Source organism: Crotalus tigris, unplaced genomic scaffold (genome assembly GCF_016545835.1).
Source record: "Crotalus tigris isolate CLP2741 ecotype Arizona unplaced genomic scaffold, ASM1654583v1 scf7180000017731.4096049, whole genome shotgun sequence".
Classification (NCBI taxonomy): domain Eukaryota; kingdom Metazoa; phylum Chordata; class Lepidosauria; order Squamata; family Viperidae; genus Crotalus; species Crotalus tigris.
In genome coordinates this window covers 694,752-983,109 of record NW_024096599.1, presented here as the reverse complement: position 1 = coordinate 983,109, position 288,358 = coordinate 694,752, and the positions used below count along the sequence as shown (strand labels likewise).

At 35.9% G+C, this 288,358-nt stretch overlaps 3 protein-coding genes across 8 annotated transcripts; 1 reads left to right on the top strand and 2 right to left on the bottom strand.

Moving 5' to 3' along the window:
- Positions 1-60,771: 60,771 nt before the first annotated feature.
- On the bottom strand, positions 60,772-78,599 carry LRRC30 (leucine rich repeat containing 30). 5 transcript variants are annotated; one of them, XR_005556221.1, is made up of 3 exons: positions 78,471-78,599; positions 76,675-76,880; positions 60,772-60,962 (listed from the first exon to the last, which is right to left on the bottom strand). XR_005556221.1 is itself a non-coding variant. In XM_039339170.1 (3 exons), exon 3 carries the CDS (start codon positions 75,673-75,675, stop codon positions 74,779-74,781), a length of 897 nt encoding a protein of 298 aa, XP_039195104.1. In that variant the 5' UTR covers positions 75,676-75,761; positions 76,675-76,880; positions 78,471-78,599; the 3' UTR covers positions 74,669-74,778. The 5 variants fall into 5 exon arrangements, 3 of the variants coding, with proteins under 3 accessions (XP_039195104.1, XP_039195105.1, XP_039195106.1); XR_005556222.1 differs by having other exon boundaries at positions 76,733-76,880; XM_039339170.1 differs by lacking the exon at positions 60,772-60,962 and adding an exon at positions 74,669-75,761.
- A 13,134-nt stretch (positions 78,600-91,733) lies between these two features.
- LAMA1 (laminin subunit alpha 1) lies at positions 91,734-185,046 on the top strand. 2 transcript variants are annotated; one of them, XM_039339169.1, is made up of 63 exons: positions 91,734-91,981; positions 103,367-103,537; positions 104,112-104,224; positions 111,571-111,813; positions 115,392-115,571; positions 116,646-116,735; positions 118,437-118,554; positions 119,207-119,385; positions 120,045-120,150; positions 121,399-121,559; positions 122,241-122,381; positions 123,657-123,830; positions 124,498-124,599; positions 125,468-125,679; positions 126,194-126,305; positions 127,820-127,930; positions 128,643-128,770; positions 129,555-129,641; positions 130,238-130,449; positions 130,813-130,919; positions 132,452-132,632; positions 133,412-133,548; positions 136,218-136,448; positions 137,320-137,463; positions 138,213-138,392; positions 140,963-141,148; positions 142,260-142,387; positions 143,855-143,975; positions 144,082-144,219; positions 145,071-145,192; positions 145,931-146,017; positions 146,630-146,823; positions 147,769-147,911; positions 149,058-149,156; positions 149,467-149,578; positions 149,739-149,901; positions 151,103-151,313; positions 151,533-151,649; positions 151,737-151,900; positions 153,526-153,658; positions 154,857-154,950; positions 155,419-155,535; positions 156,933-157,115; positions 157,471-157,622; positions 158,904-159,047; positions 161,012-161,145; positions 165,895-166,045; positions 166,921-167,045; positions 168,242-168,392; positions 169,110-169,254; positions 170,304-170,445; positions 172,274-172,388; positions 172,571-172,741; positions 174,121-174,272; positions 174,840-175,025; positions 176,189-176,351; positions 177,670-177,782; positions 179,363-179,552; positions 179,776-179,934; positions 181,753-181,900; positions 182,803-182,933; positions 183,986-184,208; positions 184,716-185,046. In XM_039339169.1, the coding sequence occupies exons 1-63, from the start codon at positions 91,897-91,899 to the stop codon at positions 184,868-184,870; spliced, it is 9,267 nt and encodes a 3,088-aa protein (XP_039195103.1). In that variant the 5' UTR covers positions 91,734-91,896; the 3' UTR covers positions 184,871-185,046. The 2 variants fall into 2 exon arrangements, with proteins under 2 accessions (XP_039195103.1, XP_039195101.1); XM_039339167.1 differs by having other exon boundaries at positions 157,468-157,622.
- A 6,488-nt stretch (positions 185,047-191,534) lies between these two features.
- ARHGAP28 (Rho GTPase activating protein 28) lies at positions 191,535-261,062 on the bottom strand. The gene is made up of 15 exons (XM_039339166.1): positions 260,669-261,062; positions 221,149-221,351; positions 213,858-214,075; positions 212,470-212,557; positions 211,406-211,563; positions 209,892-210,057; positions 209,698-209,789; positions 208,806-208,883; positions 205,331-205,493; positions 199,983-200,065; positions 199,057-199,254; positions 197,503-197,646; positions 194,590-194,714; positions 193,130-193,194; positions 191,535-191,865 (listed from the first exon to the last, which is right to left on the bottom strand). Exons 1-15 carry the CDS (start codon positions 260,776-260,778, stop codon positions 191,765-191,767), a joined length of 1,992 nt encoding a protein of 663 aa, XP_039195100.1. The 5' UTR covers positions 260,779-261,062; the 3' UTR covers positions 191,535-191,764.
- Between the last annotated feature and the right edge of the window lie 27,296 nt (positions 261,063-288,358).

The following is a 288,358-nucleotide window of genomic DNA, read 5'->3' as shown; positions in this document are numbered from 1 at the left end:
TTTGTGAGATCAACAGCCATATCAATTGATTAAACTAAATAAATTAATAAATGCATCTTGCTGCAAAGCCTACTTTGTCCATTGCTTACTAAGCAAATAGCCTTTCAAGCTATTATCCCAGTTTTCATATATTTGTTGTTCTTTAGAAATGCATTCTTTTAAAACGAACTTTGTAAGCAGAATAAATTATGCATGGCACACAATAATTTTCCATTTTGCATAATTTATTCTAATTATAGAATCCGGCCTAATTTCAAGAGGTGGATGTTCGCGCCACTGATGCACTTCCCACTACATGTAGCTGAATGAATAAATAATAATGCCAGACAAATGAAAATACCTTTCCTATTAAGAATTGCTAATGTGTCTATCACTGCGGTGTGCAGACATCACTACAGCTAACAGTAGTGTTGACTTAAGAGGCACAGCTGTCACTTTGTTCTATTGTCTCACCTTTTAATAGCCTGACAGGAAATGAAGGAATAGTGACTCAGTTTGACTTCCATGTAAGCAAAGTGGTTGGCCTCTGCTTAGAGACCCCAACATTGGATATATTACTGTTGTTTCACCCTCTTCTGTTTTTTTCTCATTTTAAAAATACTTGGGTAACCGGAAACATCACATTCCTTCAGGCTGTAAAATTAATTATGTTGCACTAATGCTAATCAAAAAGTAATGATTTTATTGTTGAAAAATTTCATTTCATCCAGAACACAGTGCTTATTTGTTTGTATGTTTGTTTATGCTCTTTTTAAAAGAGCAAGGAATTGCCTACGAGCAGACCAAGGTTCATTCCTTTCCCACAACCAACAGTCATAAAAAAAGGCATGAGGACTATGATCCTGGTCTGTTATTTCCACATTCGTCTGGTTTTAAGAGATATTGGAGTTGGTGGCGGCGGGAGCGTTCTCCAGGGATGGAAAGGAGTGAGGCCTCTTTAAGGGAAAGGTGGAAGAGACAAGATGAGAAAAAGAAAAGGAGGCGAGGTTGTCGTGCAGGAATACAAACTAATTTGGGGGATAATCCATATGGAGCTCCATTTCCATCTGTCCTGTTTGCCATTGTTCGTTCCCTAGAGACTAAAATGGAAGATCTGTAACTTGAGCTGGCCACGAACAAGGAGTGTATATCGAAGGTGGTGACCCTTTGAGAGCTGTATGCAATGAAATTTCATTTTGATGTATGCCGATTGGGGTACTTTCAAAGTGACAATACAGTTGTTGTTGTTGTTGTTGTTATTACTATTATTATTATTATTATATAGGCTGGTTTTAAACCTGGCTTATTTATCTGAAATTAATAAATACTTAAAAGTATTTAACCTATTTTCCAAAGCACCTGAAGGCCAGACAAGGAACAATGGATGGAAACTGATCAAGGAGAGATTTAATCTGGAAATAAGGAGAAATTTTCTGACAGTGAGAACAATCAACCAGTGGGACAGCTTGCCTTCAGAAGCTGGAGGCTTTCAAGAAGAGAATGGACAGCCACTTATCAGAAATAGTATAGTTCGTATCTCTGACTTGAGCAGGAGGTTGGACTATAAGGTCCTTTCCAACTCTGTTATTCTAAATTGATTGTTTTTTTCAGCAAATAATAAAATATTCTCAAATGTTTTGTAAAAACTTAGGTATTTTATTTAAAAGTAGATCCAAAGATTTTAAAGATATCCCTTTTCTCTCAAGTTAAGAAGTCAAGATTACCCTTTTCTTGATCAAATCATTCTCATATGTCAGTTTTAGGCTTTCAGTATCTTCAGATCCAGCTACAGGTTAAAGGACCATTTGGAACTTACATGAATGATCTTTCCCCCCTTTTCTTAAATTGGTTGGTTAAATGTAGTCTGGTTTCTGCTTTTGATGTTGCTAGTGTGACACCAGTACCAAATATCTTTCAGTCACTTTTCAGAAAACATTAAATGGGGGTGAGTCATTCTGCTGTGACTGTTGCTACAGGGGAATTTCTTGTTTGGGTGCAATATGGCTCCTGCATTTGCTAAAACAAAACACTGGAGCTGCAGCTGAAAGACAAAAAAAAAGATGCTATATCATTTTTCAGCTCAGGTTTGTGCAATGGAAAATTATGAAGGCAAGAAGCCTCCTAAGAATTATGGATATCCAAAGAGCAGGCAATCTAAGAAACAGTGTTCCTGGAGAAGGGGAATAACACAATCATTGGGGACTCTTAAAATGTACTACAGGGCCTTAAACAGAAAACATTTTGAAAAAGAAGGTTATTTTCTTTCCTTTCCTTCTAATGGAAATTGCATTGAGCATCGCCATACTTTTTTTTCCTGGGTGCCAGGCTCTATCTGTTTCTGGAATGGCTTAATGTTCATAAAGTTACAAATTATGTTTTACACTGTAGCTCTTCCACAAGTTAATGGGGCTAGGAAAAGATTTTATAAGGTTCTCATGATTATAGTGCAGGCCCAGAGGACACAAAAGAAGCAGAGTGGAGATGCTATAAAGAAGTAATTGTTTGGTTACAAGCTAACCTCTCCTAACTAGAAGCTCAGAAAATAACACAGAGAAAAAAAATATTCTACTTAATATAGAACAAAGCATTGAGATTTTAGCACAGTAGAAGCAAATAAAAATTTCCATTCTCTTTTTTTGTGTTGCAGCATTGTGAAAGCTGCTAAACATCAGGTACAGTACGTTTGTGCTGGTAAGCTCAGTTTCCTAGGTTTGTTTACAATAGCCCAAACAATACCCCAAAGAATAATGAATCAACAGGAGGCAGGACATGTTTTAAAAGAAAAAACACAGAAAGGAGTTTTCAGCTCATTCCTCCACTAATACATTCCACTTTTCCTCCCTCAGCCTGTGAATCTGCTTGCAATAACAGATGAAGGTGACAGTGGTCAAGAGAACAAGAAAGAAATATGCCTGTGGACCAAAGCTGCACTTTGACCCCTTGATTTGGAATTTCTAAAGAATCAGACATTCTCTTTAGATTGTGATTTGACAACCTCATAGATCCTGTTAGGATACATTGGGAGTCCTAATAACCATAAACATCCCAGGCTGTTCTCCATAAGGTTAACTCTAGACCAGGTATGTCAAACTGCCGGCTCGCGGGCTGGATGCATCATGCCAAAACCGCACCCACCCCATTGCTGGCAATGGGAAAAAAGTCACGATATGTTGCATGATGTCACGTGTCATCGTGAGTTTGATATACCTGCTCTAGACTGAGATTTTGCTGGGAACCAATCTGTGTGACTAGAGATCCATATTCTCTAATGCTTCCTGCAATTGCTATGAGGAGAGGAAATGGGCAGTTATACCTAAATCATAAGCACTCAAGAATGCTTGTGACACCTAAGCACCAAGTAATGATTATGGGTTATGCCAGTCTTCCCAGCTTGGTACCCCCAATAGTAACTACGAAGATATAGTGACAATCTATCATATGGGCCATTTTATCTGCTGATGTAGCAGAAAATATTGTTCCTCGTGTTGTTCCAGTAAACAAATAATCTTCACCTCCTCTGTAATACACTACTAATCTTAAAGTTAATTGTATTTGCTGCACAGCAAGTCTGGTCCATAAAATACAAACCTACTTAGTGTCCAGCAATAGGCAAACTGGGCAATTGATGCCTGTGAAGGCAAGGGAATTCTCACCAGATTGGAAGCATAAGTACATTGCATATCGATTCATGTTCTAATTCTATGAAAATAATATTTCCTTTGATAAAAGTGTTTGACATTTCTCAATGCTTTTCCTGGACACTTCCGACTCTCAATTATTCAAGAAGGTGAATTACAGTGTTACAAAGAGGATTCAGGCTGGAGAGGGGCTAGATTTTGTAAAAATTCTATCACTTGGGTAACGTTGCAGGCAGAGTTTCAGGGTAATTGTTTTAAGACAAATGCAGCAGGCTGTGCAAGACTTGTTTTGTGTAATACTTAAGTATAAGCTGAAAAGGAAAGCAGCACATTTAAGGAGATATAATACATTTGCCTGCTTGACTAGGCATCTCCTGATCTTGTTTTCCTTTCAATTAGGCACAGCTTTACATGCAAGCTAAAGAAAATACCTACATCAGGTAGCTAGAGCAACAGAGTATGCTATAGACATTTTCTTTTATTGCTATATGAATAATTGTGCTGGACCTGAGTCCTCCTTATTCCATAGTTCTAGTAGGATAAGCTTATTTTAAAAGGTGACAATGTCTTCTTGGAATAAAAACTCAACATGGACATAAACCAGTTTTCTCCCCTGATATCCTTTTACACAAATACCTAGAGACTATGGTTCTTAGGTAAATGAAGAAGAAAAGTATAATGCAGCTACAAAAATAAATCAGTTATAATGTGATTGGTTGCAATGCAGTGTTATGTGATCTCATTTGATGTGACATGGTTTCAGATGAAGAAGGACCTGGAGTTCAATGAGACCAGTTGAAGATATAGAAGGTTTGAAAATCAGAGGGATTTCATTTTTTTTTACTACCTAAAACAAGCTTCTCAAGAACCCAGGGGTATATTAAGTTGCTACTGCTAAATCCCAGTGTAACCTCTACTCATTCAGGTATCAGCCAGGATTGCTACCATATAAATGGGTGGACTAGAGGCAGTGAAACTTCTCATTTATGATCACCAGGTTTCAAAGCTTATAGATGCATGGCCAGTATGAGATGTTATTATAATCAAACAATTCTATGTCACTCATCAGAAACTGCCCAAAAATCTTTTGAAGTGTTTTTGACAGACACTGTCTGTTTTCCCCCTAAGCTCTTAGAGATGCACTTGTGCACTTCCAATGAGGTTACTCAGGGATGGACCAGCTCTCTCACCAGGAGCTCAAATGTCAATACTCTACTCTACCCCCACCTACCATCAGCCTCACCCAATTAATACTGATTTTTATGTTGAGGATTTGTATGGATAAGCCAATAAGTAGGTGGTTCAGAAACAATGGAACAGCTGTCCAGAGGAGAAACAGCCTGATAATGCTTGTAAGACAGATGTCGCTTACTGCAATAGTATGTGAGAAAGACTTTGAGAAAGGGGCAAAGAGTGAGGGGTGAAAAGAGGTATCAGCCTAGAATCCCTATGTAACCACATGAGAACTAAGTCCAACCCCCCTCTGGGTGCTGTTGATCCTTATCTAACTCTAACCAGATGTTGACCATTAGTTGAGAAGATTCCTGTGCATAGGCTTTTAGCAATAAATCAGTTTAATTGAACAATCACATATGGACCTGATATTTCATGCTTGATATCTAGGGAATAGTCAAATAAGAAGAGCACAGCCCACAGCTGCATAACAGGCAGAGCAAGAGACACTTAAAAGGGCCCTCCCTAACTTATAAGGAGACAGCAGAAGATCTGTACTTTCAGACTGGCAAGATTCTGTTAAAGTAAACATATAATAAATTGTTATTAAATTAGTATGGTGATTCTCCTGGTCTACCCAAGAGAAACCTGAAATGTTTGTCTGTAGAAGAGGTAGAAGGGGTCCTATTTCAGGCAAAGAAAGAAAGGGAACAGATTTATTGTCTTGTGTATTTTACTCCAGAGTGCTCCTCCCAGCAAAAAGGAACTATGACATTTTCAGTAAAGAATTGTTGGTGGTGAAAAATGCCCTTCAACAATGGAAACACCTGTTGGAAGGAGCAACCCATCCCAGACAAATTTATACAGACCACAAGAATTTAGAGGTTCTGCAAAACACCCAATCAGATGGTCACAACTTTTTTCTTGGTTTGAATGTTTTTATATCTCATACATCCCAGGCTCCCAGGATAAGCTTCCAGACACCCTCTCACATAAGCCAGAGCATAAGGTCTCCTAGCCATATACACCCACAATGATAATTCAATCATGAAACTTTGAATTGCTCCATAAATCAGACCAACACAAAAAGCTGGGAGACAAGCTTTGATCTCTTTGATCAGATTAGGGCATAGCAGCATCAAGCTGCATACCAGGGTCTGGATGGATGACCTTCAGGGAGACTAACAATATGCATTTTGCAGTGAAGGGATCATAGCTGTTGCACAATGGATGCTTATATGTGTTTCTTCCCTAAGGGAGGAAGTATTACAGCTGTGCCTCAACAAGAAAACAGCAGGGCATAGGGGGATAGCTAAAACCCAACACAGATCCCTCAGACAGTTTTGGTGGTCCCACAACCACACAAATATTAAGCATTATTTTTCCTTTTGTCACGAGTCTCATGGAGCAAAACCCTGGTAAGCCAAGTGGGTTATTGCAATTGACAGAGATCGTCTTGCAGTCCTGGGACATGATTCCTCTAGATTTCATTACTGACATTACTCACTACCGGGTTATACTAGCACATTGGTGGTAGTGAATATATTTACCAAACTGGCTCATTTTATTCCATACAAGGGCTTCCTAATGGCCCAGGAAACAATTCAATTTTTTTAATATCATGTCTTTAGATATAGAGGATTGGTCAATCACGTGACTGTAGGCCAAGGAGGTCAGTTCACTTCCAAAATTTGGAAGGCTTTCTACTACTGATTAAATATTAAAATTCATTTGTTTTCCTCACAACATCCAGAGGCTAATGGAGAATTTGAGAAGGTTAAGCAGATATTGCAGCAATATTTAACATGCTACATGTTTCTTACCAGAAGACAATTGGACTTATCTGATAGCTTTTGCTGAATTTGCCTACAACAATGCAACGCACACCTTGATATGTCCCCATTCCAGGCAACTAATGAATTCCACTCACAGAATCTTACCAACAACCAGACAAGAAAGTGCCATTTGTCACAGTGCAGATTTCCTGCATGAGAGGCAAGGGCAGCTCAAAGCCTCTTAAAGGAACAGCTTGAATTAGCAAAGGCCACATAAAAAAAGCAGCAAATACACATAGACAAGAATTGCAGGAGAGGATTTGGTGTGACCTTCTACAAAATTTCTAAAATCTGTGAGATCTTCCAAGAAACCAGACTTACATTTTTTTGGTCCTTTTTCCAGGGACTAAGCAAATCAACCTATTAGCATTTTGTTTGCAATTGCCAGCATCAGTGAAGTTCACCCTGCATTCCATTGGTCATTGCTTGGGAAAGGGGCTCTTTTCTGACTATTGGTTCATAGATGGTAACCGCCCCCTCCCCCAGTAAATGGGGGGAAGAGTACAAGGGAACTGGTGCTAGACTCTAAACACAGATAGAAATTGGATGAGCACTTGATATATTGGAAAAATTACTCAATGGTGGAGAGATCATGGAAGGCAGTAACCCTAACCAAGTCCATTCTTAGCAATTACCAGCCTCGCAGGAGTTAGGTGCTGATCAAGGCAAGCAGGATGAGGTTGGGTATATGGAGCTTTGGGGATAGCAAGAGATCAAGTAGGAAATGAACCATCTTCTTTCAGATCAGGCATACAAGACATGATGGAAAGAGACCAACAGATTCTACCTCTACAGGAGCAGCTGACTTACAGGTTACCTCATATTATCTCAGGAGCTACCAGGAGAAAAGGGAAGTGATGTAACATTTCATTCTCACAGGTCACAATCTGTTTCCTTGGGAACTTGTAAGAAGCGATGAGTCTGAATGGCAGGGTGATGTACAGGTAGTTGTCAACGTACAACCATACTTAAGATCAAATTTCTATTGCAAAGTGAGACAGTTGTGAGTTCTGCCTTTTTTTTTTTTTTTTTGCCACAGTGGTTAAGTGAATCACCGCAGTTGTTACTAGCAAGGTTGTTAAGTAAATTTGAATTTCTCTATTGACTTTGCTTGTCCTAAGGTCACAAAAGGTGATCATGTGAACCCTGGGAAACTGCGACCATCCTAAATATGTGCCAGTTGCCAAGTATCTAAATTTTGATTACGTGACCATGGGGATTCTACAAGTATGAAAATGTGAAAGTGTGAAAAATGGTCATAAGTCACTTCTTTCAGGGCTGTTGCAACTTTGAACAGTCACTAAATGAACAGTTGTAAGTCGAGGACTATCTGTAATGTTTGTGAGAAAGACTTTGAGAAAAGGAGCAACAGGGTACAATCAGATAAGAGGGGACAGAGCCCACAGCTGCGTAATGGCAAAAAGAGAGACTCAAACTCTCTAATTTCTTTTTTTAATTTTTTTTAATTTTTAACCAACAAAACAAAACAAAGCAAAACATAACACACATATACACACAATATATACTCCTCTCCCTTTTTTTTACAGCAATTACGTAACGGTAATCTATTATTTACATTTCCCCCCTTATTCTTCTTTAGCATATTTGTCCTTTTTGCTCCGTTATTTCTTATTTACACTTTTCTTCCTTCATGTTCTACTTCTTACTAAGAATAATTCATATTATTATTATTATGCATTATTATACACATATTTTCACTTTTAACCTTTCCATATTTATTCTCCTATATTATTTCAAGTCTCCAACCAGACATACCATTTGTTCCATGTTATATAGTACTCTGTGTCTTCCTTTTCTTTTATCTCTTTTGTTAATTTCTCCATCTCAGCACAGTCCAGGATTTTTCTTATCACTTCTTCCTCTGATGGTATATTCTCATTTTTCCAGCACTCTGCATATGCTATTCTTGCCACTGTTATTATATGTAAAATTAAGTACCATATTTCTTTACTATATTTTCTGTTTAAAATACCCAACAAAAAGATCTAAACTCCCTAATTTCTTGGGCTGTAAAGGTCACAAATTTGTAATTCCAGACTTGCAAGATTCTGTTAAAGCAGCCTTAAAATAAAGTAATGTTAGCACATTTGATTGGGTTTCCTGTCTGGTCTATCTGGGAAGGCTGACACTTACCAATGGGGAGAAGAGAGCTGGTAATAGTGTGGAATTGCTCACGTACTGTGCATTTAAAAGATAGAGCCCATTAAGGAGCTCTATTGACTGCAAAAATAGAGAAGGAGGGAGAGCCCAAGCAAGCTGTCTCTCAGCTAGTCTCTCAGGACTGAGGGATTCATCTGCACTGAGTTCAATAACTACTGTTCTTTAAAATTATTCTTTGTAATGCTGTTCGCAGAACTGTGTGCTTACCAGTTTTAATGGAAAAGTGAATCTATTTTTGTCTGTTCATAACTTCTTACTTGAGCTGGGGGGGCAGAATTTCCCCTTAAAATCTCTCTGCTGATGCAAAATTTGGCTACAGGCTTGAGGAAAATAAACTCTATAGGAACTGTAAGTGATCCCATTTGGAAAATTTCTGGGGAATCATCTCTTGAACTCAGGAAGAGTAAGTGTATAAAAAAGCGGGCCAAGCAGAAGTTGCATTTAATATCCTTGAAAGAAAGTTTTGACAGAACCAAAGAGGCAAAAAGGAGATCATGAAAGATTAGTATAGGTTCAGCAATTTACTTTAAAGGAGTATCAAGTTGATTGTTTATAATCCTAGCCTAACACCAGAAGATCTGTTTGTGAGAGAGAATAAACCATTTTTGTTCTTTCTGTGGCATTTTAAAAAGATTATCTCAGAAGTTCTTTCTGAACTTAGTCCACGCTGCATCACCTCCCAGCATTCTTTGGGGATATCAGAAGCCTGGCTCTGGGCATCAAACCCTTTAAGACCTTCATTGCTTTTCCACTGACTGTTCAGCAAAGGAATGTGTATCAATCCTTTTTCTGAAAAATTGGGCAAAAAAAACCTCCAGAGATATCATGAAGAGATTCTGTGAAGAGCAGAGGATAAAGATGCTGCAAGCTGCAAACGGAAAATGGTTTGAAGAAAAAAAAAAAGCCATTGAAAACAAAATACCGACTAAAAGGCTTCAGTGGAGGAGACTGTCTGCTTTTCAAATTCCTTTGTGAGGAAAAAGACAAAAGTTAAAAGCCGCGTAGAAAAATTATGCAAGGAAGGGCTTTTTTTAAAAAAAGAAAGTCCATATCTGCATCCGAGTAGCTACATAAAAGCTAGAAATAATATGCAAGAATATTAAAAATAAAGAGAATGGGGTATTTCTCTTTAGCCATTATTTTCAGAAGCTTGAGGTAGAATATAAAAGCAAATTGAGTTGAAAGTGATTTAATACAAAAATTGAAGAACTTAATCAGGTTGTAGCATAACATACACTGAGATACCTGCAGGTAAATAAAAAGAAGAAACAAAATCAAGTGAATATATTTCAAAATTTCAGTTTGTAATTGACTTTGCAAGCTTTTGCAAGTCAAGGCCTCCAGATGTACAGCAACAGGGCTTGCTTGTATATCAAGCAGCAGACTATTGTTAAGAAACATGCCATATATTTACTTCAAGTGCTATTTTTAAAAGAACAATAGCGTACCTTAAAGATTTCTCTACATTGCATCATGCCAAATTGTCTCTCTGATTTAGTTTTTATAATTGGCTTTCTATCTCCTGATGCCCTATAACTAAAACTGTTGGACTGCAATTCCCATAATTCCCTAAAAGCATGCATTTTTCTGGATATTCTTTCACTTGGCATAGAATTATTTCTATGGTATCATGGGATAGCAGAGAATACTGATTAGTATAGATGATGGAAAACACATGGCATGTCCCATCAAACATCTTTCTACTGATCCCAGTGAAAATCGTAGAAAATTCAGACATCTGTTTAACTCTCCACTCAAGCTATATTAGCAATGTAGGATTTCATTAAAGAATGCAGCTACAGTGTGCCTTTTCATTTTCATGTTTTTGTTAAGTGATGCTTAGAAACAATGTCCAGTTGGGAAGCATTTGCTTACAGGTAGCCCTTGACCATAATTGAGCCCAAAATTTCTGTTGCTAAGTGAAACAGTTGTTAAGTGAGTTTAGCCTTATTTGCCCTATTTTACGACCTTTCCTGCCACAATTGCTAAGTGAATCACTGCTGTTATTAAGTTAGTAGGTTGCAAAAGGTGATCACATGATCTCAGGACACTGCAACCATCATAAATATGAGCCAGTTGCCAAGTGGCTGAATTTTTGATCACATGACCATGGGATGCTGCAATGTTCATAAGTGTGGAAAACAGTCCTAATTAACTTTTTTCAATGTGGTTGTAACTTTGAATATGGTTGTAAACTGTTGTAAGTTGAGGACTAACTGTATTTATTTCACTGTAATAGATCTACAGAAGAACTAAGTCCTGTCAATGGTCATAATTCTCTAGAAAATATTGATAACTAAAAGGAAAAGATAGGAACTGTGCTTAATTTATTTTAGGTGATAAGTGAGATATTTGCTCTATATTTATATATTTATTTGAAAAAAAAATCAATCTTCTTCACCAGAGTTTCATTATCAAGAAAGTGACTACACAAAGTGTGTACAGGAAGCAGTCTTACCAGTCCAGAAAGCAACAAGGAAAAGATGTTGGAGAGAAACCATTTATACATGAGTCTGAACGCTCCTGTTCATGGGGATCTAATTTAAACATTGAATGTGAAGCAGGTTTTATAACTATTATAATGCCGTAACATACCACTTTGGATTAACTAGCAATCTGAATTCTAAGTATGGAGTACAGTATCTAATATCTGCACATCCTCTTAACTTCAAATCAGCTTACCTTGATTGTTGCACTTAGCTTCCTTGATAGGATTCCAGGTGCTGTAACTTTATGCTTATTCTTTTTCTCTTTCATCAAAATAAGCAATGTTGTGTATCTTAATGATTTGTGTAGCAGGATCTCAGATCATGTCTCTCTTGTTTGCAGCACTGTAGATGTTCAATCATCACTTCTTTCTTACACCTCAGTTCAGCTTGTTTCTCTTTCGTTTTAGCACATATGCAAACATATAAAACCCAAATACTTTGATACGCCCCAAGCTGAGCTTCCTTCTGTGTGATAGCTTGTGTAGCATTGATTCTGTGACTTTTGCTGGAAATCTGTTTTGATATAAAATATCAAAATATTGTAATGTGTAAAATAATACATTAGTTGTTGCCTGCTTCTTCTCTCTATTTACAGTATCTACTAGTCCTATATCTTGCAGCAATTCAGGGAACAACATTTCCTTTCTGTCACATCATTCTGTTCCAGAGTGTAGGCCACTATAGTGTCATGTTTAGTCTCTTGTTCTTTCATATACTTTTGAGTTTTGCTGATATTTATTGGACTCTATTGTTTGTATGCTTCTCTTAGGTATTTTTTTAAATTCCTTACTAAATCTACCTAATCTTTAAATTTCTCCAGTACTTTAATCTTTTCACTAAGTAGCAAAATGTATATCAATAACAATTATCTATGAATGTTAATATTTATTTGTTCCCATTTGATAAAACGACAGGCATTGGAATACAGATATCACTGTACACTGGTCTAGTTGTTCCTTTCTTTTATTTCCATATTTATTGTTCTGATGTGTTTTTTCTTTTTGTAATAAGCGAAGCAATATTAGTTTACAGTTGTTTGGCTGAAATGTCCAATTCACAAATGGCATTAGAGTCTTTGTGTCCCATTCTCCTGTGCTACAAATTGAAACAATTATTTTGATTGCAGTTCTTTGTTGGTGCCTTTCATAAGAAATTCTCTAGTTTTAGTTTTTAAGTTTTATTTTATATCCCTTCTGAATGATACATTTTATTGAGAGCAGCCTTGATTTCAGATATAAGAGATCCTTAATTGTTAATTTAGGTAACTCTACCTAAGACTCAATAGAATCTCACAGAACCTCTTCCAGCTGAGATAATCTTCTATCCATTTACCAAGTGAAATGTTAGATTTATAAATGCGGTGAGTTAGAATAAGATCTCAGGGTGAATCAATTTTATAGCCATACTTATTTTTGCTTTTATAAGTATTTTACTGTCATGTATCTCTTTAAGTTTATAGATGCCCTTTCTAATATCTCTCATATAACCTCTTTAGGACTGGAATTTATTATTGTTCCTATCATGCTGGTAATGACTAATTGAATGTAGAGATCACACTTCAAAGATTCAAGGTTTGTGATACAATGACTCCTTATCTATTCCTGCTGTAAATACAAGATCAGTCTATTAGAATAACAGTGAGAATCTTGGCTCCATGTATATATCGAAGGTGCTATTGAGTGTTGTTTTTTTATAATTTTTTCTATAACAATTTCCTTTTGTGGTTATTATGTTATTATGTTTCCTTGGCAGTTGTCAAGCAATTCTTTGTAGCTAGGGTCCCCTATTAATGGCTTGCTCAGATTGTTTTATGAAAACATTCCCCATAATTGCTATGTAATCTTTTGAATCCTGCTCTTTGTTGGGATGCAACAGACATAGCTCACTGTAACCTGTTCATTTTGAACTAATGACAGCATTATTTGGCCCTTCCTCAATTGTTACTTTCTTGGGGAATTATATTTCCCACAACACATTCATTGGCAAGATCAATAAATCTCTACTGTTCTTTGATAAAGTTGGAGGTCACTCATGATGCCATCTGATTGCCCATGAATGTTAGCTTTGAGAGCTTTATCTCTTTTTCTTATTCTGAGACAAAGTCAGATTTTATATTTGAAATGTAGTCTAAAAGGTTCTTCTTGTTTTTCTCATCTAGGACATTTGATTTGCAAATGACCCAAGCCATTGCCAAGGAAACATTTCCTTTCTTTTCTCCTAGCCTTCAAGAAGATCAAAATGTTGGAAAAGGTTCATTGTACAATTAATAGCTTCCTTCATTTCTATTACATGCAACACAGTGTGATAACTCATAGGTGATGAATTTAGAATCAAAACAGTCAGCCTTTCTAATTGTATATTGTAATGGTATGTGGGAATGACCTTGGGAGACAGGAAGAAGAGGCATAGCCTTGACAATGGTTTGATAAATGAAATCTAAGTTGGAAGGAGGAGAAGGGGTGAAGAAAGCTTTTGCTGGAGAGTAAAAGTAAGAAAAGTACTTTTTCAGACTTGCAAGATTTTGTTACTGTAACATTACAATAAAAGTAATGTTAGTACTTGTGATTGGTGTTTCTTGCCTGGACTATCTTCAAAGTACTGACATATACTGTAGCTGTGTTTTCCTTTTAAATTGTCTTGCAATTTCTCATATGGATTTAACTGCAAAGTTAGACTCCCTCCATTCTTTAATTGCTTGTTGCACACCTTTCTGGCAATATATACTTTGGAGTCTTCTTTGGAGACTGTGGAACTTTCTGCAATAAATTTGAGATGTTTTTTCTAAGTTGATCCAAGTCTCATAAATGCATAAGAATCAAATCATTCACTGTCAAATTTATCTGCTCTATTGTTTGCACCATCTCTTTACTCCTGCCCTTCTTCCATGAGTCTTTCTTTGTCCAACAAAAGGTGATTCCTTAGGACTGCAAAAGCGTTTTCATCTTGAAAGACCAGAGAGAAAATTCTGGTACTTTCAGCTTCTCCACAGGGTAAAACTTTCTTGACTCTGAAAGTTGTTTGCTTTCTTTTCAAAATGATCCTTTAGCTGCACAAGAGATTCACCCTTTCTCTCTCCATTATGAAATCTCTTCTGTAGATTAACTTCAGTCTTGAGCCTTTGACCCCATTGGAAAGAAAACATTTTTGTATTCATATGAGTGTTCCTGAGGTTAGGAATCTAATCTAAGCAATGATTAGTGTTTAAAAGCCCTGGAGACTCAGTTACACTTCCAGTGAAAACTTCTATTCATCAGAGATCCCAATGTTACATTGAAGATTATAGATATCAAGTCTATAGCAACCACAGTGATGCTAAAATAATTCATATATAATGATGTAATCATGTAAATGCCATGCTTTTTGTGTCTAAAGATTGGTCCAAGTATGTACATTGCAGTGTTAGGGCTGTTTATTTATTTATCATATTTCTATGCCGACTATCACACATAAACTTTTTGGAAAGGACCAACCTCCCTTTCCATACCCAGTCAGATCTTGGTAATATATGCATGGTTGGCCATCTCATCTGGGTTTAAATAAAATTGGGGAGGCCTTAGTGCAGGCTGACCTGGCATTCAGTAGCAGCAGCCAGAACCTCTGGAGGTCTGCTGATCAAATACTGGGATAAAATTCAAGGAGCTGGATTGGAAAGACAACAATTTCAGGTTCTTCAAGACAACTGTCTCAACCCCCTACACCTACCCCAGCCCATGAACTTGTTAATACTGCAACCTGAACCTTCCCAAGGCATCTACATCTTCCGGTAGAGTCCTCCCAGCTCCTGAGGCTGGGGTGGTCTTCTACCATCTTCCATATCATTCATACCAGGGAGAGGAAGTTGAATCCCCTGAAGCACTTTAGCCTTAGCTCTCAGCACCATTGGAGATCTAGTGACCACCTCCTCCTCCTTCCTCAATAACACAACCACCCATCTACCTCCAGCTGTTCTCACTGGGCTGGTCAGGGCTCCCTCTCAATACCCATCCAATCCCCCAATCCCTCTCCCCAGCTCTCACCAAGGGAAGAAAGTCAGTGCCTCAATGGAAAAATGTACATTGAGGATGAAACAGTCCAGTTTCATTTATATCTATCCTGGAAAAGAGGGCTGCACAGCACGTAATCTGTCTCACGCTTATCGTGCTGTCAACCTTGAAAATGAAATGGAACAAAAAGGCAGGCAGGCAGCAGCCTGCCACTCTGCCACCAATCCCTTCCAATTAGCCACTGCCTACATGTTTTTAGAACCCAGCATAAGATCCTAGTAATCACAGTTCTGACAGAGCACTACATTGCTGATGCAATGGAATATGTAAATGACCTTGGAGAAAGATGGGAAGACATACTACCTAGGGACAATCAAACAGGAGAGGAATGCCCCCTCCCAGTGGCCTGATGGTCAGAGAAAGAAACTTAAGAATGATCTGCCCTAGTAGATAAAACAATTAAAAGTGGACACAGGACGTTTGTGCCTTTCAGGCTTGCAAGATTCTATAAATGTAGCCATACAATAAAGTAGAATTAGTTCATAATTCTTTTCCCAGTCTGGTTTACCTGGGGGGGGAGCTGACAATCCTACAGTCCAAAGACCTGAATTCATAAACATCACAAGCATGCAACTGGCTCTTCCATCCTTGCCAGTCCTGTGCAAAGAGTTCAGTCACCACTGGACAATGTGAGCAGCCACCTGCTGGGTAAGCATCCATCCATTCACCACTGACTGCTGACCAACAAAGTGTCAATCCATTCATCACCAAGGCTCTACAAACTTGTGAAAGGCTTCCACAGAGCTCCTGCTGGAGAAGAAGGCTCACTGGGGGGGAAACATGCATCAGCGAGGCAGCCCTAGATTCATGGTCCTGTCACCCTTCAGGCAGGCCAAGATGCCTCCAATAAATATTTTCTTCAGAGGTTTTTGCTCCAGTCGCACAGTCAAAAGAGGCCAAGTACAGCTGAACATTCCTCTGCACCTTATTTCTCCACATAAAAGCCAAACAAAAACAAAACCCAAACAAACCCTGATAGACTAATAAGAGGTTGGCCTATCCAAGACTCTTGCTCTCTCTGCCATCTTAGCTTTATAAAGTTGCGGGGGGGGGGGGGAGAAGAGATTTGGTTGGTTTCATGTTTAGTTATTTTATTCTTCTGTATGTACATCTTTAAAATTGTTTTGTCTTTTCATGTTTATTGTAAGTGACCTCAACTTCTGAGCAAATCTAATAATAGATAAATGTTAAGTAAGGTTCTTTCTCTGTAGAATCTACCCTCTCTTAGCTACAACCATAAACTAGATAGAGATACAGCTCATGGGCCAGGTACAAATTAATTCCCTTTTATTTATAGCAATAAGAGAGAATTTGTTATATTTCCCACATATACCCACTCACCCAGGCCAGGAAAAAAAAACACCTGTTGCTGGTCTCTCAGATCTGACCAGATGTCCTCTGTCATTTTCCTTGTTATTTTTCCTTTTGTCCTCACAAAATGAATAATCAGATTATCTCTACAAAAAAACATGGATTTAGCAGGTATTGCTAAAGCTAGCCAATACAATGTCAAAAACTATCATTATAAATTAGTAATGTGTAAGCTTCTACAGATGGCAGCATGTACAAACTCACTCCGAAGACTGAATACATCAAAAATACCAAGGTTTTAGCCATATCATAGCATAATTACTCCCAGAATGTTCCTAAAAAAACCTTAATAGAATTTTGATTAGCATTTAACTATTGGGTGATTCAGTCTCTGCTGTTACTTTTTAATCTATAGATATTTCTATATTGATAAATACTTTACTTTGAATTATAGTATCTCTACTAGTAATAGAATAAATATGAACAGCTCTTCAACAGTTTTTTTAAACTATGAGAGCAAGCTAAATCCAGTGGCTTTTTACATGATGCTTGAAACTTACTTCTAGCTTCTGTAACACACAATTAACATAGCCTTTATAGGTTAAGCCCTATGGCTCACATTGTAAAAAAATGTATTTCCAGTTCTTAATTAAAACTTAAAAGCAGTACTGTAGTTTTATACCTCATATGCATTATTTTATATAGTGCCGGGTTAACACAGCTGTTGCTTTATATTAAAATGCATTTGGAAACATTGCTTGCTTAGAAGTGAATGCATAAGGGAGAAGAAACTTCCATTTCTATTTCCACATGGAGTTTGTTTTAAATTAAGCATGCATCTGTGTATGTTCCAGTGCATCCTAACCTCAAAGAATATAACAGTCCCTTCACCTTCAAGCAATGAAGTCATATTTCTTATTAAATTAGATAAGTGTTTTTTCCTTGAGTCAAGAGGCAAGGGCATTTTTTTCAGACATATGCACACATTACATGGATTGTTGAATGAATTAGTGCCCATGATGAGGTCACATGGTAGAAGGAGAAGATTTATTTCTTCAGGTATTTTTAAAGACAAATATGCTTTAGCTAAGTTTTTCCCCAGACATATTTGATTTAAATTCCCATATTTTGCAGCAGTACTGAGATTTGAAGTTCAGCCTATTTGGAGAGCATCCAGGGAGTACTATTGTTTGAGGACAAGTGTTGGATTCTGATGTAATTTTGTTTAACTTTTTGTTTACATATTCTAATAAACAATCCACAATCTTATAACAATGTCCTTGTGTGACAACATAACATACAATTTGTTTCTCCAAAGTGTGTGCAAGAGAAAATACAAGTTGGTTTCTTAATGTCTAATATCTCCTTCTAAGTTCTGAATACATGATGTAGTGTGTAGCAGGACATCATTCAGATACCTTCAAATTATTTACTTTATTCTATGAGCAGTTATAAATAGGTGCTTCCAAATGAACAGGAAAGTCTGCTTTAAGTCAACAACTTATATAAATATTGAATATGTAAATTATGAAATATAAGAATGAACAATACACCAAGATAATTATTAACAACAAATATTACAATAATTATCTTTCTTGTCTGGCTGTATTTCAAGAATACATTTCATGGAAAACCACAACCTTGCAAATACAGCAGAAATTTTTGTCCCAGTTTGTAAGCCCCTAACTTATGGACCAGGTAACCATCAAAGAGTTGGATGTTTCATATCTGGCCATCAGGTCAAGATTATGTCCTTATTTACAGAAGACATTCCTTAAAATATACATGATAAATTTTTATCATTTTTTTAAATTGCCTTTATTAATGTATTTCCAGTGAAGATTCTGGACCTTAAGTGTTACCCAAGTGACTTAACGAATATAAAACTAGGCATGACTTAAGAGGGTGCAGCTTCTGCATGTCTAGCAATTTTGCAGATCAGACGGGAAATGAGATAGCAATGGCCAAAATGGAAATGGTATTGCTAACATAGTTAGTATAGGTGGTTCTTGATTTACAACAGTTTGTTTAGCGATTGTTTGAAGTTACAACACTGAAAAAAGTTATTTTTCACACTTCCAACTATTGCAGCATCCCCAGGGTCACATGATCAAAATTTGGATGCTTGGCAACTGGCTCATATTTATGATGGTTGCATAAATGTCCTGGGGTCATGTGATCAACTTTCTGACAAGCAAAGTCAATGGGGAAGCCAGATGTCCCTTAACAACCATATTACTAATTAACAACTGCAGTGATTCTCTTAACAACTGTGTCGAGAAAGGTTGTAAAATGGGGCAGAATACACTTAACAAATGTTTTGCTTAGCAACAGAAATTTTGGGCTCAATTGTGATTGTAAGTTGAGGACTACCTGTAAAAGGAACGAGTGGTGGATTAAGTAAAAGTTAGTGGCTGAGGAGAGGCGTCTTGCCCCTGCCCCCTCAAATTTAATACATTTTGTCCCACTGAATTTAATTACTTCATGAACTCTATAATCAAGTGGGAAAATCAAACTAGGGTTTTTGCTACCCATGTTGAATTCCTACTCAGTGCACATATTCATACATGAATATTTGTCATGGACATATATGGAGTGAGACTGATAGAAGTAACTTCATGTTATCTTGTCGCTCATACCTCTAGTATCAGATATCACCTCTGATCAAGCAACAATTCCAAAATAGCTACCAGGTCAGGTAGATTCATATGGAGCTTATCATTGATGTGCTATATGAGATGAAATGAAGTATTGTGTGAATCAGATGATTCATTTATTTTCAATAAATTCAGTATGAAGAAAGAAAAAGAAAAAGGCTGTAATGCTGTATCATTTATTGGGATATGAGGTAGGCAATGTGTCATATTGAGACACTGAACATAAGGCACTCTTCCTATATTCCAGCTAGGTTTAATTTATTTGAAACTAACTTTTTTCCCTAATTGCAGTCATTTGAAAAACTAGTTACTTTGTTTGAGTAAAAAACTATCCTGTACACTCAATTCTTTTTTTAAGGTAGCCAAGCTGCTTTTGAAAATAATTTGAAAGTGTCCCTTTATATAAGTAAATAGTGAAACAAAATTTTCCCCATAAAAGATTCGTATGGCTTCCACACTAATAATAATATTCCAAAAGTTGTTGGATAACTGGAGATAAGGCGGGAGCTGAACCCTTGTAAGATATGTTATTGATTATGGATTGTTCTGCATGGACATCTGTAATTTTTTTATTATTGTACTTGGTTTTAACCCCATAAGCTGCACAAAGTCTTGCAGAATTGTGCAGCCTCTAAATTATAAAATTAAAATAAATTAAAACACACATATGCAACCTGCTAGTATCTTTTAAACAGGTTTGCAATAATTTCACAATTAATTTCCATCTAAGAATCATTTTAAGGGGGGGGGGAAAGACTTGGAAGGTGAATTGCTATGGTCATGTTGCATCATATTTACAGTGATGGTTTAATGTAAGTCCATAACCACAAATGAATACAGTTTCCTTTTTTCAGATCTATTTTTATTCACAACAGTATTTTATTGGCATAGAAATACATTTTTTTCTGACGCAATTGAGCAAATTGTCTCTCAGTTGCCTTAGGCATCCATCAATCATACATTTTAATAGAAATAGTGTCATTGTAATGAAATTTTGTCAATGAATGTGTTGCTTGTTATGAAAAAACACCATGCCATTGACTTGATAGCTTTTGATAAATGCCTATGATTTGTCATTTGCTAAATTAAAAAAAATGGAGCCCATTGTCTTACGATAAAGCTCTGTCCAAATGACATTATCTCTTAATTATTTTTGCAATATATTTTTGCCGGGTTTTTGAAAGTAAGACATTATCGTCTAATTTTCATGATGGATGTGCTAATTTTGAGCATATTAGATTAGCAGATGATATATATTTGCCATTAGCATATGTTTTCTGGCTGCCTTAATGAAGGGAACATGGCAAAATAATGCTTTCTTTGACTCTTTGGAATTATTGGAAGCTTTGATAGTTACATCACATTCCAGCAGTGTGTCTTATATGCCATTGGCAAGTAGTGACTTGTATGGCTCCGGGCACTAACAGATCAGCCTTCTGACATGAAAAGGCTAGGTGGCTGGGGGCAATGAGGTAACTATATTCATTTCTACTGGTAATAATAATATGGCAGCACAGTATCCAGTCATCCGGCAGACTGAAGGATATAATTAGGCAGGTAGAGGATAGTGAGGAAGAAAGGGGAGAGGAAAGGAGGGAGGGAGAGGACAGATGTGTTAGATTTTTACACAGCTGTTCAATCTCTTCTTTTGTTTTCCATGAGGCCTAATGATATTTTGGCCCAAAAATGCCCCAAAGGGCAAGAAGAAAATATTGTCCCCTCCTTTCCACTTCTAGAACCATGCATGAGTATTGTCCAACATAGCTTTGGAGAGGTAAATGCTGTGTCGTGCAAAGCAAGGGACAATGGTAGATTATTCATTACACTATTTGTTATGTCCCGAGCCTTGCAAACGGCTCGGGCGTTTGCAGGCAGTCCCGGGCAGGTGCAAAGCTGCCTGGGACCAGACAGGCTGTCGCCAGCGCCGTGCGCATGCACGGGTGCTGGCGCGGGAAAAGTAACACATTTACCCGGGAAGCGTCTATATAAGAATCTGGGAGGTTTGGGGAGCTGCTGAAGCCATCTACTTGTAAGCTGAACGCTGAATAAAGGAAACTGAGAACTTCAACTGCTTCTCGTGTCTGCTTCCCGCCAAGGACTCAACACTGGCGACGAAGGTGGGATGCCTTGCACTACCTGGAAAGGAAGACGTGTAAGCTTACCCAAGGAGTCCTGAGCGGCGGAAAGGAACGGCGTCGACTCGGCAGCTGCCCGCCAATCCGGTGCGCATTCGGGGGTAGGCTGGCTGATAGACCCGTCTCCTGAAGATTTGAAGATGGCAAAAATCGGAAGGCTTTCCGAATTCGACGTCTCACATCCAGAGCGGTGGGAGTCCTACGTAGCCAGGGTGGAGAACTACTTCAAGGCAAACCAAGTGAGGGAAGAGAGCTTGAAGGCTGCCACCCTGCTTTGTGTTTGCGGTCAAGACGCCTTCGACATCGCAGAAAACCTTGCAGCACTTGTTCCAGTAGAGTCTGTCAGCTACGCAGATCTGAAGAAGCTACTGAAAGAGCACTTCCACCCCAAGATGTCCGTCATCGCATGGCGCCACACCTTCGAGCAGAGGGATCAACGGCCCGGCGAGTCGGCCAAAGAATTCATCGCCGCATTATGGAAGGCCGCCAAGCACTGCGAGTTCAAAGACCTCGAAGAACGACTGAGGGACCGATTCGTGTGCGGGTTAAGGCATCGAGATCTACAACAGAGACTTTTCACTAAAGAAGAACTGTCCTACCAAGATGCCTTAAGGGAAGTCACCGCAGAAGAAGCAGCAGGCGGCGCTATCAAGAACATGCGGCCGATCAGAAACAGTCCAGAGGTTGCATCCGTGCACCAGGAAGACGCCCAAAGGAACTCCGAGGAGGATCCGGACGAGGAAGTCGACCGTCTCCACCCCACGACGGAAGAAAAACAGAAGGGAAGCTCTTCAGCTCCGCTCAAGTGCATCGGCTGTGGAGGTCGACACAGGAGAACCGACTGCAAGTTCCGCTCCGCTACCTGCTGGGCATGCGGCAAACAAGGACACATTGCAGCTGTGTGTCTGGGCCGACGAAAGGTACAACCTCAGGAAGAACCGCGCCTGAAAGGTACCAGATTCCCCAGCCAGAATAGGGTAGGGTTTTGCGCTTCACGAAGAAGCATCCTTAGGACAGGCACACACAAGCCAATTAAGAAAAAGCTGTCACTCAAGGTGAAGCTACAAAGGGTTCCATTATCTATGGAACTAGACACAGGGTCTGCCTTTTCAATTATCTCCTTGCATACCTTTAGGAAGATTTGTTCCGTAGTGGAACTCAGGCCAAGTTAAGGCCTTCTGACATTGTGTTAACAGATTTTCAAAATTCAAGAGTGTGTGTTAAGGGGGAGGCCACCCTTAACGTGCAATGCAAGAGTTTTGAAGGTCCACTAGACTTATTAGTAGTAGGGGGTGAACGAACGAGTCTCATAGGACTCGATTGGTTTGAGGCCCTGGGGATACACGTCACAGGACTCAACAGTTTACAAACACTCGACCTACAGGAAGTCTGCAAAGAATTTGCAGATATTTTCAGCCCCCAGCTGGGCACATTCAAAGGACCCCCTGTGTCCTTAAAGCTAGACCCCACTGTCACTCCCATTAGAATTAAAGCAAGAAGGGTCCCTTTTGCTTTAAAGAGTAAAATTGACACTGAGTTAGACAAACTGATCCAACAGGGAATTCTAGAACCTGTTGATTCCAGTCCTTGGGAGACCCCCATTGTCACGCCTCTAAAGGCAAATGGGGACAGTCGCATTTGTGCTGATTACAAATGCACTCTTAATAAGGCATTGCAGCAACATGCCTATCCTGTTCCTGTGGTCAGTCACATCCTGGCCTCCCTCAAGGGGGGGCGTGTTTTTGCAAAGCTTGACCTAGCTCAAGCATATCAACAGCTGCCTGTTGATGATGATGATGCTATAGCTCAGACCATTGTGACCCACAGGGGAGCCTTTAAGGTAAAAAGGCTACAGTTTGGAGTGAATGTCGCTCCTGGGATTTTCCAAAGCATAATGGAAAACACACTACGGGGTATACCAGGGGTTTGCCCCTACTTTGATGATGTCTTAATTGCAGGAGACTCCACACACATTCTAGCTGAAAGGCTAAGGGCTGTTCTGTTAAGATTCAGGAAGTCAGGCCTCAAGCTCAAAAAAAGACAAATGCAAGATTGGGGTGCCTTCTACTGAATTTCTGGGGTTCAAAATTGATGCTGCTGGGATTCACCCTGCTGAATCCAAACTAACAGCTATTTTAGAAGCACCTAGGCCAAAGTCCAAGGCCGAACTTCAGGCCTTCATGGGCCTCCTGAATTTCTACAATTCTTTTCTTCCACATAAAGCTAGTGTAGCTGAGCCTCTTCACAGGCTACTAGACAAACAAGCAGTGTGGCAGTGGTCACATACACATGAGGCTTGCTTTAACAAAGTCAAGGCCTTGCTCACTTCTAACAGTGTACTTGCACAGTTCAACGAATCTCTTCCTGTGTGCATCGCATGTGATGCGTCCCCTTACGGGGTAGGAGCTGTCCTGAGCCACCTCAGGTCTGATGGAACTCAGGTTCCTGTTGCATATTACTCCAGAACATTGTCTTCTGCTGAGCGCAACTACGCTTAGATAGACAGGGAGGCTCTGGCTGTTGTCGCTGGAATTAAAAAATTCCACAATTTTCTCTATGGCAGGCATTTCACGGTCTTTACTGACCATAAGCCTCTGCTGGGACTGTTTACCACACATAAGCAGACTCCCCAAGTCATTTCCCCTAGAATGCTTAGGTGGTCTATTTTTCTGTCTGCATATGATTTTTCTTTACTCCACAAGCCTGGGAAAGAAATGGGCCATGCTGATGGCCTCAGTAGATTGCCTCTGCCAGTAGTAGAAGCTGACCCTGCGCCAGCTGTCAACATTCTAATCAATCCAAGCCTTGCCCGAGCTCCCTCTTAGTGCCAGGGATGTTGCCGCTGAAACAGGTACAGATCACACACTTTCACGTGTCCATTCCTGGGTTTTGTCCGGTTGGCCTGAGCACTGCCCTAGTCCTGAGTTTCAGAGTTTCTGGTCCAAAAGAAACGAGTTGTCCCTTTCTCAGGGTTGTCTGCTTTGGGGAAACAGAGTTGTCATTCCCTCCTCAATGAGGACTAGGGTCTTAGAATCCCTCCACGAGGGTCATCCTGGCATTGTTCATATGAAGGCTCTTGCGCGCAGCCACTTGTGGTGGCCTGGTTTAGATAAAGATATTGAGGCTAAGGTGCATGCATGCCACCTGTGCCAACGATCTCGCCAAGAGATGCCCCAAGCTCCCGTGCATAGATGGGAGGAAACACAGTCCCCATGGTCTAGGGTGCACATTGACTACGCTGGGCCCTTTCAGGGCCAGTTCTTCTTGGTCCTTGTTGACAGCCATTCAAAATGGCTTGAGGTTGTACCTGTCTCTTCCACCACCACTGCAAAGACTATTCAGGTACTGAGGGGGATTTTTGCTGCACACGGGCTTCCAGATGTCATCGTGTCTGACAACGGCCCTCAATTCACTTCCTCCGAATTCCAAGCTTTCTTACAGGCTAACATGATTCGTCATGCCACGTCTGCGCCTTCACCCGTCCACCAACGGTATGGCTGAACGCATGGTGCGCATCGCAAAGGACGCCTTGAAGAGACTCACCTACGGGGACTGGCATCACAGGTTGGCTGACTTTCTCCTTTCTTATCGCACCACACCGTCCACTTCTACAGGGAGAAGTCCAGCTGAACTTCGTTGGGGGCGCCAACTTACTACTAACTTGACCGGTTGCATCCGGACAGACTGCCTTCATCTACCTCACATCCTAGGGCACCTAGACAACTACTTGTGGGTGCCCCGGTTTGGGCTCGCAATTACGGGCCTGGTCATACCTGGGTCCCCGCTTCTATTTCCAGGGTCACAGGTCCTCTCTCCTACGAGGTTGCCCTGGACAACGGTCGTGTCCTGCGTCGGCACATCGACCAACTCCGCCCTAGGCGGGACTTTTCAGATGAGACTCCTGGGTCTTTTCCAGGGGGGAGGGGGACCCTTTGGAGCAAAGGGAAGGGCACGAGCTGCTGCCCATCTCCACTGATGGAGCCACAAACGGCCCATCCCAGGGTTCCACAATTGCTCCGAAAAGGAATTCATGGAGCTTACCCACACAACAGGCACTCACGCCTACTCCAGCCAGGGAGTCACCCCGGGGGCATACTCACCTTCCACACACATCACACAGCACTCCAGTCACGGAGGATACCCGGGGGCATCCCAACAAATCATTCCCCGCAAGAGAGCTGGCACACAATCCCCAAGGTTGGCCTGACCTTACCCCAAATTCTACAGGGGGTCAAACATACAGGGAGGTGGTTGAGGAACCAAGTCCCGACTACAACACCTCTAGCCCAAATCAGGGAGTAACTGAGTTTTGGGAAAGTACAGGAACCCACACAAGCCCGGACACAGAACGGGGTTCAGGGAATGGTCAGCCTCCTGACAGGTCTTGGACGGACCTAGGAGGTTCAACAGAGACGCCCAGCAGTGGCTATCACTTCAAGGGGCCCGAGGGTCTACAGCTAGGCAGGTCAACCAGGTCACAAAGTGACAGAAGCCCTGGCCTGACGAGCCCGGTGGGCAAGCAAGCAGGCCAGGCATTGGGGCACAGTCCTTGGAAGGCACCAAGGCAAAATAAGGAGAACAGGCTCACATCTCCCTCCAGTCAGGGAACTCATGCTAGTAACCCAGAGCTGAGAAGGTCACAGAGAGCAAAGAAGTCTCCTAAATACTTAGAGGATTACATAACATTGCTGGCTAAACAAAAGCCAGGTAACGATAGGAGCACTGAGAAGCAGAACACTGCATAAAATAAATGATTATATGTTGGTAGTAGTTTTAGCCCGGGGGAAAGGGGTGTTATGTCCCGAGCCTTGCAAACGGCTCGGGCGTTTGCAGGCAGTCCCGGGCAGGTGCAAAGCTGCCCGGGACCAGACAGGCTGTCGCCAGCGCCGTGCGCATGCGCGGGTGCTGGCGCGGGAAAAGTAACACATTTACCCGGGAAGCGTCTATATAAGAAGCTGGGAGGTTTGGGGAGCTGCTGAAGCCATCTACTTGTAAGCTGAACGCTGAATAAAGGAAACTGAGAACTTCAACTGCTTCTCGTGTCTGCTTCCCGCCAAGGACTCAACACTATTGATATACTGTTATATTGAAATTAAATCTACATGTTCCAGTTTTTCTAATTTACGGGAAATAATTTTTGGTGACATCCCCTGGGTAAAGTGCAGGATTTTTGCACTAATAGAGGTTTAGAATAGAATAGAATAGAATAGAATAGAATAGAATAGAATAGAATAGAATAGAATAGAATAGCAGAGTTGGAAGAGACCTTGTAGGTCATCTAGTCCAACCCCTCACCCAAGCAGGAGACTCTACACATTTCTGACAGATGACAGTCCAATCTTTATTTGAAAGCTTCCAGTGATGAAACTCTCACAAGTACTGAAAGCAATCTGTTCCATTGATTGATTGTTATCACTGTCAGAAAATTTCTCTTTATTTCTAGGTTGAATTTCTCCTTGATCATTTCCATCCATTATTCTTTGTCTTCATTATTCAGGTGCTTTGGAAAATAGGTTGATCCCTTCCTCTCTGTGACAGCCCCTCAAATATTGGAACACTGCTATCTTCTCTCCCCTGGTCCTTCTCTTCACTAGACTAGCCTGCCCAGTTCCTGCCCAGTTCCCAGTTCTTCATATGTTTTAGCCTCCAGTCCCCTAATCATATTTGTTGTTCTTCTCTGCACTTTTTATAGAGTCTCAACCTCTTTTTTATAGTGTGGTGACCAAAACTGGTTGCAGTGTTCTAGATGTGCTCTTACTAGGGCTTTATAGAGTAGTATTAGTACCTCACACAATCTTGACTCATCATCTCTTTAGGAGTTTGTAGCCCCCAATTTTCCATATGTCAATGATATTTGAGGAAAGAAACATCAGAAGATAAATTGGTCATGAACTTTTTTTTTTAGAATAATAGACATGTCCATCCAGAAGCACTGCAAGACCATGAAGATGTTGTAGCTGAAACTAGAATGACAGTACTTACAATCACCTTGCAACAATATAGTAAACTCAATTATCATAAAAAGATCACTAGAAAATTCTAGACTGTTCCTGAAAATGGGAAAAGAGGAGAACATGATGAAAGTGTGGGTAAAGAGGAAGATGATGGTCTCTACTATGACAGAAAAAAAATGGGAGAAGTTGAAAAACAGGCTGCAGTATAGACATACTTACATACTTGCTGTATAAACCATGTTAAGTTGCAATATTTAAGCCATGCTTTTTGTAACAAGATATAATGGCCTTATTCACCCCAAGCAAACCCCAAATAGAAACAAATCACATAATGGCTTGGTGCAGTGAATAAACCTAGCCGTAGGATCCCGTGAATGTCCAATTCTCTTCAAGTACTGACAGAAATGTTTGCTTAAAGCTCTGGATGGATACAATATACATTAACATCATGTATCTCTTTCGCATCTTTCTGTGAAGTGGGGTGTGCTGTTATTCACATTTTATGAGTAAGATAAATGACTTCTTGGAGGCGGTATACCAGGGCTTGGTCAAGCGCCCTGTGAAATTTTATGTCAAAGGAATCACCTCAGTGGAATAATTGGGTCTAATTTATGCCCGTCTGAAATCCAACACAAATGTCAGTTTAAAACAAGTAACAATTAACATTCTGACATTCTTTTTCTGGAATGTTTCACAAAATATATGCACATTACAATTGTTCTCAATTGGTATTCTGCTGAACAGATTTCCCCTCCAATGTAGATCCTCCTATCTTTTAAGATTGGCTGGCACTTATTTCTCAGAGCCATTGCTTGCAGAGGCACAGACAGCAGAAGATTGTAAGAAGGCGCCAGAAAATGTTAGGTCATCCTACTTTTTTATCTAGTTTTGGTAGCAAATGCACACGTACCTCTTTAAGGAGTAGTTGATTCTGTTGTTGCTCATTTTATTTATAGAGTGTTCATTTTAGCCTACTGCTGGTTTTAGCCTATTCTAAAAATGTTTTCATGATTTCCAGTCATTTTTATACTTTTTATATTGAGAACTTTGTTGGTGGATAAAGGGAAACTGAATTACAGTTTTAAAAATAGGTATGAAAAAGTGGAAATAGAGTTTACCATACAAGCCAAGTCTTTCACTAGTTGTGGTTCTATAATGATGCTACCAAGCTGCAGAAACATGTGGCAATATCTTATAAGTAGCTAACATTGAAGGGCAAATATAACCCCACTTGTTAATAAGCCATCAAAAAAGGGGTGTCAAAAATTTAATTTGGTCCATGATCTTAAATGGACTATGCATTTTCTGAATGAGTCAGTAAGTTATATACTTCTATAGATTTGCAATACAATTTCTAAATTAAAACATATGTTCAAGTATGCATTTGCTAGGGTAAGTTTTGCACACAAACACAGAGTATTTGGTACTTTTTAATATGATGTGGATATTTAATAAAAAAAAATTATTTAATAAATATATCCGCAGCTGAGTATAGACCGGCTTTAGACTAATCTGCCTAGATTACAATTTCTTAATTTATAAGAAGAATGCAGAGTAATTCCAAAGCTATATAAATGATCCCAACCACCTTTAAATACACCCTAAATTAATCTTAATGTCTTGTGATAGCACACTTTCTTGGCAAGAGTATGGAAGCATGGTTCCATGGTTATCTTCATCATTTTAAATTCTGTAGTCTAGCCCAAGGGTGTCAAACTGCTAGCCCGTGGGCTGGATGCATCATAGAGAAACTGCACCAATCCCATTGCCGGCAATGGAAAAAAAGTCACAATATGTCGCGACACATCACGTGACTTACGAGTTTGACATCCCTGGTCTAGACTCTAGCCTAAGACTCTGAGTTTTCCTGGTGGGATTCCATCCAAGAATTAACCAGATCTGACCCTGCTGAGCTTCTTGAGATCAACCTAAGCTAGCTACTTCTGTCACCAGATCAGTGCAAGCTAGCTACTTATGTCATCTACTCGATGTGTCTGAATCCAGCCTTACTTACAATGAAATCACTAAAGATGGGGATAACACTCACACCAACCTGCAGCTGGAACGAGTTGGTATAAGCACCATCTCTACAGCATGAATTAGGTCTTCATGTTATGATGTAATCCAAACTCAACATAGGAGAAGAAGCACTAAAACGGGAAGGTAACATCAGGTTGAAAGACTGGAGATTGCTCCAATCCTAATTTTTGCTGCTACATGTAACACTAAAAATGATGAATAGAGATCACTTTTGGAAGTGCTTTCAAACATATTGTATATTTTTTCTCAACACAAAAAACATTCCCTTAGAAAGTAACCAATGTATGAGCCACAAAAATTTTTTTATTATTTTTTATAAAGATTTTATTGGTTTTTTTTTCATCAACATATGTTAATTTTTCCAATCAACAAGTTGTCTGGAGTTTGCTATGCTAATACATGTTCAATTCCTAATCCTTAATTCTTTCCTCTAGCCAAGAATAAAATAGGTTCCAAATTTGATAGTAGTCTGTATCTTCTTTATCTTTCAACCTCATAGTTAATCTGTCCATCTCTGCACATTCCAATATTTTCCTGATTGTTTCTTCTTCTGATGGCAGTCCTTCATTCTTCCAGTATTGTGCAAAAATTATTCTCGCTGCTGTAGTGATATGTAAGATTAAATATAATTTCTGCTTATTAGTCTTTTCAAGCATAATATCTAGTAAAAAAAGTTCAGGTTTAAAATCCACTTGTTCACCCAATATTTTCTCTAATCACATATGTATCTTTCTCCAATAGACCTTTGCCTTACCACATGTCCACCAAATGTGATAATACGTGCCTATGTTATGTTTATATTTCCAACATCTATCTGACATATTTTAAAACATTTTTGCTAATTTTGCTGGCTGCAGGTGCCATCTATAAAACATTTTATACAGATTTTCTTTGTATGAAGTTGACATTGTTAATTTGTAGTTTTTCTCCCATAACATTTGCCATTTTTCTAATTCTATATTATAGCCAAAAAAATTTGCCCATCTTGTCATTGTTTCTTTCACTTGCTCACTTTCCATATCCAAAATTAACAAAAAGTTATACATTTTCTTAATTAATTTCTCATCTGAGGTTAATAAAATCTTATCAAGCACAGTTTGATCCTTATAAAATCCATACATTTTTACATCTTTTTCATATCTACTTTGTATCTGTAAATGTGCCCACCAGGACAAGTTAATTCCCTGATTTTCCAGGTCTTGTTTAGATTTTAATTTCCCGTCAATATCTAAAATATCTTTATACATCCATATTTTTTCAAAGTCTACCAAGTTCGGATGTATAAATGCCTCCATTATTGATAACCACCCTGGAATTTTTAAATATATTTTAGCTTTAATTTTTTCCCATACTGTTGACAAGGCATTTCTTATAAAATGATTTTGAAAGTACTTATGGACTCTGGTTTTCCCATCCCATAAGAAAGCGTGTCACCCCAATTGTAAATCATGTCCCTCTAGATACAATAACCTTTTATTTCTAAGTGTTATCCACTCTTTCACCCATGTTAACACAGATGCTTGGTAATACAACGTTCATTCCGGCAACCCAAAACCTCCATTTTCCTTAGCATCTTGTAATGTTTTCATCTTAATTCTAGCTTTTTTCCCCTGCCAAATAAAGTTCAAAACCAATGAATTTAAATATTTTTGTTCATCAGCTTTGGAAGTACAGCAGAGGAAGCGCCTATGTGTTAGACACCATTTTTACTTTCTAAAACAAAATAAGCCAATATTAATCAAGACATCAAACAGAAAATTACCAATGAAATGACATGATAAAATATTTTCATGAGCCTGATAAATGTCTAATAAAATTCAGTGACTCCCCAATATCCCCAGACTAGTATAAAATCCAAAAATAAAAAAGCGTCTCAAATGTTAGAATCTCATTTTAACAGGGTGTACATAAGATCCAGTGGGAAACATTATGCAAATAGGTGATAATCTTTTCCTTTTGTAAAGTGACTGATTTGAATCAAAACTCTGATGTATCTTTCCTCCCACAGACAATGTTCCTTCCATCAATGCATAAATTGTACAGAACTGCATATTAAAACAAAACGGCAAAAAAAAGCAAATAAACCTGATTACTGAAATTATGAAAGAATTCCAGCATGGAAAAATAATAAGTTGGCAAAAGCTTTTAAGATGGCCAGTTTAGGGTGGAAGGGCACTGTTTGTCTCCTGAACAATAGCACCATCTGCTGCCCATTTTACTGGATTATGATTTTCTATGTCAGGAAAGGTTTCCAAGATGACTCTGACTGACTGTCATAATCTCTTAAACATTTTAGAGTTTTGAGATCTGGCTGGCTCCCACATTCAAGGCTCCCAAAGGGCCTTGAAGACATGGCTGTTTTTCCAGGCCCTTGGTTAGGGTGATTGGAGCTCTTTGCAGGTTTTGTTGATGTTTGGTTTTGTGTTGCTGGCCAGATTTTTTATTTTATTCTTTATTTTGTTGTTATTCTATTTGTTTTTGTTGTTGGTTTATCTTTTTTAATTGTATTGTAATTTATTTTCTTTGCCACATTGTGAGCCATCTGGAGTGATTCTGGAATTGGATGGTGCCTAAATCAAATAAATTAAATTAATTTTTTGTTTAAAGTTGTGGTTGGGGATCATTTAAGTCAGACATGTCAAACAAAGGCCCGGGGGCCAGATGCCGCCTGCAAAGTGGTTTCATGTGGCCTGCTAAGCCATCCTGGAAACAGTGAGGAAACGACCCCCGCTGCCTTGGCCCTGGCCCAGGCCAGCGGGGAAGGAAGCCAATGTACAATTTTGTGGTGGCCATCTATGCTGAAACGCATTCAGTCTTAGTTCCACAAGGCCATCTGGAAACAGTGAGGAACCAGCCCCTGCCATGTCGGCCCCGGCCCCTGGGTGCATGCTGGGGAGTTGTCACCCTTTGTAAGGAATGAAGAAATGCATCATCGCCTGGAAGTGGTCCTGCTCCCACCCCCTTCTGCCAGAGACCCTCAGATCTGTCCCATTCCTGCCCAGGCCCCCACAGGCATCAGCGACGCGAACGATGTAGAGCTGACTATGCCCACCCAGTAGGCCACGCCCACTCAGTAGGCTGCACCCGCCCTGGTCACACCCACCCGGGCCCCCAAGAGCTGAGGTGGCGCAGCAGTTAGAGTGCAGTACTGCAGGCCACTTTAGCTGACTGTGTTCAGCAGGTCAGCGGTTCAAATCTCACCGGCTCAAGGTTGACTCAGCCTTCCATCCTTCCAGGGTAGGTAAAATGAGGACTCAGATTGTTGGAGGCAATGTAAATATATATATACATTGCTTACTGGTGTACACCGCTTAGAGAGTGCTTGCACTTAAAGTGGTATATAAATCTCATAAATAAATAAATAAATAAACCGCAATGCTGATGCGGCCCTCAATGAAATTGAGTTTGACGCCCCTGATTTAAGTGATCTCATAATATAATTATGAGATCTTTGTTTTAATAGAATATGGATAAATTGCAACATAATACAACAACTGCTGCAAATGTGTGGTTCATATTTCCAAATATGCATAGATATTTCAAATCTCTAATTCATATAAAATGTGAACTATATCAGATTTAGATTTGATTTAACATAATTGTTATTATTTGTTATTATTTAGACTATTTTAGCTTGTTACTCTTATACTTATTTTTAACAAGTTAAGTAATGTTTTAGATAGATGTTGAATCTGGTTAGTGAAGAAGAAAATACAGGATTCTGGAATGACTTATATTATATATATATATATATATATATATATATATATATATATATATATATATATATATATATATATATATATATATATATTATATATTTTGGAGTATGCTATATAGACCAACATATTTTTTTTACCTTCCTCAATCTTTATTGTTCTTCCTTCACTTTGTTTATCCAATTTTCCAGTCTAATCTTTTTCTATGTTCTTGACTCTATTATATTTCTATAAAACATTTAAAAATGTGCTTAAAGGCAATATTTCAGTTGTTCATTATTGGAAACCATTAACCCAAACATTTAATCAGGCCCACTTTGTGTTGATGATTGAGAATGGCCCTTCAGCTTCTTCTAAGACTTGCTCCAGACGTCAGGAGCTAAAATGGAATTGAGATAGTTCTACTACTTTGTACTTTCCTGAATGCTAGAAGGCACAAATAAGGAGAAAGTAACAAAGAGAGACTAAAAAAAGAAATAACTGGTACTTAGGTTCAAAGACACTTAAAGAGTTTTGAGCAAAGACTACAAAAGATTCAGTTTCTCTGGAACTGTGCCCATGATGCCTCAGAACGTGATGTCATTGACTCATGACTTTGAAAACAATGACACACAGAAGGGCAACAAATTATCTTAAAGTACAGGGAGATTCACACGGGGGAAGATAATTCATTGTATTGCTAGATCCTTTGCCATTTCACACTTTAAAGGTTGAGTTGTACTCAGAATGAGCGGGCATCTAAAATTCTAGCAATAAAGATATTTTTAGTACTAACAGAAACTTCAAAGTGTTCTTCTGAGGTCCCATTTACAGTCCCATTTTAAAATCATTTTAACTGATTTAATATATTATGCAAATATATAAGATCAAGAAGAAAAAGAAAAGAGAAGAAAGCCTAGAAAAACATAGGGAAAAAGTGAAACAACAAAGATATACTACAGTACATATAGAAAATTATATTGCTATTGTGCAAGATAGTGGAGAGGGATTGCCAAAATTTTGTGAGTTCTGATGATTTCTGACATTTTCTGTCTTTTTTTAAAATGAGTCATCAGGCAGGATTTTAAAGGCTTGCTAATCCTTTGCTAATCCTCAATTTAGATCCGTGCTGTTGAAAGAAAATTCTTCATCAGAGTCCAGTCCAAGCCGGGAATAAACAACATGGAGACTGCTTTAGAAAGAAGGTTGTAGTTTATTGAAGAGGAGAACCAGACAGAAAGATGGTTCTGGAAAAGACTGACCACATGAAGAAGTGTGGTAGGCTTTTATACTTTCTGGGGCTCTTGATGTTGTTTCCTGTTCCTGTTTGAGGCTTTGTTTTTCCTGTATAATGTACTTTGACCTGAGTCTGAGTGTGCCCTTTTGGTATTAGTGGGTTAATCCTATTATGTCCTATCTTAGAGTTTGGGTGGAGTATGTAGAGTTTAAGTTTCTTTGTTTTCTTAATCTCTTCAGTTTCTAGCTGGAAGGCTCCAACCTTCCTGAATGGATTATTGAATTTGCATTTCTAAAAGCTGGCTTCTGTCTAGGGCTGGGGCTAGTTTTTTGTCTTTTTTAAGATCTTCTCCATTATTCCTTTGGGGAAATATATTCTGCCTTTTTAATATTTCCCAAAATATTTCTTTCTCTGGATTCTTCCCACAATACCAAATATATCAAAATCAGGGCTGAACATAGTTGAGCAATCATCAACTGGAGCAAAATTAACTCTGACATTACGCTGAATAGATCCAAACAATCCATTTGTTCCTAGAGTTCTTATGTGTTAATTGCAATTACATGCTTAATCTTCCTGCCCACCCAAAAAAGAGGGTAAACAATTCTATTTTAATTACTAATTGCTACAGATAATAGCAGAAGATGTTATCAGATACTGTTAATACAGATACAAGATTTTTTTTATCCCAGAAGCAATCTATAAACTGGTTACAAAAGAGAGATATCCTTCAAGCACTGGACACCTTGGTAATAAAAGATATCACAAGTTACCAATGAATAAAACTTGATGTCTTTATATTGCATGATTACAGACATATAGTAATCCTGAAAATACTATTTGATTGAATTCACTGTACCAATAAAGGAGAATCTTTCAGGGTTGAAATGATTGGTCCTTGGTGCTCTCTGAGCTTCGTTGTTTACTTGCAGACATTTCATTATCCAAACTAGGTAACATCATTAATGCACTGATGATGTTACCTAGTTTGGGTTAATGAAACGTCTGCAAGAAAACAACCAACCTCAGAGAGCACAAAGGATCCCTGAATTTACTGTAAATCATTTTCCATCATTGTTCTACTTTAAAGAATTTGGAAGAGCCATGGTGGCACAATGGTTAGAATATAGTATTGCAAGTTAACTCTGCTCACATTGCCAGGAGTTTGATTCCTTCGATCCTGACCAGTTCAAGGTTGACTCAATCTTCCATCCTTCCAAGGTCGATAAAATGAGGACCCAGATTGTTGGGAGCAATATGCTTACTCTAAATCAGCAGTTCTCAACCTGTGGGTCACGACCCTTTTGGGGGTCGAACGACCCTTTTACAGGGGTTGCCTAACCTCCTGCAGCTCTTGAGCCTCCTCTGCCATTTGCAGAGAGAGAGAGACAGAGAGAGACAGAGACAGAGAGAGAGAGAGAGACAGAGACAGAGAGCCACTTGTGCTTCCCTTCTCTCTCAGAGTGGCAGGGATAGGGAGGGGCTTTGAGTCTGTGGAGCACCCCTGTGAAGTGGCCTCAGGGCAGGTAGTGCACCCCCTGGCTTACCTGCACCAGGCCATATATCTCCCTGGGCTGAGCAGCACTCCTGGCTGGGGTGGCGGCTGACAGGGACATTGGTTCCTGGGCTATCCCTGGGCCACTGAGCTGGCCACGTGTCTCCCGGGCCAGGTGGCAGTCCCGGCTGGGGTGGCGGCATCACTTTGGTCCCGGTGGGGGCAGCAGCTGGCGGGGCAGCGGCCAGCAGGGGCATTGGTTCCTGGGCTGTTCCTAGGCCGCTGAGCTGGTCATGCGTCTCCCCAGGCTAGGCGGCAGTCCTGGCTAGGGTGGCAGCATCGCTTCGGTCCTGGTGGGGGGGGTGGCATCCCGGTCCAGTCCGTGGTGCCCCGGGCACCTTTCAGCGCCTTCTGCTGTTTCCTGCCCCCCACGCTTGGCCTTCCCGGGACCTCTGCTCATTTTCCTGTGCCCATAACAGGACAGGAAGTGCTGCTTTCCAGGCATGGGAAGGGGCTTACCCCTCCCAGCCCCCCATCCACCGGGGCGGGGGTACTCCTCTGGACCTGGACTGGGGTTGTGCAAATCACAGCACGCCTCCTTTCCTGCTGTCCAGCCTGGCCCAGCTCACCCTCCTATGGCAGGCAGAGCTCGGCAGAATGTGGCCCTGGAAAGGAGGCTGGGAAGGCTGAGGAGCCCCAGTGAGGGAGCCGTTCCTGCCCCATGGCCGGCTGGTCAGGAATTTCGTTCGGCTCGGGGGCCGCCTGACCGCCATAGGAATGTCCACATCAGTTACCTCCTGGTGGGCCTGCTAATTGTGGGCTCCCGACCGGCTTCCTCTGTGAGTCAGGCACCCGGGATTCCATGGAGCCACCCCTAATTGCACCCAGGAGGGCCCAACCAAGCCCCGGGCTGACTTGCGCGGCTCCGAAATGCCGCTTGCCTGAATTCTTTCTGCCTCCTGGGGGAAAGTTGCACCTCATGGCCCAATTATTATGGGTATTTTTCCAGCGTGGTCACTTAATTTGGATGCTTCTGTTGTTTTTATTGGTTTTGCTGTCATTACTCTTTTTAAAAGTTTTTAGTATTTTTAATTGTAATCCATCTTTGAACTCTAACCTGCCCAGAGTCACTGAAAGGAGAAACCTGAGATATTGAGGGGAGAGGAGAGAGAGAGAGAGGAAAGAAAGAAAGAGAGAGAGGAAAGAGAGAAAGAGAGGGGGGGAGAGAGGAAAGAGAGAAAGAGAGAAGGAAAGAGGAAAGAGAGAGGGGAGAGGAAAGAGAGAGAAAGAGAGAGGAAAGAGAGAAAGGGAGAGAGGGAGAGAGGGAGAGGAAAGATAGAAAGAGAAAGAGGGAAGAGAGAAAGAGAGGAAGAGGAAAGAGAAAGGGAGAGAGGGAGAGGAAAGAGAAAAAGAGAGAGAGGAAAGAGAGAAAGAGGAAAGAGAAAGAGGAAAGAGGAAAGAGAGAAAGAGAGGGAGAGGAAAGAGAGGAAAGAGAGAAAGAGGAAAGAGAGAAAAAGAGGGAAGAGAGAAAGAGGGAGAGGAAAGAAAGAAAGGGAGAAAGGGAGACAAAAGAGAGAAAGAGAGAGAGGAAAGAGAGGAAAGAGAAAGAGGAAAGAGAGAAAGAGAGGGAGAGGAAAGAAAAATAGAGAGAAAGAGAGAGAGAGAGGAAAGATAGAAAGAGAGTGAAGAGAGAAAGAGAGGGAGAGGAAAGAGAGAAAGAGAAGAAAGAGAGAAAGGGAGAGGAAAGAGGGAGAGGAGAGAGGGAGAGGAAAGAGAGAGAGAGAGAGAGAGAGAGGAAAGCATAATCACTATGCTTTAATTATGTTCATTCGTAACAATGAAAATGCATCCTGCATATCAGATATTTCCATTACGATTCATAACAGTAGCAAAATTACAGTTATGAAGTAGCAATGAAAATAATTTTATGGTTGGGGGTCACTACAACATGAGGAACTTATTAAAGGGTCGCGGCATTAGGAAGGTTGAGAACCACTGCTCTAAACTCTCTAAATTGCTTAGAAAGGGCTGTAAAGCACTATGAAGCAGTATATAAGTCTAAGTGCTATTAAAGTCAATCTCAAGCTGAGCTCAGCTTCTGGCAGATATATGGATATGCCTTTGCTGTTGCCAAAATACAGAGGCAGTTGGCCTTGGTTTCTTTTTATTATGTATTATTATAATAATATATAATACTCTATATTATATATTATTATATAGGACAGGAAGACCTGGAGGAACGTTGTCCATGGGGTCGCGATGGGTCGGACACGACTTCGCAATTAACAACAACAACAACATATAATACTATATAATATTATTTAGTTTTACTTCCAAGTCCAGACTGTAGTCTCCTAGTCTTGTGTCTGAGTACTAACCCAATCCAATCTTGCTTAGATTTTTTGAAGTCATCCAAACTTAGATAGCAATTGGGCTTTTCAGCACTGAGGCCCTCAACTGCTCATCTTCCACGTGTAAACCAGCTGGTTTTCAAATGAATCTCAGTCACATCCTTCTCTTTGGCTACAGTGGTGGCAGGGATTCTATCTGGACTGTGGTTAACATGGGATCTGACTACTGGGCTTCCCTCCCTTTCTCCCGCTCTCTGCCCCAGATCCAGGAAAGCAAGTGCCTATTGTTTTCCATTCTGTACACATAATTTGGTGGGAAGAAAAAAAACACCCCTAACCATCATAGTTTTACTTTTTCTTTTGGCTAGAAGAGGAAATTTGGTAGATCTTTTGTCAATTTAACCAATTAAAACAATATCATACAGTCATCATCAAGCAAACAGCCAGCTTTTCTCTGTTCTTATGCTGAAGCCATTAAACCAAACCCCCCAATCAAAAGTTCCAGCATTTCATCAACCACTAATGATTTCCCATTCACCCACTGCTCCCTGCCAATGCCAAAGGTTTGCCAATGCCTAATGTTTTTTTTTTTTATTATTGAAATTTTTCAAAAGTTTTACAAATAAGAATCCACCCCCCCCTCCCCAACCACCCCACCCCCCCCCCGACTTCCCAGAACTGAATATAGGATTATTTAACAAATATTTTAAAAATAACATTTGCAATTTATAAAATACTTAATAATAATAATAAAAATCACAGTAATAATATATATAATAATAATATACATAACATAAATTTTAAAATGAATAATATATACTAAAAAAGAAAAAAAAAATAAAAAAAGAAGAGAGAGAGAGAAAGAAGAAAGAAGAAAGTAGACGAAGAATAAAGCATATATATATAAAAAAAAAAAATATATGAATAATAATACGTAAAAAATGTATATATATAAAAAAGAAAAAGAAGAAAGAAAGAAAGAAAAAACAATCATTACAAATTATAAAAAGGCTAAATAATATTTTTCCATATCCAAATTATGTTGTATAAAATTTATCCATTTTTCCCATACCGCAAAAAATTTTTCTTGAGATTGCTCCTTTAAGAAAGCCGAAATCTTTGCCATTTCTGCCAAATACGAAACTTTATGAAACCATTCTTGTAAAGTAGGCAAAGATTCCTTCTTCCAATATTGTCCTATTAACAACCTAGCGGCTGTAATCAAATTTAACATCAATATAACCTCCTTAGCATCACAGTCAATAACAATACCTAGTAAAAATAATTGCGGAGTAAATTTTACCCTCCTTTTAAAAATTCTTTGAATATTCCACCATATCTTAATCCAAAAAGCTTTTATATGCTTACACGTCCACCAAATATGGTAATAGGTAGCATCCAAATATCCACATCTCCAGCATTTCGGCTGTAGATTAGGGTACATAATGGATATGTCAAGGTGCCATCTATAAAACATCTTATAAAAATTCTCTCTTAAATTTTGCGCTTGTGTGAATTTAACATGGGTTCTCTATAAAACATCTTATAAAAATTCTCTCTTAAATTTTGCGCTTGTGTGTAAGTTCCCAAGTATCCATTGAAATCGTTTCACCAATATTCTGTGCCCATTTAATCATACAATCTTTAACTAGTTCAAGTTCTGAATCTAATTCCACTAAAACCCCATAAACTCTCTTAATATGGGTTGGCCTTTGATCTCTTACTTGTTTTAAAAAAATTTCATCTTCTCTAAGCCAGCCCATTTTACAATCCATCTTCCATCTATCCACTATTTGTCTATATTGGAACCATGAATAAGTTAAGTTTTCATGTGTTAATTCTTCCAAAGATTTTAACTGCCAGTCTTGGCCATCCCATCTTAGTAACTGTACGTAAGATACCTTGTCCATATTTACCCCTTTCCTTATACCTTCTATGGCATGCCGAGGTATAGCCCATAATGGTATTTTGAAGTCACTTTTATAATACTTTCTCCACACTCTTAGCAAAGAGTTTCTTATAATATGAGACTTAAAAGCCCAATCCACTTTTTTATTAAATATTAAATAGGCATGCCATCCAAAAAGTAGGTCCCAGCCTTCCAAATGAAGTATTTCTGTATTTGTTAAATTCACCCAGTCGCTAATCAATGTCAATACTACAGCATCATAATACAATTTCATATTTGGTACCTTGAGTCCACCTCTCTCACGAAAATCTTGCATTATTTTAAGTTTCACCCTTGGTTTTTTCCCTGCCCAAACAAATTTATTAATACCTTTTTGCCATTCATCTAAATTACGTTCGTTCTTTAAAATAGGTAACATTTGAAACAAAAAAATAAACTTTGGCAGGACATTCATTTTAATAACTGCAATTCTGCCCATAAGGGATAACTGTAAATTATTCCAGTTTTTTAAATCCTTCTGTACCTCCATCCACAGCTTTTCATAATTATTTTTATACAATTTTACATTAGAAGCAGATAATGTAACCCCCAAATATTTTACCTTATCAACAATTTCAAAGTCTGTTAAGTTAACTAGAGCCTGTTTATCACCATTAGTCATGTTTTTAGCTAATATTTTGGTCTTATTATTATTAATTTTAAAGCCAGAAACACGTCCATATTGTTGAATCAATTGTAATAATTTCACCACCGAAGAAACAGGTTGAGACAAAGTAACAACCAAGTCATCTGCAAAGGCTCTTAATTTATATTCTTTTTTATTAATTTCTATTCCTTTTATTTCTTGAGACTCCCGAATTTTAATCAACAAAATTTCCAGTGTTAAAACAAACAATAACGGAGACAACGGGCATCCCTGTCTTGTTCCTTTTTCTATTACAAAAGCCTCTGACAAACCCCCATTTACAATAATTTGAGCAGTCTGTTTTTGATATATATTGGATAATACTTGTAATATATTTTGTCCAAAATTCATCTCCTTGATTAAACACAGCATAAACTGCCAATTCACTTGGTCAAAGGCTTTTTCAGCATCCAAAAATATCAGGCCTGCAGAGACTTGGTTATTCTTTTCTAAATACTCTAATAAATTAATAATTTGTCTAACGTTATTCTTCATATACCTTCCAGTTATAAAACCCGATTGATCCCTATGTATAAACTGCTGCAAGATCCCCATAAGCCTGTTAGCTAAAATTTTTGCAAAAATTTTATAATCCACATTTAAAAGAGATATAGGCCTATAATTTTTAGGCAAAGTAAGATCTTGACTATCTTTTGGAATCAATGATATAAATGCATTACGCCAGGATGGAGGGATCTCTAACCCCTGTAATAAATTATTAAACAGTTCACACAACGGTTGATCATCTCTTCTACTAAAGCTTTATAATAAATAGATGTCAACCCATCCGTACCCGGCGCTTTGCCCAATTTCAATTGTTTAATAGCTGTAACAATTTCTTCCTTAGTAATTAAACCGTTAATCTTTTTTTCCTGATCTTCTGTTAATTTAGGAAAGTTAACTTTGCCTAAATAATTATTTATATCTGTAATTTGAATATTAGTACCCTTATATAATTTTTGATAGTATTCTAAAAAAGATTTCTTAATCAATTCTTTCTGATAAACCAATTTACCATTATAATTTATTTTATCTATATTCCTCTGTTTCTGTTTTTTTCTTAACTGATAAGCCAACCATCTCCCTGGTTTATTAGCATTACAAAATGTATTTTGTTTCATAAATAGCAAATTAGTTGCAGCTTGATCAGCCATCAGCATGTTAAATTGTGTTTTTAACAATTTTAAAGCTCCTTTAACCTTTTCATCTAAGGGATTTAAAATTAAAAGTTTCTCTTTTAATTTAATCTCCTCTTCCAAGTCTTTCCGTTTCTGAGTCTGTTTCTGTCTATGCAAATTATTCATTTTTATCAAAATACCACGCATAAAAGCTTTACTTGCATCCCAGACCATTGACATTGATGTTCCCTTGTTCATATTTAAAGTAAAATATTCCTTTAAACATTCCTTTAATTTATGAACATTTTTTTCTTGTTTAAATAAATTCTCATTCACCCTCCAGGATCTCCTATCTTCCTTCTCTACAAACAGTTCCATCCAAACTGGACTATGATCGGACAATGTCCTAGGAAAAATTTTTACATTCTTCACCCTGTTGTATAAATCTGTTGTGATCAAAAAGAAATCAATTCTTGAGAAAGATTGGTGTCTATCTGAGAAAAACGTAAAATCCTTTTCTTCTTGATTACGTTCACGCCAATAGTCTCTCAATTCCCAATCTTCTTTCATATCAAAAAAGGCTTTAGGTAATTTAGCCTGTTTAAAAAAGGTAGAAGAGCCTTTTTTGTCCATTTGTATATCTAAGACACCATTCCAGTCTCCCATTAAAATCACAGATCTATAGTCCAACAAAGTTATTTTCTGATGTAGTAACCTATAAAATTGCTCCTGTTGCTGGTTTGGTGCATACAACCCCACAATAAGAATTTTCTTGCCATATAAACCAAGTTCAAGCATAACATATCTTCCGTAAGGATCTGATTCTAACAAGGTAGCAGATAAATTCTGTTTAACATAGATTACCACACCCCCTTTCTTCCCAGGGGCGGGAGATACAAAATGAGATCCCAAGCGAGGATTATTTAAATATTTTTGATCTTTAGCTGTAATATGAGTTTCTTGCAAGCAAATAATATCATTGTTATGTTGTTTCAAATAGTGGTAAATTTTTTTTCTCTTTTGAGGAATGTTTAATCCATTAACATTCCAGGACAGGAGCTTTGCCATCTCCCTTGGCCTTCAGCCTGGAGAAGATCCGCTCAAATTCTGCTGCTGATGAATATGTAGCAGAGCTTTTGGGTCTTGCTCCTCCCACCGGCACTGAAGCAATTTGCTGAGTAGATTCTTCAATTTCTTTTTCTTTTTCTTTTTTCTGTTGTTCTTTTTCTTTACGTTTATGTGCTGCACGGGTCATTCTCTGTTCTTTAACCTCTGGTTGAGACATCCATACCACCTGTCCAGCAGTCATCATCCCTGTACCTTCAGATTTCTGTTCCATCTCTTTGTCACTCAAGACTTTATGCATCATGGGCAAAGGAGAGCCTGCTCCCAGGACCGTTTTATAAAATTCCTTAGCTTTAGCAACTGTATTAAGTCTATAACGTGTCCCCGCATGGCTCAAAACAATGCCCATCGGAATCTCCCATCTAAATGGCATTTGTCTTGCTTTAAGTTCATTTACTAAAAAAGCAAAATCTTTTCTGCTTCTTAAAATTTTAGGTGGAATTTCCTTTAAAATAATAATATCTTGGGCAGCAATCTGAAATCTTTTATTATAAAAAGTTTGTAGAATCTGATTTCGCAAAGACTTCTTAGCAAAATATATCACCACATCTCTAGGCAAATTCCTCTGTTTTGCAATCCAAGAATTAACTCTATAAATTCTTTCCACATCCCCACGTAACTCTTCTTTATCAATATTCAAAATAACAGCCAAGTCATTAATCACCATTTCCATCAAATCTTGAGTTTTATCTTCTTTCAGACCCCTTATTCTCAAAGCATATTCCATCTGTCTATACTGGAACATAAGAATATCATCTTGTGAAGTCTCCACTTTTTTCTCCATATCTTGAAATTTATAATCCAAAAGTTCAACTGTTTCTTCAATTTCCTCTACTCTGGAGTCCAGCTTCACAACCACTGAGGCCATTCCAGATAGAGCTAGAAGTATATCATCCCTCAAAATAGCATTATTCTGTTCTAAAAGCTCCTTCATCTCTTTCTTCATTTCCTCCTTAGTTTCAGATTTATTCTGGTCCAAAAGTTGTTTCATTTCCTCCCTAAACTGTGAGACGGCACTTACCATTATTTCTTTAATGTCTTGTGCTGATGTGCCAGATGGGGGAGGTGAAGGTGGAGTGGATTTAGGTTGCTGCACTGAGGGTATTATTTTAAGTTGTTGTTGCACAGTAGAAGTAGCAGGAGAAGAAGTTACTTTAGAAGCTGCAGTAGCTGGTTGTCGTTTTGAAGCCATTTTAATTTATCTTCCTTTCTTCTTAAAAATACCGATAAAAATAAGTAATCCAAAAAAAAATTAAAAATAAGATAAAATAGAATAAAATAAGATCAATCTAAAAGTCCCCAAGAATAAAAAAGTAAAAAAGTAAAAAAAAAAGCAGTATTAAACAACAATTCAGCCGATCCGTCTTTTAAAGGAAAAAAAACTTTCAAAACGCCATTTTACTTTCACTCTCACTTTTCCGCCCGAAAAAAAAGAGAAAGCTCAAAAAAATAAAAAAAAATCAGCACATACTAAATAAACTAAATAAACTAAAAAAAGATAAAATAAAGCTAAACTATAAATAAAATCCTTTAAACAGTTCTGTCCGGTTTAAGATTACTCACGGTTTCTTTAAGTACGGAGATGGTAGCGGCGTCTCGCTTTGTTTCCGAAGAAACAAAGACAGCTGAGAGGCGGAGAAGGCAATGAACTCCGAGGGAACCCTCTTTCTACCCCCCTAAAAATAAAAATCCAGGGAGAGTTAAGAGGTTCTACCTCTATTCATGCGATCTCTACCCCTTCCCTTCGCCCGGGAAGGGGATTGCGAGCCGCGGGCCAGCTGGTAAACGCTGTGCTCCGCGGATCTGACACCTTCTCAGGAGGACGGCTACAAAGTAGCCGCCATCTCCACCGCTTTAACCACCGGAAGTCCCAATGCCTAATGTTTTGTGACATTTTTGTGACAGGCAGCCCACCAGCCCAGCATGAAATGAATGTCAATGTCAGAAAGGGGGGGAGGGGAATAAGGAAAGGCATATCCACCAGAGAGTACACCATCCAATTGGGATAGAGGTATTTGTTATAAGACAATATGAAGAGACTAAACTGCCTTGCTCAAACAACAGAAGGGGAAAATATACCATTTTGGCACAAAGCAAAAACCAATATCACCTTCCTAGTAACCCAGGGACAAGTTGAGAATGATGTCAACCATTCCTGCCCTCTCAAAATGGTAGGTGGCCTGCCCTTGCACTGGTACAAGCAGAGAGTACACTGCTTGGTTATTTTAAAAGCATTTTAAAACACATCCCTCAATCCCAGAACACCCTTTAAAATCAGTATCTAATAGAACACAAGCATAACAATGGAACTTCTTTGGCTTCAATTCTTTGGCTCGGGTGCAATTTCCAATTTCTCTCAGCTCAATGATCTTTTTCTTTTTTGCAGGATCTCTTTAGATATAAGGAGGTGTAAGATCTGAATTTATCATTAATTATTTAGCATGTATAAAAGATTGTTAGGTTTGATACCCCCCATGTCAGTTCTAGGAGCTTTTGTTTTATAAAAATATCCTAAGATTTTTTAAGATATTTGTGAAAGAAAAGAAATCAAATAAACCTATGCTAGGGTGGTTTTTTTTTTTTTTTAAATTGTATTCCAGTCCTGTATTAGTTTTTTTTAAAGAGCAACTCCTGGAGAAAGAGAGCAAGGAGACATTCTAAATTCCTCCCATTTGATTTGTAATAAATAAATTACATGGACTAGCTTATCTCCAGTTGTAATCCATTCCTTTCAAGATCATTTTAGAGTGTACAAATGCTGATAGTAAAAACTTGGTACAGCTATGAGAAGAAGCATATGGTTTATTGCTGATATACATACATGGTGTAGAATCTGATCCATTTTAGCTTTCAAAATTCATGTGGTGTTTTTTTTTTTTGACACTGGTTAATAGAGATGTCTGGAATACATCCAAGCATAGCAATATTTTAGAAGTAATTTTCATGTGCCTAAGAGAAGCTTGGTCATTACATGAAAGCTTATAAGGATTCCTGAGAGTTCTTCTTTCTACTTGCATAGAGATGTGATACACAAATCTGTTCTACAGGGAATTTTTAAAAGATATTTGACTTCAGGTCAAATGAAAAGATTCTACCGTAACTGGCAGGAAACTGGGTAGTGGGCAGCTACTTCTTGAAGGATTAGGGGATCAATGAACCATTCCCCATCAAGCCTAATCTCTGGAATTACAACTGTTTTGAAGTCTTCAGATCTCACATGTGTTTCTCCACTTAGTAGCATGCAGTTTCCTGACTACATTGTTTCATAAGCATAGCTGGTTTTGAGGACAAATAATCACTGCTATTTTGGACTGCGTTCCAGCTTCTTGAGGTTTGAATAACAGTAAGCAATGGTGGCTTCATAACATCACAATGATTGATGTGGCATTCAGTGGTTTCCATTTAGTAACTTTAGATCTGAACATGATAGCCCTATGCTTCCTTTCCATCCATGGACAATTATAGGCATTTATATATGTTGCATGTCAACCCAGTTGGACTTGCTGGCTTTCCTAATCATTCAGTTACAAAGTCTGAATTTCTGTTCCCAAAACGTGGACTGACAATGTCAATTAAAAGTAAAATAGAACATTTATAAGCATAAATCTAACTGCATGTGATGCGGTTTAGAGAGGCAAAATCTAAAAGTTAGTAGTATTTCTAAAATACTGATAGTAATTGTTCATAATTATGAAAGCTTGTTCTTTTAAGTGATTTCTGCACTTTTAAGTGCCTATCTCCTCATTTGCTACTTACCTTTTTACTTATCTTACCTCAACAGTAGGGCTGGCTCTGTGATACATAGCCATAAGAAAACCTAGCATTATGAGACTCACATACTGTATAATGGAAAGATTCCAAAGATTTGAATGTAAATTCTAAATTTTCCTCTCCAGACCTCTAGTTAATCAATGATCAGTGCTGGTTTGGATGTGCCAGCTGCTGATACCTGTCATTATTAATGTGTTCCCATTTTCTACTGCAAAAAAGGATTTGTTGCTAAAAATTTGATGAGTATTCATGGCAAACATCTGCCACTGGAAAGAGTAGGTAGTTTGGACTCAATGGATTATCAAGTCTGTATTATAACTGTTTTGAAAATGAACTTTTACAATCTCTACAAAGTAGAATGAACTCTTTTTTACAGGAACTAAAGGTGCCAGAGACTTGGAAAGAGACTAATATAACATTAATACCTAAAGAGAAACAAAATTTGACTTTGGCAAGAAACTACAGACCAATATTATTACTAAATAATGTTTATAAGTTTTTATCCAGACTCCCATAGCCTACAGGAACTGCAAGAGGCAATGTACTGATGGTATCTCATCCCATGGTGGTAGATAATCTTATCCAGTGACTTCATGTACCGTAGATGTTAAAAGGGAATGGAGAGAGTACCAAGCCCTGTGGCATGTCACAAAGGAGCAGCCATGGACTGGACCTCTCACTCTCTATCAACACTGATTGGGACTGACCTTGGAGAAAGGAGCCAAACCAGCAGAAGACTGTGCCACAAAGCCTCAAACCTCACAACTAGCCCAAAAGGATACCATGGTCAATGGTATCAAAAGCCACCAAGAGGTCAAGGATCTTAAGGATGGATGCACTACTCCTATCTTGCTCTTATCAGACATCATTAAATGCAACAACTGTTTCTATCCTATAACTGGGTCTAAAAAGTGGAAGGACTCTAGATAACCTGTTTCAACCGGGACCTTCTGAAGCAGCCAAACAACCACCTTTGGTGCCCTTCCACTCTGGGTAGAGGGCACCAAACACCTAGCACCAACACATTAGTTGCTCCCAGGCTCTCAAATGCTTCAGGGCCTTTAGTCCTCCTCTAGCATAGCCATTACTGTTCCTTCTACTGCACCTCAGCACCACACTGTCCCCAGAGTCTTTCCTAGTATCCTTATGAGGGCCATTGAGCACTGGCCATGGCTTCAATTCAACCACTCAGGCTTCAGTTTTAGGTCTTCCAAAATCTTTATAGGGAGCACTATGCTCCAGCCATAGTCTTGCACTGCTCAATCTGGGTCCCACTCCTGGGCCACTGGCCCTTGCCCACTACCACTGCTATTGCAGAGACCCAGGTCGCCAGCAGCCAATGTCAGCTGCCATTATATTTACAATGACTTTGGCTGAAAGACTGAATATAAATTTGCAAGTATTTATTCGTGGGTTTCACCTAAAAGATAATTAGAACTGTGTTAGATATTTTGGAATATTTGAAACAACATAATGCAAAACAAGCCATATTGATATTTTGAGATGCAGCATTTTTTTTTGACAGTTTCAATTGGACTTTCTTGTTTAAAGTTTTGGAAAATGTGAACTTTGGAGAGAATTTTTTTTAATGGACGAAATTGATTTTTTTTTATTGAAAATTTTTAAGTTTTACAAAAAGAAATTCCCTTCCCCAAACCCTCCCAACCCTCCCCTACCCTCCCCCGACCTTCCCAGAGCTGAATACAGGCTTAATTAAAAAAAATTAAAAAAATCTTGAAGCACATATAAACCATAAGCAAATCTAAGTACATTAATTAAACAACTTATAAAATAATTAACAGCAATATATAAAAAAGATACAAGAAGAAAAAAAGAAAGAAAAAAAATCAAATAAAAAAATAAAAATAAAAAAAATAAAAAAATATCTATGAAATATCTTAAATTTTAAATATAAATTATTCAAAAACTAAATAATATTTTTATATCCAACTTATATTGTATGAAATCTATCCATTTTTTCCATACCAGGAGGTATTTCTCTTGCGATTGATCTTTCAAGAAAGCCAAAATCTTTGCCATTTCCGCCAAATAAGAAACTTTTAAAAACCACTCTTGCAAAGTAGGCAAAGATTCCTTCTTCCAACATTGCCCTACTAACAACCTGGCGGCTGTAATTAAATTTAACATCAATATAGTGTCTTTACTATCACAATCAGAAACAATACCTAACAAAAACAATTGTGGGGTAAATTTTATCCTTCTTCTAAAAATTCTTTGAATATTCCACCATATCTTAATCCAAAAAGCTTTTATATTTTTACATGACCACCAGATATGATAATAAGTAGCATCCAAACATCCACATCTCCAACGTTTAGGCTGCAAGTCAGAATACATACGAGACATTTTTTGTGGATCAAGGTGCCATCTATAAAACATTTTATAAAAAATTTCCCTTAAATTTTGGGCTTGTGTAAATTTAACATTCCTCACCCAAATAATCTCCCAAGTATCTAATGGTACTGGTTCTTCAAAATTCTGTGCCCATTTAACCATACATTCTTTCACTAATTCTGCTTCTGAATCCAATTCTACTAATACCCCATAAATTCTCTTAATATGAGTTCGTCTTTGATCTTTTATTTGTTTTAACAAATTCTCATCTTCTCTAAGCAAACCCACATTACGATCTATCTTCCACCTCTCCACTATTTGTCTATACTGAAACCATGAATAAATAATATTTTCTTGTGCTAAATCTTCCAAAGATTTTAATTGCCAGTTTTTACCATCCCATCTGGACGAAATTGATTTATACCTCACAGAAGGCACAAATACCGGTAACTGTTAATGGTGTTTTAACCAAACCCTGAGAGATACTAGACAGCATTGCCCCTTTGTCTGTTTATTTTAGTTCTTGAAATATTGAATAAAGCCATAAGATAAGAAGGGAGGATTGTGGATTTAAATCTTTAAAAAGAGTCATATAAGTTAAGAGCTTTTGTGGATGACTTGGTTTTGGTTTTGGAAGACCCTTTAAAGGGAATTGAAGCTTTAATGAATAAATAAGGCATTAGCAGATTTCAGGATCAATAAATAGAAGATAAAGATTTTAACAAAAAAAATAAGATATAATACCATAGAAAATTGATGAATAAAATTAGCTTTAAGTTTGAAAAGAAGGTAAAATACTTGGCTATTAGTATGACAAATATGGATTGTATCTTATTTCAAAATAACTATGTTAAATCATGGAATGAAGTTTAAAAAGATATGTTAAAATGAGATAACGTACAATTGTCACTTTTGGGAATAATTTCTATGATTAAAATGAATGTTTTACTTATAATATCATTTTTATTTCAGAAAATACATGTTTTTACAATTGATGTACCAATTAAATAATGGCAGAAGGATATATTTGTATGGCAAGAGAAAAAAAATGAGAAAAAATCTTAGTTAAATATAAGGTATTACAAGATGCAAAGGAAAGTAGAGGATTGGGTCTACCAGATTTGAAATTACACTTTGTTGCTTGCTGTTTATCTTGAATGAAAGAGGGCTATTGCAGTTAGAAGGGCATGATCTGAGATTTGGGTGGCACTGATATTTATGGCAGGATAAAACTAAAGTGAATGTGGATTTTTAAAAAATTCATTATCTCAGCCCAGCCGTTCTTAAGAGAATGGAGTAAATATATTTATATAAATATATAAATTTATATATTTATAATGTATAGTTTGTGCCTAAAAAACACATTTTGGCTCTCAGCCCAAGAAACGTTTTATTCCAGAAATGATAAGCAAACATAAATGATTAATTTATTGAGATGTATTAGACTTTTCTCAAGAGGATTGTAAAATCAAATCAAGAGAGTTGAAAACAGAAGAATATAGTTATCAATGGTTTTCTTACGTACAATTATCAGAAAGGTTTAAATTGGATTAAAAGTATTATAATTTTGAACAATATAACATTTTGTTTGAAACAAAATTACAAACAAATGATTAACATGTTTTTGCTAAAATGCATACAGTAAATGTTTGTTGAAATATGAGGTATGAATTATGAGGCAGAAAGAACAAGTGAAAGAATATGATAAAATGAGCTAAACGTTTTTGCTACAATATACAAATGCATCAGTGAGAAAATATGTAGTTAAGAGGAGTGAAATTTAGCTTTAGGAAAATTGTTATAAAATGATGTATGGTTGTCTAGAATGTATAAAATTACTTCAAATCTTTGCTGGAAAAATGAACAACAAAGTATATTTTATCATATATGGAGCCATGTAAAAAGCCAACACTACTTCAGAAGATTTTAAAGACTAATGTACAATTAAAACCAGAGAGTTTTCTTTTGGAATTAATGGAAAGACAACTAGAAAAAAAAACATGGAACATTTTTATATATGTTAATTGGAGCAAGAATACTACATGCTCAAAATTAGAAAGGTTCAACATTATGCACAATGGAGAAATAGCTGGTGAAGGTTATGGATCTTGCAGATATTCAACTGACTTCCTGGATTAGAGAAAAGACAGTATATACATTTATGGCTGATTGAAAACTCCTTATAGAATTTTTGCATGCAATGGAAAAACATGAACTTATAACATGGCTTTTGTGATTAGAAAAAAGATTAGACAATGGAAAAAAGTGAGTTTTTGTGTAATTATAGAGTAAGAGATAACTTTGTAATCATAATGATATTTGCTGCAAAAGAAATTGGAAGCTTTTTCTTTCTTTTTCTTTTTGCACTTTTGTCTTTCTTCTCTCTTTTTCTTTCTTTTTTCCCCTCTATTCTATACTAGTTTGTGTTTGTTTTTATGTTTGCTTTATAAGTTTTAATATAATTTATATATACAAAATTCAATGGTGAAAAAAGTAAGGTTCTACAGTTAGGCAAGAAAAACCAAATGCACAGGTATACTGTAGTATAGGTTGTATTTGTCCAATAATAGTAACTGTGAGAGGGATCTCAGAGTCCTAGTTGACAAACACTTAAATATGAGCCAGCAGTGTGCTGGCTGCCAGAATAGCCAACACAGTGCTAGGTTGCATTAACAGAGGGATAGAATCAAGATCACGTGAAGTGTTAATACCACTTTACAATACCTTGGTAAGGCCACATTTTGGAATACTGCATCCAGTTTTGGTCACCATGATATAAAAAGATATTGAGACTCTTTCTAGAAAGAGTACAGAGAAGAGCAACAAAGATGATTAGGGGACTGGAGGCTAAAACATATGAGGAACGGTTGCTGGAATTGGATATATCTAGTTTAATGAAGAGAAGGACAAGGGGTGACATGATAGCAGTGTTTCAATATCTCAGGGGTTGCCACAAAGAAGAGGGAGTCAAGCTATTTTCCAAAGCACCTGAAGGCAAGAAACAAATGGAAACTAACCAAAGAGAGAAGCAACCTAGAACTAAGAAGAAATTTCCTGGCAGTTAGAACAATTAATCAGTGGAACAACCTGCCTCCAGAAGCTGAATGCTCCAACACTGGAAGTCTGAAATAGTATAGGGTTTCCTGCCTGAGCAAGGGGTTGGGCTAGATGATTTCCAAGGTCCTTCCAACTTTATTGTTGTTGTTGTTGTTTTTGTTGTTGTTGTTATTATTATTAAACATGAAAAAGGAGTTTGAAGGGATATGGATGAGCTGCTAAGCAGCTCTTGTTTTGGTCTTGCTTTTTCTCACAATTATGGCATAGTTGTTTGATGGTTATTTTATTAATAAAATGTGCCCCCCCCCAATAAGCAAAAAGTGCTCCAGAAACATACATTTAAATCTCAGATAACCCATTCTACTGGAATTTGGAGATGTGAATCCAGTATTTTCTTTTTTTCTCTATTGCAAAGAAAATAAGACAAAATGGCCTACTGTGATCCTGCAGTTATGAAAGTCAATGTAGTTGCAGAAATGGTTTCATAATGTGCAGCTTTGTTCCAGGGAAGATATGAAACTGTATTGCAGAAATACAAAATGGACATCCAGGATGTACTGTATTTAATCAGTGGGAGATCTCATCAAAAGTACTGTGTTCACATAATGCTAGAAGTTATATGCTGTGCTAATGATATAAAAAAAGATTATATGTTTCCAGGAGTCTCTAAATATATTATTTTTGTTAAATGAGGTTACAACCACAGTGAAGTATTTGAGCAATAAAGTAAATAAAATCAAAAGCATATAGAAATAACAAAGGGACTTCTGTCTGGTGGATAGTTTGGATATTATAGTTTTGTTCCTCAAAAAAGAGTACTATGGAAAGATACCTTTGGGGAGAAATGTGGAAAACAGTAACCGGAGGATAAAGAATTGTTTATTTGCAAGAAACATCCATTGATTTTCTGGTGGCTCTTGCTGATGCATATTACTCCTCTGACATCACTGAGCTGTATAGTTTACTGTTAAAAAAAGGCCCTGATTTAGTGAGGTGTTTAGCTTATCAATTACTCAGAAAAACCTTAGTTGTTTATAAGCCCCCAGTTAATATTTTTGTAAAATGAAAAAAACAACATGTATAAATATTATATCAACAATATACACATATTTTTATTTTATGTGGAAGTATTTTCCTCTTTCTATTTTATAATATATGGAATAGCCAGCAGACTTCATGACTGAAATACAAATTACATTGGAGCAGAATATACAAGTTTTTATATACTGTTACTTCAGAGGATTCAAGGTAGTTTACAATAATTACAACAGAAAATAAAACTATGTGAAGGCAACCCTTCCATCATCAGCACCAAAATGCTCCGCAATATAAAGGCAAAGAATGTGGGGCAGCCCAGATCTCAGGAGGCAAGTGTTTGCTCCAGAGTTGGGAGCAAACACTGAAAACGTTGGGCTCTTAACTTTTCATGTCATGTGAAACATACTCCCTTAAAGCACAAATCTTGCTGGAAAAAATGAACTCATAAGTGCCAAAGAGGCTGAGCCATGTACATGAAAGCCACAACCAGCACTTTGAATTGGAAGCAGAAGCAAGCAAATAACGAGTACAGCATCTGGAATATTGGTTTCACATTGTTAAATTTCTTCTTTCCCATTTAGAAAAGGGACTGTCATGTTTTGGATCCACTGTTGCTTTGGGCTATCATCAAGTGCAGCTGTGTGGAGTACATTATGTAATTAAATGATGAGATAATGATAAATCAGTGGGGTTAACTTAGAACTTCCTAGTTCATAAAAGAGTCTAACAGGTACACCAACCAAAGTTGGAAAATATCTTCTACTGATGTTCTAGAAGGACTCTTAAATTGTGTAATTGCTCTCTTAGGGAAATATGCCCCCATCTAAAACCAAATTTGGAATCAGAATAAAATTCAGTAAATAAACAATAAATCTTTCAGGAGCTAATCTTATCTTCTTTTGATCCACCCTCACAGCCACTAAGCATCAGGACAAAATGTTGATGGTATTTATGGTGCAGCCTGGAGTGGTGCTATATAACTGAGTATATTAATGATACCTTACTTCAAAGTGGCAGATCATCTCCTCCAACAATTTCACATAAGTATTAAATATCATGGCAGAGAAACCTGAGCTCTGTAGCACCTTACATTGAACTAACATTCTTCACCAATAAAATGTTGGTTCTGAATAGAATTGCAGACTTAACAATCCTCAACCCACACAGGAGGTCCAGAAGAATTTGTATTGTATGGACTTGTTTTGTATGAGAGGTCTAATAGGGTCAGGAAGACATTCTTTTCCAGGTTCTAAGAAAAATAATCCACTACACCAGTGGTTCTCAACCTGTGGGTCGGGACCCCATTTGGGGTCGAACGACCATTTCACGGGGGTCGCCAAACAACGCAGTCCGCCATTTTTTCCCCCTTTTCCTTAGCTGTGCTACTCCCTTTTATTCTATTGGCTTTTGAAAGCCAATAGAATAGACTCTCTTGAATAGAGTCTAATTCTATTGGCTTTCAAAAGCCAATAGGAATTGTCCAGGCTGTCTCTGCCCTGCTGAGCCCGCCAAAAGTCCCATTCTTCAAACGGTGCTGCACCAGTTGAGTAGTCCTCGACTTACGACCGGTTGGGGGTCGCGGCATTAAAAAGGTTGAGAACCACTGCACTACACCTAAATCCTGGCTGACTAAAGAGGGCCCATAAAATTTGTTGCTATAAGCTGAAATAAAATAAAATGAAATGAAAAGAGGGACACATAACTAAGATGGAATATCAGCAGATAGACAAATATGCAAAGATGAAATCAGGAAAGCAAAGGCTCAGAATGAACAAAGACAACAGAAGTCAAAGATAATTAAAAAAAAGTTTCTTCCAACATATAAATAACAAGAAAAAAAGTCAAGGAAACATTTGGTTCACTAAAGAGAGAAGATGGCAAAGAGGTAACAGGCAGTAGAGAGAAAATGGAACTGCTTAACTCATTCTTTGCACCAGTCTTCATGCAAAAAGAAACTGTAGCCCAAACTACCAAAAACATAACTGTAAAAGACAAATGGTAAGAGAACACATGTTTGATCTTGATGAATATAAATCACTGGGATCTGATAGATTAAATCTCAGATTTCTAAAGGGGCTGGCAGATGTTATTTCAGAACCATTCTACCATATCTTTAAAAAAAATCCTGGAGTACTGGGGAACTACCAGAAGATTGGAAAAGGGCTGATGTGGTGCCTATCTTCAAAACAACAACAACAACAACAAAACCAAAACCAAGCAGACCTAGAAAACTACAGACTTAACATCAATACCTGGGAAGATACTGGAAAAAATAATGTAAAAACAGATCTGTGAACATCTAGAAACAAATAAAGTTATACCTAGTAGCCAGCACAGGTTTGTTAAAAACAGATCATGCCAAACCAATCTTATTTAATTCTTTGACAAAGTGATTAAATTAGTAGACCAGCAAAATGCTGTAGACATTATATACTTAGATTTCAGCAAGGCATTCGACAAACTAGATCACAACCTACTTCTTGGTAAACTAGAAAAGTGTGGGTTGGCAGCATCACCACCAGATGGGTTTGTAACTGGCTGATAAACCCTACTCAACGAATAATCCTTAATGGTACTATATCTAAATACAGGGAAGTAAGCATGTGGTATGACAAGATTCCATCTTAGGCCTAGTACCCTTCAATATTTTCATAAATGACTTAGATAAGGGAATAGACAGAAATACATCAAATTTGCAGATAACACTAAGCTGGCAGGAATAGCCAACATTCCAGATGACGGGTTCAGGATCCAAAAAGATCTTGACAGACTTGAACAAAGGGCACTATCCATCAAAATGAAATTTAATGTGGAGAAAAGCAAGGTTTTATACCTAGACAAGAAAAACCAAAGGTACAAGTACAGATTAGGCGAAACTTGGCTCAAAAGCAGTAACTGTGAGAAAGACCTTGGCGTTCTAGTGGAAGATTGCTTAAACATGAGCCAGGAGTGTACAACAGCAGCGAAAAAAGCTAACACTATCCTTGATTAATTAAACAGAGGCATAGAATCAAAATCACACGAAGTATTAGTACCGCTTTATAAAGCCTTAGTAAGACCAGACCTGGAATATTGCATCCAGTTTTGGTTACAAAAAAAGATGTTGAGACTTTGGAAAAAGTGCAAAGAACAGCAACTAAGATGATTAAGGACCTAGGAACTAAAACATAGGAAGATTGGCCATATCCAATCCAGGAATTGGATATGGCCAGTCTAGAAAATAGAAGGACTAGGTGTGACATGATAGTAATATTCCAGTATTTGAGGGGCTGTCACAAAGAAGAGAGGGTCAACTTATTTTCCAAAGCACCAGAAGCAAGACAAGAAACAACGGATGGAAACTAATCAAGGAGAGAAGCAACCTGGAATTAAGGAGTAACTTCCTATCAGTGAGGACAATTTAACTGGTGGAACAGCTTGCCTTGAGAAGTTGTGGGTGCTTCATCACTGGAGTTTTTAAGAAAAGACTGGACAGCCATCCCATCTGTCTGAAATGCTATAGGGCCTCCTGCTTGAGCAGGAGGGTGCACTAGAAAACCTCCAAGGTCTCTTTCAGCACTATTCTGATTGATTGATTGAGGTTGAAGCTTCATCACCTTTCCTTTCTTAAAAATGTGTGTGTGTGTGTGTGTGTGTGTGTGTGTGTGTGTGTGTGTTCATATACATGTTGAAGATTAATTAGTAGCTTTCCAAAATCTGGATCAAGTAGCTGGATATAAGTCTGCAGACACAGTATGTGTGGAGAAGTAACATGCTTGACTGGTCTTATTGCCACAATGTACTCCTGAATACTACTGTAGCATGCAATTGTGATCAGTCACTCACTCATTCAAATAAACTTCTGGACATATTACATCCAAGCATTTTTGAAAGCATGATTTTCTTATTGTTTTCTCTAAATTGGATTACAATTTTCACTGCCCCCCCCCCTTTTCCCTTGAGATCACAAATCTTATAGCTTTTAGCTAGCTCTTTTCTGTCTGTCAAAAAAAGCGCTGCACTGGATGTTTTGCTCAATTTTGTGGTGAGAAGTGCCATGGCAACTGATTAAAAACCAAGAAACAGAAAATAGAAATAAAAATGGATAATTCCTACACAGTCTAAATACTCAAAAACAGGTTCCTGGGTAAATGGGCTTCAAAATGGCAAATGTATGATAGAGAATTCTAAAGGCTATATGTTAGCAGAACAATTCCAAACATCATCTGTGCCTAACCAGGCAAGGATTTTTGAAGTTAGAGTGGACAAATTGACCAAAATGTCAACTCAAGGTGCAGTTGCTATTTAAAAAAGACAATTCTTTACTTGGAATTATTAGGAGAAGAGCTGAAAATAGAATTGCTGACATAATAATGGCATAATAAAGGCAGGATATAAATAAATAAATAACAGAAATCTATAGCAATATGAAGTATAATGTACCATCCTAGAGTCACTATATTTTAAAAAATATATTCTAGAACAGAGGTTCTTGATTTCAGAGCATCCATAAACTTGGAATAGAAAAAAGAACAATTTCAGTTTTACTAACCTTTAACAGAAATTTATATTTTCAGTCAATAATATATGTAGTGGACAACAAAGTAATTGTGGCATTTGGACTCTGAAACTTTTAGTAAATTTTACTATCTATCTAAAACTGTTATATCCTAAAAAGGAATATTATCTTGTTATTCTTTTAATGGAGTAATAAATCATATTATTTACTATATTATTTTGGTAACTGTATTAGAACATAGTTGGTTTCCTTTATAATACAATCTCTATATATTTTATGTAATGCATTTAAATATATTTTTTGAGAAAGAATCAGCAAGTTTCATCACTCTATCAAAAGGGTCCACAGCACAAAATGGTTAAGAATCCTTATTCTAGAGCAATATTTCTCAACCTCAGCAAAGATGTGTGGACTTCAGTTCCCAGAATTCTCCAGCCAATGTGTGGGCTGGGATTGTTGGGAGCTAAAGTCCATACATCTTAAAGTTGTTGAGGTTGAGAAATGCTGCTCTAGGACTTGAAAATGGGAGGCAATAAAATTATTAGGAGGGCAAAACACCTGAGAGAAGAGACAAATCTTGGAGTGAAGCTTGATGGTGCAGGAAATATGAGAGAGATATGTAAAATCATCTATGGCATAATTAATGTGGACAGAGAGAAGTTTTTTTTCTCTCTGCCACAATCTCAGAACTCAAGATTATCTATTAAAATAAATTCTGGGAGATTCAGGACTGACAAAAGGGGCTTTGTTTTCCACACATGGCACCGTTTAACTGTGGAATTCACTGCCAGCAGTTGTGATAATGGCAGACTATCAGGATAGCTTTAAAAGAGGACTGGGCTGGCTCATGCTGAATCAAGCTTTAAATGGCTACTAATATCGAGGGTTGTTTACTACCGCCTGATCAAAGGCAACATACTGGGAACCAAGAGTTGAAGAGACTATTGTCCTCATTCCAGGCTTGTGAGCTTCCCAAATAATCCAACAGGCTCCTGTGTGTGCACACTTAGAATAATTTATGGCTTAATCCAGCTGGACTCTTTTTACATTGTTACATCATATACATGGTAGAATAGGTAAAACGGTAACATTTATAGTTGTCTATTAATCATGTCCAAAAAAAAAAAAAAACCAGAGAAAAAAGCAAGCATAGTGTTGTATGAAATTAGCACATACTGCTTTTTATGCAGTAAGCTTAGAAATAATTCTGATAATTTGTAAAGAAATATAATTCACTACTTATATTATACTATATACTGTATTATAATTCACCCTAACCCTTTCCCAAAATTTCATTGTATTGTTTTCGTTGTTCATTTGTGTTCATTTTTAGAGTCGGTGTATACATTAAGATTACACTAAGGGGAGGTGTAATGGCAAGAGGTTTAGGATGTTCCCTTTGTATAGTTCTTTAACCTATAACTACAGTCCTTCAAGTAGGGGATTGTCCTCAGTGAGATAACACATGGCTACATTATGAACATCATTTGGAATATGTAATATTCATAACATAATTTTGTGGAGCTTTACGTTCAATACATTTACAAAGAGTATCTATAGCCATTGTTATATAATAAAGTTTTAAGTCATAAAGTCCATCATATATTGCAGGTAATCCGCGACCTACAACCACAATTAAGCCCAACATTTATGTTGCTAAGTGAGAAATTTGTTAAGTGAGTTTTGCCCCATTTTACAGCTTTTCTTGCCACATTTGTTAAGTGAATCACTGCAGTTCTTAAGTTAGTAACACAGTTATTAAATGAATCTGGCTTCCCCATTGACTGCTTGTCAGAAGGCTGCAAAAGGTGATCACATGATCCTGGGACTCTGCAACCATCATAAATATGAGTCAGTTGCCAAGCATTTTAATTTTGATCAAGTTTTATTAAATACATCTTTTCTTGTTCAGTTTCAAAGCTTCTTAAGATGAAACCCTAGAAGATGAAGATATTGAGGAACATATTTGCGGTCCTGAAGCCTCTGATTGTGGCAACAAAGAAGAAACAAAGAAGAAACCACTATATTTCCTATTATTAACAACAGTTAATAATAATCAATTAACAATTAATTAATTGTTAATTGATTATTGTTAATAATTAATTAACAATCAATTGATTGTTAATGATTGTTAATAATCATTAACAATCAACTGATTGTGAACAAAACCCCTGCTTCCCAGTCAATAATAAAAGCATTCTGATAAACCTGGGATAGAATTACTGAAAGAAATAGTAGGTAAATTTTCTTCCACTTTGTTCAGGATGGTTTCTTTGCTGGGAAAGAATGAAACAGAAAGAAAAAAATGAATGTATGGATGTGTGGTATTGTGATGAGGAGGGGGAAAGAATAAAGCTGCAAGATTTAACAATAAATACCCAATGCTTATATTTATGTGTAAATAGATATAATAATGTCCATAGTAGATAATAGAAATTCAGACTTGCTACAATGATTATGAGTATTTTCATGAATGAATATGTGTTTTGTTCACCCATAAATTCCATATATTTTATATCCCCCAAAGCATTCTGCTGGGGTTAATGTGGCTTTTCAACATTCAAAAACAGATTAGTGTGTTTGAGTTAATATTTTGCACTTTATATTAAAAGTATATACATCTGGATAGTCACCAAGTGTTCGACTGCATGAGAAGGCAACTTTACCATTTATCTTACTGATAGATACACAATTTAAATATTAAATGTATAAAATGCTCTATATATGGATTCAGAGTAGATGAGTTTATAACACTGACTAATGTAAGCACTGTTGTAGAAAAGAAAGATTGTATTATACAGAGTTTTCCCATTTAGAAACATATAAGACTCAATCATGCCACACAGCATGATTGATTGTCAACTCCTGGCCTGTTGGCCCACCCGCTGATCATAACTTCCTTTCTTGAGGTGTGATTGACAGATTTGAATGCAAAAGCTGCTTAGCTGGCCCAGTTTGCCAAGATACATTTATGAACAACAACAAAAAAAACAACCCTGTGAATGGCTGCCAAATTTTATTTCTTTGCGGTTCTAGTATATTTGAAAGCTCTTGGATATATATTCTGTCAGTTTAATTGAGGCAGATCTTGAGAAATATTTGTTCTGAACTTTTATCAAACTCTGATGATGCAGCATCTTTTTCTTTAACTTTTGCTTTCCCAGAATTGTCGATATGAACGATTCAGGATCTAGGCAAGAAATCAGACTACATTGTTAAAATGGCACATGGTAAACAAACCTCAACTCTATTGCTAGAAGGATTTTTCATTGTGGAGTAATCACAAAGAAAGTATTTCCTAAGAAATGTATTTCCAACACTTGCTGCAAAAGGGAACTGTCAATGAGTTTATTTAGATCAGGCTTTCCAGAGTCAACTGGAGACAATTGATTACATCCAGTTTAATGCTTCTTGACTCGAGAGAAGATAAATTTATCTAGAACAAAATCAATATTTGTAAAGAAACAAAAGTCTTAAAATTGTTTAAAATTGCCTATATGTAGGTTTTATTGATCCATTAATAAGACTAAAATATTCTGTTAAGTCTACTGAGTAATAGTCAGGAGAGAACACATTTTAAACAGTATCACAGTTCTTTCCACAGGCTGCAATATAACCATACAAACATGCTTAGGCTGGTGTAAATAAATAGAATGTTTAAATTAATAGTCTCCAAGGTTTCTATATATTTATACAATTTGCCATTGAATAAATTCTTAGTACATTAAAATGTACTGTATATTAATATCTTTATTTCCCAGATCCGGTGTGTATTGCAAAATAGACAAGGTTGATATGCACTGAGAAGTATGCAAAGGGAGACAGCATATGTTAAACAAAATTCAATTAATTAATTTGTAATTGTGAAGAGATTATTTTGCAATGCTTGCTTAGAGCTTGATCAGGGAGCATCTAACACTATTTATAGAGCTGTGTATCAGTTGACTCTGAAATAGAATTTGTTTACTTGCAAACAATTTAAGGGCATTCGAAAACATACCTAGTTTCTAGGGGCTGTGTACCAAACAAATGTGTGACTGAAGTAGCTATAATTAACATGAGCAGCATCCTCATTTAGCCTTGGGTGACATCCTAAAGTAGCTCCAAAGGGAGCTTAGAAAGCTGCCTATACTAAGAAAGGCTCTTGGTCAATTTAGCTTAGTGCCATCAACATGAACTAGCACTGCTTGGCAGAGTTTTTAGTAGCATTTTTTTTTTCATTGTATGGGGATGTTATAATTTGAATTTGTGATAGTTTGCATACTACACAAATCTAAAGTCCTCAGCTAAAATATGTTCACATAGGATTGATCTTTGTACTCCCATAGTGACCTTTGTACCCCCAAACTTGGGCAAACTTGATGAGATAACAATAAAACTCTGGGGGAAAATTTACTGCATCTCAAGGCAATCTTGAACCTTTTGCTTTGTCATCAGTGTATTACTTGAGACATGCATACATGTGTTGTATGTGATATCTTCTACCTTCCTTATCCATAGTCTTGCATAAGATTTCTAGAATTTTTCCAAATTTGTGACTTAATTATAATTCTAAATAGTACAGAAGGGAAATAATCATTAAATATATTGGATTTCTTACTTTTACTTTCAGCTTAAGTCTAAATTGATGTTAAAACAAATCATAGTTAGTTTTTACTCTGCCCGTTTCTTTGCATTGATTTGGACAGACATTCCCAGCACATCACTCAAATATTAAGGGAATGTCTTGGACAAAAGGAGTGTCTATTGTCATTTAGGCAGGGATATGAAATCAACAGAGATGGTCTCCTTAAAGCAAATAACAAAATAGCTTGTAGCATTCCATTTTCACAATGAAGTAACCTAGCCATAGAGGTTTCTTCAGTGCTGACGATGGAAGAGCAGTCTTCCACTCATCTGGGAACTGGGAGTCTTCTACTAGAGAAGGAAAACACTAATGTTAAAATGCACAGATAATCAGTGTAATTTAATATTATGTGGGTTTTTTTTAAAAAAAAAATACTATTCCCGGTAGTTCTTATGATCACAATTAGGATTGGAATTTCCATCACTCAGCAATGTGGTCACAAAGCATGATGTCATGGCAGTCCCAATGACCAAGGCTTGTGCATCATTAAGCAGGAAATTGGGGGGAGTCCCAAGTAAAGGGAATAGGAGTGCCGCAGGGCGGTGGGGGAAGCCCTGGAAGGCTCAGCACAGGCCATACATGAGTAGTGGGAGGGGGTGCTGTAGTACTGTACAAATTCAGGGAGGCTGGGGAATATGCTTCAGATCAGGGGGTTTCTTGGCATACCACAACTCTGGGCCACAACTCCCAGTTCCCAGATGAGTGGAAGACTGCTCTTCCATCATCAGCACTGAAGAAAACTCTACGGCTGGGTTACTTCATTGTGAAAATGGAATGATACAAGCTATTTTGTTATTTCCTTTAAGGAGACCATCTCTGTTGATTTCATATCACTGCCTAAATGACAATAGACAATCCTTTTCTCCAAGACATTCCCTTAATATTTGAGTGATGTGCTGGGAATGTCTGTCCAAATCAATGCAAAGCTGAAGCAATGCACAAAGAGCAGCCACTTAAATATGAGCCAGCAGTGTGCTGCAGCTGCCAAAAAGACCAACACAGTGTTGGGCTCCATTAACAGAGGGATAGAATCAAGATCACGTGAAGTATTAATGCCACTTTACAATGCCTTTGTAAGGCCACACTTGGAATACTGCATCCAGTTTTGGTCACCACGATGTAAAAAAGATGTTGAGACACTAGAAAGAGTACAGAGAAGAGCAACAAAGATGATTAGGGGACTGGAGGCCAAAGCATATAAGGCTGCTGGAATTGGGTATGTCTAGTTTAACGAAGAGAAGGACGAGGGGGGACATGATAGCAGTATTCCAATATCTCAGGGGCTGCCACAAAGAAGAGGGAGTCAAGCTATTTTCCAAGGCACCTGAAGGCAGGACAAGAAGCAACGGATGGAAACTAACCAAAGAGAGAAGCAACCTAGAACTAAGGAGAAACATCCTGACAGTTAGAACAATTAACCAGTGGAACAATCTGTCTCCAGAAGCGGTGAATGCTCCAACACTGGAAGTTTTTAAGAAGAGACTGGACAGCCATTTGTCTGAAATAGTATAGGGTTTCCTGCCTGAGTGGGGGGTTTGGACTCGATGACCTCCAAGGTCCCTTTCAACATTATTATTATTATTATTATTATTATTATTATTATTATTATTATTATTATTATTATTATTATTATTATTATTATTACTCCAGCCCATCCAGCAATGCTGCAGTACAAAGAGGCTTCTTGGCATGCTGCAGCTCTGGAATTTCAAAAAGCCCCTGAGACATAGCACAGCACCAAGCTCAGCCCTAGCCTGGTTCAGTGGTTGCAGTGGAAAGGGGCATCTTGGTGTGCCATGTCTCTGGGACTCCAAAAAGCTTCTGAGCTGCAGTGCAGCGTGAAACCTGGGCCAGACGCATGTAACAAAGGGACTTTCTGGCATGCTGTGGCACTAGGATTGTAAGAAGAGACTCCAGCAAAGTCCAGTCTCAGCTGACTAGATAACATTGTGTGAAGCCACAGCCACCCTAGGAAACCTCAGCTACCCAGCCCAGTCTCAACCACAGTACCTGGATTCTGAAGTCCCTGTTACTCTGTGCTCCATCACTGCACCTAACCTTCTTGTCTTCTTGCTCCCACAGCTGATGAGGTGGGCCCAGCCTAGCCTTTCATGCAGCAGCTACTGGGGATGTGAGGCTAACCAGGTCTCATAAGGAAAGTGCAGTACTGCCTTTGAGAAGAAAGCCTTGTGTTGTCATCAGCTACCTTGCAAAGGGGCCAGGTACGCATGCTTAGTCAGCAGACAGAGCAAAAAGACAGCAAAGGTCTACTAGGGAGTCAGGGGCTACAGAATGCAGGAGACCAAAAGGGCATGGAGGGACCCTGTATTTGGAAGAGTAAATAGGCTGCTAAGTGTGTGAATTTCAGTCATATGACCACAGGGTAGTTCAACAGCTGTAAATTAGAGAACCATTCTTCACCAGCACTGTTGTAACTTTGAATGTAAGTCAAGGACTACCTGTAATCCATTTCCCTTTAAAATTTGCAAGATTATTTTAAATACTGTTTACACACATTCCATAAAGCCAACTTACAAACGTCTATTCACATCACTAATAGAGTTTACAGGTAAACATATTCTATTCCAGTCAGCAGGAAATAAAATGCAAAGTCTGTTAACACTTATAAATGTGAATAAAAGAAAAACCAAAATCATTTAGTGACAGCAACAAAAAAGGATTTTTTTTCTTATTTGAGTATCAAAAATGTATACTGGCATTAACAGAGCTTAGGAGAAGCAAAATGGTAACTGTACAATCAATTTTTTTTTTAAAAAAAAAATACCAACAGTAGAATAATTTGTCCAGAAATCTAAAGATAAATCAATCTGAACATTATTTGAGGTTTCAAAAGGTAAAAACATGTGAGCAAAAGTCACAATCCAGGCAACAAAGCTTATACCAATGGTCATCAGTATTCAAGGATAACCAGTTGTTGCACAGGCTGACAAGTATCAGACATTAGTTCCAGCAGAGAGCCATATCTACCTTACCCTTACTCACATGATGCTCATGGAACCTGACTTGACTGCAAAGTGATATACATGTATTAAGTTAACAGAATTAACTCAGCAAGTGTTCATTAAGCTTGATCTAATTGCAAGGTTATTCAGCATGCTGAGCTACCCTTAAGTGGACTATCATTCCCAATGTGGCTTCTCTTTGTTGTTGTTAATTGCGAAGTCGTGTCTGACCCATCGCGACCCCATGGGCAACGTTCCTCCGGGCCTTTCTGTCCTCTACCATCTTCTGGAGTCCATTTAAGTTCACACCTACTGCTTCAGTGACTCCATCCAGCCATCTCATTCTCTGTCGTCCCATTCTTCTATTGCCCTCAATCTTTCCCAGCATTAGGCCCTTCTCCAGTGAGTCCTTCCTTCTCATTAGGTGGCCAAAGTATTTGAGTTTCAACTTCAGGATCTGGCCTTCTAAAGAGCAGTCGGGGTTGATCTCTTCTAGGACTGACCGGTTTGAACGCCTTGCAGTCCAAGGGACTCGCAGGAGTCTTCTCCAGCACCATAGTTCAAAGGCCTCAATTCTTTGGCGCTCAGCCTTTCTTATGGTCCAACTTTCACAGCCATACATTGCAACTGGGGAAACCATGGCCTGGACTATACGCACTTTTGTTGGCAGGGTGATGTCTCTGCTTTTTAGTATGCTGTCTAGATTTGCCATAGCTTTCCTCCCCAGGAGCAAGCGTCTTTTAATTTCTTGGCTGCAGTCCCCATCTGAGGTGATCTTGGAGCACAGAAAAATAAAATCTGTCACTACCTCCATTTCTTCCCCATCTATTTGCCAGGAATTGAGAGGGCCGGATGCCATGATTTTGGTTTTCTTAATGTTGAGTTTCAAGCCAACTTTTGCACTCTCCTTCTTCACCCGCATCAAGAGGCTCTTTAGTTCCTCTTCACTTTCTGCCATTAGAGTGGTATCATCTGCATATCTTAGGTTGTTGATATTTCTCCCGGCAATCTTAATTCCAACTTTTGATTCATCTAGCCCTGCCTTTCTCATGATGTGCTCTGCATATAAGTTAAATAGGCAGGGCGACAGTATACAGCCTTGCCGGACTCCTTTTCCAATTTTGAACCAATCAGTGGTTCCGTGTTCGGTTCTCACTGTTGCTTCTTGACCCGCATATAGGTTTCTCAAGAGACAAATGAGATGGTCTGGTACTCCCATCTCTTTGAGAACTTGCCACAATTTGTTGTGATCCACACAATCAAAGGCTTTAGCATAGTCAATGAAGCAGAAGTAGATGTTTTTCTGGAACTCCCTAACTTTCTCCATGATCCAGCATATGTTGGCAATTTGATCTCTAGTTCCTCTGCCTCTTCGAAATCCTGCCTGTACTTCTGGTAGTTCTCGATCCACATACTGCTGGAGTCTAGCTTGTAGGATTTTAAGCATAACTTTACTAGCATGTGAAATGAGTGCAATGGTGCGATAGTTTGAACATTCTTTGGCATTGCCTTTCTTTGGAATTGGAATGTAAACTGACCTTTTCCAATCCTGGGGCCACTGTTGAGTTTTCCAAATTTGCTGGCAAATTGAGTGTAGCACTTTTACTGCATCATCTTTTAAGATTTTGAATAGCTCAGCTGGAATACTGTCACCTCCACTAGCTTTGTTGTTGCTCAGAATTTCTAAGGCCCATTTCACTTCACATTCTAGGATGTCTGGTTCGAGGTCAGTGACCATCTCATTGTGGTTATCTGGGACGTTAAGCTCATTCTTATATAGTTCTTCTGTGTAGTTTTGCCATCTCTTCTTAATCTCTTCTGCCTCTGTTAGGTCCCTGCCATTTTGGTCCTTTATCATGCCCATCTTTGCATGAAAGGTTCCTTTCATATCTCCAATTTTCTTGAAGAGATCTCTGGTCCTCCCTATTCTGTTGTTTTCTTCTATTTCTTTGCACTGTTCATTTAAGAAGGCATTCTTATCTCTTCTAGCTATTCTTTGGAATTCTGCATTCAATTGGGTGTATCTTTCTCTTTCTCCTTTGCCTTTCGCTTCCCTTCTTTCCTCAGCTATTTGCAAAGCTTCCTCAGACAGCCATCTTGCTTTCTTGCATTTCTTTTTCTTTGGGATGGTTTTAGTTGCTACCTCTTGTACAATGTTGCGAACTTCCATCCATAGTTCTTCAGGCACTCTGTCTATTAGATCTAATTCCTTAAATCTATTTGTCACTTCTACTGTATATTCATCAGGAATATGATTTAGTTCATACCTGGGTGGCCTAGCACTTTTCCCTACTTTTTTCAATTTAAGCCTAAATTTTGCAACAAGAAGCTCATGATCTGAGCCACAGTCAGCTCCTGGTCTTGTTTTTACTGACTGTATAGAGCTTCTCCATCTTTGGCTGCAGAGCACATAGTCAATCTGATTTCTATGTTGACCGTCTGGTGATGTCCTTGTGTAGAGCCGTCTCTTGGGTTGTTGGAAAAGAGTGTTTGTTATGACCATCGTATTCTCTTGACAAAATTCTATTAGCCTGTGCCCTGCTTCATTTTGTACTCCAAGGCCAAACTTGCCTGTTATTCCGGTTATCTTTTGGCTTCCTACCTTAGCATTCCAATCCCCCATGATGATAAGGACATCATTTTTTGGTGTTAATTCTATAAGGTGCTGTAGGGCTTCATTCAATTTCATCCTCTTCAGCACCAGTAGTTGGGGCATAGATTTGGACTATTGTGATATTGAATGGTTTGCCTTGAATTCGAATTGAGATCATTCTGTCATTTTGGGGATTGTATCCCAGTATTGCTTTTCCTATTCTTTTATTGACTATGAAGGCTACTCCATTTCTTCTGAGGGATTCTTGCCCACAGTAGTATACCTGATGGTCATCTGAGTTAAATTCACCCATTCCTGTCCATTTTAGTTCGCTGATTCCTAAGATGTCGATGTTCAGTCTTGTCATCTCTTTTTTGACTACGTCTAGCTTGCCTTGATTCATGGATCTTACATTCCAGGTTCCTATGGAGAAAAAATCTTTACAGCATCGGACTTTCCTTTCACGACCAGATATATCCACAGCTGAGCGTCCTTTCGGCTTTGGCCCAGTCGCTTCATTCTTTCTGGCGCTACTAGTACTAGCCCTCTGCTCTTCCCCAGTAGCATATTGGACACCTTCCGACCTGAGGGGCTCATCTTCCAGCGTCATATCTTTTTGCCTTTTAGTACTGTCCATGGGGTTTTCATGGCAAAAATACTGGAGTGGTTTGCCATTTCCTTCTCCAGTGGATCACATTTTGTCAGAACTCTCTGCTATGACCTGTCCGTCTTGGGTGTCCCTGCACGGCATAGCTTATAGCTTCATTGAGTTACACAATGCCTCTTTTCTCTTGCAAAGAGGCAATTCAGTGTCTTCATATTATGTGATATTTACTCAACACCTTTCACAACAGTGCAGAAGGAAAAGACTACAGTGGTCTGATTCTGGCTCAGTTTCTATCTTTGGGCCTAACCTACTGGCTCTGTACGTGCCTAATTATTGTTCCTCCCTTAGGGAATCGTATTCAGATCAGAATTATATTTAGGAGGAAGCACGACAATTCCTAATTTCAATATTATTTTATAACCAAATGGAATTTTAAAAATATGGGAAATACATAATTGTGATGGGCTATACATATTTGCTTCATTCTTTTATGAGATATTTTTTCTTCTTTTCAGTTATGTCCAATTTTTGAAGACCCCCCTGGACAAGTTCTGAAATTTCTTGGCAAGGTTTTTCAGAAGTAGTTTGCCATTACCTTCTTCCTAGGGCTAAGAGAAAATGACTAGGCCAAGATCACTTAAAAACTTTCAAATCCGTTCTTTGATAAGAAATGGAATTTCAATATCCTAAACATTGAAGGAAGCAAGACATTTGAAATCCATTCTTTGTTTATAGGCTAAAGGATCTCTGTGTTGATTAAGCTGCAATTTAGCATAAAGTTGTGCTCCTTAAATTGCAATGAAATCAAGGGAGCTAAAGCTTAATTGAGCAGAACCAGAGTTCATACACACACGGACCCAAAATTACTTATCTTGCATTTTGCAGGTGCTTGGGTAAATATACCTGTCATTTTTGAAAATAAAGAACAATTATGTGAAATAGCCATAAAAACAACAAGAAATAATTGTCATGTTTAATTGCAAGATTACTAAATAATTGCTGTGATTAGCATGAATTCTTTAAGAGATGTAAAACTGCAGAATTCATTTTCATTATATTGATATAATGGTTTTTGGGTACCGATCAAAACCTAGCACTTTTTTTGAATGAAAATACAAATGATATCTATCTAGTTTAGTGGTACTTCCTAAGAATGCTGTCAAGTAATTGACTCTAAATAATGTCTTTCTGCTGATGATGCCATTCAAATATTTGCATATGTTGTAATGTTGACCATAGTTATTGCTACAACCAAATCTACAACCTGCTGCCCTGTATAAGATGCCTCCTAGAGAGCATTTCCTTCTGGACAGAACCATCATAAAATACAAATCAACCCTATAGGTAAAGATTGGGTGGTATTTAAAAATATGTTGCAAAAGAATTACTTGCCTATTTGCAGATCCAATCAGATTTTGTAATTATGTATGTGTATCTGGAAGTAAGTTCTATTGAATTTATGGAAGGAGGTTTGATTAAGGCCATGTTTGGTGTTCGAGGATTTGTATTTCCAGTAGAAATTAGCCAGAAAATGATGTAATGTTTATTCTAGTTAAATGGATTTTAAACTTTTTAGGCTTGTTTTGCTTCAGCTAACCATTCAAACAAATCACCCCCCTCAAATCTGTTTTATGAATCAAGGTAACCACTTCTCTTCCAAAAGCAAATAACGTTTCCATGTTGCTTTGTTGTGTTTCTCCTCTTTCCTTAGTGTTTGCAAAAATCTCTTAAACTTTTTTGAAAGTACTAAAAAAGTACTAAAAAACAAGGATGAGATGAAGCAGGTACCTCACAGACACAAAATATGCCCCTTTTTTTAAGGTGACCAACCGTCCTCCTTTTTTGAGTTCTGTCCTCCCTCAAAAAGTGTCCTCCTAAATGTCCTCCTTTTCCATATACCGTCCTCCTTTTGTGAGGACAGTCCTCCTTTTGTGAGTTCTGTCCTCCCTCAAAAATGTCCTCCTAAATGTCCTCTTTTTCTATATTTGAAGACTTATGTGCAGGGCTTTTTTCCCCTCATAGAACGCCCAGAAGGTGTTCCAGGACCTTTTTTTGATGGTTTTTTTCAACTTTTGCCTAAGCTGTGCTACTCCCCCTATTGGCTTTCGAAAGCCAATAGGAATTGCTGCTGAGCACACCAAAACACCCAGGCGGCAAACTTTGCACGTGCAAGTTGCAGGAACTTTGCACCTCTCACTGCTACCCAACTACACCATCTCTTACTTAGTTCCGCAGATAGCTGGAGGAGACTGGAGCGGTAAGTTTCTCTTGATCTTCCCTGTTCGGTTCTACACGGGGATGCACTGGGTAGGCGGTGGTGCTGGGGGGTGGCTGCAGGGCCAGACCCAGCGCGGCTGGTGCTTTGTGAGCCGTGGGGCTGGCTCTACGGGGATGCGCAGGTGGGCAGTGGTGCTGGGGGGCGGTTGGGGGGACAGCTGCAGGGCCGGAGCTGGAGCAGCTGCTGCTTTGCCTTTGTGAGCCGTGTGGCCGGCTCTACAGGGATGCGCGGGGTGGGCGGTGGTGCTGGGGGGCGGCTCAGGGCCGGAGCTGGCTCGGCTGATGCTTTGCGAGCTGCGGGACCGGCTCTCCACGGCAGGGCAGCGGTGCTGGAGAGGCGGCTGTGGGCGGGTGCGTGGCGGGCAGTTGACCTTCCATGGGCCGCGCCAGCTGGTGTTCTACGCAGTGCTGACCTGCGCTGCCACCACCTCACCCTGCGCATCTACGTGGCCATCCTGGAGCGCCTGGCTCACAACACCTGCCTCTGCTGCCCACCCCCGCGCAGTCCAGCCGTGTAGATTTTTGGACAAGTGAGAAATTGAGATTGAATGTTGATACTCTAGCTGCAGCACTTGCCGTAAAATTCAATATGAAGGATATTTCTTATTCAGATATTTCCAATATATTGTTAGAAGATGATACATTGACAAAAAATATTCATTCAATGGAAAAGTACTCATTTAAATAATTAATAGGCATGTAAGCATAATTACAATATAAAATGTTATTTACAAATGTTTTTTATTATGCATTGATCATATTATAGTGTATTCTGTATTATTGTTGCAATAAATACAATGTTTCTTTTATTTACGATATTTTTTTCTTCAATTTATTCGTGTCCTCCTTTTTGTTGTAAAAAAGTTGGTCACCTTACTTTTTTCCCTGAAGGAAATTAATTCTACCCCCTTCCTGGGAAATACTATCATGTTGGGGTAAATCAACGTATCTTATTGGGGTAAATCAATTGGCTCATCCAGACCTAATAATTTTATTAGGACCAGAGAAGTGCCACCATTTTTCAGTATCCTCACTGCTTTCAATTGTTCTATTTTATATTCTCTTTTTTCCCTGGATCCCCAACATGTCTTGATTTTTATTAATTTTCATTTTCCATCTGGATATATTTCCCTTACACCATCTGCTGGTTTTTAATCTTGTAAAACAGAACCTAAACATTCTCAGAGTGCCATTTTTTCCCCTTAAACAGGTATACAAACTGAAATGCAACTAACCACAGAATTAATTGTAATGATCTAATTCTTATTTATTGATGCATGGATATTTCCTCCCACAGAAGTAGTATATATCACAAGAATTTAAAGTACTAAATGCTGACTCATACACACAACAATTCACAGCTGATTACAAGACTCAACATCTCAGTATTTAAGATGTTTCAGTAAAACCACTTAATCATTACTCTTGAAATTAGTTGTGATTCTGACATACAATACAATATTGAATATACTCTTGCCATCATTTTTATTTTTTTCAATACTCATACTTCTAAGGATGCTCCCTCCTCATAGGATTAGCTTTGGAGTCCCCCTGAATAAATAATTTAAAAGAGGTATATTTTTTTCCAGAGCATAGGTTGATAGACATAGCATTCCATTCTCCAGTTTTCTTCCACCAGAAGCTTATGAGTTCAGTTAGTCTGACTGAGCATGAGCTTCATGAACCTGGGTCTTCCTAGTCTTAGGAAAATATGCCCCAAACTTTCAAGAATTAATCTTTTCCCATTAGCCGCCACAAATGGATATCCAAGTTTGTATTCATGTGGATATTCAGATTTTCCACCCCAATATTAAATGTACTACTTTGTAAGGGGATGTACAAAGGAACAGTGAGATAGTCTTTGTTTACTCTGCAACAAATAGAACTGAAATGTCTTAATTTTATCATGTTGATTCTTAAGTGGATCACAAAATACCCAGCTTATTTTGTTTCTTTAAACAAATAATCACTTTAATAACAATATAACTTATTCAGGAATGAATGTGCTTTGATGTCTCATCTGTTGATTAGCTAGGTGACTTATTTGTCAAATATGAATATCATACCAGTTGTATGCCTTCTCTTTTTACTAATAGCATCCACAGAATTCAAACTGATACATGCATATTTAGAATTAATTTTCTTACACAAATAATTCCAATTAAGATACAAATCGAGTTTATACCCTCTATAAACTGGGCAGCTGCTTACTTTTGAAATAGGCTGTTAGTCCCAAATTATCTGTCAGCCTCCTTTGCTTTGCATTGATACATCTTATGCAGGGAAATTGCTAAAATTACTAACTATAGTTTTTCGAAAGTGTATTTCACAGAGTTTTGTTTCTGAAGTAAAGTTTTATTTTAAAAAGCTGTTAGGATTTCAACTTTAATGTCAGCCCTTGGGAGGTTATTCTGTAATGGTAACAGGTGAGAAAAGCACAACAGTGAGAAAAACTACTGCTCTGTAAATTGGAATAAAAATGGAAATCTTTGAAGAGTGCATTGCATTCTTTCCTAGAGTGGTGTTTCTATGAACAGATACATCGCCTGATTACCAACCCTTTTACTTTATTCATATTCACAACTTTCCCAGGTAGATTGATTTTATTATTAACAGAAATAGATTCACAACTAAATTATTCCCCCCCTAATCTTCCATACTTATTTAGACTTTTGAATATGGAAATGGTCCTAATTTTGAGTTTTAAGAAAGTTAATGGATTAAAGAATCAGGGTGGATAATTTTTTACAGTCTTCTTTATGCTGCCACAAAATACTTCCATGAAACAGATTGTATAATAATATTGTATAATATTATTATAGTATTATAGGTGTCCATGCCTAAAGCACAAAAAGAACTCTGTGGTACATTGACATCTGACTCATCCTGGGGCATATGCACCATGAAGGCAAAGAACAATGATAGGCTTTATACTAGGAAAAATAATTTGCAGCTCATATTAATGAAAAATCTTGGAAGGGCTATGTCACAGGTGTCAAACTTGCCACATCACGTAACGTGTCAAGACGTAGTGCGACTTTTTTTGCATTGCTGCAGCTGGGGTGGGCATAGCCTCCGTATAATGCAACCGGCCCATGGCCCGGCAATTTGACAATCCTGGGCTATGTGGAAACAAATGCAGTTGGCTTTCAGTACTATAAGCTGCATCATAATCATGGAATCATTATTTAGAAGAATGACCCTACTTCCCAAATCTTGTGCAACTAGGTGGATTCCACCTAGTATTTGCAACAGAACAAATTACTGTGGTCTCTTACTGTTTCTCTCATGCTGACAAATTTTTGCTGTACTGAGTTCTAAAATTATTTTTTGCAATGCTTAGTAGTTTTGAATGTAGACATTTCTTTCATTAGTAGCAAACTTAATTCTTTCTATCATGATTTTTGAAAGCTGGTTGTATGAACTAGAAGAATAAACTAGAAGAATAATGGAATAAGCACAAACCATGACAGGTGGTATAAAACAATAACTATTACTCAGAGAATATAAATACCAATTCATCTTCTAGTTTTTGGTGTTTCAGTAACAAAAGCATATATGTGTGAACTATATGTATAACATTTTGAATAAGTTATTGTCACAACTGCATAACAACCCATGTCATGCCCTTTAAAATAACACTAGTGAAGTCTCACAGAAGAAGAAAAAACATTTAAAATGCTATTGCTATTATCTTCATTGATCATTAAAACAGATAAAAATTTAAATTATTGGAGAGAGTTATTCTGACTCCTATTTCAGTATTCAAAGGATACATTTATTTGGGAAAAAAATATTATTCCACAATCAATGTACCTGCTTCCAGAAAAAAAACAACTATAATTTTATTCCAGTATCCATTTTGTACATTGACTAGAAAAAACATGTGGCAGAAGTTGAGGCTTTACTACCAGATCTATTCCAAACCAAGGTATAAATTTATGCAAGCTGATTTTTGTCTTTAAGATATTTGTAGAGTGCATTTATTCCTCCATCTATAACCTGTGGCAATGGTTTTGATAAAGGATTGTGCAAAATATGGAGTCCCTTATCCAGAGGATTCCAAGCAATTTTGGGCAATCGATGCAGCAAATAAAGTTCATAGGGAAGTACTTGTATAGCATTGTAATCAACATTTAGCAATTTGAGAGAAGTGATTGAGCAGATAGACCTTGGCAATGCATGAATGTTGTTATAGTCAGCAATCAGGATCTGCAATTTGCTTAGAAACTGGACGCTGTCTCCAATATTTTCAAGTTTGTTGCAGCCTACATGTAAAAAATCCAAATTTATCAAAGCAAACACACTCATGGGAAGATAAACAAACCAATTGTTGCTCAGGTTCAGCTTCCTTAAGTTGACCAGTTCTGCAATGCTAGAAGGGAGCCAAGAGATATAATTATGTGAGAGGCTCAAAATTTCCAACTTCTTACAGTGTCCAAGCTCCAACGGGACTTCAGTCAAGCAATTCATATTGACAAATAAAACCTTCAGATTCCTAAGCAGTCCAATCTCTTTAGGTAGGGACTTTATGCGGTTCCCACACAAGTTCAGTACCACCAGCTGCTCAAGTTTCCCCAAAGCGGGAGGAAGGGCCACCAGCTGGTTGTGTGAAAGATTCAATTTCTGGACTTGTGGTAGTCCCCATAAAAAGTTAGGTGTCTTTATCATCCCCTTCATGACGAGGTTCAGGTTGACATAGTGGAGCCCACGCTTTAACAGTGTTCTGGGATCTTTTCCAGAAAGTAGAGTTTCTTCCCAAAGAGGTAGCTTCTGGCTTCTCTTTGATGACCTTGTGCTTTCCTCTCTTTGGTCCTTGGAGTTCTTTCCCCCCATAATTCTTTCTCTTTTGCTGCTTCTGCTGACCCAAATTTTGTTTTGTAGCTGCCAACAGGTTAAACAGCTGAGCTTTCAGAAGACTCCTACAGCAAGAGAAAGCCAAAAAAGTATGCATCCCAGAAGAAGAAAACATTGCATCCTAAATTACTTCTGCAACCGAGAAAAGAATATTCCATTTTGCAAAATGGGCTTTGAGATGTTTGTCTTGGTGCTCTAAGCTATCATGACATGCTGGATACTGACAATCCTGTTCCATTCAAAGTGAATGCTGCCAGGCAGCTGTCACTGTCATTTTGTCTAGGGCTTTATTTGATAGATAAGCATCCTCATTGCAAAGAGGTCACTTCAATGCTGTATATAACTTTACCAAGTCAGCTTTCTTGAATATTTGGTGTATGAGGTAGCAGCAGGATAATTAGGAAGAGTAACTATAAAAAAAACCATGGATAGAGGATAATCTCTGTCCACTCCCCCCACCAATGTTTATTCAGCTGAAGAAAGACTTTCTTATTAACTTTGATGTGGAGTTCCAAACTGTAATGACTTTGAATTCTTTCATGGTGTTCTCATTTTAGGGTTCCGTGGGAATACATACATGCCATTCAGAATCTGCTGAAGTCGAATAGCCAATAAATTTAATTAAATAAGTAATATAGTAATGTCCTTGGGAAAGGCTTGATAAGTGGATAAAAATAAAAATGCCAAATCCAGTCTAAACATCGGCTTGACTATGTGACAAACCATAATGCATACACACACACACACACACAGAAACACAAATACATATTTTGCAACAATTTTTTGAATGTAGAGTATACAATAAATTATTCTATTTATACACCTAAAAATAAATCTGACTTAAGATTCATCTCCTCATCTACAAAAGTACAACATATACATATAGTAGCATTGTTGTTGCTATTGCTTTAAAGGCATGCTTCTTTCTAGCTCATCTTAGTTTTAACTTGGAATTGGGTAAAAAAAAAATGAAATTACCAAGAATAGCCCCAGTCTGTCTGAAAGGAAAAGAAGAACTCGGCTTCTTTGTCCTCACCTCCATTACACTGATATGTTGTGGAATGGCAGCCCAGACCGAATGGATGATGGAGAAGAGGCATTGTGCCCAATCGGCTCCTGCTGTTTACAGTCCTTGCAACCAGTCTAATAAGTTAAAGAAAATAGGTGCCTTGGGGAGCTGATACCTGGTGGGTGAGAGATTTAATAATGAGAAGGCAGCTAAAGAGAGGGAAAGGAAAATAATGTTTTTTCTCCAATTTCTCAAATTTTAAAAACTTGCTCTCCTCTGGGTTAAGTTTTTTTAACCCTTAAGTCCTCCTTTCAGCCTGACCTTAAAGAATTTTCTCACAGTAAAACTAAAACTCAGTGGGACTGCTCAGATAGTAATATTGGAAAAATCTCTAGATCAGTGGTTCTCAACCTGTGGGTCGGGACCCCATTTGGGGTCAAACGACCATTTCACGGGGGTCGCCAAACAACGCAGTCCACCATTTTTTCCCCCTTTTCCTTAGCTGTGCTACTCCCTTTTATTCTATTGGCTTTTGAAAGCCAATAGAATAGACTCTCTTGCTGAGCCTGCCAAAAGTCCCATTCTGCAAACGGTGCTGCACCAGTTGAGTAGTCCTCGACTTACGACTGGTTGGGGGGTCGCGGCATTAAAAAGGTTGAGAACCACTGCTCTAGATATTATCTAGAAAGCATAGGTAGGGTGCATGTAAATAAACAGAACTTCCTTGACTTCCAACCATTTATAACTTTCAATCTTGACAATAAATCAAGATGCAAAAATCAAGTCTGTTGATTAATTTCTGTTTTTTGTGCATCTGTCACACTATTGACTCATATTCATTTTGCAATCAATCATCTTCCCCCCGCCCCCCCCCCCCGGAGAGTTCCTAGTATCCCTTAAGCCTTAAGCCTGGCAAATTTCATGATGTCACCAGTCTTTCTACAGAACAAAAAAGCAGGTAGCAGAAAGTGCATTTGGCCATCCCAGGTAATCAGTGTTTAGACATGTGTTCTGTACTGCCAGGTTTTGGCAGTGATTTGCATCGTGGTAAAACTTTTTGACTGCTCTTTTATATGTTGGAATAAGTATGGAAAATTGATTGGAATTATGTGTTACGATGACATGACCCATGGATGGAGTTAGTTAATCTGTTCGTGCTTTAGGCTTAAACTCTTTGGTTTAATCTTGCAGGAGAGGTCGTTAACTAATATGATTCCTTTTTGATATACTAAAACACAATAGCTTCCTCATTGATCCAGTTAAGTGTCACAGGAAAGTCCTGTATTTCTTAAAGTTGAGGCTTTGCTGTTGAATGCAACTTTATCATAACAGTTAGTGCAAGAGTAATTCTAGAAAGAGAGATGAAAAGTTAGCCTGGTTAAAAAGAAAGACAAAGAAAATAAGCAGCAGCAGCAGAAGACATAGTAATATTTAGAGATATTTTCTACACTATTCTATAAAACAAGATGTTGGATTAAAAAGACCTATGGTATAATCCTGCACACCTTTGCCTGCATTTTTAACCAAAATAAGCCATACTTTAAATTTTGGTGAATCATAATTTACTTCCGATTCTAAAAGTCAGATTCGATACTATCAAATATCTACTATTAAGTAACCCTAGCTCAGATTTCTTTAGTTCCCAACTGCTATTATATTTTTACAACAAAACAGAAACCAATGTAAGATAAAGATCTCTTCTACTGGAGTTTAAAGAGACAACAATATAGGAAAATTCTATAATCTGTAGCTTACCAAAGCCTACCTTAGTATATGCAGAAAACCATGTACATTTCAGAAGAGACCTTCGGAAGCAGGTCCCACTGACTGACAGATTCAAAAGCTTTGGCCTTGCCCGCTCAGCTAGAGCACTTGGAACTGGCATGTAACAGGCTTGTGTGCCAACTACATACCTTCTTGCTGAATAAGAACTTGATTTATACTCATTGACCTCTTGACAGCTGCAGAATAAAAGGTGTGCAAAGATTACATGTACTATTAATGTTAGTCTTTCACACAAAATGATAGACACATAACTCTGTATTCCCGGAATCTACTTGTGCTGTTGTGTTTATAAATACCCTTCGCTGTACACGGAAAAACATAGAACTTTTACTTTTGCTGAACTGGGCATAGAGAGTAATATCAAACTGATCTATATGCTCCAAATTATTTGGAAATGTAAATAAAAAGTACTTCTGATCTTCTTTTGTTTAAAAGTGGCAAAGTGGTTTTCTATTTTTATTATTTTTTTATTTTTATCCATCAGTCTAAAACTCCTTTGGCATTGCGTGCTTTCTGGCTCGAAAATGTCCAAAATGTTTTCTTTGGAGTTTCACTGAACTGTGGAAAGGAAAAGAACAGCAGACTACTTACTATGAGAATGATGGCACATGAAAGACAGATCTCATGAATACTTTTATGAACTCACAACTAGAATAAGTTCAAGATTTTGGCATCCCATCATGAGAATTGTCAAAAAAGGAAGAATAGTATTTTAGCAGAGTGCTGTATTTCTAAATCAATTTATATTATCTTCATGCCCTCAAAATGTTTTGAGAATATAATTCAGAATTCTTAGCTAACATGATTACTTTGGTATGGCAACCAGTAATCTGAGGATTAGTATGGAAATGGAATATTCCATATTTTTTTTCCCTGCATTGAATTAAACTTGCCCCAAAACTTGCCAGTCTGATTTTCTGAAGTAATTTCTATAGTTGCTCAAATTATAAGTCATAATCATAAGTAGTCTAAAAAGGCTCCACACCTATTTGCACTACTCAGGTGACCCTGACGACACAGATAAACCTCCAGGTGGCCTCAATGACTCTCTAAAAGAATGCAAATGACCAGCTGTCTGCATGGAGTATAAATCCTTCTATTCTCCACATCCAGTCAGAGCTGAAGAAGCTTCTTGGATGAGAAGTGAAATGTCTTCAAAGAAATACAAGAAAGTCCAGTTGCCTCATGAAAAAGCACCTTTGGAATTTCTTAAGAAAAATATACTATAAGAGCTAGAATAAAAGCTTTTTACTTGGTCTATATTGGACACTTGCCTTACCAAATGGTTACCATGTCATCCTGCAAATTGTGTTTGAAACTTATATTAGTCTCTTATTCAGCGGCTCCCAATCTTTTCTATACCCGTACCCTTAGAACGCTTCTGATATATTCTTACACCCCTTTCTGTCTGGGTTTAAAAACACTAATACATATTCAGTTCCTAATCCTTCATTCTTTCTTCTAGCCATCGATAAAATAAGTCCCAAGTTTGATAATATTCCGGTTCTTCTCTATCTTTCAATCTCATGGTTAATCTGGCAGCACTCCCATTTCCCATTTTATCAATGCAAGAAAATCCTGTCAAATACTGAGATTCATAATGGCAAATAATGATTGGCTTGAAGTCCTCCAGTAAACTTCTACAGTATAGTTGACAATAGATTTGAAGAAAAAGCCAGTATTGGCAGATGATAAAAAGATTTGGCTGCCATCTAGTGGCTATCTAATTTTTTTCAGCCTTGATCTGGTAGCCTAGGCTTTCTTTATCTTAAACCAGCATTATAATCACCATTTCATACCGATTATTTTTTACTAACAGGTCTTCATCTGAAAGAAGTCTATTTATCTTTTTACAGTACACTATAGGAAGAGAAAGATATTTTAACATTTGGGGATCAGGTTATTGTTTAGTAGCAACAATGTTGGCTTTCAATTCCAATGAAAGTAATTTCAAGTGCATTTCAAGTGCACGTCAATCCAAATAACAGACAGAAACATCTCAACCTACAAAAAGGATAAGCCTCCTCTCTATCAAGAGCATCTCCAAATCCACTAGCAGGTCCTCCAATTTGAAGTAACCAGGGCACAGAAACTAAACAAAGAATTCTAAGTGAACTCAAAGATCCAGTACCAAAGTAATCATCTATTAAATAAAATGCAAATACCCACTACATAGAATATAGGTTTTTTTTAAAAAAAAACCTAGCTGAATGTATTGACAAGCATCAGATAATGCTCAAAAGACATAGTATAATTTCTCTGGAAACTTTGAGCATATATTCAGCAGGGAAATTGGAAATAATAGAAGAAGCTAGATTGAGAAATGCAAGAGAATTCTTAGAGGCAAAGTACTGTAATCAAGTATTGATCAGACATATCACTGACATATTCAAACCCTCTCTATGGACCTATCAAAAGATATAACTAAAGACCCATCGGTTCAGTGAAAAAAGTAAGGTTCTACATTTAGACAAGAAAAACCAAATGTACAAGTATAGTATGGGGGTATCTTGCCCAATAGTAGTAACTGTGAGAGGGATCTCAGAGTCCTTGTGGACAATCACTTAAATATGAGCCAGCAGTATGCTGCAGCTGCCAAAAAGGCCAACACAGTGCTGGGCTGCATTAACAGAGGGATAGAATCAAGATCACGTGAAGTATTAATGCCATTTTACAATGCCTTGGTAATGCCACTCTTGGAATACTGCATCCAGTTTTGGTCACCAAGATGTAAAAAAGATGCTGAGATTCTAGAAAGAGTACAGAGAAGAGCAACAAAGATGATTAGGGGACTGGAGGCCAAAGCATATAAGGAAAGGCTGCTGGAATTGGGTATGTCTAGTTTAACGAAGAGAAGGACAAGGGGGGACATGATAGCAGTATTCCAATATCTCAGGGGCTGCCACAAAGAAGAGAGAGTCAAACTATTTTCCAAGGCAGCTGAAGGCAGGACAAGAAGCAATGGATGGAAACTAATCAAGGAGAGAAGCAAACTAGAACTAAGGAGAAACTTCCTGACAGTTAGAACAATTAACCAGTGGAACAACCTGCCTCCAGAAGCGATGAATGCTCCAACACTGGAAGTTTTTAAAGAAGAGACTGGACAGCCATTTGTCTGAAATAGTATAGGGTTTCCTGCCTGAGCAAGGTCCCAAGGTCCCTTCCAACTTTTTTTTTTATTATTATTATTATTATTATTATTATTATTATTATTATTAATCAACCTATTTTTTTTTTAAAAAAGCAGTTCACAGTTACATAAAAACAACATCCTCATGATGAGCCATGCCATCACACTGATATCAACACCACAGATGGCAGAGGAAACAACACCAGATCATACAAAATCACCACCTTCTCAGGCAAATAAATAATCTATCAACAAGGCATAACTTATTTGCAAAACAACATCAGCAACATCTGCGATGGCATCCAAGAATATTAAAAGATGACCATAGAGAATGTTATATAACTTTTGCCAGCCAATGAATTGCACTTCTCCAAACTCCTGTAATAATAATATTATCTGATAGAATTAAAAACTAAACACTAAAACCAAGCTTGGAGAACTGCTACAATGAAACAGTCTAAATTACAATTAGATTCAAGAACAGCTTTCTATTGACTTTTAAAAAACAAACCTACACAGAATGTGAGTAATATTTTGTGAAGATTAAGCTGTTCTTCTAAAGCCCTGACTTTTTTTTTACCAATCACCTGCAATCCCAACTGCTAAGTTGAAAATTGAGTGTTGAGGTTTTGAGATGGATGTATCTCAGCCTTTCAGTAGATCATTTATAAACCTTAGTGTTAGGCATTGTTAGACTTTTCCCCCTTCTGAATAGTAGTAGTGACTATGAATTATATTTGTTACATGACCAGTTTTGTGGTATTATCAGCCACTGCCATCTAGTGGGTATCAAAACAAGTTACGGTAAGAAAAAAAAGATTTTGAAATTGTATCCACCCGTAGTATTAAAAATGTTAAATCAAGATACTATTACAGAAAAGAAAAAGCAGTTCTTGTTTTTAAATGTTCCGAGATACAATAAGCCACATGTATTGACAATCACAGCAATAAGCTAATGACTAGATTCATATAAAAGCAGTGCCATAACTTCTCAGTTGACTAATTAAAATTGTTCTCTATTAATGTTAGAGATTAGGAATGTACTATTGGAGGTGTTACTACTCAGTGAAGCCCATCACCTCCTGGAAGCCCAGATATGTCACGACATGTCACGTGATGTTGTGAGTTTGACAGCCCTGCTGTAAAGGCACCCTTCCAAAATCCACTTAGCTCAATTGCTAACTTTGATATATGCAGCACACTAACAGTATATATTGCCTAGGGAATAAATTTATTCTAACCCTAATCTGGTTTAGTTTAGTTCTGAATAGACATACATGGAAGTACATAATAGCTTTCTATGATTCCTGTCAAAATGTTTTCTTGGGTGCTAAAAAGAAAACTTAAATAAGCATTCTTCTGTATCTCTGCTTTTTAAAACTAGCCATGTCTATTTCCCTTATTTCTTTTTTCTGTCCTTCTGAATCATGCTAAAAAGCCTTGCTTGAAAAGCTGATTTCATTCATTCTGACTAGCTCCTCTGTAACTATGTATACATGCTGATTCTCTGCATGATTATTTGAAATTAAGCCATGGACTCCATAAGACATGATCACCTACCAAAGTAATCAAAATAGATCTAGGGATGTGAGAATGAAATAACAAATCATCCTACTGATTTGTGACTAGCTACATAACAAGAACTAGATGGGAATTTTCAAATTTATTTGCCACATTTATTTATACAACAAAGGGTGAAACTTTTTTGAAACTCTGAAGATATTTTTAGCTGAGTATCTTTCTTGAGAGTATCATGGAACAGATTTGATTGTATTAGGGCATTGCACGCTGAAACAACTAGAAACAAGGTCAGGTTCCCTCCCCCCCCATGCCATCAATCTGTTAGACAACTAATTCCCACAACACTTTCAAATAGGGCTGTATTACTATTGTGTTTCCCAAAAGTAAGATCTACCTTGAAAATAAGCCCTAGCTTGACCTATAAGCCCTACCCCAAAATAAGCCCTAGTTTTGGGGCGAGGCGCACGCCTAAAAATCAAGCTAGGGCAGGGGTGGAGCTTACCATTGTAGCCAGGCCTCTCATGGATCAACACTTGCCTTGCCAGCCCACTTCTTCTGAGGCTGAAGGAGCAGCTTCATTCTGCAGCTGAGGATGGAGCTCCGGACTGCATTTTGCAGTTAGAGGCCTTTCCAGAAGGCCTGTGCAGCTGAGAACCAAGCTATGAATTCAATCCGTAACTCAGTTCTCGGCTGCAGTGGCCTTCCTTATTGACTTTGCTTGTCAGAAGGTCACAAAATGTAATCACATGACCTTGGAACACAGCAATGGTCATAAATATGAAATAGTTATCAAGCATTTGAAATTTGATCACTTGATCATGGGGAGGCTGCAAAGGTCTTAATTGTGAAAAATGGCCATAAGTCACTTTTTTCATTGCCCTTGTAACTTTGGACGGTCACTAAATGAACTGTTGTAAATTAAGAACTGCCTGTAATGCCTTATCCTATGTGACTGGGTATGGGGCTAATGGGCAGGGCAGGGTGGGTCTTGCAAAACTCTGTTCATGTTTCATTATCATGGTTAGAAGGATTCGATGGGCCACAAAAGAGCAACAGTTTTCTATCCATTTTAGACAAGAAAAAAGGCAGAAGTGAGCAAACTTTCCTCAGCTAATGTTTGAATAGCTGTATGAATATTGTATGAAGCAGAAGGAATTATTAGAAAGGTCCCACTTTTAGAAATTAACTTTACATTGGGCAATATTGGGTTCCAGTGACCATGGATATTTCTCTGGAAACTGGCTGGCATCTTCAGAGGCAAGGTAATGAACCCCAGCCCAGCCTAACAGATATTGGCTCTGAAAGCTGACACCAGCATCTTGCTGGAGCAAGATGTTGAATGGAGAAGGAAGGAATCCTTGACATTCCCAAGAGATTAAAAGGTTAAAACAGCATCTTGACCTGAGCCTGGAAACAAATTCCAGTATTCATGTAATAAATAGTTGCAATACATTCCGAACACCTAGTTAGAATCAGCATCCTGGCAGTATTTTCATCTTTCAAACAGTTTCCAAAGGTTTTTTTTTTTTTTTTTTTTTAGAAAACTACCTCCCAATAGAATGCTTTAGATATTAAGAGATAGCCATGGAATGTCATACCAGCGGAAGCTCTTTACAGATATCATCTTTGCATTTAAAAGAACAGCAGGGTCAGAGAGCAAATCCCAAATATGAAACTAATGTTTTATGAGTAGCACATACAATTCTGTTCCAGCCAGCCTTAAGTCAGATGGTCCATTACTGTATTTACACATTTTCTAGATTGAGCATCAGTTTGTTCTGTTACATGTTATTCTTTATAAGTGATAATTTATCTAGATCTTTTTCACATCTTCCAGCTCTTAATAACCTTTTTACATTGAGCTTTCAGGGGTTAAATACTGATAGAGATTTTAAATGTAAATTATAGCTTTTGGATTTTATACAATTAGCTTAAATTGTTTTAATATGTTACATTAATTTATGCTGTTGGACAATTAGACCTCTCACTACTAATTATGCAACGTACACATTAGCCAAAGTTCATTTTAAGTAGCTTATCTTAGAGCATAAATAGTAAAATGTAAAAAATTATAAATAGTAAAATATAAAATATTGTGAACTAAAAATAAAGTTATAAAATCAACGTCCTTAAAAACAAATAAGTAATGCCATAAGACACTAGTCTTAAATTACTTCCTAAATATACACTGATTATTACACTGTATATAGTTCAGATATTGACTATATAGAAGACCATGAATATCAACTAGCAGTCCATGAGCACCAACTAGGAGTCAGAAGACATGATGAAAACTCCTTAATTTCACAATATATAGACAGACTTAACTATAGTTTTAACTGGGAAACTGTGAGCATCCTAAACCAACCCCAAGTCCCAAAACACTAGAGAATTCCTGGAAGCTTGGTACTCAGACAAATTGGCCATCAATGGACTTGTAGACATACACACATCTACATACTATTCAAAAAAAAACAAACAAACAATCAAAAAACCAAAAAGGAAACTAAAACACCAAAACACCTCACCAGCAATCAACACCCAGATAAGCAGAGATTAACACCAAGATTAACATTATACCATAATCAAGAAGCAAACAATACCCCAATCAGGAAATTTCCAAACAAGCTAACAGTAAACAACAGCCCAAAGAATCACCAAGACCACTTCCACCAACATTGATGAGTCAAGCTACTAGAATATAAAATGAGAGCATAATTCCACTTGCTACTAGCATTGATGATGTTACCTAGTTTAGTAATGAAACCTCTGCAATAAAACAATCAATAAAGGAAAATATTTGTAGCTCAGGTTTGAAATGCTTGGGTCCTTGGTACTCTCTGAGCTTGCTTGTTTTCTTGCAGATGTTTAATTACCCAAACAATGTAACATCGTCAAAGCTTGTGGGGAATAGGTTTATTCTCAGTTTTTCTAATGGCTTGCCCTGTCAATGTTGGTAGGGGTGGTCTTAGACTAGAGGTTCTTTCATTGGACTGTTTATTGTTGGCTTGTTCAGCAGTTCCTTGATTAGGGTATTGTTTACTTGATTGTTGGTCTGATGTTATTTTTGAAGTTAGTCTATGCTCATCTGGGTGCTGATTGCTGGTAGGAGGTGTTTTGGTCTTTTTGTTCCCCTTTTGGCTTGTTGATCATGAAAACAACCAAGCTCAGACAGCAGCAAGGACTTTACGCTGACTGTTATAAAATTGTAAATTCTTTGGCAATGAGTTAAAGACATTATAATGGCTAACAATTAATTATCAGGAGCACCTACAGTAAACTGAAATTTCATCAAAACATCTGCTATGACATCATAAAACCAATTCCATCATGATGTTTGTGTCATGACCTCACAAGGTTTCATCATGTATCTCATCATGCATATATAACTAATACTAATTATATAATGTGAAAGAGATTTTAGTAAGACTGGATTAGTAAGACCTCTTAAGTATTGATCCACCTCAAGTTTAGTGTTAATTGAGATGCCTCACTATTGGCTTGAAGTTGTTTACTTACAGTGAGGATAATTACCCACAGTGCTTTCAGTAATTCTTGTGTTATGATTAAACTTTAGGTTTCAAAGAATTTTAAGCAAATGGAACGTTTAAGTCTAGGAAACTGTAGAGATTGTTAGTGAATACTCATGGACTGCAATACCCAACATATATAGGAATAGCATTTTAATTGAAAGTTGATTTTCATTACTTCAATCCCAGCAGAAGAATCCATTAATTAAGGAGGTTTATCAGAGGAGTAGAGCAGCTGTGCAGAAGATCAAGGATGGAAGAATATTTTCCTGGTAACTGAACAACTAAAGTTGAGTCAGCAACAGCAACACAAATGAACCTGAAAAGTTATTCTCTTGTCTAAACACAGTCTTTGATGATAAAGGCTAGATAGGAAGCTTATCTCTTGAGATACCTAATTAGGTTGTGATTCCACATATTTCTCATTCTCAGCATCCTGCCTCTAATCAACAGCTCTTGTTTACACAGAAACACAATCTTCATAAATTAGTAAATGCCTCTTATCCAAATATCAGTTTATGCTGAAAACATTTGCAAGTCTTTTCTTTTAATCAACACAGCAACACGCCAGGTTGCCAAATATTATCATAAACTTCATAACTCAATTCATTTGGGGCTTGGTCTCTTTATTGCCCTGTGCTTCACAATTTGTTCAGTGCAGGTCTATTTATAAAGCTTATGAAGTGACTGCCAAAAATGATAGTCTTAAATTAAATTCCTATCCTTTCTCTAAAACATTTAGTGTGGTTTGTTCTTTGTTCTAGTTCCTTAGTTTGTGTCATCTAATTATTTGAGTGGTGACAATGGGATATAGAGGAGTACAATGAAATGTTACAAGTGTGTGTGTGGGGGGGGGTTGGTGTCTGTTTCTAGCATGAAACATTTTCTTGTCTTTTCAGTACAACAAATATGCATCTGTGAAAAAGTGAAAAAAGAAAAAGCACTGTATAATTCCCAATAAGTAACTCCAATGACATTGCTTCAGTAGGATGCCATGTCAAAAGGGTGGCAGAATATTCAGAAGAGATAAGAGGTAACCATGAACTTATCCAACAAATGATGCTTTCATCTCGTTAATTTGGAAGCCACTGAAATGGAATTAAATTTTTTAAGAGGGCTTTGCAACTTTCCTAAATAAACTCTAGATTGTTTGCACTAACATGGCTTTCAAAATTTCTTCAGGCATAACCTTAAGTGAAGCATGTAGAGCAGCGGTTCTCAACCTATGGGTCGCGACCCCATTTGGGGTCGATCGACCATTTTTCGGGGGTCGCCAAAGAAGGCGATCCGCCATTTTCTCCCCTCAGGGGGTGGCGCTGCGCATGCACGCCGCGCATGGGGTGCCGCCGTGCATGCACGCTGCGCATGGGGCCGGTGCCGCGGATGGGCGCTGCGCATGGGGGCGCCGCGAATGCGCGCCGCACATGGGGGCGGCGCTGCGAATGCGCAGAACGTTTGTGTGATGGGGGTCGCCGTCACACAAACGTTGAGAACCGCTGATGTAGAGAGTTATGAAGGCTTTGGTGAGCCAATCCCCATCTCTCAAGTTCCACCATTAGCAATGAAAGAAGACACCCTTTCGACACTTATGTCCTGAATGTCAGGAAGCAGCAAAGTGGCTTCAAAAGACAATACTGTATTCCAGTTGTAGACCTGGTATTTCAAGGAAGCTATATACATCAATATATACTGCTCAAAAAAATAAAGGGAACACATCCTATAGGATTTCTTATAGGATGTGTTCCCTTTATTTTTTTGAGCAGTATATGTCTTCTTCTTCTTCTTATGCCATATCCGTTATTGGACGTTGGCGATCATGTTGGCGATCCTGTTTTTATCAGCAGCAGCACGAAAAACTAGATATATGTCTAGTGTGGATTAATATATAGGTTTTAATCAACCACTAACATTAGGTTTGTGTGTGTTGTGTCTTGTTCCTAAAATAATGCATGTAAACTGCTTTGATCTTTTGGAATGCAAAATATAATCCTCCTAGGACAATTCTTGACATTATTATCACTTTTGACTTTAACAAGTCAAACACTTCAAAGAGTTTTTTACTTCTCCATGGATTTCAGTGATTATCTTCACTATTTCCTAATTGTGACATTGCTCAATTTTTAGTGAGGACATAGTACAGTTGCTGCAAATGACATTCTGGCATAACACCATGATTGGCTCTAACTTGAGAGCTTCAGTGTCTGGCTAGCAGACATTGCTGATAGGGCCAATATCAAGATGCTCTTTCTTTCTTCACCTCCCTTCCTTATTCTTACATTCTGGAATGGCCTTTGGTGATGTGGTAGTATAAGAAGATAGGGAAAACATGCAAAAGTATCGTGCAAAACTTTTTCAAATCCCTTAACAACAGCTCCACTATGAGCCACATGGCCAGGAATTTAAGAGTTTTAGAGTGTAAGAGCAGCAGCAATCTGAAATGCTAGAAATACCCTGAAGCTGTGTTGCTCAACCTTGATGACCTTAAGATATGTGGACTTCAACTCCAGAATTCAGCATGCCAGCTGGAAAATTCTGAGGGTTCAGGTCCACTCATCTTAAAGTTGCTAAGGTTGAGAAATACTGCTTTAAATTGCTGCTTTAGAAAATGTACAACAATTTTTCTGGAAATGGTTTTCTCTGCTGACTCAGCCTGATCCAGTTCATTTTCAAGCTCAGTCTTTCTTTTGCCAACATGTCATTAAATGTGGCCTCTCTTTACATGATTTAGTTCCCACATTACTTTTGGTTGGATAGAAAACAAAATAGAGAAAGCACGCAGAAAATGGCTTTTCTAACCCGTTTGCCAGCAATGGCCGTAGGATATGCCTACTTATTTTTTATTTTGAGTAATAAAGTAACAGATTGCATCTTTTCCTTCTTGTAGTTTCTCTGGGTATATCCAAGCAATACAGGAGGCAGAAGCAGAGAACAGGCAGAGGCTGTCTATAAAGGAACAAGCAGCAACATTTGAGCCACTGTTCTCCGCCTGCCTTTTCCAGAGTGATCCATTGGGATCCATTTTTCTGGAATATTTTTTTTTCTCTGCTGCTCCTGCACTGATCAGCCCATTTTGTAACATGGTCTTATTTATTTGCCTAATTCTACCTGCACATCAAATTTGGTTTGGTTATGTTCTGTTTTACGAAACAGTAGATATATCCTGCTGATGGGAAGTCAGACCGGTAGAAGTGGGCAGAGTACTCTTTATATAATTTCTTTCCAACCTTTTATTGGCTTGGAAACAGTCGAAAGGCAAAAAATGCCCCTGACTTGAACTTGACTCCTGGGGTGTGCACAGTCACATCCGTGTCATTTTCTTGGCAACAGCGTGGAAGTGCCTTGCATGGCTGTTTTCAGGGATGTTTCTTCTCCATCAAGCCTATACCCCAGGAATTTCCTGGAGGTTCTGCCCATCTAATTCCTAACCCTTTTATCTCTCTGAGCCCAAAGGGTTTACCAGGTCTTACGATCTTGTAAAGTAATGTAGCGCATAGAAATGCATAAGATCAATTTGTGTGTGTGTAGTGTTTTTTTAAAAAATTAAGTGTAAGATTTGATTGTGCAAATAGTCATGTTTTCTTTTCTAACTTTTTTGCCTTTTGTTCTTTGCTCCCCATCTGGCTTTGTGTCACTACAGAGAAGATTCTTCCCACTGACATGCTGTTTCTGGAAATATGTTGACTTTTTCTGCTGCGGATGTTTTGCTTTCTTCCTTCATGCCAGAACTGAAACATAAACTGCTGGAATGAGTAAAGGAGCAGCTTTCTGACATGTACTAACTCCAAACAATATACTTAATTATACAGTAGAGCCTTTTGTTCCATACATAAAAATGGAATGCTCTTATATTTTTGGGTTTGTTATACTGATTCCTGACTACTTTTGTCTATATATTGTTACTTCACATTTTGCAAAATGTATTTGTTCAAAAGTTGTTAGTGTGACTTGGTACTAAGTCTCCTTTTATGTAGCATGGTTTCCTTCTGTTCATTTTCATGTATGTACTAGGAAATATATAATCTTTCTTTAGAATGAGTATTACCAAGATGTATACAAGAAAACAATGGTAAGAACAATAGAAACAATAGGATCAAAATCAGTCTGTTACTACTAAGAACCCAATAGTTAGAGCTTTAATATGAAGCACAGTAGCATTGCCAATAGTTGATTTAACAGTTGTTTGCAGAATCCAGTTTTCTAAATTCACCTAATACTCTGAATCCACTTTTACAGCACTGCATGCTAAAATATTATAGGCTTATTTGTTATTAGCAAAATTATTGCAATTTATAGCTGCATTTTCACAGTATTTTCCTTTTTAACAAATTATAATCACCTGCATGCTCACACAATGACATTGGATTATTATTTTTGTCTAAAGGAAAGTGAGCAAAAAGTTTCAAAAGAAAATGATTAATTGCAGATAATGACATAATCAATCTTTTAAAACTCTGCTGCGTCCCTATATTTACAATCACTTCAGGGCAATAGAAAACATCATCAGAACAAATTAACGCTGGACTCCCCTCTGTGTCACTGGATATCCCAAGCTGGGACATTTTATATAGAAAACGAGCCGCGTTCTTTCTTTTCAAAGATGCATGCTATGACCTTTGAAGCTCAGTGAAGTGCTTGCCTCTAAGCTAGATCAGCTGCTTTTACTCTAGAAATTGTTCCTGTTTCCTGGGGAAGCGACTTAAAATCGTTCTGAACGACTCAGGAATGTTTCCCTCCCCTACCATGAAACACCCCCCCCATCCCCATTTTCAGGGTCTTTCGCCACCACAGCTACTACCGGAGCGAACCACCCTCAAGGGTGGCGATGTGACGGTTGGGAAATAGCATCGTCCCTGGGCGGGGTCTCGGGTACCCAGCAGATTGTCCCTGACATCTTTGAATGGAGACTCAAATATTTCCACTTCGGGGTTCCCACGGGACACCGGGATTACACCCTCGAGCGCCCAAGCCCTAGGGAAGAACCCCATGCTTGTGGGAATGGTTTCTGCCGGACCTGCGGCTTGCCAGGGCTGGAAGGCTCACGTACTGCAGAGGGCGGCAGAGATAAGGACGGGTGACAAGAAGGGGCGGGCGCGGCGGAATCGGACTGCTGCTTTCGCGGCAGAGTAGAAAGCGGCGACAAAAGGCATCTCCGGAGCCGGAGCCTTCCCGCCCTTCCACCTGTGGAGCCGCTTCACGCAGCTCCAGTCAAGCCACCCCGCGCAGAAATGGGCGGCCGCGCCTGCTCGTGGCAACTGGTGGTGCTCCCGGCTCTGCTGCTGCTCCTCGGCGCCGCCGAGGGCCAGCTTCGAGGTGAGCGCTCAATTCCGCTGAGGCGCGGGCAATCCCAAGGGGTTTAAGCCGGGCCTTAGTCGCCGTTGCCCAGAGTGGCGGCGGTCGAGTCCTTGCCCTTAAACTAATCCTTGTCGAAAGCACGTGAGGATGGGTCCGGGTCTTAAAGGTTGTAGTCCGGGAGTCCCTCCCTCCGTTCCCCCCGGCCGTTGCATTGGATACCCACATTCCTGGTTCTCCAGCCGCGAATCGAGGCGAGGGCGCGCGCAGTCCGGAGCTTCGGGGAAGGGAGCTCAGCGCGCCCGTTTCAGCCGGGCTCGATGCTCCGGCGGCGGAGAAACACCTTCGATTTCTTCGCCTGCTTCTCAGCTCGGTCTGGGAGGGTGGGAAGAGCTCCCGGAATTCGTGCTCCGCCGGTAGCACGTGCTGAACGTTAAGTTTTCGGTCTCCACCGAAGGGGAGAAGGAGACACAAAGGCAGCTTTAAGATGCCGAAAGGGGCTGGAGGGTGCATTGATTTCTCACGGATTTTCTTGAATCCCGGAAAGACCCTCCTTTTGCCCTGAGAGCAGCGCTGCTACCCCTCGCCTCGATTCGCTTCCCCCCCCCCCGGGTGGCTTTTCCAGTTCCCTTCTTGCCAGCTATCCTGTTTGCAATTTACAACTCCTTTCCACTCCTCTCCTTTTCTACTCTTCTCCGCTGTTTCATCTTCTTGCGAAATAGGGTGTTTATTTTTTCGCCTTTTGCCGGTTGAGTTGAACCCCCGCCCATTTGCTTTAAAGTGGGTTTATGTATCGTTCGTTTTGTGTTCAGTTGGATAAATACATATGTTTTAAAAAACTTTAGAAATGTTACGTTCCTCGGGGCTGAATGGAATTTCCCTCAAGACTGGCATCTTGCCTCCCAACAAAAATAAATAGCCAGACTGACATTATTCCCCTTCCATCCTATATAGATGCCCTTTTCTTTGTAGATTGGCTGAAGTCAGACATGAGAACTATTAGGCGGTTCTAGAGCCATTGCAACTCTGAAGGCTGCTGGTTCTCTTTCCCCTCTCCCCCACCCCTTCTCTTTAGCAAAATGTAATTTGGGACTTCATAGGCTATGAAGGGGATACTGCATCCTGGGGCTAGTCAGACCCATGAACCACTGCAAGGAGAGCCCTGGATTTCATGAAGCTACTTTTGTGCAACTGACACAAGTGTGTAATCAGCTATTCAGAACAGATAATGGTGATGGCATACAATACTTGGGGTTTTGATGAATGGGAGAAACAACGCTTTGGAATATACGTTGTACCACGAAGAGTAGAAATAAAAAAAAACCCCATTCTTGAAGAGCCACTGTAGGTGGAAATATATATTCTAAGCAGATTGTAAATTGTCTAAAGATTACAGCTGGATCTCTGAATGGGGGAGGGATGAGAAAGAGAATAAAACTATTAAGATGGAAAACACATGTTGTTTTATAAACACATTTATTAATGCCAAAAACTGTTTTTAAACATTCTTTGGTAGAAGAAATCATGTCTTAATTCTCTCAGTCTCTGTGGGAGGCAAACAACAGCATAATCATATACATTTCTATTTAGAAGTCAACAACATAAGAATAATTTATAATCAGGAATTACTTTAAGGTTTAGAGAGATTGAAACAGGTTTAGTGAACAGTAATAACAGATGATCAAGGAGTTAGAAACTAAGCCAGTGGGTCTTAAACCACTTTGCTCAGTGTACCCCTTTCCTGGTTTCAATGTCATTACCGCTCTTCTCAAAGACTTTGTAAAGGCAGTATTAGTCTCTTTTTACTTCACACTTTATTTGTTTATCAACATATAAAATACAAACAAAAAGAATGGGATAAATAATGGGAAAATAAATAGGGAAGAGGAAAAAGTGAAGGTGAAAGAAAAAGAAAAGCACAGACTTCCAACTCTTTTTACCACAGTAGAGTAAGATAACATACAATCTCAACTTTTTACTTTTACATAGTAATATATACTAGCCATTTCTATAACAACAAACCCACCTAATCAGCAAAACCCAAAATCAAAGTTTCATTTTGTTTATTGATTTTAAGAATCTTCTGTATTAAGATATGAATCCTATTCCAATATTTCTTTGCTTTGTGGCAGGTCCACCATAGATGATAAAAAGTTCCTTTGTGTTTACATTTCCAGCATACTTTTGAAGTACTTTTAGGCAGTGACAGTCTCAAACTGGATCCTTAACTCACAAGCAATTACAAATAGCTCCATTACAGCCAGGAGGTGCCCAAATTATTTCTCTATCCCCAATCCTGGTAATTAACCCCAGTTTAAAAAAACTGAATTAAGCCTTATGAAGAGACATGGAAGAACTGGATAAGTTTTAATAGTTAATGGCAGCTATTAAAGCAGGTGACTGACTTCTTTCGGTGGATATGTTCAAGTAGAGCAGACATGTCAAACACACGACATCACGTGATATCGTGTGATGTATTGGAGGTTTTTCCCCATTGCCGGCAATGGGGTGGGCGCAATTTCGTCATGACACATCCGGCCAGTGGGCCGGCAGTTTGAGACACCTGAAGTAGAGGGACAGCTATCCTTCTGGGTTGCTTTAACTTGGATTCCTAAATGATGAAAAAGGTTAGATGGCCTAAATAGTCCTACCTTTTGTTCGTATGATTGATTCTGTGTCCATTGATAATACCAGGGTTTCTCAACCTTAGCAATTTTAAGATGTGTGGACTTCTATTCCCAGAATTACTCAGTCAGCTTGCTTGCTAGGGAATACTGGAAATTGAAGTTCACACATCATGAGGTTGCTAAGATTGAGAAACCCTAACATAGACAATTATTTTCTTAAACAAGAATCACCATTTCGAGAAGGTCACTGCAGATCACTATGGGATTTTTTGTTATGAGTAAACCATTTCTGTGAGCTATTAAGTATACAGTAATGTTCTCTGAAATAACCAATGGACCATTTTTGCCAGTGACAAATTATCCCAGGAGGAGGATAAAGTTTTGTTTGAATTTTAGATAAGTGGACTGATTGCTACATATTATTAGTTTATTGCAAAGTAAAGACTAGCAGGCTTTCTGTTGCTTTTTAGATGTGCTAGATTACAGTCCCCAGTGTTATAGAAGGATAATTAGAATCTGGTACATTTGGAGGGGCTGGAGAAGACTACAGTGGAAGCATGAATCCCAAGGAATCTTAGTAGTTGTGTGTCTTGGACTAGAACACTAGTATATGGATACCACCTTTCTCTAATCTTTCCTTTGCTGGAAGTGCTGGTATTCCACATACCAGAATTTATTATTTGAGAATTGTGTAAGTTTTACTTATAGTAAAACATCTGGAAAGAACAGCTTGTGAGGTGTATTTACTATGTGTATCAGAGAAACTGTACAAAAATAGTTTTTGCCTAAATCTTTTTGTGATTATATGCATGATAATCCAGATTTCATTACCTATTTGCTGTTACAGAAACTTTCTATATATTCAAAGATATGCGCTTATCTGACAAAAACTCACTGTTAGAAATCGGTAGATGGATGTGATCATTTCAAAAACGAGGAATCACTGCATTGACATTTCATGTAGAAAAGTAATTAAATATAATGTTGATATAGCTACAATAGCTGCTTACATAATAGATACTATCTAGATTCTACTTGATTACATTTAATATTGTCTTATAACAGGCAGTGATGAAAAAGGCAAAATGCTAAAAAAGAACATACATTGCTTGGTATGTTTTATTTACCTATAACTTTTCTTTCTGCTAGATGCTGCAAAACAAGACTTTTCTTTAATTACAAATTTATTTCCTGCTTTTCATTGCAATAATGGAAATGCTGTGCCCAATTCACCAATTTTTACATTTTTAAGTGCTTTTTATTTTTTCATCAAATTTTCTGTAATTCCTTTCCATAGAATATGTGCAAAAATGGAATAACTCTACAGTATCTTTTAGTTAATTCTGTTTGAATTACTTGCTCAGCATACTGCGAACAATGTATTCTTCTCATGAACACATTAAAGAAATGACTTGTTAATAGCTCAGTGGTATTATAAGTATTTTACAGTTTTGTGTAACGGTAACTCTTTATGATTTACTTCTGAGATAATAAGATCTTGGACAAAAGACTATGAAGCAGAAATAGTAGTATTCTATAGATTTTTTAAATTATCTTAGAGGGCAATGTATTCATTTCTGCCAGTTTGGTATGAGCAGTTGGAATGGTCCCTGCATTAAAAATATATGTATCATCCTATGAGGAGAGATCGTTGTATTACCATCTAGACCAGTGGTTCTCAACCTTTTTAATGCCGCGACCCCCAACCGGTCATAAGTCGAGGACTACTCAACTAGTTGTAAGTCGAGGACTACTCAACTAGTACAGCACTGTTTGCAGAATGGGACTTTTGGCGGGCTCAGCAGGGCAGAGACAGCCTGGACAATTCCTATTGGCTTTTGAAAGCCAATAGAATTAGACTCTATTCAAGAGAGTCTATTTATTGGCTTTCAAAAGCCAATAGAATAAAAGGGAGTAGCACAGCTAAGGAAAAGTGGGAAAAAATGGCGGACTGTATTGTTTGGCGACCCCCGTGAAATGGTCGTTCGACTCCAAATGGGGTCCCGACCCACAGGTTGAGAACCACTGATCTAGACAGTATCAAGAAATAAAAAGGGACATAAAATGCTTTGTTCTTTTAATACTGGCTGGGTTAACCCATCAGTAAGCCATATTTTAAACTATGGTTTACTGAAATTCCATAATACCTGTTCATATAGTAATAATATATGAAGCATGGTATTTACATGCTGTACAAATCACAGTATGGTATAATGGGCTTGTACTTTATTGTCAATATTTAAAGCACTTGCAGTTACAATTTTTTGGGGCTATAGACAGACCTACTGGATGAAGTACTTTTTCCTTTGATTCTAAGCAGCAAATACCATTTGTCTGAAACGGTATAAGGTCTGTCAAGCAGGGGGTTGGACTAGAAGATCTCTGAGGTCCCTTTCAACTCTATTATTCTATGCTCTAATCAATATGATTGGTTACTGTGGCTTTTCCAACCAATTATATTGATTATTTAGTGATTATTTATTTTTGTAAGTTTTAATGTCTATCTTTTAAAAAGTGGAATTACTGAATAGTAATAAATGATTGTGTTCATGAACATTTTTTTGCAGAAATGTGATGACCATTATGTTAATTACATATCTGTCCACTTTCTTTGCCATGAATCTTTTGTCATGATTCCGACAGATGAAACTCCTCAAAAGAACTTTGAGGCATTGTTTACCTTAAAGAATCTTTTATTCGAGAAACAAAGTATCGGCACTACATAGTCGAAACCAAAAACTAAATTCCCCTCCCCTGGATACAAAGTAACAAAGCACAATTCCCTCCTCCAATAAACAGTCATAAATCACATTCCCCAATTAGCTTGAAGTGCGGGCTTTCTCCCCAGCTCTCCAGTCCGCCAAAACTCTATCAACTCTGGTTCCCACGGCTGAATTATTATTGTTACGACTAGCTTGATTCCCAGGATCAACTAACTCTAAAAGCAATAGAGAAAAATGGCTGCATTTCCATCTGTTGTCAAAGCAAGAACATTCGATGTTAGCAGCGTTGACATCTTTACTATGTCACAAATGTATTGGCAAGTGTCTGGTAGAAATATGAATGAATGAATGAACATTACTCCCTTCCATTTGTAGTAGTGGATATTTTGGTATTCTTTTCCCTTTTTGTGTCTCTAATGGTTTTATATCTCACCTCTTTTCCACATAACATGGCATAGAGTTCGTTGACTCAACTTACTACCACAATTGGGATTGAAATTTGTTATTAGCTTTTTAAAAGCATCATTAACTTTGAACAATTAATAAACAGTCATAAGTCAAGGACTACCTGTACATAGAAGAATGTATAGGCAGAGCCTCTATAAAGATAATGAATAGATGAGCTAAATAACTATTACTACATGCCCTCAAAATATACCTTTGACCCATTGTTTTATGAAGAACTTTATAAAAATTTGCTGAGCCCTAGTTGTGCAGTGGTTAGAATGCAATACTGTAGGCAGACTCTGCCCACAGCCTGGAATTCGATATTGACAGGCTCATTGGTAAAAATGAGAACCCAGATTGTTGGGGGTAATATGCTAACATTGTAAAACTGCCCAATGTCAGCATGTTATCGCCAACAACGGGGCACTATGGGGTGGTATATAAGTCTAAGTGCTCTTGATCTAGCTATTATGTTGAATTCTCTACAATCTTTGGTTTTTAAAAAAATCTTGAACCTTTGAGAAAGCAGCTGTTAACATTTTGAAAAGAAATACATGATTTTTAAATATTAAATTGAATAGAGCAAAAATTATCGTTTATTGGTCTATAGATGATCTAGGAGCCAATATGCCTTCTTCTGTCCTATCTAATCTGAATGATAAATTATTTCAGAACTATTTTGATATAACTATAGTTTAATCAAAATTCTTGGAGTAACGAGTACGGTAAGTTTAAAAACTGAAGATTCTTTTGTGTGCAAAAGAATAGGATACACGAGAGGGAAATGTGATCCCAAGAGGAACATCTTCATATGCATATGCTTAAAGGAGTAGTAGTCTTGCACAGTTAACTATGGCCTGGCTTACTGCTGATATACTGTTCATGGAGATCCTATTTAGGCTGTGAAAGATTTACACTTTCTTCTCTACATGATGTGCATATGGATATTCAGTGGCTTTAGTAACAAACTGACATCACGCAAAAACAGTTTAGCCTAATATTTATAAAGTGTAGAGACTGATTTAAAAGTATCCTCACTGTATTCTGATTTATCCTTCTTCAATACGGTATTTATTTGGTGACAACTCTGTTAACTCCATCCAAAAGTTTATTTTGAGTTGTAAATTAATAATGAAATCAGTGGAATGTAAATAAATTATGATTCTAGGATTAACTCAATACTTCTTGGGTTTTTCTAAAAGTTAAGATTTTCTTAATTATTTTTTAGTAATTTTTACAGAGTAGATCTGTATAATGACAAATCTGATTTGGGGCCTAATCTAGGGTGACCCAGAGCTTTAGAAATGGACTAATCTGATCTGAGTCACACTGATTATAATCCAGACCCACGGATGCCTGGGCCTTTAGCAAAAAATGAAATTCTATTCCCTCAGAGTCTAGAATTGGAAAATCAATTTTTATTTTTCATCAGAATATGATAAAATTATTTTAAAAGATGATTACTTTTCCTGAGTGCAGTGAAGATGACTGATGAGTCAAAACTGTAATGGAGAATTTTATTGACTTTTCTACAAATAAATACGTCTCTAGGTCAGATCAGCAATAGCTGATAAAATATCATCACACAGCTGCCCAGATAAAATTGGATAAAAGGCACAGGAAATCCTTCTTAGCCCCCAGTTTTTATTAAAGCTTCCTCCCCAACCCAAATATTGTGATTGGCATCTCCAAGGCAAACACGAATTTCTTTTGAGAAAGGAACTGACTCAATTGCTCACCTTTCTCTATTCCTTCCATTTCCTCTTTGTGCTATTACTAAGGCTTCCCATGCCCAGAATGGAGCAGATAAAGACCCAAAATTAAAATATCCTGACCTGTGTATTTTACCCTGAATGGATGAATAACCCTACTCTCTTTCTAATTAATTGCATACTAATCTGATGGACATGCATTTTATGCAGAATAAGTTAAATTTATTACAGATAGTTCTCAACTTAACAGTTCGTTTAGGGACTGTTCAAAGTTACAATGGCAATGAACAAAGTGACTTATGGCAGTTTTTCACATGACCATTGCAGCATCCCCACAATCGTGATCAAAATACAGACGCTTGGCAACTGACTCACATTTATGATGGTTGCATGTCCCAGAGTCATGTGATCACCTTTTGCGACCTATTACTAACTTAAGAACAACAGTGATTTTACTTAACAATTGTGGCAAGAAAGGTTGTAAAATGGGGCAAAACTCACTTAACAACTTTCTCGCTTAGCAACAGAAATTTTGGGTCAGTTGCAGTTGTATATTGAGGACTACCTATATTTACAACTCCAGCTAGAATAATGTAGCATTTGTGCTTCTCACAAAGTAACTATGCATAACTTATACAAATCTTGTGAAGCTGTTTTGAATAGGATAAAGATTAGGATAAGTAAGCCGTTAATACTTTTGCCTATGTCAGAAAATGTTGTCTTTTGTGGGCCAAAAAATTATCAGCATGTACTGATTAATGGTAGGTATTTATAGGACTTAAACAGAGGGAAGGATTCTTTTGAAAGTTTATTTTCTTTGTTGTTTAACAAGGGCTCAACAGCTGCTGTCCTTGGGACACTCCTTGCTGATACCTTCCAGACAGGACAACAAATACTATGTAGGTTAGAGAAACATGCTATATTATGAGGTTACTTAATTATTATTTTTTACAATAGAATTTCAAAAATTCTTTAATGGTAAATTATACTGCAGCTTTTATAAAATGTTCATGTTGCCTCTGGAAATAGCAGTTCGGTGTTAGTGACAATTATTTTGAAGATGTAAGCTTGTTCACGTTCTTTTTTTTAATATTAGTTTTTTTGGGAAAATATAAAAAATTGCAACAAATTTTTGAGACCAAACTTTATTATAAAGCATTTTACTTAACCAATTTATTTCAGCTTTTGTTAATATTTTATTTTAATAATTCAGTAATAAACACTTCTATTTTTTTCCAGAATGCTATTAATCGACAGAAATGAGTTTAGTCTCTGAAGATGAATTATTTTGATAAGTTTATTACTTTGTGAGTGTCACAAAAGGGGGCTCTTAGTAAATATTACTTCCTCTTGGAATTAATGGCTTCAAAATGTCCAAAGTATTGCAAAATGCTTTACAAGACAGGGATGCATTCTTCACTTGCAGAGAGAACAAATAATGTAATCGTTTCTCTTTAGTTCAAACATCTTAAAATTCATTTTTATCTACATTCAGATACGCACACACACAAACCCACACACACAGAGAGACAGACAGACAGAAAGAGACCACTGAGAATATGTGGCAGAAAAAACATCACATTGTGTTAGTAGTACTATATATAAAAATGTAATTGACTAAAGTAAAATATTGTAATCTACAGCATTGTTTAATAATTCTTATATTTAAGATTTCATGCAGCTATTATGCATTGACAGTTATATATATGTTTTCTGAGGTTTTCGCGGGTGTTTGTATGTAGGTCTTTGGTTGTTCGGGTTTTCTCCCGCGTAAAATTGGAAGTGTCTTGGTGACGTTTCAATGAAGTCCCATTCATCATCTTCAGGCTGGTGTTTTCAGCTTCGTGCTTCGAGGAGCAATGTGTGGTCTTAGCTGTTTCTTCCTTTTAACTGCCAGTGGGGGTATGAACTGATTGGGTGGGAGCTTGGCTGTGTTCTGATTGGGTGGAGGTGTGTTCTGAATGGTTAGGGGCTTGGCTGTGCTCTGATTGGCTGGGGGAGTGTTCTGTTTGGGTGGGGGCTTTGTTGTGCTCAGGTTAGTCTGAGTTGCAGGGGGATTTAAGATGGTGGGCTGCCTTGCTATTTTTTGGCTTCGTGTTCGTGGTCGTGCCTCATCTTCATGGAGAGTGTCAGTTTGCTTCATGTATGGATTGGAGGGGTTTAAAGTGGCTAATGATGCAGCTGTGGTCTGGCTTCTGGTTTGTGGTCGTGCCTCATCATCGGTGTGGCTTTGGGTTTGCTTTTTGCGTGGATGTATGATGTGCACTTATTCTTCTGTTGGTTTGTCCGATGTATGTGCACGCACTGAAGAACATAAGAACTCAATCAAAAAAGAGGAACCAACATCTTCCCTGGTCCAACACCTTAAAGCCACAGGACATGAAATTGACTTTAAAAATACCAGAACTATCGCCAAAACTGAACATTTTAATAACAGAATAATCAGAGAAGCCATCGAGATAGAAAAACGCCCACATAGCATGAACAAACAAGATGACACGTCACACCTACCAGCCATTTGGAAACCCGCCCTTATTGACAAACAACTCCCTAACACAAAAAATGACACCAGACCCACACGCACAAAAACACACAGGATGTCACCACCACACATCCACGTAAAAAGCAAACCCAAAGCCACACCGATGATGAGGCACGACCACAAACCAGAAGCCAGACCACAGCTGAAGATGACGAATGGGACTTCATCGAAATGTCGCCAAGACACTTCCAATTTTACGCGGGAGAAAACCCGAACAACCAAAGACCATATATATATATATATATATATATATATATATATATATATATATATATATATATATATAGGTCTTTGGTTGTTCGGGTTTTATAACTTCTTTTGGGGACTTTCTTTGTTGGATGAACTTTTCCAAGTATAAAGGAGAAGGTTGCAAAATGAAATTTAAACGCTAAAATGGAAAATGTATCAGTGATTGCGGTCAGTTTTGTAACTAATAATATGTTTGAGCACTGTGTATAAATTGAATTATTCCTCAAAAATAATTAATATGGTGTATTCAGGCACAATGAATTATGCTTTTTGATATAGCATTATGTATGTATGTTCAAATCACACCTTCAGTGAGATTTATTTTCACATATTATATTTAGAAGCGATTTTTATGTTCCAGGGTGAAATAATCTTCTATATCCTTCTATCATTTTTTTCAAAAAAACTCTGACAACTTATCTGTCTGTTAAAAGAAAGAATGCAGTTAGGTAAAAAAGCACAAAATAAATATCACATTGTAGTGGTAGGAAAAGTTTTTGAAAGGACCCCAATTCTTCACATTTTCCTAAACTAGTACTGCCTCACTTGTTTATTTTCCTAAGCACAGATTAGCATTGTTATCCCATTAGTGCTTTTTCAACTAGCAAGATTTAAAGAAAAAAAGGCTCAGAGACCCAAATTATAAATTCCTTTGCAGTTTCCTGCGGAACAGCCTTGTCTGTTGCAATAAAAATAGTATACAGGTAGCCCGCAACCTATGACCACAATTGAGTCCAAATTTTCCGTTGTTAAGCAAGATCATTGTTAAATCTGTTTTGCTCCGTTTTATGACCATTCTTGCCTCGGTTGTTAAATGCATCACTGCAATTGTTTAGTTAGTAACATGATTATTATTAGTGAATTTGACTTCCCCATTGAGTTTGTAGAAGAACAGAAAAGGTGATCACATGACCTGGCACACTGCAACTGTCATAAACATGAGGTTGCAAAAGGTGATTATATGACAATGGAGATGCTGCAATGTTCGTAAGTGTGAAAAATGGTCATAAGTCACTTTTTTCAGTGCCGTTATAATTTCAGTCACTTGAGGATTTGATAAAGACTGCCGTAAAATGTAATAAAGGTTCACATCTGATCTCTTTCAGGTTTATTTCCTGCCATTCTAAACCTCGCTAGTAATGCTCATATCAGCACTAATGCTACGTGTGGAGAAAAAGGCCCTGAAATGTTTTGTAAACTTGTGGAGCACGTTCCAGGTCGACCCCTACGCAATGCACAGTGTCGAATTTGTGATTACAATAGCGCAAATTCCAAAGGCAAGTTTATTACATTATACTTTTTCTAGAAATGTTGTGAATCATTGTCAATCCCATCAAGTAGACCAGACCAGGAATGCAATTCCACAGGAAGGCTAAAATAATTTTTATTGAGATTGGCTATAATAGTAGAATAGTAGTAGAATTTTAGTAGAATTTTGCAAGTCTGATTATACTGAATGATTCGTAGCATATTGTTCTTATACTTGGCTGAATTAAAGGTGTTCTAAATGTTATCTGAATTTTTGTTCTGAATTTTTGCCCAAGTAACTACCTGCATATTTCCATCAAGGTCCTCTTTCTTATTCTCTACTACATCCACAACTAGTCACGTAGAGCAGGCAACTAGTAAGGCCATATCATGTAAAGGCTCAATTTAGATTAAAATGGAATTCTGAGTTGTATTTAATCTTAGGTTTGTGGTCTGGTCTTTGTACAGCAAAGTCTAGATTGATTGAACTGATTTATTTTCTTTTCTAACTTGTATATTTTAATATATGTGAATAGTTGTAGTATGGCAATAATACATTAAAAGAAACTTGGAAAATGTGATTGTAATTTGTGTTTATTTTAGAACAACATCCTATATCAAATGCTATAGATGGTACTAATAACTGGTGGCAGAGTCCTAGCATTCAGAATGGAAGAGAATATCATTGGGTAACAATAACTCTAGACCTAAGACAGGTAAGTAGAAGGCAGGTGGTTTTCATTTCTAAATGATTCTTTGAATTTTTTTAAGTATTGCTCGTTAATGTTTAGTAGTAGTAGTAGTAGTAGTAGTAGTAGTAGTAGTAATAATAATAATAATAATAATAATAATAATAATAATAATAATAATAGTAGTAGTAGTAGTAGTAGTAAAGTTGGAAGGGACCTTGGAGGTCATCGAGTCCAACCCTCCACTCAGGCAGGAAACCCTATACTATTTCAGACAAATGGCTGTCCAGTCTCTTCTTAAAAACTTCCAGTGTTGGAGCATTCACCGCTTCTGGAGGCAGGTTGTTCCACTGATTAATTGTTCTCACTGTCAGGAAGTTTCTCTTTAGTTCTAGGTTGCTTCTCTCCTTGATTAGTTTCCACCCGTTGCTTCTTGTGCTGCTTTCAGGCGCTTTGGAAAATAGCTTGATTCTCTCTTCTTTGTGACAGCCCCTGAGATATTGGAACACTGCTATCATATCCCCCCTCGTCCTTCTCTTCGTTAAACTAGACATACCCAATTCTAGCAGCCTTTCTTTATATGCTTTAGCCTCCAGTCCCCTAATCATCTTAAGGCAACCTACATGAAGGTCACCCTCATCTTTATCTCCATAACAATAATAATAATAATAACAACAATCACAACAACAATAATAATAAAGTTGGAAGGGATCTTGGAGGTTTTCTACAGGTAACTCCTATTAATATAGGAGTTACGAGCGTTCACTTAACACTTGTTCAGAGTTATGTGATGAGGGGCCCTAGTGCTTATGAGCAAGTCCCGAAATTATGAGTGCTGCCGCACCATAGCAGTCGTTCACCCTTATGAGTGACCGCAGTGGCACTGCAGCATTAACTCTGGTTATTCCCTCCTTCCCCACCTCTGCCCAGGTCTTCCTAGGCACCAGGCCTTCAATACTCACCCCACAAAGATCGAGATCCTTTGCTTTCTTGGTGTTGGAGGCCTTTTCCAGGCCGCTGCTGTCCGGATCTGAGGCTGGAGGATGCTTGCGTAGATGTCTGGTGGCCGTTTCCAGATGGCAGTGGCCTGGAAAAGGCTTCCAGTGCCCATACTGGGCCATGGGTGGCTGCAGAAGCGTCTCCCGGCCTAAGATCTGGGTGGCAATTGCCTGGAAAAGGCCTCCGGAGCCCAGATCGGGCCACAGGGGGCCGCAGAAACATTCCTGGCCTCAGATCCAGGTGGTAGCAGAAACCACGGTTGAGAGGAAGCAGATCTTTTCCATGTGAGTCTGGCGCAGCAAGAAGGGAGGGGAAAGCATGAGGTATCTTAGTGGATCGGTGAGGCTTTGGGGGCCTGTTCCATCACTAGGTCTTCCATGGCCTTCCCCATCCTGAGATACCTCATGTTCACTTAACGAGCTGCGTGGTTTAACGAGTGATGAAGTAATCTTGTTCAAGATATGAGATTCACTCTATGAATTTTCAAGATACGAGTGGAATGGGCAGGTTCCATTACACTTGTAACTCGAGGACTACCTGTAGTCCAACCCCCTGCTCAGGCAGGAAACCCTATACCATTTCAGACAAATGGTTGTCCAGTGTCTTCTTAAAAACTTCCAGTGTTGGAGCATTTCTGTGAAGTAGATTGGATTAAGATAAAGAAATGCCCATAGCAACTCAATGCATACATAGTCCAGTTTAATCTTGCATTTAAATTTTTTCTGTTCATTGTACATAACAACACACTGTGCTAGCAAATGCCAGCTTTGCTCTAAACTATTGCAGTATAAATTAGCCGACACTCAGTTGATTCACCCTATATATCAACAGTATATATTACATATCACTTAAATTTTCATCCTTTCTTCACAAGCCTTTGATTACTAGAATTCAGCAAGAAGGGTTGAACTTTATCTAGATCAAAGATGTCAAACTCGCAACGTCAAGTATAGTGACGTATCGTGACTTTTTTTCCATTGCCGGCAATAGGATGGGCGCATTTTTGCTCTGACACATCCGGCCTGCGGGCTGGCAGTTTGACACTCCTGCTCTAGATTGAGTGCAATATTTGATCTTAAATAGTGTGCTAAGAAACACTTAAAAAGGCAATGCCTAGGGCAAAGATGAAATGGAGGTAATTTCATTCATATTTAACAACTTACAGAAAACATAATTGTTTTTGCTTACTGTTATATTAAAACATGCAGTTTGGTTAGTGCAGCTTAGCTATATCTTATGCACTAACTGAAGAAACTTAAACAAGTCGCAAAATTTATAGACATACATACATACTAATATTTGCTAAAATGGGATGATTATCTTTTGAAAAAGGATTAAAGGATTATTTTGAAATTATATATCAAACTCCGTCATGAGATAAAAAAACCTATTTCTTTGGAAAGCTTTAAAGATGAAAGTGTATTCAGAAAAGCAATTTATGTCTCAATACTAAGCCATTATTTGTAAAAAAAATCACTTTTCTATGAAAAGTTAAGTGATAACTTAAAATAAGAAACAGCTGTTGACCTAGCTAGGTATATAAATATGGAAGTAGTTCTGATTGAATAATTTTCAGTTAATATATATTTTATCAGCTTTGAACTAGCCTTTCATTATATGGCATTTGATTTAAAATTAAAGTTGTAAGGGACAAAATTAACATTTGCCCATCTGTAGTTCAATGTTAAACATATTATTCAGACTTTAACTTTTTAAAAAGAAGCATCATATCATTTATATGTATAAAGTCTTTCCAAATGAGTGTTGCATCTTTCTTCTTAAGGCATTCCAGCATGTATTAAATTAATTTTATACCTTTCACCATGAAGTGTCTCTTTTTCCTTATTTCTTTCTGCTTTACAGCATTTTATTTTTTTTAAAAAAATTACACACCGATATACATTTGTTTTCAATAAGAAAGCATTTGGCTTAATAAAGATTGCTTGGGATCTGTGAATGATTACTTCTCAGTTATTAATTTTAACATGAAGAAATTGCTGAATGTGTTCCAAGTTCTTCAGCTGTTTGAATTGCCTCAAGGGGAATATATATTAATTTCTAAAACTAATCTTGAATTATTAACCATTTTCCAATAGATATACATTAAAACATACATTAATATTATATTAGTTTTGGAGGGTTAATTTATATACAGTAAGCAAAATATAGTTTGATAGTAAATCTGCCCATTATAAAACACAAGATGATAAAAATCAGCCCTCTTTTATAGAAGACAATAGACTGCCAAGAATGGACAGAAAAGAGGGAGAAATATTTAATTATCATGTAGGTTTAGAATTTGCTTTTGAAACAAAATGACACATCAAAATTCGTTTGTAATGGCTTCTTTTTTTTTTTTTTTTGCCCTGATAAAAGTTACTTAGTAGAAGTTCTTCAATTTTTGTGATGTTACCTACTTAACAGTAGTTTTGCCTGTTGGGTAAAGTCTGACAATTTATCAAATGCTAACTTACGATTTGTTAGGGTGATCCTTGGATTTGTATTATATTCTCCCAGCAGTATCTTCTGGAAGGAGTATCAAAATAGGCAAGATGGTTGTCACAGCTTGCAGTTGCCCTGGTTAATGTCACACAAATGTACAAAGGGGTAGAGTTTCAATCATGATGCCATGAATGGACTATTTTCAGTTAATTATGATTAAGATAAACCATAGTTCTTAATCAGTTGTGTACAAACTGTTTTATGAGACCAGGTTGGTAGCTATGAGAATAGGACAAAGATAACGTTGCAGGTAAAATCTCTTTTGAGTCAGTCTTTAACTTTCATAACTTTATGTACTTGTTGTTTCTTGGCTGTAGTAATGGAATGATTTCTAATTGGGTATCTCTGCATTTTTTTTAGTTTCTAGTCCAGACTATATTTTCTGGTGGACTTTATTAAGAGTTTATTTTTCTTTTCTTTAGCTACAGATAATGTCTTTAATAGTATATCACATCCTCTCCTCCAAGAATTTCCATCAGTCCCTTCCCATTTCATATTGCCAAGTAACATACATGAGAAAACAGAACAAATAAAAGAACAACAAAGTGAAAAGGAGAAAGACCTGGAGGCCAGCAAGAGCATATTAATGGATTTTTTTGTGCCTTGGTAGTTGTGCAGTTGTTCACGTGGCTGTGAAGGGAGAATAATAGACCAACTGTTGATGGGAAATGCAACAAAAGGTTTCTTTGCATTCACTGCCTCCATTTATTTCCTACAGTCTAACTAGTCATGCATTATTTATCATTAGAACATTATGGTTTGAGGCAACCCTGCAAACTTTAGTAAATGAATTGTTAGCTAACTTTATACAAATGACTGTAATGTTTCCTTTTTTGTTGCTGAAATTAAAATTAATTGATACAAGAAGAATTGGGTGCTGAACAGAAGTTTCTTTATAGTAAGGAATAATCTGTCTACAAAAGTGTTAGACCTAGACTTACTAGAGGTTTTCAGACAGAGGCTGACCTGTTGATTATGGTTTTGTGAATTCCTGTATCCAGCAGGAAATTGAATCAGATGACCTATTGGATCATTTCCATCTCATCTAAGTTAGAAAGCATGCAACAAATTCTATGCATGTCTTGGTATAGGGCAATCCAGGCATTTAAATCCAGAGCATTTGTACTAGGTCTGTACATGGACTTGGAACATGTGCATTCTTGCAAAGATCTGGAGTTGGAGAGAAAGAGCTGACAAAAGGAAGGCACACAGCATGTGAACATGGAGAAATAGAATGTATGTGGCAGGTGGCTGCTAAGTATTGAGAGCAGGAAAGGAAGGTGTGCATTGGAGATGGAAAAATAGGTGTGTTGGATGGAAGCCACAAGTGACTATAGAAAGATGGTGGAGCCAGGAAGGTAGAAGTTTGGGAAGGGGGGTTTGGGAAAGAAGCTTTGTGCTGAAAAAGAGAGATAAGATGTCTTGACCCAGTGGATGCAGCAGTAGGAATGAAATGGCAGTGGGAAAGGAAAGAATGCAGTCGTAGAGAGATGGCTCAGATGGGTATGGCACAGGAAAATTCAGGCAGGTATGGATAGATCCAGTGTATGGCACACTTAAGTTCCATTCTGATGATGTTCAGAAAGTTGCTGAAAACCTGCCTGTTTTCTTGGGTCAGAGTATTGCTTGAGCCATAGTAGGATGTTTTGTTGTTATATGGAGTTTCTCTTTAATTTCTTTTTCTTTTTAATTGTTCTTAGTTTTTAATGTCTGTCATCCTGAGTTATCTGGAGTTGAGTGACCTCTAAGCTGTACTTAAAATGAATGAGTGAATGACTGACTGCATGCACATGGCAGTGATTAAGGAAGTTAAAATAATGGTCTATCCAGAGTGGTTTTGATGAACCTCTGTGCCAAAATATGTTTGGTCCATGCATTTTTCATTTCATGTATATCACTAATACATTCTCTGATTCTATGAAAAATAGGGAAATATTTATGCCTGTACTCTTGCTTGGAAACAGACCACTTGCACCTGTGATTTCTTGTGGGAGAAAAATCACTCAGAAACACTGTAAATTACAAACATGGGAATGGAAAAGAAAGATGCTATAACATGTGAATTCATAGCATGTTCTGGTCCAGTAATGCACTTCAGCTCCAACTGTTTCCTGATGATTTGCAAATATCAAAATCAATAACTGTAACTCAGCAAATTTATACATAGACAAAAGATGAGTTCAGAGATACTGTACAAAAATCCAGTCCTGAAATATGTGGCCATTGCATAGAACAAATAAAGGAGAATATTTGTAGTTTGGGATTGAAATGAGGGAGTCCTTGGTACTTTCTGAGCTTGGTTGTTTTCTTGCAGACATTTCATTACCCAAACTATCATTAGTACTAATGATGATGATGTTACCTAGTTTGGGTAATGAAACGTCTGCAAAAGAAACAACCAAGGTCAGAGAGCATCAGGGACCCCTGATTTCATAGAAGTAACACTGCTTGAACTTCACCCAGATTACATTCTTACCCATTTCTCCCTGCTGCCCCATGAAAAGTAGAATTAAATAACACCATTTGCAAGTATTTGCTTAATTAATTCTAACACACAACAGCTGGAATGTTAACCTGATGGTTCCTAAATATTAGGGATGTGCACACTTTAAAATTTATTAGGAAAAAAATTATTCATCATTGCACAATCACAACATCTCTGGGCTATTCTTAAAGGCGCACCTGTATATTTTTTAACACAAACCTGAAAAAAAGATACATATAACATGCACAGCTGTATCAAATATATTAAGATTAGAAGTGATTCCTTTGAAGAAAACACTGAAATAAAAGCCAGCCCCCCATTCCATGCAATAATTATATTATGACAGACTACGGGACCTAAGGGATCTCAGTTTCCCACAAATAAGTAGGAAGACGTTAGAAATGAAATTTATGTTAAAATGCTACAGCTGCATTATGCAAGTTTTTAAACTCAGTTACTATAACTGAGTAATGTAAGAATATTGTTGCTGGAAAATTTATTTTAGATTTATGCATAGCACCCAAAACTGGTATAAATTTAAAGTAGTATTTTTTATGATATTGTATTATTTGCAATTTGTTAATTATGTAAATAAGCAGTTACAGATTTACATAGACCTAATTACAGATTTAGCAAACCCATAATTGTATTAAATCACACAAATAGCTTACATAATAGGATAGAATACTTTATGAACCTCATTAGATATTTTATGATTAAATGGCAGCCTGCTAGATGAGGAGTATATATATGTACATATATGTTGTAATACTTAAAAGAGAAAAAAATTGTATGATTTAAGTGATCAAGCTGTTTCTTGCTATCAGGGCATATAAATATAGTGTTTTATTTGTGTATGGACTTGTTTTACATTGTATTTTGACGGAGTCCCTGAGAATTATTTTTGATTGTGGTAGCATACAAGTATATTTAATAAACAATTAAAATAAATCTTATAATTAAATTACATTATTAGGAATGTCAAGTTTTGTATATATTCAGTCTGAAGGAGACCTTTTAGCATGGTTTTACAATCAAACCAGTTTTAAAATATTTTAATTAAAATTTAAGTAATTCAGCCTTTACTTAGCATATTCTTTGTTTTATTTTTATGATACTGCAATTTCATTCTGTAATCCCTCAGTGACTGATTTTAAAGTTTCTTATATTGAAAAAATATGTAACTTCAATCTGAAAATTAGATCAAAATTAAATGGAACTCTGTATAGAGAACACTCATGGAACAATCAGCAGTTGTAATGCTAAGTATTTCTATAATAAATTATATAATCAAAAGAAGTAACTTTACATGTTATTGAACTCTGTAAACCTGATTTTGGGGGTGTTTTTGGTAAACGATTGGTCCTTTTTGTTACATTATTTTTAGATCTTTCAAGTTGCTTACATCATCATAAAAGCTGCTAATGCTCCAAGGCCGGGAAACTGGATTTTGGAACGTTCTATGAATGGTATTGAATTCAGCCCCTGGCAATACTATGCAATTAGTGATACCGAGTGTCTAACCAGATACAATGTGACACCAAGACTTGGCCCTCCTACATATAAGAAAGATGATGAAGTGATATGCACCTCTTATTATTCTAAACTTGTTCCACTTGAACATGGAGAGGTACGTTTTCTTTTGGTTTATGTGTCTATTGTTTGTGGACGTGGAGGGAATAAATTTATAAAGTGTTAACAAAAATCACTCTGCTGAAAAGTTAATCCTGTTTTTCCTCCCCCATATTTTTTCCATCATTGGTAGCACCAAAGGCAGGTTTAATTTCTGAGGATCACTATATTTCCAATTTGTGAATCACTCCTTGGGTACAGCATTTTTAGTCTCTTCCTAGGCAGAATCCCACAGATCTGGTAGTATCTGAACAAGGCAATTATTCTTTATTTTGATACTAAACTAGTCCAACACATTGTAAGTGAGGCTCTATCTGAAAAATGTTTAGAAGTTGAAGTTAGTGCAAAATACTGCATTGAGGCTGTTAACTCAGGAAAGGAAAGATACAGGAATCACATATCTTTATAGAGAAATCTACAATGGGTGCTAGTTATTTTCTAGGCATAATCTAAGGAGTTGTTAGGGGCTTAGGACACCTCTTCTGTTGGGAACCTGTTCAATATTTAGGAGAGCCCTTTTGAAGATGTGACCAGATGACTGTATCTATTTCTAATAAATGAGAGAGGGCCTTATTCTGGTTGCCATTCTTTAAAATTTTCTCCTAATGATGTGAATTTGGCCATATGCTCCCAGAATTTATAAAATTTGATTTTGATTTGTGTTTATTATGTTATTTTGCTTTATGCTTGTATTGTTATTTTAAATGTTGAAATCTATTTTGTTTGCTTATAAAAAAGGAAGGACAGTTGATAAGCTTCATAAATAATTGAAAAGCACAATAGATAAAATGTATATTATCCTTTAGCTGGATCTCAATTGTTTTGTACAGAACGTTTCTCATAAAATTGTTTAATTGCTTTAGGAAAAAAATAACATACTGGAATAAAAATCTGAATTACTGAATGCAGCTTGAACTTTGAAATAATTGTGGCATCATTTCAAGGAGAGCTTGATCAAAAGAGCTGGCATTGGCAGATCAATAGTTGATTGTTATGCCTTTTAACCAGCTCTATTCATACTTGCTGCCTGGCGTAGATCAGAGAGGCAATCCATGTTATAAGGAAATTATGCATTGAAAACTAATTTACAATGAATGCCTTTCCTTATATATCAGCAAATAAAACTCTGACCTCAATACAAAGCTATTAGGAAAGAAATCTAAACTTTTCCTTAAAAGAGTATGTATTTGGGACTAAAATGCTACCAACATTAATTTAGTAAATGTTAAATTGCTGCTTTAGACGCAGTTACAATCATGGTCCAACATTAAATTGGGATATCAGATTGCTGGTTATTTCTGATGTGTCCTGAATGAAACTTTTGTTCTAATACTCATAATTAAAAGAAATTTAGAATAAACCATGCTAGGAAATTTAACTGGGTTAAATTTTAACTCGGTTAGACTTTAACTGGGTTTAATGCTTTCCTGACTCTGAATATTTTATAGTTAAATGGAATTAGGGTCTGTACGCTCCCGACAGATTTTGAATCATGTAGAATTCTTTGAATTAAAGTCAACATCTGGAGACCATCCAAGTAGGACAAGGCAGGTTTAAGTTCTCAAATTATTTATACAAAAATCCAGCTGTCAACTTCACCGTCTTCTTCCTTCTGCTGCTAGCCAGCATCCATGAGTGGGTAGCCCTGAGATGTGCACAGCAAGCCCTCCAGGGCAGTGTAGTCTTGTCTGCCAAAGAGGGACTGCCAGGCCCAACAAGGTACAGGATAGTGGGAGTGGCAGGCTTTGTTCCAGGCAAGGCTGGAGAGACTGTAATGTTCCCTGGGTGAAAGTAGAGGCTATGAAGAAGGCACTGTTCAGAGTGGTGGCAGAATTGGAGGAAGCAGAAAGACGAAGATTTCTTGGAGGACCAACGTATGTTCTGCACCTCACATTGGAAGAGCTTCAGCAGGCTTCAGTAAGGGCTGGAGGTGAGCCCAGTAACAGCAGAGTACCTGCAGTCCCTCTGCTTGTTCTTGGCCCAGTTTTCTTTGTTCAAAGCCTTGCAGGGCCAGCAACTTTAGCGTGTTGGTTATCCAGCGTGCTTCACCTGTGCGCTCTGCAGCTCATAGCAGGTTGGGGGCATTGAATTGCTCCTGTGATCAAGTTCCCAAATTTTGATCAGGTGACCAGGGGGACACTCAACAGCCAGAACTTTGAGGACCAGCAGTAACATTCATTCAATGCTGCTGTAACTCCGAATAGTTGTTGAATAAATGGTCATTAAGTATAGCTCTCCCTGAACTTCCCAGGGCATAAATACAGATGTAACAGATGGGGAGTACAGAAACACACACAAACATATACACAGATGGAATACATTCCATTATTTTGTTACAAAGAAGAAAATATAGATCAGTGTTTCTCAACCTTGACAATTTTAAGGCATGTGGACTTCAACTCCCAGAATTCCACAGCCAGCATTGCTGGCTGTGGAATTCTGGGAGTTGAAGTCCACATGCCTTAAAATTGTCAAGGTTGAGAAACACTGATATAGATTGTTCCAATGTCCAATTTTGCTAAAGGGGTAGGGAAAAAAGAACAAGAAATTTGCTCTGCATATATCTTGGCGCATTCTGAGCTTTAGCTTAGTGACACCTTCTCTATTGCCCTTTAGTCTTAATGACCAGTTCCTTTTTCTGTCTCACATAATGTCATTTGTTTTCAAGTTTGCATTAAACTTTTTTTAGCTGTGGGCTTTAATTGCCGTGCTCCATATTTTTTTTGTCTTTGGAATTTTTCCAGTTCTGCTTTTAGTACTTTCTTTTTAGGAATTGCTACCTAAAGATCCTTTTCCCATTATGTCCTTTTGCTGTAGGATCCTGCAATCCTGCAGATTGTAGTTGAGTTTCTTTTAATCTATATTTTTGAAGTTCAAAATACCTCTTTAAGCACATTTACTGTCCTGTTAAATCCATAAGTTCAGCATGATTGCATTTCCACACTGTTTATTTCTTTGATTTTCCTCTGTTAGTTAGTAACAAGTCAAGGACTGCTGATCTTCCCGTGCTTTTTTCAAACTTCTAAAGCAGAGATTTGTCAGGATTGCGAGTTAGAAATTTCCGGGGAGGTCCACTCTTGGCAGAGTTTATCTCCCCATAGAAATAAAGAGTTTGTATGAGATACAGACAGCTGATTCAACATCTTTAAGAAGGAATGTAAGGGGGTTGTGAGGAGATATTCAGTGAACATAATAGAATTTGAATTTGGAAAATCTTGTGCATATCAGTCCAGTTCTGTTATTGTGTTTTTGAGCTGCTTTTTTTAAAATGACTTTGAAAAAGTAGTTTTAGATAAGTAAATAAATACACAAGAAGGAATTTCATGTATAACAAACTGCAAATAAGAAAACAAAACACTATTTGGCCTGAGTTTCACAAAACTTTGATTGTTCATCATTTTTCTTTTGACCTTTTTTACTATCATACAAAACCTTTTGTTTTGGTTTACTATAAACTCATTGGCTCAGATAGATTATTCGAAATTCCTACAGAAGCCTGTGAACAAGGAAATACCACAGTTATTTTTGCACAAATGTGGGCAATATGTTTATAATTAAATTAGTCTTGTTGTTTAGATACACACATCACTGATCAATGGGAGACCTAGTGCTGATGACCCTTCACCAACATTACTGGAGTTTACCTCTGCAAGATACATCCGACTCCGATTGCAGCGGATAAGAACACTTAATGCTGATCTCATGACTCTTAGTCACCATGATCCTAAAGATGTTGATCCTATTGTTACAAGAAGGGTAAGCAGGTGATGCTTATTATCAGTATGTTTGAAATCTGTTATCTGTGCCTTGATAGCATTTATAGGCTACGTTAAGATCCAGAATACTTGTTAAAGGGTGCTTTTTAAACAATATTCCTGGAAATTAGGCATACTTAAATATACCAATATGCTAAAATAATGTATATGGTAATGTAATGAGACATGGGTTACCTTCCATATTAGCCAACTATCTGTTCGGTAACTATGACAAGGGATTTAAGTGGATTTAGAGCTCTTTCGGGGTCAATTTGTTTATTACCTAGTTAATTAAATATTACTAAACTCTTCAAATACAGAATTGATTGTTGAAGTCAACATGTGAGGCAAGGAACATGATACCATGTTAGAAATACACTGCCTTGACACTGACTTCTAGCTCATAAACCTTGTTCTGTAAAAATCAAGAGTACATACTCAATTTATGCACTCAGTGTACTTTTATGTAAAATACGGATAGCATCTTGATCCTAGAAATGTCAGGATATATTGTGAACAGTGATTTATTGTAGAGCAGAAACAATAGTAGTGAAGAAGTATTATCTGAAGCTCTAATACTATTTTACACTTAGCTTAACCTAACAGGTGCAACAACCATACTAAAACTATTATTGTTTCATTTCTATGAGAATGGAGACATAATTATTTTTTAAAACTTTCTTTAAAAACAATTTTATTAAAATAGTTCTATAAAAGTATTTTAATTTTGAACACATGAATCTGAGCTTATACAATATAATGCGTTGTATTGTGTTTTAATGTATAACCTTGAACAGTTCTGTTATTTGTACATATTTTTAGATCTAACATAATATGATTCCAGTGCCCTGACTGATCAATGTAATGTGTGTATGTATGTATATGTATGTATGTATGTATGTATGAAGACCTGCTCATATGTAAATTCTAACTAAAGTCAATTGCCATTTAGAAACTGGATTTTTTAAAATTATAGTTAAATATTTATGCATCATTATTTTCTAATGAATATTGGCCTGTTGTATTTTTAATATTAAATGCAGTAACTTAATGAATCAAACTTTGCTTTATTTAGTATTACTATTCAATAAAAGACATCTCTATTGGAGGTATGTGCATTTGCTATGGCCATGCTCGAAGTTGTCCTTTGGATAAAGACACAAAGGTACTACTTTTTTATTTCTTCCTACAGACAAATACACATTTTTGCCCTTTTTTGAAAAGCAAGATTATTTAGAAAGATAATATGGTTGTCTGCTATTTATTGAAATGATAGCGTTTCTGACATTTTTCTTTGCCTTCTGTTATATTAACTTTATATGAACTATGGGGCTTTTTAAATCAGTGAACAAATACATGCAAATCCAAAAAAAGCTTATAGGAATAGGAACAGACATCCAGTGGATTGCTTTAACATTAAGTAGGAATTAAGAAAATATGCTACATAAGAATGCATTATGTTTCAAATGCATTATGTTTCCTTTTCTGGACATCTTCCTTACCAAATAAAACTGCTTTGTATACATAGTTACAAATACATATATAGATAACATCTGCGTACAAACAAGCAGCTCTGCAGACATGACAAGTATTAAAAATGTCTAAGCGTTGTACAAGCACCCTGCCTTGTGAAAACTTGCTTAAGACCTGAATCATTAAAATGTCTTAAATTTTTAAAAGTCTCTTCACATCTTCTGCAATTATTTTCATAGCTGAGTGTTTGAAGCATCTGAGAAATTATTTTGTAAATGAAATATATACTACAGTTTATCTTTCTACATTATGCTTTAATGTATTATTAGCTTTTTGCCATCTCGCAAATTTACCTCTCTGGTAATTTGTTTATTTTTATACAAAATGCTGAAATTACTTATCTGCAATCATGCATCACATGTTAAATAGATAATGAAGAATCATGAAATGGAGTAAATTAAGAGTAACTTGTTACTGAGAGTTGGAATTTAGGAGCATAAAATTTAACAGATTTTTAGTTCTTGTTGGAAAATAAAAACTTTCATTTTTTTTTATAACTAGAAAGAAAATAGGACAATGAGGACAGTGTTCTGGAAATGAACAGTTAAGATCCAAATAGATTACACCAAAGTGGTGTTTTATGAAATATATAAAGTCACAGAGAAAAGCCAGCCGTGAGGTCAAATATTTTAGATACTATGCAGTATTGGAATGTTTGGTTTTCTGTTACATGGAAAACCAATGGTAAAAAAGAGATATCATTTGGAACTTTGTTTTCAACTCTAATGAACCAGGAAAGCAAAGGATAGAAGCAACAGTACAGAATTTTTTTAAATGACTATATTGGCATATCAGTTTCCGCTGAACTTTTCCCCCAGCTTTCAAGCCCTCAGTTTCCATATAGTCTGCCTTTTCAATACTAATCAGGCCAACCTTTGCTCTGCTTTCTTTACAACAGCCTATGTTGGGCAGTGACAGATGTAACTTTCTCCAATTCTTTATTAAGTCATTCAGTTTCTCATGTCTACTTTTAAATAAGAATCCACATTTGCAACTTGTAGAATCTGTCTGCCTTATCAACAAGCAGCTTTGTTTGTTGAATCTAGATTTTAAAAGAACCTTTTTCCTTTCATCTCCCTTTTGTTTTTCTTTTGTTGAATGGCTGTATTTATCATTTCCTTGAGCTATTGTTGCTTTTTCATTGGATTCCTAAAACTCTTACAGATGAGATTTTACACCAAGGTTTTGTACAGACTTGTAGTATACACAAGAATCTAACCAGCCCTAAACATTTAGAGAATATTGCAGGTATTTCTTAAATCCTAGATAAATAGTTTTGTTTTAAGGTGATTGGTAATAGAATTGTATTGTAATTTATTTTATTTTCATGTAGAAACTACAGTGCCAGTGTGAACACAACACTTGTGGTGAAAGTTGTAATGAGTGTTGTCCTGGCTACCATCAGGCACCCTGGAGACCTGGAACTATTTCTGTTGGCAACAAATGTGAAAGTATGTAGTACTAAATGGCAGCTCCTTAAAAGTTTACTGATTAGATAAGTAATCCATCCATCTCTAAAGCCATGAGTTTGACAAAGGGAATTCTCTTTAATGATGCATAAATATTTCTAATACTCAAAATTTATGACTTGTAAAATTTAAACCAAGCTTATAAAATCTATAAACTTATCATTTTTTGGAGCATAAATGATCAGTATGGTACCCTATCTAAAATTTAGAAATTCATAATTTAAATTTTCATTCTAATCTTTACCTAAAAAATATAATCCAGTATCTATAAGTTTTGAGGATCAGAATGCATTTATTAAGCTGAATATCTCATGTTAGGTATGAATGTATTCTAGATTTGACTTAATAAACAATCTTATTAGAATAAAATTGAGAATACTAAATAAACATTAGCACCATAATCTTTTTCACTATATTTATTTATTTAGCCGCCCATCTCTCTGATTAGGCAACTCTGGTGGCTATTAATGATCATGTATTTTAATAGAAGATTTAAAATATTCCGTCAGTGTTTAATATGTTATGTAAAAGGATAATTTTGTGTATAGAATATAATGCATTCAGTTTGTTTAGCTGGTTGATTCACTTATTTACACACAAACACATATTAAAAGAGTATTGTTTTTTTTTTTAGGATGCAACTGTCACAACAAAACAGAAGATTGTTATTATGACCAGAGAATAGCAGATGAAAAAAAAAGTATAAATATTTTTGGTCAATTCAAAGGAGGTGGAGTATGTATAAATTGTACACAACACACTACAGGAATAAACTGTGATATGTGTAGTGATGGCTATTACAGACCACAAAAAGTAAGAGGAATCTGAAATATTGTATATCATTACTTGTAAACAATGCTAAAAATTGACATCTAATTCTTTTGAATCTTATTTCTTGTTCATTTAATATGTGATTTAATGTGTGAATTCATGTAAAACAATTTGTGCAAATAGTACCTTGTGTATATTCTGTGTTATTGTAACTGTTACCTGTATTGTATAAACTTAACATATGCCAAGAGATCATTTACAAAAGTATATATTAATCAAAAGAAGGAATTTCTGATTTATAGGATTCTTTAGTAGCATCTCCTCAATTTAAGAGATTGAACAGCATTTGGCTGTTTTATAGGCTCATCAATGCCAGTTTCCATATATGGTGTCTTTTCCCCACAGAGTCATACTCAAACCATAGGGCCAGGGTTGTACAAATGCTCCTGTTTTTAGAAATTAACCTGTGTTAATTTTTGTGAAAAACAGAGTGTTTCCCCATGCTATAAAATGGCTGGTTTGAACTTTACCTCATTTATGCTTGCATTTATCTAGTTGTTGCCTTGCACCCATCCCATGGGAATAATTAATCATACTTTCCTGTTGAGATCTGTGTCTTCATATATACTCCTAAACAGGAACAACTATTCATTTTCAATAGCATCGAATTTTAATAAAAATTAAAATGCTGTATATTCCAGGTGTCTCCTTATGACAACAGTCCTTGCCATCCTTGTGAATGTGATTTATTTGGATCTTTTGGCTTTGACTGTGTTAAGGACAATAATCATGCTGACTCCCAAAAAGGTAAAAGATAATGGTCTAGCTAACATTTACAAAATCAGGTATTGGATGTATAAGAAACATCCAAACTTAAAACTAAATTCAGTTTCTTTGCATCTTATTAGTACCTATATGAAGAATAAGCAATGAGCTGGAAATTATCTCCTTATCTTTGTGTTTTAGGTTGTGATAGGTACCTAAACAACATGCATTAAGATCTTTAGCCAAGAGTCATAGTAATTACTCTGGTAATTCCATTGTGTGTGTGATATAATTATTCCAATGTCTGTGTGATATGATTTTTCCTTCAGTTCCCAAGTGCATTGTATGTGTATCTTTTCTTTGAAACGGACTTTAAAGAATCAAGCTACTATTGGAGGGGGCTGAAAATTAAAAAAAATACGGGGCTGCAGTCACTGGAGCAGTGATGCAAATTGGACTGAGCCACATTAATTTTTTATTTATTTTATTTTTTCCTCCTGAATTTGGCTGAGGTTGTTTAAGAGGTACTGAATGGCTTTTGTATGCTTCACTCTTTACCATGTGCAGCTCTGAAGCTTCTGGTTGATAATCCCTAATCTGGATTAATTTTTGACATAGAAAAGAACATATCTATATCCCATTCAGTCAAAGCTGAAAAGTTATGTAACACATAAAAAAAGAGCATTGAAGTATAGCTTTTCCAGGTTTTCTATGCTGCCTGGTAACGCTTCTGCAATTGTCAGCCTTGCAAGGTAGTCCAGAGAAGAAGCATACTTAGAAATACTTTATTAAATGTTACTTTAACACAGGGGTTCTCAACTGGGAGTGTGAGACAATATTCCGAGGGGTGTGAAAATTTGGCTTTTCAAAATTATAGTGTATATGCATAATTCGTTGCCGTTATTTTGAACTTTTGTAAGCGGTACGAGAATATATCAGAAGTGTTCTAGGGGTGCGAGATATAGAAAAGGTTGGGAGCCGCTGCTTTAACAAAATCTTGCAAGTTTGAAAGTACACATCTCCCCCTCTTGCCTTCACAGTCCAAGAAATTAGGGAGATTCCCTTCTCAGATGCTTGCCATGCCCACATTCCTTCTGCAGGCTCAACCTTTACTTGTCATTGTTGTCCAGTCTTTGGCTCTTCCATCTGTCTCCCAAAGTCATTCCTGTAATTCCATTGCCATCACTAATCACTGAACATCATAGGTTTGGTCTGGGAAATCAAATCTGACCTATATTGTAGCAATTGAAATATAGCTTCTTCTTTCTATATTTGTTCTATTTTTTCAAGGTATTCAGCCTGGTCAATGTTATTGCAAGGAAGGGTACGCTGGAGAAAAATGTGACCATTGTGCCTTTGGCTTCCAAGGTTATCCAAATTGCATACGCTGTAATTGTAGCCTCATTGGCAGCATCAATGATGATCCATGTACTAAACCTTGTCTTTGCAAAGTACGTACAGCTCTGGTCGTACATTGGTACTCAGTTGGTTTGGAACTCATACATTTTACATTGGCCCAATATGTATCAGACTTTATGAGAAAATCTTGGCTTGGAAAGAGTGATTCAAAATAATAGTGCATATTAAATTAATATTAATATGTTAATAAATTAATGTTAATTAACATTGGGAGGACATGAGGACATTAGTTAATTTTTTTAACCCCTCACATTTGCTCACACATTATTTACTTACCTACTATCTATAATGAAGCTGATGTTCTAATATGAATTTATGAGCTTCAAGAAATTTCATTTCCCCCGGCATCAGGTTCAATATTTAGTTTGTAAGTACCAAAATAAGAAACTGAATGAAATTCAAACCAGAAAATGATAATGGTGAAAGTTGAATTTTGTGATCATGAAGTAGATGGCCTTTTTTGAACCTGACATTCTTCAGATATGTGGAGGCTATTGTTCTCAGTATTCATAGCCAACATGATGGTTGGTATTTTTGCTTATCATGTGACATTCTTAGTATAAAATACAAGTACGTATTGACACATAATATATAAGGGATGAAAAATTTCTATTCAATACTTTATTTTTTCTTTCAAAAGAAAAGTCCTAGAAAAGGTTAAGGTAAAATTGCTACTATATTTTATTGTAAGTTGGTTATGATTATGTTCACAGGAAAACGTAGAAGGACAGAATTGTGACAGTTGCAAATCTGGATTCTATAATCTCGAAGAAAGAAACCCTCAGGGTTGCACTGAGTGCTTCTGTTTTGGTGTTTCTGATGTGTGTGAAAGTCTTCCTTGGTCCACTGCTAAGGTAAATAAGACTAATATTTAGTCAGTTAGTATCTCATTTGTTTTCTTCAAGCATAACACCCTTCCTGTGTTAATCTTTCCTGGCAGGTATTCCCTCTCAGCCTGATTTCCATAAATGCTTTTACTCTGTTAATTATTTCACTCAATAAAAACTTAGCTGTATGGGGTTGCAATTTAGGTTCAGGCTAAAAAGCCAAAGAGTGTCTAAGAAGTGGAGTATGGTTAACATAAAGGATTGGATACCAAATGAAAACATATTTCATACTTCTACCTTATATGAAAGCAGCAAATTATCTGGAGATTATTATAATATTTGAAGATATTGTTCAGTTACAGATTTGCATACAATTTCTCTACTGAAAATCAAGCACTAATAGTAAAAGATATGCTTGAACTTTGAGCATTTGCAATTTAAAATGTTTAGTTCTGGAAGTAAGTATTGCAATAATCAGTTTAAAAACTGATAAAAGTGTTTTCCAGTAGGGAATTGTTTGTATACCAGCATTATATGACATGAACAAAGTCAGGAAAACAGGACAGTATGGGAAGGAACACAGTCTGGAAAGCCACTCTCTGATAATAATAGGTATTCTACCACCCTGCCTAGGGGACACAGCTGGTGCACACTCAAATCCTGGCTGGGCACATTACTGAATGGGAAATACCTCTGCCCATGTCCTTTCACTAATACATGCCAGACTGGCTCTTTCATCTTTTATTCAATTAGGGATGCCTGAGGCTTATTACATTTGATCTTGCATGTTTTTCTATAATATTGTTCATGTTACTATTCTACGAAGGCCTGAAAACCATATTTAGGAGGTAATCTTATATATGCTGCTACTTTCATATACAACTATGAATTGATTTAAATGTATAAACCAGTAAAAGTATGAGGCATCTTCTGGAAGATATGCCCAAACCTTCCTAGGTCATCTGTAAATAGTTCTGATGGACAGTTCTTCAGTTTGCTAGTGGCCCCAGTAGAGAAGCATTATCTGTGCGTGGCATACTACCTGTGACCTGGGGAAGCCACTCAAACTCTTTGTTACAGCCCAAATAAACAGCTATTCTGAAATCACATTACTATATAAAGCATTTTAATGCTTTCATTGGGAAAAACTATATCCTGTGATTTCTATTCTTGGATTACTCTGCCATAATATAATATCATATTTGGGCCAAATAAAAATAGAGTTTTGTTAAAGCAAAACACACACTTTCTCTCTATTCCTTTATTAGTTAAATGCTTGATCATGTTTCCTATTTTATTAAGGTGTCTTCTATGATTGGGTGGGAGGTGACAACTCCTTATACTTCAAAAACTATACAACCTCAAGAAGATAACTTTGATAAATCTCATCAAATAAGTATTAACAACACTGAGGTTGCAAAAGTACTAAAGCCTCCTTATTACTGGTCTGCACCTAAATCGTACCTGGGAAATAAGGTAAGTAGTTTGGGATAAATGTTTTTTTTTCCAATGGTCTGTGTATGTATAAAGTTTTCTGCATTGCATATTCACTGTATTATGTATATAATGTAACATTTAAAAATGCATAGGGCATCTTTTCCTAGGATTCCTACCATACTAGGATCATTAAAGTTATCTCTGGAATATATGTCACTTCTGCCTCCTCCAATAATTGGTGTTGGAATTAAGATGCAAACTTTGTGCACAAAAAGGAATGTGCATTTAAATATAGTAGCTGTTTCCCCATGTCTATATTTATGATTTACTCATTGTACAGCAAAGATTTGGTTTAATAAATATTCATAGAACTGTTGCAAGGTACGATTTAGAATTAAACAATAATTGTTTCAAAGACTAAGAATTGGTTCTTGAAATTTACGATTTTCTGTAATGAAAAGATAGTGAAACTAAAACAAAGTTAGGAATTAAAAAAAACCCCACTAAATGTAGAACTGTCAAGTCAGACATAAATGTTAGAATGTGATGGTAAATATAGAAAATAAGATTATTCTTATAATTTATTTGTTTTGTGTCTTACCTAGATTTTTAACAGATAAAAGGTGAAATCTATGTTATTTATACTTCATATTGACAAATGAAAAAGAAACAACACTTTTGATTTTTTTGCCTTTTATGCTTTCAGCTCACTGCTTTTGGTGGCTATTTAAAGTATATCGTGTCTTATGATATTCCCATGGACAGTACAGATAGTGACCTGGTATCTAGTGTTGATGTTATTATCCAGGTAATCATATTAAATGGGCAAGGATACATAGTATGAATGCATAAAGTACTCTGAATGTTTTTGAGGGAGGAAGTTCCTAACTTGGTAGTTCCCTCTTCTGGTGGCAGTTCTTGTTCCTTTTTGCAGTGCTTCCTAGAGGGGCTTCTGAATTTTTGCATGTGGTCCTTTAGTAGAAAGTTGAAAAAAGATACCATTGCAATAATGAACTTGGAAATCTCTTCTGTCCTACAGACTTTTGAATTTTAGTTTTTAAAGTTTGTGTACTCTGTCAGTGCATCTGATTTAAAGTCAAGAGCTGTCTTCACCACCATGGTGTCTTCCAGTTGTATTAAGACTTGATTTGGATGAGGAAGTAATGATGTTAAGGCGGTTTTATGGCTAAGTGAATTTATTTCCATAAAAGTGTATTTAAATTTGTGATCTAGGATATAATATTCTGTTAACACATGGAAAATAGTATAAGATGGTTTGAAATAAATTAATGGTGTGCAAAATGTTTTGAATTTGGATTGTTCAAAATACTTTATTTTAAATCCAAAATACCCCATTTGAGCAGAGACTAACTATTTAGAAAGTGGAAGATTTTGCACTTGAAACATACTTTTTTTCAAATCTTGATGTACTTTCAAAATAATTGACATATAGATAAAGATATATGACATTTAAAACTGATGTTTTCTATTAAGAACAGTTCAGGTCAAAACATCTTACATGCTCTTAAAAGAAATGTAAAGTTTGGAAAAGATAGAGTGGGTTTTGGGAAAAAGATGAATCCTGGGAACTTTGTATGCTTTCCATTAAGTGGAATTTTAAACAATTTCCAGTTAAAATTTAGAAATGTATAAAATAATAATACCTGTCATTTCAGGGCAATGGACATATTCTATCTACAAGATCTGAAGGACTCTCTTTACAACCATATGAGGAATATTCCAGAACAGTGCATCTTATCTCTGAAAATTTTGTTGATTTTCATACCAAGGAGTCAATAGATCGAGACACCCTGATGACAGTTTTAGTTAATGTTACCCGTATTCTAATTAGGGCCAGTTACAACACTGCAGAAAAATCTGTATATAGGTAATGTAAAGATCTGTTTAAAAATATATAGAAAAAGCCATAGGAAAAAAAAATCACAAAAGAATCTCAGAAGCATTCAATATATTCATTTATTTTTTAAAAAATTAAAGTTTGGGGCAAACATTTTACATGGGATAATATCAGGTTCTCAATTTTTTTTAAATTAAATGGGATTAAGTGGCAGGGAATGTAGGAGAATAACAGTGCTGTGCCATATAGGCAAATAATTTGACCTGAAATGGCTGCTTCCTGTATTATCCATTACCCAAATTTGCCAGGATCCTGGCTGTATTACAAATGTGTTGTAAAGCTCCTACTGATTACAATTGGATTTTATTTAGAATGTATAATAGATTGTAAAATGTATTTTATGTCAAATTATGCATGTAGAACAAGAAAGAATGCAAAGTTTTACCTGGGCATTTGTTTATTCTGTAGATATACATTATGTTACACAGTGAAAAAACCAATACACTGTTTACATTATTGACTGCCCATTTTTATGTTATTACAGGTTGGACTCTGTGACTTTGGATACAGCAAATGCTAATCTCATAGATCTGTCTTCAGCTGTACATGTAGAATATTGTGAATGTCCACAGGGTTACTCCGGACTATCTTGTGAAGTAATTTCAATATTTAATTGTTTGTTTGTTATGCAGTATTATTGCCTCATTTTAAAATGGGTTTTCCAAAGGAATCACATGATCAATTTACTCATCAATGAAACCATATATAGAAATACAACCTAAAAACATCAGCATGTAACCAAGTATAAGAAGTAAAAAATCATCACCACAGTCAAGGGCCACTGATCAGCAAAATCAAGAAAAATAAAAATAAAAAATAACTAAGAAAGGCCATGTTTAATAAATATGATTGGAATAAAATATTATATGCCAGCATTGCCAAAATGGCATAATATGTGCAGTCATTATTTCTTTCAGGAAATTCCAAAATTGTGGGGCATCTACCATAAAAATGTCATTCTCCTCAGTGAATAAGACTTTCAAAGATTAATTGATTGATTTACTTACTTACTTATTTCCTGCCTTTATTATAACTCAAGGCAGCAATAATACTTCTCCTATTTTCCCCAAAACAATAATCGTGTGAGGTGGGTTGGGCTGAGAAGGAGTGGCTGAGCCAAAGTCTCCCAGTCGGCTTTCATGCCTAAGGTGGAACTAGAAATCACAGTCTCCTGGTTTCCAGGGCAACACCTTAGTTACTATATCAAACTGGCTCTTAAGATAATTCTATGACTGACTCTAAGATAGCCACTTAGCATGCATATTAGGGAAGTGCAGTGTGGTCCAAAGGAAAAAATATGACTTTTAAAGCATTTCATGTGCATACCAAGTCACCCTTTTCCCTTCAAATTTGGTTTTCTGTCACATCCCTAATATATATAAATATATTAGTAGTAAGTAGTTATAGCCTACATACAAACTGTCTTTTGACCTGCAGCCTTGAAAATTGCAGTGCCAAAATACCATTTTTTATTCTGTCTATCTAAAACAACTTCACATATTTTCCACTTTGTGAATAACATAATTTCTCTCTTAATTTTTTTTAAGAAACCTGGTGAAAGTTCAATTTTCCGCATATCTAGATCTAAAATTAAAATCATATAATTGTTATCCTTTTTTGTGAAAACTATTATTATTAATTTATTATTTATTAATGAAACTCATAAAGGTATTAATATCTTTATAAAACTGATTATTTTCTTTTATATGCTATAAGAAAGAACTCAGATATTTAAATGCTTTTGAAATTGTTGTCAGACACAGAGATCTGTAATCAGTTCTTGTTAAGTTTCCCAAAAAAACAGTATAGATCTAAAATTAGGACAGTCTATTATGATCCCTCAGTATGACTTCAATCAAAAACAAAATCCCTTTTTTTTTGTATCATCTTAGTTTGATTTTGTCTTTTACTGATTATGAATTACATCCAGATCATTTTACTGTTATACTGAAATTTAAATATTTAAATTTGTAAAGTCTTATTTATAGGTAACATAGTTTGATTTGGTTTAATAGGTTTTAAAAAATATTGCTATACTGAATCTGTAAGGGCAAGTTTATGATAATTAACACATGTTTGCTGTAATCTCTTTTTTATATACTATTTTTAGATCTGTGTTCCTGGGTACTATCGAGTTGATGCAATACTTTTCGGAGGGATTTGCCTGCCGTGTGATTGCAATGGTCATGCAACAGAATGTGATAGTCGCGGTGTTTGTATTGTAAGTCATTTGTGTCCTGCTTCTAAGATCAAACCACTCCTGGTTTGTAAAATATTAAATTTTTAAACATGCATCAAACGAGGGATACACATTTTCCTAACCATTTCTGCTACCTTTAAAGTCTACTTTTTGTGCATATTAAAGTAATTGAAAGTCTGTCTTTAGTTATAACTAATGTAAAACATATTTTATAACAAACTCCATGCAAGCTAAAGCTTTTTTCCATTCAGGTCAATGGCCAAATTCCTATAGATCTGAGGGGAAAAATACTGGAGCATTTTATTTTATTATTTTATTTGTATGGCTGACTATCTCGCTGGCTCCTAACTGATAATTATGTGATTTTTTTTTCTTTTTTAAAAAAATCTATTGTGAATATTATTTCCAAGTAATATTTTCTTATACATTATTTTTTTAAGAACGGAGTGCATGAATTATATGATTGCCAGACTAAAATATCATTTCATTTGTTTTAATTGCCCATCAAAATAATGCAGCTAATTTATGAAATCAAATGTGTGTATCAGTTTTGGTAGAGGGCACATGCATTAATTGTTGCTGTGAGTTTACAAAAGCTTATTGCCACTGGCATCCCTGTTTCTTTGTGTTTGTTCTTTGAATACTACACTGCATGCTTTTTCATGCTGCGCTCCCTCTGGGAATAAAATTCTATCCAAATTAATTATCAAAAGGCTTCTTTTGTGTTTTATAGGCTTGTGAGCATAATACCACAGGGCAATCTTGTGAGCAGTGTTTGCCAGGATTCTACGGAATGCCTTCTAGAGGAACCACAGAGGATTGCCAGCCATGTTCCTGTCCACTGAGAAGTGCTACTAACAAGTAAACTGCTTATTGGAAATGATATATTAAAACTCCAGCAATTTCAGACAAGTAGGGTCACTAAGAGACAAGGGAGTGGAGGAGGAAGGAAAATCAGAAAGGGAAGGGGAAAAATTAAGACAAAAGTTCCACTTCATTCATCTGAATTTATCACTCTTGTTTGTCCAAAAGAGGAAGTATGTTTTTCTCTGTTTTTTTTAAAGTTAAAATGTAGCCCTTCTTGAAAAGTAGTGTTGTGTGCTGCTAATACTAAAAGAAAATCTGCTAGCATTTTTCTATTTATATAAATAATAATAGTTTATGCTTGCCAAGTGACTGTTGGCAATCCAGTAAATTGTTTCAGGTATTTTGGAAAGGGTTGTCTTTTAAGGAATTTAAAAGTTTTTCCTCTCCTATATACTGAATCTTTCAGGTACTGTAAAGTTGTTTATGTGGGAAGACACACATGTAGCTAAGAAAGAAATTGTGTATACACTTACACAAGTGTAATACAATTTGAAACAGTAATGAGTAGGGCTTGATTATGAATAGGCACATATAGGATTGAAAAATGATTGTATTCTCCTGTATCCCCTAATTCAGGGGTCCTCAACCTTGGAAACTTTAAGACTTGCGGACTTCAACTCCCAGAATTCCTCAGCCAGCAAAGTCCACAAGTCTAAAAGTTGCCAAGGTTGAGGACCCCTGTCCTAATTATTATATTGTGCAGTCATTAACTGTGCATTCATTTGAAATATTAACTTTATATAATCTACTACATAATTCTTAAGTTATTTATTTTTAGTTTCAGTCCTACTTGTCATTTGGATAACAGAGGTGAAGTTGTTTGTGATGAATGTTCTCCAGGTTACGCAGGAGTCAGATGTGAAAGGTATGTAGTAGCAGAAGTTGTTGTTAGTCAGGTAACAATAACATCCAAAAGTTATTAATAACTGAAAAGCAGTTAAGCAGCAATTTCTGAAAGTAATTAGAAAAAAAAGCATGGAAACCCAGTGTTCTTTTGAAAGCGCCAACTGTGGTTTGAGCAAAAAGATTACTATTCCCTCATCACCCAGAGCTCTAAACTTCCCCAAAGAAGACTATCTTGTGGTCTCCTTATGAAGAACTATATGAAGCATCTGTGGGTGATTTCAAGTCCTGTCCAGAAATGGAGATGAATTATGACAAGTTGGTCTATTGTCGGCTCTGCTTTTAGCAGAGCTGTCTGCAGTTTGCCATTTCTTTCCTGGAAGTGCTGTTGTTACTGTATTGATCCATCTGTTGCAGTTTTTATAACTTTGTCAAGAATAGTATCTTGACAATGATAATATCTATAATGGTTTTTCTTTTTGCATAATAGATTCAAATTATGAAAATAAGGAAATATGATTGTAGACTTTTTAACTGAACATATTCACTGCATCAGTAAGATGGGTGGCATAAAAAACAGACTTTTACTCTGATACAGTTGTCCTATGTTATATGCAGATGTGCAAATGGATATTATGGCAATCCTTTAGTGCCAGGAAAACCATGCCTTCCTTGTGACTGTAATGGCAATGTAAACCCACTGGAAGATGGCCACTGTCACTCAGTTACAGGGGAATGTTTGAAATGTATTGGAAATACTGTAGGACATCACTGTGAGAGGTGTGCTGATGGCTATTATGGGGATGCAGTGGCCAACAAACATTGTTATGGTGAGTTCCTCTTGGTCAATTAAATATAAAGTATTTGTAAGTTGAACCACAGCCATTTTGACCTGATAAAACCATTTGGTTCCCTGGTACTTAACACTTTCATTGGAGATATCATATCTTGTTTTGAATTGATGTTCTGTGTGAACTTTTCATAGACTTTGAGTAGAAATACTTTCCAGTTACAGTTGGATTGTAACATTAATTTCTTGTTCCAAAGATATAAATTTAAAATAATAATGCCCAGACTAAGAAAAGTAAGAATTGAATTTTAATTTTATTTGGAAAAAAAGCACATTATAATTACTACTGTGTATTTTCTCACAATAATATTCATCTTTTCTCTTTGTTCTTTTTATATCTAAGCTTGTGAATGTGACATAAATGGCTCTGTTTCCAGCATCTGTCATCATGAAACTGGCCTCTGCCAATGCAAAGCTAATGTAGTCGGGAAGAGATGTGATAAATGCTTGGTAAAAAACAGCAGTTATGTTAACTAACACATTATGTTTTTACTACATACATACATATATTTAAATTTCAGTATTTAAATTTCAGTATAACAGTAAAATGATCTGGATGTAATTCATAATCAGTAAAAGACAAAATCAAACTAAGATGATACAAAAAAAAAGGGATTTTGTTTTTGATTGAAGTCATACTGAGGGATCATAATAGACTGTCCTAATTTTAGTTCCAGAGATCTTGGGGAATAGAGCCTTCTCATCACCCTACACAATTTACATTTGTCTCTTTTCTTTACTCCAAATACAGCTGGCATCTGCAAGGCAGGAATGATGGGAAAGAGATAAAACCATCTTTCCCAGCCTTCAAGGAATTCTGAGATCAGTTTTATAAATCTAATTGATTGAAAAAAATGAACATTTAAAATGATAGCTGTGCTGTCTGCGTGAATGCAACAAAGCTGTTGGATAGAGATAAAGCTTCAGATAATTGAAGTATCTGTTTATCATTAAACTTTATTTTTTTTCATAGTAATTGAAAATTAGGAAACTAAATAGAGCAAAATAGAAAAAAGATGTCCTGCTCAGCTCCAGAAAGGCATGCTTGGATTGGTGTAATCCAGGGGTAGGCAACCTCGGCTCTTTTATGACTCATGGACTTCAACTTGAAGTTCATGAGTCATAAAAGAGCCGAGGTTGCCTACCCCTGGTGTAATCAAACTCTTCATTATCATAGTGTGCTGACCTCTGATCATGTTTTAGAATTGAACCATGGGTTAAAAATATAAAGCCTAAAATTATTCAGCCAGAAGATCTGGCATTAATTAGGAATGAAACAAGCTTTTTATCTCACTAATCTAAAATATACCTTTGAAAGTAGTTTCATGTTATCAACACTTGCAAATTATAGCTATCAAAATATGAAATAGCTAACATGTTTAAGGAGCTGTTTATATGCTAGTAAAAGATAGTACTTTTTTCACTTCCCTCTAACTCGGTGGTTCTCAACCTGTGGGTCGGGACCCCATTTGGGGTCGAACGACCATTTCATGGGGGTCGCCAAACAAGGCTGTCCGCCATTTTTTTCCCCTTTTCTTTGGCCACGCCCCTGGCACCCGGTGATGTATAAGTGGTTGGGAGTCACCACAACATGGGGAACTGTATTATGGGGTTGCGGCATTAGAAAGGTTGAGAACCACTGCTCTAACTGTTGAATTTATGACATTGGCATGTAATTGGCTTTGTCTAATCAACTTGATCTTAATGTATTTCTGCATTTTGATAGACATTAGTAGATAGTTGACTGTTAAAATGTTCATTATTCTTTTTTGATTAGATGAATCCCAGAGCATTTTACATTTCTTTATGCTATAAAAAGTAGAGTGAAAAACCATTCCTTTCTAATGTGCTTCCAAAGAGAACAGCAGGAATCTATAGCAAATGTGGTATTAAAAGAATAGGAGGAGCAGGAAGAGGGGAGGAGGAAGGGAATGATTTAAAAAGTACCCAAATGCTTTCCCCCGCCCTTTTCTTTCTTACAGTTTGGCTATTATGGCCTAAGTACTACAGCTAGTTGCCTTCTCTGCCATTGCAGTAAAATTGGCTCAGCTGCAGAAGATTGTAATGAAGAAGGACAGTGTCGCTGTGCACTAGGAGTGGCTGGAGACAAGTGTGATCATTGTGCTCCAGGGTTTTATGCATTTCAGGATGGTGGTTGCAAATGTAAGTTTTAGCTCATAAACTGATCATACAATAACTAAAATTGTTCTAAAAGTGAAAGCAGACAATTGCCCCTGAAGCTGCAAACAAGGATAGCAAAGTGATGTAAAATGCCTCTTTGAAGATATTCATGTTATCACTAACATGAATTGTGCTATCTAACCTGTTTTTAGATCCTAATATACAGTGTAGTTATTTTATATTAATTAATTAGATTTTATATTTATTAATTAGATATTTTATATTTATTAATTAGATTTTTAATACTTTATAAGTAACTCAAGGCAGTGAACATACTTAATAGTATTTTCTCCTCCTAGTTTTCCCATGACAACAACTTTGTGAGGTGGTTTAGGCTGAGAGAAAGTGACTGGCCCAAAGCCATCCAGCTGGTTTTTGTGCCAAAGGCAAGACTAGAACTCACAGTTTCCTAGTTTCTAGGCCAGCACTCCAATCACTACACCAAATTGACTCTATCTCTTCCTCTCTGCCGCTTTCTCTCTGTCTCTTATATTATGAAATCATTCCATTTTAACAGTAAATACAGATGGAAAAGATTAGATAATTAAAAAAAACTAAAAAAAGCATCACATTTAATTACAAAAACATTTACTTGATATAGGCACAATAGTGGAAGGGAAAAATTTCTTTTAGTAAAAATTGGAAAATAAATGTTAGGATTTCATGAGGCACTGACTTTCAGAATTCTTAAATCCTAGATTTAAAAAAAGTCAACTAATAATTCTTTTAGTTTACTTGTTTCTCTCCTGCCCTAATTTCAGCTTGTGATTGTGCTCATACTCACAATACATGTGATAAAGATTCGGGACAATGCATTTGTCCTCCTCATACAACTGGAGAAAAATGTGAACTTTGTGAAGAAAATTTCTGGGGTCATGATACAGAAAAGGGATGCAAGGTAATGTGCTTGTTGTGAACTGTTATAAAAGGAAAGTTGAATGAAATGTAATGATTTATTTTTATATAAAACTCTATATCAGACATGTCAAACTTGTGACATCATGTGACATCACACGACATATCGGAACCTTTTCCCCATTGCCGGCAATGGGGTGGGCACGGTTTCCTCATGACGTGTTTGGCCCGTGGGCTGGCAGTTTGACACCCCTAGTCTACATATTTCGGATACATTTCCTTTTTCTTTTTAATGCATCTAAATAGATAGCCAGATGATAGACAGACAGATTGATTACCAGGGTAAACCAAATAAAAACTATCATATAAGCGATGAAATACTTGGGTGTAAGTAAAATAATGTAGCACTAAGACTAAAACTAATTCTTAAGATTAAGAAAAAACATTAAAATTATAAATGAATTCTAAAAATAGAAATTCAGTCTACAGTGCATTAAGTTCAGGATATAAAAATAAATTGTTTTAAAAAATCTAACAATCTAAAATATTAATAAGTTGTGATTGATAGTGAATACATGATCAAAAATTGTTGGTGCAAATACAAAGACGTGACTCTTGTAGATCAATTGTTTGGGCACATTCATAGTTGTTGTACAAAATGTTACTACATTATGTATAATAAGGTTTTTGTTACCTGATGAAAGAAAATTAATGTAAGATTTCTTAGAAGGCCTGGGGCATATAACAATGCAGGAAAAATGTGTGTTTTTGAGTATAATTATAGAAACAGTAGCACATGGAGGAGAATAGATTCAATCAAACTATTGTGACAAGTGTAGTTTCAAGTAATTAGGTAACTTTATTAAATCTCCCATATAAAGGTGCAAGTTATTATATCTGGTTCTGAGGATAAATCTTTATTAAAATAGGACAATCAATGAGCTTGTTTCCACTTGGAGTATTTAAGCTGTATTTTTGATAAAATCTTTAGAGAAACCTGTCTCATTAAGATACTCAATACCTAAAAATCAAGTGGATATAAAAAATCAGTAGACAAGATATGAGTAATAAATATTTTTTAAAAAGTGGTTGAGTTCAAGAGAACTGAAAATTATTAGGTAAAAGAATTATAACAAAAATGTGATTAACCTGATGGAAAAAATGATAGCATTAACATAAATAATTAATAATTAATAATTAAGCTCTTACTGCACTGCTCATCTGGCTAATCCTTACCTCAGAATTACTCTAGATACTTTGGAGTCAAAAGCACTGTCCTTAGCCTGTATTTTGGTCAAGGTTTTAATTGAGCTAAGAATTTGTACTGTAAATAGTTTGAATTGAGATGTTATATTTCCTGCCTGGTGTATGAAAACAATTAGAATAGCAAGACTTTTTTGAGCCCACAAGACCACAGCTGAATATTTAAAAATCCTTACTTGCTCAGAACTCTGTACTTCTAATCTATATCAGAGCTTCCTAAATGCTCCTTTTAATGGTAGATACTCATAATACTTGGAATGCATTCTGTTTATAAAATGGTCAAATCAAAATTATACTCTAGATCCATAACACACTATATTGTGGCATGCCACTTAATAAATATAACATTTTACTGATGAGATATGACTGAATTAATCAAATCAAATTTTCAGCAGAGAATCCTTCTAGTAAAAATGGTCAAGAGCAACTTTTCTTTTTGCTGATTAAAATTTTAGACAATACAAATACAATTATTCTCTAAAATACTAATTGAATTGTAAGGAATATTGCTGTTACAATCCATTGCACTTTTGGCTATAATCTAAAAGATTATATAGAAGAATTTGACTCTTAGTTCATTTTTTTCACATTTTTGTAATATTCTATAGCAGTGGTTCTCAACCTGTGGGTCGGGATCCCATTTGGGGTTGAACAACCATTTCACGGGGGTCGCCAAACAACACAGTCCACCATTTTTTTCCCCTTTTCTTTAGCTGTGCTACTCCCTTTATTCTATTGGCTTTTGAAAGCCAATAGAATAGATTCTCTTGAATAGAGTCTAATTCTATTGGCTTTTAAAAGCCAATAGGAATTGTCCAGGCTGTCTCTGCCCTGCTGAGCCCGCCAAAAGTCCCATTTTGCAAACGGTGCTGCACCAGTTGAGTAGTCCTTGACTTACAATCGGTTGAGTAGTCCTTGACTTATGACCGGTTGGGGGTCGAGGCATTAAAAAGGTTGAGAACCACTGTTCTATAGCTTCTTATTTAAAGAAGCTTATATTTATACTGTATTGGAAATACGGTATAAAACAGCAATTTGTCTATTAAACCATAATACAATTACTGTCATTTAATTGATAATGTATAGCAACCAAAGTGCTTTGATGTTTCCTGAAACTTTCTGAACTTACCTAATTCCATTTTAGATTCACAATTTGAATTTTACTGAATGGAACAGTTCAAGAAATTGTATTTTCCCTCTCTCTATTTCAGTTGACTGATGTCATTACAGTCAGCTTTATTGCATTCTAAAGTCACTACAATTTCACTACAAAGGTTTACTAGTAAATTATTTTGACCCAACTTTTTAAAGTAGTAACTGTATTTCTCTTTCTTATAGCAAAACAAACAAATGGTCTTGTAAAAAAAAAAAAGCAATACTGGTGACTTACCTTAATGACTGCAAAATGTAGCTTTTTCAAATTACATGTTTCTATAATTTTTTTTTCAGGCTTGTAATTGTAGTCATTTAGGTGCCCTCAGTCTTCAATGTGACCAACTGACTTCTCAGTGCCAGTGTAAGCAAGGATACGGAGGAGACAGGTGTGCTGTGTGTACTTTGGGTTACAGGGACTATCCTGATTGTGTTCCTTGTGACTGTGATGTGCGTGGGAGTAAAGCAGAGATGTGCAATCAAGAAATCTGCAGCTGCGAAGAAGAAACCGGTGTGTGTGTTTGCAAGGTATAGGATAATAAGATAAATAATTGGCCTATTAGGATTTTCATAAAATTTTTAATCATGGCTATATGCTGTAGGAGAGAGAGAGGTAAAGTCTAAAGTCTTGATAATCTTTTGAAACAGCAGGAATTGGGAAGCATTGTAAAGGCACTTCTGCAAAAAACCAAAATTCCCTATTTAGTTTTCGATTATGTTAAAAGGGGGATGAAAGAGAAAAACTCCAAACAATCTAATGCTACATTTCTTGTGAAAGACAAGAGGAAACCAACAAGACCCTAAATAAAGGAGCTATCCCTCTTTAAGAGATCTACTGAAGCTAAGTAATTAAGGGAACAAAAAATGACGTAAAGCTCTTTCAAGCATCACCATTGACGAGAGAAAAAGTTTTTTTTCCAGTTTAGTACACCCAAACTGAGCCGTAAATATATTTACTATGATCATAGAAGTTCAGCGTTTTCTTTAAAGCAGTGGTTCTCAACCTTTCTAATGCCGTGACCCCATAATACAGTTCCCCATGTTGTGGTGACCCCCAAGTGGGTGTGGCCACCAATAAGAGGGAGTAGGACAGCTAGGGAAAAGGGAACAAAATGGTGGACAGCATGGTTTGGCGACCCCCATGAAATGGTCGTTCGACCCCAAATGGGGTCCCGACCCACAGGTTGAGAACCACTGCTTTAAAGTGAGGCAGAATCTTCATTGGGAAGTGAATTGGGTAGAACATAGGTTACATAGGGAATAAATGCAAGCTTCTATAGCTATCTTACAGAATTATACATACTTGATACCTATAATTATTGTCCACGCACCAGTAAAGTTAGAAAAAAAATACTATTGTTCAAGCCACGAGGCTGATAATGATCTCATCTTGCTTCAGGAAAATGTCTTTGGATTGCACTGCAATGAATGCAAAAGTGGGACCTTTGCTCTACATGCTATTAATCCTTTGGGATGCATCCCTTGCTTTTGTTCTGGGATGACAGAATTCTGTACAGAAGTTGAAGGCTATGTGCGAGTTCCGGTTAGTAAAGTGTACTTACCTTTTTCTCTTCCTATACTCCTAATTTCTTCCTAACTTAATCACACCTGTTTTTGTCAACTGTTTAGATTGGAGCTAGGTTGGGAAGGCACCAGAATGTTTAGCAGAGTCTGAATGTTTCCTAGTTTTGCGTTTAGAATTTTCCTGCTATCAAGAATTTAATTTAGTTATTTTATTTTATTGATTTCAATGTTCCCAACTCCAGACTAGTTTACTTTGCTGCTATAAATTTCTTAAAATTTGTTGCAAGCTGCCTTGATTGATTGAAAGGTGAATACCAAACTTAAGTAAATGCTAAATAATAATAATGTTGTACTTATTTATATGCATTTCAGTACCAGGCATGTTTATATTATTTTGCATTGTTTCTCTGTAGGAATTTTTGTGCAGTCCTCAAAATCAGCCACTGCCTTTTGTCTAGGCAATATAACTCATCTAAGTTTTATTTCTTTTTGTTTGTTTTTTCCTGCATCCTTAGCGTTAGCTTGTTATATATCTAGAGAAAGGGGGATAAAAATATAAAAGATTAAAGAGAATTGTGTATTCAACTTATAAGCAGCTTAATGCTAATGCAAAATGTAAGATGCATTAATATAAGTGCTCCCAAATTTCAAAGGATGGGTGATGGGTTAGTTATTTTCAGGAAGCATGTGAAATCTTTCTTAGTCTGAGAACATATGTACAGTAATACATTTTATGAAAATGAATAACCTGTTGGCTTGGTATTGCAGGTAACACTGACTCCAGAACAGGAACTGTTATCTGTGGTTTCTCTTAGTAACTTTACTGGAACAAGTGAAGGTGTATTTTCCCAATTTCCAGATATTGTAATAGATGCGGCAACAGTTCGCCAACACTTGAATGCAGAACCTTTTTACTGGAAATTACCAGATCAGTTCCAGGGAAACCAAGTAAATGTTTATTTTTCTGTACTTTCTGTTCACAGCAAAACTATTAAAATTTTCTATACCTTTGTTTTTGAGACCATATAATATATGTAAGGCTGCTTGCAGAATTTTGAAAGATAGTAGACTCAATAGAATCTAAAATCTGAGTGAACATTCAGAAACAGACTGTGACATATAACTGGGGCTGCAGCTTGTACTGTCATTGAAGGCCCAATAAAATGCCCTGGTTTGCTCATTTTGAATTGATGCTGACCTAGCTGTGTGAATTGTTAATAGTTATTTAACAAAATTGCTACTTGGATTTCAAAGTACTGTAAACGAGAATGAGTATGTTTTGGGGGCAAGGTTTCCTACACTGCGAGCTGTACTTCACTTGAAGAGGTGCAGACCCAGTTGAAAGGAATGGCAAATCTTTTAGTTGTACATTGTTACAATAATCTACCTTTCTATCTACCAATCTACCTTGTATTGTTTTCATTGTTTATTACGTTCATGCTTGTGTTTCAATTTTTAGGGAAGCTATGTATATTAAGATTTCACTAAAGGGAGGTGTGATGGCAAAAAGTTTAGGAATTTTGGTTTAGGATCTTCTATTTGCTAAGAATACGGTAATAGAAATAATTGCTGTTGAAAGCAAAGAAATAATGAAAGCAGGTGACTAAAAGGTGACAACAACTAAAAGGTAGAGAAAGAATGAAATGATCTCTCAAAATGCCCAGAAACAAGGATGTCAACTAGTATTGGAAGTTATTGAATTACATATGTTATTATAACAAATGTTAAAATAAGATTTTAACTGTTTTCAGCAAATTATAGTATATCGCAACATCTTCACCTCATTTTCTCCCCTATGGAGAAGCTTGTAAAGTTATACTTTTACTTTTCCAGAAAGACATACAATTGTTAACTTTAGATTGTTTTAAACATATCCATTTGAAATCTTAGAGTCCTGAAATGGCTTTTTTAAACTGAATATTAAGTCACACTGATTATATAAAGATAATCAAACAACGAATCAACGAACACCTAGAGGCAAACAAAGTCATTACTAAAAGCCAACATGGGTTTGTCAAAAATAGATCATGCCAGACAAATCTTATTGCATTCTTTGACCAAGTGACAAAATTAGTGGATCAGAGGAATGCTGTGGACATAATTTACTTGGACTTCAGTAAGGCATTTGATAAAGTAGATCACAACCTACTACTTGACAAGATAGAAAAATGTGGGGTAGACAGAACCACCACCAGATGGATCCGTAGCTGGCTGACCGGCCGTACTCAGCGAGTGGTCCTCAATGGAACTGCATCTATATGGAGGGAAGTGTGTAGTGGGGTGCCCCAGGGCTCTGTTCTGGGCCCAGTACTCTTCAACATCTTCATCAACGATTTGGATGAAGGGATAGATGGGGAACTCATCAAATTTGCAGATGACACCAAGCTGGCAGGAATAGCCAACACTCCAGAAGACAGGCTTCAGATACAGAAGGATCTGGACAGACTTGAACACTGGGCACTAAATAACAAAATGAAATTCAATGGTGAAAAAAGCAAGGTTCTACATTTAGGCAAGAAAAACCAAATGCACAAGTACAGCATAGGTGGCACCATGCTCAATAGTAGTAACTGTGAGAGGGACCTCGGAGTCATAGTAGACAATCACCTAAATATGAGCCAGCAGTGTGCTGCAGCTGCCAAAAAGGCCAACACAGTGCTAGGCTGCATTAACAGAGGGATAGAATCAAGATCACCTGAAGTATTAATACCACTCTTCAATGCCTTGGTAAGGCCACACTTGGAATACTGCATCCAGTTTTGGTCACCACGATGTAAAAAAGATGTTGAGACTCTAGAAAGAGTACAGAGAAGAGCAAACAAAGATGATTAGGGGACTGGAGGCTAAAACATATAAGGAACGGTTGCTAGAATTGGGTATGTCTAGTTTAACGAAGAGAAGGACAAGGGGGGACATGATAGCAGTATTCCAATATATCAGGGGCTGCCATAAAGAAGAGGGAATCAAGCTATTTTCCAAAGCACCTGAAGGCAGGACAAGAAGCAACGGGTGGAAACTAATCAAGGAGAGAAGCAACCTAGAACTAAGGAGAAACTTCCTGACAGTGAGAACAATTAATCAGTGGAACAGCTTGCCTCCAGAAGCAGTAAATTCTCCAACACTGGAAGTTTTTAAGAAGAGACTGGACAGCCATTTGTCCGAAATGGTGTAGGGTTTCCTGCCCGAGCAGGGGGTTGGACTAGATGACCTCCAAGGTCCCTTCCAACTTTACTACTATTACTATTACTATAGTTCTTGATTCAGATGACACAAGAAATTATGGTTAATGGAAAGCAAAAAACAAAACCCAATTATTTTGACTATATTGGAAATAAGAAATTCTTGCTTGATTTGTAAATGAAGTCAATATATGAAAGTATTAGGAGAAAAGAGATGATTCTGGAGATCAGATTTTGGAGCAGACCCTGGGGGAAAAGATGGTCTGCTGCTGACCTAGATTTTAGTGAAAATACTTCAAAAATATCTCACATTAACAATATAATTACTTATCAAAACAGCTCATGGCATATGGTGGGAAATTGAAATATTCAGTAGCTTTTTATGCTCTGGATGGTCTTGGAACTGCAAATCTTGAACCACAAGTTCTGATTAAAGGAGGTCACCCTAGGAAACAGGTCATCTACATGGATGTTCCTGCTCCAGAAAATGGATTATGGCAAGATGAAGAGATACTAATGATGGAGGTGAGACTAAAATTTTGGTTATATATGTAGAAATGTATCTGGAGTTTTTGCTCACAGTGGAATAGAGGCTTTGTTTGCTCTTTACTTTTTTTGTGAAAATCAAAACATCACCAGCCATTTCTCTTCAGATTATCTATCTTTTATAACATAAGTTGTATGATATTGTCATGTGACATATTAAAATGTCCAAGAAAAATGTCCTGTTAAATGTGTATTAAAAGTTATATATACACACATACTATATGTACACACATACATAATGCATACATACATGCATAAACTGTCCAGAACCAAAAATGGAATACAAATATCAGAATTGGTTTGGAAATTATTGCACAAACATTACTGAAAGACTTCTTGCTGAGCAACATCAGAATAAAAAGTATATGGTTTTCAACGTGGAATGTGGAAACTTTATGACTTGAAGAGGGCAAAAATGTTATTACAGTCATTGCTTAACAATAGTACTTCTTTGGGTTGAATATATCAAATAATAGATAGATAGATTCAATAGAGGTATCTACTATCCTTTGAGCAGAAGAGATTTTCTTGCATCAGCCTTGCTCCTTAGAGCCTTATCAGGATACACCTGTCTCTGAAAATGACTTTCAACATCTTTCAGATTTAGCATAGTAATTTAGAAAATGCTTAATTTACAGTATGTTTGTTTCTCCAGGTTATTAATTTTACTCCACTGGGCTCTTAAAGCCAGTGAAGATTTAATTAGGGAAGTGTCATGACTAGTTCTTATGATCAGCTTTATTAAATGGAGAAGCACTTTACATTTTATGTATAATTAATTTTGCAGCTAAGGTGTTGAGGCCAATATTGATAATGCTCCTTCAGTGACCATTTACAATTACCACAGTGATAAAAAAGGAACTTTATAACCAATCCTCACGTTTATGACCTTTGCTGATTTGTAAAGCATAGGAAAGCTGAAGTAAGATCATAAAGACGATCGCAGTGCTGACAAAGTTGCCAGCCCCAATTGTGGTCACTAAATGAGGAATACTTATACACAAAAAAGTAAAAGCAATTTCATTAAACAAGTACATGTTATTAACTGTTTGTAATTAATTTATGTTTATATTTTTCTTGTCTTTAACAGAATACCTGGAAATACTTTAATGCTGTTTCAGATGAATCTGTTTCACATTCTGACTTCATGTCGGTTCTGAGCCATATTGAATATATTCTTGTCAAGGCTTCATATGGTCAAGGATTGCAACAAAGCAGGTGAAGTGCTAAAACTTCGACATTCATTTGTCTGTCTGTCTGTCTGACTGACTGACTGACTGACTGACTGACTAATATAGCATCCATGTCAAAAAACAAGTGGCATATAACAAAATTAAAAAAACAAGAGTTCTCAAATTACTACTATTATTAAAAACATTAAAAACTATAAAATGCAGCTTAAAAAATAATGGGTAATAATAATAGAGCCATCTTATTAATTCACCACACACAGTAGTGGCCAAAATTGTGGAAACCTTTTGAGAAAAGTGTATTTTTGAGGTTTGATGGCTAATAACACCACTTTTTATTTGGAGTAGTACTATAAAATTATATATCAATGGAAAGATAATTTAAGCAAGAATGTAATGCAACAAAGTTTGTTTAATTATCTGTACTGTATTCTATGAAAAGTTATAGCCAAATAACCAGAAAAAGGAAGCACAACTGGCTCAGGTTGATATCAGGTAGCTTTCCTTCATCTGATTATAGCCAATGATTATGAGTGTTTAGAGAGCCAATCAGGTGTCATCTTTTTTTGGCAATGAGCCAATCAGATCACAGTAGGATTCAGTTATTGATGTCATGTATTGAAGCTGAGAGGAGGACATTCGTCAGTGTGTTATGTGATCGCTATCAAGTTGGGTTTTTTTTTCTGTTCTTTCATTTAGTGAGCTTGTAAAACGTAATAAAATTAAAGTAATGGTGCAAAGAGTTGACTGGTTACCCAGAAAGTGAGGTAAAATAGTATTATTAAGTGAACAAGTCTACAGTTATAAAGCAATTAGAAGAAAAATTGGTGGAAACTTAACCAAAGGTGGCATTTCTACTGTACACTTTTCCCAAAAGGTTTCTACAGTTTTGGCCACTACAGTATTACTGTTCAATATACATAAATATAAATATGATATAAAGTTACTTTGGGTTGTTTTTGATGGTTATACTTCTAAAAATGTTTCTGAAAATCAGTACTTTTTAGGAGAAACTCTGAATGCAGCATGATGAAATGCAGTTTATAGTGCGGATTCATGTAGTCCCATGTGAATAAATAGACAGTTTAGCAATTCTTTGTTTGAAAAGTTATTAGTGCATATTTGGAGAAACTTTAATGGGCACATCTAATGACTATCATATTCAGGAAAATTATTATCACAGGATCTGATATGCCGAGCAGCCTTGCTCTTCTGATGCTTCTAAATATTTTGGAATGAAAACCTCCAGAAAAGTCTAACCAGGAGGGCCATTTGTCTAAGCTTTTATTAGTTTTTATTACCTGCTAGTACCTTAGAAATCAAACCTTGTGTTTTGAAAATTTATTTCTGCCATTTAGTTTTGTAACCTATAGCTCTGATTAAAATATTTGCAGAAGCCATCCCAGTTGGTAGGAAATAACAAGCAGTTTTCATCTCTTGTCTGATAAATGAAGATTGCCTCATTTTTACTTTGTTTTTATGAAACACTTTTTAGAATCTCAAATATCTCCATGGAAATTGCAATAAAAGCTGATCACATGCCCTTGGCCAAGGAACAAGCTCACCACATTGAAAAATGCCTGTGTCCTGGAGGTTATGCAGGACTCTCCTGTCAGGTATGGTATGTCTTAGTGGGGAAAAAATATTTTAAGGTAACATCATACCTTAAATGCCTTATTTAAAAATAGGTCTACCATGTTAATAAAGCTCTTTTCTATGTAGGACTGTGCACCAGGATACTATAGGAAGAAGCATGGAAATGCACACCTAAAAGTGTTCCCCTCAGTAGTTTCATTATGTATGCCCTGCCAGTGCAATAACCACAGCAGCGTTTGTGATCCAGAAACAGGAAAGTGTTTGGTATGTAAACTTCTACAAATAATTTTTTTTGTATCAATATTTGGGAACTGTTTGCTTTAAGATGGGCAGTTATATGAATGTTTAAAATAAATGAAATAATTCAAGATTAAAAAAAGACCGCTGAAAAATCAGATGATCAAAATAGTATAAATTTTCCAAAATTAGAAATGCAAACCCTTCAGGTACAGCCTTTATATTTAGATAGTAAAAATGGCATATATCTAATGATATGCAAATTTTGCCACATTACCATGGACTAGTTCTTTTGTAAGATTATTTTTAGGCATCTTACCTGGTTCACAAGAAGCTTTACAAAGCTAATACAAACAAGCAACACAGAATAAGAGGTTATTCTCTGAAAGAAACCAATATAGGAAAGAAGGGATTGAAACAAGAGGTGTTGTAGACAACAGAGAAACTTAAAGATACTCTGAATTCCAAATAACTTTTTCTATGCAATGTACTGCAGTAGTTTAGGTTAGCATCGGGGCACTAACCATTTAAACTTTTACAATTTGAATTTAACATTATCAAAAATGAATTACTGATGGAGATAACTCAGATTGCTTGAAGTAATTAGGGCAACCATCAAGGAATGTTAAAATAAGAAACAGAACTAATTACTCTCACTCCATAGATTACCCATGTTGAAACGGCAATAATTTTCTATAGTTTTACTCCATTGGTTTTCTATAAATACCAACCTTTTTTTATAATTAAAGGAATGAATATATTGCCTGCCATTTCCATCTCTTGACATTTTAAGTAATTAGTAAGAGCACTGTGTATTCATAAACTGAAAGCTTTTTAATTTTTTTTAATTTTAAAATTCCTGAATTATTGCTTCCTAGGACTGCAGAGATAATACAGTTGGTGACCACTGCAGTATTTGTGCTCCTGGTTATTATGGCAAAGTGACAGGATCCATCAATGATTGTTCACTATGTGCATGTCCAAGAATGAGCCCAGAAAGGTAGCTAAATATTAACCTGGGTGTCTTAATAATTATTATATTTACTATAGTATTACATCAGTAATAGATGCTATTGACAGCTATATTTCTAGGCGGTTTCTATCCTTTTTTTAAAAAAATTCCTGATTAAAATGGGATTTGTAATTTGGCTTAGTCAGATAATTCAATAGACATTATTATAACCTAGTGGTTGATCTTGTGGTTACATTAGCCTTTCACAGTGATTAAATATAACAGTTCAATACTTTGGAAAAATATTAGACTACACGAAGTATTAAGCAACAAGGAACAGAATTGTATTTATTTATTAATATAGCTAAGCAACAATCTTATTTACCTAGGAATAAGCCATTGAAATTAGTGAGACTTTTCTGAATCTATATGTATAATGTTGAAAACTTAGTAGAATCGAATGGTACTGGAATTGTAGTTTTTAGGCATCAAAAGAAATATGGTTGAACATTCCTACATACCTAATTATGCTCGGGTGAAAATGGGGGGATTCAGGTTCACTCACATCCGTTAGAGCTCCCTGAGTTAATTTGGGTCAACCACTCACTGACAGCCCAATTTATTTCATGGGGTTGTGGTGGCAAAAAATGGGGAGGGGGAAGGGCTGACCATTTCCTTAAGCCCTTGAATAAAACAATATAAATCTAATAAATAAAATTATATACCAGCTGGCATAAGTATGTTTCTCCTAGACCTTCTAGTGATTTTTTTTTTTTGTTTTTCAAGCTTTAGTCCAACATGTGTTGCAAACGGTATAAAGGACTTCCACTGCAATGCTTGTGTCACTGGATATGAAGGGCAGTACTGTGAAAGGTAAGGTATTCAGCTCATTACAACTTATGCAACAAGCGTGCCTCCATTAAGAAGAATAGACATAGCTTAATTTTAGTTGATTTAGACAGCATTAGGCAAAAGGGATGGAAAAATCTATATCTTAACCTTATTAGAAATGTACTAGATAACAAGTTGCTGTTATATTGATTCAATGTAGAATTAAAGTATTAACATAAACATCTAGTGATTGACATGTTAAACCTGATTTATTGGCTATTCTACGTGTTGTATTGTGCCATCATTCGGTCCAAAAGTATGCCTTTGCTTTTTTATATATTACACTGATCCAATCCTAATTTGAAACTCTCTCAATAGGACTGTAATGCTATAAAAAAATAGAAGTACATACCCTTGCGATTTCTCAGAATTCATTTGCAGGGTCTATAGAATGTAGAACGTCCTTCAACATAGGGAATTTATTGTATGTTTAAGTCTCAGGCTACTGTGAGATTTGTGGCATGCTGGAATAAAAGACTGGAGATCATGAAAGAATAGAGGACATTGTCGTTTTATGATAAGGTATCGCAAGGTAACTTTTTTTTTTTTAACCAAGACATTCAAGAAAGGCTAACTTGTTTTGATTCTTTCTAGATGTTCTCCAGGTTACTATGGAGATCCTAGAGTACCAGGTGGCAAATGTCAGCAATGTCAGTGCAGCCCAAATGGTTCTCTCCATTACCACTGTGATCATACTTCTGGGCAATGTGTTTGTAAGCAAGGTGTAACAGGACAGTTGTGTGATCAGTGTGATTCAAGGCACATTCTTGTGGAGAATGAATGTATTTGTAAGTGGTTTATTTTTTATTTTTCCTTTTGCTTTTTAAGTTGAAGTTTGCCTGGAATGGGAACTAAGTGCTGTTTAGTATTATTCAGTTTGTAAGATATTGCAGCATGAAACATACTTGCTCAGAAAATAACATTCTTAAAAAATGCTTTCTGTGTTTTGGATAGAACCAACTAAATAGATGAAGCTGTTAAATATCAGTGTATGTATTCCTGTAGAGAGAAGAAAGGAAATAGCTACAGAAAGAAATGTACATATAGAGAAGAATTAAAATGATATACATTTATAAATATCTACTCAATATATTTATTTGGATTTTGTACATGGTTTTGACAAAGTTTTCCACCTAACAAAATTTGGGGAATAAGAAATTATTGAGACATGAAAGCAGAGTGGAAGAATGAATGTAAATTCCATCAGTGATAGAGTTACCCTAGATTCTTTGTTGGAACTGGTATACATAATTGCCTGGAATCATTATTTAGCATATATACATAATTGCCTGAAATCATTATTTAGTATAATTAGAAGAAAAGTGGCAATGAAGAATTCCAAAAATGTTTCCAAAACTGAAGGAATGAGTGTCGAAATGATAAATGCTATATAGTATATATGAATTAAAGTACTGAGTATTGCAGAGAAAAAAATATAACCATGTATATGATGATAATCTAACCATGAAAGGGTTTCTGAAGTTGTGTTTTTCCTTAATTTTTTGGGAACCCAAGCATGAGACTCTAAAGAGATATCACAAAAGTTGTCACTCTTGTGTTAGTCAATGAAATAATCTGTTTAAGAGGTACAAATGCTAGGGCTGCCTTTCTCCTTTCTTTGTTTTTGGAATTTCTTCACTTTCTGTTTAGTTCATGAGTATACAAAATAATGTACGCATCCATATAAATATGTGTATTAAGCTGAAAATAATATCTAGAAATTTTTTCTTTAGCTTGTGATGATGACTGTACAGGGCGATTGTTGAATGGTCTGGATAATTTTGGCAAAGCTATGCTTTTGGTAAACTTCACTGGTGCTATCTTGGCACCTTACGGAGCACTTTCAGACTTGGAAAATGCCACAAAATATTTAAAGGTGTGTAAGCTGTTATTTATCTGTTATTTTGCAGTTTGTATTTTGTGTAGATAGCTGAAGATTAATATAATTCATAACAATATTGTATTTAGTTTATTATTATTTATCTAATTACTTATCTAACTGCCTTTATAAAATATATTCAAAATATTCTATAATAAAACTGGAAGGGGGGCAGTTTTCTAGTTAGCCGTGCAGCTATGCAATAGCAATAGCACTTAGACTTATATACTTGCTTCAAAGTGATTGCTTTACAGCACTCTCTGAGTGGTTTACAGATATCGGCATATTGCTTCCAACAATCTGGGTTCTCATTTCACCAACTGTGGAAGATGGAAAGCTGAATCAATCTTGAACCGATCAGGATCAAACTCTTGGCAGTGGGCAGAGTTAGTCTGCAATACTGCATTCTAGTCATTGGGCCACCATATATGTATCCATTCACATTTTGCAGTGTGTAATATGTGAATGGGGGCATATGTGGTGTGCTCCCAGTGCCCTTTCCTTCATCACTGATTTCTGATTCTCTCAAGAAAGATGGATTTGTTTTAGGCAGGGGTGTCAAACTCACAACGTCACGTGATGTGTCGCGACATATTGCAACTTTTTTTCCATTGCCGGCAATGGGATGGGTGCAGTTTCGCCATGACGTATCCGGATCACTGGCCAGCAGTTTGACATCCCTGTTTTAAGGTGTTCCTGAGAGATGCTATGTGTGTGCTTATGTGAGCTCTGAATCACATTGTGCCCTTCAAATCTGGATCACGGTACAGCACTGGCAAACTTACACTGTACAGCACTGGCAAATAATATTGAAATCTTATTACAGATTCAGTTTCTCCAAGATTCATCAGTTGAACCTGTAACTTAATATTATTAGGCTGTCTCACTAACTTCTTGGCTGAATTAAAATCTCATATGTTGATCAGTTTGTTTTTCAGTTACAGACCAATGTAATATAAATTTTATTTCATATACCAACATATTGCTTAGTTGTTACACAGACATTGTGAAGTTTTCTAGGAAAGTTCTTTGACGAAAAAGAGTGTTAAAATACCTAATTGGGAATAATTGCATGCTAAAAGGTCTAAGTTTAAATCCTTGTCTCCAATCCTGAAGCTGTTTGTGTACACATTTTATTTCCAGGAATCTTTAAGGGCTGAAGAAAGTCCAAACTCTTTAATGAAAATTATGAATGGCAATCTTGATACGATATCCAATTTTTCAGATCAGTTCTACAAAGAGGTAGGGATTTTACTTCTTTATTTCAAGTTTAAACTTACCTGTTAGAAAAATAGCTAAAGTAAAAATAGGTAAAAGTAGACCTGCAAGTAGAAGATTTACCACAACATTGAACTGAACCGGATAATTATAAAATGTTTAGCTTTGTATTTACTGGATGAAAATTTATTTCATACTTAATAAAGAAGCAGAACATTGTCATATTTATTGTAACGCTTATCTAAATCAGGAAAGATTATTATTAATCTTTTTTGGGGGGGACACCTTAGGGATGCAACTCATAAAAATATATATATATTCGCTTTTGTACTAGTTAACGAGCATACTAGAAAGAGGAGAAAATCTCAACAATGCTACAGAAGGTACCTTGAACAAGAGTAAAGAAATGGCTAAATTTATCATCACATTGCAGGAAACTATTAAAGGTAATGTGGGGATTGGATTGGGCTGTTATAGTTTTGGAGTAGCAATATGGTTAAGCTGTCAAAGGTATTTATAAATAAAAATCTATTGTTTCCGCATTTGTATAAAGTGATTTTTAAAATCCTTTTTTCTGCCCAATTATTTTTTTCTTTCTCCATCAAGTGCTTGTGGAAATGGCGGCCACGCTTAACACAACAGTGGGTAGTGATTTCCCACAATCAAATAAAACACTTCAGAAATTGCAAGATGATATTCCCATGATGTTGGATGCAATGCGTGGAAGATATTTCCAGCAGCTGTATCAAGATAGTATACGTGAATTAAAGTAAGTCTTTTTGTGGTTTGCTGCAATGCTCATAATTAATATTTAAGACAAGTAAAGAAAACTGTATCTGACTTTATGATGAGAATGAATTGCTAAATGTAATTTTTTAAAATGCTTAATGTATTAAATCGAACTAAAAGCTTTATGTCATAAAACAACAGGAGATTTTCAGCAAAACTAGAATACTTAATTTTTTAAAGGCACAACATAATTCATTGATTTTCATATGGGTTTTAAATTTAGCACTAATTTCCAGTTCCAGGAATTATATGGTCTATTGTACATAACTCATACCTCCTACAGATAAATTGTTTCAAGCTGTCTTTAGAGTAAATTGATTTAGAATTTGAACATGTTAAAAGTAGAGGCTAAAATTTCTATTATTGGGATATATATCAAAGATATTTAATTGAGAACCACAGACAAGATTTTGCTTGTGATAAAATCCAATGTGTGAATGTAATTTTGTATGAGTTTAGACAAAATTTCAAAATGGGAATTTGTAAAAAAATGAAAATAATGAAAACTTATTTCATTTATAAAATATATATTTAAATGTATTTGAAATAAATCAGAAACATTCTTAAAGTTATAGCCAAGAAGACGCCATCAAGAAAAGTCTCTTGATTTCCATAAATACTTCTGATACTTTTTCATTGATTTTTCGGCTCTTGAGATCATGGCAAGAATAAATGTTAAGTGCATTCACCACTTTATGCCAAACAGATAAGTTTAATGATCTGGGATATGAATGCACAAGAATGTCTATGGATAATTCCCAGTCATAATAAGCTAAACGTCTTCAATGAATAAACAAAGTCCATTTGCCTTTGAAAAAGCACCTTCGGAATGCACACAATGTTAGTGCTCATAGTCTTGTCACTAAATAGGAGATATTTCTTTATCGCCTTTCCTTTAACTATTTTGGGAATCATATATTGTGATATTCAAATACAGCTCATACTTTATTCCCTCCAAACAAGCCAAGATTAGATACAACTTCGCACATTATATCATAAGCACTAGCCTGTAATCCTTGGATAATGATTTTATGCAATGATAGTTGACTACAAACAGTGTAAGTAAACAACGAACCCAAATTTCTCATTAGCTATATGAGACAGATCTCAACTTCCTCTTGAGTGACTTTTAGTTTCAAGAGGATTTATATCACTTTGTTTATGTCTTCTATATTTATTAGAGGTGCAGAAAAATTGCTGACACGAATCCAGAGAGAATATTGGAGACCACAGCAAGAAATTAAGGATTTTCAAAAAGCAGCAAAACGTGCCTTATCTGAACATAGCAGCAAACGTCAAGAAGCCCAAGATGTTGTGAAAATAGCAAACAGTAACACTGAGGAGGCTAGGCATCTGTTTGTTCTTATTAATAACAACCTCAATGAGTTCAATGTAAGAAGACTCACAGCATGTTTCATGTGATTTTATAGTAGATGTGTCTGAGTGTTTAAAATAATCTTTAAAGAAAAAATTAGGTTTAATATTAGCATTAGGCAAAGTATATTACAATTAACATTTGTATCCCTTTAAACATGAAGGGATTTTATGTAAGATATACTTACTCTGCAATAGCTGATATAAAGTGTTAATTATACCCAATATTGTATTCAGAATAAAAAGCTGAATGTTAAAGAAGATGGGGAGCTCTCTGTTACGCTGATAAAAGAAGGAATAATCCAAAAAACTGCTGCTGCTGCCTTTGCGAGAGATATATTTAATTCTACGTCTGTAAGTCACTGAACACTCATAACCTTAATTTATGACTAATTTAGTTAATTAGCCATTATATGACATTAACTGATTTTGAATGTTTAGGATCTAGAAATCCACGAGGATGAACTGATCTTATGGAGTACTAAATTAAGACAACATGTGGATGACCTGGTTATGCAGCTGTCCACTCGAGGAGCTCTTGAACTTGTCTATAAGACAGAAGATCATGCTTCTGAGTTAGAAAAAATTGTTCATGCATTAGACAGGTAAGAGTGTCATCAATAGGTTATGCTTTATTTAAATAGCAGACAGTTTGTAGCGTCTAAAATGTCTGTCTACTGGAAATGGCTTTCTGCTTCAGAGTTTATTAGACACAAAACTGTACATAGGAAATATAAAACTTCCAGTCTAGAGTGTGGAATTCAAACCTTACGTTCACACCAAAAATCAGTTATGAAATCTGCATACTTAGAATTTTAAGGACATAGATTCTATATGCATGTGATTCATGAAGTTATGACAGGTGCTTCAAATGGATGGTCACAATTTCCTTCTTCAGCACTTGTAAACAATACTGTTGTACTGATACTGCAGCTCTTCTGAGTTTAAATGTTTCTTTTGTACTAAGCTGTAACATACTTAATTGCTACATGTAGATAGGCCACAGGTCGGCAACCTGCGGCTCCGGAGCCGCATGCGGCTCTTTGAGCCTTCCCCTGTGGCTCCCAGCCTCCTCTGCCTTTGCAGAGAAAGACAGAGACAGAGAGAGGCAATTGCACTTCCCTGCTTCTGTGTGTGTGTGTGTGTGTGTGTGTGTGTGTGTGTGTTTTGTGTGTGTGTGTTTTGTGTATGTGTGTGTGTATGTGTAAAAGAGAGTGCACTCACAGTGTTCTCCGAGGAGCTGAAAAGCTTTCTGGGCAGAGCTCCTCCCTTTGCTGCGTCTCTGAAGGAAGCAGGAAGCAGGAAGGGCAGGAGAGAGCTAGCTAGCCCAGCTAGGCTGACTCAGGAATTCTGGGAGTTGAAGTCCATGAGTCATAAAAGAGACGAGGTTGCTTGTTGGACAACAGCTTGAAGCTTGCCAGGTGAGCAGCAGATAGGAGGGAGGGGAGAAAGAAAGAGAGAGAGAGAAAGAGAGAGAGGGGGAGGGAGAGAGAGAGAGGAGAGAGAGAGAGAGAGAAAGAAAGAGAGCGGGGGAAGAGGAGTGGCAGACCAAGGGCAGATAGAGAGGGAGGGAGAGAGAGAGAGAGAGAGAGAGAGAGAGAGAGAGACCCTTTAGACATCTAAAATGAAGATAACACTGCATATATCCTTTTTTTACCTGTGTGTGTATGTGTGTGTGTGTGTGTGTGTGTGTGTATATATATATACACATACATATATACACATACACACACAAACACACACACACCTATAATAAAGGTAAAAAAGGATATATGCAGTGTTATCTTCATTTTAGATATCAAAAGGGTTTTGCGGCTCCCAGTGTTTTGTTTTTGGTGGGAAACGGGTCCAAGTGGCTCTTTAAGTGTTTTGGGTTGCCTACCCCTGAGATAGGCCAAGTATTACTGAAACTGAAATGCATAAGCTGTTTCCAGAAGACTGGAATTAATGACTGCATTAGGGATGAAAGGCAATGTATTGTTCAATATGCAACTTTTATTCTGTGTTTTAAAACAATGTAATGTTATTTTTTTTTCAACTGCATGTTGTTGTAAACCACTGAATCTTTTAGATGAGATGGCCATTGTAACAATTTAATACATAAAATAAAATAAATAAACTGATCCAAATATAAGGCTTAAAATAGGTTATAGGTTCTAGTAAAATCTGATAAATATTTTAATACATTTAAATTCTATGCAAAAGATATAATTTTCATTTTCTATTGCAGTGGCCTTTTGAATGTTAGAAATGTGACTGTGAATGTGACAAATTCTGTCCATGTGTACTCTACCATCAGAAATGTAATTGAAAGTGCAGAGAACCTGGCAAGTGATGTCACTAATATTATATATGAACATGTGGTAAGTGTCTAAAAAGTCTGTGTAATATCAATACATGTATACATTCTTCAATATAGATACTCATCTTTCAAAATTTATATGGTAGAGATATTTTGGAACATCTGGGAGTGCAACTCATCATCTCTTTAAAGGAGCTACATTTTTTTAGACTTCTAAGTAAACCTGAAAAAAGGCATGGAGTGCCCTATTAAAATACCTGTGTCTCTAATGCAACTCTTTAAAGCAGCTATGTCTTGATTATGTAAAGCTTGTACCCTACAATAATAGATTTTTAAAGATCCTACACATGAATTTATTTCTTTTTTCAAATAAATGAAAAGCTTTGGAATATTCTAATGGCTAACCACAATGTCCAGGTTTTCTTTATAATTATGAAATTATGTAAACCTTACAAAAAATAAGTACCACTGCATACAATGGAAGTAGCTTCTGACTTGTTCAAAAGCTTGTTTAGCAATCATATTTTTCTTTGTTCAAAGTTCTATATTGGAATCTATAAAAATACTTTTTTGATCTTCTGAAAACAGAATGAAAGCAAGGGATTATAAGTATCTCCGTTCTGGTACAAACTTTTTCTTTTAAGAAACTCAATCCATTCAAAAGAATTGGAAAGCTTAATTATTTTCAATTTTAGCCAGACCTAGTCTTGAGATCTTTGTGATGTACCACCTGGTTAACCCTTGGCATGATCCTTTTTTTCTTATTGTGTACATGAGTTAAGGGACGAGATTCTTCTTCTTAGGTCAAAGTTCTCAGAAATCCAAATAATTATGCACTATGTAAGTGCAACTATCTGGTGCAACCCCATGATCTCTGGGAACAAGTCCAAGCCACAACAGCAACTATGGGATGTGTTGATGAAAGTCGACTACATCTGTACAAGGTCATTTTAGGAAAACATTTTTTGGAAGCATGCGTGATCTTCACAACACCCTATTTCTAATATAGTTGCTTGTTATATATGTGAAGATGTTTTTATGGTGTTCTGCCTCATATCTCATATTAATAAAACTGATGTGTTTAATCATAGGACTGAGATTGGAAACTTAAGCTAAAAATGCTATAAAACCATAGAAATGAGTTTTTTACAGTATAGCCACATAACATATAAGGGTTTTCCCAAAAATATCTTATGCCAGAATCCTGTAATTTTAATATTGCTTTTTCCCATAAATAATGTTTTCTTTTTGTGTTTAAGCAAAGAGGACCCTTTAACACTACTGGGAAAAATGTCCTTCAGCTTAGCTCCACAGCCTTAACTGATGCAAAACATCTTCACAAGAAGTATGATGGTAAGTTTCATTACATATAGGTTGACATATTAAGGTCTGCTCTGTAATGACATTTACTTCAGGATGTTAAACTTTTTATTATCATAGGACTGTTGTGCTAATAAAATTAAGGTGTTTACTCCACCTGAGATCTTTGTAGGATGTAATATTGGTTGCTGTATATATTAACATGAGGAATTTTGTAATAAAGAACCTATAAACCTGGGCCAATTACAAATTATCCTCCTGAAAGCAATAAAACAAGCACCTATTTGGCCCAGGCTGCAATTATGTTTTAGTGCATTTTTTTAATTATGATCCCTGGCAACATTTGGCTTTGCTTGATAGTTTAAGCTATATATAGTGCATCTGCTGAATAGGTGTCTTTTTAGCATACAGTATAAGATTGTATAAGGCACAATTCACTGCTTTTATTTTCTTTCAAAAAGTAATCTACTGCTTCAGATTTACAACTATTTTCTTCTATAGGACTCAGGTCAGGGTTAAATGAAATTAACATAAAAGTGGAAAGACTTAAAGCAAAAGCCAGTGGAATTGCTAAAAGTTTTAATGATTCCCTACTTCAGCTGACTGCATTGCCCGGAGGTAAGAGGAGTTCATCTTGATAACATTGTCCTTCATTCTAGAAGGCAGATCTATTTAACCATTACCACCGGAAAATCTAATCTTTTTATCTCAGATATGTATGTATGTATGTATGTATGTATGTATGTATTTATTTATTTAGAAAGTATGTGTGTAAGAGGACAATATATGGTTGCTGTTTTCAGCATGTTCTCATTTCTTTAAAACAAAACAAAAAAAACAAAATGAATAGGAAATTTGGTTTACATTGCTGTGCATCATGCTGAGCAAGGATTCATTGGCTGTATTTCTGCCCATTAAAGCTCTGAAACCTGGCCAAGATGAAATAGGATTGCAGATTTGAATGGTATTTTATTGGTCTTTTCCACTGCCAATAAACCATAATTTAGCACTGCATGTATAAGTAATAACCAGTTGTAGCAAGCAGTTTTTTAAATTAACAATCAGATTAAATATTACAATTTATTCATTTCCTTTTCCATGATAGTACTCCTTTTACTTCTTCTTTGTAATAGACATTGTCTTGCTAATATACTGGAGCTAAAATAAAAACTACAATGGAAAAAAAATCATATTTTTATATGAATAACTTTTATATGTACAGCTTCCACCATAAGATACCTCAAAATTCTGGTTTTGATGGCACACTGTGAAATATAGATTAAACAAATTTAGAGCAAAGAGAACCCTAAATTTAAACTGTTAATTTGATGGGTATTACACTAGAATGGTTGTTGATACATTAGAATTGTTTTATGTCTCTACTCAAGCATTATGACCAAAGTACAAAGGCAAATGAACTGCTTACAGACTCACAAGCTTCCTAATTTCAGACCTTGATAGTTATATAGCAGAGACTGATTATTCTTGTGTTCATTTAAATGTAAGCTGACCAGTTTATGAGATAAGGAAGAATCATGTGGAAAGCCTTTATTTCAATTTATATGAACCTTAATAGTCCCTCCATACAATAGGGGATCAGTGACTAAAGCAGGGGTCTTCAAACTCAGCCCTTTTATGACTCATGGACTTCAACCCTCAGAATTCCTCAGTCAGTGTGCCTGGCTGAGGATTCTGGGAGCTGAAATCCATGAATCATAAAAGGGCTGAGTTTGAAGACCCCTGGACTAAAAGAAGTGGGCAGAGAGATGCTTAGATGTTGTGACCCTGCATCCAGAGGGTTTTTATGCTGTGATTACTTGTTCAGTTCCGGACATAAGGTAGTATTGCATTTATCAGAATAGGGTACATTTTAAGTTTAGGAAATAAATATGAGATTCTGATCACAAATTTTCTGTACTAGGTTCATTTTGTTCCTGGGACTGATAGTAACTGAGTTTCAAAGATTTGCAAGCAGGATGATAGATAATCAAATTTATGTTGATAATTTGTTTCAGATACTAATGAAAATATTTTGGCAATAAAAAGGCTGGCTCTTTCTGCTAATTTGACTGCCCTTAATGGTATAAGTCATACTGTCGGTTTTAGTGAGAAGCTGTTGAATTCTTCATCCACATTGTCTAAAGTTAATGAGACGTTGCAGAAAACAAATGAACTTATAATTGATTCAACAAATGCTGGTAGGTTTTCTGCTTGATTGCTTACTAGAAATGTTACTGCATGCAAGAGTGGGATTAATTTTTAATCCAATGCATTCTTTATCCTATTCACATTGAAAGCAGTTTGTACCAGTATACTTTGCTGATATGGTGAGAACTTTGATGAGGTTTGCTATCTTTTTCGATTGAAAGTTGGCATTTTCAGACTAGCAAGGCTGAATGAAAAACCAGTAAAAAATTACATATACTTCATTACATAATTTTGTGTGTGTATGTGTGTGTATTCATTATTCATTTGCAGCTTAAAACACAAATAGTTAGCAGAATTGCCCCAAAACTCTTTTTCAGGATATCTCCACTTCTGTTTTGGCAGCAGCATCAGCTGAAAAAAAAGTGAATGAAGTTGAAATCCAGGCTGGTCTATTATATGGAAGGCTGAAACCTCTGAAAATATTGGAAGAGAATTTAAGCAGAAACATCTCTGAAATTAAAGAGCTCATAAACCAGGCTCGCAAACAGGCAGCTTCTGTAAGCAACTAACCATTTTTATGTATTCCAGAAAAGAAACTGCTATTTTGTTCCAGGTTATATGCTAAAATAGTTGCATCACTGTAATAAACTGTAACTGACAAAGTACATATGTACTCTAATGTAAAGTACATACCCTAAATAGTTGTATCTACTGTACCTATATTAAATTTTAAATGATAAAAGCTGTAATACAGACATTATTTTCCTCCTGAGGGATTTATTTGTGTCCACAAGGACTTGTACTTTTCTTTCAGTAACGTAAATCTTCCATGACTGCCTAGGTTCTTTTAGTTTCAAAAATGCAGTTTCAAAGAGAACAGATCCATGCAATGTATGAGACTACTAATTAATACAAACTACTCGTTCTATTGTCAAAACTCTCTATGGCCTTCCTGCACGTCTCTATTTTCATCCCAGGACATTCTTCATTTCTTTCTAATAAAGGAGAGTATTTGTAGCTCAGGGTAGAAATGAGGGATCTTTGGTGCTGTTTGAGCTTGATTGTTTTCTTGCAGATATTTCATTACCCAAACTAGGTGACATCATAAGTGCTAGATGATGAGTAGCACTGATAATATTACCTGATTTGGGTAATGAAATGTCTACAAGAAAGCAACCAAGTTCAGAGGCCACCAAGGACCCCTCATCACTCTGTTCTTCACAGTGCTATCTATTCAAAAAATCCCTGGTTCCCTCCTGCAAGTTTGACCTTAGGGGTAACCTAATCCATCTGTTCCAATCTTTTCTCAGAAGCTATCCTGTGCATATGACTTTTGCTTCAACCTTCTGATTCCTACATCTTAGGGGACATAAGCCCTTAATCAAGTACAACTAACGAAAGTTCTGAAAAAAACATGTATTGTTTTCCACTATCTACTGTTTCCCTTTTCCTCAATGTATTTTGCATTGTAGGATAAACAGAGCTGCCCCCATCAGCGGCACAAAGAAATACCATTCATGATTTTGGTGGAATATAAAGAGAAATGCTCTGTCCCATTGGTTTTTATTTAATTTATTTTTTTATTTAGTACATTTATATTTTGCCCATCTCACTGACTCCTTCATATGATTAGCAATAGCACTTAGGCTTATATACTGCTTCACAGTGCTTTATAGCCCTCTCTAGGCAGTTTACAGAGTCAGCATATTGATTATGTCAAGTATTTTATTCATTAATGTAGATAATATTTCTATGATAACCACTATGTGTCTCTACATGTATGTGTATGGGTGTAAATTGTACCTGCATTATATAATTTTTTTGTTGTTTTTTTTCAGATTAAAATTGCAGTATCTGTGGAAAAAGACTGCATTCGGGCCTATCAACCTCAGATACTATCTACTAACTACAATACATTAACATTAAATGTTAAAACAATGGAACCTGACAATCTTTTGTTCTATCTGGGTAGCAATGGTAAAGTAAGTAAAGGATTTTATATCTCGATTATTCTATAGGCTAGGTACTCTACCAGCTATCAGTACACATTTCCATTGGGTTTCTGCTGAATTATATTATCTGACACCCATACAACAAATAAGTTGCATTTCAGTGGTCAGTACATTGGTTATAAAAGGTTTCTTCATACATGTTTATGAGTACAGTGGCAACTTTAGTATATGTTAGTATCTGAGATAATGAAATGTTACAAAATATTTTGGGTTATTATGAATACAAGGGTGCAATCTCTTGCCTATTTTATGTGTTGCAGACGTCAGTGGGTCAGTAATAAATAATCTCTTAAATTTAGTATCCTGCATATTCAAATGTTAATGTGAGAAAATAGATTCTTAAAACTGGATATGAAATATGTTGATTTTTCTATCCAGTTGACGCATTGTGGATATTTAGATATCCTTTCCTTCTGTTGTTACTTTAACAATAAAAAAGCTTGGTATGCATACACTGATATATTTTGTCTTTATAGTGATACGTCTATGTTACTGCTAAGATAAACAATCAGGATCATAGATACGTCATTTATATATTCTCTAAGCCATTAGAAGGCTAAACTATTAATAATGCTAAAATTTAACTTGAAAGCATAAACTTGGCAGGGCAAGATTTTGCAAGGAAGATGAAAACAAGTCAATTAAAGAGGGAACTTTTTGCTTGATGCAGTAATTTCTTTGTGCCCACAAGTACACACAGATTACTTAAGCATGTATTTAAGCTCAAGCATATAATGGTTATGACACAACCAATATTGCTAGGGAATATTGCATTCACATCTGCAGCTTAACTTGAGATGTGCAGCTAAAACAACAATATCTTTCAGATGTTGTGGACTAATCTCCTGAGGCCAGAAGCATGGCCAAATGACAAGATATTGTACAAACCATAATTTGATACATCTAAAGATATTTGTTACTTTTAAATGAAGTAAACTATAATGATCAGTAGAAATCTCTGTATAGGGTAATGAAACCTTACTTGCTTTAACCTTTATAAGTGGCAGTAGATAGCTGTCCAATAGGGAAAAAGAAACTCAATAATAAATTAGTTGGATTTCAAAACAAAAAACACAATACTAGTATTTTTCTTTTCTTTTTACATTTTTTTTACCAGCACAATTGCTTGCAGTCAGTTAATTGTAATCAGTTGTATCTCAATTGAGACTGCTAATTTCAATAGGTTCTTATATTAGTTTATATTTATGCAATACTAATTTGTTCTTTAACTACACGACTTGTATTTTATAGTAGAATTAGATGTACAGTATATTCATTTAACTGATTCTGTGGTTAATTAAGCCTATATAATTGTATGTGGTCTTTACATCTTCAAAATATTTTTGTTTCCTTGAATGGTTCATTTACAAGCAAAATGTCTAACAGTCCCTCACATTATTTTAAGTTTTTGAAATTGAGTTGGAAAAGTTTAGCACACCTTGTGTATACTACCGACTTCTCAGATATGAGTGTGATCTGCATTAATATTACCTTATAATCATTTTTTTGCCTGGGCTTTCCAAGGTGTTTTTTGTAGTTGGCTAGTTTCATTTCATTTGGGATTCAGCCGTTTCACACTACTTTAGTAGAACGGGTAGCTAATTTTTTTATTGCCCAGGCCCATAATGGACTTCCAGAAGCAGCATCCACACAGAGAACTGGTTGTTCACATATTTGAATCCCACCACTGAATATATCTCATATTTAAGTTGCTGTAATTGAGATGGCCAACTTCACAGTAGTATGTCAAATAATAAACTTTCTTAGTAGGACCAGAAAGGTAGAGTAAAAATTAAAATGATTGTGATATATGAATATGATTATAGTTTCTCTTATGGAATCATAACAATTAAACAATTTTTAAAAAGATTTTTAAAAGCTTTAGAACACTGTTAAACATGTTGGTCTTTTAATATTCACAAACTTTTTCTTAGACTGATTTCATGGCAGTAGAGATGCGACGTGGCAAGGTGGCCTTCTTGTGGGATTTGGGTTCTGGGTCAACAAGACTGGAATATCCTGATTTATCTATTAACAACAACAAATGGCATAGAATACATGCTACCAGGTATGGATATGTAAAATACTATGGATGTGATACTATCTATATAGAACATCAGATATCTAGAAAAGGTAAGCTGTGTTGGGAATAAACAGCTTTTAACATTCTTAAAATAATAATTTAATTTATCTAATAAAGGTATTTATCATAAGATGGATGTAAGAGATAAACAGTTACAAACCAGAGAGATACACATACTATTGGTTTTATGATTTCAACAGCTAGTTAATACCAAATTTTGAAGCACATTCAACGATTTTAAATGTTGAAATTGATGCTGTAAGCCTTTGTAAAATATAAAGTAGTCATTTTGTCTTTTAAAATTTTAAAATTCATTCCCCCAAATGTAAAAGCATATTGACATGGGGGGGCATAAAAGAATGCTGGTAGGTCACATATAATCACAGAACCTGATACAGACATGGATATTTTGAGGGCTGTGTGGTACAGTAGTTGCAGTAGTGTTGGACTAGGAGTGAGGAGATCCGGACTCTAATCATCCTCAGATAAGGAAGCTCATTGGGTCAGTTCCCCTCTCTCAGCCCAGGAGCCTTCATTGAGATGTTACACTAGACTAGAAGCAGGGAAACTGATGTTGTGGTCCACCCTCAACCAGAGAAGCTTACTCAAATGGCCTTTGAAACTTATGTAGCTTAATGCAATTTGACTCCCAGATACTTTGTTAGCTGAAAAATATCACCATTGTGTCAAGGCTGTGTCAGACAAAGAAGCATTCATTATGCAAACCTAAAGCTACTTGTATTAGAACAGCTACAGTAACAGAACCTTGCAAGTTTGAATGTGGTTCCATTCCTCCCTCTTTTATCTTCTTGGAATTAAGAGGGAGAGGCTGGCTGTTGGACGTGTTTTTGTAAACCTTTTTTCTTGGCTCAGGCTGAGCTTCATTTACCCCTTTCTTTTCCTTTCCAACCATCCTGTATATTTACTACAGCCTGCTCACAATCATACATACAACTCAAACTGTACAGCCCAAATGATAGAAGAGTTTTCAGTACCTTGGTAAAGGATCTGCACTTTTTGTTTTTTTAAAAAAGGGGGAGTCTGCATAAATAAACTGAATTTAATGAATACCCTACATTTTTGTAGTGGGTTAAGCTGTTGGACTTGTCCCAGGGAGCCCTTGGATCAGTTGCTCTCTCTCTCTTTCTCTCTCAGTCCAATCTATTAACAGAATTGTTGCTATAAAGCAGGGGTTCTCAACCTTGGCAACTTTAAGACTTGTGGACTTCAACTCCCAGAATTCCTCAGCTTGGCTGGCTGAGGAATTTTGGGAGTTGAAGTCCACAAGTCTTAAAGTTGCCAAGGTTGAGAACCCCTGCTATAAAGGAAGAGGATGAGGAAGTAAGTACATTGCCTGGAGCTTCATTATATAGGATGGGATATGAATCAAATCAGTAAATAGCAACATCTAAGTCAGTGGTTCTCAACCTTTCTAATGTCGTGACCCCATAATACAGTTCCCCATGTTGTGGTGACCCCCAAGTGGGTGTGGCCACCAATAAGAGGGAGTAGGACAGCTAGGGAAAAGGAAAAAAAATGGCGGACAGCATGGTTTGGCGACCCCCATGAAATGGTCATTCGACCCCAAATGGGGTCCCGACCCACAGGTTGAGAACCACTAATCTAAGTGATAAGGTATTCAGAACGGTTGCCATCAACTATATAAATATTTGCATCTTTTTCTTTTTTTTTTTTTTTTTTTTTTTATTAAAAGTTTTATAAATTTTACAAAAAAAAACAAGAACAATACAGAACAAAAAACAACATATACAAAAGAAAAAAAAATTAAACAATACATATAAAAAAAACCCCCACCCCACACCCCTCCCAAAAACCCTCCCTTCCCCCCCCCTGAGCTTCCCAGAGCATAATATAGGCTTAAGAAATAATAATAATAAAAAAAAAAAAAAAAAAAAAAATAAAAATTAAATTAAAAACTTTATATTTATATATATAAAAAAGATATCTATAATAGATATAAAAATAAAACTTATGAAAAAGCTATATAATATTTTTGTATACCCAATCTAAATTGTATAAATTTTATCCATTTGTCCCAGATAGCAAAAAACTTCTCTTGCGTTTGGTGCTTTAAGAAAGCCGAAATCTTTGCCATTTCCGCCAGATAAGCTACTTTAAAAAACCATTCCTGCAATGTAGGCAAAGATTCCTTCTTCCAATATTGTCCAACTAACAGCCTCGCGGCTGTGATCAAATTTAAAATCAATACAACCTCCTTTGTATCACAATCTGTAACAATACCTAACAAAAATAATTGCGGAGTAAATTTTACCCTCCTTCTAAAAATTCTCTGGATATTCCACCATATTTTGATCCAAAATGCTTTTATCTCTCTACATGACCACCAAATATGATAATAGGAAGCCTCCTTATAAACACATCTCCAACATTTAGGTTGCACGTCAGGGTACATGTAAGACATTTTTTGTGGATCAAGGTGCCATCTATAAAACATTTTATAAAAATTCTCCCTTAGATTCTGTGCTTGAGTAAATTTGACATTTCTCACCCAAATAGTTTCCCAGGTGTCCAATGAAACTGGCTCACCAAAGTTCTGCGCCCATCTAATCATACAATCTTTAATTAGTTCCGTTTCTGTGTCCAATTCAACTAAAACCCCATAAATTCTCTTAATGTGGGTTTGTCTTTGATCCTTCAGTTGCTTAATAAGATTTTCATCTTCTCTAAGAAAACCCACCTTACAATCCATCTTCCATCTATCTAGTAGTTGCCTATATTGGAACCCAGAATAAGTAAAATTTTCTTGTGCTAATTCTTCCCGTGATTTTAATTGCCAGTTTTGTCCATCCCATTTAAGTAACTGTCTGTAAGACACCATATCCATTTTAACCCCTCTTTTTATTCCTTCTATCGCATGCCAAGGTATAGCCCATAATGGTAATTTAAAATCACTTTTATAATATTTTCTCCAAATCCTAAGTAAAGAAATTCTTAAAATATGAGATTTAAAAGCCCAATCTATTTTTTTATTAAATATTAAATAGGCATGCCACCCATAAAGTAAATCCCATCCCTCTAGATAAAGTATCTCAGAATTTGTCAAATTTACCCAGTCACTAATTAATGTTAAACCCACCGCATCATAATATAATTTCAAATTTGGTACCTTGAGTCCGCCCCTCTCACGGAAGTCTTGCATAATTTTGAACTTAACCCTTGGTTTTTTCCCTGCCAAAATAAATTTATTGAAACCCTTCTGCCACTCATTTAAATTAATCTCATTTTTCAAAATTGGTAACATTTGAAACAAAAAAAGAAACTTGGGTAGAATATTCATTTTTATCACTGCAATTCTTCCCATGAGGGATAATTGCAGCTTTTCCCAATTCTTCAAGTCTTTCTGTACCCCGACCCACAACCTTTCATCATTATTTTTAAATAGTTTTGCATTAGAAACAGACAGCATCACCCCCAAATATTTTACCTTATTAACAATCTCAAAACCCGTCGAGTTAACCAAAATCTGCTTCTCCTGACTCGACAAATTTTTAGGTAAAATTTTAGTCTTATTTACATTAATCTTAAAACCCGAGACCAAACCATAATGGTGAATCAACTGTAATAAGTTTACTACAGAATAATCAGGTTGCGACAAAGTAACAACCAAGTCATCCGCAAAAGCTCTCAACTTATATTCTTTTTTATTAACATATATTCCTTTAATTTCCTGAGACTCTCGAATTTTAATCAATAATATTTCCAATGTTAAAACAAACAACAATGGCGATAAAGGACACCCCTGTCTAGTACCTTTCTCTATTGTGAAAACCTCCGACAAACCTCCATTAACAATAAGTTGTGCTGTTTTGTTTTTGATATATTACCTTAAGGGCTTGTAATATGTTTTCACCAAAATTCATTTCTTCCATTACTCTTAGCATAAAATGCCAATTCAGTTGGTCAAATGCTTTTTCAGCATCTAAAAATATGAGCCCTGCAGGAACTTGGTTGTTCTTATCTAAGTATTCTAATAGTTAATAATTTGTCTAACATTGTTTTTCATATACCTTCCTGTTATAAACCCTGATTGATCTTTATGCACAAGATGATGCACCACCCTCATAAGCCTATTTACCAAATTTTTTACAAATATCTTATAATCCACGTTTAAAAGAGATATAGGCCTATAGTTTTTTGGTAAAGTAAGATCTTGATCCTCCTTTGGAATCAATGATATAAAAGCACTACGCCATGAAGGAGGAATCTCTAAACCCTGTAAGATACCATTAAAAAGATCATTTAATGGTTGAATCATCTCCTCCATTAAAGCTTTATAATAAACAGCTGTTAACCCATCCGTACCCGGTGCTTTCCCTAATTTCAATTGTTGAATTGCTGAGGCGATTTCCTCCTTAGTAATTAAACCATTAATTTCATATTTCTGATCCTAAGTCAGTTTAGGAAAACTTGCCTCAGCTAAATATTTATTTATATCTAACAGTTGTACATTAGTAGATTTGTATAGGTTTTGATAATAATCCAAAAAAGATTTTTTAATTAATTCCTTCTGAGAAACTAGTTTACCCTTATAATTTATTTTCTCTATTATTCTCAGTCTCTGTTTCTTTCTTAATTGATAAGCCAACCATCTCCCCGGCTTATTAGCATTATTTGCATCTTTTTCTTGAACTGCTATGTGTAACCAGTTAGAAGATTTAACTACTTTAGTTCTTTCGTTATTCTTCTAATTAGGTTTGCGAAAACTGGCACTCTGAGTGTAGAGGAGACTAGTTCTCCTCAGAAGCCCCTCAGAAGAAGTGCAACCTCCCCTGGAACAGCCACTGTGCTGGATGTAAACCCGTCAACTCTAATGTTCATTGGTGGACTTGGAGGACAAATCAAGGTGAAAAGTTTATTGTAATATATTGTGATAGTTCAGTTGGCAGTTATTGAGGATGATTTCCTCCTCATGTGATGAATCCGTAAGAGCTGTCAAGTATTCAGAAATGAAAAGAAAGACATCTATATGATGGTTGCTTGTTCTTTAAAAATGTGCCAGTGACTATAATTTTAATGTGAGAAACAGCGCCATCTTTGTGGAAAGAGGGGGGCAAATTCATAACACTAATTTCAAGATTCCTTTATCTCTTTTGAACATATGTCATGTTGTTGCACACACATACAAAGGAACAAACTTAGCAGCACTGTGCTGCAATACTGACAAAATCAGCAAGCCCCTGAGGATACCACTAGAGAGAGGTGAAAGTTATATACCTGGGAATTAATAATATTAATCAATACTAAGTTGATTTGAATTAAATACAGTTGTCTCATTATTGCAGTGCAGACTATGTCATGCTGCTCAAATGCAGTAGAGTTTCCTCAGTGGAGCTCAGATAAAAACATTGTTCTATTAACTGATTTTGTTTTACTCTTACACTAAGCCACATTTGGAAGAATATAAATCAAACTTTTTTCCCCACTTACCTTTGTAGCTGTGTACCTGAAGGAATTTCAAATAGCCAAAGCTTGTTTTATTTGATCTTTTATTATTAATAATAATAATAATAATAATGATGATGATGATGATGATAAAGTTGGAAGGGACCTTAGAGGTCATCTAGTCCAACTCCCTGCTCAGGCATGAAACCCTATACCATTTCGGACAAATGGCTGTCCAGTTTCTTCTTAAAAACTTCCAGTGTTGGCGCATTCACCACTTCTGGAGGCAGGTTGTTCCACTGGTTAATTGTTCTAAATGTGTTCTGTATTCTATAGAAATCACCATCAATTAAAGTAACACATTTTAAAGGGTGCATTGGGGAGACATTCTTGAATGGCAGGCCAGTGGGACTTTGGAATTTTATGGAAAGAGAAGGCAAGTGCACAGGATGCTTCGGAAGGTGAGAACTAAAAATAGCTGCTGATATTCATTTTATTTAATTATTTTGTGCATTGTCATCTCAGTCAATATACAAAGGAATTTAATTTGGGGTCTATAAGTATTTGGCTTTGAAAAGTATGCCTATGGCTGTATGGATTGCTTGAGGGTTTTATAAATCTAATTAGGCATCCCTGTTTACTGTATAACAACTTAAAAAATAAGTGATCATAAAAATTGTTTGAGTCATCTACCACAACTCATAAGTGAAGAATACCGTGTGATTCTCCAACTTTCCTTCTGAACTCTCTAAGAAATAAAGATGGGTTACTTTTATGAGGAATTCACCTGTTCAAAAGACAAACCTTGTCTTGTAGATGGGTTGTAAAAGCATTATTGTGCATTTAATTTTTGGGTGATTTTTTTTTTATTTTATTTTTTACAAGTACCTGTAGCATGTTCCTTTTGGGTGTAATTTAATTTTGTTGTTTTCCTGTTGTTTAAATTGTTGTAAGGATGTATCTTGAAAATTTTTTTCATCTCCTGGATTTCCTCTGAGTTAAGAGATGATTCAAAGATAATTCTGTAAATGATTTTTTTATATCAAAACCAATTTAAAAAGTGCTCATAGCTGTATAAATATGTTTTAACCAGCAGAGGGAGATAGATGATTATTTTATAAATCTGTTTTGAAGAACCCTAAGAAACTATAAAATTATGGCTATTGATAATGAAGTATTCTCCTTTAAATTGCTGAAGACAACATAGAAGGATTTAGTATGTTGCTTTTTAAATGTGACCATTTTATTGATGTGGTTATAATATTTGAAATTCATATATTGCGTTCTTTACTAAAAAAAGGAAAAGAATGTATTAGACAGTTTCATGTGTATATTTAAACTAGTCTTCAAAATGAAAATAACTTATATATATATTTAAACTGTCTTTAATTAATTTAATACAATTTTTCCAAAATTTAGATCTATGTTAAATTATGTCAAATTAATTTTGTCCTGATCTTTTGCACTACTTTTATTTCTAGGCTAAAAGAGCAGTTTGGCAGTTTTACATATAGACTCAGTTGATGTCTATTTTGACTGTTGCTAAATTGGATTTTCATTATGGAGTGTAGTACAGAGTTCTGTGGACAGAATGCATCTTGTTAAGAACTTAGTTATAGCCTGCCAGTCTCAATCTTCCTTCGTTTGTTTTCCCTAGCCCACAGTATGAAGATCCTTCATTTCATTTTGATGGCAGTGGATATTCAGTAGTAGAGAAAGCACTTCGCTCCACTGTGACTCAGATAATTGTATTTTTCAACACTTTTTCAACTAATGGACTCTTAGTATACCTGGCTTCCAATGGCACAGTAAGGAGATCATCCTATTTTATAAAAAAAAAGATATATTCAGTTCCATAATCTGTATTGGGGGTATTTTTTGTTAAGTAATTAAATAAAAATGAATGAATTCACTACTATGCCTAACCACCAGCTGTTTATTTATTTATTTATTAGATTTTTATCTTGCCTTTGTTACTTTATAAGTCATTCAAGGCAATGAACATACAGAATACTCCTTCGTCCTTCCCTTTATTTTCCCCACAACAATAACCCTGCGAGGTGGGTGGGTCTAAGAGAGAGTGACTGGCCCAAAGTTCCCCAGCCAGATTTCATGCCTATTGCCTTACAAGAATGAAATGTCTGTGCAGTGTGTTACATGAATAGCATTCTCATAAAAATGAGTGGGATTTGATTGTCCAGTGATTTGGATGTTGTTGACCCCATTAGTGAAGAGTCAACAATAAATTACATAAATTGCTTTGTATGATAGATTAGCTAAACCGTTGTTGAATCTGTCGTGACTTTAATAGAGAGATGGTAGCTTTCACTAAGTCTCAGCTCCTCATTTTCAGAATAGAACTAATTTTACAGAATTTGTATCAAGATAATGTATGTGAAGCATTTTGAGTTTTCAAATGAAATTTGACTGCTAGAAATTTCCAAGATTTTCTTATTGGATAGTTGAATAGCTATAGCAGTAAGAAGTGTGATATATTTCCCTAATTTTTGCTTCCTTTTCTGCAGAAGGATTTCTTATCTCTAGAGCTTGTCGATGGCAGAATTAAAGTAACCGTTGATCTTGGTTCAGGTCCCCTTACACTTAAAACAGAAAACCGCTACAATAATGGAACATGGTATAAACTTTCATTCAGCCGAAACAAAAAGGAAGGTAAAATATGTTGGCTCCATCAAGACATAACTCAGTGTGTTTGTTCTTGACATTGATTTTAATTATAAAATTCAAACCATAGGGCTATGAAAACTAGGCACAATCCCTTTATTACTTTGATTGAAGAATCAGAGGTGGTACCATCTTTACACTGAAATGGAAGAATTAGAGGTGGCAGTTTCTGCCTTATGAAGCATGTACCAGGTCTGACCTGCTTTATCTAATTTTCCACTTCAAAACAATGGTTTCTGCACATACGAGAAAGTTTTGAAAATTAAAACGAACAGGGTTTTTTTTTTGTTGCTTTTTGGTGGAAGTTTTATTTGGATGGTTTATGCTGTAATATCAGTATCTGATACAAGTTTGATGCACACTGAAAAAAAACTAATTGAACATTCACAGAAAGGTGAGCTACGTTGATGCTCTTTAATGGATTCTGTATGAGCCTCTAATATTTGGGAACTATCTTAATTAGATGAAACATCTTTACATCAGTTTAACAATGAATGAGATGAGGTTGAAAAAGCCTTTCTAAAGCAAAATCATTCCACCCTCAAGAGTTGGTTGGTTAACCAACCAAAGAAGAGGCAGTCAAGCTATTCTCCAAAGCACCTGAAGGTAGGACAAGAAGCAGTGGATGGAAACTAACCAAAGAGAGAAGCAACCTAGAACTAAGGAGAAATATCCTGACAATTAGAACAATTAATCAGTGGAACAACATGCCTCCAGAAATTGTGAATGCATCAACGTATTATACATATTTATAATACTTTCAATTGTTGAATAGTGAAGGGTAGATTGTTTTTTTATTTTGTTTAAATTGAAATTATGTTGTAAAAGTACTGTCTGAAATAACATGTATATTATATTTTTCCTATTTCTACTAAATGAGAGTGGGGTTTAATTTTTTATTCTTAGGTGATCTTAATGACTACCAGAACAATGTATTGTTACTGTTACATTCTCTGCAATGTTTGTTTGAACAGAAATTCCTGAATCTGACAAACTGTTCCTGTTTGCTTACCTCAAGATATTCTTTTAACTTTCAGGGATTTTGGCAGTCATGGATGCTTACAGCCTTAATTCTAAAGAAATCAAGCAAGGCGAATCTCCTGGGGTAGCCTCTGACCTGAATCGTTCTGACAAAGACCCAATTTACATTGGAGGGTTACCAAGGTCAAGGACAGTAAGGTACAATTAACTATGTTCAAAGAAAGTCCTTAAGAGTAGGTTGCACAAAATGTTCTGTGTGCATGGAAAAGCTGACTTCTCGAAGGCAATGTGAGAATCAATTTCCACTGTTTGATGCACGGGTGGGCGTGTACAGGAAAAATCTGAGATAATAGATACAGAAGCTTTTGCCTTGAGTCCAAGGGCAGCATATCCAATCTGTTCTCCCCACTCCCTGCCAACCTTCTTTCTGTTTTTCTGTATTTGAAATCAATCAGATCTATGGCAGCTTTAAGTGGAGGTAGGAAAACCAAGTCTTTGAGAAGATTGATGGATCATGCTAAGGAGAATAGAAAGACCAAAGTCTTGTAATATTCATCCCCAAAATTCCACTAGGTTGTCATTTAACTAAAATTTGGAGTTCTGAGCCAATCCAAAACAGTTAGGCATAATTCTAAGATATATATTTCAGGTTTTGAGTGCATTCCTATTGAAAATAATCAGGAAATTGCATCTGGCCCTAAACATAGTGGATGTAGCTCTGTTAGTAACTGATTAGTCTCTTGTCCATTTCAATAAAGTCTGTAAGGCCCATTACATGGCTCAGGCCCTAATTATGTGTATGACTATCTTTTTTTCACACAATCTTACAGTCTTGGATTTTTGGTAAGATACTTCTTGCCTACCACAAATAAGCTTAACATTAACCATTATCTGTGGTTTTCTCCCATAGTGGTCTATAGAACAATTTCCTTTTGGAGTCATGGAGTGTACCTTCTTCTTTCAGATTTTCTTGAAAATATGTACTTTCAAAGACAGATTTTGAGTTAAGGCTCTGAACAAAGAATATCTACTATAATATGAGGGGTTTTTTTTTTTAAAAAAAAAACTTTTGCTTACAACCCCTCGCTTTCATGTTTAATATGGAGCATATACTCACTGTTTTCCTTTTGATCAGAGATTTCTTAAGGCATGAGGGAATAGAATGCATGAAGGGGAAATGAGATATGCATGCCATCTGATAGCTTTCATTTCTGTCTCTTTGTATTAGATTGGAAAGAGAGAAAGTATAACAATGGTAATTGCCTGAGCACCTGCCAACCCTGATTACGTAGATCAAGGTTCCTCATTGGTTGACATACTAACTTTGTTCAGCAACTCTCACTTCAAACCTTCCCTAGAAACATGAGAAAATTGGAGGAGGAGGAGGGCCATACTTTGTGGTTCATTTGCTTCCCTTCCCTCATACCTAAAGAGACTTCTCTTAGATGCCAACAACAACAAAAAGTACAATTAGATCATTCCTTTTCCAAAGATAAGCAGGAGTAATAAGGAGTGGTTTAGTGTTAGAAGGGGGGGTAGGTGGGATTCTAGTTAATTGTAATGGCTTGTTTTCCTTTGTGCTGCCATTTTGGCCATTTCTCTAAAATATAGGCCATATGACTGCATTTCATTGTCTTTGGAATATTGAAAATTGAGATGGAAGACCGAAATGAACTGAGCATTGTAGAAAAGACAAATGCAGAATATTAAGTTGACAAAGAGTGCTTTATTTTCAGGAACCTGAATGCAAAGGTGATGGTCACCAAAGCAATTTTAATCATCAGTCTTAAAAATTCATCATAGAAATTTAAAACACAAGGGAGGCCAAGATCAAATGGAAAGAAAAGCTGCCTATTATGCTTTGTATTTTTCTGAATTGTTATATTCTGTAATTGATGTAATCTCTGGGTATTGTTGGAAAAGTGTTGATTTGTCAGAAATTAATTCCTCAGTGACTCCATCCTGACTTTTATGAAGAATTTAGTATTTTGTTCAATTTTAAAAGCTCAGTATTTTCCTTTATTAGGAAAGGAGTTCATAGCAGAACCTTTGTGGGATGCATGAAGAACTTGGAAATATCCCGATCTACTTTTGACTTGCTTAAAAATTCATACGGTGTGAGAAAAGGCTGCATCCTAGAGGTAAGACATACTAATAATTTTGTTCACTAGATTTAAGCTGTTTGCTACTGAGAAATGAGTTAACAATACATGATGACTTGATAATGACTAGCAGGTTGAATGTTAAACAATCAAAAGCTGTATTTTGTTTTTTAATTTAGAATGATGTATTGACTGATTGTTCCTTTTCTTTTGCAATCAAGCCTATACGCAGTGCTAATATCTTACATAATGGTTACATTGAGTTGCCACCCAAATCCCTTTTGGTGGAATCTGAACTTATGGCTACTTTTGCTACAAAGAACTCCAGTGGAATCATTCTTGTGGGGCTTAGCAAAGGTGAAGCAAAACGAAGACGCAGGCAAGTCCATCTTGTGAGTACCCAGTCACCTTTAATTTGATTTTTTTGCTTTTAGTTATTTCTGGAATGGATCTTGACTAATCTCTAAGAGTAAAGCAGGGTGTGATTGAGATAATATTTGGGCTGAAGACCACCAGAAATGCCAGGACTGCTATCTAGATTGGAAAAATCACACGCCATCCTGGAAGAAGGCAGTGGCAAGCCAGGTCTGCATTATTGCCAAGAAATTACAATCCTGTGAAGTCACTAGACCTTGAGTTTAGTTCAGAGGAAATACAGCCTTTTATCTTCAGCTGTTAGATTAAAGGTTAGCGTGGCATAATAGAAATAAGGATGCTTACATAAATGAGTGTTTCTCCTTGAATTCTGCAAATAAAATTGGGTTGATCAGCACAAGAAACCTATAAATTGAGGGTGAAGGTTGTTTCTCCGAGCTTGAGGGTTGATTTCTGAATGTTTCGTTACCAGGCTAGGTAACATCTTCAGCGGTATTTACTGGATGTCTATGTCAGTGTTCTACTTACATAAGGGCTGAAGCTTCAACCCTCAAGCTCGGAGAATGGACCTTCACCCTCATCCTACACCTGAGCTATAGATATTCGCCACTATTGCAAACATGTAAATTTTTGGAACATTTTGAAACAGTGAAGGGAACATTCCCATTTCTGTTAAAAATGGATTAAATAGAAGAACGAACACCACTACGGCAAGCAAGTAGTCCTTGCCTTACAGCATTTGTTCAGCATTTGATTGCAGCACCCTGCAAATATGTGATTGCCATTTGCAACCTTCCCTGCCAACTTCCAGGAAATCAATGGGGAAGCTAGCAGGGAAGGTGACAAATCGCTGGTGTAAGTCTCCTCCACCTTTGCATCCTCCCTGAGTCTCTCTCCATCATACTGCACCACTCACTTGTGCACCACTGAACATCATTCCCATTCCCCACAATACCCTCCCTGACCTATGCTGTATCCTTGTGCATCTTCCCTGATTTACAACCTTGTGCAGCCTCTGACCCTTGCTATACTTCTTACACACACATCCCTTGCGTCCTCTACTTTGGTTGTGGGAAACCAGAAGGACGTTTCCTTGCCTAATGACAATGGGATTTGGATAACAACGGCAACTTGGGACTGCAGGGATTGCAGTTGCTAAGCAATGTGTTTGCATTTATCAGCACATTGCTTAGCGCAAATTCTAGTTCCAATTGCTGTCATAAATTGAGCCCTACATGTATAATTTTGTATCAAGTCCATTCTCCAAAAAGTAAAATAATAAAATAAAATTCCAAGACAGACAGAGGAAGAAAAAAAGACATCCTCCCCACCACTCTCTTTCTACATTTTAACATGCCTAACAATAACGGAACTTGTTTTTTCCTATTCCTTGTAGCCCTTTTTTTCTATTATGCTAGTGAATGGTCACTTGGCTGTGCAGGTCCTTGCTGGTGACCGAGCAAGTGCAAAAAGGGTCACGGTCAAGTCTACTAATGGAACTTACAGTGATGGAAAAGAACATTCTGTTATCCTTACTCGGAATAAGAGGTACAAGCTGAAGTATTAATTGAATTACCACTTATATTAGTTACTGTGTTGTCTAAGTAACTAACATATTATTTCAGAAAACTAATCACAGTTACCTGTTGTTCAGGGCAGTTCAGTTTCCTGTGGTAATTATATTCTGTGTCCAGCTACTGTTTAAAATGTGTGTAGTTATTTCCTTTATAATTTATATAATTTGTAGATGCTTTGTTTACAATTTGTATAATTTGTAGATGCTTTGTTTACAATTTGTATAATTTGTAGATGCTTTGATATTTGGAATCTTATCAAATATTTGTAGAACATAGAAATATATAATTAATTTTACACTAAGAAGCCTTCAGGCCTTATATCTTTAAAAAAAGAGAAATTAATTAGAAAGTCATTAGAAAGGTCTGATGTCTCACAGTAGCAAGCCTCCAACACATGTAGGAGAACCAAATTTATGTTCACGTTATTCAGGGTAGATTATAAAATTTATTTTTTTGTCTTCCTTGAATTATTCTCTTGAAAAAAATGTTACTAAGTATTATATCTCTCTGTTTTGTCCCCCCGCTTCTTGGTGCCCAGAATAATAAGTGTACAAGTGGATGAAAGTAAACCTGAAGAAATTAGACTTGGACTCATGGCAGAAAGCAGACCAATTAATATATCAAAGCTCTTTATTGGTGGAATTCCTGCTGGAGAAAGCATTTCAGGATTAATGATGATGGAGTCTTTCTCTGGTTGTATAGCTAATGTGATATTTAACACAGCGTAAGTTAAAATTAAAATTAAAATTATGCATGGGAAATTTCTTATTTAACCTTACAGTGTATATTGGGGTAGGCAACCTTGGCTCTTTTATGACTCGTGGACTTCAACGGCTGACTCAGGAATTCTGGGAGTTGAAGTCCACAAGTCATAAAAGAGCCAAGGTTGCCTGCCCCTGGTTTATGGAGATTCCCAATCATCCAGGTCATGGTTGTCCCAAAAGTATTTTTTCCAAAAGGCAATTGGACCTTCTTGGGTTTTTTTTTTTCTTTGAAAATGTTTCCTTCTCATCCAAGAAGCTTCTTTAGTTCTGAAGAATATGTATTTCTTATAAGTTATTTAATTAATGGGCAGAAAGATGCATTATTTTTTTTAAAAAAATAACCTTTACTTCGGGTTTAGCATACTGTCTCCATGGTAGAGAAGGATTCCTTTATTTATTGGAGGGCATCATTTACTGTTTCTGCCATGGTATGATAGTTCTGCATATTTGTTTTTAGCCAGAATATCTTCTCTGCCAAATGTCAGAGAAGCTTAAACTAAAACCACTTAACAGGCATGGAAGAATTCATATACTCTGATGCAGAGTTTTATGTAGAAAAGCCAAGAACCCATTATTAAAGAATTCCAAATATTGCTGGGTATCAAGTGCAAGTCTATTTATAGTGTTGAAATTCTTGTTTATCTTTTTTCCTGTCTAAAATGCAACTGGTGGCTGGCCTTCTCATCTAGGCAAAAGGCCTGATTTCCATATCTTTTGCTTTATTGATGGTTTTAAATTGTTCTCCTTTGTCTGTCTGTAGAACTGATTTTCACCCCAAATATATCTGATTTTATTAGTTGTTCAGTGGGATAGGAAAGAATGTCATGCTTAGCTGGATAATTTTTGGTCTACAGCCATTGAGACTATTCTGTAACTATTGACTACAATAGAAGATGTATAGAACCTATATAGAACATGATAGCAAGCAAGATCCATAGATATATAAGATGGAAATCATGGAATTGCACAGTGTTGGACTGGATAATTCTTTAGAATTTCACATGAAAGATATGTGAGAAAAATACTTGGCACTGGATAAATATTTTTGCTTTCTTAGTTTTCAGCTTATGCCTGAAAAATAATTCATGTTTCTTGTGATTTGTTTCTTCTTTCCTTCCTACAGGTTTCTGGATTTCACCGCTGCAATAAAGTATGAAGGTGTTGATATGGACAGTTGCTTTCTTTCAGAGAAATCTAAGCCTACTATTCAACCAGAAGACTTTGAAATCCGATCTGAAATGCAGATGCTGCCAAGTTCTCTAAAGTCTTTTTCACTGGCTGAGGAAGTATGTTATGATGGTTATATCTGCGGTTATGATCATAATTAAACAAAATTAAGCCGAGAAAAGAAAAATCTTTTTTCTATTTTCCAATTTCAATTTAATTCACCTCTTTGCCACAGGTAAATCATAAAGCCACCACTGTGGTATGGGTTCTTTTAATTATGCCCAATTTGGTGGGTTCAAGACACAAAAGTATTAACAACAGCACAGGTGTCTAAACAACACACACAAGCACACATAGTACTCACATGCTATTATTCATTACTCCCCACTACTCATTCTTGCCCACTGTTTCTTGTGAGTACTGCTAGGGGGAAAAAAATCTCTTTCCTGCTGCTTTCTGCTATTTTAGGCTGCTTTACTGCCCAATAAACACACATACCTCCTCCTTCCCTTCCCCCTCATTGTTTCACAATAAATCTTTTATAGGCTGTACTGCTACTGGTGAGAGCTTAAAGAGAAGGGAAGAAAGCAGCACAGGTGCTGGGAATTTTCTGGGCAGCCTGCTTTCTTACAGGGCAATGTATTAAATACATGGAAAAGTAATCCTATTAACTATATTGAATTAATTCATTTATTTTTCATTAAATATACACATAAATAAAATCAATTTTATTTTATTTTGGGGAGGAATTTAGTCATATCTGATTTCTGGATATTAGCATGTCTTTTTGCAGCTGTAGTACTGGATCAATAAGTATCGTTTTATATAAATTTAGATATGTATGATTTATGTACCATTGTAATCATAGATGTAAAAAAATGACTGAAGCTGTCTATTCTGTATTCGGTTCTGCTGCAGATTGTCTAGAATGTAGGTCTAGTTTTACTTTTAAACACGAGCATATTTCAGAAATTCAGTTCTTTTGATCATCCAAATGAGGAAGTACCACAGTGCTGCTCTCTAACCTAGTGTCCTACAGAAACATTGGAGCATAATTTCCTGATTTCCAATTAGCGTGGCTTATTACTGGAATTGGACCAAGCAGGAGAACCATTTCGATGCAGTGGTTAAGGCACCAGGCTATATGGCAGGAGACGATAAGTTCTAGTCCCGTCTTAGGTATGAAAGCTGACTGGGTGACTTAGGGCCAGTCCCTCTGTCTGTCTATGAGTTCACCTCACCTCTTTAAGCCCTTTGTCCTTAAAAAAAATTACAGCTACCACACTTGCCTGAGCAGATGAAACTCAGGCTTGTGTTGTCTTGGGTTCTGATAATTTGAACATGGAATTTGTATGTCATCAAGATTCAGTAAAACAATTAAGAAAATGAGTATTGGATGGAGAATTGGTTCATTTATCTCAGTTGTTCTGTTTACAGAAAAAGTGTGCAGAAAGTGGAGAGCTGAAGTACGTTCCCAATGCCCATCAGTTTGGCGTTACCAGAAACAGTCATTTAATGCTACTTTTCAATCAGTCTACAGTAAGAAAGAAGTAGGTATATCTTAAATTATTATACAGAATTGCTCCACTATATGTTAGATAGAATATTACTCCAATGTACAGTTAAAGAATATGAAGTTAAGGAATAACAACTTAAGAGAACTACCTAGACCAGAGGACCCCAACCTTTTGGGCACCAGGGACCGGTTCCGTGGAGATAGGTTTTTCCACAGACCGGAGAGTGTGTGGTTTTGTGTGCTGCCTGCATCTTTGTGTGGACCGGTTGCTGGCATGCCACAGCCTGGTACTGGTCCAGGAACTGGAGGTTGGGGACCCCTGAACTAGACAATATGTGGCACTGTTAGATGCCACTCATTCCTATATGGTTATCTAGAGCCAGATAACAAGTATCTATTTTTTTATTCTTTTCTTTAAATGCTTTTCCTGCTTCTACATTCATATAGTAAGGTAGTTTTCTGCATGTTATAGATTGGATGTTATGCAGACTCTAGAATAACTGAGATTGTTCCCTGTCAGTCATATGTAGAGTAAATGTTATATAAACTAGTTTAAACTAGCATTAAACACTTTGTTTAAAAACAGCCAAAAAGTTCACTGTTTTTTCTCATAGCATTTTAAAGAAAAAAAGTTATTTCCCATTACAATGGACAATTTTTTAAAATGCAAATTGGAGTATTGTGCAGTTTACTATAACTTCTTTTCCTTAGTTTCTGCCTATTCTGTTTTCTTTCCAGTGGGTTTCTTCATGGATAATGGCTTCCTAGATTTTTTTTTTTATCTTTCTGTATTCTTCTACAATAATTATTCACCTATTATGCTATCCTGAAACACTCAGAAAATGAAAGTATGTTTCACTTACGACTAATCCAGTTAATGTTAGGAGAATTTTCCATCAGAGGGGAACTAGAAACCAGTGGAGAGTTGCCAGTATTATCTGCGATGCCACTCCAGGGGATCTGTGAGAATTGCATGGGTGATTTTATTTAGACTCGAAGAAGGATCACAGAATATTTGAACCAGAGATCCTTGTAGGATCTACTTTCATTAAGATGGTGAAAGCAGTCTTGCACCATTATGCCATAAACTCTGTCCTTTTCATACACATATGCAGTGTCATAAGCCATTATGTGGAGTACAGCTTTCATCAATTTATCTTGCTTCCCTGTGAATGCCTCTGTGCTGAACATAGCAATAGCACTTAGACTTATATACCACTTCACAGTGGTTGACAGCCCTCTAAGCAGTTTACAGAATCAGTGTATTGCCCCAACAATCTGGGTCCTCATTTTCCTGACCTCAGAAGGATGGAAGACTAAGTCAAGGGTGAGGATCAAGCTCCTGGCAATGAGCCGAATTAGCCTGCAATATTGCATTCTAATCACTGCGACACCACGGCTCCTCAACATGCCTGAATGACAACAACAATTTATTAAACTTGCATGCCACCTGACTCTCAGCAACTCTGTGTAGCTCACAACAGTCCAGCCTAGAATAGTTATTGAACTTAACATTATTTTCTGTCTTTAAAAAGAAAGGTAGTCTTTTTGATGGTCTTCACGGGATGCAATGAAATGTCCAAACTTTAATCAATTCCACATCTTATTTTGTAGGTTTTCTGTCCAATTAAGAATCAGGACCCTTGCTTCTAGTGGTCTAATATACTACACAGCTCATCAGAAGCAAGTTGATTATGCAGTCCTTCAACTACAAGAAGGAAAACTCCGTTTTTCATTCGATCTTGGAAAAGGGCAGTCAGTAGTTTCTCATGAAGCAATGATCAGTGATGGAAAATGGCATACGGTACATTTATTAAATTCTTATATTCAACTGCCAAGATACAGAAATATTTTGATACATTTAGCACCTAAGGGGGGAAATATTGCATTAGGCAAACAATAGTTTTTGCATTTGACATATTTGGTTGATGTCTGCTGGTCACAGATACATATATGGAATACTATTCTTAGTTGCATGTTTCTTAACTATCAATAACTGCTCACAGATATTGGATTTTATCTTACAGGTGCAAACAGATTATGCAAAGAGAAAAGGTGTAATCATAGTTGATGGGCAGGAAACTGAAGCTGTCAATGTTTCGGGTGACGGAAGCACCTTGGATGTGGATGGGAAATTTTACTTGGGGGGGTTACCCTTAGGCTACCTCACAAAGAACATTAGAAATGTAAGGACTTTACCTTCTTATTGATCCTTTGTGTGCTGGATATGCAAATATATCAGACTTATGTTCCATATCAATGTTCTGCTGATCCAAAGAGGTTCTGTGACTCCACCACGATGTGAAGTTTTTGTAGGGTGTTATGTTTTGTATATAGATTAAGCTCACATCAGTTCTATAAAAAACATTGTGAAGATAATTTTGCATCTTTTCTGGTGGGCAACTGGTTATTCCCATTGATAGGACTTGTGCCATATTCAAGCTCTTCCTGAATTCTTTCCCTCCTTATTGTTGTCCTACTCAATCCAAGGGATTTCCCTACATACAGCCTTTTGCAAACACAGCAAGGCACTGGAAGAAAGGGGCAGAAGGTTGCTAGCTTGTCCATTCATTTCCCTTTGACATTAGCCCAGTTGGGAGTATGGGAGTGAATTCTGAACTACTCAGGAAGGTTTCAATATCTAGAATTGAGAGCAATTGGTCAGTGCAAAGTTAATTGGAAGAATTGTAGAGTGTAAATTCTGGTTGTCCTTAGTTGTTTGGAAGCTTCATAAAAAGGATAGGAACAGCTGTTAAGAGATGACAAGCAGAGTGATTCAAGAAATGAATTCACTCTGTTTTTAATATATGTGAATTGACTCTGGGTAATGCTAATAATAGGTTCTTTTTCTTACATGGTATTTTGGTATTTTATACTTATCCACGTTTGATCTGAAATATTCCAGTTCCTCTGTTTGCATTTTACTTCAAATAACAGGGCTGTTTGTTTGTTTGTTTTTACTAAATTTTGTAGAAGTTATCAGACATGTCTATATCTGAAACAGCATGTTCAGTTTCTCCAGTGACCATAATAAGCAGGCTCATGGTCATAGCCATAACAATAGCAGTATTAAATTTCACTCTATGGAAAGAGACTATTTCAAGCTGGAAAACAGATGGATTTCCCAACATTTTTTAAAAAATAAAATAACTTGTAAGTCTGATTTTGATCTCAGCAGCGGTAGTGGAGAAGAGCAGAATTAACCTTTTCCTGTGTTATTTTTCTATCCTAAATCCTCTCTTTTCTTCCAAATAGCTATTCAGATTTACAACATAAAAAAGTATTGTTGCCTGGACTGCATCTGTTTTCCCAACAGGGGGTTCCAGTTAGATGGCATTAAGACTCCGAGCAACAGGTCAGGGTCAGGAGGACAGCATAGAAAAATGGTTGGGTGGTTAACCCCTGATCATAGATATTCTGTATTCCATCTTATTTCCATCATAAAATGCAAATGTGTACTTGCTGCATTTGTTCTAGTTCAGTTCTCCCCCCCCCCCCGCCACCGAATCTAAGATCTCCCATTCTATTTCTTGTTTTTTTTAAATATTCCTGTGAAGTTATTTTTAATTTATAGTAGTATAAACATATGCAAAAAAAGAATATAATAACTAGTGTGCCCTGGACCTTCCTATGAGGGATAGGAGACTTTAGTCCTTTGTTCCCTATATAATCCTGATTCCAATGAAAAATGATTTTTTTGTGAAAACAAAAAGCAATTTAAAATGGTGTGTACATTTACCACAAAGTTTGCGTGACTTCCTCTAATAGATATCTGCATTTCTCAATGATTTATAGTTCTAAAGCAGAAAGGCTCTGAATGATGCATTTCTGTGTATCTCTGTATAATACAGATTTTCCATAGCAGTGGTTCTTAACCTTGGCAACTTTAAGACAAGTATGCTGGCTGGGAAATTTTAGGAGTTGAATTCCACAAGTCTTGAAGTTGCTGAGATTGAGAAACACTGTTCTACAGGAGTAACTACAGTACCAAATTGTCTTCACAGATTACTCACAGTATTCCTGCATGCATTGGTGAAGTAACCATTAATAGCAAGCAGTTAGATAGTCTGGTCTCAACCTTTGCTGTGAATAAATGCTATGCTGTGATCCAGAAAGGAACTTACTTTGATGGAAGTGGTTTTGCTGCTCTTGGTAAGCAAAGTATTGTTTTATTCCTGCTCTCTCCCATATAAGTGTAAAGTGAAACATAGGAAATATCCAAAAACATTAAATGTTTTCCTCTTGTTCTTTTATTTCCAATTCTGATTTATTGTAGCTGCTGGAAGTGGGTAAGAATCATATAATTTTCCTTACTCAGAAATAGAATGGCTTCGCTGAAGAACAAGGAAATCTCTGTATTGCAGGCTTCTGTTTCCAGTAAAGCTAGCCCACTTGTTTCGTTCAAGGAGAGACTTAAAATGAGCACACTTTCCCACTTAGATATCTGTGTTTTTTACAGTAACTTTCATGTACAAAAGATAAGTAGGAGAGTTTTTAGAATGGAGGCCTTAAGGCCACTTTTTCTAAACTGCTAAGTAAAGTGTTATTTAGACAGAGCTTTAGTTTTGAAGTTGGTGGTTATGATTAGTATAATTTTTTACAGATGGTTAAAGCTCTTATTTTTAGTGGTTTTTCTAATTTTATTTTTTCATTTACATTTATCCTTTATGTCTTTATTGTTGTTTTGGTCAAATGACCATATGATTAGGAGATTCCTGATCTGTTAACTTAGTAAGGATCTTTCCAGCAGAACTATTTGTGATATATTAAGATAAGCATTTCCATTGGACAGGCTTCTAGGGCAGGAAAAGACAAGTATTGGAACACAAACCAAAATAGATTAGATTCATGGTGTCCATGCACTATATGGACACTTTGCAACATGAACACTTTTAATTAATATGGATCGGGCATACAAAACAATATATTGTTAAATAAACAAAAAAGATGTATTCTAAACTTTTTTTTTTCAAAATTCTTTGTATCTATTGATAATAATGTCAGTTGTATACAACAGTTATTTAACTTTGTCATTCCATTCTCTCTTTTTGCAGTTAGGGAGGGCTACAAAGTCAGATCTGAAGTTAACATTACATTTGAATTCCGTACGAATGTTATGAATGGAGTTCTTCTTGGAATCAGTGCTAAAATAGATGCCATTGGGTTGGAGATAGTAAATGGAAAGGTAAGTTCTGAAATAAATTTACTGCAATACATTTATCCTAATAAATCTTAAATGGTACCTAAATTGGTGGATCTAAATAGATATAAGAAAGTCGCATGTGCATTTTTTGAAAAAAAGCTGTGGTAATTATTAATATATAATAATGTTTCTGGAATTAATATGTTTTCATGATTGCTGTGAAACGTATCTGTTTTTCTACAGCAATAGATTTTTTTATTCTGAAAACTAGCTTTAGATTATTAAGCCAATTACAATTTGCTATTTATACATATTATGCATATAGGAAAACAGAAATGTTATACTAGAAGAAACAGTTCCATTGTGATGTGAAAGAGCTCTGAAATAAAATTATGAAATAGATGATTAAAAAAAATCAGCTTGAAGACAAATGCCTATGATTTTAGAAATATCTTTATAATCTTGGCTTGAGTGAAAAGTTCAGAGGTTAAAAGAAAAAAAATCATGAAAAAAACAACAAAGTGCTCCCAGACCAAAATTAGGAATTGTTATTTGAAAAAGATTTTTATATTTATTTTTGCATGGACCATACTCCAAAAATAATCATCCCTACATATACCAAGATATCACCATTACCTATAGTATCAAAGGTTGCCCCCTCAAATTTCCCCCTTTTCAGAATCCCTTTATTATGAAAGTTGTTCCAAAGTATAATTAACCATTTTAATCAATTGCTGAACAACAAAATCTAACATTAAATTTCTCAGGGAGGATACATAGTATATGTATCTTAAACCTTATCTGTGCTTTACCATTGTACTTAGAAATGTACATATCATGAGTTATCAGGGTGGTGGTGGTGGTGGAGGAGGAGGAGGAGGAGGAGAAATGACTGTAATGAATTGAAATTGAAATAAGGTACATTGAATTAGTTGTGTCTTGGCAAAATGCAAAGCTAATAAAGTCCTATTAAATGAATATTCATTTAATAATTAACCACTCATAGCAGTTCTAAAAATGTATTGAGTTAACAGAACCATCTTCTATCTTCACTCCATTTTGCTGTTCGGTTATGATTTATTTTGTTTTTATAGATTTTATTCAATGTCAACAATGGAGCTGGTAGAATAATAGCTTCTTATGAACCAAAAGGAATGTCTAATCTATGTGATGGACAGTGGCATAAAGTGCAGGCTAAGAAAAACAAGCATCATATTGCTCTAACAGTTGATGGAAATGTAGTTCAAATGGATAATCCACATGTTCATTCAACCTCTGCAGATACAAATAACCCCATTTATGTTGGAGGGTATCCGGGTATGTAATTTTATTCACATTCAAAACAAAGCATGAAAAAAATCTTGACTTGTTGTATATTTGTCTGAGTAATTAAGTAAAATGCTTAGTAAAAATACTAAGCCACATAAAGATAGTTCTCTGAAATATGAAGAGTATTAAAACACCAGTGTCCATTTACCTAAATGTTCTAGTTGCTATTTTGTTCCTTTTCTTGCAGCTTTATACCTCAAGCCTCCAGATAATCTGTCTGAACACAGTTCTGGGCTCACACATGCATCTACCCTTAAGAACTATTTATTTATTGATTTAATAATTATATAATGATTACTGTTACGGTCACAGACCAGCATTTTTATTCACTGATTTTATGATCAGCAGGGTTCCCTTTATTGCATGAAGCTGCCTTATGCAAATTAGACTGATTGAAATTTGGCAATGTATCTTCAAATACTGCTTCCAAGATGTAAATTCAGTCTTACTCACACAGTAAACATATGTCCTGTATTTTTTCATTTTGTTTTCTAGCTGACATAAAACAAAATTGCTTGACCACTAAGAATTCCTTCCAAGGCTGTTTGAGAAACTTTATGCTGATTAAAGCTCAGCAAGTAGATTTCTTGAACTTCAGTGAAGCCTTTGACCTGCATGGAGTTTTTCCACATTCCTGCCCTGCAGCCTGACTACTAAATGGGAAAAAAATATCCCATTTTAAGAAGCTTTGTCTATCAACTCTTAATGAAAAAGAAATGTTTTTAATGATGCTGATTTCAGTGATTTCCATCCTATTTTCCAGTTCAAAAAAAATATGTTTAGCTAGAACAACTACACATTTTTAAAAATAAAAAAATTAACTGCATAAGCTGAGTCTGTTTTTTATGGGGGTGAAAACTTTTTAAAACCAACATTTACAATAATTAATTACTTGACCTTAATTACTTTGGTGTAGATGGGTCAATTTGTAGTAAATATGTAATATAAGGCCCTACTCAATAAAACATATTCTTTCAAGTTGTGTGTGGATTTTAAATATGAAAAATAAAACATTTAAAGATGAAAACAAATTAGTAGAAAGCTCAGTTTCAATAAATTTTGCTCATAACCTTTTTATCCCTAATTACTGCTAAAATTGGTGCAGTTAAAATAGAAGCTGAAGGCTAACCTCAGACACATTCTCTCTAATACATTTTTCAAAACACAGGTAACTACTGATGAAATCTTTATTGATGCTACCGCTGATATTTAGCATTGGGGAAGAAATTAATGAGTGGTATAAATTGGAATAGTTATATACAAGTGTTTGCATGTTTTCCTAATTTTGTTATCAGCCCAGAATTATAAAAATGTAACAGAATTGTATACATAACAATATATTAATGATTTTTCATATGTATGTCTTAAAAATTTGTAACTAGATGCAGTAATTGAATGGAATTAACTTTGGGTTTAAGGAAAAAAAAAAACCTGAACCAAATCAAACATACCAGATTCATTTTTTTCCATAGCCTTAATTTGCATACAGAAGTGATTCAGCTGAAATTTGAAAGTTTAAAAATTGGATGCAGAACATATGTTTTAGGGGCAATAGCTTATTTTCTACTAAGACTGCAAAATGCTCTGAAGTTGGAAACAAAACTGAGTTTTGTTCTCATTTTGGGGCAAAATACAGCCATTTTGTTTCATGTTATTTTTTTACTGCTTGGGCTTTAATGTTACGTTCTTCCGGAGCTGCAGATTTGGAGAATGCTTTAAGCAAAAAGTTATTCATACGTTTAGAACTGTTTTAAAACAAGAAAGAGAATGTTGACTGCCCAATCAATATATTTATTATGGTTTTAATTGTTTGCATGCTTGACTCTGGGCTCGAACATTAGGGAACACCAGGCCTGGCTAATGTTTCAACCAGAGACCACCAGGATCCCAAGGCTATAAACTAGATTAAAAACATATCCAAGACAAAGAGACACAGGCTATTTTGATATTGTTGCTAAGGAGACTAAAAGGAGACTAAAACCCACGGAGACTAAAGTGATTTAACTTTTAAGAAAATTTGTGTCTTGTATGTATGTATGCCCATGTATGTTCTCTGCACTGTTTCTTCCTTTTTTAGACAGATGGCTATGTGCAAAAGTATGCTTGGGTTTGTCAACTGCTGTTTTGTTTGCAAGCAGGATGATAAAAGCAAAAATTGTGCACTCCACATGTGCATTTGGAAGAAGCCTCAAGGTCATGTTCAGAGGACTGTATTTTTGCAGTTAAATTATTTGTGGTCCGAGTTAATTTTTTAAAATCTTCTTTAAATCATCCTATTTGCTTTTTTTCTCCCCACAGCTTAAATCCTAACTGCACCTAATTTTGTGGTTATTCCTTGTTTAAATCTGCTATTCTCTTAAGGCATAACACAAAAAAAATTCTGAAGTTTTGTTTCATTGCAACATGAAATGCTTGAATCGTGCTAGTAACTGTTCTTTGAGCAGATCTAACTTGTTCCAATTACAAAACATTTGTTTACTGTTTGTAGGGCTGCTCTCTATATTGTATGGTAGGCATTAACACTGTGTTGCACTAATTCTCTATTCTTCTAGATAAGATTTTGCAGATCAGTTTGAAATACTTAATCTCAAAATATGGCCTGTACTACTGTATTAGTAAGCATGGGGTACAGTACATGTTTGAATGTTGCTCTGCAAAGAAGTCATCTAAACAAAAAGATATCAAATAAGGGAGAAGACTAAACAATAGTCTAAAATATATTTTTCTATGGATGAAGAGTTAACTTATCGAATCTTAGTAGTCGTATTTCTAGCACAAATATAAGGAACAAATATCACTATCTATATGACTGACCCAGTTGCTTAAGAATAAGTGGGATTTATAACAATTGAATGTTACACAAAATATATATTTATATATCATTGTATTTTAATAGATTAATGGAATGTATCATTAATAAATTCACCTTTAGACTATTTTAATGCAGGATTCAATCAAATATATTGGTGGTTCAATTAATAGTGGCTCATGTTTATAAATACATACAGGTTAGTTCTAAAATGTTTGCATTTAGTGACGTCAATGTTCAAACTATGAAAAATAGGCAACTCAGCAGAGTGCTATTACTAGAGAAGTATTTTAAAGGAGATACATTTTTTACATTCACTTTATATTACTTTTGAATAGAACAACAATAAAATAGTGAACACCTCTGTATTTTTCACAAAGTATATTTAGATTTTATTCCGCCTATTCAACATTGGCTACCTTCCAGATTTAGCCTTGAAAAGACACAAGAACCCCAGGGGGTGAATGAGTAGTCCGAAACTGTGATGATAGTTTCAGCAATTTCGAAGGCTGTCCTGGAAGAGAGCAAACATCCAGAACATTAGGGACAGTATTGATCTGAGTGAAACTTTTCAAAGCAACTAGAAAATTTGGCCTATTTACCTTCAGACTGACATCCACTCTGTATGCCTACTAGTATCATACTGCACTTCGTTAGCCATGCCAATAGTCAGCTAGACTAAAAGGGTGGCCTCAGTGTTTCATATGCTTCCCTTTACTTTTCTCATTTCAGGAATGTTTTAGCTGTAGGATATAAAAGACGGGGGCAGAAAAGAAGAAAAAGCAAGGAAATCTCTGCATAGAATGTCTCCCTTATGTATTTGATAGAACATGGAATGTTGCAACTGATTAGGAAACGATACTTTGTAGATGTCTGCCTTTAAAAGAATAATACAATAAAAAGTTTGGCTCTCCAAATCATTTTAAAAACATGTACCCCTTGGTGTGCAACCATTTGTTCAACGAACATTCGAAGTTACAACAGCACTGAATGAATGGTGTTTATCCTCAGAATTCTGGCCGTCCCAGCATCCCTGTTGTCATATCATCGCTAACTGGGTGCTTGGCAACCTGTTCATATGATTGGTTACCAGGCACCCTTAATTACCATTTGCAAGCTTCCAGCCAGCTTCTGCAGAAAGTCAAAATGGAAGCCAGCAGAGAAAATTGCCTGTACCATGCTGGCCACTTTTGTACCCTCATTCACCCTGCCTGTGCTGCTGGTCTTGCACACCCTTTGCACTCTCCCCAAGCCACACCTCTCATGCATTATCTTCTTAACTTGCATGGTGCTTTTCGTACATCACCTACACCCTCATGCCTCATCTCTCATTTGCATAGCACTTCTGGAACATCCGTGCGTTCCCCCTACAACTTGTGCTATGCTTTTGCACAGCTTCCATGACCCTCCCTCACACCCTTACTCCCTCACCCATCCAGCAGCAACCACTTAACTGCCTTCAGGCTTGGGACTTGCAACTTCCTGCCTCTTTCCCACTGATTTTAGTTATGGGAAGCCAGTAGAAAGTTGTCTTGCCTAATCACCGATGCATTCAGTCAATGACAACAAGTACTACAGGGATTGAGGTTGCTAAGTGATGTGGCCACACTCTACAACCACATCCCTTAGTGATGGAAATTCCGGTCCCAATTGCCATCATAGGAACTTGAGGACTACTTGCACTTTCCTCTATACGCTACTCAGGTGGATATAACTACATATTTTTAAATAAAATTGTAAGATACTGATTGCGTAATGTACAACCTAGAAAATGTTATATTTGAATGATCCTTTGAGTTACTATAGCTCAAATATGTATCATTTCAAGGGAATTTATATTTCTTCTTTTATAGCTCATAGACTATTTTTCAAGATTCCCACATTTCACTGAGCCACCTGTGTAAATAAGTTAGTTCGATACGCTTAAATTCTGTTTTGTGGTTTATAAGAATTATGAGCACTGTTAATTATTAAAATATAACAAAACTATAAAAGTAACTTCATGCAGTAGACATATATTCCTTGAACTACATCAGAAATTTCTGCCTTTTACAGTGTATTTTCATTTGCTCAAGATTACTTTTAGTTCATTGAGAAATATATGATCTAAATATTAAGAAATTTTGATACAGTTTGCAAACATACTTAACTAGATCATAGGCATGGGTTGAATTCAAACTCTAAGCTGGAGCTACTTGATAGATCCAATTAACCAAGAAATATTCAAAGCCAATCTGGTCTTGATGGGGCTAAACTAATTTTCCTGATTTATCAACTCCCAAAGTATTATGCGAACTATTTGCCAGAGGGTAAACTGCTTTGCTGTTGTCCTTCATTGGGATGAAATCTTCCAGATGCCTGCCTAACTGGCTTCTCCGCATTTTGTCTGTGATCATTTTGCTATTCACAGCCAGAGGCAGTTAAAACAGGAAAGAGTTGGGTGGAATGATGCATAATTTTACCAACCATTGAAGGAAAGCGTGGAAAGTGTGATGCTCCGTCTGCTTTGCCATGATCTGGAATCATGGCTGCTGAATGATTGACAAGATCATCTGAGATCATGTAATGCCACAAAGTGTGTCAATTGACAGGGGAGATGAGTGAGTCTTATTTTGTCATGCAGAAAAATTTTTAAAAGTTCCATTTATTTTAAAGGCAAAATGTTTTAAGCACCTTCTCAATTTTTCAGTTGAAACCATTGGCTTAAAAGTACTCAACATTAATAGGAGTGTGAAAATGATATACAATTCCTTTGGTAAGAATTGATATAATAAAGTAACAATGCAAGAACACCTAATCTGTACCACAACACCAGTGACCTGGGCCTCATTTTGAAATAATTCAGATTTAATGGACAAAATACTAGCTTTAAGTTTCAGGCAACAATGGTCTTTGCCTAAAATAATGAAGTGAATCTGTTCTTTGGCAAATTGACTCAATCAAGGTTTGCTGCTTCCCTTCAAAATGGGTATTTACCATTTTATCAGTAGAGTATTTTTACTAATATTTATTTTATTTTTATTTATTTACTCCTTTTCTCACCACCCATCTTGCTGTCACACCACTTCCATATGTTTTCTCCTATGTGAACATGTACAACATTTAAAGGACACTCAGCTTTAATAGGCATTGATTTAATCAAGAGTTATATTTTATGTAAACTTCAAAAAGAAATCATTTTCCATAATGTATTTCAAACATCAAGCAAAAGAAATAACAAGAAAATACGTTTTGGACAAAGAAGACAAACAAGTCTCTTAACTGGTACTTGCAAAACAACTACAGGCAGGCCTCGATTTACACAACTGAGGCCAAAATTTCTGTTTCTAAGTGAGCAGTTGTTAGGTGAATTTTGTCTCATTTTACGACCTTAAGTGAATCACAACAGTTGTTAACTTAATAGCACAGTTATTAAGTGAATATGGCTTCCACATTGACTTTGTTGTCAGAAGGTCACAAAACTGGATCACATGACCCCAGGACACTGCGACCGTCATAAATAGGACTCAGTTGCCAAGAGTCTGAATTTTGATCACGTGACCCTGGGGATGCCGCAATGGTCGTGTGAAAAATGGTCTTATGTCTCTTTTTTTCAGTGTCAGTGGAAGTTCGAATGATCACTAAACAAACTTCCTGGATGAATATGGTATGGACATTTTAAAAGAACTTTTTGTGAAGTTTCTAACTACACTTAACATTTTTGTACATATGGGGGGGGGAGGATTCAAAGTGGTTGGTATGTAGGTTTATCATTGGTATACCATACAAAATATGTATATTGTCTATTAAATTGTGTAAGCTGTACAACAATTGGCAAAGTCAGAAAAATGATAATTTGCAATTGTATATACTATTTATATTCATATACAATACACTAAATATACTTTACACAGTAGTTTTCATTCTCACTGGTAGCTAGCAATAGGAACTGAGTCACATATGTTGTAATAATATTTCACAATAAAAAATTGTTTTTGAATAGGAAAGAGTTGTCATAGCATTCTGGCCAACTGCCCTTATTTCCTGTTTTAAAAAATTCTATCCCCTTTACATTGAGAACCTTTCTATTAAATGTCATTCTTGGTCTTCGGATGCTACTGAACAACTCCCTTTTCAGTGGCACTGGGGAAAAAAACCCCATTCTTTTCTATTGACATACATTTCAAATTGTATTCTTTAACCACATCAACTGTACCAATAAAACCAGTAAAAAAGCATTCACTAAAAATAAATTATTATTATTATTAATATAACAAACTATTAATTGAAGTTCTCAGGTTCTATAATACTTGATGATAAAGGGCTTAGTGTCAACGCTGCTAATATTGAATATTCTTGCTTTGCCAAAATATGCAGAACTGTCTGGTATTTTTAGAATTAATTCAGAAGCCAGAGAAAAGGAACGGAAGTGAATCTCTGCCCTCTGGGCTAATTGGAAGATGTGACTTGTGACTGCAAGATAAGGGAGGGGTTTAGCAAGAAAAGTTAGATGCCAGCAAAAGGAATTCAGATTCTGGCATAAACCTCCATGATATGCCGTCAATTTGTAACACTGGTAATAAAGGCTTCAGGATAAACATGCCTGGAAGTTCTTTGAAGTGTTTCATTAGTCAGAACCATGAAACTTAGTTTATGTTTAAAAGATATAAGGTACATCTGCTTTGGCTTCATTATGGCAACATGGCTCCTGATGGGAGACTTTTGCACTGTCCCCAAACACTCTACCAATAGGTCTTTAAAATGTTGAACTTCTTTTTTCTTTAATTACCCACTCTGCTTGAGGATTGGCACGGTACACGTCCAGCATATATGCATCTGGATCCAAACAGTGTTCTCCTGAAAGAAATATCAGCTGTTAAAAAAAATAATCTTTAAGAAAATCCTTACACCTTATGGTTACGCAAAGCATTTGGGACCAGTGCGGTGCCCCTTCTTGAAATATTAAAGCAGCCACCCCTTCTGGGGAACTCATATAATGTTTGGCTTTTGTGCTGAAAGTAGGATGTCATGAGAATCTTAGGCTTTGAGAAACATATATGACAATTCTATACACCAACTGTGTAAAAATTAGTGTGTAGACAGAAAATGCTGCAGTTGCCAACCTAGAGGACAGATTACTTGACCTTCTATCTTAAGACTGAGCAGCTAGCTGGCTCACTGCCTTTCATATTGAAAAGGTTTAATTCTAAATTTAAAAAAAAAACAATTATGGTGAGTGTTTTTTTTAAATTACATCATGTCCTAAGATTACTTAGTAAATCCATTTTACTTCCTCTGATATGCTCTAATTTACAGTATTGAAATAAGCACTTGGTACATGGCACTTATGCAAGAAACCAATTAAGACATGCAGAATATTCACCTTAGTGGGTTCCCATATTCACATCTTGTTTTATAAAGATAAATGGATTAGGTCAGTGATGATGAACCTTTTAGAGACCGAGTGCCCAAACTGCAACCCAAAGCCCACTTATTTATTGCAAAGTGCCAGGGCCACATCAGCATTGTGGTGCCCTCGGGGGGGGGCAGTGAGGCTCCTCTGAGTGCTGCCTTTGGCACGCAAAAACTGGGGGCACAAAAATGAGCCACCAGGTTGCAAGACGCAAAAATGGCCACCACTGCACCATGGGATGCAGATACAAGGTGCTGCACTATATAAGAATGGGGCAGGGCTAGTGAGTATCATGCAGGCACTAGCCTTGCCCCATTTACAGTGTGAGCATGCACACATGTAAAATGCTTCCCCCTCCCTTTTCTTCCAGTCCACCAATCGACAATGATTGGTGATCTCTGCTCTACCACCTCTACTTGAGCTTGCTAGTCGGCTGCTTTGCCTCCTTTGTGCTGGGCGAGGCTCCTGCTCTGGGTGGCAGTGGTGGCCTGATGGACCTGCTGTGGCAGCGGTAGCGCGTGAGCCAACAAAGAAGGCTCTGAGTTCCACCTCTGGCATGCGTGCCATAGGTTCGCCACCACTGAATTAGGTACTAAAATAAGTAGTAATGTAGCCCTATCATACTTGCTGTGCATTCTTCTTGGCTGCATGTGCAAAGGAAGCATCAAGGACATAGTTGCTATTTCTGAGGTTTAAATAAGAACTTGCCTATATTTCCTCCAATTTCATATAAACTTTGGACTGGCATTTTCAATTCTTCTGATGATCCAGGTCTAAGAATAGAAAAACAAAGCATTCTGGTAGCAAGAGGTACGTTTCTGATTAACTCTGGAATTAAACCTCTCACTATGTTGTCTGGGGCTAATGTTCAGTGGAACCTAAAAGTGTCTGGAAAGAATTACATCTGTTATTTTTTGTATAGAACCATTTAATTGAATTAACTATTATGTTATTGTAGTGTTTCTATATAAAATTTGAAATTGCTGCTACAAATTTAACTTAAAGTCTTCTGTGAAGAATCAGCAGTATACTGTACTTAGCTTCATCATATTTATTTCATAATCTGATTGATTTATAGTCCTTCCAACTCCATCGTGATTCTGGCTAGCTACATTTTACCATTAGAATGAAATTCTGTGCTGATTTATGTCAAGCATTTCTGGTGGAGTTAATGTAACATAATGCAAATTCTAGCAGTATATTTTTCTTCAAGGTTCACTACATTAAATTAAATAGTTTTATTCTCAGTAAATAATGCAATTGTTTGGCATATATATTGGAAATACACATTTTTCTCTTCGATTACAAAGAACTGTAGGACATACTGAACTTCTTTCTCACTGTTAGAGGAGATACCCAATTTCATAGACTTCCTTTCTTGCATCAAAAGAAAGCTCAATTTTCAGCACTCTTCTGCCAATGGAACACTGATGGTAATAAGGAAGGTGCAGTGATTTATGGACCCAAATCCCTGCTAATATATGCTTGAATGGAGGGAAATTATGCTAGAATTGGAACCTGTAAATTTTTTCAGCTCTCATGAAAAGTGGGAAACAATGCACAGTGGGAAAGAAAAAGTGAAGCTGTAAAGCCATTAAAAAAAAACCTTTATGAAAATTGTCTACCTGCCATCTTGTCTGTGAACACCTAATCGAACTTCTCAAACGGCATTTTAAAAACCATGAGTTTTCTCTTAATTGCTGAGGAAATGCTGTTCAGAGGGCCAGCACAAAATTAGTTCCCTTAGCTGAGCCAGAGAAACTATAATTAAAACCAGCTTGTTGTAATTTTTAGATTCATTCATTTTAATATGAGCAGTTTGTGGGGGGGGGGAACACTGGTGAATGGGTCTCATTTGTGTAACACTTGGCTTCAGCTGATACTAGAGCAATTCCTTTTTTGTTTTCCTTTTGATTCTTGGCTTGCAGCTCAATTCCTAAAGCTAGTAAACTTGGAAATTGTGACATGAACAAATGAATGAAGCAATAGATTAATGCTCTGGCAGAGTAATCACATGGATGCTTTCCGTTAAGCATGGCCCATCTTAGTCTCACATATTGATTAAAGTCAAATACAAGTTAAAACTTTATTTCTTAAACCAGGTAAAGCCTACTTTAACAATGAAACTTGAATCTGGGCTATTGTCCCATTGTTCTGCTTCTACTTGCCTGTTTTCACAGTAAAATCGTGCCACAATATCTTTGGCTTTTGTTTGATTATTTGGCTGAATTGCCATAGAAACCTTTGAATGCAGCGGAGCATGGACTCTTATCACACCTTCAGGTATATCAGACTACAAAAAGAGGAACAAACAATAATTTAGCAAACTATACATATATTAATTATAGTACGATTGTAAATCACTATGCTATATCCTGAATTGCATTTTCATGCCTCCTTTTCCTTATGGCAACTTTCTCTCCTGTATAAAGCCAATCCCTGGTCTTTACTTTCAGAAAAGACCAACTCCGAGAAAAAGGCTGCAAAGGAAGAGATAAAATAGCAAAGGTAGGACATTTTCACATAGCATTTTCACACTTCCAGGGTTTTAATGGGACAGCTGCTGTACCTCTTAAAAACATATATGGAGATTTTGTTGGGATGCAGAGGACACAAGTGGGTGAAAAAGCTCCCCTCTGTCTCTGAATCACTGCCACTACTGCTAAATTTCTTACCATTCAAAGATTACCTAGAAGAATGGTTGAGATATACATTAAAGCATATGGGTTTTTTTCCAAAAAAAGTCCAAGAAAATGTAAAAATGCACTCTCAATAAACCCTAACCTGAAATCAACTTTGCCAAATAATTATGTATCAGTCTGCAAACCTTCCCCCCCCCACACACACTAGCTGTATTTCTGTAGTGTCACATAAAAAAGGAAGGTAAAAGGACTCTGAAACTAAATAAAGGATTGAAAAGAAGTAAGTCTAAATCGAGAAGCGGTCCAAGTGAATGAAAGCTGATGAGGGGGTCTAAGACAACTTGGTTTAGCCAACTGAGGGCAGCCCCATCACCACCTCCAAGTCCCCTCTGCCAAATCATTGCAGGACAACTCAACATGGGCATTCACTGGGGGACAATTTGCTGTTTGAGCCCAGATGGAGAGCCGGAGGAGTGGCCAGGCGGGCAGGTGAGCAAGCAAGTGGGCAAGCAAGTGGCAGGTGAGCAAGCAAGCACAGCATTGGTAGCGGTGGGGGAGGATGGGGATCTTTAAACCCAGCAAATTGTCCCTGTAGTGATTTGCCCATGTTAAGTTATCCTGCAATGATCCAGTGGCAGTGAGTTGTCAGAGGGGACTTAGCGGTGGCGAAGGGGCTGTCCCCAGCTGGCCGCGCCAAGTTGTCTCATTTTGTCTAGGAGGGCCATAGCAAGTGTACTTTCTGCTTGCAGGGCGGCTTTTGAATAATCCTTTGGTGTTTGCAACTGTAGGAAAAAAATCAAGAGACCTAATCAAGAAAATTTCAGGATTTGTACCTATAGGCATTATATTACAGTGTTATTGCAGGCTCTTATATTGAAGCAAGGGCATAGCAACACAGTGAATTATAATAAATGCAAGAAAGAATTGGTTTATATAACTATAAGGGTATCATACAGAATTTAGTGACACAATAGCATTCTTTGAAATGCAACAGCCTTACATGCAAGATGTCCAAGACTCTGCTATATATGTCCAAATTTTAATTTGGGATCTCAATAGATGTGCGTGTGCTTGAACCATCTTTAACCAACTATATTTGTCATTATATAAGATATATGTAACCTTGGTCATCTGGATGCAAGAGACTAGTGACCATAAGTTAACAATTAACTTTAGAAAATAAATAATTGCTGGATCTTTTCCAGTTGTATATTGACCAAATGGTATATTGACCATTTACACAATGTGCAAAGACCATATGTCTTAGCACACTGTGTAAACAGCATAGCACAGATTCATTGTGAACAGTTTGAATATTCCTGAATCAGCTAGGAAGTCCCCTGTCCCCTGAAGCATTATTACTCTACTCACATAATATAATGGTATATAAAATGTAGTTTAATGCCACAAAAAAGGCAGTAATTTTATTGTTGAAGTTAATACTAAAGTAAATTGCTGGTTGAAAAGATAGTTGCAAACACAATTTGACGGGCCTTACACTAGGTTCCTACAGATGTCCAATTCTTTTTTCAAAAGTACCAGAATAATTCAATTTGTAATGCTTGCTTCCAGTCCTTAACACAATTAGTGCCATTCAAGAAAATAGCAACTATTTAACAGTTTATCTCCACTTTCTGGAAAAGCATAATTTAGAACTTCTGAAAACTACATTTATGCTAAATTGATAAACATTTAGTTTATTGATCTAAACACTATCAGTTTCATCTCCTGCTATGGAAGGAAGTATCTTCTGTCAATCGGCACATCAGATTTAAAGCCTTGGTGTAAATTTGGTAATAAATTCTAGATTTATCATCTATGAAATGTTCATTCAAAAATAGAGAGACTCCATCCACTGGTTGCTGTCTAAATAGCACATGGTAAGTAGCTATTTCATTTATAGCAGAATACTATGCCTGCTTCCTAAAAAATAAACCCCAGTAACAAATGTAATTCTGAAGTAAAGAGGCATTGCTTAAAAAAAACAAAAGGCAAATCCCTAAAAAGGCAACCATTGGACTAACTGTTCTTCACTGAGCTGTCTTTAGTTAAGTTTTATTCTTTAAATAAAACTAATATAGATAGTATTAGCCAGGGCTTTTTTTGTCATAGAACACCCAGAATGGCACCTTTTTGGGATGGAAACTTGTAGGATAGCAAGGCGGGTTGTATGGCGTGTGTGAGTTCTGGTACCTTTTTTTTTTTTTTTACAAAAAAAGCACTGGTACTAGCACTTCTAAATAAATAAGTCTATGTGCAAATATAAAACCTTGGTATCTAGGCATTGTAACCCAATCTAGCACTTGGATTCATTTTATAAACAGTAATTATGCTCCTCTGGATCTGATTATATTATTTCATTTATTTTATTGCACATTATTTGGAATCTATGCTGGTTTGTTTAATTAAGAAAATTTACTTTCTTAAGAAAATAACCACCTCTGTTCTTTCTGGTCTCTCCCGGTCCATAGTTTTCCTTCTCAATAGTTTTCTTACACCCTTGTCAAACATGAGTTGTTTTTTAGTATTATTCACTGCAGCCTCATTCATCTTTCTCACTTGAGTAATCAGAAATGTTGGAACCTACATAGAAAAATAAAAAAGAAATAAGTTTACATGGTAAATGGTTTTATGAGTGTCATCAGAATCATAATGGTATTTCCTAAAGTATTGTATCTACAACTGTATTTTTCCTGAAGGCTAATGTGCTTTGTCATCCATTAATTCAATTTTTGAATTCTCTCCCCAAATTACATTCTAGTCTTGTTCCAGACAGAAATCACCATAAACTTTATTAAAGATGAGTAAAAAAAGCTTTCAATACAATTCTATTTTTAAGCAAGTAAATTCTTTTCCATATAAATACTTTGTATGTTTTTTATGTTTTTCAAATTATATGTTAGTATTGTAATGCTTCTAAAAATATTGAATATGAATAAGCACTTTTATAAAAGATTGGAAACCTCTTATGGACTTTTGTGCTGAAAATAGCAAAATGTGAAATGGTGAAATGGTCCACCTTGGGCACAAAGCCAGCTGGGTGACCTTGGGCCAGTCACTTTGTTTCAGCTCTAGAAAGGAGGCAATGAAAACTCTTGTTAAGAAAACTGCAAGGGATTGTCCAGGCAGTCTCCAAGAATCGGACACAAATGAATGAGAAAAAAACCCAATTGTATAGTTCCAGAACCATCATTTTACAAGTACTTTCATAGGATGAAAACATATATGTTCTCATCTTGGTGCCTACTGTTTTCACGGCTACACAAATCAGATTTTATTTGAGTCTACACCATTTACGAAAACTGTCATGGATAAAGAGTATGAAAACGACAATACAGGAATCAGTGAGTTATAAATGTGATATTATTTAATCAGTACTCCTTAAAGCAGTGGTTCTCAACCTGTGGGTCGGGACCCCATTTGGAGTCGAACAACCATTTCACAGGGGTCGCCAAACAATGCAGTCAGCCATTTTTCCCCCTTTTCCTTAGCTGTGCTACTCCCTTTTATTCTATTGGCTTTTGAAAGCCAATAGAATAGACTCTCTTGAATAGAGTCTAATTTTATTGGCTTTCAAAAGCCAATAGGAATTGTCCAGGCTGTTTCTGCCCTGCTGAGCCCGCCAAAAGTCCCATTCTGCCGATGGTGCTACACCAGTTGAGTAGTCCTCGACTTACGACTGGTTGAGTAGTCCTCGACTTATGACCGGTTGGGGGGTTGCAGCATGAAAAAGGTTGAGAACCACTGCCTTAAAGATTCTTGTAACTTCTAAATACATGGAAAAAGCTTACTACTAGTGCTTGGGAAGGTATGACTTTATTGTACCAGAATAAACACCTAATTTAAACACAAATAAATATAAGTTTTATCTTGCAAGACGATTAGCTTTACATGGCTACAGTTTCTAGATATTTTAAGATCCAGATAAAAGGAAGATCTCTGCAAGAAAAAATGCCAATACTATTTAACAGTAAAATTGAAATCATTACTTACAATCCATAGGATATCTTGGTATTTAATCAAAAGCCTTACAACATGAGCAGTAGTGGCTGCTGCTAGCATCTCTTCTTGATTGGCATGTTTGCCTTTGTAGATGAAGAGGTTTGGGGCAACAATCATGGACACATTCCATAAAGTCATTTTATTTTTATTTTCATTAGCAACTACCTTCTTCAAAAACTGTAGAAGGGCCTAAATAAAAAACAATAAAGTCACTGCTATTTATTGATAAACACTAATATTACAGTAATTGCATTTTGTAAAAAAAAAAAAGAATTCTTTCCCTGGATTTAAATAACACTAGGCTATATTTTCCACAAAATAGCTAATCACTGTATATAATAATTACTATAACACTATATATTTAAAATATTTTAATTCTGTTTTTCTGCCAATTTGAAATCCAATGATTATCTTTTATCCATAAATGTGGCATTCATCCCACAAGATGATCCAAGTTGTGTATCATTTCATTTGTAAAAATTATTCAATTTGGTGAGCATGTACCAGTGCCAAGGGTTGCCTACCTACCTACTAAGTTGTGTGCATCACCCAAGATCAAGTCTGATTATCAATTCAACTTAATAAGTCCATTTGATCTGAAAAACCGAAGTTTCACTCAGCCTCATTAAGTACATTTCTAAAGCATTTTTCCTGAGTAGTCAGATAAAAGATTTGGTGCTCCATAAATCATAGATACAACTCTGCTAGTCTTTTCACTTCAAAAAGAGCTCTATGTAGAAATGAGCTGGGAGTTGTGGAAGCTGAGAGTTTCCAAAATGAGGAAATTGCCTAAGAACAAGAAAGTTGGCAGATTTGTTGAGGGCTTTGGGGAATTTAATTTAGTGCATTTATTATTGGATCATGGGAACATTATCAAAGATAGACTGATATCAAACCCTATTGAACAATATGCCTACCTTGGCTGCATCACGACTAGCATTGGGAAGGAGCATGATCAGCAGATGCAAAGCCTGAAGCTGCAGTTTGATTTTGGATATTTCTAAGAATGAAAGATCAGAAAAAGCCTGTAAACAACTGAAGTGAGCTACCTGGTAGGAATCTAGCATGACATATAGAGTTATGGTTTTCAGTGAATTCCATAGGTAAGGATTAAAGGTACTTGTCAAACAGGAAGATAAAAGTCCACTGAATCAAACAAGAAGTAAACTTCATTCAGTATTCCTTCCACGGGAGCTTTAAGGAACAGGACAAAAAGAGAAAGACTGGTTTTAAGCTGTGGCAGAAATGTAGATTTTCATTTTGTTAAAATCTTGGCTGATAAGCTGTTACTAAAATTATCTGCAGTGAATGGGTTTAATTCTTTTTAGGCATGTTGACTGCAGAGATTCTATCAATTCATAATTTACTGATAAATTCCCAAATGTATATGAACCATTTGTCTGAAATAGGGGGCTGGACTAGAAGACCTTCCCAATCTGTTATTCTGTATTCTATATATCAAAATCTTCGCTCTTCATAATTTGCATCTGAAACCAAATCTGTACAATAATGCTTATTATCAAGGACAATTCTACAGAAAAAGGTGCATATAGAAAGACATTATTTGTGAAAACTGACTTTAAAAGTTACTATATGGGGATAATAAGTAATACATACATTTATCATAGGTGGAAAAACAATATGGAGAATGGGACAAGATTAGTCTACATTTGGGAGAATAAAAGCCTGAATAATCTATGTCAGATTTGTTCTATTCCTGAGTTTTAAAGTCATTAGACCTGGTATCTAAAGTGTGGTTTCAACGGTCATTCTTGTGTCTCTTCTTGGATGCTTGATTCCCTAATCCATTTAACTTTTAAACATTTAGGTTTAGATTATGGTAAACATAATTTTGTAATCAATTAAGTGAAAATTTTGACAGTGCAAAGAGAAATATCAGATATCAATAACTTATCAAATAATTCCCAGGAATGCCCTAAAGACATGTGTAAAATTTTCTTAGAAAATAAAATAGTTGAAAAAATAAAGCCTCAGTGGTTAGAAAAAGGATTATGAAGCATTCTCATTAATTTACTTTTTCAGATAATGTGCTCATTGAAAAATACTATGTATGTAGATGGTTATTGTCTATGGGCATCCAGATCATGCTTTCTACATTCCAGGTTTGCGTACAGGCTTTCTACAATTCATTGGATCTACACATTTGTGGGATGTGCAATCTCTTTTTAAAAATTGGCAATATGCTGCATACTTTTTAATACCCCGCTAAGAGTACTATTTTTAGTCTTAGCTAAACTCTGTTCTGTTATTAACAATGTCAGAATTGAATGTGTTAATAGCTCCAGGCTGTCCACACACTGGCACTAGTCTTAATCATTTTGCTTCTCTTGATTGGGAGGAAAATAAATTCCTGATTTGCTAGACATTTTGACATCAGATTATTTTGATGGCATCGGATGACTAGTCTATTCAGATTGGAGTCCCCTCCCCCAATCAACATGATTGCATTTGTATATTTATTTTGATATTGTTAATCCTTCTGTCAGAATGGTCTAATTTGTATTTCATTTTTTTGATGTTTTTACTAACTTCTGGATTATTGTAATGATAATAAAAAATGATAACTCACAACAAAAGCATTTGATATAATTAATAAAATATTATTTTATAGTTCCTCACATACTATAGATTCATATTCAATATGAGATTTTTTTTCTTTTTTTACACCTGAGATGGAGTATGGATTTACTTCTTAATTTCTATGCAGTATTGGCCATTTTTCCTTTTTTCCACTTATTTATTTATTTATTTAGTCAGGCTCAATTGTCCAGCATTGTACAGCATGGAAAACATCTGCTTGGGCTATTAAAATACTATATTCTTCACAAGGAAGCCTTGTCTTTTGGGATTCATTCTCTGCATAGCTGATATTACCCGGGTCACAAACAGGCCATTTTTCATTATCGGTTGCCAATCAGTTCTTTGATGTCGGAAAAGCCATAACCTTTAGTTCAAAGGGCAAGTCCTCTGTATAACATAATACATCACCGTCTTGATATCTGGAAATTATTCATTTCAATGCTTCATCTTTCTAAAAGCAGAGTGGCTCTGCCATGTCTTAAAGCAGATTTAAATCTTGTCTGCACATGGAGAAGGAGAAGGATAAGAAAAGAGTCTCGAAATTAATCTCATAATAAAGTGACACTTTTCTTCTCTGTGTCTAAAAAACCTTGAAATTACAGAGTCAGCAACCTGCAATACCTCAGATATTACTGAATAACTTCAATCAGTCCTACTCGTTAGCTATGCTTCCTAGGAGTTGTTCTTGAACAAGATGTAGAACAAAACTGGATACCTAATTCTGTTACTGACCATGGAAAACAATTCCCTGATAGTAATCTATTGCTATTGTTACGAAGGTTTGGGAATATGTAGTAGTTTGGTATTTTCTCAATTATCTTAATTTAGTTAATGAATGTGTAGAGGTCCAGCCCATAATTTTCTAATAATTCTATCCTAAAGACCAGTTTTATCTAGGTTCTTTTCAGTTTATTGTTACTTTTCATTATTCTCTTCATTTTGAAGCTAGGCCAGTTTAAGTGGCTATGAAACAGTCTATTCTAAATATCAGTAATCTTATTAAAAGCAATAACAACAATAAGCTTTTTAATGAATCCTTAGGCACCTTATACTGAGGAGTGGTAGATGTATGCTCTTCTTATAGTCTCCTGAGAAAAAAAGACCATGACTAATGTTTGCACAGCTATTTCAAAGATCCCAAAATTAGATTAGGCACAAAGTACTCATGTAAAACACCACTACAAGCTGGAAATTGTTTTGGAGAATAGAGTAAAAAAGCCAATTTACTTTTCACTGATGGGAAAACCATATTTCCTATAGGGAAATGACAATCCACCCTGAACACAAACAGTTTTGCAGTTGGTTGAAAAATCTTAACTGAAGCATTGTAAAATCCTCTTTGCTAAAATCCAGACAGAACCACAGTAAGCTGTATCTGTTAAATCTATCTCCTTGCTCTTTGAAGGAATCTAAAGCAAGACATTTTTCATTCAGTGTAAATTCATTTTATTTTGATTCCTAAGAGAATTCTTTTGGCTCTGTCTCTATTACAGTTCATTGTATAATTTACAGCCCGTTTATCTAACCTGTCAAATTCAATTTGAATACTACTTAATGAGAAACCCTCGAGGAATAATTGTTAAAATACTATTTAAGAATTATTTTTGACGATTCTTAATTGTTGTGACAACGACATGGTATTTAACATTCTTGCTACGCCATGTGTCATGAGTTACTTCCTCATATGCTTTACTAGTAACTACTTTCACATACTTGTAGTGCCTGCCTTAGGAGGCAGCAATATTTGCAAAGCCTTCTAGTCCTGAAGCACTCCAAAGCCTATAAAGGACTTTGAACTCTCCTAATTCAATTTGCTATTTTGAAGCAGGACTCATGTCCCTCCATTGAATCAGTCTCAGTCAGCTGATATGATTTAATCAAAACTGTAAAGTTTTTACGCAGCACTAGGGATAATTTATCATTTGCCATCAGTTTATATGAAAGTACTGAACCATATTAGCAGAGGATTTGTAAATGGCATAGAAACAATATTGTCTTTCTAACCCAAAGTAAAGGGTGTTACAGTATAAGTGGATTGGTTGGCATCAGTTCCTGGCAGTTTATTTTAATCCTGTGATACAGACTATCCTGACTCAACCAATTATCTCACTGAAATCACTGGCAGTTTTGCCTTTGGCAGCGAATCTACAGTATATCCTGCATGGATGAAAGTATAAGAAGTACTTAAGGGACAAGACATTGCAATAATAAACAACATGGAACTGTCTCTCAGAAGCTCCTCTTTCAACAATCCAAGAAGTGTGGTTTTTATTAAAGGGGATAATGCCACAGACATTATAAGAAATAGCATAACATTTCTGTCTGGAACTGATACCCACTACCAACACTGGAGTCATGAAAAAGTAACTGTTTTTAGATTATCAGTAAAAGTCCATAAAAAATTCACAGAAATATATTTCAACAAAGCTGGACTTTAGATAATCTCATCTTTAATTCCACCAACCCCCCCCCAAACCCCACGCCACATTAAGAGTCTAAAAATCATAGACTCAAGACCGTACTGGTTTTAAAAATGTGATTTCTTTTAATTATTTTAATTTAAAATAATTTGAGCTCAAAACACCCTTCTGAGTTCAAAATGAGTTGTTCCCAGTATACCAGAAGTGTTTTAAGGTGGAAGCAGTTCTCCTTTTATTATGAAAAGGGATTTTGAGCTGAAAATGTGATCATTTCAAGCTTGAAATATTCTCAGTATAATAGAACCTGATATAAACGCAAAGTAATATTTCAAACAAAATGAAGCATATTGAAGCTGAGATATTTTAAATTTGAAAGGTATTCTTTGTGAAGTATCACGCTCCTTTGCTTCGAAAAAAGAAATTGCCACATTATTTCTCTTCATGTTGCTCCAATGGTTTCTTCCATGCTTTCTATGGGGTATTGGAAAATGCTGTCAGAGACATCTGCTCATGTGTTGGGATGACATAAAACACCCTCGTGAGATGAGTTCCTTCACTTTTGTGTTTTGATAAGTGAAAAACATTGCTTCATATTTGTTGCATCACTACTATCACATTGCCCAGGTCTAACACCATTGGGCCACTAAACTGCAAGTCTAGCTCAAATTATGCCTTAGTTATACACTGTAGCAAGTCACTTTGTGGTTTGTTTACTTTTGGCTTATCATGATGTAGAACTGCAGTCCTTTGCACATGGCTGTGGAATAATGAGATGTACAGATTATTTTACAATACTGTAGATGAGATTTGTCACTGAGACTAAGTTCATTCTATTAATAAACTGCTTGTACATTTTTCAAGTTATAAATATTACGAACATGGTCTTTATTTTGAAAGAGTAACACCTAGACCTGAGAGATGGTACCTATTGATAAAGTCAAAAATTTTACTTTTCATTTTCCCTCTCTTCATTTTCCCCTCTATTATTGTATATGCCATGCATGGTATATTTTATCCAATTATCCACACTTGGTACTTGAACTGGAGGATGAAATCAGACTTAACAAAAGTAAATCGGAAGTGCACATGTCCCTTAGGCAAAGCAACAGGTGCTATGTGCATTGGCATAGAGTTGCAACTGACATACAGTATATGACATACAGGTGCTTTGGAGAATAACTTGACTCCTTCTTCTTTGTGGCATAAACAATTGGTTTGTGAAACATTGAGATCTCCCTACTTACTTTCTACTAATGTGATAAAAGCAGGCAAGTATTCCACAGGGAAGAGAGGACTTGGTAGTTCTCGTACAAACATCTTCAGCAGTCCTGCTGCATCATTGTTGCGTACTTGATCCCAGTCAAAAGCATCTTCATCAAATTTGGCTTCAATTTCTTGGCGAAGACTCTACAGGATAAGCAAATGTGACTAATGTTAAGCATGACCACTAATAAAAGAAATTGTATTACATTTTATTGTTTCTAAACAACTTGATTTCACAGAATATTAGTATTTATTAATGAAATTATTATTAAATTAATATAATTACTTAATATAAAATTAATAAATTAAAGTTACAATATAATTTATAAAGTATATACAGTTTGTGCCTGGATTAAGTATAACACTTTTAAAACCATCTTATATAGTTTGAATATCAATATCAAACATATTTAATTTTAAGTTAATTTAATTTAACTTTTTACAAATAATGTTCAATTCAATTAGACTAAGCTGTATTTTAATTTCATGTAGACTCAAGTCTTTGCAATACAGTAGAATAATGAAATAGCCTCTTTTCACATAGTATTTTCTAATCCTGAAGTAGCTATCACAGGAAACTTAAAGTACAGCGCACATGAAAATAAAACCCAATTCTGCTCAATGTCCGAATACCTGGTGGATGCCTCCCATGACAAATCCTTGTTGTTCTGGTAATATTCATGAAGCAAATAACATGTCAAATAGTAAAGATATTTGAACTAATAGTATATGTATCACTCTAAAATCTCATATTTGTCTCTACATAGCTTTGCATATCTCTTGCCTGTACTGAAATATAACCCAGCTGGCAGCAACCTTTTATAGATACAAGTAGAAGTTAAAGAACACAGAAGACTCTTTGAGTCTTTATTCAGCTGCTACATTCAAAGAATAATCTTAAATCAGAACCACATGTATTTTATTTAAGAAATGGGAATGCTTTCAAATGTGAATGTCAACATAATAAACGATGGCTTTGAATAGTTAAATCTGGACCAGCTTTAAAAATGTCCTTTTCTGTTTCTCCTTTTGGGGCAACATTAAATGATTCAATAACTGAAATTAAAAACATGGCATTTTTCCTAGGAACATTTGGCTTTCCTTCTAGTACGAGAAGTCTGATCTAGTAAAACATATCACAGTGGCTCAGAAGACAAAGAAAAAAGTAAGGCTGCTTATAAACTGTATGAAATCTAATGCTGAAAGTATTGTTCTTGCTGCAGTATATAATAGAATAGATAAAATCTTAAATGTTTATGAAATGACAGGCTGAACAAAAATCGAAGCTGAATAGAGCAGTTATTTCAGATTAATATGGCAAGATGTCTCTAATGCATTTATTTTTTAGAATGGTACTCTCCAGGTGTAGTTAGATTTCTCAGATCTGAATCCAGCCTCTCTTCAAACAGCTCACCTGTTTCTCCTCACAACAGCCCTGTGACACAGGCAAGAGTGATCAGTCCTTAAGTTTCCATGGCTAGGAGTGAACTTGAACTTGGTCTATCTTCTCCTATCTTAACACCATGTTGCTCCTTATTGATAATCTCAGCAAAAGTAGCTCTTTACCAGTAGGAAATCTGATACATGCAGCAAAGAACTGGTAAGATAGAATTGTTCTATCTGAAACTATAGTAATGTAGTAGGGCTATTCCCTCTTGGGTTTTGGGTTTCCCTCTTCTAAAAGAAAAAGATAGAAAAGGTGACTTCCTTACAAGTATTATCATCTTATATTTTATTTTGAATACTTTCTTCCATAGTAATGAAATTTTGTATTCTTTGAATTACACATTTGTTCTCTTGCATAAATTGAATCTAATTGACAAAGGTGACAGAGGTGCTTCCAAATTGAGGGTCTTGGTAAGATTTTTTCTGGGGACATTTTGTTTAGGTGGAAGAATTGTTCTGTCTAGTCTCTTTCTGTCTCAGCTTTTGGCTCTCGTCTTCCTCTCCCTCGCACCTATTCTTTTACTGCATCCCTTCAGCATGTTTATTTAATATTTAAAAGAGATGATATCACCCATTTTCAGGAAAGCTTGATGGGTGGGATAATGCATTATGCAGCAAAACAGTACAACAGATCTAGGTCAAAGCTGCAAACACACATACTTAATCTTAAATATTTTTAGCAGTGAGCTAAAGCAAACAGATGATAATTGCTAGGGTGAATTATCATTGATAAATCTAGAGCAGCAAATACTGTAATGATTTAACAGAATTATCAGATTGAATTCACTTTGGAAAAGACATTGAAATGTTACGATGTGTCTGTACCTATAAAGATCAGAATTATGCATGCCACAGTACTCTCTACGAGATACTAAGGAAGTAAAAACTGGAAGGAACAGTAGGATAGGAATATTATGGACTTTGGAACTTTGATATTGGAGAAGATTCCTGAGAATAACATGAACAGTCAAGAAAACAAACAAATGAAACATTTTGAAAAATCAATCCAGAATTCTCATTAGAGGTACAAATGAACAAGCTCAAGTTGTCCTCCTTTGGATACCTTATGCAAAGGTACCCAGTTCGCTGGAAAAGATTCTAATTCTGGGAAATGCAGAAGGAAAGAGAAAGGGGGAGGACCAACAAGGTGGATGGATTCAGTTATAGTGACAATAGGTGCGCCATTGAAAGATCTGAAAGACCAGGTTAGGGATATATTATTATGAGAAAATCTATGTGGTTACTGAGAGTAAATGATCTGCAGATCTGCAGAAATAGGATGTTGGATAGAATATACCTATTTGCCATACTTCATTAATTTCCCTGTTGTTTTTACTGAGCATATTTAATATTCATCAAGGTTATGGGATGATAGCCAGTTTGGTGTAGTGGTTAAAACATAAGGCTAGAAACCAGGAGGCCTGCTTGGGCACAAAGTTAGCTAGGTGAACTTAGGCCAATCACTTTCTCTCAGCATAGGAAGGAGGCAATGGCAAACCACTTCTGAAAAACCTTGCCAAGAAAACTGCAGGGACTTGTCAGACAGTTTCTGAGAATTGGACATGATTGAACAAAAAAAAAAAAAAGGGGGGGGGGTAGGGAGGGTTTCTATGGGATTATTTGAAGTCAATTGCAGAAAGGTGCTTTGGGATGTACAAGTCAGTTGCATGGGGCAAACATAGGACCTGTTTGCCACTGCTTTATAAAATTGCAGGCTGCTAATGAATTCCCTCTTGCATGCTTTGATGCACCCGTCTGAAATTGAATCCAAAGCTCTGCACAGATCTAGCATTCAACATTGTTTTTGTCCAAGCAATGTCTTTGTTCACCAAACTTTGAGGTTTTGGGACATTTCCGTTGTGTGACAACTATAAAACTGAGAGCACTATTAATATGTATAATAAACAGTTTGTTTTATGTATACATATGTTCACACAGAACTTGCCCATAAATGATTTTCTCCCTACGTCAATATCAAAGGTCTTTAACTTTGAAAGAAAAACTGATTACCTTCACTCTGGAAGCAGATCCAGGCACTCGAAGAATACCTTCTGTTTCCAGACCAGTTTCCTCAAGTTTGAGCAATAGCTATGTCATAATAAACAAAGTACTTTTATGCAATTTTTTTTAATGCAGAGATTTTTAAAAATATAGAGACATTTTTACAACTATTGGCTCCTGTGAACATAAAACATTTTGCCTAAGCAAAATAATCAGTGTGATTAAGTAAACAGAACTAGTCCAAATCCCTAAGTGCCTTTTTTATTAGTTTTTTGAATTCCGTTTACTGCGTGAGAAGCTTAAAGATAACAGATATCCTGAACCTTTGCCCAAACAAAAATTAAACAAGGAATTAAAACTTTCTATTGAGTGAAACATTGAAAGAATTATTGGGGCTCTTTAGGAAATAAGATTGTGTTATAGTCTTCTAGATAATAATAATAGTAATCACTCATCATTAAGATCTAAAGTTATTCTTAGTAAGAAAATGCAAGCAAAATAAAAACAAGAGATAAAACAACTGCTTCTATTTTATCATTTAATGATGAATCAGCAAGCTGAACTTGTACTCAGTGTGACTATGTTATCTTTTCTAGAACAGGGCCTCCAATTAGAATCTTCTAGAAGGACTGGAATGTAGGTACCAGAATTCCTAGCTATTCTGTGACCAAACTATTGGAATTCTTGGGTTGTGGTCCAAAAAAACATTTCAAGGCTTCAGGTTGAGGAAACACAATATATACAGTGAACTAGGAGAGGTATGATTTTATCTTTACATTTTCTGACTGAAAACATAAGCAGAAATAAGCTTGTCAACTGTCCTGAAACTATAAGATTAATGACTATTATTCTTTATATATGCAGTGGTGATTAAGATTACGTTTGTTAAATTAGTACTCACTTTTTGAAAAATGAGGGGGACTTTAATTCCAGGAAACTTCTTTTGATCATTTTCCAAGAGCACTGCTAATGGAACTCCAAAAAGGCCATTTTCTTAAATAAAAAATAAGTTATAGTAAGAGACTTCAGATAAGTAATGTTTTGCTGGTTACTAAAAACTTAAATATCTAATGTCATAACATTGTTTGTAATTACCTCGCCTTTTCATCCTTTCTGTTCTGTTCCTTTTCAATTCTATTCCTAAAGCATCATAGACAGCTGTTAATTCAATCAGAGAGAGATAACGAATTTTCTTCATGTCCTCTGGAGACAAATCTTCAACTTCAGTTAATCCAATTCGACTTTTCCTAATTGTATATTTCTGTAACAGATTTTAAATAATTCTTTAATATTCAAAAACATTATTAAGTATGCATGCATGCACATAGTTTTTCATCCTTAAGTATATTTTTACAAAAAAGCAAGTGAATCAAATTATAAATCATTCTATTAAGAAAAGCGCTGATTACAATCCTCAGTCTATAGATGGCAGAGTTAGCTTCCCCTTCTATTGTAGGAATTTAGGAAAAAATAATATTAAACAAACTGTATTTAGATTCTTGCCTTGTTAAATACAAACATGGAAGACTTACAAGTAGCAAGGCACTATTTCACCCTCCCATCCAAACTCATTTAGAATTTCTCTTTATTTCTGAATAATTACTGTATGAATAAGATTAGACTAAATTTATTTTATGTTTAGGGAAATTACTATATATTAAAATGCATCCCTGCAACAGCTATCAGCAAGTCTTCCTATGAAGGATAAACCTAATAGAGAAAGGCAAAAAAATGACAGTGTTTTCAAGCAAACATTATGTATCTGGCCTGATACATGGGAAAATCTGTATAAACTCAAGTATTTATAGATAGTAGGTCTATACAGCAGTTTCTCTTCTTCCATCGTATGAGTAATTCTGAAATAACATTTGTATGCAACATGGAATATTAAGAGTCAATATTTTTTTTAATATTTATGAATTTATTCAAAACATCTTGACAGAGCTTTCAGTACTTAGTAGACTAAATTAGGTAATTATAGATGGCAAAAAACTTGATATAATTATTTTATTTATCCACTTCTACAAAATGCTTTTTTTACAATAATTAGCTTTTTTAACACTAAGAGATTTTTCTCTTTTTCTCTTTTTGCTACTTATTATATTGTTATGAAACTCCTGAAGCAGAATTCATTCTTCAATTTCTGGGGGGGAAAAAAAATTCTAAACCTTGGGGTCTTGTGCTTTTTTCTGAGCCTGCCCAACAGATTCTGGAACTCGTGAAAAACTTGCTTGAGTTCAGCACGAGAAATAAAGTAATTTTATTAAGATTTGTAGAGCATCTTTGACTAATCTGCATATAGCATGTGGCTGTTTATTAGGCATTTCCAATTTGATAGGAAAGTGAATTTTTTCTTGACTTTCATAATTTGCGATTAAAGCCTATCAAAGACTTTTTTCCCCAATGTGAGTATTCTATGAATTTCAGCAAAGTACCTTATTTCTTAGTTATTCATTTCCAAGTAATAGCCCAAGTTTAGAAAACAAACTGGCTTTCCTTTTTATATATATATATAAATCTCCAGAGTTAATGTAACATATTTTAAGATAGCCATTATTTGAAAGAAACTCATGATATAGAGTACATAAACTTGAGGAGCTTAAACTTACAGGTAATGAAGAATCATCCTTTTTTAACCTTTGACTTTTGTGACAATCTCTGTGTTTTGGAACCACCATGATTGATTCTGAGAATGAAATTTCAAGGGAAAGCTCCTCTTTCTCCATCTGGCTGTCTTTATTGAGTTCATATTCCATACAGTCACTAGCTGAAATCAAGGGAAATTTTCATGAATGCTGTATTCTCCATGGAAAAATAACACACTCATAGGTTGGAGGAACTAATTCTAGAGCATTAACCATATTTCTTTTTGTTTATAGTAAGAGCTGCAGTGTATGGCAATTCATGAAAGAATTATGGAGATATTTGCTATTCATTTATTCCACCTCAGTTCCTGAACTGAGATCCAATTTAAATCATTGGCAGTGAAGAAATGAGGGACCTGAAGTAGCTTTGTAGATGGAATGAAAAAAAAAATATGCAGTTTTTTTCTCCCCATTTTGAACTCAGTGGGTTTTAATCAGGTGCAGACAATATGATGCTCATGGTAAGAAAAGTCCCAAGGAACTCTTTTGGTTTCTGCCAACTTCTTTCCTTTCTGATTTAATTTGTTTTACATTCTTTCATTTTTTTTAAAAAAAGTGAAAACGTGAAAGTAAAACAAAATCATAGTTATTTACAAGTATATTTTTTTGTCCTGTGGAGGACCTGTCAGCCTATGACTATTGCTTGGTTTAAAAGTGTATTACTTCAAGATATTTAAACAAAGATAAGTGAGATGTGATATTATCATATCAAAAAAGAACTGTCTGCCTTTTATTAAAGTTACTTTTTCTCAGTGATAAAAGAAATAGTAGAAATGTCTTATGATGAAAATGTCTGGCATCAGAAAGAATAGCATAAAATTTACCGTAGTAAACTAGTAAAGCTATGACAAAATCTAATATATAATTAGTCATTATTCCCACAGTGATAAAAGAGACTTATTCTGAAGTAATAATATATAGGATTTCTGCATTAAAATTTAAATATGATCAAATGATCAAATTATTTCCCAGATTTTTTTTGAAAAAAAAAAAACAAAAAGCTATGTTATCTATTAATAAATACTCACAGCTAACCATTTTCCAATCTGGATTCTGCACAGAAAAATCGATATTATTGGTTGTAACAGGTAACACTGGTAGAGTTTCAAATGTAGGCTGGAAGACAAGAAAACATTAGAATAATTTATCTCTAATACAAATCTGTAATTTTAAATATAAAATTCATAGTCTGCAGTTAGCATTACACAATTTTCTTTCTTCATACTGTACAAATTAAATAGTAATTGTAATTAAAATAAAATTATATTTCATTAAAACAAAAAGAGGAAAAAACCACATTGAATTTCATAGAAGTGTACCACAATTACTTCAAAAATATGAATGGAAATGATTTAACTATTTTTTTATTTTAAAAAAATTCACATTGATTGAAATACAGCAGTTCAATATGGCTTCTCCCATTTGTTTGGCTATTATCAAGGTGAAATGTATCATTTCAGCTCTACTTAAAATTAGCCTAGGGATGTCATATAACTTACAATAGCACTGGAAATCACTGAAATCATACAATGACAACTGGAAATAAAATGGTCAATTAATGAACAGGATAGAAAACAATGTATTGATAACAGTATGTGTTCTTGTGTACTGATATTACTAAAACTGCTAATACTGTCTTGAATATCAAAACAAGTTTTAACTGACAGAGCTGTGGGCAAAAGGAAGTTTTGATATGTATTTCATAGAAAGGCATTTTATTTTCAATTATAACACATTTCCAAACATGTGATTTTTTAAAATAGTTATTAAGTCCTATATATAAAATATTTCATGAAGACATATTGAAAGAATAAGTAGACTTCTACTGCAAAACATCTGTTATATATAAACATATGTTATAATCATAATATTTTTTGTTAACACTAACCAATAAATTTAAAAAGTTATTTTTTATTAGCCACCCAAGGATATGTCCATAAATACATTCCTTAGAAAATAGAATGAGGTGGCCTAAGTAATTTGATATACATTTGTACTTGCACATATTGTATTCCTTTTTACAAACTTTAAATGAGATTTACTGTCACTTAACTTCTTCATGGAATGACATAAAAGGTGACAAGATAAACCATAGAATTTTTTAATTCTTTTTTCATTTGTAGCTCTTATAGGAACAAAAATACATTTGAATTCATGAGCAATGTCTGGTGAAAGTTTTAAAGAAGAGCGCAGTTACTGTTCCTATCTACCATCATCACATTCAAGAGCAGAATGTATAAAATAAAAAAGGAAGCAGAAACTACTTTTTGATAGGCCTTGCTAAACATTTTCTCAACTTTTTAGTACAGAATATTATACCAATTTAAAGCAAAACTCCACAGAGTAATCAACCAATAACCAAGATAATAACAAATACATTTCAAAAATGTCTAAAGCATTAAAATAATTCACTTACAGAGGAGTTATGGGTACCAAAGATATCACGCACATCTCTGATTATGTGTTTATTTTTCTTTCTCATGGTCTGAGAATATGTGGTATATCTCTTCTGCACTGCAGCTGCTTGAGTTCGGGTCAAGGTTGATAGCAATGCTTCCCCATTATCTTCTTCAGATTCTGATATTAATGTAGACAGACCAACATCTTGCAACCATTCAGCTTCTAGTTCACCCTCTATAGAGGAGCAGATATTATAGGAAACAAACACAGTTAGCCTAAGGTAGCAAAATATAAGGAGCCTGGTCACACTTTTTCTGACTAACAAAATTTGTTAAAAGGCATAAATTTGTATGAATTGATAAGATACCTCTAATCTGTTTCACATATAACCAGTATCTGAACGACCAACTTGCTTTCCACTCCTTACCCCTCATATCACCCCAGTTTAAATCTTCTATCAACTTAGCCTTTCTAAGAATTTGACGAAGTGAGGCCCAGCTCATGAAAATTCATACCTTTTAATCTATTAGTCTGAAAAGATGAATCCAGGGTGAGGTTAACATTAGGAATATGATGAAAGGACAAGAAGATTGTCACCACAAAATTCCTTCCTCGTCTGAACATCTAACTCTTAAATTTTGATAGGGTGATAACAAACAAGATCCACACCAAATATTGCAATGTAAATTGATGTTATTCAAGTCCCACAAACATGACCCTTTCAATTCTATTTTAGTATTTTTTCATTCTTCCTTCCCCACCTGATCTAATTGCTAGTCAGTGTGCCATAACCACTAATCATGCTTAACTTTGTAGGGCTGGGTTCTAGGTGATTACAATTTCTTTTAATAAGAATCTTTATAAAAATATACTTCTGAAAACAGCTTTGTGTGAGCAGGCAGGCACAGAATCTGTAGAACAATGCAGTATAGTAGAGACACTTCAGAAAGAAGGGAGGGCATCTTGTTGAGATGTCTAAATGCAAAATGTTTGATATTGGGAATAAATAAGAACACTTTCTGCACAAACATACTGATGTAAGACAAAATATATCTATCTATATCCTTGGAATAGGCTTATATGTCATCTTGCAGCACGTTCTTTCATCTTTTAAAAGTAATTGGCTAGAAATACTAGTATTTGACATTCTAGGGTCAAGGGTTGCACAGTGATCTGATTTTGAAGAGGAAAATCTGATTTGGAGTATGCAGGGCACACACATAGCTTCTGTTTGTAGCTCCTTAAAGCAAAGATTCTGAGGCTCCCAACTTCTTGATCTTTGGGAAGGCTGTCAATACCTGGCCCCCAGGTGTTAGGGCTGAGATGTTGGGGGAGTACAATATATGTGACTATGTCTTGTGAATTTGTTTGTTTTTATTAGTTTAATTGTGTTCAATTGTGGAGCACTTTTTATATATATTGGATTATTGCAATGTGCTCTACATGGGGCCACCCTGAAAGACCATCCAAAAGCTGAAAATAATCTAGAATGTATTGGCATTTGCAGTTCTGGGCACTTTGTGGTTTGCCCATGCTAGTGTTACATCACTATTGAATGAGCTGTACTGGCTCTGAGTTGTTTTCCAAGTGCAATTCAAGGTTCTGGTTATCATCTTTAAAATTTTACATCACATAGACACAGATCATATTCAGGACTGCCTCAACCTGAGAGCCTCTGCCCATCCTACTAAACCAGATAAGGTCATTCTTTAAACACTGTCATGTGATGGGACTTTGGAGATGTGCTTTGTCTGTAGCCACCTTGGTTTTTTGGAATAGCTTCACAGCTGAGGTTTTCGGTGGGGTATTCTTTAGCCTTCTGGATGGTTGTGAAGATCTGGCTCGTATCTAAAGCATTGGGCCAAGATGAGGTTGAATCAAGAGTCAACAGCATGGATGATCTGAAGCAGGAGTGAGCAATTAATTTTTCCAAGGGACCACATGAAGAAGTGGGACTGTTGTAGACCAATAGCTCCCAGTTAGCTTTGCCCATTTGTGGACAAGGTGGTGCTTCAATCAAGGTGATGGTGGGTGGCTGAGCCCAGGTCCCTTCATGCAATGACTACCGCCACCATCTCCTCAGGCTGCTCCAGGTGAGCTATATTAGTGAATGATATCCAAAATCAGAAGGAATCTGGTAGCACTCTTTTCTAGCTAACAAATTTTATGAAAAGGCATCAGCTTTCATTAGTTGAAAATCACTTCATCAAATGAAATGAAATTTAACATTTTATAGAGAATTTTATGTCTATTGACATAAAAGGGCTTCCAGAAAGAGAATTACCCTATGTAGGTATATAGAAATAGTATTAATGGATTCAAAGGATATGTTGCTTATATTAACTTTCAATATTTTGATAGAGAACCAGTTTGGTCTAGTAACTAAGGCACCAGACTAGAAAATGTGTTGAAGTCCTTTCTTAGTCCTAAAAACTAGCTGGATGACTTTGGCCTTACAGGATTGTGATTATGGAGCAAATAGAAGGAATGTATGCTGGATATATTTGCTGCCTTGAGTTATTTATAAAAAATAATAAAGACAGGATGCAAATACATAAATAAGTAAAATAAAATATCTTTTATGTTATAAAAAATGATAAGCTGGAGCACTGTGTTTACATATGGTATTTTAATAATTTGTCAAAGCATTGAACTAATTTTATATTAATGTGCTGTGGATGCTCCCTCTTAAGTTTTAGTTTATTTTTAATTGTATTGTTCATATTCCTTGTTGCATTACTTTTTATATGTTATATTTTACCAATAATTTTTTACAATTATGTTAGAAAAAACTGTGAGTTATTTCACAAAAAAAACCCCAATACTTCTTATAAGCAAATATGTTAGCCATTTGCTTTGCAATTTTTAATGTGATAATTAACATGTTCAAGCTTGTGTCAGTACTTTATGCTAATAGTGGTAAAACATTATTTACTTATAATCTTTTATATCAAACAACAGTGTTTGATTAAGTACATAAGAAAATTAAGTAGCTTTTATGACAGGGTAGACTAAATAGATCTCTAAGAGATTTTACATAAATAAGCAAAGATTACTAATTTGGTTGACATCTCTTAGAATTCTGAAAGAAACAAAGTATATTTTAAAAAAAACATCACCATATCTCTCTGGACTAAGATACCTGGATGAGCTAAATATACAGTATAAACCAGGCAAAAGCATCCAAGTATGTTCACGACTGTCTTTGATTGGAAAATGTTGATGGAAGGATGCCATTGTAAGCTTCCAATAAAGGCCCTTGGGGGGCAGGCTGCTGGATTAATTTTGCCTTTGGCCTGACTCAGTATGTATCTTTCTATGTTATTGAGTGATACAATACACTATTTTCTATATTTCTATATTGTATATTCTATATTATTTTCTATATTTTTATATTGTAACCATCCCAAAAAGGTTATGGCAACCACGAGACAATAATCAGACTACTATACATAATTAATGCATTATTAAATCCTAAAATCAATACTAAAATTATTAAACTCATAATCTTCATAATTACTAGGCATTCCAATGATAATGATCTAATCCTCAAAGCCCCTTTTGAAAAGCTCAGCTTTCTTGGAAGCCTACTATTAACCAGTGGAGAGCTACTGCATTGCTGTGATGGCACAACTGCAGCTTCCAGGTAGATTTCAAGGCAGCCCAAATAGGATATGCTGCAGTTATTGCTACAAAAAATGACAAGGGCTGGGTTGGGAATATATGATATATTCTAGAGGGGGGGGAAATCAAGGATTTGCACATGGCATAGACATTTATTTTATTTATTTATTGAATTTATTTAATGCCCGTCTTGTAGCGAATGACTTTGGGTGGCTTCAGGCCTTAAAATCCTAACAAATAAGTATCTTTAAAAGAATAAAAATAGAAATACTAAGATAAGTAAGAAAACATCAATTTTTTTTTGATGTTCAGAAACTTTGCACCAATATTGGGGGGAAAAGGGCAGAAAATTTAATTGCCATTTGCTGCAGCAATGTAAATGTGGTTTTACCTTTTCTTAGCTCTGGAAGAATGCTGCCTCATGATTTTATCAATTTTAATATAAAGCTGTATAACTAATTCATTAATTCAGCCCCCAAGGCTCAAGAAACTTTATGCTTAGTAGACACAAGTGGGACTATAATTCATTTCCAGGATTCCAAGGCAATATTTAACCTGTAGGTCTTTTCTCCCCCACCCACCCACAATGCAATAAATAAAGAAGCTGTATGTTTTATAAAGGCTTGGCGCAATCCATTCCGAGTAAAGACTTCAAGGGTGTAGCGCTATCCTACTTGTCAAGAAATTTGCAGAATTGTTTAGACACTGTGGGGAAAAACAATGATCTTTGTAGAAGAATTAAAAACATGTTCATCTTCAGAGTACTTCCCCTATTAAAATCAATGAGACCTAAACAGTTGTAACCAAATTGCCAGTAAAAATTTTAAGATATAAACCAGGGGTCTTCAAACTTGGCCCTCCCAGATTGAAGTCCACAAGTCATAAAAGGGTCAAGTTTGAAGACCCCTGATATAAACCTTTAGCATACAGGAAAATAATTAATCTCTGTTTATTTGCTGTTTTCACCACTCCAGCTGAGACATAGCAACCTAAAGCATGACAGGGCACATTTCCTTGTGTGGCTCTAGAGAAGACATTTCAGTGCTTGCTGAAATGCCCTTCATATATACAAATTTTATATCAATCTCTTGCTAAAGCTGTGAAAAGGCAAATAACTTTGAATAATACTGTCCCATTGAACCTTTTCTCTTTTACTTTCTTTTGATTCCATTTTAGATACCTTTCCCCCAATCTCCAAAATTCCGGTCGTCTTTTGAAAATTTGACTGCATCATAGCAAAATAGTTATGTCAAGCAAAAAAAAATGTAATCTTTAACTACTAAATAAATACTTTTCATTTTTTAAATAAGCCAAACAAATCTTCTAAATAGATCTTTAGTGAAATGTATGACACATTTTCCTTCAGTTATAGCTACGGTACTAGTTACTACAATCATTCTTATTATTTTTTCTGTTTTTTTCAAATTTTGTTGGTTCTCAGAGATGGTTCATGCTATGTATTACTGGTAAATTGGTGAGGATTTCCTAGGACAGATAATGAAGTAATGTAGTTAAGAACTTGGTTGATTCCTGAGACAATATTTAGATAATCTTCTTCAGAATCTCCATCTGGTTAAATGAAAAAACTTCAGAGAAACTGATTTTGGGTTCACCTTGTAATTAAATCTCTGTTTGATGAATTTCTGTTTGCCCAGGTATTTAATGCTTTCTTTTAAGTTTTGTTTAATCTGTCAAATATCTGAGTGTATACTTGTTTGGTTTGTAGTTTAATGATGTTTTGTTTAAATGTAGATACTTTGTTTTTAAAATGCCATTAAAAATTATTTTCATTTTGTAAGTCTTCCATAGCTTCTAATAATATGTAAACATACATTTACTGTACAAATAAATAAATATATTGGGCCATAAATCATTGGTCAATGCTTAACATTTCAACCATCTTGCACAAAGCTAAGCAGCTTTTGAATCACCATCTCCCATAAAATATCTACAAATACACCTATTTTTTGCCCCTTTTAGATTTTCTGAATGTTTGCAAACCTTTGCCAAACGAAACTTGCCAATTAATATTATCACAGTTTCATATTAATACAGCATAAAGCAATCTAACATACAATAAACTAGTGTGAAAAAGTAATTATTCTTTTTATTTCAGTAACTAGTTGCACCAACTTTCCTGGCAATAACTGCAGCCATCGCATTTCCTGTAACCAATGATCAGTTTCTCGTGTGTTGGAAAGTTGGTCCATTCCTCCATAGCATGCTGTTTCAGCTCAGTAACATCTGAGGGTTCCTCACACAACTGATTGTTTCATGTCCCATTATAACAGTTCTATGGAGTTTAGGTCTGGATTTTGATGTCAGCATATTGAATTCTGTTCTTCATCCATTTTCATGTAAACCTGTTTGTATCTCTGAGATCATGGCTGTATTTCATTACTTACATTTCAGCTTCAGCAGACAGAATTTTCAGAATACTACAGATTTTTCTGCTGTAAAGCAAAATTCAGGGTTCCTCAATTATGGCAAGTCATCTAGGTCTTGAAATAGCAACGCATCTTTTACATATTTTACTGCTACCTTCATACCTGACAGGTGGTACATGGTCTTAATTATAGAATTCAGTGTTTGGTTTGCACCAGATAAGACAATAATAATGTAGTTCAAAATGTTGCATTTTTTTTAACCATTTTGTCCATAGAATATTCCTTCTAACAAACTTCAGATGAACATCAATGCTGTTAGTGAGCAATGGCTTCCTCTCCCATAAATCACACTTTACTTTTCTGATTGTGAGTCACAAAGACTCTGTAGTCAAGGCATGTGGGGTTTGGACATCTCTAGATATTTTTGGAAGTTCTTTGAAGGCCCTCCAGGTCAATTCTATGCTGATATGTTGTTAACAGGACAACCACTTGTAAGAAGTCTTTGAAAACACTATATTGGTCTGTGGATCAGATTCAATAAGCGCCAATGCTTTTTTTACAGATATCTTTAAAAAGTTTTGAGTGGGATGTAATGTGCTTATGGAAATTGCCTAGTGAAAACTTTACTTTGATTTCTAAAAATTTGTAAGATTTATATAACATTGGGTTGTCTCATGTTAGTTCTGATTATTCTATGATGTACTCACATATTCAATTCAGTTACTCCTTAAATGAATTGACTGAACAAGGGACAAATGTTTCACAGTGACACACTGTGTGTCGAATGATTTTTAATGCAATAAAATGAAAAAAGGAACAAACTTTTGGGGGTATTTGTTTACTCAGACTCTCTATATATCCAGAAGGAGACAAACACCATTTTAAAGAATTGTGGCTGGTAACTGTTCAGTTCAATGAATCATCCCATGAACTTCTGAATTCAATTCTCTTTGTATAATTTCTCTTTGTTTAATTTGATTCACTTTGTATAATTTCTGTTGAAGGCTTTTATAGGTAACTATTAGTCACTTAATCATAGAATTCATCCTGCAGTGATACTTATTTTTATCTTTTAAATGTTGCCCCTGAATTCGTCTTCCCCTCACTTCAGTGTTTTTCATGTGAAACTTCATTCTAAAATCAGTAGAATTTAAAACCTTGGAAATATTATTATCCAAAATAGCTATGCAGTGGTTCTGATTCAGTTCTCAAACATAAATGAACATTTATTACACCAGCACCTTTTTGGAATAATTTTAAAAAAGATCAAAGAACATTGGAATTGTTTATTCATACCGTCAGGAGGCTTGATTTCTAACAAGGTTTGCTCATCTTGCCTTTCTTCTGTGTTCTCCTTGATGTTTTCTACCTCACACCAGAAATCCTCCATGGAAGTGCTATCAACAGAAGCTTGGGAATTGGAACGGCTATACACGGGAGGGCGCAAGGATTCATTGGAGAGCATTCTGCTAATTCGTTGGCAGCGAGGGAGAGATTTCCTGAAACAAAAATAACGATGGGGAGAATAATGAAGAAATAATCTTACACTGTTGACCTGATGAGCAGGTTTTTGAATATTTATATTCAATTAGCCACACTGTTAATTTTGTTCTCTGCATGTGAAAAAGTGAGTTTCAGGTGGAAAATAACTATAAAAATCAGGAATCTCTACATTCATTCAAACTTCCCAACTGTTTGGGTTCACCAAACTCTTTAAGGTCATATCCTTCTGACTCTTTAAAGCAAAGTAAACCTGAAATAAAATCGTAAGCACAGTAATGCAATTTTCATTTAGCAACTTCTTCACTTAATGACTAATAGTGGCTGCTACATGAGGACTGCCTGTATTGTGTTTTATGTTAAATCAGAACATAGTAGAAAATCATGTTCATGTTATATGATAGTATGTCATAGGTTTTGACAGCCCGATCTGGGAAATATTAATGGTTGCAAAAATGGAACTCATGGTTAATTTTATAGTAGATTGTACCCCACTGCCTTAAATAATGATATGCTAGATAATAAAAAAAGACAATGAGCACATGTTCCATCTACACACACACACACACACACACACACACACGGAGGGAGGGAGGGAAAGAGGAAGGGAGAGAGAGAGAGAGAGAGAGAGAGAAAGACCTATTGTTCTAGTACAACTTAATAAAGGGTTATAATTGTTTTAATAGTCAAGAGAAAAACTATCTGTATATTGCAAGTATCATTTTGTTATTAACGCATTACAAGTAATTATGTCCAACAATGCTTTATTGTCAAGATTAAAAGTTTAAGCATATATAGAGAAATCAAATTATATTAAAGGAAAAATCAAAATGGGAAGTTGTTCATTAAAGAAAGCTTTATACAAGTCAGTGGAAAAGAATGTTCCACATAATTCTGTGATGTGCAAATAAACAATAGTGAAATGATTCTAACCAAATGTACTATTAACTATCTGTCAAACAATAAGAGATAAAATTCAAACTTTTAAACAGATGGAATATTTTGCAAAAGACAATAACATTTTTTCATTATATGGAATAATATTTTTATAGAAGAAAATGAAAATATTTCCATATTTCATATGTAGTAGGAGAGTTACTGTTTTGAGACAGAAGATATAGAACACATATTAAATATATTTAAATGACTACATTCAATGAAGCGGATTCCATCTATTCTGGTTATTGGGACTGCATGAAAAGATAAGGGAATAAAGTAATTTTAAGGGCTGTTTGTGCAATGTTCTTTTTTAGAAGAGACTAAATCTATCCATGTTTATCTCTAGAGTTGTTATTCCTGTGCTACTACATGAACAGATGCAATCTACTTTTAAGAAACATTACACGATAGTTTCAGAGAGTATAAATAACTCTACTGCTGTGCAAAGTTGGAGGTCTGCATATTTGAATGATATTAGACTGAAGTAAGCATTGGTCTTAACAATCACAAAATAATCAAGATTATATTAATTAAGGGCTTTATTTCATGATGATACTGGTTGCCTACTAAGCAAAAGAAGCAACACAGTTTGTCCTAATTAATTATTTTTTTAAATATCATATCACAGTTCCATATAATTCTAAGGGATTTACAAATATACAGTAACAATTATATATTTGCATTTAGGTTAAAATCAAAGAATACACATATCTGAAATATAGGCAATTCCAGCAGCCAACCATCTATATATCTCAACTAAAATATCACCATGCTCCAAAATCCCTCTGAAAAAAAAACCTCCATTTTAAGTTAAAGTAAAATATAGACATTCCAGAGATCTGGTGCTAGAAATGTGAAGCGGCATCTCCTAATCTTCCTCCACCAATATCTGCCTAAGGTGGAAACTATTAGCAACGTCTCAGCAAATTCAAATTTGTTCAGCTAATTTTAATGGGAATGATATTCGGCAAGTAACTTGGTGTCAAGCAATGAATAGTTTTATAGGTCAAGACCAGCACTTTAAATTGGATCTAAGATAGTGGTGTCCAGAGTAGGGCCCATAGCATAGGTGTAAGATACTCCCACTAGTGAACGTTAACCTTACAGTATCAAGAGGTCACTGTATTTAGAACCAACTGCAGCTTCCATATGGTCTTTAAAGGCAGTCCCATGTTGAGCATGTTGCAACAGTCCAGTTGGGTGGTTACAAGGTGGTTAAAAAAAAACCTTAGCCATGACCTTCACTACTTTTCCAACCAATGCCACAAGTAAAGGAAGATCCCTTCAGGAATACAGCTTCTTTGTCCTCTGACGATTCCATTTTTGTCTGTTCTTTCTCATACAAATCCTCACCGTCTGCAGGCAAGATTTCTATAATTTCATCAGAAAAGTGACATAAAGCTGAGTAATATATTGGCAAAGCATTCATAACAGAAGTTTAATTAAGTACAAACAAGAATGACTCCCTTCTGTACATTATATCACAGAGCAAAGCCGTTTTAGATATATGGAACATGCTTTTTAGGACATAAGCAGAAACTAATTAACAATTACTAATGTTCCAGGTAAAGTTCAAATATTTCAACTATGCCCCTTTATTGGGAATACAAATGGCCCTTGGTGTTTGTTTTTTAAATTAAATGTAAAAATCTTTTTTTGTAACATCTTGCTTTATTTTCTTCTTTCTATTTTCTTTGCATTCTAATATTTTCTTTTTTAAAAAAAATATTCCTTGTACTTCAGTACTTAATAATGCATTTTAGAAAGTTGAAATTGAATATCATCAGTTATTGATGGTAGTGAATCCTGTATACTGATGTATTACCTGAGACAAACCCATGATTGCCATGGAGAGTATGAACTCCTGGATACAATAAGACCCAGAGTTGATGGAGGTTGAATCCTCTGGCACCAGCAGACAAGGGTCTCTACAACCAACTCAGTAACTAGGTCCAAAAGTCCAGGGAGAAATCCTGATACCTAACACATAGGCACTCACACTCTGCTGCTTTGGAAATAGTAACCCCAGTCACACAAAAAGCGTCATATGATGTGTTAATGACAGCACCTTCTCCTGGCTGATACATGACCTAATATCCAGCTGGGCAGATTTCCAATACCGTTTTTATCACCACCTTCACTTATTTAGACAAGAAAATCACCACCATATTGCAGACCACATTTCCTTCTGAAATAGCTTACCTGTTATTCCCCAGTATCTCTCTCTCTCTCTCTCTCAGGTTGATGCCATTTAGAAGCAGCAGGTACATTCCCTACACCCCATATTCCAGGTTTTTTGCTCACTCAAGATGGGTATCAGTGCCTATCAAACTCCTCCCTCAACCAAAACACACCTACATGCACCTTAAAACTGCTGAATCCATGTGATATGTAGCATATTACAAATCTCACGTCATACACTTTATTGCCCTTTCCCACATCATCTATTAGTCTCCAACACTTCCAACTTGTTATGGAGATGGAATCAGTACTACTTGGAACCTCCCTCACTAGTTCCAAGGCTATGTTCAGTCTCACTATGGGACAAGTTATGCTCACTCCATTGTCTTTTAGTTGAGGGGCTGCCCAAGCTCAGATATAGAATATTAAAACTCTTCCTCCCTGAAGATGTAAATGAGGTCTTGCACACAAGGCATTGGCATTACTAGGCCCCCCCTCAACCAATTATGATTCTACTGTATCAATTATCACACACACTACCTATGATCCCCTGGGTCACTCTAATTCCCAGTTATCTGCATTCCCAGTGCTTATGCCCACCCCCTACTTTCCAGGGACACAGACGCTGACTTAGAAGTCTTACCACCTGGTCTCATCACCTACCAAACCCCTCAAGACTCCCATGGTGACTACCTGCCTGCTTACATAGAGGAAGATCTTTCCTTCCTGGATGATCTCAAGTCCACCCCTACTTTTCAAACTCAGCCATAATTCATTGCTTCTGTTCAAAATTTCTATTGCTGTTGTGTTCCAATGCATTGCCACTGCCACTGTTGCCACTGCCACACCACTGCTGCTGTAGTCACTGCCATTGCCAAGCCAACTTTGCTTTTACTGCCAATTTATTTGCAATCTGCTCCCCAATTGACACTCTAATGACGCCTCAAAAGTGGGGCAATGATAACCACCTTATCTGACCTTTCCACTACAGAAAAAAACAGCACACCTATTGCAAGGCTGAACCTATCATTCTGCAGATTCAGAGGCCTGCAGATGCTAGAAAATTCTCTGTAGGACTCTTCAGATTTTAGTTACTCCTTGCGTACAATTGCCTTAGAGGATAGGTAGAATTTTCACATAAATCACATTAGGAAGTTAAAAGCTAAATGATAGCATAAAGCTGAGAAATAGGAAGCAGTTAACAGGACTATGTTCTACAACATTTAGAAATAGGAAATGCAATGCCTTGGTATGTGCCACCGTACTTAGAAATTGGAAGCAATGGGAGATGACTTAGAATGGAAAAGTATTTGAGGTACATGCATCTCCAACCTATAATTTGCTTCCATGCGAGAATAAGAAAAGTATAGGTGAATTATTCTAGCCCAGCTTCATCTGGGCTAGGTGACATTAAAAACTTACGGTCGTTAAAATGTAACCTAATTTTTTGCATGCATTATTAGGAAACAAACAGATACCATGATGTTCTCTTCTGCCAAACAAGTCCAAAAACTTCAGAAAGTTTAGAAATAATTATTAACTACTTATTGTGGATAAACCATAGCTACAAGTTGTAGGTAATGACTTTCACGACATAATTGTCTAATTTCTTACGGAGAGTCCAATAAATATAAAATATAAATATAACATAGACTAGTGTGGTATGAGCACAATGTACTTCTGTACATAGGAAGAACTTCAGAAAGGATCAGATAATAATAATGACACAGACAACACAGCTGTTCTTTTCATATTATCTTAAGTACAAACATTTTTAGATTTTTAAGTTTGAGCAAGATGTATTTATTATATATAACAGTTAAGAAAATAAACTCATGTAAATTATGAAAAGTTGCACATGACAGCAGCTTGGAAAGCTGTATTATTTTTGGACCATTCTTTCATATAATCAGTTTCATGCTGCAGAGGCAGCTGAGGACTGAAGAGATGATAGAGGAACAAAATGGTTTGCTTGGATTGGATGGACTGTTAATCACTGTCAGGAAATTAAAACATTCCTGTCTCTCAGAGAAAGGGGCACTAACCATGATCTTTGCCCTCATCTAGCCCCATTACTTTGTTAGCATAGGCACCATATAAGGAAAAAAAGAGTTTGTGATTTCAACAGCAGGGTTTTCTTTTTATTATGGTACCATGTAAGAAACAAATACAAAAGTGGTTGTGTCACACTTGTAACATTTAACTCATTTGTGTCTGTTTAAAAGGACATTCACAGCTGTTCAGACCAAATAAACAAGAAACATCTAAGACGTGAATGGAGTACATGTAGTGTTTAATTTTGTGATTATATTGTTCTGTAGTATTTACATCTTGTAGGAACACGAATGTATGAAACATACTGAAGTATTTAAGACTGCCTTTTGCAAAGTGGATATTTTGTGTGCATGTTATATTACAGTGTGGACTGAAGTTTATATTATATTCATGGGCAAGTAACCTATTAGCCAACTTGGAAATTGGTATTCTATGATTGGCTGCACCTATTATGATGACTGTTATGTGAAAATGTTTGGCTTGTTTTTTAAAAAGACTGTGCATTCCCAGGGCCCATGTAGAAGAAGGAATATGCATATAAATTATAGTCAATCAATCAATCAACCAATCAAGTTCTTTTGCCAAAATAATTAATTATATACCAATATGCTTTTGATTCCTCCAATGATCTTCACAACCTTTCAAATAATGTGAACTACTAGATTACAGAATCATTTCTAAGTCAATTCAGTAGAAAATCATCTGGGTCTAATGTTAAGCCAGACGAACTGAGTTGAATACCTGTAGAAAAATAATACCTGAATTGGACAATTGATGAGGATATGAAACAAACACTAGTATCCAGCTGCCCTTTGCTAAGTATTTATTGCAAGTGAAAGACATGGAATTGGCAGTATAGCATCATGGTATTAGTTTGACTTAAAAATATGCAAAAACAAACAAACAAACAAACCCCATCTTTCTGCAAAACCTGGAAACTGAAAAATTCCCTGGAAAATCCAGGAAAAAAAATCTTGAGCTTTAAATTGAAATTCCATTTCAATTAGTGATGGAATAATGGAGACAGCTAAGAAAACAAACAAATGGTTCATCAAAAACCCAGATTTCTCACTCAAGGCACAAATGACAAGCTCACATTATCCTACTTCGAAGATAAACCTAGTCTAAATGCTGCTGGGAAGGGTGGAAGGAAAGCAAAGAAGACTAGCAGCAACAAGGCGGATAGACTCAATTACAGTGGCAATGATTGTTGGAAGACCTGAAAGACCAGGTTAAGGACAGATTGTCTTGGAGAAAATCTATGTGCTTGTTAAGAGTCAACAATGACTTGATGGTACTTAATATTTCAAATTAATGGGTGAGAAATTACAGTATGTATACAATTAAATCCATCAGGGTTATCCTGTGTTCACTGAAAGGTTTTATTAGTCAATTTTCTTTCAGAAAGGACTCACATATTCAGTGTTGAAATATTAAGACTTCTGGATGTGATTTGATTTTAGGCAGAGGAGCATTTCTTTTTCGGCTTTCACAAGAATCGTGGAAGAGAAACATATTCTAAACGTATTGCTATTCTTCCAAGTTTTAATGCTTTTGTATAGCTCTATTAGCATAGACATAGCATATGCCAGTGGTGGCGAACCTATGGCACGGGTGCCAGAGGCAGCACTCAGAGCCCTCTCTGTGGGCACGTGCGCGTCGCCCCAGTCTTAGGCCTTCAGCTGGGTTTTATAAAACCTTTTTGCTTTAGGCCTCCGCCGCCGTGTGCAAAAAAAAAAAAAAAGGTTCAATCAATCAGTCAATTTCAACTTCTTCCGGGAAAAAAAAAGATCTTGCAAAGTTGGAATTGATTGATTGAACTTTTTAGTCCCACCCAGTCTGCTGTTACCACTGCAGCCACACCCACCCAATGGACCACGCCCACCCAATGAGCCACACCCACCCAATGGGCCACACCCGCCAGGCACCCGACGATGCATAAGTGGGTTTTGGGTTCAGTTTGGCACTCAGTCTCTAAAAGGTTCGCCATCACTGGCATATGCAATATCAAAATATATGGAAGAAAAAGTGCACAGTATATAAATGGTATGTTGATAGGGTATCGAGCTAGTGATCCAAGAAGGTCTTTTTAAGTGTGAAGAATAAATTATTTTGTGGTACTATATTTAGGTTTTTTCTCTCTGTTTTGATTTATTTTGCTAGGCTATATTTACAGGTAGTGCTCTACCTGGGACTGTTCATTCAGCAACCATTCAATAGTAGGACAGCACTAAATAAAGGGACCTACAATCCATACTCAAAGTTTCAACTCCTGCAGCTCATGCGGTTATGATCAAAATTTAGGCACTAGGCAGTCCACCCACACTTGGGAGCACTTCAGCTCTCCTCAGCTGCCTTTTTCACCCCATCTATGTGCTTTTGACCTCTTACTGTCCTGCATTTTGCCATCCCAGATGATCTTCACTGTCTTCTTGTTCCCACCAGGCATGCCTAACATGGTTACTGGGCTGGTCTAGGGCTGGATTTTGCTGCAATGCAGGGGGCTGCTTTTGCAGCCCTAGGAGGCAGAGTACACAAAAATTCCCTTTTGCACCTCACTTCTGGGCCTGGCTGGGGCTAGTTTCATTTGGGAAATAAAAGCCCAAAACACTCCTTTGCAAAGAGCTCCTGGTAGGCTGGGGCTTTGCTTCCATACAGGGGGGGGGAGCCCAAAGCTTCCATACCTGAGAGGTATGCAGCTTTTTGGTGCATTGCAGTTGGGGCTTTTTGAAAAAGGGCATTTTGCTGCACTGCAGCTGTGGGGTTGCTTTTGGCTTTCGCTTCCATAGCTAAAGCTCTTCTCCTTTTCTCTTCACTGCTATTTTGATAGACAGCCTATCTGTTCAAGTGTTCTATGAAAACAGAGCTAACAGAATATTTACCTAGTATATTATAGGACCACTATTTCTGGTTTGCAAAAAAATTAGACAAGTACGAGATGGCAGTGAAGACATGCATCTTGTGGTCAGCCCAGATATAGTAGTCTTAATTTGAGTTTTATTCAGTCAATTAATAAATAAATTTTTCATTGGTTGAGTAATATGCATCTGACCAAAACAATCTGAACAAAAATACATTCTGTTCTTTTTATGATATATATACACACATAAAGAAAGCATTTTAAAAATACATTTGGTTTTGAAAAGATGCCTTGAATGCACTGGCAAATCCTCATCATGCACACAGCTATCTGGCTATTTCATTTTGCAATAAGCACTCTTAGGCAATTCACAGAAAAGAAGTAACAAACAGAAGTCCAAACAAAATTAAAGGCAGGAAAAAAATAAAAATAAAATGAAAGTATTTTGTTACACCCAAGCCATTCACCAGATTACTCCATATTTTCCTATCATAGCAATCAAGTGTTGCTTCCATCACATCTATGCACCATTTCATGTATTCTCTTTTGTTCTTTAAACTTCTCAACTTCCTCCTTTTGACGCTTTCATCAACTCCATTAACCATAACTTTCCATTCCTCTTAACCCTATTCATACTTTCTTCAGGAATTTATTTCAGTTGTTATGGAATCACTTTATATCATCAGACTCCCAATCAAAATTAAAAAACATAAAATTTAAAAAAACCATAAAACACAATCAGTTAAAATATAAAACATTCAAAACAACAAAAAGCTGGCGCCAATGCATGCTAACATACCATTATCTAATCTTCCAATGCCTGGGAGAAAAGTCAGGTTTTTAAGGCCTTACAAGAGGTTAAAAGTGTGGAGGCCTGCTAAACTTCAAGGGGCAAGATGTTCCATTGGGCAGTGGCTGCCACGGAAAAGGCACAACTCCTACTAGATGATATATATATTCTTCTTTCATTTATTGTTGTACTCAGTTCATATTTATTCAGCCTTTTCATTCTTGATTTTATCTTTTATTATTTTGCCACAAATAGTTCTTAAGTACCCAATTCCTACACCATTCACCCTACTATTATGCTTCTCCTGGTATATCCAAATTGACTCCTATATACCTAACTGGGCAAAAGACACAGCCATTTGAGCTCCATTTGGTAAACATTGATTGCTCAGAACAAACTATATATAACTTGAAACCATTCTACTCATATTTGTATGTGTCAAAATTTCTGCATTTGTCAATATACCAAGGTAAACAAATTCATTTACACATTCTATGTTTTTTAGAAAATCAACAGCTTGAATTGGACTTGGAAGCAGAAGGACACCCAATGCAGTTTGCATAGCAGAAATAAATACTACACACTATCTTTTTACTTGTGCATGTCTAAATTTTTATCTGTTTTGCAACATACCAAATCATTTACTTGATCTAGTTTTTTGTTCAGAGCATCCTATAATTCAAACCTATTTATTTTTTTCTAAACCAGAAAACACAATACATTTTATTTGCGACATCAATTCATTTCTTAAAGACCTGCTGAAGAATAAAAATTTGGCATGTATATGCTTGCCTGGTATAACTATATGTTCATTATACTGCATTTTCCAAATTTTGTTCATTTCCATCTCTTGTTCCTTGCTGGTTTCCAACAAAAAAAAAAAAATCATAAATCACATCACATGACTGTAGAACACTGCACAAGCCATAAAGGTGAGCCGATTGGCAAGTATCCAAAATGTGATCATAGGGGATGGTGGTGATTACTGCTGCCGGAATTCTGAAGTTGGTGTCATAAGTACTTTTTGGGAGAGAGTCCATCATAATTTTGAGAAGTCTCTAAGGCAGCAGACATTAAGCAAGGACTACCTTCTCTTTATAGAGCAAGACATCATTTTTTTCAAATTAAACAGTTGTGAATTCACATAAGAAATCAAAGAGGATAAAACCCTACTGAGAGAATTTTCATGTAGTTTTCATAAAATATTTGGCAAATTAAGATCACAATATGTTTTGCCTCTAAATCTGTGAAATTGACATTTTCACATCTTGAATAGCATAGAACCAACTCTTAGCATGCTATACCTATATCTTCCATTTTTTAAAGTAATGACTTAGTAATGATTAAAAATCATAACATTTGCTGCAATTATACATACATATATTTCATATTCTTTAAATGGGAAATTAAATTATCAAAATGTTTCTATTATCAAAGTTTTGTTTCTATACTTACTGATAATAATGAAGTTATAAAACCATACAGATAAAAAGTACTATGACATTAGAGTTTCAACCTTGTGAACATTTACTTAGAAATAAATCCGCACTATACATTCACTATAATTTTCTTCAAAGTATGTAGAACTAAGGAATGATTCAAATTTTATTTCAAATGCCCTGTAAAAATGTGTCAAATAATTTTGGTAATATCTTCGCAAATCTATCATATTAAGATTTTAAAAGCATATTTATAAATCTACACAATAGATAATGTGCATAGATAGTTTGGATTGGGAATATTTTTGAAACTCACTAGCATATAGACAGTTTGGCTCCGATTCACAATACTATCAGTTCTTAGAAAAATGTATATAATCTCACTTTTCAGTATCTATCCTTTTTTAAAGCCATACAGTATGTTGTTCAGTATTGTGGTCATACAGATTGTAACTGTATCTTCATTTTTCCCCCTCCAATCCCTTGTTATTTTTTTAAAATGAGAGGAAAATATTGTCTATAGAACTTACCTCAGTGGGTTAGGAGTTTATAGAGTGAAAATACAGAGTGAAAATAATCCCTTTTGTCCTAAACCCATGGCAACTGATCCTCTTCTAACAAATATACATATTCTGAAATTTTTCTGCCACTGATAAGATAGAGTAAAGCTTTGTGTTTCTGATAAAAAAAAAGGTTCTCCCCTCTGCAAAAAAAAAAAAAAAAAAGGAGGGAGGGGGATTGTTGGTCTTTGAGAGAAATAGAATCTCTTTTCACAGTAACTAATTAAATGCTTGATGCCTTCAGGACAAATTCTTGGACTACATTTTTCTGGCTGTGTCAAGACTTAAACCTTTCATGCACTTGGCTAGTAAAGAAATTAAAGATCAATTGGCTGTGAATAATCCTGATGATTCATAAGAGCTCCAGTTGTTAAGAATGGAGGAAACAAACTGAAAATTATTTGTTTATTTTCCACTACAATACTATAATTTCTCATTTAGTTAAGAAACTAGAATCTATTGCCATCATCCTGCCCAGAATTTATAATGTACAAAAATGCACTGAAAACATAACGCTCATAAAACATGTAATTTTTTAAAATTAAAAATAGACTTTACGGATCATTCTTTGGAAAAGTTTCTTGCAAAGTGGTCCTTTTAAAAGTGGCAAAATAATGAGAGTTACACTTCTGCTATAAAGAATACTACAAAGAGCTCTCTCCTAGCAACTCCATCACTAAGTTCCATCGTTGCTATAAATGACTACAACTGGTTTATTTCCCATTTGCTATTAAGAAAGTCACTGTGGTCATTAAGCAAAACACTACATGGCTGTGACTTATGATTTTATTTCCTCATTTTCTACTAACACTGTTTGTTGCAAGCTGATTGGGACGCATGCAAATAGTGATCAGATGACTGTCAGATATTTAAATGGTCATATTTTATACTGCTGTAACCTCAAATGGTTGATAAAGAAGGCAATCATTAAGCAATAACTACTTATAAAATACATCTGCAACAAAATGATCAGACAATCTATCAGCAATATCAAAAATATTAGGGGATCAAATTTAGGAAATCGAATTTAACTCCAAAAAAGAAATCATAATAAATGGCAGATGACCATTTCATTTCTCTTTAAAAATATTCATTGAAAGGATCCCTTCACTTCTTTCAACAGTTGTTTCCACTGTTAAACTACTCTTACCATTAAGAAAGTACCCAGAAATAAAATGAATACATTATTGGTACATGGAGGCTCAATTATAATAAGAAAGATGGTTCCGGTATTCTGGAACTGACAAATTACAAAATATTCATAAGTCCTGAGTGAAACTAAAGCAAAAGAACAAAGCTAATCTATTTCTACTCTATGCTACTGATCCTGAGCATATATGCTCACTATTTTCGAGAAAAACATCAGGAATCACTTGGATATCCTAAACTTCATTGCTATAAGGAAGCTGAGGAATTCAAGTCAGGGGCAAGTGCCAGAACCGGGTTGTAAGTACCTTTTGAGCAGGTCTGTTGTAGCTTTGACCAGTCAGTGGTCGTTAAGCGAGGACTATGTCTACTTGGGAAAGTTCCAATTTTACAAACATTCCAATTTGAAAGTAAATAGGTTTCCTTATTTGAAATAGATTTTCAAAGATTTTCAAAACATGGTGATCAACCTCATGTTATACTAAGTTTAAGAGTAAACATGTACAAAAGAATTTTTCTGAAAAAAATGTTTGCATTCAGAGATACAGTAATAACTGGAAATAATATTTCTATCACATATGCCTTATCCTTTTATCCCATATTGTGAGAAGGTGGTGCAAAGTCTGTAGAAGACCATATGACAAAAATGATAAATCATGTATATGGCTGGTATCAGGACTTGCTGGAAAAGTATACCGTATTGTTTCAGTTATTTAAATGCTATCAGGAAATAAGATTTGGTTAAAGTTTTAAGACTGTATTATCTTTATCTGAGGCTGGAAAATTATCCTTTGTTAGGAAGTGATGACATAGATGCACAACTGTCTGGAGAGAAAAAAACACTCAGTTAGAGTTCCTTGCAAAGAGAAACAGAAGAAGATTCCAAGGCATACCTCATAATCAGCTCTTCAAATCCTGAAAGAGTATCCACTGAAAATATTTTAGAATTCACTGTCATATTATAGGTGTATTAAAGAATCATGAATCATTCATAGTCTCAAAATATTTTTCAATTTACACATTTTGTAGGCTTCCTTAGAAACTTCATCTAGAGTATATTGAAATCAGCAATTGTATGTCTGCCCACAGACAAATCAAGCATAAACTGACTACAGCTGACTAATGAGTTATTTCTACACCCAGTTGAGCTTATCCAGTCTGGGCCATTGCTGTCCATAAGTGAAGTGTATTCGCATGAGATAGAAGGTGTAATAAATGTGATATCAGCTATAGAAAAAGCCCATAGTATCTGATTCTAGACACCTATAAGAGAATGATATAAGGAAGGAGGCCTTTAGTCTAGTTTGAGATGTCAAGCAATGCTATCAACATCTTTATCAAACTCACCTTTCATCACATACAAACATTCTTGTTTATATATTCAATCCAGAAAAAGGGAATAATGCAGCATTAAATTTCTTTCTTAGGTGTTTTGAGTTTAAGACAGTGGTTCTCAATCTTTTTAATGCCGCGACCCCCAACCGGTCGTAAGTCGAGGACTACTCAACCGGTCATAAGTCGAGAACTATTCAACTGGTGCAGCACTGTTTGCAGAATGGGACTTTTGGTGGGCTCAGCAGGGCAGAGACAGCCTGGACAATTCCTATTGGCTTTTGAAAGCCAATAGAATTAGACTCTATTCAAGAGAGTCTATTCTATTGGCTTTCAAAAGCCAACAGAATAAAAGGGAGTAGCACAGCTAAGGAAAAGGGGGAAAAAATGGCGGACTGCGTTGTTTGGCGACCCCCGTGAAATGGTTGTTCGACCCCAAATGGGGTCCCGACCCACAGGTTGAAAACCACTGGTTTAAGAGGTGGCATTTGTAAATAAGCATCTTATTTCCATCTGTAGCAATTTTAGAGTTTTTTTCTTGTTAGCTTGTTCCAGATTGAATATGTGCTACTGACCCTAGATAGAAACTAAGAGTAACCTATCTATGATTTATGAGGACATATTTAAAGATTCAAAATATATTGATTACTAATTATTCTTACATATCTTAAAACAGAATTAACTTCAGAATAGAGTTTATCTGGGTTATGTGTTATAGACTTTTTACTGTACTCTAATAAGAAGGTCCCCAAGCCCTGGGCTGTGGACAGCTATTAGGCAGCAGTCCTTTGGGAACCAGGCTGCTGAAGTGGGGGCAAGCACACAAAGCTTCATTTGTATATGCGCAGGATTTAGATTGCACATGAGAAACCATTCCTCACGCCGCTGAAACCACCAAAGCCCCTGACACTGCCACTGGTCCATGGAACCAAAAGGTTTGGTGACCCTGCTACAATAGAACTTTATATAGCATAACTTGGAAATATTGACAAGATTTTTGTATCCAATAGCTTCAATAATGCACTGGCAAGCTTCACAATGTCTAGATCAAGTAGGCACCTCTGCATCTATGAGACCATTTCAAGGCAGTAGACAATATTGATTCTTCAGGTCATTTCTTAGTGGTCTTAGATGTCAGTACTCAAAATGGACAGAAGTTAGTTTTTCTGAAGCAGATTGTGGAGCACATTTCATGAAAAACTAACTTCATGAAATGTGCTCCACAATCTGCTTCAGAGGAGATTAAATGTTTTACACTCCACAGTGGTTTTTGATACATTGCTTTTGCATCACAGCAATCAGTTGCTAATTAATTATGTGACATTAGGCATGGTCAACTCTTAGCACCCATATAGATAGTTTCAAAGACTGGTTGACATTTGTGCACATATTGTTAAAGTAAATTCTTACAACAAAAACTTGTATACTTCTTACTGGTATGTTACAACAATGCACATAGTGTATCTTGCAGCTATAAGTATAACCAGAAAATTATGATTAATATCAAGGCATCCTATTGTTGTCAATAATCAATTATCATGAACAATCTAGGTATCTGCTTTATAACTTGATGTTCTGTATTAATCCACTGTAGAATTCAGATACATCAAAATGGACAGGCAAAACAATACATTCAAAATCCAGGTGGTACTCTGTGATATTAGAATACTATCTAAAGTACTAGAGTAGTTCCTCTAGTACTTGAAGCCAAAGTCAATATAAAAAGCACCAGAAAGGATGTAACATTATCCAGAAAAAGAATACAAGCTACTTGAAAAAAAAATGTGCTTTATAATACTTTATTTAATCCTGTACTCTCTGTTGATAAAGATACTTTATATAATTCTATTGTCAGTAAAGTCAATCTCACATTAATGGAGGATAATTATTACACATATGATTCTGTGGAAACTGGTGCACATATCAGTGAATTTTTAAATAATGTTGAATTTACTATATTGTTGAATTTATTATTTTTGTGTAGTATGTATATTTTTGATTGTTATATAATGAATATAAATCCAGTCTTACCTGGGCAGGTGTGGGTATATTTGTTTATTTCTCTCTGAATATGTGTGTTTGTGGGGGGGGGGGGGAGTTTATATGCAACAACACTTGTTTCAGTGAATATTTTCAAATATCTTTTATTAACTGTAGCTAAGTTGATCCAGCCTAGCTGTTTAACTCTCCCCAAAAATATATTGGTTAACATTTTAAAATTTATTCTAGGATATATTAAGAGTTTGTACTACTATCTTAGTTTAATGACATCATTTTGAACAACTGTGGAGAAATAGTGATATAATGAATATAACTTTAAAGAACATTTATACATAATACACTATTTAATTAATAATATATTTTGTAATGAATAATGAAGCTATTTATCTTCTTTCTAAAATTTCATCTAGAGTCTGATCAACAAGCCAATCAAAACTGCATTAAAGTGTCCATGTAGTGAAATTTATTCATGTAAATGTAACAGCATATATTACAAATGTGTAATTAGACATCAATTTAAAAAAACAGTCATGCAAAGAAAGCATTATTAAAAATATGTAAAAATCAACAATCCTCCATTACATGTGCTAGTGTAACCTTTAAAAATATAAAGAAAAAGATACTGATTTTGAAAAGGAATTTATCTTTGACAGTGTTGTTGTAGATTAAGGAAGAAGTGTTGAACTTCCCAATCATTATGAAATAACTGAACTCTACTGCTTACAAGCTCTCCTAGGTAAAAACACTTACGAGAAAAGGAAGTCTTGGGAAGTGCAACTCCAACTTTGATTCTAAGACAGAGGTTCCTTTTGTGCACCAGAGACTGGTTCCGTGGAGAGAGGTTTTTCCACAGACCGGAGGGGGTGTGGCTTTGTGAGCCGTCTACATCCTGCAGATGGGGCTTTGCTTGTTTGTGCGGACCAGTTGCTGGCATGCCGCGGCCCGGTACCGGTCCACGGACCAGGGGTTGGGGACCCCTGTTCTAAGATACCATTTAAAGAACTGTTTAAAATGCAAACACTGTGTATGATAAGAAACAAAGCTAAAGCATATAATGCAGTTTAACACATAAGCTACTATACTTATCCCAACGCTTTAAAACACTGAATGACCCACGAACTTTCCACAATGCCAGTTTTGATCTCTGCCATTCTCAGTCATATCAATGAACTGAGGAAACAAATAAAACAAAACAATGAAAAATGAGTCTAATTTACTATTGCTTACAATATTTCCCATTATAACAGCAAAGACTGCAAACTGTTCTTGGGCCTATATATTTTTGCCTGATTGTGTGTAATGGTGCATCATGTATGAGTTGTTAGTTGGAGTAAAGTGGTGCTATAATATTCACTACGTAACTAGGCAACAGGATTGCGCCCTGCGTTTCTCTCTCACTCTCTCTCTTACACACAAACACACAAACATCAAAAACAAAACAACAACAACAACAAAACCCTGTCATGTCGGCTGAAGCAGTTTTATTCCTATTTGCCTGTCAATAAGACATAGGTCTGTGAAAGCCAGCTTTGATTTGGCATGATGAGGCTCTTCATGCTCCAGACACACTGCTATTCCATTCACTGAAGTGAAGAGGCAATCTGGTTTGCCTCAATGAGACACTTTGCATCTCCTAAAAGCCTTGACGTGAAGCTTCATTAGTCAAAACTGGCATTCAGCAGCTGAGGAGAAGCATCAGAAGAAGCTTCTGCACATATACAGAATATGCAAGAGCTTCTTTTGAATATTAGAATTACAGCAGGAAGCTAAAGGGAACAAGGTCACTTTTTTAAAATCTCTAAGCAAAGTGACAAGGAGTAAAAGAACTGCTCAAGTGAGAGACCCAAATTTTCATTCAAGCAAAGCATCCTCCTCAAAGATTTGCATGGTCCTTCTGTAACCATAATATTCTCGTATATTCCCATTATCACTTTATGGTAATACCACTTTACATGCACAGATTATATGTCTTCACTGAACGACAGTATTCCTGTGAAACAGAATATTTTTCCAAGCAATGCAGATTATTTTGAGCAAACAAACAATTCCACCCCCAACCCCTGACAGGATTAAATTATTTTCTAACTATGAATTATTACATGATAAGGTCTAAACAAAATTAAGATTGTGCTGCTTGCTATGAGTGATGGGAGATGCTGAAATTATTTCTCTCGCAAATGTACAGACCTCTTTTAAGAAAAAGTACCTTTCTGTTTTAAGAAATAGCAATTTGATTTCAAAATGATTGAAAGTATTATAAATTATTAGATGGAGTTTGTTTATTATGATCACAGAATAGAATTGAAAATAAAGCATGTTAAAAGTAAAAATAAGAAAACCCCAAAATGAGATAAGAATGTTACAGCTGATGGGTTTATTGATGGACTTTCAAGGTGTGTCTGGTTTTAGCAGTATAACAAGATTTTGCAATTTAAGGAAATTACATTGCATGGTTATTTAATATTAAATTGTTAGTAACTATATAAATTAACTATAATCTTGGAAAAGATTTTAAAAATGACTAGCAATTGTAATCTATTAGAAAATGAGTTAAATTCTCATAATTACAGGATAATAATAAATAATGAAATAAGAATGATAAATTATTCCGGTTTCTGGATATTTTTAATTTTTTTTGTTTTTAAGTCAACAGCTTTAAAAACCAGACAGGTAACATTAAGAAATTTTCCCTTATTTGTTTAGATGCACATTAAAATATTATCTAAACAACATAATTTTGCACTGCTTTTATACTTACCCACCCAAGATTCCATTAGATATCCCAGTTACCAGCCTCTTTTCAAAGCTCACAAATTTTATAAGAATTAGTAATTCTTCTTGAATTGTCAAATATTTTTAGAACTGATATTTGATATTGCAACTCTCCCTTGGAAATTATGCAAGTACAGGTGGTACCAGACTCCTGCACATTTTTTCCCTTAGAGATATGTAAGTAGCCTCCTTGATACTATCTATCTTTCAGTCAGGAGACACAAATTAATCCTGTTTGCCCAAGAATTAATGTATCTCTATATACTTAACTTCTTTTTCAGTTTGCCGCACCATGGCCTGCTAAGCTGGTAAATTTCATTAAATTAATATTTAAACTGCATTGTTTTATATTAGTTTAAATTTAAAATAAATATTTTTATCTTATTTAAATATTTTTTGTATTTATTTTAATTTTGAATATTATATTAATTTTTTAAGTGCAGTTAACTCTGATGGATATAAATGAAGAGCTCATGACCAGGCAAACTCATTATAAACCAAAAAGTTGAAAAGATCTGGATACAACTGTAACAAGCTTGGGAAGAGTATGGTGTTGGGGGATGTACATTTAGGTACCTCCAGAGAGATCAGATTTAGTTCTAATTTTTGCTGTTTTCATGGAAAAACAGTACAATCCCATGTGTATAAATGCAAATTTATTTTAGTATAACCAATGTCTGAGACACCATTTTAATTTAAGAACAAGCAAGCTGTTTATTTTGAAGGAGTAAAAGTCTCAGAAGAAAAATATATTTTGTTCTCTGTAGAAACCATTAATGTCAAGCAGTGTTTTATTTTTGCTGATGTCCCCCCTTCTAAGCTATAAGGCATATGCAACATTCTAAACATACCATACACCTCCCCTTTTATTCTGCTTAACTTTTGCTTCTAGGGGCAACTCGTCATCTTCCCAGCTGTCTTTGGAGTCTTTAAAAACACACACACACACCTAATCAGATCTTTCTCTTTCTTATTACATCCTAAGGATTAAAAACGACTTGATTCTACATCCTTCCCCATACTCCCATTTGTTCTCAACTACTTTTTACCCATTTTCATTGTTTAATTTACTGTTACTCAAAAGGTGAATTTACTAACAAAGCTGATAATCCTCCAAATATTTTCACTGACACAATCTGTAAGTAGAATTTCTTGAAAACATCATATAGCACAGACTGGAGAAATTTTACAAATTTGAATGAAAAAATTAAATGATTACAAATTATTTAACGTCTTTTCTTTTCACACAGTGTTCACATTTCACCTTGTAAAAATTTCAGTTTATTATGATATCTGAAGTACTACTTCTTAATGGAATTGGATAGTAAATCATCTTTCCTGTATGCACAGATTCATTCACAATTTTCATCTTTGAATTTTTTCAGTGTCATTAATTCATCTTTATTCTTGTACAAATATTGCTTCAGTATAAAAATATTTTATTGTACAGCTTATTTGTTATACTTTATTGCATCTTAATTTCTAATAATTTGGTAAACTATTTATGATACCTCATATCCAGGTGCTTAGATACATCTTTCTCCCAAACTTACTCAGATATAATATATTCTGTTTTATAACCTTTAGGTAACTATCTAATTAAAAGTAATCACATTTTCATGTTATAATATCAACAATTTGAATCTCTAGTCACATATATTTAATTATTTTTCTTATTCTTCTGAAATAATAATGTGATACAAGTGGAGTTCAGGAAATTAATTATATTTTTTAAAATTGAATTGCATTTTCATAATTTTAGCATGCAGTCAATTGTTTATATGCCCAGCTGCCACTGTGTTGAAATATTACTATTGAACATTCCAAATCCAGACAACAATGTTACCATTTTTGGGAATCTAGCTATATTTTTCTGATTTCCAATTAAAGTAGATGGTCAAGTGGGTTTAAATTCACACTGTCACCAAAACAAAACAAAAAGAGTTAAAAGTAATTTAGAATTGAGCAGTAGATTGCCACGAAACAGTTAAGAGTCCCTTTTCTTTCATACTTCTCTTTCAAAACTGTATTATTATAATGCAAGCTTTCTGAAATGTGTAGTTAGGCTTCTCAAGAATATAAACCCTACTATTTCAGCCCAGCCTAGCCCAGACCATTTCAATATCTGCTTTAAAATAACCAGTGATTACTGGGAATGGCTTTCACAGATTCAGCTAATTATCTGAAAGTGCATTCCTTTCTCCAACTTGTTGAAACAATCTTTTTAACATCACAATGCCTTTGTGTGCTGGCCTGCACAATTTTAAATGAGGTAAGCATTTTATCTACATGTAGGAAAGTTAGAAAATGATAACTCAAATGCTTTCTCAGCTTTTGCAAGAAAAAGTTGCTGACCAGAGTTTGGAAAGAGGCGGATCAAAAGAGAAAACCTTTCAAAAGTGATAAGCTATTGTGGTTCAGGTGGAGCTGCCAGCAACTCATTTTTTCTAATTGCAGTGATCACATTTAAACAAGCTTCATAATTATATGCGTTCCAAACACTCTTCAGCACTGGTTACCAAAATGTGAAACATGTCTTGCTAAAAGTTGATGCTTGATCCAATGTAATTTTTCCCCCATATAATACTTATGAATTAGGCTGGTGAAATGGACCTCTTGTTTCAGTTTGGAGAGGAAAAGGCTCAATTTCCCAGCCATTAACATGGACTTTTTCTTCCATTACAGCTTATTAGCAGGAGGAAGAGATAGAAAAGAGATGGGCAGCCATATAAATTTGACAAATAGATTTATTTGATAAATAAAATACTGCAATAGTTTTGATTCTCAAAACTGGCCTTGTGGACGACTTCCGCGAGCGCTGAAATCGGCACCAAAGACGGGGGTCGTCTTATATGCCGAGTCGTCTTATACGCCGGAAATACTGGTAGTTTCTGGCGTATAAGATGACGTTGTAGGAATGCGGCCCGGCTATAAAGATGGGGGTCGTCTTATACGCCGGGTCGCCTTGTATGCCGGCATTTATGGTATTTAAAGCAGAAGCATTGTTTTTAATCCACAAAAAAACAGGACTTCTAAACCTGTTTACATCTCAGGTTCAGTGACCATACTAGTTGTATTTCCACAAAGTCAGCTTGTCAAGAAACTGTATCTGTAGTTTTCCTTCTTTAAAAAGTAGTACAGTGATAATGAAGCTATTTATATGCTATTATTACTGCATTGTATTTTAATTCATTAAGTTTAATTTCATGTAATGAAGCCCACAGATGCACACCAATTCAGATGCTAAAGCACTAACAGAAAAGCAAGCTAAAGAGTCCCCCCCCCCCTTCAATCCCTTTCTTAGCTAATGATTCCAGTGATGCAATCAGGAAAAGGAAGGAAGAACTGTGTTGCTACATTGTTTTATTTTGAGTTTTATGTCCAAGGTTAACATGTGATAAAATTTCCATTTGTAACTTAAGGAAACAGTTTTGTGCTACTTCCAAAACAAAGGGTGAACATTTTGTTATGTAAATAAAAGATGAATAGGAGTTCTAATACATTCCCCTAAGCAGCACTATCTCTCAGATGATTGTAGTAGTTAGCATATATAATGTATAATTAAAATGCAACAACTGGTCTCTGCTGATTATAATTTATGGTAATAATGAATATAGGACACACTTTCTGTGTGTGTGGAGGAAGATGTCTATTAAGTCACTTCAGGTGACTTGGCAACATTTTTAGAAGTGGTTTGCCACTGTCCTCTTCCCTGAGTTGAGACAATGAGTGTCCTGAAGTCACCCAACCTGACTTCTTTACCTAAAACATGGTTAGGATGCATGATCTCCCAGTTCTATCAGTGTTTATAATTACTACACCAAATTGGCTCTCATTTCTGCTTTCATGCATTTAACTTACCTGAACTAGATTAATAATATGGTAAGAACATTTTATGGGAAGGAGACTTTTTCTATCTAAACTGCAGTTATAATAGGATTTTCGATTTTCTCTTTATTTCTCAGTGACCCAAAGGTGTCTTTTCAAAAGACAACTGGACTTTGTTTTTCCTTGAAGATGTTTCATTTTTCATCCAAGAAGCTTCTTCAGTTCTGACTGAATGGACATCAGGACAAGATTCAGCAGTCCATCTGCATTTTAAAGACAAAGGTCACTCTTCTGAAGACAGCAAAGCCCACATTCTGGACCAAGAGGACCACTGGTTTGAAAGAGGGGTTAAAGAGGACATCTGCAGTAAGACTGAACAGCCCTCTCTCAATAGAAGGGAAGAGATATGACACCATCTCCTGTTTACAACACAGTCCTTTCAGCAGTTACAAGAAGGTTCCATACTCATTTGTATTATTCAGGTGACCTTAACCCAAGTAACCCCAAAGCCTCTCAGAATGAATGCTAAAACCAGATGAGTGCAAAGAAAATAAATCCTTCCATCCTCCACCATTCAGTCAGAACTGAAGAAGCTTCTTGGATGAGAAGCAAAACATTTTCAAGGAAAAACAAAGCCCAGTTGCCTTTTGAAAAAGCACTTTTGGGACAACCATGACCTGGATTACTCAGAAACTCCATAGATGTTTCTCAGTGATCTACTAAAGATCAGACATCTTGCCTGTACATCATTTGTGGATCATAAAATTATACTGCATTTCCCATTTTTTGTTAATTGTCACCACTAATCTGCTTCCAGTCAACATTCAGACAAAATCCTTCCCAAGAACAGTCAAGCCAATCTAGTCTTTGCATTTTGTTAGTTTACTTTTTGTAGGGAAGAGCAACATCATACTTCCCCACTATCAAGTGCAAGCAAAAGCCACAGACACACCATTAGTAAAGTATATTTATATTTTATCATTTTTTTGCAATTATACTATTTACACTTGCAGTGTTGTAATTGCTTAATATTCTTATTGCATTTAAATATTTCCATTTTGGCATATCACTATTTTTCTCATTGACATCTCTAAAATACTCTTTCCAGCATTCCCTGTCTTGGGAATCATTTCCTTGACTTTTTTCTTTTTTCACATGTTGAAAGGAGCTTTCTTGTTATTTTTGACTTTTATCACAAGACTTAGTTCATTTTGAGTCCTAGCTTTCCTGACTTCATCTTTGCAGGTTCTGGCTATTTACTGATATTATGCCTTAGTTACGTGCCCCTGTTTCAACTTTTTATACTTGTCCTTTTTGTCTTTCAGTTTATCAGAGAGGTCTTTGTGCAGTCATGCTTGTTTACTTTGATATCTCTAGTTTTTCTTCATTAGAATTGTGCTAGACTGGGCTTTTATAATCTCACTTTTCAAAGTTTCCCAAGTTTCCCAAGTTCTTGGGTTGTTTTCCATGGAATCTTTCTCAAGCTCTAAATTTATTGAAATCAGGTCTCTTGAAGTCCAAGACACTAATCTGACTGTGTTCTATTGATTGTCCTTGCATAGCTGTCAAGCAAGAACATCCGATGACAATAGCATTCCAATTCTAATATTGCATCATCACTCTCCCCCAAGGTTCCTGTAGCTTCAATGCCTTCTTTCATTTCATCTCTGTTAGTGAGAATTTAGTCCAATATGGCTGACCCCCCCCCCTCCTTATTTCCTTCTCTAATTTTGCTAGATTTGTTTGATCTTCCACTAAATGCAGGTTAGGTAGATGTCAGGCTAGTTAAAGTTACTATTGTGGTGTGTTTCCTATATGCCTTATTTAACTAACTAGCAAAAAGTTCATCTATTTTCTCTGTTTGGTTAGATGGCCTGTAGTATTATTTGACTACATTCTTTACAACTATCTCTCTATATATTATAAACTATATTACATCCTTATTCCCTTGCATGCATTTTTCTCATCCAGACTCTTTATTATTCCATCTAGCCTTCTTTTGTACTTCACATTATCACAGCTTTACATTCTTCTGTGCCACTCTATCAAGTAATTATTTTCTTTATGTTTCAAACATCTTTCCCAACTCTTTCCTTACATTTTCACTCATTTTGCTAGAACTATAATTTATTTTCAATTTATTTTCAGTTTATTTTTTCATTCCAGACACATATTTTCTTGTCCTACTGTTATTCTATTTTCACTCTTGTTCTACTTCAATCCTTCTCTTCTACATTCATTTCTCTTTAAATCCATTTTTGAAATAGTCAAATAATGCTTTAGATTTATAGTCAATCTTTGATTGTCTCTTTCACATATTCAATAAAAACCTCCCTTTTTACAATCCTGTAATGGAGCTGAGTGGTTACTGATCGGATGCCCTTCCTGACACCGTATAGAGTTCACAGCATTTTTTTCTTTGTGCCCTAAGAGAGAACTCTCAACCTTCTGAGTGGGAAGTGAGCATCTTCACCACTAGGCAACCACATCATTCATTTTTCAATATATTCAATACATGTGACTACATTATGCTTCAAATAATTACATGAAACAGACCATTTAAATTCCTTCTTGATCTCCAAATGGCCCAAACATTTTTGATTTTTTTTCTACTCCCTCATTTCATGTCACCTAGCAGAATAATTTTTATCCCTACAAATCACATTCATTTAGAATATCGCACAAATTTCCTTATTGGTTCTTCTGCTATTACCATTCACTAGAACAGAATAAGTAACTATCAACTAACTTATGAATTCTATCTTTATACATGCCCATAACAGCTTAGATGACACTAATTTATATTTTCTTAGCCTTTTCATTCATAATTAGATCTATATCTTCACTGTCTTACATGTATTCATCTATTTTTCACAAAAATAAGCCATCTTCATTCAACTCTATTAATCCTTCTCCCTTCTTTTGTTTCATAGAAAAACAAAACTTTCCTTTCCTTTCCTTTCCTTTTCTTCCTCCTCCCTCTCTCCCTCCCACTTATCCAGTCATACTCTTTACTACTTATTTTTTTATTCCTTATCATAATCTTTTATATACTGCAGGCATCAACAGTTGGGTTCTTAAATATATAGATGTGCCTCTACTACTCATTATGGCTCTGATTAGTTGAAGCTTTCACATCATACCTCATAATATAGAGAAGATGTAGACCAGATAAACAGCCTTACGAATGCCACATGCAGCATTTTCTGATAGTGGTAAGAAATAATAACAGTCAATTTAAGGAAATTTTGGCCAATGTACTACAGGTGGAACCAATGTCAATTTTATCCCAGCATGCTCATGCTATTTATAAAAGCTAAGAGATGTAATCTAGAGACTACATGTCAAAGCCACATACTTTTATCTGCGTAGGCCAACCAGAAAGTCTATATAGATCACTCAGACACACACAAAATGTAGAAGTGAAAGAGAATATTCCTGTTTGTTATAGCCTTTTAAGTCCTAAAGTAGTCTTTGGAAATTTAGATATAACCTCAGTAAATAAAAATAAAAATAAATACACATTGTCTCTAATGCAATAAAATATAAAATCTATCCTGATTATAAATACGAACAAAATCTCATCTAAAACAACCACTGAAAATTCAATGCAGTCTAACTCTCTATATTCTGATACAGCCAGGAATGTACTTTGTCAGCCTACACAGGCTTAGTTGCAGTTGGCAGGCTTAGTCTAAAAGGAAGCTCTTATTAGCAACACAAAATTCCTGAAATAATTTAAGTGGGCATTACCCACGCCAACCAATAACTACTTAATGACTTTTCATTTGAATTTACAATATATGCTATAAGTGTTCTTTTTCATAATGGTGTATTTTCCAGGATTTATGTGGAAATAAGAGAATAGAACAATGTATTACTCTTTTTAATTTATATAAACTATTACCATCTCAAGAAGAAATTCATTTTGAAATAGTAGTATGAAGCCTAGTAGGAAAGTGAATTGTTGTGAATTTGTAATAAATCAGTTGTTTAATTACACTACTATGTATTCCAGTTAGCAGTCAATTCATTTTTGCATATCTTAACCTGTTAAATGTAACCTTTCCTTAACTTTTTCATTTCGTGGCAATTTCTACAATACAAATTGTATATGGAAATTGTCCAGTCATTGTTAAGGCCAACAGATTTGCAACAACAGACTTGCTGACAATAACAGTATTAATGAATAATACATTCATTAATGACATTATGACAATAACGTCATAACATAATTTCAATATTACTCATGCTTGAACACCTTTCATTTCTTTAGCCAAAAAGATATTTATAAGCTTTGACTTTAAACATACATTTCTGATTCCTGACAATCACACTTTAATAGAAAATAAGATCTTACTGAAAGCTCACAAAACAGAGAGACAATTATATATACACATATAAAATGAAGTTCAAAAGACACTATCTTTATGGCTAATGATTGATGATGGTCCAAATGTATGTATGCATATACAGTACATATGAAATTGCAACAGAACAAACATGAGGAAACTAGACATATATAGAAACAATATGAGTAAAATTTGCAGAACATCTCCCATTTCTTGACTGTAGAAGACTGTTAAGCATGACTTCTCAATGGCTATAATTGTTATCATGCTTGCAGGTAACCCATATCTCTAACATATACTATATTTGAACACATTTTTATTTCACTGAATAAATTCTACAGAAACTATTTTAACTTCAAAGTTAAAATAAGTAACTTTACTTTCTGGCTCTGTGGTAGTTGGAAAGGCTATTGCCTATCCAATACAACATTCAAATAACCAGAATAGATAAATTAAGGAACATATAATGTAGTAATATTAATATAATAATCTGGTTGACCCTGGACCAGTCTCTCTCTTTCAACCGAGGTTGGAGACAAAGTATTCTGGAGAAGATCCATCTATGTATTTACAAAGAGTGAGCATTGATTTGATAGCACACAATCAATCAATCAATTGATGTTCATACAGTAGTCTATGTCTCCCTAATTAAATGTATCCTAAATGCCAGGTTTCAAACAGGCAAAACTGATTATTCTTTAACTTGCCAAAAAAGTTATATCTTATTAAACACTTTTAAACTATTAAAATCTCATTCTCTAGCAAAAAAATTGAAGCATCCTGAGTATGAAATTTACAAGATTTTTTTTCAAACAAACGTATGAAATTATTAAGTTTAATAAAACTATTTTTACAAATTTTGATGGCAGGACTCACACATTACCTTCATGGGTATAGCATCATATAACCCTTTGAACAATTAGTGGCTTTTACATCTATGGAAGATATGGACATTCAGTGAGGCAAGACAAGGTAATGCCATTATTTTTCTCTATTCTGGGTAGATTGTGGGGCATAAGGGCCAAAAGGCAGCTAGATATGAGATATGAGACTGCTGAAATATTTTCTGAAACAAAGAGAAATCTGGAGATTGCCCATAGGTATTCCTCAACAGCTGATTTTTGTGAGTAGATGGTAGAAATTAACATTTTGTAGCTGCTTATGATCAACTGAGAATCATAGGTTACATCGCACTCCAAGCCATAAATGCACCCTTTGATGGACCTTTTTAATTTGTGATCTTTTTGCACTTCCTCTTTTAAGACTGAAATTGAAAAACCTTTGAAACTGCCTACAAGGCTTTGGATGAGTTTCCCTTCAATCTATTTAACAAGAAAGGGAACCATAAGGGAACCAGTTGTTTAGTGACCCTTCAAAGTTATGAAGGCTCTCTCCAGAATTGCTTGCAACCATCTTCAAAGTTTTGATGGATACACACAAATCCCATAGTCATGAGACTGCATTTTGGCAACTAGCTTGCATTAGGACCATTTGTAGCATCCCTCAGTCACCTAACTATGATTTTTGGCATTTTTTAATGGGTTTTCAATGTTTACTTCTGGTTTTCAGCAAATAAAGACATGCTCATTGGGGAAAAGACTTCTTTAATTACTGTGGTATTTACCTAATGAAGGTTGCAAAAAAGGTCATAAAACCAGTCACATGGTGATCCACTTAACAACCACTGTCCCTTATGTACTGATAATGCTGATATGTTTTTACAGGGCTTTTTTAAAAAAATGTGTAACTATTTGCAATACATAGCAAAGAAGTAACTTTAGATTTGTTTTTAAGGAGTTCAACTGCTTTGTGAAAATGATTTCAAGAATGAATTAATCAGAAAAAATCCTTTTGTGATTAAAAAAAATCTGCTTTGTTTTATTATAGCTGGAAGGAAGAAGATAAAAAAGCATACAATTAGTCTGACTGAATTGCTACCTTTAGTAATATTTAATGTTAAATGTTGTATTGGATTAGTTCGTAATATTTACTATGTATATACAAATATACATTAGGCATCTTTGTTAATTTTTTCTATTTAACAAAGATGCCTAATGTATATAAATTATATTTAATATAATTTTTAGAAATCAACCTTTTTTTCTTTTCTGCAAGTAATTCAAGCCCATTTAATCAATGTACAGTAAGTGACATTGTTAAAATAAATGGAAGGCAGCTGCTCAATTGTTTAACCAAACAATCTGATCAGAAAGACAGTGCCAGATGTTTCCCATAAGCTCTGCATATGAAGGCACCAGGGAAATCAGCAGGGCACTAATGCTAAAGAAGCCAGAGAAGTTCAATCATAACATGAAATTCTATCAAGATTATGAATACTGCATTCCTTAGTCAGTGTTTCAAAGAGTCAGTCTGTAGCAAAAATTGAGTCTACCATTGTCTGGTGTAATTATAAGCATTATCTCCTTTATAATTTAGTTTGTAGTTAAAAAAAATATAATGGCTTGCAAAATTCTAGTTAAAAAGTGACTTTTACATTCATTCTTTTAAAAAAGCCATTTAATATTTCCCCAAGCCAAACAAAATGCAGAAATTTCATATTTCTCTATCTTAACTTCTGTTTTATTTCATCTATTTTTCCAAATTGCATAGCTTTTTAAGCAATGCATAATTAAGAAAAACAAATTTTTATATTTAACTTTGGTATACTTTTAAAAGTGGCACTTGAAATCATTCCATTCCTATCTACTGAGGAGTTTATGGTATAATGAACTCAACATTCAGAATAGACTCTAGATTGTTTACACCGCATCTCAGCAGAAAGGGTCTTGACATCATTTGTATATCAAATGGAACTGTAGAACTACTCCAGGCTAAGCTGCTGAAAATCAGCCACAGAACTTTTTGCTTTCTTGGTGGGTTTTCTCCATATCAATGTTTGTTAAGCAAATATATAGGAATGGTTGTTCATGAGACAATACATCATGAACTTTTACCGTGCATGATAAAGTAGGCTTGCTTGCAACGTGCTTGGAACATATTTTTCTAAAGATCAGAATAGATACCATTATTTAAAAGTTCATTTAATAATGCCTGAAGTATCAGTCCTGAATTCTATTTTATTATTTCATCTATCTAAAAAAGTGAACCAGAAAGCAATTGGCTTTTGATGTAAACCAGTAGTACAGGTAGTCCTCAACTTACAACTACAATTGGGACCAAAATTTGCAGTGCTCAGCAAGGCAGTTGTTACATGAGACATGTGTTATTTCACCGTCTTTTTTGCAATGGTTGTTAAGTGAATCACTCTATGTAAATGAATCATGCAGGCATTATACCAATCCAGTTTCCCCCATTGACTGATTGTCAGAAGCCATTTGAGAATCTCCCAATGATGAATGCATGACTTTGGGATGCTACTACCATTGTAAATACATCCCAGTTGCTAAATGCCTGAATTCTGATCACATGACCACTGCAATGCTGAAATGTCATTAGTATAAGGACTAGTTGCAAGTCACTTTTTTCAGTGCCATTGTAACTTTGAGTGATTGCTAAATGAATAGATGTAAATCAAGAACTGCATTTGGCTATTACTAACTGGGCTGTATTACCACTGTTGATTTCACCATATGTTTCGGTGAATTATTATGAGCTTAAGCAAAAAAACAAAACAAAACCCCAAACCTTCCTGAATTCTTATATACCAAAAGTCTCCTATGACATTCAAATCAGGAAGGTGCAATTTAAGCATTGCTTGGTTTGTAATCTTATGGCAATACCTCAATAATAGTTATAGAAAAGCTGTAGTTTAAACCAACTAGCAAATTTCTTCTGCAGCTTGTCAATCAAATGGTAGTTGGAAGATAATGTAAACAATTGTTTGTGTTATAGTTATGTATGTATGTGTGTATATACACACACACTATATGTTAAATTTGGATTGCTAACAAAGAGTTAAAGGGAGACTGGTATAACTATTTCGAGCTACTTAGCTCTCATCATTAATATAAAAATGATTGTCGCAGCTGATGAATATAAAATGATTGTCTGCCTGGGGATAGCCCTAGATTGGGCTGATACAGGCAAAAGATTTCTTCTTCCCATATTTTGGGCTGACAGGGTGCATCGTAAAAAAAACACTTAAGACACACACTATATGTATATATACAGTATAGCTGTGTGTATTTGTGTGCATACACACACATATATGCACACATACATATAGATCCACCACATAATTCACTTTTGGAATAAGCGACATTATGCAGACTGCAGAAGGAAGTATGAAATAGTCATCCAAAACAAAGACATAAGGTAAGAAAAAGAAAAACATCTAAAACTAGTTTACATCAACAATATTCCTCTCAACAGCCTTTCATTCGTCAAGGTGACCCTTGCTTTCACCTCTCCCATATAGTTTCATATATTACTTTTTATTCTTTAAATTTCTTATCCATCTTTTCATTAAGGCTTTTTCACTTTATAAAATATTTTTAAATAAACTAAAATACAATAAACTGAGTACAGACATACATTTCTCAATGATCCAATTGTAAAAAGAGTAAGCATTAAATGTTATTTCTCATTTTCATCCAATGTACTGATATTGTACTCCCATGACTGTTTTCTCTCAACTGGAACATTATGAGCCACTTTTTATCACTGTGTAAGAAAGTTTGAGAAATATGTAAAGAAATACGAGGAACACATATTTCATGGTCTATACCACTGTGTATAATGAATTAAGATTGATAGATACATTGATTTTCTTTCTTTTTTTTTATTAAAAGTTTTATAAATTTTACAAAAAAACAAGAACAATACAAAACAAAACACAACATATACAAAAAAACTAAACATTACATATAAACCCCCCCCCATCCCCCACCCCTCACATACACCCTCCCTTCCCCCCCCCCTGAGCTTCCCAGAGCAGAATATAGGCTTAATTAAAAATTAACAAATAAAAATTTAATTAAAAAATTTATATTTATATATAAAAAAATATCTATATGTAACATTAAAATATATATATATATATATATATATATATATATATATATATATATATATATAAAAGTAAAACTTATGAAAAGGCTATATGATATTTTTTTGTACCCAATCTAAATTGTATAAATTTTATCCATTTATCCCAAACGACAAGAAACTTCTCTTGCGTTTGTTGCTTTAGAAAAGCCGAAATCTTTGCCATTTCTGCCAAATTGGCTACTTTGAGAAACCATTCCTGCAATGTAGGCAAAGACTCCTTCTTCCAATATTGTCCTACTAACAGCCTCGCGGCTGTAATCAAATTTAACATCAATACAACCTCCTTTGTATCACAATCTGTAACTATACCCAGCAGAAATAATTGCGGAGTAAATTTTACCCTCCTTCTAAAAATTCTCTGGATATTCCACCATATCTTAATCCAAAATGCTTTTATCTCTCTACATGACCACCAAATATGATAATAAGAAGCATCCATACAGCCACATCTCCAACATTTGGGTTGTACGTCAGGGTACATAAAAGACATTTTTTTGTGGATCAAGGTGCCATCTATAAAACATTTTATAAAAATTCTCCCTTAAGTTCTGTGCTTGTGTAAATTTGACATTTCTCACCCAGATGGTTTCCCAGATATCCAATGAGACTGGGACACCAAAATTCTGCGCCCATCTAATCATGCAATCTTTAATTAATTCCGCTTCTGAGTCCATTTCAACTAAAACCCCATAGATTCTCTTAATGTGGGTTTGTCTTTGATCCTTAACTTGCTTAATAAGATTTTCATCTTCTCTAAGAAAACCCAATTTACAATCCACCTTCCATTTATCTACTAGTTGCCTATATTGAAACCAAGAATAAATAATATTTTCTTGCGCTAAATCTTCCCGTAATCTTAACTGCCAGTTTTGCCCATCCCATCTAAGTAGCTGTCTATAAGACACCATATCCATCTTTACACCTCTTTTTATTCCTTCTATCGCATGCCAAGGTATAGCCCATAATGGAACTTTAAAATCACTTTTATAATATTTTCTCCAAATCCTAAGTAAAGAAATTCTTAAAATATGAGATTTAAAGACCCAATCCATTTTTTTATTAAATATTAAATAGGCATGCCACCCAAAAAGTAAATCCCATCCCTCTAAATGAAGTATCTCAGGATTTGTCAAATTTACCCAATCACTAATTAGTGTTAAAACCACCGCATCGTAATATAATTTCAAATTTGGTACCTTGAGTCCACCCCTCTCACGGAAGTCTTGCATAATTTTAAACTTAACCCTTGGCTTTTTCCCTGCCCAAATAAATTTGTTAAGACCCTTCTGCCACTCACCTAAGTTAATCTCATTTTTCAAAATCGGTAATATTTGAAACAAAAAAAGAAACTTGGGTAGAATATTCATTTTTATCACTGCAATTCTTCCCATGAGGGATAATTGCAACTTCTCCCAATTCTTCAAGTCCTTCTGTACCTTGACCCACAACCTTTCATAGTTATTTTTAAATAATTTTACATTAGAAACAGACAACATCACCCCCAAGTATTTTACCTTATTAACAATTTCAAAACCCGTCAAGTTAGCCAAAATCTGCTTCTCCTGACTAGACATATTTTTAGGTAAAATTTTAGTCTTATTTACATTAATCTTGAAACCCGAAACCACACCATAATGATGAATCAACTGTAATAAGTTTACTACAGAATAATCAGGTTGCGACAAAGTAACAACCAAGTCATCCGCAAAAGCTCTCAACTTGTATTCTTTTTTATTAACTTCTATTCCGATTTTCTTTCTATAAAGAGAAATATATCACCTGAAAGAACAAAAAATGTGTTTGGGAATAACCTCCTACAAGAGATATAGATGAATCATTTGAAGCTAGATTAATGTCCTCAATTATAGTAACAAAGGAAGTTTGCCAAAATCTTGTGTTTATGAGAAACAATATAAAACAAAAAAGACAGCAATGAATTATGCAGCCAGTTCTGTTTACAATTTATGGAAACATTAGATTGTGAATTAAAAAAATATTTTAATAAGAATTGCTATTTTCAAATTCATATTGATTTTTCTGTATTTCTAATATTTAAGAACTTCTTTCCACTGAAATTTGCAGCAGCTTTGTAAATTGTTAATCACTTTAGTTCCACAATGGTACTGATATATTAGCAATCCATAATTTATATTTGATTTATGAGAGTCTTCAGAGCATTATGCACTTATGATTTGCTAGTTTTGACTGCATGCTTTATTTCCATATATTTAAAAATCAATACATACAATACACAGAGCAAATGAAACAGAAGGTACTGTTTCCCTCTTCCTGATATTCTGATATATATGGCAACATAATTACACTTCAGGCATTTTTTTCCTATCCTTATTTTTCATGATAGTATTCCTGTACTTGACATGATATGGCTATAATTATATAACTTTATGTGTTATTTATTTAGTCATTTTATGTTGCATTTTCACTCTTGTTTAACACTTAAGAAAGATTTGCATGGCAAGCAATATATAAATGTTGAAAATAAATGAGTTGATTTTGAAAGCAGAGGGGAAAAAAAGCTGTATTATTCCCTTAACAGTAGTTCTCAACTGTATCTTCACCAAGGACCCCTTTTAAATACCTTTTGTGATCATGAACCATAGTCATGAACCACCAAGACTTAATTCAAGATTTTAATCATAACATTTGTTCAACGTTTGAGACCCCCTGTGGTCTCAGTGGTCCATGGACCACAGGTTGAGAACCACTCCCATAGAGCTAAAAATGCTCGATTTCTTAGCCACATCAAGTTAATATTTTATTTTAGGATCCTATGTTGCTAGTTTTCTTCTGAATCCTGCTAACCTCACAATTTATTCATGGAGCCAAAATAGTATTTTATGAATGATCCAAGAATGCCAAATCCTAATACAAAATGTTTTAGAAGAATCTATAAAGCAGTATAAATAGCAATATAAAGCAGTATAAATATCCTATATTTACTTACAAACAATTTTATGAAGCATATTTTCTATTATTCTTTAATGCATCTCATAAATGCAACATAAAGAACATGAAATCAAACTCTGTATACATTAAAATCTTCCCAGGTTCTAAGATTTGTTGGAGTAGGGAGCTTTTCTGTTTTTATTAGAACTGTGATCAATACATTATGTGGAAGGCAAGAAAGAGCCTTATTACCAATGGCTACTAATTCAAAAAAACTTTTCCCAGAGGGGCCAATATTGGTTTAATCTCATTATAAATGAACACCTGGGCTGAATAACTACAGCTCATTCTTAATTTACCCCTAATTTATACTGGTTTGTGGTATCTTTATTCTGTATTTAAATGGTTTATCATCGCTCATGTTCTGCTTTTACTATTTACTAAAAGTTTGTGTACTTTCAAGGTGATTTGGAAGAAGTGTTTTTGACCTCAAATGAGCACAAATCTCCTGTAGTTCTTTAAAAGCTTTCATGCCAACCTGTAAAAAAAAATCTGCTTGAAGAGGATATGCTGCTTGTATGAAAGTCTGGACAAAAAAAAAAGAATACACTTTAATGAATAGCAGATATGTGTTTTACCTCTCTGAGATCAGATAAACTTCTTTAGGAACAATTTCCAAAGATTATATAGCCATATTATTTACATCTTGTCTAAAATAAGATAGATTATTAATATTTTCATATCATAAACATAAATATATATTAGAAATATTAGAGTAGGGAATGTTATACTGACTTGCTCATTATACAGGATATTCTAGCCTCAGCTATGAAATTGCTTTCTCTTCCTATAGTGAGGTCAGAAGGAACTGTTCAGAAGTTTTTGCATTTGTTGACTAAAGCACAGCTGATATCATTTGTCATTTGCTTAATTTTCAAAAACAGTGGTTCTGAAACGTTCTTGTTTCAAAAAATCATTGTTAAAATTAAGAGGTAAAGTTCAACTTTGAAAGCTGAAATCTGGCTAACTTGATCCAGATTACTGTCTGCAAATGAACCAAGAAATGAGCAATCATAGAAACCATAAATAAGGAAAAGAGTAAGAGAATTAATATGACAGTATTTATTTAAAAAAGATTCAGAAAACATTCATGCATCTAGACTTTTGAAGTCTAACACCACCAGTTCATTTGTTTCATGCATTCTGCATTCCACTAGGCCAATGGTGAGGTAATGTAACCTTGCACAGCATGTTTTGGAAACACAGATGGAGTTTCAGACTGCCCATATGGCAATAACTAGCTATTGCAACCAGACAGCTGCAGGAAGTGGGCAACCTCACTAGGACAGCCATTCCAAAGCCCCGTTTCTTTTCTGAATTTTGCAAGAACTCATGAAACGTGTTACTCGTATTTTATCACACATAGAGCCTCTGTTATAACATTTTACTTGCACATGTATTTGTTACAGATTGTATATCAGATTGTAACTCTTTGGGCATATTTCAGAAAGTTGAGAATTCTAGCAAATTTGAATTTGTTTTGGAAAACATGTAAACTGATTCTACTTAACTGGTAGTTTAGGAGCAAAATCATACTTTTAAATTGATCCAGACTGTTCTTCACATAAATAGGAAGGGGTCTCTTTTAGAAAGGTAGGGGGAATCATAGAGGACCGTTCAAATTTAATTTCCTTTCTTTTGCCTGGCTAATAATAATAAAAGTTTCAACAATAAATGCTTCAGAGTATGTTTTGATTACTTGAGATGTGAATTAAATAACAGTAAGCATTGCAAGTGAAAATCAGAATACAAAACAATAAATGTGGCACAGTACATTTAAATTTAAACAAAGGACTGAGTAAATGTCTTAAACTGGCACGAAAATCTAAGGCTCTGTGCCAACCATAACTGAACAAAGAGGAAATTCCACAACTGCAGTGCTTTTACTGAGAATACTCTCTCTAGGGTTGCCTGATGAATGAGATCATTGGGTTTTGATTGGCAGGTGAAAAAGAAAGTGTTCTAATGGATTTTTTCAAACTTGTAGTCCCAAATAGTGTGGAGGACACAAGTTTGGAGAAACTTTGCCTATAGCTTCTCTTTGTATAGTGTTTCTGTTCCTAAACAGAGTCAACAATAAGTAACAAAAGGTTCATGGGAATACTGGTATTCCTCATTTAGCAGCCACAATTGGGACCAATAACTCCATTAATAAGTGAAGCAGTCACTAAATGGGAAAGCATGTGACCATAACTGTGCTTTCCAGTTTGAAACTGACAAGACTAATAAGTTTTATAACTTTTGCTTTTGTTTTCTCCTAATAATTCCCCCAGCCTTTGGAATGCTCACCCTGAGGGTGAGAGTGGGGAAGTTGTTAGGAGGCAAAATAATGTAAAAAACTAATTAGTTTTGTCAGTTTCAAATTGGAAAGCATAGTCACAATCACATGATTTCCCACTTACTGATTTATGAATAATTAATAAGAATTTGTCTTACAAAAGAATAAGCAGGCACCCAATGGGGAATATGCATCAATACCAATGCACTCTGCAAATAGCCTGGTGTAATACCCATTGTGTACCTGCTTATTCCCTTGTAATCCCTTTCTCTACAATCTCTTTGCTTTATGGAGGGGAGAGTTCTACAAGAAAGATTGCCTATAGAATATTTTTTTCTCATCCTTTCATAGACCACAAGTATTGAGGAGGAAGGGATTACAAGAGAGTAAGCAAGCACGTAATGGGAAATACAACAGGCTGTTTACATAGTGTGTTCAGGACTGCCAGCAGCAGCACATTGCTTTTGATGGTCTTTCCCAATTGTGTACTTCCTTGTTTCCATCTCTTGCTTTCCATTTTTGCCACTCCGAGGGGGGAGGGGGAGAAAAACAATAGTTTTAGCACAGGTCATGTATTAAATGCAATGGCAATCATGTGACTGAGGGACACTATAAAGGTTGTAAATGCAGCCATTGATCATAAAGTTATATTTTTCAGTACCATCATAACTTTGAACAGTTGCTGAATGAGGCAGTCAGTAAGTGAGGACTATCTATACTACCTCCTATCAGTTCTAGGTAACACTATTTTTTCTCTTGAGATCCAATTTTGAACTGTTCAAGGAAGATGCAATTTGAAGTCATTATTTGATCAGAGAATTCTCTAGCTTGGTTTTTAGCTAGTCTTCTTCTCTTCCTCCAGCCTATCTCATAGGAACAGAATGAAGATAAAATGAGAGGTTGACCTTACATTACATCATCTTGTGCTCCTCAAAGGACAGACAGAGATATACAAAACAAACAGTAATAGTTTAAATAGTTTACCTTTGGGCTGAGGTGGTGCATTCTTTATATATAAGTGCACTGCAAGGATGATTTCAGTTTATAACCTCAGATATTCAGTACTTCTCTTCTGCAGTTTTTTACACGTGCACACACCATGCACACGTAAAGAACTCCATGGTCAAGGCTGGTACTGCAACTCTTCTTTTTGGCCAACATTAGGGCCTTAGATGTTTAAATGCATTAAGGGTCTCCTACTTACGCCAAAAGTGGAGAGACAAAACTAAACCTGAGCAATACAACATGCTACCATATGATTGATGCAAAACATCTAGAAGATCCAGGTTGTTACTATTTCTTTCCTCTCCAATTCTAGATTGTACAAGCAGCTTATTAAACAAACACACATACATAAGGCAGCTATTATAATGCCAATTCTTAGACTGAAACTTCTATTGCATGCAGTGAGTCTTTAACTATAAAGTAAACAATAGAATTGTGGAATAACAAATATAAAAGTATCTTTTTATGAACATCATTAAATGCCAAAGATAGACAAATCAAAACAAGGGAAAAGAGAATAGGTTTTAAAAAGCTGTTTAAAAAGTCCAGCTGGAAACTACTCTATCCAAATATTGAACCTATCGTGATAAGCAATTTGATAGGCTAGTTTGTCATGCCTATACTGGTCATTGATAAAGTGCTGAGCAAGCAGCATGAGTGAATAGGCTGCATCCCATTAATAAACTAATAAACTTAATACTAGGTCTGAACATATTGCTGTATTGTGCTTCTCTTTCCTTTGGCTTATTCATTTTATATTATTTCTGAAGCAATAAAGTAACTCCACCTTTACCATCTCTTTTTTATAATTATTACAATTTGCAGAGGCTATCCAAACTCAGATTCCCAAGTGGAAGAAAGGTCAGCTTTACTGAGTCTTAAAGTGTTGCTGGTGAAGATATTACCCAAACTATTTCCTTTATCAGCAATTTTATCTGGGACAAATGCTAGGAATGTCTCCAAGATACACACTAATATTGTGAAATTCTTTACCTTGCAGGGGAAGGAAGAAATGAAGTGTGTGAGTGTTTGTGTGTGTGTGTTTGTTGAGAATCCTGTACCCGTTTTAAGTCAATTGGTGGGTTGGTATTCAAATTAGTGGTACCTCCCTTCGGAATGAGCACAACTGAGCATTACAAATTAGATCCAGTGAGATGTATTTATAAAATCAACAGGTGCGCAAATAATAAGACCCCCCCCTCAACTGAACCCTAAGTACATTCTCTGGCCGCTATTCCCATTAGTCTAGTTCTGAAATGATGGGGAGAGGGACTAGCTTTGGTTGATTGAAGGCGAGGGACGCTCCGTCTACCAGCTGATCCCCTCGCCCAGGGAAACTGAGCCTCTTCTCAATAAAGTGAGCATTTCCGCGTCCCTTCCGCTCTCGGTCCCCCCATTACTTTTTAGGTTATCTCGAGGCTAATCTCGGTTAGCAAACAAACTTGATCCACAGCCTCTCCGGTGCCTTGAAACGGTGCCCTTTGGCCATTTGCGCCACCCCCACTTCCCCTCGCCTGGGCACTGCCAGAAGAACCGCGCATTCCTTCAGCTGGACGGGCTCCCTCGGGTCGTGCCTCGGAGCGAGGACGACGCTAAAAGCCGGCGCAACTAACTGCAGCTCCCTTACTGAAAGGCGGCGGCGAGGGGGGGGGGGAATTCCTCCGAAAGGACGACTCAAAACTCCCCTGCAATGGCAGCGCTCGCCAGGCAGCCAGCCGAGGGAGACGCGGTCGCCCAGACCAAAAAAAAAAAAAAAAAAGCGCAGTTGGCCCGGACCAAGCGTTTTTTTCTTCCGCTTTACCTGAGAGGAGACCGGCTTGGGGGACTCTCTGGAGCGAAGCTCGGCAGTCGGGATGGAGTGTAAGAATGGTAGGCTGTCAGCACCACGCTGCCCGAATCCTTTATCTCCATTATCGGAAGCGCATGTCTTCCTCACAGCTTGGCGACCGACAAGTTGTCTACGGGAAGCCTTTGGCTTCTAAGAATCAAAGGACTCTGTCAAGCCAGCCAGGCATGGCCTTGCCCTTTAAGAGCCCGTTCCCTTGTTACGGATTGCCGGGCAGGCGAGTCGAGGCTCTTCCTCTTGCCAGAACATATGAATTAACGTAAGATCCCAAAACGCCGCCCCCTCGCCCGCCTCCCTCAAAGAAAGCCCCGAGTTTCTAAGTAACTAGAAACCAGAAGGAGCCCTGCGTGGCACTGAGATCCAGAAGCCCATGCTCCTCCGTTTACCTTCCCCTGCATTTTGCTGTGCTTTTCTAAAGTTTTCCAAGAAAATGCAAACTCGGGATTTTTCCTCCTTTCATTTGCATAAGTTATGGCTGGAGTATACAGAAAGGGGAAAAAGAAATAAAGGAAAAAATCCACACACATATTATAATATTTATTTTTCAAAAGGTCGTTTTCTAAATAAAGTGTGGATCACGTGGAACAATATTAATCAGTTCCTTTTATTGCATTGATCAAGAGACGGTTCAGAAGCAGAGACCAAAGATATATCAATCCAAGGCTAAATCCAGAGTGGCACTGCTTTTTTGTGATCTTGTTTGTTACAACACATTCCATAGCTTTTCCTGTATTGAAAATTTCAAACATGGCCTATTTGATTTAAAATCATATTCACTTTTTAAAAACCTACATTACTCTTTCCAAAACCAAATCGTATCATTAGGAAACGGAACAGCAGTCATGCTAATATCATATGTGGAAATGTCTCCTACATCATTTTACATCGCCAATTAAATCTCTGAATATTCAGTGAAAAAGCATTAATTCCATTTAGCAACATTGGAAACACACTTTATCCACTGATTCGTTAATATGGGATATTCTAACTCTACCACAATGTTTGCGAATAACCAATTTCCACTTTAGCAATACTCTAATTTTCTATGGAAAGATAATGTAGATTTGGAATTACTCAAACACATTTCAGTGCCAGTAGTAATTATGAATGTTTAGATATTACTAATACATTTGGTCCAAATTGTAAAATGAACAGGTGTTATAATTAAATGCTGTACTATTTTACCATTTTTGCAGTGTCACATGACAATATCTCAAGTGGTTTAAAAACTTGACTAGGAAGTTGATCTAAACTTTAGATCAGTATCAGTACATCATCTAATCAATCAATTGGAAAGTGAAGAAATCTCTGATAATTTCAAACTAGAAACAATCAAAGTATAAATGTAATAAATGAATACAGGCTGAAATTGTGTTTCCATCCACCAACATTTAAATATGCCCAGAACCTTTTATGCTGGAAATATTTTAAAATTCCAAGCGGTTGACCCAGGTTTGATTCTTACCCAACACAGATATCCTTTGTGAGGCATTGTGTTTTAGTGGTTAAGATGCTGGCCTAGAAACTGGGAGCCTGTGAGTTCTTGGCCAGTCACATTCTCTCAGCCCAACCCAACTCACAATTTGTTGTGGGAAAAATAGGAGGCCAGAATATACATACTACTACTGAGTTATATATAGACAGACAGACAGACAGACAGACAGACAGACAGATAGATAGATAGATAGATAGATAGTAAGGTAGGAATACTAATACTAATAATAATATAGTCATTGATAAAATTTCCATTTGTCAGTTACAAAAGGCCATGTTACTTGGATCACACATATATTACACCAATACATTATGGTATCTTAGATTCAGTGAAGAATTTGATGTGTATAAGCAATACCAGCTAAAGAACTAGGAGCTATAATTTCCCCTTTTTTGTGAATATCATAATAACAATGAACATTGTTCCTTGGAATATCTGCAAAAAATATCATTTTGTTGCAAGTAATAGAAAATGAAGAAACTTAAATGCTTGGAGGCTTTAGAATTCAAACAGACAGGCACTTGCCACATAGCATCTCAGACTTAACAATGTTGATACAAAATACAAAAAAAGTCTGGATAGTGGATGCGGCAGTACCTGGAGACAGCAGAACGGGAAAGAAAGAAGTGGAGAAAATCACAAAATACATAGACTTGAAAATAGAAATAGAACAACTTTGATAAAAGAAAGCAAAAATAATACCAACAGTAATAGGCATCTTGGGTGCAATCCCAAAACATCTGAAGCACCACTTGAACATAATGGACCTCAACAAAATCACCAGCTTTCAGTTGCCCAACTTTACTTGGAACAGCTAACATCTTGTAATGAGACCTTTTAACACCATTCAACAACAATATATTCCCTTCTCAAGTCCTTGAAAAGACCTAAGTAAGTGGATAAAAATGCCAAAACCAACCTAAACATCTGGCTGATTGTGTGATCAACCATAATAAAGACTTTGCCATGATATTGGGAGGGGGGGAGAAATATCACATTAGAACTTTTTAAATGGACCTGCAGTGGTTTTTTTGACTTGATAATTTACAGTCCTTAAAGAAATAAAAATTTAAAAATAGGCTGGTTATAAAGCTGAAAATTAGGTAAATTAAAACTTCAATCATTGTATAGTAACTGTAATTTGGATTTTTAAAAATCAAGGTTTCTTTCTAATATTTTAATAATTTGACAGCTTAGTTGCTTCATGATATTAACACTGGAATACCTGCAACTACAGATATTATTCATTTTTATAATATGTGTCTTTTCCCATATTCTCAGTGGGATTTTAACCATTTATAATAACATAAATCAAATGAACTGATATATGTACAAAATGAAAAAGTATCCTTGGTTAATTATTCTGAGTTATATAAGATTTCAAACTCCAAATAAAATCTCATTTGTTACACATTTTTGTAGATACATTAGAATGTATAGAAAGGAGATGAAACATCAATGAACTGAATACTCTGATAATTTGACAAATGATTATGCTATATCAATCTATTTATAATGATATTTTAAAGTAAATGATCAGCATGTAATAATTCCATCTGCTGTTATGATAAAAAGGTCTTCCAGTTACCTGATAAGAGTCAATGGTTCTACTATCCATCTTAATTTAAGAATAACTAAAAGATATCCTTGATGCATTCAATAGAACATCTTGATAGATCAAGAGATAATTTCATTTGTTATAATCTTTCATGAAAGATACAAAACCACCTTTAATTCAATTAATAAAAAGAAAAGGAAATCCATATTTGCGCAAAATGGGCTCCAAAACTTCCCACTGTGCCATATCAATAGCTTTATGATGCAGAAATCTGATGGTAATTTATATGTAGTAATCAATTAATAAGCTGATATTATCCAAGGCTTTTTGCCTTTTGATAAAACTATAAAACACAAAATATTGAATTAGAAATATGTACTCTACATGTCAAAAATTTGACATCAACATTAAACAACTTGGTCAATTGGGAGACAATTACCATTCTTCACTGTTACATAAAGCTTGAAAAAAAAATAAACATGCAATGTTATAGAGACAAAAAAATTGTATGTCATGTATTATTCTACTCCTCATCAGGACTAGAAAGTTTTCTTGTGTTCACAGATTTAATAGTATCTTTACTTCTGGAAAGTATAACTTCATAAACAACTTTATTAGAAAAAAATACAGCCAAAAAGAATTAATGTTTTATTCAGCTGTTGTTGTCAGCATAAAGATAAAACTGATCGTCCTTTTTTTTAAAAAAAAAATATTGATTTATTAAATCAGAACTTCCTTGATTATTATATTTTGTTTTTACTGTTTTAGTTGAAAGGCTAATAATAGAAGTCTTTATTGATTAGCCCTTGGGCCATATCAAAGTGCAAAGTTCCAGCAACAAATCATTACTAAAATTTGATAAAAGCAATTTAGAATTTGATAAAATACAATTTAAAATGGAATTAGAATAAAATACGACTTAAAATGAAATTTGAATAAAATACAGTCTAAAATGAAATTAAAATAGAGTACAATAATTTAAGATAGGCTAATAATTTGTCAGGTCTTTCTCTTCATTTTCAATATTTTCATTTTTTATGATTCCATTAACATTCTGTACCAAGTACACAGAGGAAATTAAATTTGAAATCTTCAAGGAATTAGTTACAGTGTTATGGAAACAATTAATGTTAATTTTCTAAGGCTTTTAAGGCTTCTTCTTTCTGTTGCTTACATTCATGTAGTTCTTAGTCACAGTTTGTGTATTTACAAATCTCTATAGGCTTAATCTGAAAGGGATGTTATATTAATTTATTTATCTAATAAAGTTCTGTTTCTTATATGCAGTGTTTGATCTGTTCATTCTGGAGAGCTGACATCATCACCATGATCTGGTTTGCTAAAGCAGGAAATAAACATTAACCAATGAATGCTGGACGCTCAGGGAAAACTCTAAACAGAAACAGTAATTTATATACAGCACTGTGGTGCTAGAAAAAACAGATGAAGAAGGTGGTGCATATTCACCAAATGCTGCAAGAAAAAAAATAACAGCGGAATGGGAATTTGCAGACAGCAGCAAAAGTGAAATGGCACATTGTTAAAGTGGGTTTCACTCTTCTTTTCATTCTTTAGTAATGTACTTCATTGCAATTACTTACACTGCTGCACACTTGTAACCATTAACATTCCAGGGCAACTATTTCTGTGTTTTTCCATACCGCAAAATATTTGGCTTCTACAGGATCGAAACCATAGGGGAAAAAACCACCCCATCATATTATAAATCAGATTTCTAAACAAAAAGAAATTATGGGAATGCATGATAAAGCACAAAGTTCAACTCAAAACACAAAGCTAGAAAAATGTAGAATGCAGAAAACAATTTAAAAAATCAGGATGAATGGATATACCACCCTCACAGGCACTTCAGTTAAATATTTAATGAATTTAGAGCCAAGCTATAATCTGTTAGTTGATATAGGAAAATTGTTGATTTCTGTCTTTGAATTGACTTTTCAAGAATAGTCAACCAAGTGGAAGCTGTATTGGTTGAAATGTTCAGTGTTAGCATTATAAAAATCATCAGTATTAAACTAGGCCTAGAATGTAAAACTTCCATTGACTTAAGAGCCACATCAAGTTGGAGTAGCATGTCAAGGTCAACATTTCAAAAATGGAGCTGGCAAAGCTTGAGGCTTTTTTGAAAAGATAGGTTCAGGAATTTAAAAAGCATCTGCAATGTCAACAGCATCAATTTTGTCCTTCAACAGCACCCACCGACCCCCCCTCCAGATTTTTGACCAGTGCATATTTTTATGATATATCGAGCTCTTTTGTAATGTAACCTTCAAAGTTACAATGGCATGACCATTTTTCACACTTACAACCGTTGCAGCATCTCCATGGTCATTTGATCAGATGCTTGGCAACTGACTCATACTTATGGTGGTTGCAGTGTCCCAGGGTCATGTGATCACCTTTTCTGACCTTATGACAAGCAAAGTAAATGGGGAAGCCACATTCACTTAACAACCGTGTTACTAACTTAACATCTGCAGTGATTCACTTAACAACTGTGGCAAGCGGGGTTGTAAAATGGGCAAAATTCACTTAACAAATGTCTCACATAGCAACATAAATTTTGGGATCAATTGTGGTCATAAGCTTAGAACCACTTGTACTGCAGTCTTTTATCAAATAAGGGTATCAGGAGAGCTGCTTTCAGTTGGTTCCAATCACTTATATCAGAAGAGTAATAACATAGAAAATGTAGTGTAACAAATGGATGGCAAATTAGAATCCTCACATTATCATGAAATAAAATGTATATTAATATTTAGGAGCACTAATATTGTTCAACATTTCCAATGAAGTGCAAACAGATTATACTTTTGTTTTACAGACACTCTGCGCATATCCTTTATTATATAGACCCTAATTAAATATGAAGGAGAAGCATATAAAATTCTGATTTTATTCCATGTATTCATTCTTACACAATTGAAAGATATGTAAAAAGTGTTCTATTAATAATGTTTCTGTTGACACAGAATCTATAAATAAAAGATATTCTTGCATCTGAAGAATTTGATATTTCTATATTATGAAAATAGACATTCTGATCACATTGCTCTCAACTGACATAATTCTTTTTTTAAAAAAAAAACAGAAATAGTTACAGACATTGAATGTCTTAGTAAACCTATATTTTGTGTGGGTACAAATGTGATACTAGTTTTAATTTAAACTGACCCCAATAGAAATTAATACACAAATAATTCCTCTCCATTGCTTGAGGGATTGAATATGAATATATTGGTTCTTATCCAATATACTGGAATTTTGTACATATAACTTTTCCTAACTATTCAATGACAATTAAAAAAATAATGACGTTATTGATCTGAAGTAATATTAGATGATATATAAAAATAAAAATGGGATCATAATTGTTTTAAACCAATAATGCGGTTCGTTTAATTTTTTTAGCATGATTTTCGAACCCAGACATGATGTATTTTTAATCTATTATTTTAAATTCTATTGATTCAACCCTATAAGAAATTAAACTATATATACCACTCATCTAAGTATGGTTTGATGCAAAGTAGAACTTGGCCTGAAAGCCAGTTGGTGTAGTGATTAAAGTACTGAGCTAGAAATCAGGAGATCGGGAGTTCTAGTCCTGCCTTAGACCTTGGGCCAGGTACTCTCTCTCAGTCTAGGAAGGAGACAATGGCAAACCACTTCTGAAAATCCTTGCCAAGAAAGCTGCAGGGACTAATCCGGTAATCAACACAGGATATCATTAAAACATGCCTTTTATTTACATATTTAACAGTTATGAAGGGATGCCTTGATTTGGCTACAATCAAGCTACCGCTTACAGACAGTGCTCTACTTACACAAGGATTACAAAGAGAAGCTGTTGGTAAGTCTATTTTGTTTATAAGTCCAAACAAGCATTTAAAAAAGATCCAAGCGGTAGTCTGAAGAAAGCAGGAAAGGATTAGCCTTCTCCCAACTGAGGATAAGTCAATAAATACTCATAGCATATAACTCTGTAGGTTTTGTTTATCATCAATGAAAGTTTGTAACTCAAAAGTTTGTAAGTAGGATAACATCCATATTAATAAGTCACTCATGAAGTAGCATTTGGCCAACAGAGTCCATTATGATTACTTTCCCCTACAAATATTGAAAAACAATATCATTTTCTGGTTTTCTCTCAGTTAAAGATTTAGTTTGAAATAGAAAAAGCTCCTAAATTGATATAGAGTCTTACTAGAATTACTTCTCTGGATTTGACAGTTAAAGTATAACAAAGACAAACTAAACATAGATTTTAATTTAGTGTCAGGATATGGGCTTCTGAAATTATGGCTCAGTTTTGTGATGAGGAACTTAATGTTTGTAACATTCAATTTTGGAGAAGTAAGATGTGCATGTTTCTTTTGTTTAAAAAATTGTGAACTTTTTAGGAAGCTTTCAAACTGGTTATCATACTCATGGAAATAAAAACAGTTCTTTTAAAATGATTAGGGAACAGGCAGAAATGTTTAAGATCAGAGACAGGAAGAGACCTCAGTCAATTTGTCTGTTGAGAGTAGCATTTTAAAACGTTAAATCATCCTAAGTCTAATTTACTTTATCCTTACTTTGGATTTTGCTTCAGTTTTACTAAATGGATTTACTAAGACATGCACAAGATTTCACTATTTAATGCTGTCTGAGAACTTTAAAAAAAATTGATGATAGCAGAATTGTACTGAGTCATTAGACTTTCTCAGGATGACGTCTAACGATCGTAACTTAGGGCAAGATAGACTTGGGACATCTGCAGAAAATGAGAACTTGGCCATACAACCAGGACTTTTCCATAATCAGGAGGTTTAGCATTGAGTAAACTGGATTGGAAAAAGTCACAGCATGGATAACTTGGCCTCTCCCAGAAAAGAAATTAAACATAAAGCTTTCTTGGTTCCCCTTTACCTCACATGAATGATTTATGCATTACCAAACCTAAAGAAAATCACAGTCCAACTATACTCCAACAGACCCATCATTTGCCTTTTCTTGTTATATAGCTCCAGTATACCTTTGATTGATTGATTCCCAAAATCTCCTTATTTATAGAATGTTGCTTTCAATATAGTAAAGAGTTCAAGAAATATGTTCTTTACTGCCCATATCTATGGCTGCCACTGCTGAAAATAATCCATAATATTTTTCCCTGGATGACAAGGAATTTATATGGTAGGAGTATTTATCCTCAAGAAGGTCAGGATCATTTTATTAATCTGTATCATAAAATGATCGCTCTATATATTCAAAGGTATTATAATATTCTGGTATGACTATTCCTGTATGACATTATCTTTATGATGGAGATAAAGATAAAAAGTCAGAAGTTATTATGTAAAATTAAGGTTCTATTTAAATAAGTACACTTTTAATATTTTATTTTAAAGAACTATCGACTATATTTATTTTGAATATCCTATTTATTTTTGGCTTTTTGTCAGAGAAACAAAGGAATGTATTATTGGAGATATTCTATGCTTGAAGTCACATTAGTTAACTAAATAAATTCAAATGCTAAAGTTTTTTTTAGCAATCAATTACAAAGTATTAAATCAATAATTACTGGCAGTTCTTTAAAAAACAAAACCACTAAACAATAAGTTTCTTTTTTTCAATTTTACACCTCACTCTTTTTCTTTTGTTCATGATTTTTACATGAATAATATATTCCACTCTTGTATTTAGTTTTATAGGAAAATATTTATTTTACTGTCCATCTTCTTTATTTACTCCAGACTAGATCAAAAGCCACTTCAATTATATTCCTATTTCTAACCTTTTTATTTATTTATTAGAAGTGTACTACCTGAGTTTTGCCTCAATAAACATTTCTTCCGCTCAAATTTCTGAAGTCTCTTTCTTCAAAAACGGAGTTCAGTTTCAGTTTCTTTTTGTTGTTATTGTTAATTGCAAAGTCGTGTCCGACCCATCGCGACCCCATGGACAACGTTCCTCCAGGTCTTCCTGTCCTCTGCCATTTTCTGGAGTCCATTTAAGTTCACGCCTACTGCTTCAGTGACTCCATCCAGCCATCTCATTCTCTGTCGTCCCTTCTTCTATTGCCCTCAATCTTTCCCAGCATTAGGCCCTTCTCTAGTGAGTCCTTCCTTCTCATTAGGTGGCCAAAGTATTTGAGTTTCAACTTCAGGATCTGGCCTTCTAAAGAGCAGTCGGGGTTGATCTCTTCTAGGACTGACCGGTTTGAACGCCTTGTAGTCCAAGGGACTCGCAGGAGTCTTCTCCAGCATCATAGTTCAAAGGCCTCAATTTTTTGGCGCTCAGCCTTTCTTATTGTCCATCTTTCACAGCCATACATTGCAACTGGGAAAACCATGGCCTGGACTATACGCACTTTTGTTGGCAGGGTGATGTCTCTGCTTTTTAGTATGCTGTCTAGATTTGCCATAGCTTTCCTCCCCAGGAGCAAGCGTCTTTTAGTTTCTTGGCTGAAGTCCCCATCTGAGGTGATCTCTGAGCCCAGAAAAATAAAATCTGTCACTACCTCCATTTTTTCCCCATCTATTTGCCAGGAATTGAGAGGGCCGGATGCCATGATTTTGGTTTTCTTAATGTTGAGTTTCAAGCCAACTTTTGCACTCTCCTTCTTCACCCGCATCAAGAGGCTCTTTAGTCCTCTTCACTTTCTGCCATTAGAGTGGTATCATCTGCATATCTTAGGTTGTTGATATTTCTCCCGGCAATCTTAATTCCAACTTTTGATTCATCTAGCCCTGCTTTTCTCATGATGTGCTCTGCATATAAGTTAAATAGGCAGGGCAACAGTATACAGCCTTGCCGGACTCCTTTTCCAATTTTGAACCAATCAGTGGTTCCGTGTCCAGTTCTCACTGTTGCTTCTTGACCCGCATATAGGTTTCTCAAGAGACAAATAAGATGGTCTGGTACCCCATCTCTTTAAGAACTTGCCACAATTTGTTGTGATCCACACAATCAAAGGCTTTAGCATAGTCAATGAAGCAGAAGTAGATGTTTTTCTGGAACTCCCTAGCTTTCTCCATGATCCAGCGTATGTTGGCAATTTGATCTCTAGTTCCTCTGCCTCTTCGAAATCCTGCCTGTACTTCTGGTAGTTCTCGATCCACATACTGCTGGAGTCTAGCTTGTAGGATTTTAAGCATAACTTTACTAGCATGTGAAATGAGTGCAATGGTGCGATAGTTTGAACATTCTTTGGCATTGCCTTTCTTTGGAATTGGAATGTAAACTGACCTTTTCCAATCCTGTGGCCACTGTTGAGTTTTCCAAATTTGCTGGCAAATTGAGTGTAGCACTTTTACTGCATCTTCTTTTAAGATTTTGAATAGCTCAGCTGGAATACTGTCACCTCCACTAGCTTTGTTGTTGCTCAGATTTTCTAAGGCCCATTTCACTTCACATTCTAGGATGTCTGGTTCGAGGTCAGTGACCATCTCATTGTGGTTATCTGGGATGTTAAGCTCATTCTTGTATAGTTCTTCTGTGTAGTTTTGCCATCTCTTCTTAATTTCTTCTGCCTCTGTTAGGTCTCTGCCATTTTGGTCCTTTATCATGCCCATCTTTGCATGAAACGTTCCCTTCATATCTCCAATTTTCTTGAAGAGATCTCTGGTCCTCCCTATTCTGTTGTTTTCTTCTATTTCTTTGCACTGTTCATTTAAGAAGGTATTCTTATCTCTTCTAGCTATTCTCTGGAATTCTGCATTCAATTGGGTGTATCTTTCTCTTTCTCCTTTGCCTTTCACTTCCCTTCTTTCCTCAGCTATTTGCAAAGCTTCCTCAGACAGCCATTTTGCTTTCTTGCATTTCTTTTTCTTTGGGATGGTTTTAGTTGCTACCTCTTGTACAATATTGCGAACTTCCATCCATAGTTCTTCAGGCACTCTGTCTATCAGATCTAATTCCTTAAATCTATTTGTCACCTCTATTGTATATTCATCAGGAATATGATTTAGTTCATACCTGAGTGGCCTAGTGCTTTTCCCTACTTTTTTCAATTTAAGCCTAAATTTTGCAACGAGAAGCTCATGATCTGAGCCACAGTCAGCTCCTGGTCTTGTTTTTACTGACTGTATAGAGCTTCTCCATCTTTGGCTGCAGAGCACATAGTCAATCTGATTTCTATGTTGACTGTCTGGTGATGTCCTTGTGTAGAGCCGTCTCTTGGGTTGTTGGAAAAGAGTGTTTGTTATGACCATCGTATTCTCTTGACAAAATTCTATCAGCCTGTGCCCTTCTTCATTTTGTACTCCAAGGCCAAACTTGCCTGTTATTCCGGTTATCTTTTGGCTTCCTACCTTAGCATTCCAATCCCCCATGATGATAAGGACATCATTTTTTGGTGTTAATTCTATAAGGTGCTATAGGGCTTCATAGAACCGGTCAATTTCATCCTCTTCAGCACCAGTGGTTGGGGCATAGATTTGGACTATTGTGATATTGAATGGTTTGCCTTGGATTCGAATTGAGATCATTCTGTCATTTTGGGGATTGTATCCCAGTATTGCTTTTCCTATTCTTTTATTGACTATGAAGGCTATTCCATTTCTTCTGAGGGATTCTTGCCCACAGTAGTATACCTGATGGTCATCTGAGTTAAATTCACCCATTCCTGTCCATTTTAGTTCGCTGATTCCTAAGATATCGATGTTCAGTCTTGTCATCTCTTTTTTGACTACGTCTAGCTTGCCTTGATTCATGGATCTTACATTCCAGGTTCCTATGGAGAAAAAATCTTTACAGCATCGGACTTTCCTTTCACCACCAGATATATCCACAGCTGAGCGTCCTTTCGGCTTTGGCCCAGTCGCTTCATTCTTCCTGGCGCTACTAGTACTAGCCCTCTGCTCTTCCCCAGTAGCATATTGGACACCTTCCGACCTGAGGGGCTCATCTTCCAGCATCATATCTTTTTTCCTTTTAGTACTGTCCATGGGGTTTTCATGGCAAAGATACTGGAGTGGTTTGCCATTTCCTTCTCCAGTGGATCACATTTTGTCAGAACTCTCTGCTATGACCTGTCTGTCTTGGGTGGCCCTGCACAGCATAGCTTATAGCTTCATTGAGTTACACAAGCCCCGTTGCCACGACAAGGCAGTAATCCATAAAGGGGCAGTTTCTTTTAGCTGCCTATAAATGAATGAGTTTCTCAAATTAATCACTGGTTATTCCTTTTCAAAGTCTACCTGCTTAATAGTTTCTTCATTTGTACACCTGTCCAAAGTAAAATGGGACATGAACATATAACAGATATATTAGCCTGGACACTTGCTCCCTTTTATTGCTTTTATGTCTACTATTTAACTATATAAACTCTTTATGAAAAGAGTTTTATGGCCTACCAAGTAGCTGCTAACTTTTAAATTCTGAATTATTTTCTAGAGCCTGCCATTCTCACAGTATGTTTCCATAACAGTTATAGTCTATTTTACAATTTGTATAAAAATGGAAGAGCAGAATTCTTTAATTTTGGAATAAGTAATAGGGCTGGCTTGATACCTATCACATATTGTAACTCACCCTCAGCAATGCTGATGCCATATTACTAATCCTGTCCCCTTGATTTTATCCACCACATGGGGACTGGTGCTTCAAAATTAAAGAAGTCCTCTGAAGTGGCTATTTCTTAGGAATTTGAGCTTGAAAGTGCCTATAGTGAGAATCACCTTCCTACATTGGTTCTTGGAGAACTAGTCCTGTGCACTTCCCTTTGAGAAAAAAAAAAAATCAAGAGAAATGCCAGCCAGGCAATGCTAAGAGGTGCACCACCTAGGGACCATTTGTAATCACTGCCTACTGTAAACAAGCAAAAAGAGTTATTGTACATATTTTTTTTTCTATTAGAAAAAAACAGACATGGTATGGAGGTTGGGGATGTGGATAAAGAATCTGAAAAGTTATTAGTAGATATTCCTCAGGCTACTGTATAGTTAACTGTGGCAGACACAGATCTTCTCAGTCAGTTATAATTCAGTAAGTGCCTTGGCCTGAGCTGCTGTCACTTGTTCAACATATCATAGTTTTAAAATCTTGATTAAATGGAAGAGGTAAGTTCAGCCATTATGATTTATATAAGGAAGGTTATCATTATTTCAACCATAGAGGCTAGAATTGAAACAACACTGCTTGAAGTAATTTACGAAACAAAAAGCATTTGTATGTTTGGAAAAGTCAAAATTTAAAATCTCAAAAATTCACCCATTCCATTAAAAAAAAGTAAAATGTAATTTTGAGTCATGAAAATACATTGTCAAATAAAATCATCCATGCTTCAGTGCAGTAGAATGAAATAGATTCTCAAGTACTTTAGAGTACAATTTCTGCTTGAATTGAGGTATATAGTAAATGATAAGCACTGAAATGGGTTATAGAGGAGACAGAACAAAAGTAATATTAAATTATAACCATTCATTCTGTTAATTCTATGATTAAAGCAAACAGGTTTTTGTAGAAAGACATACTTCTATAATTGCCCCAAAACAAAGCTGACTTTAACTTAAAAAGAGAGATTTTTTTATATCAGATACATTTGAATTTATATAGCAGTTATTGTTTAAGGCATATAATTCTTTAAAAGTGCAAGTTCCTATAGAAGTAAAGAATCATTTCTAACATCTCTTATTTATGTTAAGTTTTATCCATTAATGAGGCAAACATTTTGTCCTAGATAAAAAAATACATGACTCAGAATACGTACTATGTAAAAGCAAAATAGATGCATTGTTATCTTTGATAGATTGCTTAGACAATGAAGAGGAATAAGAACGATTGATATTTGGCTAGTAAAGTTCAGTATTTTTGTCTAAAATAATCTATACTACTTAATACAGGTCAGCACAATTAGAACATGACTGTATGTTGTTTTCAAATTAGTCCTTTTTCTCCAGAATTACCGTCTCCTACTTTTTAGAGTTTGCAAAAGGTTAAGGCAAATGATTTTATTTCACTATTTTCTGTGTTCTTCTAATGCTATCAGACTTGTGAAAATAGGATAGCATGTCCAGTTATACCCTAGACACTACTGTATCATATTTCATATTTGCAATTCTACTCCTTTCATTTTCTTTCCTTCAGTAAGCCTAGGGGCCACAGTTAACTTCCACCAAAGGAGCATATAATACAAAGAACACTTCTAGTATCAGAAGCAATTAGTTATAGTCTATTTTCCTGCTTTCCACAAATGCAGTGGCATATTTAAAATTTAGCGTGTCTAATTTAGCCAGATTAAGTTGTCTAGATGTTGGGAGAAGTATCACTGAAGGTTAAATCAAATATTAAAAAATAAGAAATTGTAAATAAAAATATGATACTATGCAGCACATAATCATCAGCTGATAGAAAGCTTCAGAAGGCTTCATGTCTGATTACAGAAAGTGCAAAACATGTATTATAAATGTTTTGTAATATTTATACCACCCACACTTTCCAAATTTCTAATTTTTTTTCTTTTTCTGTTCCTAAATAAAATAAATATTAACTGAAATAATATAAATAAATATTCCATCCCTTCTTAAATAAAATAAATACTAACTGAAATATAAGTAGAATATTGCTTGCTTCTTGGGAATACTATTTTTGGGAACATCCCAGAGAAATTCCTAATCTTAGAAATAATATGACCTAGTGATGGCACAATAAGATAGATTCCCCTATCTACTCGGAACATGTTAGCGAAGAGTTGTGCCTTCGTATAAAGAAAGCGACATAGAGAAAGAGGCAAGAAGAATGAAAGACAGGAGGGATGCCTAGATTAGTCTTGTCAAAGTTGACAGTGCCCAGCATCTGTTTGGCATCATCCATGACTGCCAAGACATTGTTAGTCAGCATCAAATCATATATATCAAAATCTAGCACTGTAAACTACATGCCTAACAATCCTGTCAAATAATGTTTCCCATTCCTAGTTCTAGTCCCACAGATGACAGACCTATAGAAATTCTTGTTAAACCCAGAGCCAAGTGTCGTATAGAGGAGACATGAGATTATTCTCCATTTATATTTAAAAAAAAAATAAAAGGAGGAAAAGGAGACAGATAAGCCTGGAATTTGCATTTGGCACATTTCATAATAGATGATCTAATTTATTAGCTGTGTTTCTGAGAAATAATATCAGTGGCATGGCTCCAGTTCCTCTTCCTCCCCGGAGAACAAATTGTTAAAAGCAGAGATTTCTGGTGAAGCTAAAATACTGAATTTAGATGGCCCAAATTCCATCTTCATGAATTTAATTCTTACTTGAGGAAAATATACTGCAACTTTAGAAGTGAAGGATAGCATATCAGGAATAACTCAGACCCAGGATTTGCTAATCATTTTATTATAAGTAGTCACTTGCCTGAGTTAATAAAACAGATGTCCAGCATTCACTGCCTTCTCTATCATATCATAGTATTCTTAAGTCTACGAGCTGGAATATTTATTATAAGAGGCATCTGTTCTATGAGCAGTTGCTCACACATCTGCCATATCATGTAGAATAAGGCATAACTGTAGTCTTGCACTGTTTGCTAAGGAAAAAAAAACTAATTAGAACTGCTGGTATTCAGAGCATATTTCATATGCAAAAGTGCCTACTCAGAGTTTGTTTTAATAATATATAATTATTAATTATATATTTAATAATATATAATTTCTTTCACTGGTTCTGGTAGCTGTTGTTTTTACTTGAATTGTACTTTGCTGGTAAGTTCTTTGCTGGATTAGGCACATTTGCATTGAAAACATTCAACGCAAAACTAGATTGTACTAGATGGTCCATTGCTAGGCGATGATAAAGAACATTCAGTACAGATATGACCTCCATTAAAATATATTAAGTTCAAAATAAATAAAGCAGCACATAGCAATTGAAACTTATTTAGTATACATCAGTTTTACCTACAAAAATATGTTAACAACTTGTGTCTACTTCTAGAAAATAATTCAGTGTGTCTTTCCAGAAATATGCCTCATGTGATAAATACCAATTGAAAATAACCAGCCACATGTGGCACCATAAAGATATATGCATTTGTTATGGTATTTATAATGACCTCGCTTTCAGAGGCTAAGGTTTTCTTTATCAAATTCCTGAGTCGGTGGGTATGTATGCAATGACAAAGAGAAAAGGAAAAAGGAAAAAAAAAACCACGTTTTTTTAAATTTTCCATTAGAAAAATGGAAGTAGAAATGTAAGAATAAATACTCTTTGATAACTGTCAAAATATGAAAAAACATATGTAAAATAAATATACCAATGTAAATAAGTTCACATGATAAAGTTCTTTTATGAATTAAAATAATTGGAAGCATAAGATTATGTTATCACATGTTGGAAATGTAAAAAAGTACATGGAACATATTATCATCTATGGTGGACATGCCCAGTTGCAAAAAAATACTGGTCTACAATAAGAAAATGGATCCAAGAAATAATAGACCAACCTGTAGACTGGAAACCAGAGATCTTTTTGTTGGGTATTTTAAATAGAAAATATAGTAAAGAAATATGGTACTTAATTTTACATATAATAACGGTGGCAAGAATAGCATATGCACACTGCTGGAAAAATGAGAACATACCATCAGAGGAAGAAGTAATAAGAAAAATCCTGGACTGTGATGAGATGGACAAATTAACAAAAGAGATAAAAGAAAAGGAAGACACAGAGTATTATATAGTATGGAATAAGGTGTATGTCTGGTTGGAGACTAGAAATAATAGAGGAGAATAAATATGGAAAGGTCAAAAGTGAAAATATGTGTACACATGAAGGAAGAAAAATGTAAATAAGAAATAATGGGGCTATAAGGACAAATATTTAAAGAAGAATAAGGGGGAAATGTAAATATTTAGATTTACGTAATTGCTGTAAAAAAAGGAGGTATATATTGTGTGTGTATGTGTGTTATGTGTTGCTTTGTTCTGTTTTGTCTTGTTGGTTAAAAATAAAAATTAAAAAAAAAAGATTATGTTATCACTTTCTCATTTCATTTTGACTGAAAATGGAGTATGAACGGTTAAACTGCATTATTTATTTATTTGGGGGGGTATGGGTGTGTGATGCTACAAAAATAGGTAGACATACTTGACAGGGTTCACAGAGCGCTTCTTTTGTTTAATATGTCCTTGAACATACTTCAACAACAAAGAGGCTTGACAGTGTCTCTTTTTATTTTCTTGCATATATATATACAATATATATATATATTCGTAGATTTTCACGGGTATAGGTATGCAGATCTTGGTGTATTCAGGTCTTTTCCTGTGTAAGATTGAGAGTATTTTGCCAATGTTTCGACGAGGTCCCACTCGTCATCTTCAGGCTGGAGTCTTCGGCTTCGTGCTTGTGCAAGCAAAGTGTGACTGGAGCTGCCGTGTCTCTATATATATTGGTGGGGGTGTGTGGAGTGCTGGCTTAGTTGCTGTAGGTGGATTGGTTGGCTGTGTAGCAGCTATTGTTTGTGGATTGTTTGGCTGTTTCATAACATCCTGAGTAGTTGAGGTGCTGGCTGTGCCCATTAATCTTTTGTGTTGTAATGACCTGGGTAAAGGGTTGTGTGATGACCTCCTGAGATCTAGTGTAGTGATATCCTGAGTTCTATGTTGCACCATCCTGGGTGGTTGGCTGTGTTAATTTGGCCACACAGGAAAGAAAAACTGGACAACTTCCTCACACATCTCAACAGCCTACACCCCAAAATACAATTCACGATGGAAATAGAAGCTAACAACCAACTCCCCTTTCTGGACATCCTAATTTACAAAAAACCCAATGGCTCCCTAGGACACACCATCTACCAGAAAAAAACACACACCAACCGCTACTTAAACGCACAATCCCACCACCACCCTGCACAGATCAACTCCGTAGCCAAGACCCTCATCTCCAGAACCAAACACCTAACTGACAAAGACCACCTGAAAACTGAATTACACACTCTCACAAACGTATTAATTTCCAACGGATTCCAAAGAAATACTATTACCAACCTAATCCAAAGGGAAACAACCCCCAAGGACCGAGACATAGAACAGTACAACGACATCGCCCTCCTCCCCTACATCAAAGGCACCACAGATAAAATCAGCAAAGTTCTCCACAAATACAATATCAAGACAGCCTTTGGCACCGACCAAAAAATAGCCAACATCTTAAGAAACCCCAAAGACACAATCCAGCTAGAAAACCAAGGAGTCTATGAAATACCATGCAAAATCTGCCCAGCCACATACATTGGACAAACTAATAGGAGAATAAATGCATGCATCGCAGAACACAAGAACGCAGTCAGAAAAGAAGAAAAAACTTCCTCCCTCTTCCAGCCCCTTAAAGCTACAGGACTTGAAATTGATTTTGAAGGAACCAAACTAATCTCCAAAACTGAACAGCACAACAAGAGAATAATTATGGAAGCAATCGAAATAGAAAAACACCCCCACAACATGAATAAACGTGACGATACTTCCCACCTACCAGACATCTGGAAATTAGCCCTAATCAACAAATGAGTCCTAGCCACGAAAACTGACACCAGATCCAGAACAACACAGTATGCCACCACCATTCACCTTCACCAGACCCAAACCCAAGCCCAAACCCATCCCTCAGATGAAATGTAACCACCATCCAGAAACTGAACCATGATGAAATCACCAACTGCTGCACCTCCCTCCGACTACCACACAAAGCAAATGGACACACGCCATGAACACAGAGCTAGACCGCAAACTCGGAGTCAAACCAAAGCCCGGTATGTTACTTCACAGCCTTCAGCCCTGGACATCACATCACAGAACTCAGAAGGCTACAATGCCAAACCTCAGGATGTTTTGTCCTCTATTTTGGTAGTATATTTTTTTCTTTGAATGTGGAGGGCAGTGTCCAAATAGCCCCCAAGCAAAATGAATGAGAAAGATTTCACAAGTCACCATAGAGGAAAAAGCTACAGTGATAAAAGCTTTAGCAGTTTTCCTTCTTTGTCAGTTAAATTTTGTTCTTTCACACCATTTTATTATGATGATTCCCTAAAGCTTATTTTACTTTCTTACAAATCATTTTATTCTTCTTCAACAAGAGGTAGATTATGGAAACTATAGCATAATCTCAGTTTGAAAATTTAATCAATGTTTTGTGAAGTTTCCTCTTGATTTCTGTTAAATGCTGTGAGGTTTATACAGGAAACAAGGAAAATAAATTTCTTCAACTTCCTGTTTTTGAAGGATGCTTAATAAAAAAAATCACTATTTCCCCCTCTTTTTAAAAAAAGAACCTTAATATTGTCTGTACTTTTTCTTCTTTTTCTAATGACCTTGCCATTTCTTTTACATAGAATTGCAGATGTGTCAAATTTTTCTATTACTGTTATTGTAAAAGTTATTGAAAGCCAGAAAACCTAGGGTGATGGTGTGACAGATTTTTCTGTATAGCACTTGGAGATGTTGCTGTTTTCTAAAAATGGCTGCCAGTCTAAATGAATGTTTCCTAGAACTGCCACTGACAGTCTCCAGAAATTCCTGCATATTTTTACTAATCAACATTTCTATTTGTTAACATTGTTGCAGCAGTTTCAGAATATTCCTATGTCCATCTGGAGGAGCCATCTTCTTTAAACTGCATCTCACCCTTCCACAGTTCAGGAAATTGAGAACTACAAATCTGTGAATTGCCAGCCGTCATGGCTAATGGTTAGGAATTTTGGGAGTTCATATTCCAATGCATCAAGCAGTTTTGTTGACTTACTTGTGCCACTGAGATGGCCTACTATGGATCCCGTTGGTCAAAGAACTTCAACTCTTGGAATCCAGAAGAAGAGCCTTCGCTGAGGTAGTGCTGACCCTTTGGAACATCCTATCTTAGAGGTAAGATTTGCCCCCATCCATTTATCCTTCATCAAGAGCCTGAAGACCTGGCTCTGCCAACTGGACTGAGGACTGAATGAAAGAGTTCCACACAGTAGATGGCTGTTGGATTGATGGCAGATTCCATCTCCCTTCCCCTTGTTCTTTGCTTTCCACCCATCAATCTTTCTCTTATCATATTGATGTATTTTCATTGTTTTCTTTTTCATTATTTATTTCATTGTTCTATTATTTCTGTTTTGTTTACACTCTTTTTATTTGGCCTTTTTATTCTTGTAAGATGCCTAGAGCAGTCCCATGGCAAGATAGGTGGCAAATAAATTTAACAAATAAAAAAATCAATTAAAAATTGTACTTGTGTTTGTTATGCGTGAAATTATGATGGGAATGAGATACAATGGAACAAATCCTTTCATTTTGATCTTTGGAAAGTTGCTAGGAAGGAACCTCAAGGTTTTCCCACATTCATTTTAAGTCAGGGATTAAAGGAAAGGGGGATTTAAAAAAAGTCAAGATAATGGTTGAAATGGTATAGTCACAACTGAATCTTGCTTTTTTAAAAATCTTCCTCTTGTGCACACCTATTCCCATTATTCTTCTAGTATTTCTCTATCAAGGTCTAATTCTAGTATCTTCTTCAAAGATATTGCATTTCCAATTTTTGAGGTTTCCTCTTGATTTCTGTCAAATTTTGAGCAACTTCAATGCATTTCTATGGCTGTTCAGTTGACAGACAAGGCAAGTAGAAAAACTGTTGTAAACCATTCAGCATCCAAATTATTTTAATCATTAACAAATCTAATTGTTTTGTATGCACACCAAGGTAGACAGAAACCCTTTAAGTTGGGTCCAGTTTTATTATAGTTTTTCAATTTTCATTTCATTTGCAGTAGGTATTAGATACAAATATTAGCTCCAGCTAATATGATAAAAGGCCTTCCCACTGATACATTTGAAGGTGTACCCACCTGTTCTTAAATTAGTCTAATCCTATACCTAAAAGCCAGTGTGGTTAAGTGATTAAAGCATCATGCTAGAAACCAAGAGATGCTTAATTTTAGTCCTGCCTTTGGCATGAAAGCCAACTGGGTCATGATGGGCCAGTCATTTTCTCTCAGTCTTAGGAAGCAGGCAAGGGCAAACCACTTCTGAAGAACCTTGCCAAGAAAACTGCAGTCGCCAGAAGTCAACACCTGAAGGTACAATAAAAATATTTTTAAAAAATCCTTTTCCTAACTGGGCTGATGTAGTCCTTGTTGCTAATTTTAACCTACTTCCGGTGCCCCATTTCAAATAATTTCCAGTCACTGGCCCCCCTCCAAGGAAACAAGGTCTAACATATTACACATATATTACACAAGGTCTAACATATTTCGAGGCCAACTTGGACAGTGTTAGAATAAGAGAGCGAGGGAGATACTACTTATAATCTAGCTAAGGAAAATTTAAGCAAGTCTCACTGATGATCTGGGACATTGTCAAGGAGACTTGGCAAAGAAAATACATTTCTGGGATATGATTATTTATTTATTTATTTATTTATGAGACTTATATACCGCTTTAAGTGCGAGCACTCTCTAAGCGGTGTACACCAGTAAGCAATGTATATATATATTTACATTGCCCCCAACAATCTGGGTCCTCAATTTACCTACCCCGGAAGGATGGAAGGCTGAGTCAACCTTGAGCCGGTGAGATTTGAACTGCTGACCTGCTGAACACAGTCAGCTAAAGTGGCCTGCAGTACTGCACCCTAACTGCTGGAGATTTGGAATAGTTTCACTGGAAATAGTGCAAAGAAGAACAATTAAGATGATTAAGGGCCTGAAGAACGGTTGCAGGAGTTGGGTATGGCCAGTTTAGAGAAAAGAAGGACTAGAGCAGTGATTCTCAACCTGTGGGTCAGGACCCCATTTGGGGTCGAATGACCATTTCACGGGGGTCGCCAAACCATGCTGTCCACCATTTTGTTCCCTTTTCCCTAGCTGTCCTACTCCCTCTTATTGGTGGCCACACCCACTTGGGGGTCACCACAACATGGGGAACTGCATTATGGGGTCACAGCATTAGAAAGGTTGAGAACCACTGGACTAGAGGGTGACATGATAGCAGTATTCCAGTATTTGAGGCACTGACACAAAGAAGAGGGGGTCAACTTATTTTCCAAAGCACCAAAAGGCAAGAAAAGAAACAATGGATGGAAACTAATCAAGCAGAGAAGCAACCTGGAATTAAGGACAAACTTTCTAACAGGACAATTAACCAGTGCAACAGCTTGCCTTTAGAAGTTGTAGGTACTTCACCACAGAGGTTTTTAAGAAAAGACTGGACAGCCACCTATCTGAAATAGTATAGGGTCTCCTGCTTGAGCAGGGAGATGGTCTAGAAGACCTCCAAGGTCCCTTTCAGTTCGATTCTGATTGATTGACTTGCACTGACTCTTAATTCTTCAATTTAGTGACCACAAGGGGCAGTGGAGTGCATAAACATAGTTAGAAATTTCCTCCACATTCCCTATTTATATATTGCTCTGTCTGCTCTTTGTCTGTAATATTGTTAATCTCAGTATGCTTCCTTCCGGCCTTTGTCATTGCAAGGACACTTGATCTCTAACTTTCTGCCTGATAGATGTGGCTAGCCCAGAGCTAGGCTTTGTGTTTCCTGTAATCAATCATCTTTCTATTAAAGTTGCAATGAGTAGTTTTGCTATTCATTAGGTTCTCTGGAAACAATCAACCCACCCTCAAACCACAGTTAGTGCAAGAGAAAAAAGGTCTGGCTGCTGGAAGCTGTTCTGGAGACTCACAACAACATCATCCCTAAAGCAAAAGATTAGACAATACAAAGAAGCAACTAATACTAATATATCAGTTGACTGTAATCCAATCCATACCTGCATTAACTCTTCCAAAAATCACAGACAATCTGTTTCTCTCACATATGTTTATATATCTGGAGAAGGGAAAATAAGGCTGACATTCATATCAGAAGAAAAAAAAACAAGGCCAATGCACAGAAACTCCCAGGGTTGAGTAAAAAGAAGCCTTTTTTTTTTTGAGCACCCACTCACACATAGAGAGACACAGACTCAGATACACACACACATACCCATAAACACAAGTATTGCAGATTGCTTGGGTAAAGTCTTGGACTGATATGAAGATGACTTAGCATACAGAGAGAAAGCAAGGAAGCATTGTCTGCAAAGTTAAAAGCGAGAGAGAAGTTATCTCCTGTCCTACTTTTCTTTTACATATGCAGTCTTTTTCCATTTGTCAGCAGCATTGCTGCTCCCAAAGAACTTTCTGTTTCCTCATCTTGTAGTTGATTTTATAACAGATTCTCTTTTCTTTGCTGTATTCATCCAGTCTGTGCAGACATAAGCACTTTTCTGTTGCTTCCCCATGTAATTGAAAAGTCTTGCTTTGTCATATAGTTTGCTTAGGCAAGGCAGTTGTATTTCATCTCAACAAATACCTCATGCTGCAGAGATCAGTACTCTCTTTCAAAGCTGAGGATACTTCACGAAGCAACTTTAAAAGGCTGGTTTATTCAACCATGGGGCTGAATGCTTCACTTGGTGATGGGGGCTGGCACAAAGGGGCTTCCACAATGAAGAAGGAATCAACCTATTCTCCGAAGCACCTGAAAGCAGGACAGGAAGCAATGAATGGAACCTAATCAATGAGAGAACCAACCTAGAACTAAGGAGAAATTTCCTGACAGTTAGAACAATTAATACATGGAACAACTTGCCTCCAGAAATTGTGGGTGTTCCAGCAATGGTGTTTTTAGGAAGACATTGGACAACCATTTGTCTGAAATGGCATAAGGTTTCCTCCAAGGTCCCTTCCAACTCTGTTATTCTGTTTTTATGCATCAGAATGATGAAAGGAGTGTCGCAATGTTATGCCCAAGTTCTACCTCTTTTGAGGGGGGGGGGCAACATTACAGTGCACTTAGGAAAGTGCATATTGTTGCTTTGGCCATTTGCATTCTTCCTTGCCTCCATAGGGATTCTAGGACAATGATGGCAAACCTTTTAGGTTTGTCATGTCAAAAATTCATAAAATACCTAATTTGACTTTGCTGGCATGTCACACACATGCATATGAACACACACAAACATACATACATGTGACCAGCAGTACTCAATGGCAGTGCCGAGGCTAAGTCTGAAATAGAAGCTGGGGCCTTGACTTTAGTCCTAGTGCCACTGCTGCCATTCAAAAAGACCATCTTACCCCAAAATTCCTTGTGAGTCTTTTGGAACGGTACAATTATCCCCACAGCCCAACACTCCCAAGGATTTGTCATGTGCTACTTGCAAGTGATGTTCTCATTCTGTTGACAAGCCTCTGTAGCTTACCCAAGGCTTCTGTGGGTCACATGAAGCAGTTTTGGAGAATGTTCTTCCATGAACTTTGCAGCCTCCATAAACTATGTGAAAGCATGCCCCATTCTCAAATGACTTTTTTTTGAGGCTTTGGAGGCTAGAGGAAAGCACACTCCATTGTTGCACAACCTCTGCATCCTCTGAAAATTGTGCAAAAACAGGGCATGCTTTTGAGAATTGTTATTAGGTGTTGGTAACACTGGTATATTACCAAAATATTGTGGTGTGTCACCTTTGACATATACTGTATGTCAGTGGTTCTCAGCCTTTTCTTCACCATGGGGCCCTGTTTAAATACCTTTTGTGGCCATAGATCATAGCCATGGACCACCAATACTTAACTCAAAATTTAAATCATAATGTTTCTTCAAGCCTTGTGCTCCCCCATGACAACATCATGCTCCCCAGGGGTCTGTGGACCACAGGTTGAGAACCACTGCTATGAATCATAGTTTTTCCATCACTGTACTAGGAGCATCCCTTTGAAGCTTTACACAGTTTGTGTCTTCATTTTGAACACAAAGCAATTCTTTTTCTTCTCTCACCATTGTTTTGCCATATTGACTTCATGCCATCAGAATTGCTATGTTTACTGAATTGATGTTTTGGAAGGTGTTGGTATGTCAATCAACCCTGCATCCCTTGAGCTTTTCTTCTCGAGATGTTGTGAGAAGACTTTCTCTTGATAGGATTATAGAGCCATGTATTCTCCTTGCAAAATGAGAGCGAATCCATCAATATTATCTGATTGGACCAACCTCTTTGTTGTCACAGAACATTCATCAATATTCAACGTTCTAAAACAGGGATGTTAAACTGCCACCCCGTGGGCTGGTTTCATCATACCGAAGCTGCGCCCACCCCATTGCCGGCAATGCAAAAAGAGTCGCGATATGTCGTGACACATCACGTGAGGTGGCAAGTTTGACACCCGTGCTATAAAAGAAGCTTTCAGATATAATGCAAAAAAAAAGTATGATAATACAATAACCTGAAGATCTGATGGACTGGGGGATAGAAAACACATACTTGACAGTATTAAAAAAGGGGGGGGGAAAGGCAGGGAGGGTGGGGGGGAGGAAGGAAGGAAGGAAGGAAGAAAGGAAGGAAGGAAGGAAGGAAGGAAGGAAGGAGCACCAGTTTTGGGTAATGCTGAAAGTACCAGGGTAGAAACTGAAATTGTGAATTCTGATCCTACTTTAGGTATAGAAGTCAACTGAGTGACTTTGGGCCACTCACTCTATCTTAGTCCTAGGAATCAGGCAATGCAAACCACTTCTAAAAATGTTGCTAAGTCCATGGACTTGTCCAGGTAGTTGCCAAGAGGCAAGATTGATTAGAGGCATTAAAAATAACCCAGAAGAAAATAAAAAACAACCAATAAGTCACCATATGAGACAAGAATGAGGAACTTGTTTTAGCTATCGGGAAGAATTTGTTTCAGGCAAAAATTGAGTCATTTGAATGGAAGTTTGATTCCAGGAGGTGAAAACACTATCCACTGCATGAAATCCATTTAGCTTCATATGAACTTGTCCAGAGCTATACCTACTAATTCACACATAGACAAATCTATTTGGGCATACATCGTTCATCCAATAGTAATATAACTTAGACTTATATACTACTCCATGGTGCTTTATAGCACTCTCTAAGTGGTTTACAGAGTCAGCATATTGCCCCCAACAATCTACGTCTTCATTTTACCAACCTCAGAAGGTTGGAAGGCTGAGTCAACCATGAGCCACTCAGGATCAAACTTTTGGCAGTGGACAGACATTACACAGCCACATTTACAAATGCAGTTTTCCAAATGACACAGAAGTGGTAGCAGTTACCTGTGAATTGAGACTTTGAAAGGTGCTTTCCATGAAGCTGATTTGTTCTCCCTTATCAGAAAGTTAGAAAAGAGTAGAATTTTAGAGAGCTGTCACTTCAAAATGCCTTAATGTCCCATTGCATTATTGTAGTGATTGGACAAAAATATAAATTGAGATCAAATAGAACTAGATTAGACCAGCCAGCTGGTGCAAAGAAATTTAGTTTTGCATCCTCCTGTTTCTCAAAAATTCTATTTTTATCCCGAGTTGATTAAAGATATTTATCTGACTCCAATATACATTGAACATGAACCTTTGCTCAGTGGAATCCATTATAGAATTAAATAAACAATTTAAACCTAAAGAGCATTTTTCTTTTGCTAAAATGTTGTTTGGCATCATTTCAAAAAGTCTTTTGAGTTCCACTCATGCCAGATGAAAAAGCACAGCAAATATGCTGTGAAAGTGGAAGCTGGTTTAGTGTTCAGTTTCAACACTGCTAGATTAAAACTGAGGTAAAATTTCATGCAGATATGGAGCATCAGCGATTCTAGTTGGTCAGCATTTTCAGGTCTTAATAATTTACATATGAAATAGGCATATATAAGAAGGAAATGTTTTCAAGACTGTTTTATTTCAGTTTCTTATGTTAATTTATATTGCTAGTCCACGAATATATGCCATATGCTAAATAAATGACCAGCATCTTGCATCACCTTCTACCCAGTAGTGCTGCAACTAGTAAAGCAGTTCAGATACAGGTACAACTATGCACAAGATAAATCTTCTTGGTTACAATTGTCATAATTCCCCCTGAGATTAGATTAGCCTTGTCCCTGATGGTCTTTCAAAAGGCCTTGAAAACTTGGCTTTGTGCTTAAGTCTGGGACCCCGATCATGAGTTAGAGCCCATTTCTGGTTGTATGAAGGATAGGTTGGATCAAGCCCAGCTGCAATGTATTTTATTTTTGTTTTACATTAGGTATTTTTGTCTTTTTAATTTGTTTTTTGTAAGCTGCCTAGTGTCAAGTGATAGTGAAATTGGCAGCTATATAAATCAAATCAAATCAATTAGTCTCTTTGAACAAAAGTTGAAAGTACAGGAAGACTCCCAAATTATCCACGACTGGCAGACTACAACCTCATTTTGAACTAGACATAGAATGTCTCTGGATTTGGAAGGTCCATGTACCCACAGACCCAATCTGTCTAATGTCAAGCTTAAGTTTATTTCTGCGTATCCAGACCTTCAGGTACTATGGTCATCATGAAATCATGACTTTTTTCAGATTCTATCTCACATGAGAGCAGGCTAAGGTCTGCTCTTGAAAACTCCACTTTCCACTTAGTAATGAGTCAAGCTGTACAGTTAACGATGTCAGTATGTAGTAGGGAGGCCAGGACAGCAACCAATTCAATGATAGCTGAGGGTATCATATCAGGCTAGCTGCAATAAGCAGACTTTGAAAGCCAAATGATATTAGTTTAACATTGAACACCTTATAAGACCAA

What these genes read in the sequence shown, in the direction of transcription:
- LRRC30 (XM_039339170.1), bottom strand. Translation starts at nt 75,675, where the DNA reads ATGGGGGGAAAGAACTCCAAGGACCAAAGAGAGGAAAGCACAAGGTCA.
- ARHGAP28 (XM_039339166.1), bottom strand. Translation starts at nt 260,778, where the DNA reads ATGGAGATAAAGGATTCGGGCAGCGTGGTGCTGACAGCCTACCATTCT. An exon ending in TCCCCCTCATTTTTCAAAAA is followed by an intron (nt 208,884 to 209,697) that starts GTGAGTACTAAT and finishes ATTATGACATAG; the next exon opens with CTATTGCTCAAACTTGAGGA. An exon ending in CGATTTTACTGTGAAAACAG is followed by an intron (nt 193,195 to 194,589) that starts GCAAGTAGAAGC and finishes TTCTATTCTTAG; the next exon opens with ACCTGGATCATCAGAAGAAT.
- LAMA1 (XM_039339167.1), top strand. Translation starts at nt 91,897, where the DNA reads ATGGGCGGCCGCGCCTGCTCGTGGCAACTGGTGGTGCTCCCGGCTCTG. An exon ending in ATATATTTAATTCTACGTCT is followed by an intron (nt 151,650 to 151,736) that starts GTAAGTCACTGA and finishes TTGAATGTTTAG; the next exon opens with GATCTAGAAATCCACGAGGA. An exon ending in ATCCTTACTCGGAATAAGAG is followed by an intron (nt 174,273 to 174,839) that starts GTACAAGCTGAA and finishes CTTGGTGCCCAG; the next exon opens with AATAATAAGTGTACAAGTGG.